The sequence below is a fragment of the Haliotis rufescens genome, unplaced genomic scaffold (genome assembly GCF_023055435.1).
Source record: "Haliotis rufescens isolate VD_foot unplaced genomic scaffold, xgHalRufe1.0.p SCAF_1, whole genome shotgun sequence".
In the NCBI taxonomy this organism is placed as follows: domain Eukaryota; kingdom Metazoa; phylum Mollusca; class Gastropoda; order Lepetellida; family Haliotidae; genus Haliotis; species Haliotis rufescens.
Genome location: NW_025963779.1, coordinates 79,376,091 through 79,648,370, shown reverse-complemented (window position 1 = coordinate 79,648,370; position 272,280 = coordinate 79,376,091). Strand labels below are relative to the sequence as shown.

General features: G+C 40.3%; 9 protein-coding genes and 1 long non-coding RNA gene across 14 annotated transcripts; 8 read left to right on the top strand and 2 right to left on the bottom strand.

Annotated features, from left to right (window-relative positions):
- The first annotated feature begins 4,156 nt into the window (after positions 1–4,156).
- LOC125372135 (ketohexokinase-like) lies at positions 4,157–14,779 on the top strand. The gene is made up of 8 exons (XM_048381199.1): positions 4,157–4,170; positions 5,034–5,078; positions 7,156–7,272; positions 8,226–8,360; positions 10,704–10,779; positions 12,022–12,148; positions 13,039–13,153; positions 14,092–14,779. Exons 1-8 carry the CDS (start codon positions 4,157–4,159, stop codon positions 14,372–14,374), a joined length of 912 nt encoding a protein of 303 aa, XP_048237156.1. The 3' UTR covers positions 14,375–14,779.
- Positions 14,780–37,803: 23,024 nt separating this feature from the next.
- On the top strand, positions 37,804–43,518 carry LOC124143809. Its single transcript, XR_007218141.1, has 3 exons — positions 37,804–37,857; positions 42,614–42,742; positions 43,096–43,518. It is a non-coding gene; the product is annotated as an uncharacterized LOC124143809 (long non-coding RNA).
- Positions 43,519–44,121: 603 nt separating this feature from the next.
- LOC124143827 lies at positions 44,122–49,059 on the top strand. The gene is made up of 7 exons (XM_048381190.1): positions 44,122–44,391; positions 45,850–46,100; positions 46,722–46,833; positions 47,035–47,427; positions 47,940–48,206; positions 48,873–48,986; positions 49,055–49,059. The coding sequence occupies exons 1-7, from the start codon at positions 44,271–44,273 to the stop codon at positions 49,057–49,059; spliced, it is 1,263 nt and encodes a 420-aa protein (XP_048237147.1). The 5' UTR covers positions 44,122–44,270.
- A 6,717-nt stretch (positions 49,060–55,776) lies between these two features.
- LOC125372130 (TPR and ankyrin repeat-containing protein 1-like) lies at positions 55,777–57,556 on the top strand. The gene is made up of 2 exons (XM_048381189.1): positions 55,777–57,001; positions 57,126–57,556. The coding sequence occupies exons 1-2, from the start codon at positions 56,035–56,037 to the stop codon at positions 57,554–57,556; spliced, it is 1,398 nt and encodes a 465-aa protein (XP_048237146.1). The 5' UTR covers positions 55,777–56,034.
- On the top strand, positions 57,473–63,094 carry LOC124143774 (TPR and ankyrin repeat-containing protein 1-like). Its single transcript, XM_048382516.1, has 6 exons — positions 57,473–58,242; positions 58,645–58,842; positions 59,230–59,290; positions 59,491–59,694; positions 59,889–60,211; positions 61,572–63,094. The coding sequence occupies exons 1-6, from the start codon at positions 57,559–57,561 to the stop codon at positions 61,662–61,664; spliced, it is 1,563 nt and encodes a 520-aa protein (XP_048238473.1). The 5' UTR covers positions 57,473–57,558; the 3' UTR covers positions 61,665–63,094.
- Positions 63,095–72,808: 9,714 nt separating this feature from the next.
- On the bottom strand, positions 72,809–119,068 carry LOC124143776 (TPR and ankyrin repeat-containing protein 1-like). The gene is made up of 25 exons (XM_046512865.2): positions 118,954–119,068; positions 107,294–107,391; positions 105,413–105,566; positions 104,349–104,681; positions 101,963–102,232; positions 101,378–101,628; positions 101,034–101,193; positions 100,341–100,715; positions 99,740–100,006; positions 99,229–99,479; positions 98,580–98,742; positions 97,610–97,924; positions 96,516–96,779; positions 95,545–95,838; positions 94,684–95,088; positions 91,179–92,711; positions 86,397–87,898; positions 85,578–85,760; positions 84,912–85,011; positions 82,383–82,604; positions 81,539–81,864; positions 80,895–81,059; positions 80,418–80,649; positions 76,780–79,691; positions 72,809–76,418 (listed from the first exon to the last, which is right to left on the bottom strand). The coding sequence occupies exons 2-25, from the start codon at positions 107,324–107,326 to the stop codon at positions 76,104–76,106; spliced, it is 11,025 nt and encodes a 3,674-aa protein (XP_046368821.2). The 5' UTR covers positions 107,327–107,391; positions 118,954–119,068; the 3' UTR covers positions 72,809–76,103.
- A 115-nt stretch (positions 119,069–119,183) lies between these two features.
- LOC124129378 (TPR and ankyrin repeat-containing protein 1-like) lies at positions 119,184–138,128 on the top strand. The gene is made up of 17 exons (XM_048401749.1): positions 119,184–119,334; positions 122,484–122,679; positions 123,038–123,327; positions 124,064–124,211; positions 124,639–124,959; positions 126,524–126,739; positions 127,191–127,580; positions 128,393–128,761; positions 129,586–129,783; positions 131,399–131,806; positions 132,001–133,245; positions 133,445–134,610; positions 134,860–135,048; positions 135,179–135,251; positions 136,195–136,458; positions 136,642–136,979; positions 137,531–138,128. The coding sequence occupies exons 2-17, from the start codon at positions 122,643–122,645 to the stop codon at positions 137,627–137,629; spliced, it is 5,751 nt and encodes a 1,916-aa protein (XP_048257706.1). The 5' UTR covers positions 119,184–119,334; positions 122,484–122,642; the 3' UTR covers positions 137,630–138,128.
- A 6,541-nt stretch (positions 138,129–144,669) lies between these two features.
- Positions 144,670–167,563, top strand: LOC124143777 (TPR and ankyrin repeat-containing protein 1-like). Of its 2 annotated transcripts, none has more exons than XM_048401741.1 (18): positions 144,670–144,877; positions 148,536–148,731; positions 149,090–149,379; positions 149,887–150,034; positions 150,722–151,042; positions 152,486–152,752; positions 153,136–153,357; positions 153,836–154,252; positions 154,995–155,363; positions 156,188–156,385; positions 158,000–158,407; positions 158,602–159,906; positions 160,100–161,265; positions 161,504–161,692; positions 161,822–161,894; positions 162,598–162,837; positions 162,995–163,332; positions 163,886–167,563. In XM_048401741.1, exons 2-18 carry the CDS (start codon positions 148,695–148,697, stop codon positions 163,982–163,984), a joined length of 6,087 nt encoding a protein of 2,028 aa, XP_048257698.1. In that variant the 5' UTR covers positions 144,670–144,877; positions 148,536–148,694; the 3' UTR covers positions 163,985–167,563. The 2 variants fall into 2 exon arrangements, with proteins under 2 accessions (XP_048257698.1, XP_046368823.1); XM_046512867.2 differs by lacking the exon at positions 144,670–144,877 and adding an exon at positions 145,179–145,390.
- Positions 166,918–244,859, bottom strand: LOC124143775 (TPR and ankyrin repeat-containing protein 1-like). Of its 2 annotated transcripts, none has more exons than XM_046512863.2 (26): positions 244,741–244,859; positions 240,750–240,856; positions 237,116–237,372; positions 233,621–233,774; positions 232,735–233,082; positions 231,015–231,284; positions 228,891–229,141; positions 224,187–224,346; positions 222,702–223,091; positions 220,002–220,268; positions 218,365–218,648; positions 216,438–216,600; positions 214,847–215,167; positions 213,392–213,658; positions 206,308–206,637; positions 204,176–204,583; positions 201,644–203,308; positions 199,598–200,940; positions 192,476–192,658; positions 187,654–187,750; positions 187,068–187,289; positions 185,507–185,835; positions 184,242–184,406; positions 182,551–182,782; positions 172,904–175,836; positions 166,918–171,834 (listed from the first exon to the last, which is right to left on the bottom strand). In XM_046512863.2, the coding sequence occupies exons 2-26, from the start codon at positions 240,829–240,831 to the stop codon at positions 171,430–171,432; spliced, it is 11,526 nt and encodes a 3,841-aa protein (XP_046368819.2). In that variant the 5' UTR covers positions 240,832–240,856; positions 244,741–244,859; the 3' UTR covers positions 166,918–171,429. The 2 variants fall into 2 exon arrangements, with proteins under 2 accessions (XP_046368819.2, XP_046368818.2); XM_046512862.2 differs by lacking the exon at positions 244,741–244,859 and adding an exon at positions 241,751–241,924.
- A 2,137-nt stretch (positions 244,860–246,996) lies between these two features.
- LOC124143779 (signal transducing adapter molecule 1-like) lies at positions 246,997–269,909 on the top strand. 3 transcript variants are annotated; one of them, XM_046512873.2, is made up of 16 exons: positions 246,997–247,099; positions 249,621–249,705; positions 250,399–250,474; positions 251,168–251,266; positions 252,557–252,642; positions 252,837–252,903; positions 253,555–253,615; positions 253,882–254,012; positions 254,734–254,819; positions 256,049–256,143; positions 257,065–257,153; positions 257,683–257,773; positions 258,775–258,829; positions 259,118–259,289; positions 260,204–260,385; positions 264,910–269,909. In XM_046512873.2, exons 1-16 carry the CDS (start codon positions 247,057–247,059, stop codon positions 265,118–265,120), a joined length of 1,629 nt encoding a protein of 542 aa, XP_046368829.1. In that variant the 5' UTR covers positions 246,997–247,056; the 3' UTR covers positions 265,121–269,909. The 3 variants fall into 3 exon arrangements, with proteins under 3 accessions (XP_046368829.1, XP_048257677.1, XP_048257668.1); XM_048401720.1 differs by lacking the exon at positions 264,910–269,909 and adding an exon at positions 261,179–261,214 and having other exon boundaries at positions 260,204–260,390; XM_048401711.1 differs by lacking the exon at positions 264,910–269,909 and adding an exon at positions 260,722–260,974 and having other exon boundaries at positions 260,204–260,390.
- The last annotated feature ends 2,371 nt before the right edge of the window (positions 269,910–272,280 follow it).

The following is a 272,280-nucleotide window of genomic DNA, read 5'->3' as shown; positions in this document are numbered from 1 at the left end:
CGATGTGGATCGGGATTCGATGAAAAATGTGGTTACGTTTGTTTGTTTCTTTGTTAGTTATTTAACGCTGCACTCAGCAATATTCCAGCTATATGACGGCGGTCTGTATATAATCGAGTCTGGACCAGACAATCCAGTAATTGATATCATGAGCATCGAGCCACGCAAATAGGAGCGATGACATGCATCAACCAAGTCCGCGAGCCTGACCACCCGATCCCGTTAGTCGCCTCTTACGACAAGCATAGTCACCTTTTACGGCAAGCATGGGTTGCTGAAGATCTATTCTACCCCGGCTCTTCACGGTACTGTGGTTACGTAATTACATAATATTATTACGAGCGGGCAAAGCATTCAGAGGAGCATATCTGATTTTTGTATGTACGAATATCAAATGCCTGTTCCGAATGGGAACTATTAAAGAATCGAGGTTTGATACAGAGATTATGGCATCAGTACAGACTGTTTAATGGTCTAGGTAAGGGGAGCAACTGCGTTTGTTTGTTTTGTTCGTTTGTTGGTTAACGTCGCACTCAGGAATATTCCAGCTATATCTGTAAATAATCGAGTCTGGACCAGACAATCCAGTGATTGATATCATGAACATCGATCCACGCAAATGGGATACGATGACATGCATCAACCAAGTCAACCAAGAGCACCGATCCCATTAGTCGCCTCTTACGACAGGCACAGTCGCATTTTACGGCAAGCATGGGTTGCTAAAGACCAATTCTACCCCGGATCGAGGAACTGCGGGTAACAAATATATCTTAACAACGGTACAGAGGCCTGACCTCTAAACCGTTTTACACTCAGGTAGTCGGTCGGTTGGGGTGAAGAACACTTGGTTTGTGGCCGTGTATCTCAACATCAAGATTTATGTCCGCTTCACTCGCTGGTCAAGTTCGAAACCTATCAATCGTGATGTACACTTTCTTTATATCAGCTGGCTTCTTTAACAGCATGTTTACAGACGCACGCTGTTACATCATCAGGATAATATTCATGGAATGAATGTAAATATAGACTTGGTAGGGACGTCAGTCATCATTAAATACTTGCCCTCATAATTCAGATGTTCGTCTCATCACCCATGACAAAACCAGCAACTTCCTTTTGGAATCCCCAGCTGAATTTCAGCTCTGAGAACTCATCTTCAAGCATTCTGTTTTGTTTTGAAAACTAACACCGTTTATCTACGTATCCATACGCAGTTAAGAGGCTGGTGTTGATTTGTGGGAATCGGATGATACTCGACAAGGTAGACTGACCAATCGGATTGCGGAACACACTAACTATTGGTTTACAAGTCATATAACATTGATAAATGCAATGTCTTTTCCACTTGAAAAAACACCACGTTCGTAAAATTCTAGTCTGTATGTCATGTTCTATTTCAAGAACTGTCTTCTACTTCTGTTACCCGTGATACAAAGGAAATTGTTATGCTTCTTATGTTGTAACTAGCTCATTGCCGCCGCCCGTCATTGTATAGATAGATGTGAGTTCATTCATCTCTAGAGGTGTATTTACGAAGTCGACGCACTTTGTAACATGTCACTATTATCTATTTTACTAACTACGATAAGAACGTAGGCTTATGAGTATTTCCATTGTACGAAGTGACCATATATGTAAATGCATGAATTGAAAAATTCGAATAAAGAAATGTTAAAGAAATCCTACACTGTATTGTGCCTGATAAATCAACTCCCCAGGAAGCCCGACAGACATCGGTAAGTTGAAGGTTGTGAACTACCACAGGGCATATTTTTGTCAATAATGTGTTTATTTGTCTAGAGCATTGACGCGGTTTTCAATGTACAAATACACATGACCCGACTCGTGTCTTCGGGAATCGACTCATGAACACTCGCAGCGCCTCACATTGCGTTGGCCTATCTAGAACATGTACACGAGCAAGACACACATCGTTTTCATACCCCAATAGTGCTGATTCGCGTTACCGACGATTACTGATTAATACCGTTTTTGTATATAAATAACACGTTAATCCATCAGTTTGCTGGTGCAAATTGTTTCATTTGTTTGTTTGTTGTTTAACGACGCACTCAGCAATATTCCAGCTTTATGGCGGCGGTCTGTAAATAATCGACTCTGGACCAGACAATCCAGTGATTAATATCATGAGCATCAATCAACGCAGTTGGGATACGATGACATGCATCAACCAAGTCAGCGAGCCTGACCACCTGATCCCGTTAGTCGCCTCTTACGACAAGCAAAGTCACCTTTTACGGCAAGTATGGGTTGCTGAAGACCTATTCGATCCCGTAGTTCACGGGTCTGTTTCATTTGGAAAAATACCTCTCACATTAACGGGATTTCACTTCAGACAATCTTCTTTCTAATTCATTGCCCTAGCATTACAAACACTGTCCATCATATTATGTCCAGGATATGCATTCTCATAGCAAGTCAGTGGTTTTGTGCCTAATGATCTTGTCTTGGTTGTCGCTTGGTGTGTCTGCTAGAGGGCGCAAAAAATTGCAAGTCAGGCGCGATAACTATAAGGTAAGCTGAGGCGAAACTACCATTCTAGCGGAAAAGCAATTGCTTACACCTAAGGAAAAAGCACATATTTTTACACCTAAAATAGCATATTTTTTATATTAAGTAAACCTCAATTTACCATTTATGCAGTAAATTATTACTTCCAACTGTGTTCACCTCAAAAATCACACTGGTACTTTTCAAATGAAAACAATTCCATCTTTGGATTTCTGTCTATTTTATTCTGTTTCATGAGTATTTCATGTCAACTCATGTCATTTCATCTCATTTCATTTCACTTCATTTCATGATTGACTGCAAATAAAGCAAAAATACCATTACTCTAGATTGTAAATACAAATAACTATACTCAAAAACATTTCTTTGCAAAAGAACATTGATTTTAGGACACATTAGGAAATTTATTGTAATTACAAAATGTAATTTACCAGAAGCAACGTAATTAATTGAAATACATAATATCACAATTATACATAAAAAACTAAAGATATGAGTAAAAATGCTGTTGTATTTACCTAATTGTTGACCACTTTTATCACATCCTGTGGCTACCTAGCCAGCTGCCATGGGGCTCTGTGCATGCCTTACATGCCTTGATTACATGCATCTATAAATAGACTAGTGCACAGCGCACCCTATTGGACTTAAGAAAATGAAAATAGTCTACCTTGATACCCAACTGAAGCATCATGAAATGAAAACATCCTTTAAGTGTATGACCATTACAAACTGTATATGGTCGAACATGATATTTATTGTCTTATTTGAAAATTTGACTCTTAATGCACTTTAGGATTTTAGTGTAAGATGGTTTGTGACCTATAACGCAAACGCGCTCTCACAATTATTTTCAATATAATGATAGGTCGGCTTGTGTTAAAATATGAAAATATAAATAACCTTCACATACTACGAATGGACATGTTTGTTTGTTGGTTGGTTGGTTGGTTTGTTGTTTTACGCCGCACTCAGCAATATTCCAGCTATATGACGGCGGTCTGTAAATAATCGAGTCTGGACCAGACAATCCAGTGATTAATATCATGAGCATCGATCCACGCAATTGGGATCGATGACATGCATCAACCAAGTCAGCGAGCCTGACCACCGATCCCGTTAGTCGCCTTTTACGACAAGCATAGTCGCCTTTTACGGCAAGCATGGGTTGCTGAAGATCTATTCTACCCCGGATCTTCACGGGTCCATAGGAGAGGCATAGAAGGGACATACGTCGTAATAGCCACTGGTCTACGCTACGATCGAACCAAGGAATTCTAGCCTAGTTCGGCAAGGGTGGAAACTGGACTTTTAAGGTCAGTTAACTCTCTTGCCTCAGGAAGATGAGGATACGTATGATCATGATGTTTATATTTTAATTATTTTAATCAAATTACAGAAGGATAAAAAAAGTAAAGAAATGATTGACTAAAATCAGTTGCGAGTTCAAATCCATGCGTGACTTACTGAAGCCGGATGATAGTTCAAGTCAAAGCATGGCTGTAAATAAACGCCTTAATTTGTACTGTGCTGTACTGCAGAGAGGTGTGTGGCTGGTGGCATAGTATGGAGAGCTCCGCGAACGGGCTATTACAGTAAGGAGCTTTGTTTAACAGCGATAATGGATACGTCAAGGTAATGTATTTGTCGATATGGTATATCTGATAATTCTGTTTGCTAAATTATTATTTTTATATCTGGCATGTTTCTCAAGATGTCCAGGTTGATTGGAAGTCAGCAGCTGCTGCAGACACATGCGGTGTAAACAAATAATACATATTTAAATAATCCACTTCTTTCGTTGTAATACTTTTTACATCGAGGACAAAAATTAGCAAATAATCTCCACCAATTTAGACTGTTTTTCAAATTTCCATATTAGGAAATCGGATACAATTAATCTCAGTTTGGAAAATAGGATTCGGTCTATTTGTTTGATAGGTTTATGCACATATCAAAGGGACTGGGTATGAAAGAGGACCATTAGACTGAGCCTTCGAGTAATGGGAATATTGCTCTGTATTGAACAAAGCGTTATCATATCCGACCAATGAATTATATGAAGACGACGACCAAACATTCACTGTTGAGATTACTCGGTCTCCTGAACATGGAAACACATTCGCGCATAGTTGACCTATTAGTTCGCTTGTGTGCAAACACATTTCTAATATTTTGGACACGTATTGTTTTATTTCATAGTAGTCCTGATACACAAGTAGCATATATAAAATACATCGCATGTACAGAAGAAAAAAAACACTGTGACGGGATGCAGGGCTGTATGTGAGGCTCGAACTCATTGATTGCACGTCCACACAACAAGGAACAAGCAAATAACACTTTGCGCGATAGTCTTGTGAAGTTGTCTCCCTTCTCAACTCTCAGTACAAAAAGGAATCGTGCGTCATAAGCTTGGTTTCACAGCGATGATGGATACGTCAAGGCGAATTTTGTGTGTTGGGTTCGCGTGTATTGATATGGTCAATGTTGTAAAGAGTTACCCAGAAGAAGACACGGATCAAAGGCGAGTATTACGACAGGTATAAAACTGATCAAGTCGACACGCACTTAGTGTTCATCAACGCACGAACCCTCAATATTCCATATTGAGGTCGGCGATGAAAAAAGATAACCTAGTTCCAAATGTCTACGAGATAAAGATAAAGTCACGGCGCGATATCTGTCTTTCGTTAACATTTATTGATTTCAATTCCTACTTGATTATGAATTACCATCATTGTCCTATTTCTTCTATATAGCTGCATGCATACTGTTAGCCATACGACCCTTGACTATTCCGGGATAGAATAGGTCTTCAGCAACCCATGCTTGCCGTAAAAGGTGACTATGCTCGTCGTAAAAGGCGACTAACGGGATCGCCTCATTATATGGCGATCTATGGCGCTCCTTCAGATCGCGTAGATCACCCTGGATCGCCGCCTAGTGGAATGGGGGTATAAGATACAATTGTCATCATCGATTGATCTGTGCAGGAGCTAAAGTGTAATCATCGTGAGGAATACAGGCTCATTACATCTTAGTGTTAGAACTAGACTTACATTAGAGCCATTCTTACGTATGTTATCAAACAAAAATAGACGTATGCTCTATTCAGAATTTGTGAACCTGAAATTATGCATACTATAGGGAGGAGAACGGGCATTGATAAGATACTTCGGTTTTGTTCATTATGTAACTAACATGTAACATTTTGTATTTATATGCCCCGCGTATGTTAATATTCGTTCAACATATGTTCTTTTTTTAAATGTCAATACTTATGCTAACCCAAGGATTGCATGTTGTTTGATAATAATGTTGCAGCCCTCTGACGTAAGCTTTTTATCCCCCGCCCAAGAAAGTTGGCGGGGGATATAGAAACGGGCTCCGTCCGTCCGTCCGTCCGTCCGTCCGTCACGTTTCGTTTCCGGAGCATAACTCAGAAACCGTTCAATATGTTTTCATGAAACTTTGCAGGACTGTCAAGTACATGCTGAACTGGTGCCTTTTGCTATTTAGAAATTTTCTATTTTTTTTATTTTTTACGTTTTCATGGCAACAAGATGGACTTAGGTTCTGTGAGGGTAGGGTTCGTTTCTGGAGCATAACTCATAAACCGTTCAATATTTTATTCATCAAACTTTACAGGTCTGTCAGGTACATGCTGTACTGGTGCCTTTTGCTATTTAGAAATTTTAGAATTTTTTTGTTTTTTACGTTTCCACGGCAACAAGATGGACTTAGGTTCTGTGAGGGTAGGGTTCGTTTCCGGAGCATAACTCATAAACCGTTCAATACTTTTTTCATCAAACTTTGCAGGTCTGTCAGGTACATGCTGAACTGGTGCCTTTTGCTATTTAGAAATTTTAGAATTTTTTTGTTTTTTTTACGTTTCCACGGCAACAAGATGGACTTAGGTTCTGTGAGGGTAGGGTTCGTTTCCGGAGCATAACTCATAAACCGTTCAATATTTTTTTCATCAAACTTTGCAGGTCTGTCAGGTACATGCTGAACTGGTGCCTTTTGCTATTTAGAAATTTTAGAAATTTTTATTTTTTACGTTTCCACGGCAACAAGATGGACTTAGGTTCCAAACTCGTCTTTTTTTTACAATTTCCATGACAAGTTCCACCTCGGTTAAAAAAGGTTAGGGTTTGTTTAGATTTAATTATGTCATTAATTCTGCAACAGGGGCGGGGGATATAGCCACGTTAGTGGCAAACTCTTGTTGAAATATATACCAATTTACATCAAAGATGACATCAATCACCCATCTTCACAGTTGTAAATAATTGCTGTTGCACCCTTGTTCAAAATACCTTTATTGTATGCATTGTACTTCAGCCATGTTAGCCTGACGTCTTAATACTGAAATAAAGGATTAATTAAATACAGGAGAACTGCCCCCCGGTAACGTTTTCTGGTGTTAGGAGGCGACTAATTTTGATCAGTTATTCAGACGTGAGACGTTGCTCTTGGTATCAATCTGTTTTGTCTGGTCCAGACTCCACAGGCGGCCGCTGAATATTGACTGCTGACTGCGACCTTATTCAACTGTCCAGCAAATACATGATTGTCAATCTCTAGGTGGCACTTAGTGAAATGTGTACATTTTAGGTGCACAGACTATTACTGGCAGCGAGGGGGAAACGCTTCTAATAGCTCAACTATCATCAGCATTCTGGGATTGCCGGCGGAATATCTGGGGGTGTTAGCTGACGACAACGAAGGGAGGTACGTCTGATGGTTTGCCTGAAGAGCTTGTTAGTTAAACATGTTCCTGGTTTTTTTTCAGGCGAACAGATTACTTGCCTTTGCACGTGTTTGTGACGGGTGCTACCGGTAGGTCAGGATATGCTCACCTTGTCGCGAGCAACTAGTGTCGTCACGGTTTGATAGTGATTCATAGACACATACTCATGATATAGTCGGAATTGTACTGTCGAGTGCTTTTGGCAGAGATATCTTATGGTTATAAAATGAATTTTATCGCTTTTATTTGTTAAATATAATATCGTTATCGGCAATATTTAAGTAGTGTAGCAACGATTTCATTTTTAATTAAGCACAACACTACAACACTACACCGCGGGACGCTCCGCTCGGATAACTTTGGACTACCGAAAATGTACCGAGGAGATTGCTGAAATTAGATCATTACCCAAAAAACGTCTTTAACAATATATCTATATATGTGCACTAAGATGTGTTATGGCCAATGTTTCAGATGCTTTTTCTTTGCAACAAGCCTGAATGAGCACGTGCCGAGGTTGTACGATTCGATTAGAAGGGAGTAAGCCTTAGTCACAGGGTAGCCTAGTGGTTAAAGCGTTCGCTCGTCACGCCGAAGACCCGGGTTCGATTCCCGACATGGGTACAATGTGTGAAGCCCATTTCTGGGGTCCCCCGCCGTGATATTGCTGGAATATTGCTAAAAGCGGCGTAAAACCATACTCACTCACTCACTGAGGGTTTAGCAGTTTTGTGTTAAGTGCATCATGTTCGAATTCGTGGTGTAATTAAGTGGGTTAGCGCTCTCCTCTGTAGGAGAAAAAGATTCAACATTCGGATAACACCCGGAGCTTTGAAAACACCCGTGAGGGAATCACTGACATATACTCAATGACGTCGAGAGGTTTCATTACACCTTCTAAGCTATGATGGGATTACATCTCCGTCTTTCTCAGGTGGCTACGGTCCGACTTCGAGAGACAAGGTGTTAACACCGACCACTGTGTGACGTCGGATGTGGGAAACTGCCCCGTGACGTCAACCATCACCAGTGAAGAGACCGGCACAAGGACGATAGTGTTCACAGAGAGGTAGGAGACACTCGGGGGTACTGAGCTAAACAGTACTTATATACGATCGTGGTCATGTTTAGTTTCTCAGTGTAATTATACAAGATGGCCTTGTACTTGGCAGTCCGGCTTTGAAAAAAACCTTACATTTCAGTCACCAAAAGGCCTTGAATTTGACAGCTACCCTGCCGTGGTTTTATTTTGTTCTTTGTTTGTTTGTTGTTTAACGCCGCACTCAGCAATATTCCAGCTATGACGGCGGTCTGTAAATAGTCGAAGTCAGACAATCCAGTAATCATGAGCATCGATCTAAGCATCTGGGATACGATAACATGCATCAACCGATCCCATAAGTCGCCTCTTACGACAAGCATGGGTTGCTGAAGAAACTTCAAGGGACGGTTTTACTATTTATTTTCTTTAATAATGTGTAGTGGCATTATGTTTCCAATGAGCGAGTGACACTGTCGAGTACGAGATCGTGAATCAGGTGCCGTGAGGTAATGTCGCAGGTTGTAGTGAAGTTAACAAAGGAACTCTGCGATCCCTGTGCGCCGGGTGGCTGGGTGGAAGCGCTGTCTAATCCAGACCATCTTTCTGTCGAATGCCACCCTGGCGTTAATTCCTCTGGGGATACTGATTCACATGACGTCGTGGTAGGTGAGATAACTTATCAGGTAGGTTGTAGAACTATATGTGTATTTAGCTGTATGACTCGCCTCAGATGTCGATCGAGGTTTAAATTGACAGCTTTCGGTGAGGATTGCATGTATGGATGTTAATGTGAGATATCACGACTCCATGATCTTTTTGTATCTAACAGATGCTGTTCTGTTGAAACTGAACGATGTGGCTGAAGGTTCCATAGTATTTATTCCAGGAATGAAAGTGTGTTGTGGCAAATTAGGCAAACTTCAAAATTAATTTAATTATTCAATTGCTAGTTTCTCTCTCAAAATAATCCGGATCATCTGGCGAATTATTATTCACTTTTTCTCCCTGAGACAAATGTTGCTTTAATGGTACACGTTTAGGTAAGTAGAACAATTTACAGAACTTACGGTGATGCTATAGTGTGAGGGCGACATTGACCACACGGTAGGTATGTCAGTGGGTGATGTGATCGCCTCAACATGATCATTATCTTAGATGTTGTGTTTCTAGATATTTTATTGCATTTTTTTGCAATGCTTCAAGACCCTTTGACTGAAGGCACTGATCTCGTATGCGGGATGTCTATGTAAGACGGGACCGCCCCCGTGGTCTTATGGATAGAGCATCTGCCCGGACCCCGGCCGCGTCATATCAAAAGACGTTGAAAGATTATACTTGTTACCCTTTCTGGCGCTCGGCATTGTGAGGCTAAAACAAGATCTGGTCGGCTCGGTGTCAGCATACTGTGTCTGAGTGGGGTATTTATGTTAAACTGCGGCATGGTATCTAAATGGGCGAGCACTATAAAGTCGGCATCAGTCAGGACTAGTACCAGCAGCCACACACACGCACATCGCTATATAAGTTGCATAGTCTTGAACGCAACGTTCAAACCCATTTCACCTAACCTCCCCTGGGGGCACGGGTGGCCCAGTTGTCTAAGGCGCCGCGATTCGCTGTGCAGAGTTGCGTCCCTTGGGCACGACAGAAACCTATGATTGTGGGTTCGAATCCCGGTTCACCCCGATTATGTTTCTAGATTTGTCAGCACCATACCCGTGCTCGTGGGTTTCACCGAAGTGGTAAACGTCTGAGACCTGCATCACTTCGGGCTTTCCTCCCACATTAAGCTGACACGCCGCGATATAACTGGAATATTGTTAAAAGCGGCGTTAAACCCAACTCACTCACTCACTCACTCACTCACTCCTAACCTCCCCTATAGGAGACGTTTTTATGCCATCAGTAAATAAACTATACAACTATAATCAGGTTACATTCATACGTTCGAGGATCGAACTGATGCGCGTCGATTTATATATATGGCGATTAAAGAGTTTGCAATACACTGACGTTGTTTCAATAACTAATAATCTACACAAACTTTTATCTTTTTTCATATTCTATTTTTGACTTATAATTCCCTGAATATATATTATGAATTAAATTCAGACTGGTCTGGGAGTCTTTTGTACATTATTTCGCGGTGTGCCAGCTTAGTATGGTGTCAAAGCCATTAGTGTGCAAAGCCCAGGGGGCTTTTCATTGAACCAACGAGTCAGGGAATAATACCCTTCAAACTTCGTGTTTGTGTGCAGCATTCTCGTCGAATGCATGCCGCTAAATGATATTGCAAATTCTACACGCCTTTATGATTCATGTGTTCGTACAGAAAACTCCTGACATGAATGTATATCATTTACCTCACAGGGGTCTGCCAGAACTGACATTTGAGACTTTCGACAAGGTTGACTTAAGCAGCGACTACAAGTGGATTCATTTTGAGGTAAAAGTGAGTGAGTGAGTGAGTTTGGTTTTACGCCGCTTTTAGCAATATTCCAGCAATATCACGGCGGGGGACACCAGAAATGGGCTTCACACATTGTACCCATGTCGGGAATGGAACCCGGGTCTTCGGCGTGACGAGCGAACGCTTTAACCACTAGGCTACCCGACCGCCCCTTGAGGTAAAAGTGAACACTGCAGTGAACATGGGTTTCCTTGGTCAAACTGTACACGGGTGATCCAAAACAGCTCATCGCCATGCACTTTTAGGAACATTGTGTGGCCTTGGCACTTATGACCTTGATGGTCGTTCATGTAAATTTATTTCTAAACATAATGTTTGTAAGTAGTATACATAATGTAAACATAAAAATAAATGTTTGTAAGTAGGGGCGGTCGGGTAGCCTAGTGGTTAAAGCGTTCGCTCGTTACGCCGAAGACCCGGGTTCGATTCCCGACATGGGTACAATGTGTGAAGCCCATTTGTGGTGTCCCCGCTGTGATATTGCTGGAATACATGTTTTGCTAAAAGCGGCGTAAAATCGAACTCACTCACCCACTCACCCACTCACCCATCCACCCACCCACTCACTCACTCACTCACTCACGTTTGTAAGTATGTTGTGTTTGTCAGCAAGATTTCAGCTATATTACGGCGACCTCCAAGTAATCCAGCTGTGTTAGGCAAGTCGGTGACGTTGGCACACAATCCATTGGCTGAGACCATGATGAACGGCCCACGCTGTCTTGGTACAGTGGCACACAATCACACAGAATCCCTATCAGATTCCCACGTGTGTCGGCTCTGAGGGCAGATATTGGGTCGTGACCAGGGGAACCTACTCTGACAGGGACTCTTACCGGGGTATTAGGCAACACTGTGCTATTGACTGAGAATTCAGGTCGCGCGAGTGATTTGGCCACATTCAAGCCATCAACCAACATGGAAACAAACTGAACTGTTTGCAGACTTGGTCTTAGTTGACAAGTAAGATCAATTTCTTGATAAGGCCTTAAGACGTCCTTAAAATTAGTGTGTCGTGTTTTGTATTTACCATGTGGTAATGTGACCGTGATTATAGTTGGCCTGGAGAGACCCATTAAGTATGAAATGGTGGCGTTGTATGCACAAGCAGGTTCACATATTGTTAAGGGTAAACACATGGCCAATGGTCCCGTGATTGAAGGGACGGGCATTTCGACAAGGGAGGGTATCATGCATTCATTTTCTCTCTTATCGCAGGGTCGCCCTACTACAGACGAATTGAGGAAGATGTTCCAGAAAATCAAGAAACACAATGAGTCAAGGGATCCGCTTCATCGAATTAAAACATCCATGGAAATTGAAAAAGTCATCTTTCCTGAATTGGGTAAATAGATGTCTACGGGAAGAACCCTGACCCCCCCCCCCCCCTCGAAGTGCCTGGGACATACAGGGCGGTGGGGTAGCTTAGTGGTTAAAGCATTTACCGGTCACACAAAAGGCGGTTTCAATACCCGACATGGGCACTCTGTGTGTGTGTGTGTGTGTGTGCGTAAGCGTGCGCGTGTGTGTATGTGTGTGTTCGTGCGTGCGTGTATGCGTGTGTGTTGCTGCTTGTGCTAGTCCGGACTGTTGCCGATTTACAGTGCTAGCTCACTGAGATACCATGCCGCAGTCTAACGTGAATACAACAATCAGATACAGTGTACTGACTTCGAGCCGACCAGTCCTTGTTTTAGCCCCTTAATGCCGAGCGCCAGACAGGGTAACAACAAGTACCATCTTTCAACGTCTTTTGGTCTGACGCGGCAGGGGATAATTCGATGTAGGCGGCTATTTCCAAAGCTGACTAAAGAGTGTCGTGTTTAAAGATGACAGACAGGAAATGGGTATTTTTACCGATTAACTTCATGGGTCATGTTTACAGATGGCACGTTGGTGTGTGGCATAATGCAGTTAATTACATGGGGAAACTCGAGGTCTGCGGTACATAGTTAAAGGCTTCAACTTAATCAGTAGCAAACTGTGTTAATCTATTTAATTCTTACACCAGTGAAACCCGCCCTGCATGAATATTCCCAGCAATAAATGAGACTGAACATTTCCACAAACTGTGTCATTATTCATTGCTATGAGATGTCCACGAACTGATTGGAAAATAAGTGACGACAAAATAATAATACATGCATTAAGTATATACACCATTTGAATAGGTTGAAATTTTGGTAGTGACGTGTGTCACGGCGTTTGCTTATGTTGAATTTAATTGATGTTCAGAAACTCTTGTCAGCTGGCCGGATTACGTGTTCTTCAGTAAGGAGTGGTCCCGTTCTAAAGGCCTCACGAGTAAAGAGACATCCGTGGACTTCTACAGCAAGAAGGTCAAACCAGGGTAATCCTACTCTCAAACTTAGTCCCTCCACTGACGTGCGACCTAAACATTGTGTGATGCTTGTTTAGCCAGGGTGACTCAACAGTTCGTTTAATCCTACTACCCAACTTAGTCCCCCCATTGAAGTGCGGCCTAAACATTGTGTGAGGCTCGTTTTAGCATCTCGATCGTAGCGCCACCAGTGGCTATTACGAGTTATGCCCCTTCTATGTCCCTCCTATTGACCAATCAGATTCCACCTCTCATATCACTTGCATTTGCTTCAAGCTAAATGGCGGCGCCCAGTCAAGACGATCTGATCGATAATCAAGATCTATATGTAATAAAACGGGTCTTACTTCGCGAAGTGCACCAAATCACGTGAGCACCTTGATTAAAAACATGAAAAGATTTGGAAAATATCTGTTGAGGCCGAGTTGGCGGTACACATGCTTTACAAATCTTGCAATCGACTGAAATCTGCATGGGAGTTTTCGAACCGGATGTCGATTTTAATTGGGCTTTGCATAGAGTCCAGTTAGTCCAGCCAAAATATAACTCCATAATACCATTCTAGGTCGACAAGAGTGGACGTTTAGAGTCAGGTAACCCCCTTGCTTCGGGGAAATGAGTTTAAGAGAATTTTACGCAATTTAACCTTCACGTCACTTTTCAGGGTTCTTGAGTGACACAAAACTAGTGATAAAATCCTTTATGTAGCTACTGTTTATTTTCTCTCTGCATAGAAACAGGTTATCACACATGTAATGTGTCCTTTCTGTAAATGTTCAGAATTATTTGAATTCTCGAGTGACAGTAGTTTCACGGCTCAATATTGAAGCGGTATCACGGCTGTCTGTATATAATTAAGTCTTGACCCAAGCAAACCGGAGACATATCGTCTTTGCGTTAGACTTTCTCACTCATGGAATAACCAATTCTTCATTTTTTCACTATAGGGGAGTGGCAATTTGTGCTTGGGGCGAGGACGGTGCGGCAGGGAAGACAGTCGATGGTGACGTCATATCTATAAAAGCGTTTCTGCAGGCACGTGTCATTGACACGCTCGGTTGCGGTGACACCTTCGTTGGCAGCGTCATTGCAGCACTGTCCTCTGGCAAGGTTTTGAGGGATGCCATTCAATTCGGATGCCAGGTTGCCGGAGCTAAATGTGCCATAAAAGGGTTCACGGATCTGAGACAGTTTGGGAGCATGTTGAAAGGCTCTATCACCGGATCATGATACACACACTGTGACTGGACATCGATTCACTACTTTAATGGGACGTTGATACATCTCTATAATTGGACATTGCAATTGACTCATCTATTCTAACGGAACCAATGTTTCATCTGCTGTAACGGGACATTGTTCACCTACTTAAGTAACGGACGTTGAATAAGAAATAATCATTTTAAAAAATATGATTTACAACGAAATTGATCAACGCAGTCCAATGAAACATTTTAACAAATCATTTCCAAGAAACGAAATTAAACATGAATGAATAATATATCTTTGCATCCTAACACAGACAGTACGCTGCATCATGCTGGTTGTTGTGTCGATCCTGCTGCATCAACATTAGCTGAATGAATGAAGCACCTCCAAACAAAATTATGTTGAAAATAAAACACCCCAGAAAGACCAGTTTGAAATGAAACTAAACGAAACGAGGAAAGATATCTCCTGGTAAGAACTTTGCCTGAAGCGATGTTCATCAAGCGAAACATTCTCCAAGCATATAAAACCTATTTGGAAGCGAAGTACAATGCAACAAAAGAAAAAATATTGATCTAAATTTGAGCTTCCCTGAATACAAAGTTAAAGGTTTGGACATGACGTAATAAACAACTTTATGGTCTTGACAGCCTCATAGCTAGACACCCTCGTGTCAGACACCGTTTCCCCCTTTACCGCTTATGTCAATCATGTCTGGAGGATGTCGTTTGATTAACGTGGAGGCTCCACATGACTAAACTTAACTGTGTATTTTGCAAACATCTACTTGTCTGATGATCGATCCTCTTGTGAGGCATGTCAAGACCCATAATGAAAGCCGGGCATTCCTTTATCGTAACTTTACACGCGCCAAGATGGTTGGAGAGAAGTTAAAAATCTATGTTGATTATACTGACGGTGCTGTACTGCTAGACTGTACAGAAGTGTATTCAACCAAGCAAAGACTTATAGTTAAAGACTGCTCAGGGTTGTTTCTCTAGGGATGTCCTTTCTGATATGAGGGTAAACCAGCATGTTATGAGGAATGTTAAGACAGAGAACATGACCGCCGTCACATAGCTGGAATCTTGAGTTCGGCGTTAAACAACAAACAATTAAAACCAGAGTACAATAGAAATGAGATACACTTGGTAATCGAGGATGTCTAGGGTATTTAATACAGTGAGTGAGTGAGATGGGTTTAACGCCGCTTTTAACAGTATTCCAGTTATATCGCAGCGTGTCAGCTTAATGTGGGAGGAAATCCCGAAGTGATGCAGGTCTCAGACGTTTATCACTTCGGTGAAACCAACGAGCACTGGTATGGTGCTGACAAACCTAGAAACATAATCGGGGCGAACCGGGATTCGAACCCACAATCATAGGTTTCTGGCGTGTCCACGGGATATTTATTACAATACAGATGAGATATAATACACTGGGTATGCAAGGATGATTGGTTTAGAGTATTTTGTACAATACAAATGAGAGATGAAGCACTTGTAATGCGAGGATGATGGGTTTGGAGTATTAACAACAATACATCTGAGATATGATACCCTTGGTATTTTGAACAAAACAAATAAGGTATTTTACACTTCGTAATCGAGGATGATGGGTCTAGGGTGTTTATAACAATACAAGTGAGATAGTATACACTTCGTAATGAACAGATGAGGATGATTGGTCTGAGGTATTTATTACAATACGACTGAGATATACACTTGGTAATCGAAGATGATTGGTCTAAGGTATTTTGAACAATACAAATAAGGTATGATACACCTGGTATGCGAGGATGATGGGCCTTTGGTATTTACAGCAATACAATTGAGATATGATACACTTAGTACGCGAGGATGATGGGTTTTGGGTATTTTGAACAATACAAATAAGGTATGATACACTTGGTATGCGAGGATGATGGGTTTAGGGTATTTACAGCAATACAATTGAGATATGATACACTTAGTACGCGAGGATGATGGGTTTAAGGTATTTTGAACAATACAAATAAGGTATGATACACTTGGTATGCGAGGATGATGGGTTTAGGGTATTTTGAACAATACAAATAAGGTATGATACACCTGGTATGCGAGGATGATGAGTTTAGGGTATTTTGAACAATACAAATAAGGTATGATACACATGGTATGCGAGGATGATGGGTCGAGGGTATTCATAGCAATACACGTGAGATATAATATACACACATATGATGACATGTTAGACATGAATCACCATTGCACGTTCTCTTCACATGGCTGCAAATCCCGTTACATAAGACTTACATGCCATAAATATGTTATATTCCCTGTGATAGCGACGTTAATATGTCACAATATTTTTTCATAATATATTGACGATATGATTCACCGGATACTTGTGTACACCCACCAAGGAGAAGGCGCCTCTCCCGGGGCTAACTGGGTTTTCATCGACTATACACAAGCAATCATTCTACCCAGGTTCCCGGTAATACGTAACCCATTTACGGCTATACATAACGGGATTCTACAGCTAAGCAAGAAACATAACTGGCTTTACTGGTCTCAACGCTCAAACTTGAACTATAGATATCCCATTTAGATGACTACTTGAAATAGAAGTACCCGCTGTCACAAGAGATGGCACGTCGTCCTATGTACACGCACAGGTCACACACCAGGTGATTTTAATCAACGTTGCTCGCGGAGGTGTGGGGTGGGTTTGTGTGAATGCGTGTGCGTGTGTGTGTGTGTGTTTGCGTGTGTGTGCGTGTGCGTGCGCGCGTGTGAGTGTGTGTGTATGCGTGTGTGTGCGCGCGCGCGTGTGTGTGTGTGTGTGTGTGTGTGTGGTGGGGGTGGTGGTCAGCAATATGGGTAAACATGCTGATATGGTATCCCTTAAGGGGCGGGTGTATATGTGTATCTTTTAACATCGTAATTGTAAGATTCATTCTGACAACCCAACCGCCTTGTTGGAGACATATTTATGTGAGTGAGTGAGTGCCATCGCATCCATGCATGTATAGAATACATTTTAAATAGTTCCTGCTCGATGACTTCATAAACATAGTTTTATCAATCATATGCCAGATTTATCGGATGGGTTTATCGCATCCATATCACTACAAATAATTCGAATACAGTACTTTACTTTTATAACGTACACGCTAAAAACGAACTGACGGATATAACGACGTCGTAATGTTTTTTGGTCCCGGGAATTTGCTGCATATATCGTGTATAAATTCTAAAATGAACTACGGTTATAACGAACTAGAATTAGTGGTCCCTTTGAGTTCGTAATAACCGTAGTTTACTGTAGTCAATACCAGAGAATAATCAGTTTCGAATATCTACCAAAACATTATATTAGGCGTGAAGGACAAAATAGCAAAGAAAATTAAATGAATGGACCAGTGTTAAGCATGTCCTCTTCTCACACAAATTACATTGAAACATAAGTGCAAGCGAGTACGGAGTTGTGAAACCCCCATGTTAAGGTCATAGCATGGAACATCGCGCATCATGATGACGTGTTATAAATAAACATCTATGTTTAAGCAACGATATTCACATATCACGAATGGCATCAAACGTTATGCGATTTAATAGATTTTAACCGTGTTTCTTTTGGAGTGTCATGAGTGAGGTAAATGCCCGGTAGCACCCTCGCAAAGAAATATCGTGTCAACACAGTGAACAAGCTGTGGGGTTATCACCGTCACCCTATGGCGACCCAGTTTCTCACACCAGCTTACTAAATCCGTGTGAGTATGTCGGTCACAAGGACGCGTTGTGAGGCCAACTCTCACCGGTGACGAATCATGCACGTATGCCCTGTTGCTATAGAAATCTACCCCACAAAACCAGTTCTCGTTCAACGAGAGATTGCTCAATCAGTACACTCGTATACGTTTATGATAGTGAAACTGAAGACGTATCCTGCCCTGATTGTGAGACAGCTGTCTTAGGGACTTCGTTTTGTGGGACAGTATTTCCTATAACAGTGCAGGACTTGTAGACTTGTGGTTTGACTTGAGTATTCAGCCGTGTGGACCTGTTGTGTCTACCGAACGTTGTGATCTCTTGAATGTTCGCTGTATCGACGCTTGAGCGGATGTGCTTGTTTCAGTAACCGTATGCATAGTCAACAATATGGCACAGTCACATCCTAGCGAAAGGAAGAAGGTTCAGACACAGATATGTTTAGCATTAGCATTCGGTACTGCAGTCTTCATTCTCGGGTATTTCGTCATTCCGATTCCTGTTCCGGAGTTGCCAACACTGATCGACCGAGTTGCCTATACATTGCAATGGCAGATTGCGTCGGTCTTAACACTTTTTGTGGGGATAGGAACCGTTGCTAGGAAACGTTTACAGACGACGGCGATTGATCCAATCAACGGCCGAGGAGAGCATCACGTGCTGGTCGACTGTCATTACGTCCAGAATACCCTTGAACAATTGGTGATGAACTCCTTTGGTCAAATGATGCTGAGCACTTACTTGAAAGAAGACCAGATGAAAGCGATACCCTTGTTAGTGCTCCTCTTTGTTATCGGAAGGATAACATTTTGGATTGGTTACAGGCGGTCATACCTCTACAGAGCATTCGGATTTGCAGTGACCGTATTGTCAAATGCTTTTATGTACATCGTACTGTGCTTATATTTCGTCGAGACGGGTCCGTTAAGATTCCTCTCTGGGAACTAGGCAATTGTGTTTCGCGGAATTTCCCTTGGATGAATGTCCGGTCATGTCAACAGTCGACAGAATAGGACAGCTGTATTGATGTGACAGTATTAACAGCTGGGATAGTGGGTAAATGATTCCTGTCAATGCTTATGTTTATTAACTACGTAGATATGTTCCATCCTGTCATGATTATGCAATAAACAAAGGTGCAATTATATTCTTTTGTTTTACGCTTAACGGATTTCAACGTCATACATTTCACTGGGTCACCTTGAAATCGTCGGAGTGAGCTTACGTCAATAGCCTAATATTAGTACTGTGGTTTAAATTGAAACATAACAATCCCATTTTCTAAATAATGTATTTTTAATTCAAAATGGCTAAATATAAAACGTTGTTTTTCACGTGATCACTATACTTCATAACCGGCTCAGTGCCTAAGATGGGATTATTTTTTGGCACAAGCGTGAGATTGGGTTTAACGTCACTTTGAATAGTATTATCACGGTTGGGGGCACTGGTGGCCCAGTCGTGTAAGGCGACGCGATTCGCTGTGCAGAGTTGCGTCCCTTGGGCACGACAGAAACCTATGATTGTGGGTTCGAATCCCGGTTCACTCCGATTATGTTTCTACAACACCATAGATGGAAGTGTGGTGCGTGCATAGTTACGTCCCTTATCACATAACATTTAGTTAGTTTTATGGAGAGGGGCGTTTTATAGGAAAATAAATCCGAAAATGTGATTTACTGGATAGGGTGTCGTTGTTCGATCGCCTAGCCCTGACCACAATACGCTAAAAGATGGTACTTGCTGTAAAATTATCATACTATTTTTGACATCGGTTATTGTAGACTGGGGTGACAGGTGACATTTGTCTAGGAAGAAGGGCCGGGAGGTGTTCCTCTGGCATGCCAGAATCCTATGATCATGAGTTCGAACCCCAGGTCTGCGCTGATGATCAATCATGGTTTGTCAACACCATACCTGTACCCCTGGGTTCCGACAAAGTGTGACACGTCTAAGATCTGTGTCACTTAATCCTTTCCTCTGAAACACTCTTATAACTGAAATACATTTCAAGACGGCTTTAAACTCAATTCACTCTTGAAGATATACTGAATACTTCCTAGCTACATTGACCTACCAAAGTCTGACATCTCAACAGTTTTTCATCTTATCATTTACATATCTTTCAAATTCTATGTTCAAACCTCTGCCGCGGGGCACGGGTGTCCCAGTCGTCTAAGGCGCAAACACACACACGTACATGCACATCCCTATATAAGTGCAATAATCTTGGACGCGACGTTAAACCCCATTTCACCTCACCTCACCTCACCACAACGTTTACGGTACAAATCGAGCTTGCTCTTACTACGAGTGAGTGGGTCAGTTATCATTCAACGCCACATCGTCGGTATTACAGACATATTGTCAGGATGTCAACAAGAGATCACATGAAGTACATTACAAACTAACCATGCCAAATACTGAAACAGTTCAATCAACACATGTATCAATATTACATTTTATACAATTATAAAACAAACAATAGACCATCGGGAAGCATAGCTGGACCACCATTCTGGGGACCACGGGGACTTACAGTACTTCTGCTACCTGCAGCTGTTTCTATGAAGATTTCACAGAGCCCTTTACTACTCTTGATGAAACGCTGTTTGATCAAGATAACGGCATCCAACACCTTAGTTAAGCTTAAAAAGAATAGTCTGATTCGTAAGATGTAATCAAAGATTCCGATGTTTACATTGGGAATGATGGCCGTGACTATTAAGGAGATGAAATGGCATATTTTCATCTGTTGACCCCATGTTATCTGCCAGATATAAACAACAAACACACAATGTGGCTTCCCCTGTGGCACTCGCCGAGGCATTTACTCTGCATTTAAATTCCTTTTACAAACACCAGTAGCGTCACTAGCCTTGGTCCATATATTTTCAGAACCACGCCAGTCACCGACACTGTAACATCCTACTGTAAGATACATGCATGTACCAGGTACCATCCATGCTTTGTGGTTCAGAACCATACTCGTCACTGTGACGACATTTGTCTTGCAGCAAGACTGCCAACACCTGACAACAGAAAATGTTCATAACCATAATACACAGGACATAAACATAAAATAAACAGACCGCACTGTAACGGCGACTCTACAAGAGAGACTGAACTACCCTTACTTACTTAAATTAGGAATTTAACGTGCGCTTTCCGACATATGCGTATTTCGCGCACGGTTGAACTATCCTGGGTTTACAATTCCTATATATACCCCTCTCGGTTGCGCCCTCTACCGTGAATAACCTCCCTTTATATCTTGCTTTTCCTTCAAGAGATATCAATTTCAGTCTAATTCACTCTGTTCAACCGAATGAAATTTCATTTTGGTTTGGTCGAAGTTAACCGAGGAAAGGATATATTATCATATGAACCTTAGAGTCCAGCTCATTTTCTTTCATTGACAAACTTGGGAAGCACTCTTTCATGCTGTACCTTATGGGCATTTCAGCCTAGAAGGAATGACTACCAGAGCGGGTATTATTATTGGGGAGTGTTCGGCTGGATTCGTTCTAAAGTGATTTGAATGATTCGCATTTTGTGTGGAATGTGGTTAGTGTTAAAACTTTGTCAGAAGGAAATTTTTAACAGTGTTACTGTCATAGTGACCGATTTGGGACAGCCTTTGTATGAATGAACATTTAATTCCAAAGGCCTGTAGCCATGACATGTATATGCCTTGAATCACTTAATTGACGTTATTTATAAGATGCTAATCCCAATTGTTTATCCCCATTGTATACATTGACTGTCAGCCATATATGTATGTATGCCTTCTGAGAATTTCCTATGGGAGCACCTTCCATTAGTGGTGGCTGAGGAAAATGAACCTGGGGAAATGGAAGTGCTCCCTATGACCGGGGCGTGTAACTACGCGTCTTGTAGATCTAGACTGATCATCAAATCGCTGGGACAAAGAATCGTACATATTAACGCGATTGACGTGATCAAGAAGTGTGGGGGTATCTCTATGTATAACTTCTTTTTAAAAAAAACCATTTTGAAAATGAGCCGAAGTTGGAGGCTTTCCTTCTTTGGGTCCATGAAGATCGGCGAGTAGAAATCTGTTGTGGTCGGAGCTGTGCCCAGACACTCTGGATACAGGCCTTGAGGGGTAGATGATAGCCAATTTGCAGAAACTGGAGTTTATCTGAAATAATTCAAATGTAGCCGGATCTGCAGTGTCAAAACTTCATTTGGAAGAAGGAAGTACGGGAGGTATGATGATCAATTAAACCATCTACTGTCACAGGACAGGAAGGTGCGACTGTCAATGTCGTAGGCTGAAGGGAAGCAGGAACGAAAGACCAGACTGCTGGATGCATGTTGACATCACAGCTTGAAGCAGTGACTGAAGTTGTTATGTTGTGATGGAGGTTAAATGATTAAGATTAAGATAGCCGGGTTAGCGTAGGCACTATACGAAGCAGGGTTCCAAGGAATGTCTCGTCGTTATTGATAATAATCATAAGACTGAGAACGGTCATGTAGGCGTCGGTTAGGATGACTAGAAGATGATGAATGAGTCAAGTGCTACGAGTGTCCAATGGAATCGGTGTAAAGCTCATCTTCCGAACCGTTACGAGGCGTCTGAAGTGTCCCTCTGTGAAAGACGTTGAGTAGATGACCGATCCCCTGATCCTCGATCCTTGGAAGAGTAACGTTGAGTGGAAGATTGCCGATCTGGAGAAGAGCGTTGATTCGTGGAGGTTCATTGAACCATGGGGGAATGCCAATCCTTTGAGCAATGTCGCTCCTTTGAGATGCGTCAATCCTTAGAGGAGTGGAGATAAATGGAGGTGCATTGATCTTCAGAGGTGCATCATTAAGGTGAGGTTCGTTGAACCTTGGAAGTTCGGGAAACCTTGGAAGTATTCTGCTTCACAGGGGAGAGCCAATCTTGAGATGTTCACTGAACAATGGAGGTTCACTGAATCTTAAAAGTACATCAATCAGGGGTGGAGTCCTGATCCTTGGAGGTATGGTGTGTCTGAGAAGATCTTGTGTTCGTCGGTCCTTAGGCGAACGTCAATGCATGTTCTGCGATTGAACTGAGGAGGAAAGTTTATCAGCCGAATGCAAAGACTTTGCAAGATTATGCGTATTGGGGGAACGATGATCCTCGTGACAGCAATCCCAAGAATGAGACCCCAACGAGTCTTGATCAAGAGAAGAGTCCTGTGACGACAACTCTCCATGTAGACAAGGAGCAATGAAGACAAAAAGGTAGGAGAGGCGCCTGTAGAGGGTTCAATCGAAGGTTCAGTCTTAGGGATGCCCTCAAGCGAAAAAGCTTGACATTATCAACAGGCATAAGACGAGGGCAACGAAGAAAACATAGACTTCGTAGAAGCAAGAGGGATTGCAGCCGACTGTGAGGAAGTTCAGTCAGAACCAAAAGTACTTAGAGAACTTTCCGTACATTCGAACCTATGGGTGCGGGTCGGATTGACAGAAGACACGTCTAAAGGTAAGACACGCTGGACGATGCGTGGACTGTTCTTCGTGATTAAAAAACAGACAAAGAAGAAGACTTGAAAATTAAAGACTCAGCGTGTGGTTTTACGCCACTTTTAGCAATATTCCACCAATATCACAGCGAGGGATGACAGAAATGGGATTCACACATTGTACCCAAGTCGGGAATCGAACCCGGGTCTTTGGCGTGACGAACGAACGCTTTAACCACAAGGCTACCCGACCACCCCGTAGTTAGACCTAAAACACAGTAATCATATCTGTCGTCTCGTCTTGATATAGAGTGTGCGTAATTTACGTTCGGTGTGTACATATTTCATAGTGCAGACCTCATGAGAGGTCTCATATATTCTGAACCTGAAACAGGGAAACCAGCAAAAGAGACGTCATAAAGACGTCATATAAAGGCTTGTTCATCTGACACGTAGAGTTACACCTGAAGCATCTGTCTCGATTTCATATGTTGTCACGTTATGGAAGGTTGTATGATACTGGGCAGTTTTGGGCTACTGCATTTTGTGTTCTTTGTTATCAGACAAATATGAAATACGTCTTTGACTTGTAAAACAGTCCACTGGCTATTTAACTAATTTAACAGTTGGAATCTGCCTAATCTGCCTAATGATTGAAATGCTGTTTTATAACATAACATGTGGCATTTCTATTATGAGCGCCAAGATTCAAGTCATCAAAAAACAATTTGTTCATCTGCTTACTCAAATTATAAGACGTTGATCAATTTCACATGTCAATAATTTAAACATTTAAACCAAGGCTTAAGAAAGAAACCAGGCATACAATGACAGGAGGTTGTTCAGAAAATAGACAAACTGTATAAGTATGTGTATTACAATATATACATATGCACAAAAGTTAAGGGCCACCTTCCATATTTGTTAGCTGTTACTTTTGTCACTTAATGATGACTATTATAACGAGATGTACGATTGCTATAAGCCGTATATGTAAACCTCATGTGATGCAAAAGTTGTCAAAAAGCAAGCAAATCTTGTGTTCCAAAGGAATATGAGCAAAAATGAATTTTACTGAAGACCAGAAATTGAAGGATTAGAAAACATTGAAAATGTTTTTTGTCATGTAACTGTCATGATATCAGCAGACCATATCAGGTGTCACCTAGACACCCTAGGGAGTGCAGAGGCTATTGCAAGACAGAAACGTCAGCAACGTGTGTATGATCCACGGACATTGACAACAGCTTCAACCCTACGCCTCATACTCATTACAAGTCGTTGAATGCTTCTCTGAGGCAAACGGATCCATTCTTCATGAAGTGCGGCTTCAAGTCCAGCGAGATTTTGAACTGGGGGATCACGATGTCTGATTTTCCGGCCAAGAATTTCCCAGAGATGCTCAATCGGATTAAGATCCGAAATACAGGCCGGCCAAGGAAGAGTGGCAATAGCTTCTTGACGCAAATAAGCCCAAACCGCCCGAGATCTGTGTTGTCTAGCATTGTCGTCCATGTAAACAGGTCTTGTCTGAAGAGGATGGTTGTCAAAATGAGGGACTACCACTGGACGAAGAACGGCATCTTTGTATTGTTGGCCATTCAGGTTTCCACGTATTGTCACCAGCGGAAGTTTGCAGTCGAAGGAAACCCAACCCCATATCATGACAGACCCCCCTGCCACATGCTGAGGTCTTCTGGATGTTCCTTGCAGCATTCGACACTCGTCAGACCAATGGATCCTTCTCCATTTGGCCAAGTTCCATCGACTACGGGCACGAAACCATATCAGACGATTCCGCATGTGCCTCTCAGTCAGTTGAGGACGTTTTACTGGTCTTCTGGCGTTATAGCCAGCCGCTCTGAGGCGACGCCTTATGGTCATCGTCGAGAGTCTCTGATGGGTAATCCACTGCAGTCTTAAATCTGTTGAAGTGGCAAATGGATTTCGTCTGACTATCCTGAAAAGACGTCTATCCTCTCTGTTAGAGGTCTTTCTTGGCCTACCAGACCTATGCCTGTCATTGACATCATTGGTTTGACCATGTTTGACAATCAAACGAGTAATAACACTGTGATGACGACCCATTTGACTTGCAATGGCTTGCAATGACATGACTTGCAATGACTTGCAATGACATGTCAGCATTTTTCATGCCTATCACTTGCCATCTTTCAGCGTTCGTCAACTTTCTCCTCACCATGGCTGATTTTCAACCTCTATTGAAAGGGGAATCTCACACAGGAGCAAAATGCAACCACGTGTCTGAAACTTTAATTTCACTATTTATAGGGTAGGGGAACTGCAGCAACACGTAAAGCACGCTTTCCTTGTGGTATCTGGACAAATTTGGGTTCATGAAACTATGGAAGCCTAATTCAGTCATACATCATCATATTTCGTATTTCTGATTCCCACACGTGAAATCAAGAGACTATGAATATGGTGGCGCTTAACTTTTGTTCAAGGGTATATATTTATACTAAGTTTCCGTTACGAGACGAGTTGCAGAACCCAATACAAGAGCGGCTAATAATCTGTATTGTAACTCCCTTGCACAGTGGATAACATTGATACAAGTTATATATTTTTGTTTTTAATATCAAGATATTAAAGTACAGTGTGTAATACAAGTAGGCTTGGTCCCATGCTCGCCTTAAGTTCTACTTTTCTTACTTAACACTCACTGAGGTACGGCCATAGCTGACTGTCAACACACCCAGATGTGCTGCAGGAGAGGTAACTCATCTAGTATTGCACAAACTATTTTCGCACTGTATACAGTTACTACTACTCCAATAGACTAGGGGGCACGGGTGGCCCAGTCGTCTAAGGCGCCGAGATTCGCTGTGCAGAGTTGCGTCCCTTGGGCACACCAGAAACTTATGATTGTGGGTTCGATACACTGCCCTGGCCATGGTGTGAGTAGGTTTGTGATGCAAGCAGTAGTGTACGTGACGTGCGACATGCGACATGTACCCTGATTGAAAACATTCACCACTAATCAGGATTCAACACACGTCTAGGAAGGTGTGAAGCTACAATACCCTGTAAATTCAGGTATTAGGTACTCGTACTAGGTTTAAGTAGGAGAAACACATATGAGGTATGATAACAAAAGCCAGACGTGCGTGACATGTCATATGTCGATGGCGAGGCAACTAGCAGCTAACATATGTACACTACAGAGTTGCATAGTTAGTTCTATCGTTATATTGTATTGTTATTCACAGTAACCCTTGTACTTTTGAACAATGGTGAAAAGACGCACTTAGATCTCAGCAAATGGACATGTTTACCTTACTTCCAGGGGCGGTCGTGTAGCCTAGTGGTTAAAGCTTTCGCTCGTCACGCCGAAGACCCGGGTTCGATTCCCGACATGGGTGCAATGTGTGAAGCCTATTTCAGATGTCCCCCGCCATGATATTGCTGGAATATTGCTTAAAGCGGCGTAAAACCATACACACTCACTCACCTTACTTCCATCATGGTAACCTCATCAATACCCTGTGCATGTAACCAGATTGTATGTCAAGATTTTGTGTTAAAAGTGACCAGTCCCAACTGTGAGATTCTTCACCATCATTTTAGAGGTTATCAAAAGACTATGGGACTTTCTTCCTGCCATCTTCCCGAGGCAAGGGACTTAACTGACTTAAAAGGAAATGTCCATTTTCCACCCTTGCCGAACTAGGCTGGAATTCCTGGGCTCGATCGTAGTGCCACCAGTGGTTATTACAAGTTATGTCCCTTTTAAGCCTCACCTATGGACCAATCAGATTCCTCCTCTCGTATCACTTTCATTTGTTTCAAACAAAATGGCGGCGCCCAGTCCAGACGATCTGATCGATAATCAAGACCTATATTGTGATAAAACGGGTCTTACATCGCGAAGTGCATCAAATCACATGAGCTCCTTGATCAAAAACATGAAAACATTTGGAAAATATCTGTTAACAACGAGTTGGCGGTGCACATGCTTTGCAAATCCTGCAATCGACCGAAATCTGCACCACAGTTTACTAACCGGATTTCGATTTCGTTGCGCGATTTTGATTGGACTATGTATAGACTCGTTAGTCCAGCCAAAATATAACTCAATAATACCAGCCTAGTCCGGCAAGGGTGGAAACTGAACTTATATAGTCAGTTGACTGTCTTGCCTCGGGAAGTTGACTTCCTGCATGAAACGTCTTCCATCACGCCGGATACGGGCTCAGAACTAAATGCTGAACTGTTGTAACCTGCTTTCGGGTTCCCAGGGGACCCTCAAGTAAACGTAAACAGGTTCCGTGACGACAGTTTAACTCTCATGTCAGTGATAGGTTACCATCATAAGGGGCAGATCATTTGAATTATATTTTAAGAAAAACACCTCTTCTTTTATTTCAACACTCTGAAGCATAACTATTTTGTTCAAACAATTTCGGGAACAATTTATCTTTTGCGATAAAATCCCACATTTTTCTGTCAGCCTGGTCGGATTAGGCAAGTACCTGGAAATGAAACCGCTATTTAACGTCGATATGTGATTGGTGCATGCGCAACATTTTCCCAATGTATGAGCGACGTTTAACTGACACAAATACTTCTTATTGACAATAAACTAGCCTTGTTCTTGGTACTTTTGTAGTAGTTGCAGCCATGGAAGTTACATTTTGACACTAAGCTAGCCTTGTTCTAGGCACTTTTGTAGTAGTTGCAGCCATGGAAGTTACATTTTGCAAGAGTTACTTCGCTGATACCAGGGCAGCACACACGATCCTGTTCGAATGAAAGGTTAAATGGATTGAAGCACTTGCACACTGTCAGAATATAGAAGTATGGATATGCCTCTCAGAAAGGGACCCGTGAAGATCCGGGTTAGAATAGGTCTTCAGCAACCCATGATTGCCGTAAAAGGCGACAATGCTTGTCGGAAAAGGCGAGTAATGGGATCGGGTGGTCAGGCTCGCTGACTTGGTTGATGCATGTCATCGATCCCAATTTGCTTGGATCGATGCTCATGATGTCAATCACTGGATTGTCTGGTCCAGACTTGTTTATTTACAGGCCGCCGTCATATAGCTGGAATATTGCTGAGTGCGGCGTTAAACAACAAACCAACTAACCAACTCTCAGAAAAGTACTGTCGCCAATGCAATAAATATTGTGCTGGCGCAAGTGACGTGTTCCTATTTCAACCTGAACACGTTATCGGGTTATAAATCCAGACCACGTGATCAAATTGCAACCTTTTATTGGACTTCTGCCTGATAACAGTCACTCGTCAGTTGCAATCAACTGATCGTGTATGCTACAAACATACCTCCGTGATGTGGTGTTTAACAGTGAGTATCGTTAATATAAACTATTTCTGTACATTAGTAAACGTTGTTAACATGTAAGTGCAGCCAACAGGAGAACGATTTAGGAAATAAACCTATACTGTGTTTTAAAATTTGAAGTCCCACTGTAGAGTAGACATGACGAAATTGGCTGTTCCTAGTCTGTTCGCCATGGAACATGTTCCTTGCTGTTTCATAAACATTTCATTTGTATGCAAAAGATATTCCTCACTAAAGTCTTGTGATCTCATCATGAGCAGTCAGGGTTACGGCCCAGACCATCATATTGTCGCCAAATACATCCGATATAAAAATACCGTATTTCCTCTATTAGACGCTAGGCCGTCTATTAATTTGCGAGAGCCGTTGACCCGCTGTGTATTAGAGACCTGGTTTGTATTAGAGACACAGCGTATATTAGAGGAAATATTGACACGTTTTACAGATCCTATTGGTGATCGATCGGCAGCCATTTTTTTAATGAATCGATATGTAGGCCATTGATGTATTCATGAGCACGGTATATGTGTGAAAAGGCTTAATATGTTTAAAAGGGCGTTCTGTAGCAAATCAAGCATTCTTCAATGTCATGGTAGAATTAAGGTTGACCTTCCTCTCCGGAAAGACTAGTTTTTATTGCATTCTTAGTTTTATTATATGTTTCAGAATGTGTTTATCTGTTTCCACTCTATACGTTCACGTGGCTGCATTGGCGCATGAACGAATATATAGCCTACACACGTATTGCGTCTTTGTCTCGAGAACAAAGATAGGATTTAACTGGACAATGTTTATTGACGTTTTTTAATTTATTCAACATATCGTCAAGTTACACAATTTCGATCAACCCGTGACTTCGATGGGCCATTTTGAATGATAATTTTCGTGATATATGACGAGTAATTACGGTACCTGCAGCTTTGATCTTCTTGCAACACTGCTTTCGTTCGCTTGGACCGGGAAATGCTTCATGTCCAAGTTACCAAACATACACCACAGATCATCTTCAGCAAACAACTTCTGTTTACCCCAAGATCACAAATGTAAGTTAACTTATCAGTTGTAAATCGACTGCACACCTGTCATCTGCCTGTTTACTTCCTGGTGTAAATGTCACATGGCCAGACACGCGACGTCATGTACAACTATGGAAACATGTAAGGGTAATTTCTTATAGAAAATGTAAATGCTTTTTGAGGACTTCCGTCTCTGTAGTTTAGATGCTATGAAAGACAAAGCTTCATTTTTACAGGTTTTGACTAATAGTGAAGCACCCATAAGAGGCCAATATAGGCAATATTTGTCTGCAGCCCTAGACAAGGCATGTAATGCATGTTGTTTTGGATGGGATGGCAATTAGGAAAGTTGCCACTACCTTTACTGTTCCGTTAACTTTGCTACACTTCATGATAGGATTAGAGGGATAACTAGGAGATAAACCTACTGTGTTTTGAAATTTGATGTACATACAAATCATGTGAAATGTGCGTGAAATGTTTATGTTTATCTTTTCCAGCAATAAGAGATACTTCAAAATCGTCTTGCTATTCTGAGACTTAGTCACTTTTCGTAATGCTGATAACCCATGAAATTTGTTCATTTTGTTTTTAAGAGCTAAAAATGATCCCATTTCGCTAATGTTAACCGGTCTATAATTTGTAAGAATAAACTATTGCGCATTAAGCGATTATCTCCTTTAGCTATAGGCGTAGTATAGAAGTGATAAATCACGCACTGACCTTTCATTACTGTACATCGTATCTTATTCAAGCTGTATCACTGAGAGTGAGTGATTATCTCCCTTACCCGAACAGCTCAATTGCGCACTACCTTTGCAATGTATCGTATGTTATTCAGGCAGCCATCGAGAAACGTTCCAGGAAGGAATTTAGGCCAATCCTGTCACGCGCACTTAATTTATACACTGCTATTGCAACATATTGTTCAGCACGATTAAATACCAGGCTTCTATAAAGTATAACTTTGTTCAATAAACAACACATGTAAAACAACGGGTTTGATATGAGAATTTTGTTTTTTAGTTGTCTTCATAATCACATGTATGGCGCTTGCTGTGCATAGTTGAGCACAGCATTGTTTTAAATACTTCACTGTATGTAATGTATGGTACATACCGTTTCATGCGGCGGTTTACGTTTCTGCATGGTTTATTGCTTTGATAAAAAAAATTAACTTCCAGCAGAGATCATACGCCTGTATACGCCCGTATATGTTCTCTGCTTCTGGATACATAGGAAATCAACAGGTTGGTCTGTAGTTTGCAATTAATTTCCAAAAAGATAATACGGTTGCATGATATCTTCACGATGTTTGGGTTGAACATAGTAACATTCTTCTAAACAAATTTCAAATCTAAGCCTAAAGCAATCACAACACAAACCCAGTTAACCAAACGGAACTATACACAAGAGTGAGTGAGGTAGTTTGGTTTAACGCCGTCTTGAATAGTATTCTGTGTCAGCTTGATGTGGGAGGAAAGTCTGAAGTGATGCAGGTCTTAGACGTTCACCACTTTGGTGAAACCAACGAGCAAGGGTTTTGTGCTGACAACAAAATCTGGGCGAACCGAGATTCAAACACACTGTCATAGGTTTCTGGCGTGCCCAAGGGACACAACTCTGCATAGCGAATTGCAGCGCCTTCGGCGACTGGGCCAACCATGCCCCCGTAAAAAATTAAGAAACTATTATACAACAAAGATGTTTTAGATGAGATATGTATTGCGGAACATTCCATGAAGAAACAGTGGCAATATTACACAATCACAAACTACAAAATACATGCACAATAAACGACAATTAAAAAACACAGGAACATTCAACATTCAAAAAAGGTTTTTATTTAAATTTTATTTAAAAAACAAGTGTATTATAATGATACTGAAACAATATGAGAATTGAGCAAAACTATGGTAATGTTGTACATACATGTACAAGGAATTTGTTTGTAATTGTTGACATGTTAACAGATCTTGGAAGTTGTTTCTGGATAACTGTTGGTAAACTTATTAAGAATCTGCTCCTTTTAACAGAGTGTACCAAATTCTTTATCATGATTGGGGATTATTTGTGATTCTCTTACTTGGTTGTATTATGTAAGACAATGCGTAATGTTGTTCATCTTCTGAGACATCACATGTTTCATAGAGACGTTGTTCAAATAGGGTTGGTGTTTTTGTATACCTACAATTTTTTCAATTTTTAGTTTGTGATTACTTAAACGGAGTTTTGAGAAAAGTGACCTATGGCCTTTGTTTTTACAATATGTAAGATAATTCTCAATATTTATAGATAACGTGACCAAACTGTATGTTCCTAACTTGCTGTGAGATAAATGGGAATCCATTAATGATTGCGTGAATTTTTACATTTGAACTGAAGTATATTTAGAGTGGATTCATTACATTTTCTGTGTTTACTATTTTAAAAGTTTGCTTTATTTAACCCAACCAACATTTTGACCAGAAATATTGATATTTGCTGCAAAAGCATGCTTTAGGATGACATGTGTTGTGTTATCTATATAGGATTTTTGTTATTGGTACTAATAGTGGGTATATATCAAGTTTTGCCTTGACAGGCCCAGTTTTCTTGCCTGGGTTTTCTTTGTGCTGACCAATTAAAGACACTGTTTCTTTTATTGTGCTTTCCGAAGATAACTACATTAATAACAACCAATTTGTACTTTACACCAATTCTCTCCTCCCATAGCTTACACTTCCTTCCTCTGCACATAACGTTATATTGCGGGGAGCTATTGATGCTCTGCAGTAATCTCTACTTGTGTACTCTCGGAACACGTTTCACGAAAAATATTGAAAGCTCTCAACCTCCCTTGGCTTATACTGCGTGTGGAGATGATAGATCATTGAGAGGAGCTTATAGGCTGACGTCACATGGCATTGTTTCGCCGAAGGATCTTGCAACAAAATTCCAAAAATTACGTCATCGGGTATTGTGACGTGATTGCAAACTTTGAGGTGCAAGGCCCCGTTCCACAAGGCGAACGTACTGTAGCGCAACGACAGTCGTTGGTCTAAGTTAGAGTCTGTGAGTTGCGATAACCTTAACGCTACGATAATTTTGTGGAACGGACGCCTGAATTCTAGAGGTGGAACGTTGTATGGTATTAAATTCATACGTTTCAACTTTTGACGTGTTTGAAGTATTATTCTGTTAAACTCAATTGGACTATGTCATGGATCGTGTAGGTGTCAGCCTATTCATACTCATCAGTATAGTTCTAAAATCGTTATAAATGGCAAGTAATAAATAAAATACTAAACTCGCTCCCGTGTAAAACCAATTTTATGAAACTCGTGAATAGTTGTGGTATCTGACTCGTTTCATAAAATTGGTATTACACGGGAGCTCGTTTAGTATTCTATATATCCGTTGGGGTCATATGCGGATAGAGATGCAAATATCAAAGGTCCAGTAGGGACTACTTTCACTGTTTATAAACAAACATGGCGTCGCCCTCGTCATTCGGCGATCGTATCAGATTTAACCATCGGGAATCTGGATAAACTACAGAGATAATTGCTTTCATTATCAAAAGAACAGTCTAATATCCTGAAAATCAGTGTCTTACTGTGACGTAGCTAAGGCATTTTATAAGTTTTGGCAACTTTGGATATAAAAATGTCGACACAATTTTGCGAGGGCACGAGGCCTAGCCAAGCGGGATCAGTAGCCATATCTGTGCTTGAACCTTTCTCCACAAATTAAAATAGTTGGATTCAGCCGAAATATATCTGAATTGTTACCCTGTTTCGTTATGTCGTTGTGTGTATATCTGACTACACTTCTTAACGTTATGACAGGACAGACCGACTGTCAACAACGTCTGACCGTGGCCGTGACGTATCATAGACTAGGGTTAGAGTAGCTTCCCTTTGAAAAGGACAGTTACTCTAGCAGACAGACCGATGGATTGCCGCGAAAGGCAATTAAAAACAATTGTTGTTTTGCGTATATGTTGCTTCGCCACTGTATAACAAAGAGATTTCAGTTGGAACTATATTGGCTACTGTCACTGTCCGACTGTCACATCACTTACCCTGTGACGTAATAGATATTAATTCGCGCATTCCAGGAAAACTCGCAATTTTTCGGTCATGTTTGTGAGAGAGGTAAAGCGATTTTGAAGCTCAGAATTAAAGAATGACATTATATGATAAAGATGTTATCACGCTTGTGTGTTTGGGGATGTTAAATATCCTGTATGAGGAACAAACACTATGTATTTAGCTCGCCAAGGCTCTATTTATTTTAACAACCAAATCAACATGTTATCATGCGCACATAATTGTTTTTTTAGAAAGTGGGAATGACCACCCCCAGAATTCTATAGGTAGTTAGTAATAGTTACAATCCGAGACTGAGTCTAATAACCTTTGAAGGGTCGCCTATATGATGTGGGACTGAATAAAGACACGTAGGCTGAATATAAATGTGTTGTTTGTCAGTTTCCCCATTCATTATACATGAGCTGCTGCCACTGAGTATCAGTATCTTTTGTAAACTACGGTTATAACGAACTCAGAGGGGACTACTAATTTTAGTTCGTTATAACCGTAGTTCGTTATAAGTACTAGTACATATACAGCATGACCACAGCAAAGAGTCGGGACCAAAAAGTAAGTTCGTTATATCCGTCAGTTCGTTATAAGCGTGTTCGTTATAACCGTAGTTTACTGTACCTCTGTTTCTGATATGTGCATCTTGACCTCATATTCCTTATTAGGGACCGTTCCCACAAAGCTATTTTTGCGCCATCTTCAGTCTATGTTACGGTACATGTATAGGAGTTAGGATCATCTTCGCGATAAGATGGGCCCTCTATGAATAGGCCCTGGTTTCTAAAGAGCCTGTCACACAGTCACGATCTATCAGGGAGAACCCCGCACGACCCAAACAATTTGCAAGACGGGACGAGGTCTTTACGCAATCTATGAACGTGGAGCTCCTATCAGGGACGTGTAAGGAATGTTATAGAACTTAAGGCCAGGTTCACACAGTGCCGACTATGGCTCCCGTTTGAGATCAGACAGCGCTATGACACGAACAGTTAAAAAGTCGGATTGTCCTATCATTGTCTGAACGCAGTCGTATACGTTCGTAACAGAGTCCTTAGGATCGGAAAAGGTTCAGAGATTTCGGCCAAGCACTCCCGACAGTATTGTGCGTCAAGTAACATTCGGGAAACTCCGATTTTGTGTAGTCGGATTGCAATCGTGACTATGTACTGTGTTGTCTGGACGGTGTCCAGTGGATCGGGACGTTGTCGTGATGAACGGGCATGAATTGTTCATTGCCGTTTCTTGTCGATTGAGTCCAGATTGCGTCCAGGTCTTGCCGAAAGCGAACCGTCTTTGTCGGTTCACTGTCCGGTTACTGTCTGATCTCTGTCGGATCCCATTCGGGAGAATCGGGACGCTGTCGGGACAGGTTCGGTCTTTTTTCACCATGCGGAAGATACAAATCGGATCAGATTCGGATTGAGAATGGGACAATCGGGAGCGTTTCGGCTGGAAACGCTGAATCGGGAGGCTTCCTGAACAAAATTTGTAAATTTCCCACCATGAATCACAGGATCTTGATCAGTTTTTTGACACATTTTAATCGGGAATGGATTATCAAGGACGGCAGTAAAATTCCTGAATGTATGACTGAGCCCTAAAAGGCACTGGAAGTTCCTGACAGAACGACACACTTCGCCGATTGTTTTGGACATCGGCATGGTCGTGCGATCAAACCAACACGGAGACGCACTACCTTGTCGTGTGTAGGACGTACCGACAGCATCGGTGTGAGAACTCCATGCACGGATCGACATCGGAACTGTACGAGCCTCGCACGTCTATGTACGATTTTCGCACATCTACGTAGTTCCTACTACGACCTCAGCAGGACGCTAGCATGTCCGTCTCCCGTCTTGTCCCGTCATCAGCCGTCCTTGCCAAGTCCTTCCCGAGTCTGCCGACGTCCACACTGAGATGCCCGCAAGACTGTGTAGTCGCTAATTCAGCTGGTCCGCTCCCCCGTACCCGCAAAGTTGCCGGCAGGTCCTGACCACGACCACGTACAGTGGGGGTATACATACCTGCTGAGCTAGCCAGAGTCCTTCATTCCAAGCCTGTTCGACCATGGCTGCTGCTGAGCTAGCCAGAGTCCTTCATTCCAAGCCTGTTCAACCATGGCTGCTGCTGAGCTAGTCAGAGTCCTTCATTCCAAGCCTGTTCGACCATGGCTGCTGCTGAGCTAGTCAGAGTCCTTCATTCCAAGCCTGTTCGACCATGGCTGCTGCTGAGCTAGTCAGAGTCCTTCAGTCCAAGCCTGTTCGACCATGGCTGCTGCTGAGCTAGTCAGTGTCCTTCAGTCCAAGCCTGTTTGACCATGGCTGCTGCTGAGCTAGTCAGTGTCCTTCAGTCCAAGCCTGTTCGACCATGGCTGCTGCTGAGCTAGTCAGAGTCCTTCATTCCAAGCCTGTTCGACCTTGGCTGCTGCTGAGCTAGTCAGAGTCCTTCAGTCCAAGCCTGTTCGACCATGGCTGCTGCTGAGCTAGTCAGTGTCCTTCAGTCCAAGCCTGTTCGACCATGGCTGCTGCTGAGCTAGTCAGAGTCCTTCAGTCCAAGCCTGTTCGACCATGGCTGCTGCTGAGCTAGTCAGAGTCCTTCATTCCAAGCCTGTTCGACCATGGCTGCTGCTGAGCTAGTCAGAGTCCTTCATTCCAAGCCTGTTCGACCATGGCTGCTGCTGAGCTAGTCAGAGTCCTTCAGTCCAAGCCTGTTCGACCATGGCTGCTGCTGAGCTAGTCAGAGTCCTTCATTCCAAGCCTGTTCGACCATGGCTGCTGCTGAGCTAGTCAGTGTCCTTCAGTCCAAGCCTGTTCAACCATGGCTGCTGCTGAGCTAGCCAGAGTCCTTCAGTCCAAGCCTGTTCAACCATAGCTGCTGCTGAGAGATTGAGGGTCCTTCACAGAATTAGATGATGCAGTGAATGATCTTGTCATTGAGAACTTTGCCATTGATTAGAAGTAGAAGGATTAGGAGGAGAGGATTGATATAAAGGCCGTGGTCACAAAGAAGGGAACGTTAACGAAGGGCGTACGGACAACGCGCCATGTGTGTGTGTGTGAGTTGGGTTTAACGCCGCTTTTAACAGTATTCCAGTTATATCGCGGCGTGTCAGCTTAATGTGGGAGGAAAGCCCGAAGTGATGCAGGTCTCAGACGTTTACCACTTCGGTGAAACCCACGAGCACGGGAATGGTGCTGACAAACCTAGAAACATAATCGGGGCGAACCGGGATTCGAACCCACAATCATAGGTTTCTTGCGTGCCCAAGGGACGCAACTCTGCACAGCGAATCGCGGCGCCTTAGACGACTGGGCTACTCGTGCCCCCCACAACGCGCCATGACACGAGATCACTTGACTCTTACTCAGGTTCACCAATCACTGTATAAAGATCACCCAAACACTCACTAAAGTAAAGCTCGTGGGCATATGTTCTAACGCTTGAGATGTGTGTGATGACATTATTTTCTCTAAAGTAACAAAACATTCTTGCACATTTTAGTCCATTGATTCTAATGTAGTGAGTAAATGAGTGATTTATGAGAGTGACATTGACATTGACATCATCATCTTAACAAGAAAAGTCAAATGTTAGTGGAGAAATTGTCACAAACACTATGCAGAATAACGCTTTAAAATGAGTGAGTGATATTAGCAATATTTCAGCCATAATGTGACTTGAACAAGTTATACAATATTTCTATAAACTGTCGACGAAGGACGGTATAATAACAACGTTTTAAAGAAACTATATGTTGATACAATGACTTGTTTCAATTAATAGGTATCTCACAAAGGACGTGACTGATGTTCATCTCAAGACATACCTTCAGCTTAATCCGAGGGGATTCCCGGTAAGAATATAGGTCCCGAGCAATCTGTGCTTGTCTCTCGTGAGGATTCCCGGTAAGATTATAGGTCCACAGCAACCTATGCTTGTTTCCCGTGGAGATTCCTTCGAATATCGGTCCCCAGGCAACCTTTGCTTGTCTCCCGTGGGGATTCCCGGTAAGAATATACTTCCCCAGCAACGTATGCTTATCTCCTGTGGGGATGCCAGTGAGAATATAGATCCCCAGCAACCTATGTTTGTCTCCCATGGGGATTCTCGGTAAGAATATAGGTCCCCAGAATCCTTTGCTTGTCTCCCGTGGGGATTCCCAGTAAGAATACAGGTCTCAGTAAAGCTATGCGTGTCTCCTGCGGGTGAGGTGAGGTGAGGTGAAATGGGGTTTAACGTCGCGTCCAAGATTATTGCACTTATATAGCGACGTGCGTGTACGTGTGTGTGTTTGTGTTGCTGCTTGTACTAGTCCGGACTGATGCCGATTTATAGTGCTAGCTCACTGAGATACCATGCCGCAGTTCAACATGAATACTCCACTCAGACACAGTATAATGGCTCCGAGCCGACCAGTCCTTGTTTTAGCCCCTTAATGGAGAGCGCAATACTGGGTAACAACAAGTACTATCTTTTATCGTCTTTTGGTATGACGCGGTCGGGGATCGAACCCCGGACCTTCCGCTCTCGTCTCCTTTGGGAATTCCCAGTATGGTCCCCAGCAACCTATGGGTGTCTCCTGTGGGGATTCCTGGTATGACTATAGGTCCCCAGCAACCTATGGGTGTCTCCTGTGGGGATTCCCGGTATGACTATAGGTCCCCAGCAACCTATGGGTGTCTCCTGTGGGGATTTCCGGTATGACTATAGGTCCCCAGCAACCTATGCTTGTCTCCTGTGGGAATTCCCGGTATGACTATAGGTCTCCATCAACCTATGGGTGTCTCCTGTGGGGATTCCCGGTATGACTATAGGTCCCAAGCAACCTATGGATGTCTCCTGTGGGGATTCCCGGTATGACTATAGGTCCCCAGCAACCTATGGATGTCTCCTGTGGGGATTCTCGGTATGACTATAGGTCCCCAGCAACCTATGCGTGTCTCCTGTGGGAATTCCCGGTATGACTATAGGTCCCCATCAACCTATGCATGTCTCCTGTGGGGATTCCCGGTATGACTATAGGTCCCCAGCAACCTATGGGTGTATCCTGTGGGAATTTACGGTATGACTATAGGTCCCCAGCAACCTATGCGTGTTTCTGTGGGAATTCCCGGTATGACTATAGGTCCCCAGCAACCTATGCGTGTCTCCTGTGGGAATTCCCGGTATGACTATAGGTCCCCAGCAACCTATGCGTGTCTCCTGTGGGGATTCCTGGTATGACTATAGGTCCCCAGCAACCTATGGGTGTATCCTGTGGGAATTTACGGTATGACTATAGGTCCCCAGCAACCTATGCGTCTCTCCTGTGGGGATTCCCGGTATAACTAAAGGTCCCAAGCAACCTATGCGTGTTTCCTGTGGGGATTCCCGGTATGACTATAGGTCCCCAGCAACCTATGCGTCTCTCCTGTGGGGATTCCCGGTATAACTAAAGGTCCCAAGCAACCTATGCGTGTTTCCTGTGGGGATTCCCGGTATGACTATAGGTCCCAAGCAACCTATGTGTGTCTCCTGTGTGGATTCTCGGTATAACTATAGGTCCCCAGCAACCTATGCGTGTCTCCTGTGGGAATTCCCAGTATGACTATAGGTCCCAAGAAACCTATGCGTGTCTCCTGTTGGAATTCCCGTTTAAACTATAGGTCCCCAGCAACCTATACGTGTCTCCTTTGTCTCCCGTGGGGATTCCCAGTATAACTATAGGTCCCCAGCAACCTATGCGTCTCTCCTGTGGGGATTCCCGGTATAACTAAAGGTCCCAAGCAACCTATGTGTGTCTCCTGTGTGGATTCCCGTTTAAACTATAGGTCCCCAGCAACCTATACGTGTCTCCTTTGTCTCCCGTGGGGATTCCCAGTATAACTATAGGTCCCCAGCAACCTATGCGTGTCTCCTGTGGTGATTCCTACGAATATCGGTCACCAGGCAACCTATGCTTGTCTCCCGAGGGGAATGACAGTGAGGACATAGGTCCCAAGCAATCTATGCTTGTCTCGTGGGGATCCCCAGTACGAATAAGTCCGCAGCAACCTATGCGTGTCTCCCGTGAGGATTCCCAGAAAGAATGTAGATCCCCAGCAAGCTATGTTTGTCTCGTGGGGATCCCCAGTACGAATAAGTCCGCAAGAAACCTATGCATGTCTCCCGTGGGGATTCCCAGTAAGAATATAGGTCCCCAGCAACCTATGCGTGTATCCTGTGGGAATTTACGGTATGACTATAGGTCCCCAGCAACCTATGCGTCTCTCCTGTGGGGATTCCCGGTATAACTAAAGGTCCCAAGCAACCTATGCGTGTTTCCTGTGGGGATTCCCGGTATGACTATAGGTCCCCAGCAACCTATGCGTCTCTCCTGTGGGGATTCCCGGTATAACTAAAGGTCCCAAGCAACCTATGCGTGTTTCCTGTGGGGATTCCCGGTATGACTATAGGTCCCAAGCAACCTATGTGTGTCTCCTGTGTGGATTCTCGGTATAACTATAGGTCCCCAGCAACCTATGCGTGTCTCCTGTGGGAATTCCCAGTATGACTATAGGTCCCAAGAAACCTATGCGTGTCTCCTGTTGGAATTCCCGTTTAAACTATAGGTCCCCAGCAACCTATACGTGTCTCCTTTGTCTCCCGTGGGGATTCCCAGTATAACTATAGGTCCCCAGCAACCTATGCGTCTCTCCTGTGGGGATTCCCGGTATAACTAAAGGTCCCAAGCAACCTATGCGTGTTTCCTGTGGGGATTCTCGGTATAACTATAGGTCCCCAGCAACCTATGCGTGTCTCCTGTGGGAATTCCCAGTATGACTATAGGTCCCAAGAAACCTATGCGTGTCTCCTGTTGGGATTCCCGTTTAAACTATAGGTCCCCAGCAACCTATACGTGTCTCCTTTGTCTCCCGTGGGGATTCCCAGTATAACTATAGGTCCCCAGCAACCTATGCGTGTCTCCTGTGGTGATTCCTACGAATATCGGTCACCAGGCAACCTATGCTTGTCTCCCGAGGGGAATGACAGTGAGGACATAGGTCCCAAGCAATCTATGCTTGTCTCGTGGGGATCCCCAGTACGAATAAGTCCGCAGCAACCTATGCGTGTCTCCCGTGAGGATTCCCAGAAAGAATGTAGATCCCCAGCAAGCTATGTTTGTCTCGTGGGGATCCCCAGTACGAATAAGTCCGCAAGAAACCTATGCATGTCTCCCGTGGGGATTCCCAGTAAGAATATAGGTCCCCAGCAACCTATGCGTGTCTCTTACGTGGGGATTCATGGTAAGAATACCGGTCCCCAGCAACCTATACGTGTCTCTTATGTGGGGATTCATGGTAAGAATACCGGTCCCCAGCAACCTATACGTGTCTCTTACGTGGGGATTCATGGTAAGAATACCGGTCCCCAGCAACCTATACGTGTCTCTTACGTGGGGATTCATGGTAAGAATACCGGTCCCCAGCAACCTATACGTGTCTCTTATGTGGGGATTCATGGTAAGAATACCGGTCCCCAGCAACCTATACGTGTCTCTTATGTGGGGATTCATGGTAAGAATACCGGTCCCCAGCAACCTATACGTGTCTCTTATGTGGGGATTCATGGTAAGAATACAGGTCCCCAGCAACCTATACGTGTCTCTTATGTGGGGATTCCCGGTAAGAATAAAGGATCCCCCGCAACCTATGCGCGTCTCCTGTGTGGATTCCCTGTAAGAATACGGGTCCCCAGCAACCTCTGCTTGTCTCTTACGTAGGGATTCATGGTAAGAATATAGGTCCCCAGCAACCTATGCGTGTCTGTTACGTAGGGATTCATGGTAAGAATATAGGTCCTCAGCAACCTATACGTGTCTCTGACGTAGTGATTCATGGTAAGAATATAGGTTCCCAGCAACCTATTCGTGTCTCTTACGTAGGGATTCATGGTAAGAATATAGATCCCCAGCAACCTATACGTGTCTCTTGTGTGGGGATTCATGGTAAGAATACAGGTCATCAGCATCCAATGCTTGTCTTTTATGTGGGGATGCATGGTAAGAATATGGGTCCCCACCACCTATGCATGTATCTAGTGGGGATCCCAAATAAGAATATAGGTCCCCATCTTCCTATACTTGTCTCCCATGTGTATGCTCGGCAAGAATGTAGGTCCCTAGAAACCTATGCATGTTTCCCGTGGGGAATCGCGGTAAGAATATAGGTCCCCAGCAACCTATTCTGGTCGTAAGAGGAGACGAAATGGATCGTGTTGTCAGGCTCGGCGATTTTTGTTGATTGTTTTTCATCTATCCCAACTGCGTGTATCGATGCTGGTGCTGTTAATCACTGGAGTGTCTGGTCCAGACCTGATTTCTCATAGACAGCTGTCATATATCAGGAACATTGATATGTGCGGCGTTAAAACAAAATTAAAATCAATAACTATGTGTTCTGATTAAAGGAGCAACAGTTTTGAAAACTTTACTTTGAAGAACATTATATATAATATACCTTCACTTATTCTTATGAAATGGTTTTATGACGTTCTTATTCCAAACTCATATGCTATTTTCACTTATATTTCGAAACTTATGCACAGTGAATGCTGCGCTATACAAATGCATGTATTATTAATGTTTACAGACATGAATAGGTTTTCTACGAAAGGCGACAGGTTTTGTTACCTGGTCGACCAACTGAAATGCCCAAGCAGCGAAGAAAATCGTGTGGAACATTTCGCTGAGTTGTCCACACTTATTCCCTTCGTGAAAGGTATGTGTAAGTCTATATAAGCTTAATTTGGGCGGTAGTTGGACCGTGTAGTAGATTATGCTCCAAGTATCATCTAACTCCACCAGATGTGGAATTAAGTTTGATTGGTAAGTGAATTTCGTGTTTGAAATTACAGATTAGACAAAATTCGCAACTTCACAAAAATATTCATATCAAAGAAACCACTGAATTTTATAAGTAAGTAATAATTCTGGCTTGCTTTTGCACTGTAAATATTCCATTAACCACATCAGAGTAACTGGAGTAGATATGCATTATATGCACAATTAGCATACATATATAACTGCTTAACTGCTTTTCCACCAAGAGGTTCAAATGTTCCATATTTTCAGTTGCAAGAAAATACTTGTCTAAAGATACGGATATTCCAAGTTCAGGCGTCTTCTGGTCACGTGTTTTAAAGCGCTTAGCTAAGCACAATGAGTGGAATGCAATGCACAGATTGTTGCTAGGTCCGAAGGATGGACCGAAGTCACCAATTGACCGCATAGCCGAAAGCTCTCCAACATTGGATATATCGATCTCTGGTTTACTGAGATCATTGTCAGATACTGAACTATACCAGTGGGGTATTAGGCTGGCCATTTGTCTTTTGAAGAGAGGTGCGGCTTTAGAGAGTATTGTTACTGATTTCTTGGAACCCGTACCGGTTGTGGCGGTCAATATGGCTATCAAGACAGGTAGGTATTAAATAACCGAACCACATTCTTAAAAATGTCCCCTATTATATTTTGGTGTTCAGTACAAAACACGACAAACCTCTGGCTGAAGTTTTTTCGTAAGCCAGGTGCTGATGATCGAGGATCACAACGTCATTGTTGATATTATAATACACGCAAGTTCGAGTTGCTCAGTGACCATTTGATCATATCTTAAATATATGCTGAAACGGTTAATTATTTCCCAATATGACCTTTAATTTTCTTATAAAATTTGCATTTAACTCGTACATAGAATTCATTCACAATAACAGAGCTGTTTCCGTTTTATTTGAACTGTAACATACAACTACAATGCTGTATTAGGATTATATATCTAGAAAACGTAAAATACGACTTAGTGGAGAGAAATTGATATTCTCATTCTCAATCTTATATGAAAGGATTTTTTATTACATGTACATATTACATAACTAAGTTGAAATTAGAAGAAGGAGATGTTCGTGTTATCTGAAGAAGAAGAGTAATTTGAAATAATGTACCCTTACATCATTACGAAAATAGTTAGTAACAATGTATCTATTAACTGAAATATACTCCTCAATAACGTATCATCAAAGTTATTTAGTAACAGTGTATCTCATGCGTGCCGATACAATCATACCACAACATTGACATGTTTAACTCAAACAGGTAACAATGAGCTATTTAAGTATGTGACTGGAACAAGCAACACAGTGCGACTGCAGATCGACAACAAAGACAGAAATGGGGACTCACCACTACTCATTCTATTGAAGTCTGGGAAGACTAACACACCAAGTGGAGAAGCTTTGTATAACCTATTGATGAAATATGGGGCGTCTGTAAACATTCGAGATGCGAGTGGAAAACAACCGATCGATTATGTGGAGCCTGGGACACGAATTTATGATGACCTGAGGAATGGAGCCAATAGTTATAAAAGAGGTAATGATATTATTTTTATATCATTTCATTAGTAAGAGAAATCATCTCAGTATGCGGTTAAGCACTTTGTTTAGCATATATTATGTCTTGTTTGTTATGATAATTGAGTGAGTGAGTGAATATGGTTTTACGCCGCTTTTAGCAATAAACCAGCAATATCATGGCGGGGGACACCAGAAATGGGCTTCACACATTGTACCCATGTCGGGAATCGAACCCGGGTCTTCGGCGTGACGAGCGAACGCTTTAACCACTAGGCTACCCGACCGCCCCTATGATAACTGAAACACGTTGTTACCTTTAAGTGTAATATTAAGTAAGGTCTGTTCCTGAAAGGGCCCGGAGAGCGGAAGATCCGGGGTTCGATCCCCGACCGCGTCATACCAAAAGACGTTAAAAGATGGTACTTGTTGTTACCCTTTTCTGGCGCTCGGCATTAAGGGGCTAAAACAAGGACTGGTCGGCTCGGAGTCAGTATACTGTGTCTGAGTGGGGTATTCATGTTAAACTGCGGCATGGTATCTCAGTGAGCTAGCACTATAAATCGGCATCAGTCCGGACTAGTACAAGCAGCCACACAAACACACACACGTACTTCCACGTCGCTATATAAGTGCAATAATCTTGGACGCGACGTTAAACCCCATTTCACCTCACCTCACCTGAAAGGGCATGTGTAATTATTCAGTGTTACGGGTAGATAAGGCTCGAAGAAATCAAGACCACTGTAGCATAAAGCACTTTGTTTGTTTCTTGTTTATATCAATCTAGCAGTTCACGTATTTGCATGGTTACAAAATCACACATGGAAGTTACAACATCAGGGACCGTGAAGCAGAGGTCCAATGTGTTGTGTGTTTCTGAACACCTCCTTGGCCTAATGGAAAGAGCATCTACCCAGAGAGCGGAAGTCGGTGGTTTGATCCCCTGGCCGCGTCATACTTAAAGACGTTCAAATATGGTACTTGTTGTTACCCTATCTGACGCTCGGCATTAAGGGGATACAACAAGGGATGGTCGGCTCGGGGTCAGTATGCTGTTTCTGGAAGGTTGACCATGTTAATACTGAGGCATTGTATCTCAGGGGCTAGCACAGTATAGAACTGGTATGGGTCCGAACTAGTACAAACAGACACACACAGACAAACACACACATACACACACGCACATATGCAATTCCATGCACGTGGTTATATAAGTGCAGTAATCTTGAACGAGACGTTAAACTTCATTTCACCTCACAAACTTACAAACATGTGTTTCAACATTAGCATCCACTGATAATATACGAGCACATCTGACAGGTGTTCTGTTTCTTAAATGTTTTAAATGATCCGAAACCTTCTGTACCTCCAACCGTTTATATAATATTTGTAATACTACAACTATATACTAAAACAACACACAGAATGTACCTATATGACTGTAGCCCTTTTGAAATGTATTTGCACTTTTCAGAACAAATGCTAAGAACTAGAATGGATTACATGACGAAGAAAGCTGACACGGACGAACAGCAGCGACATTATGAATCCAGTCTCAAGTGGTTCGAAAATGCTATAGCTTTAGCGGAGGATATCACTGATGTAAGCCAAGAGGTTGATATTCTACACCGTCGATGTGCTGGAATCAACTTCCTCCTTGGAAAATATGACGATGCCATTAGATCGGCAGAAGCTTCTATTGCCCTGAATGCTTCTCAGTACAAGGTATACGGCCAAACTCTTCAACGCAGTTAATGAATAAATAACTTGATAAATCTTTATGAAAGTCATTAAATTGGACTTCAGAAATGCATTTATTTGTGGATGTGTTATTTTTTGGTCTCGGACGAATAATCTACGTATGTATATTTCCATAATTGACGCATCAGGTACCAACATGATGTAAACGCCATTATATAGCTGGTATATTGCTGAGTGCGGCGTTAAACAATAAACAAACAAACCAACATGATGTCAATTCCCTACAACTGACTAACTTTTGCGTGTGTTTCTCACGGGTTCCGCCGGTGGGGAAGGATATGCCTACCTTCTCGCGAACACCTTGTATCATCACTATTGGATAGTATTCATAAACACGTGCTTATGACATAGTGGGAATCATACAATGGACTCTGCCTTTAGAAGAGATTTCATTTGCGTGATCGGGTACAAACTATTCTAATGTCATACCTATGTAAGTGTAACTCATGTGTCCTTTTATTTAGGTACTTCAATAAAGAATGTTTATTGGCACAACCAACAATGATTTACTATTACTTTTTTTTCAAGCTCACCGCCAGTTGCGTATGGTAGCTTATCACCTTAATCAGTATAAAACTTTTACAGGGCTACATTGAAAAAGGACTTGCACAGAATAAGTTGCACATGTCAGATGCAACAAAAACATTCAGCCATGCAGTCCTCATGATAACAACATGCATGAAACAATCATTTGGAGGTAAGGCATTTATCGCTCATGATTAAAACGACATAATGAGAACAAAGCTACACTCTTAACAATTTGTAAATGAGGTCGAATAGCTTCAGGTCAATGAACATGTTTACCGTACTTGTGCGTGCGTGGTCTGTATGCGTGCGTGTGTGGTCTGTATGCGTGCGTGCGTGCGTGCGTGTATTAATCGAATGTTACATGTTTCAGAAACACGTGAAGACCTAACGCGTAAAATGAAGTTTGTAGACGATTTGCGATGCTACATGTCAAGAGTCATCGAGGAACTTGTCCGTTCATCTTCTTGGAACATTGTTAAGATAATTGTCATGGGCGAAGGATATGTTCAAGTCAAGAGCCGTCCTCATAAAAACGTAAAGGAGTTTATACAAACAATTTCAACGAATGTTCACTTTACCGAATTCAGTGCAGTTTCTATTGACCTGGCGCCGATTGTCATGGCCCCAAGATCAGATCCAAAATCAGCCTGGTTGGATGAGCTGGCTTTGTTGTTAATAGTGAAAGGTGCTTCGTTGGAATCAATGGCACCATCATCCAATGACACCACTTTGCATGCGGCTGTTAGGCTTTGTGTTAAATCAGGTGAGATGTAATTATAGGACATTTTAAGGATTAGTAGTCAGAAACATAATATTATGGTATCTTTAAACAACATGTGGGTCAGCATATTTTTCTGTTTAACATTTCTTTGATTTTCTCATATATGATACGATTTAAAAAGCGACACTGTGTCAGCTCGGTGGGTCGATAAACTTTAACGTTCTATCTCATAGTTATACAGACTGACTTTTGATATGTTTTACCATTTGAGAAAAGACATATACATTCAAATATTGTGTTATACATATTTAATGTGACAAACGCTTCGTCTATATTATGTGATTTTAAAAATAAGTTTTCCATCAAAATAACATATTTCAGTAAATTAATTGCTCTCTCTCTCTGTCTCTTTCTCTCAAAGTTTTGAAATTTAAAAAAAATAGAATCATAAGATGATTATACTCTCTGAGAAGATAACACCTTTTCAGTTACACAAGAAAGAAATGCACAATGGGAAAAGGTGTTTATTAAACCTAAATACTGTTGTATTGTAGGTAGTTCATGGGTTCTAAAGTATCTCCTGGAGAATCATGAGGACATGACGGAAATACGTGGCATCCAAGACAGATCCGGTCGAACCCTATACCACACGATCTGCGAGACATGTGGCGCAAAAGACGCCGAAACTGGGCTTGAGCTCACAAATCTACTTTTGCACTACAAATTTGATCATGCTTTGGAAGACAAACGAAACCGGACGCCTACTGACATCAGAACAACTCCTAAACCTATTTACGATCTGCTCAAACAGAAATTGACAGGTGCTTACATACAACATGTTTAGGTCTTTCTGAATGGTGACGGGTGCACCGTTGGAGCAGCATGCGCCCATCTTTTCGCGAACACGTGGTATCATCAATCTTTGATCTTTATGAAGTGATTCATAAACACATACTTATGATATAGTCGGAATCGTACCATGGACTCTGCTTAATGTCTTATAATGATGTAAAGGTGAGTGAGTCAGTTGGGTTGAACGCCGCTTTTAACAATATTCCAGTTATATAGCGGCGTGTCAGCTTAATGTGGAAGGAAAGCAGGTCTCAGACGTTGACCACTTTGGTGAAACCCACGAGCACGGGTAGATACATAATCGGGGCGAACCGGGATTCGAACCAACAATCATAGGTTTCTGGCGTGCCCAAGGGACGCAACTCCGCACAGCGAATCGCGGCGCCTTAGACGACTGGGCCACCCGTGCCCCCTGATGATGTAAAGTTTCTCTGCCTTTCATTTAGGTCTGTATAACGGTTGCACGGAACTGCTACCCGAAAGAGATCTTCCACTCGTTTATAGCACTGAAGTAGGAGGCGCAGGTTAGAAATGACACAAGGTTCAGGAATGCTGGTTTGAAACAACGATCTTCTCACCAGCTTCCGTTTTCAAAAACTCCCTTTAAAAGCATAAACTTTATTTTAAAATTCCAGATCCCAAATGTATGGAGGAATGTGCTCGCCGACAGCTCCAAATGTTTAATTACCAAGCAGCTATTTGGACATTCACCCAAACTATTGATCTCGTTGAGGCTAAATCATCAGCTGGTGGAGTCCGCTTGGCTACTCTTAAGGCTAAATCATCAGCTGGTGCAGTCCACTTGGCTACTCTTAAGGCTAAATCATCAGCTGGTGCAGTCCACTTAGCTACTCTCTACAGCGAAAGAGCACATTGTCGGCTGCAGTGTGGAGAAGGAAAACAGGCTCTGAAGGACTGCATGCAAAGTTTGGAATTACACAGACTGCCACAGGTAATAATCTAAATGTTACAGAAGTGAAGTCCACAGAATTAACATCAGGACGAAAGGTCTCAGCAAACATTTTATAATGACAACATATTACTCTTTGGTGGAATTAAGATTTATACACCACGACCTAGCGCGCGAAACTGAGAAATCAAGCATTTTTCAACAAAATGAACAGCTATGTGTCATAGTTGTGTCAAATGTCAAGATAACCTTAAAGGTAATTCACATATTTCCTGTATGCAGTTTCAAAAAGAGCATTGGTAATATAGTATGGAGACTTCATATTTGTAACACCAACATGCATATAATTCGAAAGCGTGAAGGTCAGCTTGAGTATTTGGCATATTTATACTGTTTTTGGCATGATTAGTAACAAACCATATTATGTCATTAATCTAGAAGAACATCTAACCTTCATATAAATGTACCTGGAGGATATATATTTACTCTTTTGTAGTTGAACAGGATTCAGGATCAAAGTTAAACTGTCCCCTAGTTTGGTACTCGTAGAATACAAAAAGGGTCATGATACCTTTATCTTTAAGAATTTTGGAGCATGCAGGAAAATGTAGTGAAGGGGCTACTTCCGTTTTTGGGTACAGACGCCTTTCTTATTTAGTGCATTTGTCATCTGTAACATTTAAGAAACGCGAATACCAGAAATAGCTTCGATGTTGAAAAAGGCAAAATGATTTGAAATGGAATAAGCCAATTTTATTAACAAACGTGTTCTTCCATTGTTGGTGAAGTATGTGCATTGTTACTAAATGCAATGGGAAGTCGAGCCCCGGGTCTTCGGCGTGGCGAGCGAACGCTTTAAACACTTATATATTAATTTCAACATTCGATTGTAATATGGCATTCATACGAATTATGCGATTATTTTTCATAAGGTATCAAACACCTTGTTTACTTACAGACGCACGATCAAGTAATAACAGCACTCGGGAAACTGATGGTAAACGAATACTCTCTGAATACAATGGTGGATACATTCACGGAATTGGAATGCATGGGACATGAGACACAGCAAGGCATACTTTCGGTCATTTTGAGAACATCATTGTCAGTTGCAAGTGAGAAAGTGTTAATTTTCGTAAAGGGGCCACCGGCCCATTGTACAGTGCATGTGACAGTATCTTTAAACGATGCGCCATACAATCACATGGGCATTGACGAAACATCCACACCTTTTTTAGAGCTAAAACCGCATATCGGCCAAGCAATTGATACCATATTTACTGTTTGATAACATTAATTGTTAAGACATTGTGCTATTGGTATTTTAAAAATAGTGTACCTAGCAAGAAGGTTGTTACTTATGTCATTAGGAAACAGTCATTCCATACAAAAGTGATATTCTGACTCAGTTATTGGAACAATACAAAATGGACATAATCTGTCATTACGGACTTAACCCATCTTTCTTCCTTCTTCAATTAATAGTTTAAGATTAGAACAACGGAATTTACACAATGCAATACGATAGGGTGGCAATGTAACCATCATCAAATAATTCTCAAATGTCTCTTCGGACTACGAACTACCACTACGCAAGTGGTAAGTTGAAATATTCTATTCCTTCCGGGAGTTCGAAGTCAACACCTTTCAGCTATTTTGTTATTGTCAGTGCAACATGGACACTTGGGTGTAGCTAAGTTTGTTTCCCTGTGTGTTCTATCGACAGATACCAAATCTATGATAAGACTGGACTGTGTGAAAGAAGAAGTGTGGGCTATGACAGCTTACTCTTTACTTCTAAAATCAGACTGGGATACCGCATATCGGGCGTATCAATTCTTCCTTGACAACCGAAGTTTTTTGGGATGTGGTAAACAGCTCAACGTAGTCTTGCAACCTTTGTGTAACAAAGAATGGTTGTCCAAATACCCTTGGATAGAGACCCTAATGCTGTTTTTCTTAAGAAATGGAAGTGATTGTGAAACACTCAGCATGGCGGCTGGCGACACGTATTTGCATGCTGCTGTTGCTATTGCTTTCCTAACAAGTAAGGATTTACTCTGATATAATCACTAATGACACTGATTTGAATATAAGTATTTGATTTGTATAACTTGCACTACAATATACATTATAAATATTTGATTTTATATGGATATTAGTACAAAGAAATCAACAAAAGGAAAGATTTACTTGTTAAACGATTGATTAATCCATTAAATAGAAGATGTATATGGATGCCTATTATATAAGTCATACTTTATCATTTCTTATGTATCATGGAGGGCCTCTCCTTGTTCATGTAGGAAACATGAGTGTATGTACATGCAAAAACAGATTTGAAATTTCCAGACTAATTTAATGATAGCTACCAGGTTAATCATGTTGATTTGTTTTCAGGAAAGTTGAACATACTTAACTGGATGCTTGAAACCATTGTGCCATCACAAGGAGTGGATACCATCACAGATAGTTCTGGGAGAACCATTTTCGACATGAATGAATATCTGATTAGCCCTCAGTTGCATCTTTACCTTGAACAATTTCGGGCTTCCACACCTTCACTATTTCGGAGGATCTACCAAACAGGTATTATACTGGAAGGATTCATACCCAGTCTCCGAATGTGTGAGTAATATGATAAAAGAGTTAGACATGGTAATTCAGTGTACAATGTGTACAAGTACTGTGGAGGATATCACTGTTGCACTATACATGTTGTATATGAATTGGGGCCTTTGCTTTCATTTATTTTTATTTTTCAGTGTCATCATTGCTTTCGACTGTTTTTAGTAGATTTCGCGAAGAAGAGCACCACAGTGATGATGGTGTATTTCACTCAAAACAACTGCTATTGGACGAGGAATCTAAAGCAGTTGAATGTCAAAATGACCAACAATACAACTATGCGTGTGACCTTGTAGAACTAGGACACGTCAATAAGGCAGTGGCAGTATTTGTAGAGGTACTTCTGAAGAGAGACACACATGACAAGAAACATCTCACTGAAATGTGCCTGAATGGAATAGCCAACCATGCCTCAGTACAAGGTAATCAAACAAGCAAACAACTTGATACTAAATTCACCACATTAAACCCCAAAATGGGTGTTTCGCCTGTTAAACTTAGGGTTGACTTTTAGGGCCTTAGGGGGCACGGGTGGCCCAGTCGTCTAAGGCGCCGCGATTCGCTGTGCAGAGTTGCGTCCCTTGGGCACGCCAGAAACCTATGATTGTGGGTTCGAATCCCGGTTCGCCCCGATTATGTTTCTAGGTTTGTCAGCACCATACCCGTGCTCGTGGGTTTCATCAAAGTGGTAAACGTCTGAGACCTGCATCACTAAAGGCTTTCCTCTCACATTAGGCTGACACGCCGCGACATAACTAGAATACTGTTAAAAGGGGCGTTAAACCCAACTCACTCACTCACTTTAGAGCCTCAATCGCGGTCTTGTGGTAGAAATGTATTGGCGCTTCAGTTACAAACTTTGATGGCCAGAAGTTTTAAGGGTTGTGACCACATTGATTTGAAAACAGTATTGTCACAATGTTTCCATGAATGCCTAATTCACTCATTTTTTGTGTTTGGTTTAGTTCAGTGTTTCTGTTTATGCCTTTAGAGATCACGTGTATTGACAAGTCTGTTCTTGAAACCTTCACAAGTAAATTTAGTGCTGAGGAAAAACATAATTGAAATATTTATGTTGTTTTTTTCCAATTCAGATTTTCCCCAAACGATTAATGGCCTAAACATCAAAGAAGTGTTAGGGCTGCTCAAAATGTTTGTAGAGAGGGGAAAGTGGTACCAGTTTGAAAGGCTGGTTTTCTCCTATGGTGAACACAAACATGGACGAAAAATGGCCCAAAACATATCTGTTTTGGCACTTATTCAGTGTAAGCTTTTTGACGGGTTTGAATCAAACAGACTTAGGATTCTGAAGATTTTTTTGGACCATGAAGCAAACATTGACAAATGTGACGTCGCTATTGAATCAGCTCTAGAAAAGAAGGAGTTTCGAGTTTTCTTCGCCCTTGTCCACCATGCAAGTCGCTCTTCCTTCATGATTACTACTGGTGGAGCAGCAGCTCTCGTGTTTTTACGTACAGGTACATCGTAGAGGTGGTTCTTATATAATGAGAGTCATCAAAGTTAAAAAGAGTTGTGTTTTTTTCGAGGGTTTGAGTATATATTGTACTCAGGTATAAACGCTTAACACTTAATAGTTCACAGGTTCATTTTGTTCAATCGTTATCAAAACATTTACCTCTGAGCGACTGTGAAAACAATTACTAGTTAGGTTTTTAGATAATATCTCTAGACTTCCATATAACCCGCGGGCTCCAAATATTTATTTAAAAGCATCATACATTATCTTTTAGCTTCGAAATATTTGTTTGACACCACGTCGTTTCTAACCAATGTGTAACTTCCCTTTTAAACTCGAAAACATATTTTTAACCTAACTTCATATCAAATGAAACTTGCAAACACTTGTTCTTGAAAAGACATGCATGCACATACATATGTTCAAATGTTTCTCGTCATTCTGGCATTTTTAGATATTGTGCAGAATAATTTTACACGAAAGTTAATAACTAAGGGTGCAGTGACAGTGAATATTTAGGGAACTGGTTTTCAGTTTGTGATGTTAAAAACGCACAAGAATTCATTGTGCAAGCATCCAATAAAGACACATCAGGTATATAATTTATCAGGTGTATTGGATACAGAGTCATCCATAGTCTATTTCAGAACATCACAGATGTACAGCTTTCTTAACTGCTGATACTAAATGAGCATCACAATAATGTTGCCATGTAAGCAAATATTTAAGCGATTGCTCTTGGTAACTGAGGTTATAAATATAAAACCAGCTGCATAACAGATCTACACTATTTCCGTCTTCTTGTTCCTATATGGAATAAGTACAATAACATTCCGGAGGAATTTCATAATTTCCCTTTGTTGATATACTTGTGGTAAAACCATAACTACCTCCAAGCCTATATTGGTCATTGCTGTTATATAGAGGATGACACTAGATACATGCAATTTATCTCCCTTCAATCCATGTTTATCGTTAGAGGAGACTAAATGGATCGGGTGTTCAGGCTCGGTGACTTGGTTGATACATGGGCCTACCTTTAGAATACAGTACCACAAACTTTTCAAACACGTGATCATACCCTATGACGTAATTTGTAGTATTTTGTTGCCAGTCACACCGGCGAAACAATGCATGACCTGTGACATCAGGGGTCATCGAGTGTGCATAAGCTCCTCCCAGTGAGCTATCATCTCTGCACGCGATGTCATTGAATACGCCCTGCGGTGTTGAGAGTTTTGAGTATTTGTTTACTAATTATAGCCTGCGACGGCGCATTTTAGAGCAAGCATTAGTTTCAAGCACTTTTATCTTTTATATATTTTTTATTTCGTTTTTCTCGTAATTCAAGTGGATAAAATGGTTATAAATGGGAACAAATAGACATATATTATTTTTTCGGTTCATTAATTTTATTATTATGCACAAGAATGCAGTTTATTAGAGATGTTATATTGGCGCTGAACACATCCAAATGTCGCCAGAGTTAGGGTAGGTTACCCCGAACTTTACGATCATTAGGGTTAGGTACTCGTTTAGTGGCTATTATAGATTATATAACGGCTCCTAATATTCTTCACACAAAAACGTCGAGTAAAAAGGATGAAATGGTTTTGTGTCGAATATTTTGGCAACTGGAAACTGTCCTGGAACATTCACACAAGCCACTTTCACCGGCTACATTTTTTCAGTACCGATTCAAAAGCGAACTGACCGTTGTGTCGTCACTAGTCATGCTAATTCCTCCCTCGTTCCTTACTGTTATCCACATCATCCTTACAGTGTTCCCTACCTCACTTTTCTGTCACAAGAATCACCCGACGAATTATTAAATACCATATCATTCATGCGTACTCGCGAGTTCGACGTCTGACGTCTGACGCCTGGAGCCGTTTTCATTTCGCGGCATATCGGCTCATTTCTCTCCACTCGGTATCTTGTACATTACGGAATGGGACGAGTGTGCCAAATGGCATCGGGATCATTCGTAAGTGTCCGTAGACTAAAGTCACGAGACACCATTCCTACCCGTAACCTTCGTAAGTGTCCGTCATCTATTCGACCCTTTTCGTTCAGTTCCGTAACGCCATAGGCATGACTAGGTAAATTTGCACTAAGTTTAACAGTGTGGACGTAGCTCAGTCGGTTAGCTGTCGGGCTAACAATCCAAAGGTCGCCGGTTCGCGTCCGACGGATTCTCGTATAAACTGGTTGCTTGTCTTGAGACATGTGACCTACGGCAGAGATCGTCCTCACGAGAAGTTGTGGTACTGTATTCTAAAGGTGCTCCGTGTATAGGTACATAGGTAATATGTTTATGTACAAAGGACATATGATGAATTTCTTTGCGTGCATATTTAAAATGCTTTTTACACCCAATTAAAATACTGAATACTGAAACATTCGTTTGATAATATCTAAGTTATATTCTGTGTGTTTGTAACTTGATATGTTTCCCCTAGGACACAGTGGTCTGGTGGACTTTCTGAATTTGTGCACTGGTTACCCATCATCCTCTCTATACATATCCCCCGAGAAAGCAACGTCAATTCGAAGAAACATCGAAGACGCTGTGTATTCAGTGAAAGCTGATGAATTCATCGCACATGTAAAGAACTACAGGACTCAAAAGAGCACTATATCTTATTCTGGTACAAGTCATCACCAGGGACCATCAAAACGAGATCACGCCGGATCTGTTCAAAGAGTGCAGCCTAAACAACAGCAAACAACCATTGCAGTAGAAACAAACTTAAGTGATGAAAGAATCTTAATAGAGAGAATGCTTCAGAAAATACCAAGTTATCATGAACAAAGTACCATCATCTCAACATATAGAGAAGTGAAGGTGACCGGGGATGCGGACACTAGGGACGTGTCGGGGGCGGAGGAGATGGGTGACATACCGAATTTTGAAGGATTGGCCTGGGAGGTTGAATGCAGTTCTTGTGTTTGGAAACTGTTCAAACACAGGCCCTATTATCTGAAAAAGAAATTCATTCTTGTAATTCACAAACTTGCATTGGGACAATGGGATCCACCACTAAGGAAGGTGATCAAAGGTGTCAGGTCGGTGGAAATATATGAGGCTGAGTTTTCAAAGGATGCACGAGTGATTTGGAAAATTGGCATTTCAAGAATGAAGGACACTCCATTATATACACAGGTCATTAGTATATTGGACATAGTATTTGATCATGACAACCTTAGAAGAGCCATTGACAAAGTGGCGGAAGCTCACCGAAAAGGACAGGAGTGCCAATGGACAAAGACGTTGAAGGGAATCAAGCACCAACAGTTTCTAGGGAAGAGGTCTGAAACTTACAGAGAACCAGTGTTATATAAGGAAGAAAAGCAGGCAATAGATGCTTCTACTTCTGAACTGACACAACTTTATCCGCTGGTGGATGGAAGTGAAACTGTATTTCATATCTACCGGTTTCATTCTTTCACCACATCGATGGCAAAGTGTATAATTCAGGACAATTATACAGCCCAGTTTCCCTTTAAGCTCAATGATGAAGAGCATGTGATTATCAACTCTAAACCTTATGAACCCATACTGCTTTTGGGGAGAAGTGGAACAGGGAAAACAACTTGCTGTCTTTACCGATTGTGGCAGAATTTCTGTTCCCAATGGAACACTGGTAATGAGACAGATGAACTGTCCTTAACAAAAACAGATATGCTTCAGACTTCCATCAGAGAAAACACGGAACGCCCTTCGAGTCCTAGTTGTGGACAATGTGGTAAGTATATCTCGTGAAGTGAGTTTAGAAATACACTTTTGTACTTTCCTTATTTCTTCCATAGTAAATGCCCTATGTCAATCCTATAAAAGATGTATACATTCAGTTGTTCTTTTCATCATAGGATCTAAACGACCAGGTCATCTTCATCAGATATTTGTGACAAAGAACCATGTTCTATGTGCAGAGATCAAGAAACAATTTACAGAACTGTATCATGGACAGAATAATACAATGCCCCATGGAAGTCATAATTGTGGACCACTTCCCTCAAAATTGAAAGTTGTCACTGATGTTAGTTTCCCTCTCTTCCTTACTTCGAAGCAACTGCTGTTGATGCTGGATGCCTCCCTCGACCCACCTCATTTCTTTGAAAGAAACGAAGATGGAAGTCTACGGGAGAACATAGAAGGTTGGAAAGATGAAGTTGATGTGTTGGACGACACTGTTGTTGACGATCATATAAGGCTAAACATGCAAACCATTCAAGATTTATTACATTTGAAGTATTTGAAAGGAAAATCTGGCCAAAAATTTCTCAAACGTCATGTTTGAAAATGCAACCGTCTCTTGTGTGGTCAGAGATTCTTTCCTTAATCAAGGGATCATTTGAAGCTATGTCAAAACTGGATGGACATCTTACATTAGAAGAATATATTGATATTGGGAGGAAGAAATCGCCGTTTTTTAGTGGAGAGAGGGATGTTATATATGCCATTTATATGAAATACAAACGTTTCATTAGAAAAGAAGCTATGTTTGATGAGGCAGATGTAGTGTTTGACATTTATAAGAGATGCAAGGCTGAACTTGACATGCCCTGGACCATACATCAATTGTATGTGGATGAAACACAGGATTTTACCCAAGCAGAGCTGCTGCTTCTGATGAGTATTTCTCAAAACCCAAATGATATATTTCTCACAGGTGATACAGCACAGTGTATAATGAGAGGCATTGCATTTCGGTTCTGTGACATTCAGGCATGTTTTCATCATGTCAGAGAATGTTCTTCAGCTGAGGCAAAAAGCCAGATGAATGTGCCAAAAATTCAAAAACTAGTTTTCAACTACAGGTCCCATAGTGGAATACTCTCTCTTGCATCTTCTGTCTTGGACATTATGACAGAATATTTTAAAGAATCCTTTGATAGCTTGGAAAAGGATGTTGGATTGTTCCATGGAAAACGTCCTCTTCTGCTAGAATGTTGCTCCTCACAAGATTTGGAAATGTTTCTCAAGGTATTTCAAGAGAGTATAAGAATTTTCTCTATTTTAGAATTTCGCTGAAGTATTGGAATGCACATAAGGTAGCAGCATGTGTATACTTTACAAGATGGGTATACCACAAGATAAATGTATAATATTATGTATTGTTACATACTTAATTGTATAATTGCTTAAGTAAACAAAGTATATCATATGAATGAAGTCACCAATTGTGCAGTGTAAAAAGGCAGTTTTAATTTTATACAAATCTTTTATCAAGAAAATATATATTAGTTGTTTTTTTAATTATTGGATACCTATTTAGAATTGTTATTAACAGGAACCCATTAAAATCACAAGACAACATGGTCAATTAACATCGTATGTTGTATGTCAATGTCATACATATATGCTGTTTACATTTTATGCAAACAGGAATCTAGAGAATCTAAAGACACAGGACAAGGATCTATTATATTTGGATCCCATCAAGCCATTCTGGTTGCAAATCAGGAGGCCAAGGCCACTTTACCGACGGTATTCAAAGAAAATGCTAATGTCCTGACTATCTGTGAATGTAAAGGCCTTGAGTTTGATGACGTCTTATTGTACAACTTCTTCAAGGATTCACAGGTACAGTAAATGTAAAACCTGACACAAGACAATATTTTCTCATGTACTATCATAATCATTTCTATATAATACCAATGCCGTTTTTCTTCTCACAATGATGCATGATATGGCCAGCGTATTTGTCAATCCCATGCCAATTAGATATACATTGTACTTGCTTTACCTTACATTTCGTTACTGAAATGAATATAAATAAGAGGACCAATGTACGTGTGTGTGGAAAGTAGAATAAGAAAAAAGCTACATGGGTCACAAGATTCAGCTTGCAATTATTAAACTATCTGCGTGTTGTAGTAAAAGTAATTAATTATACCAAATACGACAAGGGTAGCCGTTGTCATCAAATCATGTATGAGTTTATTACGTTTTGTCTTGTGTATTTCACAGGTGACAAAGGAGTGGAGGGTTGTAACTTCTTTCCAGAACAGCCTTGGGCTATATTCCACAGGTACATTTTATCATCATTACGTTATCGAAAGGTAAATATTAGTAAATTACATATAAAGTCAAGTGCTACCAATATTTCCAAATGATATGGCACGATCGTTTCGCATACTGATCCATGTTCTTGTAAATATTAATATTCCATGTTTCAATGTATTGCAATAGTTCATTTATCTCATCTAGCTTGTTTCTTGCTTTACTCAGGAAATGACCTACGTGCGTTGGAGTTTGATACATTAAAACACAAACTTTTGAACTCGGAGCTCAAGTATCTTTACACAGCTTTGACCAGAGCCCGGTGTAATTTGTGGATCTATGATGAGGATACGGATAAACGAGCTCCTATGTTTGAATACTTTAAGGCCAGGAAACTTGTCAGAGGGTCGGAGAAATCCAGTGACACTTTTGGTCAGTATTTATGCATCTGTGTAGAATATAAAATAGCATGCAGTGTTGTCATTATACATACTGAAGACATCTGGTATATGCTAAACGTATTTTGTAACATAATTACCTGGTCGAACGCAACTCGTTGCTTTGTGTCACAATCGGCAACTGATTATAGTTCAATGAATTTATCACATCCTATTTAATCTTTGTAGAAGAAGATGGTCTGGAATTTGCTAAAGCATCTAATGCTGAAGACTGGGTCCAGCAAGGAGACACATTCATGACACATCGTTTATATATGGATGCTGCAAAGTGTTACAGAAGAGCTGGCGACGATGATAAAAGACTTTCTGCAATAGCTTACAACAAAGCCGTGATAGCAATGACAAAAAGCGATGAAGCGAAACGGAAAAGCTACTTTCTATCAGCAGCAGCTGATTTTCTGAAGTGTAATAAAATAACTAAATCAGGTACCTGTTTGCGGTATGCAGACGAATATGTACTTTCTGGGCTTGCCTATGAAAAGAATGGAGAGGTAAGTGTTTTGTTTTGTTTTCTGAATGAAGGTATAAAAATCGTTAGTCTTGCACCAGTGGGAACTAGTCCTTGACCATTTCTGTGTGTATATCGGTTCTAATGGTTAGTGTGATCATATAGTGATGCTCTTAGTCGTTAAAGAGGTCGGGGTCATATTCGAAATTTGCATTTTGCAGCCAGCGTCACTAATCTTGGGTAAACCAACCTCTATTGGCCAGAAATGCACGAATTCTTCGAGGCAGTTTGACTTATGATTCATTGAGAGTGGTGGGTGAGTTTTGACGTTGACGAACACGTCTGCCAAAGAAGTCCCAGGCGTGTTCAATGGAGGAAACTGAGTGTTGGCCATAGCATGACATGGATGTTTTGCTGCTGCAGGAATTGGGTTACAATCCTGACATGATAAGCATGTGCATTATCATTAAAGATGAAACGTTGCCCAACACGTTGTTCAAATGGCACCACACCTGGCGCAATACTGTTGCCCCGATATTATTGACCTGTGAATCTGCCATGGACAATAAGGAGCGCAGTTCGGCCAGTCATTGTAATACCACTCTATTCCATTGTGGACTCCATTAAAATGTTTTTAATAAAGGGGCTTTTGAGCGTTTGATTCAAAGAAAACAATATGATTCTGCTCACAACCGAGTCGAGGTGACAATGGTAAAGCTGGCATATAACCCCTTGCTCGAACTGCCCGATCACACGTGCTACATGACTGTCATAATGCTGTATTTGAGACCTTGGTTTCCTCGGAAATGTTCTTGCCACATAAATAGCTTACTTTTATTGCCAGACATTGGTGTATTTTCCAGTAGTTTCATCTAAAAATAAATAATATCACCTACTTCCTTTCCGGGCATATTACATAAATAAATAGTATGGTTGAGGGGAATACTACACCGATCATGATATATTAATGTAATTATCACTACACGTCCATTGAATAATCCACCCTATTGCTTGCCAGTCATAAAACCATTGTGATGACATTGTTGTTGCAGCTTATTCTGAGCCATGAATTCACTGACTGTTCTGAAAGCGCATATTAACAAGTACAATTTACGAAACTATTTATTTATCATAGTATGCAGATCTGCGAAATTATCTATCAACCATTACATGGTTTAAGTCAGTAAAATCAATCGAATCGTTGGAGCTTGTTGCTTCTGGGACCGGAATCAACAGATTCACATGGTTTTATCCAATACGTAAAGTGATAAATGATTGATACATGAACACAATATGCTTGTGAAATGTTTTTATGAATAATGGTTGCAGTGTGTAGACATGCTATGGTTGTTGTATGGCAACAAATACCATTTGAGGGTTCAAGAGTACTTCATTTGTTTCAGTATGCAGCTGCAGCCAGGATGTACCGACAGGGTGGAGACTATGAAGCTGAAAGACGCTGCCGTGACCTGAAGAGATGTTTTCAGAATCCTTGAAACGTGCAGTCAACGTCGGTGGAACTTGAGTACAAACTTAAGTAAATCTTGCTCAAATGAGAAAACAACTACTTTTGTGTTGTCGTGGCAACGTGGAAGTCACTTGCTGTAAGGTGGTTACACGAGACATTTTGTCATAATACACAATACTGCAGATGTATCATTGCACAATCAGATGTATAAATTAGTGTGTGTGTGTGTGTTTTGTCACTACGGTAGTTATAACATTGTAAATTTGTGTATCACTGGTGTTGAGATACTAATATGTATTTGTTCGTTTAAGAGTCGTTTTCAGACAAGACACTAACAGCGAGCATATGGGAGACAAGAAAGGAAATGTACAGTTTCTGATCGTTTGAGTTATATATGAGTGATTGCGCTCTTTGCGTTATTTATAAAACATGAGATTTTATCGGTTAATGGTTCACCTATATGATTATTTTACTTCAACACTCAAGTACTTTAACTGGAGAAATTGTCAGTGATGATATGTAAATAAACATATTTCAAAGTAAAAATGCGAAACCAAACACACAGACACGGACATTATACCTTAGTAAGTATTGTATGATTTGCTGATTATCCTCTGACGTTGGAATATTACATGTTTCGTTAGAACGTTATGAATTATACAAAATCAAACGAGATCGATGCAGCTGAACAAAAATAGTTACACGAGAATAGACATATTCACAAGTACAATGTACACAAGCATATACAAATGTCCCTGGGACGCTTTTGCCAGTTAGACTCTGTCATTGTATGTAGGGGGCACGGGTGGCCCAGTAGCCTAAAGCACCGCAATTGCGTCCCATTGGGCACGCCAGAAACGTTTGATTTTTGGTTCGAATCCCGGTTCGCCCCAATTATGTTTCTAGGTTTGTCAGCACCATACCCGTGCTGGTGGGTTTCACCAAAGTGGAAAAACCTGCATCTCTTTTCCTCCCTCATCAAGCTGACAGATCGTGAAATAACTGAAATACTGTTCAAAGCAGCGTTAAACCGCTTACTCACTCATTTGTATATAGTGACAGATGCTATGACAGTTATAAATTTAATGTTCCTCAAAACAGGCTGTCAAGACACCCAAACGGTGTCTTTCCAAATCCTAGAAGATTAATCACAAGCGTATCGTCGTCACCTGTATCAACGTCCATATATTGTATGCACATATGAATGAACAGTTTATGTAGCACACAGTTTATAATTTTGTACATAAATACATGCGTATGAACATCTTATGCTGCACATATCTCCAAACTACCATTATGTGATATAAGTAGAATAACTCCTGAACAATAGCATTGCTGCTATTGTAAAGTGGTTTTCAAAACTACATCTTCCAGGACTGAACAGTTTATAAATACGTACATCCTAAATTATATGGGTATTTTCTGTACATAGATACACATACTTATCAATGAACCGTAAATTGTACATACAACCTATTTTTCCAAGTACATAGTTTATTTTGTGTACTTTTAAATAGTATGTTGTAATGTATTTTAATCCAAATGAAATCAATTTTTTAACATGATACGTATGTTTATCTTTCAATAAATAATCTTTGCTGTAAATATTGATGACTGTATAACTCAATGAGCATTCTACATTTAATACACAATTCTATGTTTCATCCGTATCTAGATATGTGCGTTGCATTGAAATTGTATTTATTCTAGATACATGCACCACAAAATTGTCATTATCCATACGTACATCCTAGATTATATTGGTATTTTCTGTACATAGCTACAACTACTTACCAATAAACCGTAAATTGTACATATACACATATATCTCCAAGTACATAGTTTATTTTGTGTACTTTTAAATAGTATGTTGTAATGTATTTTAATCCAAATGAAATCAATTGTTTAACATGATACGTATGTTTATCTTTCAATAAATAATCTTTGCTGTAAATATTAATGACTGTATAACTCAATGAGCATTCTACATTTAATACACAATTCTATGTTTCATCCGTATCTAGATATGTGCGTTGCATTGAAATTGTATTTATTCTAGATACATGCACCACAAAATTGTCATTATCCATACGTACATCCTAGATTATATTGGTATTTTCTGTACATAGCTACAACTACTTACCAATAAACCGTAAATTGTACATATACACATATATCTCCAAGTACATAGTTTATTTTGTGTACTTTTAAATAGTATGTTGTAATGTATTTTAATCCAAATGAAATCAATTGTTTAACGTGATACGTATGTTTATCTTTCAATAAATAATCTTTGCTGTAAATATTAATGACTGTATAACTCAATGAGCATTCTACATTTAATACACAATTCTATGTTTCATCCGTATCTAGATATGTGCGTTGCATTGAAATTGTATTTATTCTAGATACATGCACCACAAAATTGTCATTATCCATACGTACATCCTAGATTATATGGGTATTTTCTGTACATAGCTACAACTACTTACCAATAAACCGTAAATTGTACATATAATCATATATCTCCAAGTACATAGTTTATTTTGTGTACTTTTAAATAGTATGTTGTAATGTATTTTAATCCAAATGAAATCAATTTTTTAACATGATACGTATGTTTATATTTCAATAAATAATCTTTGCTGTAAATATTGATGACTGTATAACTCAATGAGCATTCTACATTTAATACACAATTCTATGTTTCATCCGTATCTAGATATGTGCGTTGCATTGAAATTGTATTTATTCTAGATACATGCACCACAAAATTGTCATTATCCATACGTACATCCTAGATTATATTGGTATTCTCTGTACATAGCTACAACTACTTACCAATAAACCGTAAATTGTACATATAATCCTATATCTCCAAGTACATAGTTTATTTTGTGTACTTTTAAATAGTATGTTGTAATGTATTTTAATCCAAATGAAATCATTTTTTTAACATGATACGTATGTTTATATTTCAATAAATAATCTTTGCTGTAAATATTGATGACTGTATAACTCAATGAGCATTCTACATTTAATACACAATTCTATGTTTCATCCGTATCTAGATATGTGCGTTGCATTGAAATTGTATTTATTCTAGATACATGCACCACAAAATTGTCATTATCCATACGTACATTGTACATCCTAGATTATATTGGTATTTTCTGTACATAGCTACAACTACTTACCAATAAACCGTTAATTGTACATATACACATATATCTCCAAGTACATAGTTTATTTTGTGTACTTTTAAATAGTATGTTGTAATGTATTTTAATCCAAATGAAATCAATTGTTTAACATGATACGTATGTTTATCTTTCAATAAATAATCTTTGCTGTAAATATTGATGACTGTATAACTCAATGAGCATTCTACATTTAATACACAATTCTATGTTTCATCCGTATCTAGATATGTGCGTTGCATTGAAATTGTATTTATTCTAGATACATGCACCACAAAATTGTCATTATCCATACGTACATCCTAGATTATATTGGTATTTTCTGTACATAGCTACAACTACTTACCAGTAAACCGTAAATTGTACATATACACATATATCTCCAAGTACCTAGTTTATTTTGTGTACTTTTAAATAGTATGTTGTAATGTATTTTAATCCAAATATAATCAATAGTTTAACATGATACGTATGTTTATCTTTCAATAAATAATCTTTGCTGTAAATATTGATGACTGTATAACTCAATGAGCATTCTACATTTAATACACAATTCTATGTTTTATCCGTATCTAGATATGTGCGTTGCATTGAAATGTATTTATTCTAGATACATGCACCACAAAATTGTCATTATCCATACGTACATCCTAGATTATATTGGTATTTTCTGTACATAACTAGAACTACTTACCAATAAACCGTAAATTGTACATATACACATATATCTCCAAGTACATAGTTTATTTTGTGTACTTTTAAATAGTATGTTGTAATGTATTTTAATCCAAATGAAATCAATTGTTTAACATGATACGTATGTTTATCTTTCAATCAATAATCTTTGCTGTAAATATTGATGACTGTATAACTCAATGAGCATTCTACATTTAATACACAATTCTATGTTTCATCCGTATCTAGATATGTGCGTTGCATTGAAATTGTATTTATTCTCGATACACACATTTGTTATAATAGAAAATAACTTACGAGCTTCGAGAAACACCCTTAAAATGTTTAGGGTGAATTTAACGTTTACTGTTATACGTTAATTTTACAACGGGTTTTTATCGGCCATTCCAAGCGTCGAGTGGGTTATTTATATTCTTACCAAAAACATTCTATGTGGTAATCGGGGGCACGGGTGGCCCAGTCGTCTAAGGCGCCGCGATTCGTTGTGCAGAGTTACGTCCCTTGGGCACACCAGAAACATGATTGTGGGTTCGAATCCCGGTTCGCCCCGATTATGTTTCTAGGATTGTCAGCACCATACCCGTGCACGTGGGTTTCACCGAAGTGGTAAACGTCTGAGACCTGCATCACTTCGGGCTTTCCTCCCACATTAAGCTGACACGCCGTGATATAACTGGAATAATGTTAAAAGCGGCGTTAAACCCAACTCACTCACTCACTCACACTATGTGGTAATCACTTACAAAACGTGTCAGCTTTCGGCAGATGTAAGAGAGCCTATACCTGAGCCATGACACGTATCCATCCTCGTGAAAAAAGTCATCCCTGAAGCAGACATACCTTCTCACTTCCGTTTAATGTATGCTGCAGATGAGAAAGAAATCCTCTAAATAATGTAATGTTATTTCAAGTAAACAAAATAAAGAACAGTGTATGTTCATACAAGAACCAAACACTTGATGATGATCCGTTATTGTATGAATGAAGCTGTAACTGACTAGAATCCCCAACGTTTTTTACGTGAATTTTGGGCTAGGTCATAAGCGGCGTGAGTCATATTAAATGTGAAGCATCTGACTTCGTTATGCTGAGTCAGCACCAACAAGGCACGACAAATAATCAACAAGCATGTTAGTGGTTTCAAGATACATTTTGTCTGAACGAAACTGACTTTTGGACTTGAAATAGGTACAATTACGTCCGTCGTCCCAATCAAAGTGATTTCACGTAGACCTATTTGGCTTGTCTCCAAAACCTGCAGACATGTTGATACCTCTTTTGTACTGCAATCCAAAGCTCCACAAAAACTGTACAAAGCGAGGCACTTGTACACTGCAGGGTCCAGAAAACATACCACCAAATCCCCGTCTCAAAGGTTACCTATAATCCTTAGAACTTTGTTAATATTCGCAAACAGTATGATTAATGTCATGTGGATTCTCAAAAACTCAAAGAATTTGCTTGCATTTTTGCAATCTCTGAAAAAGAACCAAGTTTAATTCTGTCAAAACAATTGATTTTCCAGTTTCATCGCTAACTCACACGAGAAACTTAAGGGAAAACTTTACTCATTGATCCATAACGTATGTTTCTCTGAACGTGGTTACCATACAAAAACATATCTATCTTCAAAGGTTCAGGACAATTTGTTAATAATGACATCTGAAGTTTACTGAAACAACTATATATGAAAAATTGATCTTGCTCACAGGTACCAGCTATGCGAAATTTGGTTAGGATAGGAGAAATAGGCAAAATGTAGGCATCCCCATGGAAACCAATTGTGCTCCCCTCCTTGATTATATGTTTCTTTGTGTATATGAATCAGAATGGCTGTTCAGATAAGCAAACTCAGGAGTCGGGAATTTTGGCCAAGACGTTTAACTTTAGCATATCGATGATCTGTAATCGTTCAGAATATGGTCAAAAAGCCAATTCCCTTCCACTGATTGACACCCGTGAAGATCCGGGTTAGGTTTGGTCTTCAGTAACTCATGCCCGTTGTAAGAGGCGTATAAACGGAATCGGGTGATCACCATCGCCTACGAGGTTCATGCATGTCATCGTTTCCAAATTGCGTAGATCGGTGTTCATGATGTCATTCACTGGATTGTCTGTTCTCGATTCGATTATTTACAGGCAGCCGTCATATTATTGAAATGTTGCTGAGTGCGGCGTTAAACAACAAACAGTCAATCAATCCACAGATTCTCCCACCTGAACTAGAAATAAAAGAGACCAGTAAAGACTCCATCTGTGTTGTGTGTGTTCATTTGGTAAAGAACGTGATATAAATTCATTCACATACTTACCAATGAACTTGTATATACATGTAAATACCCAAGCTAGTCCATATTCCAAGAACAATCATGTGACTGTATCTCGTATACAATGTTACAAGGTAGATAGTATATGGTATATACGGTTGCAAAGAGTTACAACTTAAACACTTATTTTGAAGCACAAGTTGCCAATTTGACCAATGACAATCATGTGTGAGGAGAGTAGAACGCCATTCCCTCAATTGGTTTTATTGTCGGATTTTCTTTACTCTTTATTTAGATATCGAATATAGCGAGAAAGCACTCTTGTTTAAAGTTATTATATATTCTGGTTTTATGCTGTAATGTCTGATAATATGTCTTACCTTTTAATGGTCAAATACTAGTTTTATATACAACTTTGTGATATTCTTGTCGACATGTTTTTAGAGTTGTTATTTATGTATCATATTTTCCAGTTATGACCTGGCTGAAATATTGCCGATGTGACTAATATGTATAAATTTTAACCCACTGACTCTAGTGACACAAAACAGACACATTAGTGTGGCTTGATGGTTGGTAAGTTAGAGTGTAATGAGAACTTGACAATGATCTAATCCGAATTATTTCTATAATGCATATAGAAGTGAAATTGATAATAATTAATGACTTAGTTATTGTATACACTTTATTGATTTTGCAAAATTTATGCCAACAGTGTTATGATTCTAGATATTAAACATTATACTATATGACACTGCAATACACAGTGTAGAACTGTCACACCAATGAAGCCAGGGTACTGTCTCATTCGGGGATGCTGTTCGGGGTGATCATAGTAACAGGATATCTTTTCGCCTGCTGTTTCCAGCGCATACTACACAACACACGCTCACAGAATATCAAATGGTTCCATGAACGTATTTTTCATGATTTAAGCAAGGATTTGTGATATCTTTTAGTCTTCTGTTTCGCATGTAAGTACATTAATCCGACTTAAGAAAGTATCAATACATTGTTAATAGCTAATGTTATGATGTGCTGCAAGATGCAATGTGATATTTATGTATATGCAAACTTTGTCAATGCGTAGGATAACAATTGCCGATGTTATTGTCGTTTAGTTTCCATGAACGTATTTTTCATGATTTAAGCAAGGATTTGTGATATCTTTTAGTCTTCTGTTTAGCATGTAAGTACATTAATCCAACTTAAGAAAGTATCAATACATTGTTAATAGCTAATGTTATGATGTGCTGCAAGCACAATTACACAGTATCACAATACGAGTTGCATGTCCTATTGCTAATTTATAACCCACACAAAGATCTACTATCAGGATGTTATGGGAACTATTTGAATTAAACGTTTTCGTGAAAACGCCTGAACAAAATGATTCCATTTCTTTCTGCTATCTCCAAACATTCTTAAAAATGAATTTTATTAATCACACGAAGCAACAGAAAGATTTGTCCAAGGCAGAAATTGATTATTTGATTACTGTTTGAATATATAATGATAACAGAACAAGGGAATACAACTACATTCTCTTAATCTGTTTGTATCTTTTGCTCACATATATTCATGATTTATCAACATTTATACATTCAATATATATTACCACCTACTGTAGTATACCATGTTGTAAATATATTATGTGGAAGTTTATCCAAAACTATTTATCACAATTGCTTTATATCGTTTGAATCACTTAGTTCAATCTTTCATTGTTAGATTGCCCGTGTCAATTTAATTGTAACTACATTGCATGTCAATGAGAGAAATCTAAACTACGCATGAAGGATATTAGTTTGGTTGTATGTGTATATTATTTCTTTTCCGTTGCTTAGACAGGAAGTTATTATTTATAGTACATTTGTGAACGTTCAAACGGTCTTTATAAAGCTTAGAATCTAGTGTTCAACATGGATGTCTCAGCTGGGACCATCTGAATGAATATGTCGTACCAACTTAATCTAGATCACAATGGGTCAATCAAATCCCAGAACGGTCTCACATTCTCATTTTGTAATTGTTTTTTATTTCTGTTATTAATAGTGGTTTTCCGTATTCTCATTCCTGTTAGATCTTTGAGGCTCACTACAACCTCGTAAGACCCTATTTTCATTCTGAATGTAGTAATTGAAAAATGACTATCATATAATAAGCGTATATCATATGTTGCTGTTGTGGAATTCAAAAAGGAAACCGATTCCGTGAGATAGACGGCGATTATGGAAATGTCTACAATAACACAACTTGGACTTCAATATTTGTATTATACTTAAATCTTTTAACAAAATGTTAAATCATGTGTTTGATGTGACGACGCTGTGACTGGCCTCTTTGGTCTACGCCAAGGATCTGTATTGAGTCCTATGCTATTTTCATTCTTCATCAATGAACTATACAATGACATTTCACTTTTTGGAAAACACGAAGTCACTATATCAGGATTACGGAACCAACTGGATATGCTATCAGTGTACTCGGATATATTGAAACTTGAAGTAAACTCAGATAGGACTAATATTGTGAATTTTAGATAAAGAGGACCAATGGTACTGGGAGAAAAGTAGACATTTGAAGGTCAACATATGAATATTGTCTGGGGGTATTAAGTACATTAAACTTAAGTGGATTGGTGTTAAATATATCAACAAACTTGGCGTTGTTACACCTCACGTTTTCTTTAAACTGGTTGATTGTCAAATACAGCAGATTTTATTGTATGGCGCAGAAATATTGAGCTGTCGAAAGCTTTGTTCTATCGAAAAGGTTCACATGTCGCCCAGAAAAGATTTCTTGGACATGTCAACTCCCAGTAATATAGTCTGAGGTGAATGCGGGAGATTTCCACAATATAAAACATCTTATACTCGATGCCTACGCTATTGGCTGAAGTATTATATATGCCTGAACATCGTTTGCCGAAGAGAGCCTATAATGTGATTGTAAATCTTGATAACAGATATGTTTCGACAGAATTGCAGTCTACAGTTTCAAAAAGGGTTGTACATTTTAGATTCAAACACCTCCGCAACACTTTTTTTCGCTTAAGACTTGGTCTGAGTGATCTAAAAGTGAATAATGAAAGATATTTAAATATTGAAAAAACTATAAGAATTTGTCCTGTCTGTAACCTTGGTGTTGAAGACGAATTTCATTCCACGTTTATTTGCGCTTTATATAACAATAAATATAGGATATTACCCGCCGGGTCATTTTCATGTTGTTGTGATTATATGTTTTGTTTGACAGCACAGACCAAGTTATTAGTAGATATACATGAAAATGGCCAGGCGGGTAAATACTTCCGTATTTTGATACATTCAAGATGATTTTATGTTGTCAGTTGTCGGTGTTGTCTTGCTGCTCCGTATACTACACTATTTGTTAATATAACTGCATTTCTATATAACGCTCTTGTATGTGTACCAATGGCCTTTTATAAAATACCCCGCCTCCATTTAATTAAAGACACCGCCGAAAGCTTTTGTTTTTTAATAATGATACCATATCTTAGTTTCATATGTTATTTAAAACGTGATGTTTGACGTTTTGGTTTTGCCGCGCTAAGCAGTATGTCACCTATATGACGGCGGCCTGTAATCAATCGAGTCTGGACGAGACAAACCCACGCTGTCGGGGTACGATGTACGATGACACGCAATCAACCAAATCACTAAGCCTGACCACCCAATCAATATTGTCCGCTTGTACGACACGCAAATATTCCTGGGGACCTGTTCTAACCCGGAATGTCCACAGGGGATGTTTGTGTTAAGTTACAATAGTTGATGGTTAAATAACCGCTTTACTAATGTAACAATTATATTTTATTAGCTAGCATGAGCAGATTTGATACAAGATCCCGAACATTAAAGACAGTCAATACACTAAGCTTAGATATTTTAATGTTTCTGAATTTCTGAATGTGAACATATTAGTATATGTATATCTCGAAAGAGATATCGTCAAAATGGCAAAACCTAACATTATTTGTCGTCATGAAACCGCAACACATATTTGCTGAACTGTTCTTACACTTTGTTCTTTTAGACTTCAATCAACTTTAGTTGCAATGCAATCGGCAGGAAGACCATTTGTATGTAATAATGAATGTACATAATTAAATATATGTTATCGCCCGTTTTTAAGGCATCGATCATTTGATATGCTCTGCGTGTGTGAGAGCTGGGAATTTGTATGGATATTAGATCGGCTAAAACATCCAGTTAAGCCTACATTTTTTTTAAATTACGCCTTGCAACAATGTAGTTGTTGTGGCATGCAGCTTCTCCTCTTTTCAACTGTCTGAAGCATATTTATCTTTTTCAAGAATTATCGGGGACAATATGTTGTTTTTCGAAAAAATCCGAGACTCCGACCCCACGCCCAGTATCAATTAGCCGGACCCTGAGACGTGATTTGAACATTTGACTAGCACAATATAGAGTTCGAGAATTGTACTTGCGTTTCATATTAATTGTACCTGTAGATCATGTTATAAATAGTAAATTACTTCCAGATCAACTGTCTTTCTGAAATATACTTGTAAATTACTTCCAGATCGACTGTCTTTATGACATATACTTGTAAATTACTTCCAGATTGACTGTCTTTATGAAATATACTTTTGTAATAAAGGATAATTTTTAAATTATTTCTGGTTCTTATGTGTTCATATTTCGTATATTTGTTCATGTTCACGATTGCTTAAAAGACTTGACCCGTGAAGATCTGAGGGAGAATAGGTCTTCAGCAACCAATGCGTGCCGTAAAGGGCGATTATGCTTGTCGTAAGAGGCGACTAACGGGATCAGGTGGTCAGGCCCGATGACTTGGTTGATGCATGTCATTGTATCGCAAATGCGTGGATCGATGCTCATGATGTCAATTACTGGATTGTCTGGTCTAGACGCGATTATTTACAGACCGCCGTCATAGAGCTGGAATATTGCTGAGTGCGGCGTTAACCAACAAATAAACAAAGCTTAAAAGACAGGAAAAACGATTTCTAGATTTATTGTAAAATGTACTGACTGAACATGCGTAGATCAAGCAAAAAATCAGACAAAGCCTAATTAAATACTGTCAGAGAATATATGAGATAAGTGGAGTAAATCAGATGTGGGTTTTGCAAAATTCAAACGATGTAGTTGAAGTGATACGATCTCAGACAAGGGAACAATTGTCAAGTTTTAATACTTTCCCCATCATGTCGAGCAATATGCCATCAGCTTCAGCTTATGGCGTCTACATTTCTCAATTGCTTAGGTACTAAAGAGCATGTAGATTCCATTCAAACTGCACAGAAAGACACATTTTGTTTACAACCAAGATTTTGTATCAATGTTTTACCATCAAAGGCCTTGTTAATTCAGTCGAGAATTGTTTTATAAAAGACATTTAGCGAAATGACTGAATATGACATGAGTGGCGGATACTACCGGTAGGGCAGAACATGCTTACCCTTTGTACGAACACCAGGTATCATCATTTCTTTGGCGATCCATTCATATAGTTCTTATAGCTAGTTATCCTGTGAAGCAATGTGCATCCACAGCAGAAATTCGAGACCCCGTTGCTAGGCTGACGTCAAATGGCATTGTTTCGCCGCTTGATCTTGCAAACAATTTCACAAATACGTCATAGGGTATTGTAACGTGATTGTAAACTTTGTGGTACAGGACCCCGTTCCAGAAGGCGATCGTAGCGCCACGACACTTGCTCGTCTAGGTATATGGGAGTTATTGATAACCTTGGCGCTACGATAACTTTCTGGAAAGGAATCCTGAACTCTTAAGGTGGACCGTTGCATGGTATTAAATTAATACGTGTCAACTTTTGACGTGTTTGAAGTATTGTTTTGTTACACTCAATCGGATTATGCTGTGGATCGCGTTGATATCTGCCTATATTCACACACGACATTGTAATTCTAAAAAAAGGTTTTAAACGGCAAGTAATAAATGAAATACTTAACTCTCCCCTGTTTAGCATCAATTTAATGCAACTCGTGAATAGTTCTGGTATTAATTGAGGCTCATTTATTATTCTATATATATCAAATAGTGACGATATCAGGTGTTCGCGAATGGCAATGAGCATAACTAAACTGAAAACAACAGGACAGTAAAATAAAACAGTTTAACTAGAAATCAATACCAATTACAATATAAGTATAGCAGATAGTACATGAATTCTGCTTTTGCACATGTTCACATGTTTCTCTGCAAACCCAAAGCCTACTTCAACCAGAAAGTAAAAAGCCTGCCGCCACATGGTTTGTATTACATATTAACGCATGCAGTAACATACACAAGGATACAATTCGCAATGTAACATGTGTACATGTATCATGTAATTCGTTATTACATATTAACGCATGCAGTAACATACACAAGGATACAATTCGCAATGTAACATGTGTACATGTATCATGTAATTCGTTATTACATATTAACGCATGCAGTAACATACACAAGGATACAATTCGCAATGTAACATGTGTACATGTATCATGTTCGTTATTACATATTAACGCATGTTGTAACATACACGAGGATACAATTCGCAATGTAACGTGTACATGTATCATGTTCCTTATTACATATTAACGCATGCAGTAACATACACAAGGATACAATTCGCAATGTAACATTTTTGTTTACATGTATCAAGTTCGTTATTACATATTAACGCATGCACTAACATACACGAGGATACATTTCGCAATGTAACATTTGTACATGTATCATGTATCGATGACGAACATGATGAAAAACAATATGCGTATAGACTGCAGGGTACTGCACAAATAAGTTAAATAACAATAGGTCTGTATTATAACAAGACATTATACTAGCATTATAATGTGATGTTTCAATGCAGTCTCAAGCACATTGTGCTCCAATACAGTCTCTAACACTTGATTTAACAATTATATTTAACATGTACCTAACACTTGTCATCATGTTAACCATATGACCACCTATATAGTTACGTCGTCATCAAAACCAACTATGTACAAATGCTGTAGGAATATAGATTTTAAAAGATCAATGAAAGGGTTCAATTGTTAGTCTATCCTCACAGACATACACTTATCTCAATGGTAGGATTTAGATTTTTTCACAAATCATAATGATTTCTACTTTTGAAATGCCAAATACTTTCGTATCTTTAATCTCACACTGAATTGTCCTTAAACATTCATATGTTAAGGTTCTTTGTTCATAATTCAATAACCTACTTCTGGGATTCTTACGGCTACTTACGTAATTAAATCATCAACCTTTATTTTTACCCAAGCTAACGTTCTGATCTGTCACGTTCTCCCAGCTGCCAGAATATGGCTGATATTTGTGTATGTGTCATAACACATTAGCATCTATCTAACTGGCGATTGAGGAAAGCGAAAGAACGTAAATTAAAGGCTCTCCAATCAGGTGTACAAAAACCTACATAACATTTTGAAGTTAAAGGTCATATCTGTCCATGGAAGTAGGCTATATTGGAAAATTATGTTGTCAGTGTACAGGGTGATGTCTAAAAATGCAATATTGTCTTGCCATTTTAGTTGACTTGTTATCATAATTATAACATAATGGTTGCACATTTCAGTGAAGGAAATCAGGTGATGAGTGAGTAAGTCAGCTTGATGTCGGAGGAAAGCCAAAAGTGATGCAGGTCTTTGACATTTAGCACTTTCTTGAAAGGCACGAGTATGGGTATGGTACTGAAATAATCAGGGTGAATCGGGTTCGAACTTACAAGATTCGATTTTTCATGCGTAAGGGATGCAACTCTGCACAAAGAACTGCGTGGCTTTAGATAACTGGTCCACCGTGCCCACATCAGATGATCGACATTGGTGTGATGTCAATGTACTGCTCACATGAAATAAACCAAATGGTTTCGTATGATCGCACGTTCCAGACACATGACCAAACAAACACGTCTTTACACACTATTCAGCATGGGAATCGAATCTGGGTCTCTAGTATTACAATCATTTAACCTCCACAACGTCCGACACGCATATAATAATACTAAATGTATAATTAATAATTAATTGATGCAAATATAATATGAAAACAAGATTGAAAGACATATAAAATATGACATACACTACATGAAACTGGTATCTTACACTATGACAAAACATGTACATATCGGTCAACATTCACATCAAGGAAAGGTAAAAGGAAAACGGAAGATAATGCTATTTCCAACTGTTCAGTTCAAAACTATCCTTATAAAATATCTCCGCTCTGTTTTGTTTTACCCTAAGGCATGGTATCAACAGAAATATACACTGTGCCTGTCCTGCTCAAACTGAGTTTCAGCTTGTTGCAGCTCTTCGTTACCTTTTCTTTTCTTTTGAAATCTTGGAGGTGTTTCGTAGGTGGTTTTTTTCTGATTCTTGCGATAGCGCCGTCTTTGTGACTTTCTCGTTTGTCTTGCATCTTTGGTACTGTCTTGACTTTGAAAATGTCGATCTGGTCTTTTGGCCGTCTTTTCAAAGGGTTCTTTTTCAATATCACTTTCATTGTCTGAATATGCGTCCGGAATTTCTTCATTTGGGCCCAATGTCGAGTCAGTATTGACGTTTCCCTTAAAGAATAAGACAGGCGCTATTAACAAATACAATGTAATGGTTGTTGTTTATCTAAAATAGTCAGGGAAAGCAATGTCTCAGAACTATATTTTTAGATTTTTAATAACCTTCAATATTGAACATACCTGTATGTATCTATATTCTCTCTAAGTTTTCAGGTTGCAGTACATAATGTTGCAACTACCACTAAGTTTATTTTTTCAATCATATTTTTAATGTCAGCAACAAAAACAATTTATATAATCCCATTAAATATATGTATGATTCCTTCTATTATCACAAGCCTAGTTGATGATGATATGTCAAGGATCTGTTTGAAACATACGAACATAAGTGAACATAAGATATGAAATATACCTTAATGTCATGAACTGGTTCCATTTCTGACTTGATCTTCTCAAAATCACCAAACATCGTCGTCATATCCTGCTGCAACTTCAGTGTGAGATTCCACTTACGTTCATGCAAGATACTATCCTTTAATTTCAAAATTTCGTCCAACTGGCGCACTAATCGAGAAATGTCCAATTCCTGATATGGATACTGTTCCTTTACATGCTGTTGGTCTCTCAGTTTACCTTTGGAGATGAACATCTTTATATCCCTAATTGTCAGGATGAAGTGTTCTGTGTGTAATGACCTGAATGTCTCAAATTGTTTATTTCTGTCGACATGTTCTTCGGTTTCTTCGTGGCGTTGTGATGTTTTGTGTGTGTCAGAGGATTCGCTGTCCATAGTAACCTTGGCATGAGATCCTACTGCATCTCCTATTTCCCCTGATTCAGCACAAAGGTGTACTCCACAAACACCACACTCCGTCTGACATATCCGAAAGGGAGAAAACATTTCGGTAAAGTGTTGCTCAAAGCATCTGTCTTTGAACTGCCTTGAATCTACTCTTTCCACAAATGTCAAACGTTTAAAGAACCTTTGTATTTTTATTGCAGCGTCATCTTTAATGTTTGTGTCTCTCATCAGCATCTGTTGACACTGTCTTTCCTCTCTTTCGTCAAACGTCAGTGTTACATCATCACTGACATACTTACCTATACAACCATTAACAGCAACTTCATATTCACCATCACCTTCATCTCCATCATCCTCACCTCTTGCGGCACCACCCTCCATATTTTGCATTTCTTCCTGATGCCTTGTTTCATCAGTGATTTGTGTATTTGTGTCTTTTGCCAAGCTTTGAGAACTTGATATTGTATCAATATCAAGTGCATGACTGTGTATATGTTCATTTCCACTCTGCTCCCAATGACACATTAACAAATTTCCTCCTTTCGCTGCCAAGAATGTGTTCAGTGCTTTAGCAATAGCTTTAGTATCTTTTGAGCTTTTCACTTCTTGTAGAACTATGGACAGTCTTGCTGGGGCATCCTCAGGCAGACTCAGACTAAGTATTGTTTTCATCAACACACTTCGTAGTTTCATTGAGACAAACACATCAACATTCACCATCAAAACCAAAGCAATAACAAAGCATCTCTCTGCTAAAAGGTAAGAGCCCTTTCCAGGGTTGAATAGGCGTTTCAGAAGGTTGAGTTTCTCACCACAAAGGACTTCAAAGATCTTATATATACAATCCTTCATCACTGTTATATTTTCTTTCTTCATAGCTCCTCGCTGAATCAAGTCTTCTATTCTCACGTTTTGACTGTTGAACATACAGTTAAAAAAAGAAGTGATTGCAACATATGAATCAGGCACTATAAATCCTGGAGATGCGGCTGACAGTCTTGCAATAATTAAAAATGTCACACAAGCGAATAATTCCTGCCACAGACAAAATACTGACATTTTGGGGAGAAGTGAGCGTTTGTTCTTACTGCAAAGAATTCTGACGCATTTGCTATACTCAATGACGGCTTTCACTGGAGCTTCTTGCAACCAAAGGAAAACATCATGAATTCTCCGTCCAAGGCTGTCAATGACCACCGTTTCATCATCATACTGAACATAAAGTGCATGATGTTCAAACTTCCTGAAAAGCCAATCAGGCTGATATTCCATTAGGTTCATTTCCAGATCTTCATAGTGAGCCCTTATATGTAAATCTACTCCAAATAAGCCGCCAAAAAGTGTGGCCTGTACAAACCAGTCTATGCTTTTGGAACGTTCCTTCAGTAGGTTCTCACCTTGGCGTCCCTTACACAACCAATGGTTTCTGAAATAATATTCTATTTGTTGTGGGACTTTCCCTGTTCTGAGTAACTGACTGCTATCTGATAATACACTCATATGTTCATGCTCTGGAATCAGGAAGTCCAACAGCCTTTCACAAGAATCAAAATCATTTTCGTCAATGACAATATTCATTCTTGTGAACATTTCCATCACATTTGATTCATTTTCTTTCAGTTCATGACGATTTCGTACCCAATTTTGCAAAATACTGTCAAGATTTACTTCCCAAACAAGTGCTTCGAGGGTATTAAATCCCGTGTTGATAGTGTACTGTGAATGGTGGTATCTACATTGTTGACCATTGTTGCATTTTCTACCCTCCATAAACAATGGGCAAAGGAGATGGCAATCAATGTATGTACGAAGAAAGTCCCTTATTTCATTTATCCAGTTCTTTGATAGACAGACAAGGTGATTGGAGAGTATGAGGCACACCTGTTTCTTGTTTTTCTCCACTTCTACATGCTGCTCTTCAGTTTCATTCAGTAACTCAGGAGCCAATGCCATAATGCGGGGTTTTTGTTTTGGAAACAAAATAACCGTATCAATGTCTTTCTCATACAGGCCATAAAATTCAAGGTAAAGCTTTGATCTTGATTTTTCCTCGTATGTATCAGGTTTCAAAAGAGACTTTAATACATTGAACATGCATTCAACTCCTCTGATGAGGGCTTTCATGTCAGCGAAATCAATGCATGCGTCTGCTTTGGAAACCTTCAGTACAAAATCTAAAGATTCGAGCATGCCTGCTTCATTTGCATATGGTCTTGTATTCTGAAACTTGGCAAATGCGGTCCTTGCACCTTCTTTTGAAAATAAGAATGTAGCATTGGTGAGTATTGAAATTCCAAGGTAATTTAAGTTTCCTGTCAACTGGAAAGCACTGCATGCTTCAGTGAGATGAACTTTTATCTTATCATCCTGGAGATCAGTATCCTGTTCTGACATCATCTGCAAGGCCCGGATGTAATGACATTCACCAATTGATATCCAGTCGTCAACAGTCTTTGCTAAGTCAAGGGCTTCATTTACTTTGCCATGCTGGAGGAATATCCTGATTGCATCTGCCGTCTTGCCTGCACCAGAAAAATATCATGTGTCATCCCTTTTCTCAAATCACGACGTGTTTAAAAAGATATTTCTTTAAACTATACATGTCCATAAGTCAATCTGTTGACAAACGGGGACACGGGTGGACCAGTCGTCTGGGGCACCATAAGTCGCTGTGCGGAGTAGCGTCCCTTGGGCACGCCAGAAACTTATGATTGTGGGTTCGAATCCTAGGTTTGTCAGCACCATACCCGTGCTAGTGGGTTTCACCGAAGTGATAAACGTCTAAGATCTGCATCACTTCAAGCTTTTCTCCCACATTAAGCTGACACGCTATGATATTACTGAATTATTGTTAAAAGCAGCGCTAAACACAACCCACTCACTCATTCACCGATGACAAACATAACTGTGCTCATCTAAGTCATATTTTCATGAAACAATTTTTAAATGTAATTCTCAGTGGCGGTTTATGAAAGAGATAAGCATTTTCTTTCAGTAATTTCCTTGAGATAACAAACTTTCTTTCTGTTGGCACATTTCTGTTGGCAAAGTTTGATCATACACTTTTAGTTGAATTCCAACACGAACTTCATATGCAACAGTTTAACACTCCATGTTTGACATATTTCTTTTAATGTTAAAACTTCCAATGTATCTGTAGTTGACATCCGAATCATTTTGTCATGAAGCATCGAATATTGGCTTAATAGCAAGCCTATTATGTTGTAAATTTTACTAAATTTATTTACCTTCTTTCACCATTAACATAGCAGCCTCTTCATAATAGATAGTTTTCTTCAGAAATTCAATTCGATCTCCAACTCTAGGCAGGCGTTCCAAGGAGGCAATAATCTTCTCTTTATTCCTCATCTTCAGGTAACAGTTAGCAGCTTTGTAGCTCAGTCTTTCAGTTGTGAAACTGCTTTTGGGTTTATGCTTTTGTAGGGTCGGTGAGAGTATCTGTCCTCTTCTTTCCATGTCCTGAATAATATAACTTTAGTATCAAAGCACAAGATACACAGAACATGCTCTCAAAATAATGTTATTAATTCAATAAATTATTCAAGAGGAATAGACTGATTTCGTTTTGGAGGTGACACAACAAGCTATCCCGATCATGTGTCCTAGTTATGTATAGAGTAAGTCAAGGTTGCATAAAATAAGGTATTGCTTTCTTTGTCAGCAATTTAGCAGCACTTGTTTGATACCTGATATAATAAACTTACATCAGCTAGCAGTGTGTATCTGTGCAGACAGTCAATAGCTTCCTCGTAAAGTTCAGCCCTGGAGAGAACATCTATGGCAGAATTGAAGTGACCAAGTTGCTCTTTACATCTGCTTTCCTCAAGTGATTTATTACATGCACGATACATTTTCCCTGCTTTTAGCCACTGCAAGAAAATGGGCTCTGCATTAATCTCTCATCAATATACATCTGTCAAAACTATGCCATTGGGATAAAAATGTTACACACATTCAAGGGACATTTTTGCAAGTGAGTGAGTGAGTATATATTCCTGCAAGATCAGGGCGGGGGAAAACCAAAATAAGGGCGGGGGACAACCAAAATAACTCCAGAAATGAGCATTGTAACAATGTGGAGAATCGAACCCTAGCCTTCGGCGTTACATGGAGCGCTTTAACCACTCATGCTACCCCGACGCCTCGGACATTTATGTACACAATTACCAATTAGTTAACTTAAAGCTATATTATGAACTTAAGTGAAAAAAGGGATCCTTCTATGATTACGAATAATAAGTAACTAAATATTCAAGAATGTCCAATGATTTTCATTCTCTTCAGCATCATATTTATATTAAAACTTATTTTTATTATGTACTTTAGGATATGTTGATGACGTACTTACCATTCCACATTTTTCATACAAGAGACCAGCAAGTTCAAACTCATGTGCCTTTTGTAGGCACTGGACAGCCCTTTTGTCTTCAGAGCAGACCAATAAACGCTCGGCAGCACAGATAAACTCAACCTTCACCTGTTTAACATTATCAGTGCTTCTTAATGCGGTCAGTTCTTGGTTTAAGGCTAGAGCAAGCTTTGATTTTGCATCATCTTTTCCCATCCGGAAACATTTTGCTGCAACTTCGTACAGACGTCGTTCCATCATCTCCTCAGCTCTCTTCAGCCAGTCCTCTGAAGTTGACTTCTCAGCGAACATTGTGACACCTAACTCTGCGTTGCAGGAACAAATATGTGAGAACATCATGAGAAAACTTTTGCCAGGTCACTGATTGGTTATTTGTGGGTCATCAAACACACACTTTTCATTTACATTCGTAATTCACCATGGCAGTTGTATTTTATATTTCATGGTAGCTTGTGTATTGAACTAATAAACATAATTATCTATGTCTCCCAATCAAAACACCAAAGGTGGAAGGGAGGATTTCTAATTTTTGTTTCGCTCCATCAAATCACCTTGGAATGTTTTAAAATAATACAAATAGTATCTAGTGGAAACTCATGTAGTATTCTCTGTATGTGAATCCCTAAAGCCCCTTATATACCACGCTTGTATGAAGTCTCCAGCAAAGGAATCAGGTGGCTTTATGAACTGTGTATATATGTCATAAAGGATTGCCTACGTTACACATGTAGACATGGTGATTATCTAATGTTACACTCCATGTTTCTGACGTATTACTTCAAATAGAGAATCCTGTCTTCATGCCTTCACTGACCAACATTACCTTCATCAGTCATATCATCCTCTGATATCACTTTGACCAACTTCTTTGCCTTGAAAAATTCAAACATGGGGCCCCGCTTTTCTTCATTTTCATCAAAGATCCAAACGTTGACACGGGCTCGAGTAACAGCAGTGTAAAGGTGTTTCAGTTCAGAATTGAGTAGCTTGTGCTCTGTTTCATCAAATTTTAATGGCCTTGGTCTCACTTTCCGATTGAGGACATCTGCAGAAAGAATGTAAACATGTTAACTGACCATAAAAGACCAGTTTGACCCTTGCAAAACTAGACTGATGATCCTGGCCACGATCGTAGCCACCAGTGGCTATTACGAGTTATGTCCCTTCTATGTCTCTCCTGTTGACAAATCAGATGCCACCTCTTATATCACTTGCATATGCTTCAAACATTAATCTGATCGATAATCAAGATATATATTGTAATAAAACGGGTCTCACTGAGCGAAGTGCATCTTATCACGTGAGCACATTGATGAAAAACATAAAAAATATTTGGAAAATATCTGTTGACACTAAGTTGACGTTACACATGAATTGATAATCGAACAAAATCTGCACAGCAGTTTACGAACCAGATGTCAATTTGGTTATGCGATTTTGATTGGACTGTGCACAGTTAGTCCAACCAAAATATAATAATGAGTCCAATTCCATACCAGCTCGTGTGCTCACGGCACTTACATAGTACAAGGGTAATACTTATCAAAAAGAAATGTATTTAGCCTAGCCTTAAAGACAGATAGGGTCTCTGCAGTTTTTAGAGTTTCTGGGAGTGTAGGTGCTTGACAGGAGAATGATCTGAAGCCATGTCCCTTTTATCTCCATCTTGGAACACTACACAAAAGCTGGGATTGTGATCTGGTAGGCTGGTACACTTGAATGAGGTCACATAGGTGTCTTGGTGCTGTGCCGGAGATACACTGGTAGGTAATGACAAGAACCTTAAACTCTATCCGTGCTGGAACGGGCAACCAGTGCAGAGCCTGCAGGACAGGTGTGATGTGGCAGCTCATAGGACTGCACCTGACTATATAGGCTGCCGTATTCTGAATGCGTTGAAGTTTTGAGATCCTGTCTTTTGTAATACCACTAAGCAGACTATTACTATAGTCAAGCCTTGAAAAGATCAGTGTCCCGACAAGTGTTGCTTCAGCATCATGAGATATCAAGTGTCGAATCTTGCCAATGTTCCTGAGTTGGTAATGATACTTTCTACACAGGTCATTGACCTGTGCCTCCATGGATAGATTGGAATCCATAATGACAGGGGGTCGGGTAGCCTAGTGGTTAAAGCGTTCGCTCGTCACGCCGAAGACACGGGTTCGATTCCCGACATGGGTACAATGCGTGATGCCCATTTCTGGTGTCCCCCGCCGTGATATTGCTGGAATATTGCTAAAAGCGGTGCACAACTATACTCACTAACTCTTTATAATGACATCTAGGTTTCTAACCTTGTCTGATGGAGTTACATTTTCTTGAAAGGTGGTTAAATTGATGTTATCCAGCTTGTCTAACATCATGTTGGTTCCAACAACTATTGCATCAGTTTTGTCAGCATTCAACATTAGCTTGTTTGACAAAATCCAAAGGCTAACTTTATCAACACATGACTCTATATTTGCAAGTGAAAGTCTGTTGTTCACAATAGCTATAGCTTGATCCGCAAGTTGTGTGTCATCAGCATATAACTCATTGACAACGGATTTTTTCTGAATGAGACGCCCATGTTGTGAGGTGTTTAGTATGAACAGGATGGGTCCAAGGACTGAACCCTGTGGCCCACCGTATTCAATCTCTTGACTTCCTGATTCTGAATGTCTTATGAGCACTGACTGGGTTCTTCGGGTTAAATAGGACTTTATCCATAAAAGCGAAGTGCAGCCTCAGTCTCTAGACGTCTAAGCAGAATACTGTGGTCCATAGTATCAAAAGCTGCAGATAGGTCCAAAAGTATGAGAACTGCATAAGAACCTTTCTCTACAGAACTTTGGAGGTAGTTGAGGATGTGAAGTAGGGCTGTCTCCGTGCAATGACCTTCACTATATATCGATTGAAACTCATACATCAAGTTGTTTGAATCAAGATGTGTCTTTAGCCGCTTGTTGACTGCATTTTCCAAGAGCTTAGAAAGAAAAGACAAATCTGATATGGGCCTATAGTTCTTCAAATCTGATAGGTCAAGATTTGCTTTCTTGAGAATTGGTTTGATGACAGCCTTCTTCAATTGATCCGGTACTACTCCTGTTTCCAAACTCAAATTAATTATCTTTGTTTTAACAGGTAGTAGAATGTCAAGATACTAAAGTATGAACTTGGTTGGCACTGGATCCTCAGCAGATGTCAATGGATGGAAGTCCAACAAAGGAGTAGCAACCTGGTTCAGACTAGAAGAGTCAAAATATAACTCCATCATTCCAGTCTAGTTCGGCAAGGGTGGAAACTGGACTTTTACAGTTGACTCCCTTACCTCGGGATGATGATGAAAACAAAGTGACAACAAAACACATACCTTCATCAATCGTCACAAGATTTTCTGTGTCAGACTGTTTTATAGCCTCTTCCACTTGATTTTCAAGGAAGGTGGTAACAATGCGCCATTCCTTTGATGCCTGCAAATATATATTACATTACTGAAATGACTTTATAACTAAGTAAATGTATATATTCCTCATCCTGGTGTGAGGTACAATGCCAGGCTTATAGTGGTAGCCCACTGAGATATCATGCCACAGTTTATCATGGATACCCCACTCAGACACAGTATACTGATTCCGAGCCGACCGGTCCTTGTATTAATGTCGAGAGCTAGGCACGGTAGCATCAAGTACCATCCTTAAATTTCTTTTGGTAGGACGTGGTCAAGGATCAAACCAGCAGATGCTTTATCAACTTGACCCTGGAGGCGGTCATTCTGGAGTGAGTGAATGTTCTCTTACTACACTTGGGAAGTCTCCAGATACTGCAAATTGACAAGTAAATAATGGACATCTCTTCAAAACCAAATCCACATTAATAATGTGAGTCAAAAGCATAGCCTCCATGCCCAAATAATGACTACATGGCCACTCATGTTAAGCATTTTGATATCATTTATCTGTATCATAGCATTGATCTCATCATGTGAATAAGTATGAAACTATTGCTTTGGGTGGCAGCATTAGTCCACGTCACCTACCTGAGAGTCCTTGAAGAAGTTGTACAGCAGGACGTCATCAAACTCCAGACCCTTTGCCTCGTAGATGGTGAGTACGATGCCGTGGCTCAGCTCCTCGGGCATGTTGTTCTTCACAGAGTCATTCACTACCAGGATAGCCTGGTGGGCTCCGAACTCAATGTGCGATGTCTTTCTCTTGTTGCCCTACAAAAAATTGTCTTAATATTATTGTGAATCACATCCAAATTGAACGACCCATCTGCACAACAGATGTTACCATATGTGTATTTAAAGGGCAGGGCATTATTCACATTCTTATTTACAAGAAGAAACACAGTGTGACACTGGCCTAGAAACATGTCCTTAACAATGGATTCCACCACTATAAGTAGTGTATGACTTCATTTGAACCAACATCCAAGGGAACCAATTTTAGTTCCTATCTGAACGTGAGTTTCTAGACATTGATGGGTACTGGCAGTGAAGTGAAGTTGTAAGTCTGCCTAAAGTCTGCATAAGCACTGATCCAATTTGTCGCTGTGTTCAATCACAGATCTCTGTTTCAATGCACACTCCATTTGCAATATGTCGCCTGCTGGGTGTCTTTAGGTATAAGTAGGACAGTATCAAACTACAGCAATAACATGGGGGCTGTATTATGAAAATTGTAGCCATTTTAGCATAAAACGTTTTACATGTAGTAGACGAACATTCGTCGTTTCAACAACATGCAACTTGTTAGTTTTTTCAAAAGAGGATTACCTGTATAATTTACAACTACCCATATTACCATGCTTTATACATGAACACATACTGTTGATCTATCAGTGAACATATTACCTGCAGTAAAATGGCAAGATCACCAGGACTGCATGATTCTAATAGAATGGGGTAAGGTCCTTTGAAGAGGCCTTGGTCAGGTTGTAGTTTGTCAAATGATGCTGGAAAAAACTGTTTCATCACATCTAAAATTGCTGATGCAAGAGATAGAATTCCTGCATGTGATCTATAATTATGAGTCAGCTGGTAGACCTTCTTTGGGACATTAATTGGCTTGACTTGTCCAGTGGCACGCAAGGACTTCTTTGCATAGTGAAAGAGTGATTTAAGATCATTAAAGCGAAATGATATTCCACGCATAATGCCTTGGGCTGTGTCTCCAGTAAGAAACATATCATTGGGGTGTTGAATGATGCGGAGGAGAACAAATAGTTCAGACTGTGTGAAATCCTGGGTCTCATCTACAAACAGCTGATGAATCATCCATGGCCTCTTAGGCATTCCCCTTAAGCGTTTGTAAATATGTTGTATGATATCTGCTTCATCAAATAGACTGTGTTGCCTCTTGAAGTGCTCATATCTGCAATATAGTTCATAAACTATATCTCTTTCTCCAGAAAAGTTTGGTGCTCTCTTTCTGCCAATGTCTTCATATTCAGATTTAGATAAATCCCCTGATGACAGGGCTTCAAATGAACCCTTGATAAATGACATGATTTCGGTCCAGACAAGAGATGGATGATACCGTGTAGGTGTGTATTTCAGCAGCTTAGGATAAACATCTTCCACAAAATAATCATATGTAACTTCTTGCCGATGGTCCAACTTTTTTGCACTACTTGATGACCCTGTGGCGCCTTCCTCTTCAAAACCTTGTATCACATCAGCAGTTTCGTCTGTGTCAGATTCATTGTCAGAATCTAAAACATGTAGAGAAGTTTGAGAACGCCCATCTTGTGACTCCCAGCCTGCTACAGACACTTTCAGATTTCCATCTTCACTTCTCTCAAAGAAATAAGGAGGATCAAGAGAGGCATCTAACATCAACAGCAAATGTTTGGAGGTCATAAACAGTGGATAACTCCGATCATCAACATCTTGAAGTCTTGCTGGTATTTCTGCAGTTTCCATATTCAAATGTTCTTGTAATTCAACATATGGACAACACATGGCAAAAAAGTTTGCTTTTACCTCTGCACATAATACAGGATTTTTAGTAACAAACACTTGGTGCAGATGGTCAAATTCTTGTTGAGAGGTGTCAGCTTCTTCTTTGCTATCAGTATCGTCAATATCTGTGTCTTTATTTGTGGATTGTTCATTTTCCACCTCATCCACTATCACATCCTCTAGGCCAACACCTCTAACATTCAAATATGCATTCTCATCTGGTGAGGGCTGCTGTGCATCTTCCATTTCCGGGAGATCATCGGGTATATTTTCATCTGTAGATAGTGTGTTATTTCCTTGGTCACTGGTGCATGTTTGCTCTAATGGTGATGGCAGTGCTGTCTGTGACATTTCAGTCTGGTGCGCAGTGTCATCATCTTGGGATACTGCAACTATAAGTACAAAATTAGAATTTCGTTGACAATTACATTATGGAAAACTTGTTTCTTATACCATTGATCATTTAGAATATATAACCATAATCATATTTTGTTAAAACTAATATTTAGACTATTTGATACTTCTGGATCATCATTCGTTCATCAAAGATGCTCGACTGAAGCAAAACGACTTCTTATCTCCCCTCTCTGGACATGCCCACTCTCCTAGCCTCAGTACATGTACTTCCTTCTCAATGCTCAAACACTGTAAGGCAGGTAGATCCAACATGTGATAACAAGCTGAGTATCTATGATCCGAAATATTCTAAATATTATATTTGATATTATTACACTCTGCATAATCCCACAGCTGGAGCAGGCTTGAAGCCTGTAGTAGACTTTTGAAGATCATAGAACTCACAGTGCATTTGTCCAGTCCAAAATGAGGCAGCAAAGGTTGGGAGACATCACATGATACGCTACCATACATCTGAAATCTCTGAGTCATTTACAATGCAGTCCTTAAGGCAAGTGAGCAAGTTATCTACTCAGAGAAGAATGTAACATGAAACCTTCAATGGCACACATCTGAATGAAACACGAGGAAGCCTCAGAAAGATGCCCATCTTCAACCAGGAACATGGAAACTAGAAACTGCACCTTATATACATGTACATCCACTATGTACAATGGTCACGAGAAGCTAGCCTCTGCAGTAAAACCGATGGTCAACATCAGCAACGGAGACATCCCTCACTAAGCGACTAGTGAAGAGGAAGAGTCTGACTGCCAAAAGCAGACCTCGATGATCTTGAACAGAAGTGTTCATGTGAAGAGCAATAGTCACCGATAAAGCTCATACTTCATGAGAAAGCAGCATACATAGGCTTCCAAAATGGTAGAATGGAGCCAAAAAGCCACAGTCTTCTCAGATACTCAGTATGAGACCACATATTCACCGTAAGAATACTTTGAAGGCAAAACTCCTCAGTAAGAGCAAGGTAACAACGGATCATTTGCCATGGGCATAAGGAAAGATTTTCACTATCATTGAAGCCCATACAAGGAAGAATATGAAAGGCATTGTCTAGTTTGCCTGGAAGAGGGTATTTGGTGATGATTCCCACATCAGTCACAAATGAGTGACACCATGTTGACCTCGATGACCTGCATGACATTAAGAGCATGGACCTCAATACATCGGCCTGCAGTTGCAAAAGTCATGATTTAGACCATCTTCTGAGTAAGATGAATAACGTCACATAAGGACTCAAAAGGTTGATTCGGAGGCCGACTCAAGTGGCATTAGATCATGATCAGATCCCAAAAAGGAAACTTCTGAGTTATAATGGACTTTTCAGTAAGGTGCCAATGATGCCTTGCTGTAAATGATGGGAAAAATGCAAGTGCATAAAAAAATCAGTGACTAATTGCGGAAACGCCTGTGGAGCAGACGTGTGGCGATAAGAATAAGTATACATTAAGCATCAACCCCAGAGAATATACATTCTCGAATGTCCGACGAAACATATTTCATTGGGCATAAAAGGCAAATTGCCGTGAAAATGATAAGAAGGAATTATGAAAGTGTCCCATTTCCAGTCATAAAACTGCCTAGTCGAAGACGATGAGCTTAAACGACTGTCTAAGCTGCCCTAGCCGCAGACGAATTGGAGATATTTGGTCGGTGATGGATCCAATTTGTGGCGGCTTAGGACCCAACTCAACTAAAATTAGTTGTCTGTTTAAGAGTTCAGCCATCGAAATTACAAATCAAAGAAACCGGAAGTGTTGTCTGAGGTTGTCGAACTGCAGGTACTTGGGTAAAGTGGTACTTGCGATGAATTTGGATGTGCATGTAGGCAACCTTCAATGTTGAGATGTTAATCCCCCCGCTAGGCACACCAGATATCAAAGCTGAGCAAGAGACACAAATCGGAATTGAAGGGGCAGCTCAAAGGTAGGGTTGGTTGAAAACCTTCTGGAACAGAGACTTCGGTGAGTCATGGAATATCTAATTGTTGTAGGGCACCTTTGTATAGCAGAAATATTTATGTTTTACATGAGCATGGGAACGTGGTCGTCTGGATACTAAACGTGAGGTGGAGATATTGTATCCATGTCAAAGAACCTGGGTGACACAACTATTGTCTGGAATCTGTTACCACTTTCAAATTTAAAGGTGCAGCCGACCCTCAATGGGCTGAGCTGGAACAAAAGATAGAGGCAGATTGAGTGATTCTTTTGTTGGCAGGCAATATAGGAAGGGAAGCGAGACTCCTCCACATACAACTAAATAGAGAGATGGTGTGGCCGATCCCATGGAGGAATCTGAATAGTTCAGTAATGTTGAGCCATCAGCTAAGGACCGTCAACATCAGAGATATAGGCTCCCACTGACAAGGGCACTGGGGCTGAACCTGTAGACTACGCTTGTCAAGGCTACACACAGGGCAAAGGCAGCTGCTGAAAGCCTTGGAGCATGTCCCTGAGACATGAAGCAAGACAGTTTCACTTGAAACGGCTGGTCTAGCACACAAGCCAGAGCAGTGGAAGACGTTCACACACCCAACATAGGGAACTCCGGGAATAGGGAAGTTGTCCAAGGTTCATCACGTGTCTGTTCTTGATCTGACAATCCGACAATCAGATGGGCCCCACGACAGATCCTCGGTAGACTGGTGATCATTGTAAGAGGAAGACACAGGAAGGATATTTTTGTGAGTTGTGGGAAGATCATCTCGATTCACAAACCACAAATCTAAAATATTGAAACAGTACAAAACACCTTCACAGGCACAAACACAAGTTATGTGCCAAAATCCACTGAACGTTTGGAGTTGGAAATGGGGAACAATACGCCCGAACACAGCTCAAACTGGCATGCTGAATGAATTGTAAGGTATACAACACAGCACAAACAAACAAATAGGGGCGAAATACGATGAAGTGAGGAAATGTGTGTTGGATCAATAACAAGTAAAAATACTATGAGATCTAGCGACAAAAAAACATTCTAACGGAGAAGAAATGTTCAAGTCGAATATGTCCAGAAGCTAAACAGAAAGGAAAAGGAAGTAGTATGGTCTTAATAGGAGGAAGTGATCATGTCCCCACGGGGCAAATAATAAGTCTATTTTGCTTCTATCAAGTGTCAAGGTCAAAGAATGATAATGGAATGTGATAACAGGCTGAGGTAAATAATTACCCACATACCATAAATTAACTTAAATGAAATAAGATACTGATTTATGTACATTATAAGGGTAACCTTAGCAGTTACTCAAATTACCTTTGTTTGTTTCTTCAATAGGCTCAATGAATGTCCCCTTTCTTATCAAGAAAGGTTCACCAATGTCTCTTTCCTTTAGCCAATAGGATATGAAGTTTGTCCAGATCCTATATATACAGCAAGTCGTTTTCCCAGTTCCACTTCTACCAAGAAGTAGTATAGGTGTGTCAGATTTAAGTTGTATTAAAGCCTGTTCAACATCTGTCACTCTAAAAGGAAAATCAGCATGGCATTCTGTCTTCTGCAGGATCATATTAACCAGTGCTTGTGAGAAAGAGTAGAACTTGATTATGTGGTATTCAGTTTTACTGGGAGAAGCAGGAGGATACAAATCAACAATTTCTTGTTTGGTTATCGTATCATCAACATCTGTTTCTGAAAAGAGTCTAGGCACAATTGTTGAGGTTTTTCCCAATAGTTGCCTGTTATGACATGCAAGGTGCTTCTTGAGAAGGCACATTCTTCCTTTTGTATGAGATATACCTATTGTCTCAATGACTTCAGAAAGGCTTTCAGGACCAAATGTTATGTTCCAGATCCTGATAATCTCAGAATAAACCCGTCCACCTTTTACAACTAATGTTGAATCATGTTCCCCTGAAAGTCTGTTCTTTGGCTCTTCACTGCATCTAGCAGAGAAAGCTACAGCCTTTTCCCAAACGATACTGCCAGTCCTTCCTAGATGTGTTTCATAAAGATGAATTGGGACTGAAGAAGTTATTGCCCTCGAAACAATTGACTTCCACTCTCCATTACCAAGCATGTAAATCTTGTAGATAGCACTTTGCTTTAACTGCAGTGGAATACATTCGTTGAGAAAGAAGTTCAGAACTTCGGGGGTACATTCTACCTCCCATGTGAGGTCATTAAATGACAGTGAATCTAGATCATCCCTTGCTTCAGTTTCTTTGTCTAACTCACTTTCAAACACAGACTGCATTTTCTCTTCGTTGGCTTCTGTTCCTTCTGTTTTAACATCTCCATCCTTGTTTATCAAGAGAGATTCAGCATCAATGGACACCTCTCTGTATCCATCAGAAAATATGCTTTTTTTTTCTTGTCGTGCAAGGATAATATTCCTGATATTTTCCTTCATTTTGGATACGGTAATGGTTTTCTTCTTGTGGGGCTGGTTTTCGTCCTGATTTCTTGAAATCGTTTTCACGCTTTGCAGGTTTTGCATCTGATCATCATCATCTTCATGTGGAATGACCTTCTTCTCGTCTCTCGTTTGGCTTTTGATAGTTGAATGAGAACTTCCACCAATTAATCTAAGATACTGAGCTCTTCTGTCATTTCTGGAAGGGAGATATTCAATGGGACGCTTGCCTTCCTTATTGTCAATATCTGCCAGGGCATGTTCCTTGCAGAGAATTTCAATAGCTTTTAGTGTGTTTGTAGTGTACTTCCTCCTGCACACCACATGTAGCAATGTGTCTCCATTTTGGTCCACGCAGTTTGGGTGTAAGTAACTATATTTCTTGGCATCAGTTGCATGAAGTGTCAGCAGCTGGGATAAGATACTGAAGTCACCTACAACAAACAAAAAATTAAAATCACAGCAGATATGACTTTTACATATAGATATCAGTATACACAATTACATTGAATTTACTGGAACATATAAAATCGAATGTTTACGTGGGATTGAAGTTTGGATGAAGTGATGATTTTCTACTCCACTACAAACCACAATACTACAATGCCAATTTAAAGTCAAACTGAAACAGTTATCCAGTCTTAAAAATTATAGCAAAGTTTGTGTATTATTATGTGACGTAATAGACAAATATGAATCATTCCCACTTCCAATTATTGATAAAAACCGATACTAATCATAAATCAATACTTAAACATTAATTAATGTTGATCATACAAACAAACAAAATATTTATATCTACTGTGAAGTTTATAATTGACTATTTTTAAAATGCATCACATCATCATAATCATCATCATCATTTATTCACAAAGTGTAGGCCATCGATGAATTACATGTTGCAACATTGCTAGAGCAGATTTCTACATTTCTCAACAATCGCTTACAATCTCAAATTATTAGCATTGAAAATAAACATTCACAATTTTGTAACGCAGATCAGTTGTTCACAGACATTAACATGTATGCAAGCGAGGAAATACATAAAACATTTTTGGACGTACAGTTGACGCAGGTGCTCATATGCACTACATATCAATAAAAAAATGGTATTCACTTTCAATATATCCATAGGAACACATTTCACATAGTCTTTGATTTTCTTTCTACCTATCTATCAGTTTCTATTTTAGGCGATGTGAGCAACATCTTAACCATGTTAAAGCCACACAAAACTTAATAGTAGTGATCAACCAATATATGGACCAGCTCCCAAAATGGGTCAAAATAAGGAATATGAAAAGGTTCTAGAGTCTAGTGATAAGGAATCATGCTAATCTAACTTATCATCTACAAAACAAAGATGACTTGAATTATTGACTTACAGTTAACAAAATTCTCACTGAGATTTAGTTTTTTAGTAAAATGAGTAAGCCTGAATTGCCAAGGTCGAAGGACTAAATACACCAGACACGATTTGTTTCTAATTTCGGGAATAGAATTCAAAGGCATGACCAGTGGTCAAAGGGCAAATCATGGTCATGATTATCATGATTACAACTACCACTTTGCCCTTAACTGTAAAAATGGATGAAAACTGTCCTTATTTGGCTTTTGTAAACATTATCATAAGGTTATACTTCTACTAAATATCAGTTTCACATAACAAAATACACACAATAATGGCAGATGACTGATAAACATTCCAATTATATTAAAGTACTCACGGAAATGAAAAAAAATGTTTTTTCGATCTCAGATTTTAAATAAATGCAGTTAATATACAAAATATATAAATATTCAAACAACTCAATTAGTACTCAAAGGTTTTTATGTCTTTTTACACGTAAAAGTGTGTAAAAATATGAACAAAACAGACTATTGTGAAACTGAGCATAACCAGGTGTTAGTAGATCAAGGTGAATGTCCATGACCTATGCTTGAAACCCACGTGCATGTGATTTGTCAGTGGTTAGTATTTTGTGAGTGGCATTGTGGGATAGTGAATCATCGTCAAAATATCAGAACGTAAATGTAACATATTCCCTTCTCAAACAACAATTTACATGTCATTATTATTATGTACATAAACATAGCTTTTACTTTTATTGTTGTTTTGATAACTTTTTTCCAGGCTAATTTGCATAATGCCTATAGCCTGTTTCTGCCATGTCAATTTGGACTTAGTTTTATTTTTGAATGTTAAAAGTGCCTACAAATTACCTCCTGTAAAGTACATTTTGTATTGAGCAACGAGATAAAACTAGCAAATCCAGACTAGTACTTTTCCAGTTGTTTTGTTATTTCGTATTTACATCTACGTAATGCTTTGTGTCAATTATTAAATCCAGCAAAACATATTTTTTTCATTTCCATGAGTACTTAAGCTCATGGTGACCTATGTACCTTCCAACACATCAAGAGCCACATTCAGAGCAGCATGAAGTGGTGTATCATCAGGATGTGAGGTGATGGTTGCAGGAGATACACCAAGTACTATCAACCGCATGACGATATCATATTCTTTCTTCAAAAAGGCTGACTGGAGAGCGTCTTTGCTTTTCTTCTCTTTGGTGACATCAGCTCCATGGTTTTGTAACAGATTTATCAGCTTCAGTTTGAGAGAAGACTTTTCACTGCTCATTGTCAGTAAGGATACTGATATATACTTCCCAAAGGCCTTTGGCAGTAGATGGATCTTATAAAGTTCTATGGCATTGTCCAAGTGTTGCCACCGTCCCTTTTTGGCAAACCCCTCAATGATCGTTCTCATATGACTGGACTTGAGTCTTTGCAAGGGAGCTGGTAGCACTGAAACATGTTGATAGCAGTGCCTAAACAGGAGCTTGTATAGTTTTCAATAACTAACAACATATTAATTAACTGGAAGACATTGGTGTAAACTAGTGGTTAAATTGTCTAACCAGAAACCTGGGTTTTATTCTCTAATGGGAACAATGAGATAAAACGATTTCTACAAGTTGAATAAAATCATTCGTTCACTCATCTGTATGTATCTTCTGCTATGTATATGTTTAGTACTTGTAGCCATCAGTGACATAATGTTATTACATACCATTTACCTGCAGTGACATTTTTCGTGATATTGCTCAATATTACTAGCCACCTTACTCTTATATGTACAAATGCTTACAACAGTTACTTATACAACATACTTATCTTTTTCATTTCTAAATTGTATATGGGGACGTATGAGTACATGCTTAAATCTTTATAATAGGAATAATTTAAAAAAGAAATACATACCTGTAGGGTCATTTTCCGCCAAGAAATATATCATCTTGTTGATACACGTCTTAATGACATCATGATGTCGGCGTGGATATTGTTCAATCAGTAGAAGTTTGATAAATATTTCAGCAGCACTTGCTATATCCCGCATAGCAATAGATGTTGCTTTTTGTATTAACTCATCACATTCATTGCAGTCATGACTTTCCTTGTGAAGTTTTGATTTCCCTCTAACAGTTTTCCTTTTGGAAAAATTGTTCGACGTTTCAAGACCTTCCCGAGAAGTAAAACCATGTTGTCTTCCAGAACCTGAAAATATACCATGTATGCCATATTTATATCTACAAATTAACAGAATTTTATGTTGACAAATGCTTGCAGATCACCCATACGATGAGTAATCATTCACACTATTATTCGCAAAGAAGCCTCAATATTGCATCTTCCAGAGACAAGAGAGTTAATTGACTATAAAAGTACAGTTTCCAACCTGACCAAACTAGGCTGGTATTATTGAGTTACATTTTGGCTGGACTAACAAGTCTATGCATAGTCCAATAAAATTCGCACAACGAAATCGAAATCTGGTTCGTAAACTATCGTGCAGATTTCGATCAATTGCAGGATTAGTAAAGCATGTGCACCGTCAACTCGTTGTCAACAGGCATTTTCCAAATCTGTTCATGTTTTTAATCAAGGTGATCGCGTGATTTGATGCACTATGCGATGTAAGATCCGTTTTATCACAATATAGATCTTGATTATTGATCAGATCGTCTAGACTGGGCGCCGATATTTTGTTTGAAACAAATGCAAGTGATGCGAGAGGTGGAATCTGATTGGTCCATAGGAGAGGCTTAGAAGGGACATAACTCATCATAACCACTAGTGGCCCTTCGATGGACCCCAGGAATTCCAGCCTAGTTCGGCAAGGGTGGAAACTAAACTTTTAAAGACGGTTAACTGAATTATTGCAAAATTGTTACCTTTTCTCTGTTTTGCTTGCTTTAGAATGGTACGTTTTTCTTTTGGATCAACATATGCTAAGGCAGTCTGTCTCTCATTGTTCAAGATATTTGGATTCACACCCTTCCGTATGAGGACAACTGCGACATCATGCTTCATATCAGGATTGCTTTCCATCATACAGGCTACGTGGAGAGCTGTGTTGCCAAAGTAGTCTTGGATGTTAAGTTCTTTTGAGGGGATTGCAATGTTGTCAATCAGCCAATTCAAAAGATCCATGTAACCTAATAAAAACATATTAATTAATTAGTTATTTCAGGAATGTGAGCATTTATAATACATCCTAACATTAAGTTAAGAATTGACTTCAACAGGTTCTGCGTTTATTAATCTTTTAAACCTAAAAACCAGTGTGAATACTTTTTACATCCGCATAGCACAATGTGTGGACACCCGCTTTTACGTTTATACCTCCATAAACACAAAAAACATGTTGAAGTCATTTATATAAATCACTTATCAAAAACTTCACAGATTGCTCATTTAATCATTAACACAAAAAATAATGTACACAACACGATAATACGAAAACGAAATACGAGGTGATGTGAGGCAAAAATCGGATTTCACGTGGAGTGATGCGAGAGGTGGAATCTGATTGGTCCATAGGAGAGGCGTTGTTCATGCACATGTGTGTGTGGCTGCTTGTGATAGCTCTGTAATGCTGGTTGCATAGTGCTAGTCCACCGAGATAACATTTTGCAGTTTAACATGGATGCCCAACACTGACACAGTATACTGACGCCCAGTCGAGCAGTCCTTGTTTTAGCACCTTAATGTCCAGCGCCAGGCAGGCTAAGAACAAGTACCACGTCTTAACTCTTAACGTCTTTTGGTATTATGCGGGGGGCAGGGATCGAACCACCGACCTTACTCTCTTGGCAGACGCTCTGTCGATTAGAATACGGAGATCTGCAGTGTTTACAAAAGAAAATCTAATCATTCACAGAAAATATTAGCTACATTAAAAGACACCTCAGATACATGTAACACTGAACGTAAGATAAAAAAACAACATTTAAGAATGTTAAGAAATAAACATTAAAAGAAATACCGCTTTCACATGCTATCACAACACCAGTTAGCAAGTAAATGTCGCACTGTCTCATGAAAAGTCTACGATGATCAGAGCCACTCTTGAGAAGTGTTAGCAGAAACTCTGCAATCCATGGATGACGACGATGATCCATGTTGCACAGAGGATGGAGGTCATACGTCTTTGCTGACAAACTTCTAGTTGAATTTGAGACCAATTCAGTTGCGATTTTGGCTGCTTTGAAATTATTTCTAATCAGTTTTTGGTATGCAAGTCGCATCCACACTTCTTCTCCCACATTTCCTATGCTGAGAAGCATATTTGCATAGACTCCTGAAATGAAAATGGGTATATCTGAGTTAACATTTACATGAAATAATTGCTTTCTGACCAAACGTATGGCCGATACAATTCCCTATTTTGACTTGTACCATATTTTCCTTTGTGTGTTAAGATCAATCCATGCGTGTAATGTTCAGCAGATAATCGAGACTGATTATTCCCTGATTATTCACCATTTTATAATTGTTTTATGTTTGTGATTAGAATTTGTTTAATTGATGAAAACCCAGAAAAGAACCAAGTCCAATTATGTCCAAAAATATATTTTTCACCTTTTCACTATCCCACATGACAAACGTTAGGGAAAACTTCACTACTTGATTCGTCAGATACTTGTCACTAAACATGATGACCAAAGATATAGTAACATCTCTGACTTCCAAGGTCCAGGCCAATTTGACAAAATAGGAAAGCAAATACCATCTGATGTTTCCTGAGAAAACAATATTTGATATGCTGGACTTCCTCATTGATAGCATCTACAAAGGAACTTGGAGGTAGGACATTTAGGCAAGAAGTAGGTATCCCCATGGGCACCAACTGTACTCCTCTACTTGCTGATCTGTCTCTTTATGCATGGGAGACGGAACATTAGCTCGGATTGGCAAACTCAGAAATTTAATTAAAGGATATGTATTAAACCTACCAGTAGGTAGATTGCTTAAAGCATTTAACATATCTGTGAGTGTGTTTTCCACCAGCTGCCTTTCTGCACCTGGGGTCAAATGTTTGTATGTTTCAGCATGTGCTTTGGCTGCATCTTCATATCTCTTCATAGCCATGAGTGATTTTGCTACCTTTTGATGTCCCTGTAACAAATATGTTTCCTTTATTAATGATAGCTAAATATTATTGTTAAACATGTCTGTAATGGTAACCCACCTATTTCACCACAATTTTCCAGAATGTATCCTTTAATCTATTTTATACCTTTTATACACCAAAATCCAAAATGGGTTCGGATCCTGGATGCTTTACCAAGAAAGTGTAATCCAAAGTATGACAAATGTTAAATATATGTGTGTCGAGATCTAATGATTATGCCCAAGTGTCATTTCCACAAATGTTTGAAAGCTGTAGACAAATCTACTTAACTGATCAAGACGTCTGAGGACAAAAGCTGCAACTAGAATATAACGTGACCTTATGTAAAAACAACGAATATTTCGACCTAAACATGACCTTGTCATTATTTTTTCATGCACATATGACGAGACTAACTGGGAGCAAGACATGCATTTCCTGGAAGGTTGTGTACGCACAATGGCAAAAGTTGTAAATAAAACCGTATTTACCCTAAACCAAGAAGAATCATAGGATACGCATTTACTTCCATCTTCAAGTGATTCTTTGAATAACTTCTTCCTGAAGTAGCACTCAGCTCTATTCCCATGCAGCATGGCCAGGTGGTGACTGTTTGTGTGCGTTCTGGTCTCCAATAGATTAAGGGCTTGGCTATAGAGAGCAATAGCCTTGTCGTAATTTCCTTTTCCAAATGCATCATTTCCTTGATTCTTCAGTGATTCTGATTCTGATTCTGCAAAAGCTATTACAGGAAATGTTAATTTCAATTTCACTCTTACAGCTGTTGAAGTGACCACTGAGAGTTTACTATTTATTTTTAGTCACAATACCTCCCACATCAATTTGACACGTTGAGGTTTAACTGAAATATATTCATTCATATAAAAATAAACAAATCTCTGAAAATGAGTATTTTCGTTGTTGTAGTTTGTTGTGTTGATTATATCAGTTATTAATGTGTATGAATGTGTATTTATGGAAAATGACAAGGGAGGCACATACCATTCTCAGCACGGAGTAAAACTGTGTGCAGTTCACTATCTTTGGGAAGTAAATCTGATGCGCATTTTCTTTCGTTGTTTAAAATCAGAGGTGTGAATTTGAAGTTCAGCAACATTTCTGTCAGCTGCAGTCCAACAGTGGAATCTCCACTGGGGTAGATTTCACATATTGTGTGATACAAGCTCCGCCCTTTCCCATTTTTTACTTCCTTGTCATCCAAGAACTGTGGACGTGTTTGCAGAATGTATTCCAGAAGAGATGTGCTATCTGGGAACACATGCAATTACAATTGTTGCAAGAAAATACAATACGATAAAAAACGATTGAATGCCTGTGAAGTTAATTGTACTTGCTTCAATATATTGATGAGCGTGCTTCTGGTATCCCGTGGAGTGTTGGCGTATTTACATTTGTAAGATGGAATACTTATTGATCTATATCATATGTGATAGTTACAAGCTTACATCTGCGAAATATAACGAAGAATCATCTTCCTTGTTTACTTACAGAGACTCTTCTTGTGAAATTGTTTAGACCAATATCAGTAATTAAGTGGAGGAATGTTAATTTCTTCATATGTGCCAATATTACAATACGTTACCAGATTGAGCGCATATCTTGATAGCAGCGTGAAGTGCTGTGTCATCGTCTGACGATTTCAGGCTTTCACAGTCTGCACCTCTTGATAGCAGCACTATAATCAGATCATTCATCCCGTCACATTCTGGTACCAGTAGAAACTGACTCAGGTCCACACCCTTTAAATTCAGTTTGATCGTCAATCTAGAGTTCAACTTGGATAGCTCCTGGATAAAGCTGTCAGTGTATCTGTTACCCAGTGGAGTAAAGTTTTCGCCCAGAATCAGCAGTTTGATTGCCTTGATAGATGAGGATGCCAGAAGTTCAGAAATAATGTTCGGCAGATGTTTGTTAACAGTATCAGCAATATCCAACAACGCTGCTCTAAATGGTATGCCTGAAACATATGAAGTTTTGATATGACAAAGGCTCGTTCTAAACCAGTTGGTGTCAGAGAAGCATGTATAGTGGCAATCGATTGTATTCCTTGTAAAATTATCAGACTGTTCATATAATGTTCACCGCTGTTTTGCCATTTACGCCCGAGGAATCTGTTTCAGATGATAATAGAGACCGGTTATTCGCTTGCATTTTGATATTAATCTATTTTATAATATATATGAACATCTATATATATGTAACAAACATGTATAACATTCACATTGTGATATTTTGTGATGAGGTACATATACAAAGTTGAATTAAAAAAAAACACCTCTGACATCCAGGTCAGGGAACTTCTCTATTATTCGAACAAGGAACTTCAGTTTGACATCTTCAGACATCTTTGCTTCATTTAGCCCCTGAATATAGATTTTCAGAGACTCTTTCATGTCACCGAGTGCCTCGTAGCATTGTCCCATCTTCCAATAGCCCTACAATATACATCAACTGCAGTTCTAGTAATGAAAACAGAAATGAAACTAACTAAAAACTAAAAAATCCAAAAAGTGAATATCCCAAAAACATTTAGGAATGTAAATGGCAGTGCCTCTCTCTCTCTCTCTCTCTCTCTCTCTCTCTCTCTCTCTCTCTCTCTCTCTCTCTCTCCTTACAAACCTTATAAAAGGTCCGATCGCACGTGACACACACATGAGCAGCAGTGAGTGCATCTTTGTACAGGCCAAGCCTGTAATTCACTAGAGAACAGTTGCTGTGTAGCTTGGCGAGCTCTTCATTCAGGCTTGGCACAGTTTCAGCTAAAGAAATAGCATTTTTGTACCACCTCAGGGCGTCATAGAGATTATTTTCCTCCATTGCTTCTTTTCCCTTATTCCGAAGAACTTCTATTTGCTTCTGGATATTTTTCTCTGAAACATGAGTAATTTGATTTCTGTTATAATTACTTCTCAGAACACACATTCTAATGTGAAGTTGTTAATGTAACAACGATATAATGAAAGATTTTATTACAGGTGTACAGTATCAAAGGTATTCAGAAAAAAAAATCAAGGCGAGATTCATTTGTGTACAGTCGCACCTATATAAAGAAATTCACAAAATAATCAAACGACATGAATTGTCCTACATGTTTCAGTTTTATCTTCAGGGAGAAAATACATATTATTATTATTATTATTATTATTATTATTATTATTATTATTATTGGGGGAGGTATAGGCCACCATATGTCATTAACGTTACCAGCTTCAGCCCCAGCCTGTGACAGTTTGACGTGAATAGCTGACTTTGGTTTAACATATTCAATGGGGGTTTTTCCTTCCGAGTCTCTGATATTCACAGATGCACCATACTTGAGTAGCAGGCAAAGAATTGCTTCCACATCATTTGCGTGAACCATTCCAGCTTTAGTCACAACGTGGAGTGCCGTATTCCCGTATCTGTCTTTATCATTAATCTCTCCCCGGACTTTGCAGCTCGTTTCCATGACATAGATGAGAAGGTCACTGCACCCTGTCAGAAAGCACATGCATCATCGTAAGTATTCGTTATCCAGTAAATACCTATAGGGATACTGCACACAATAACAGTGACAAAGCCCTTTCCGTCATCATAAGAAATATATACTCACACGCAAAAGAAACGCAAGTGGGTTTATGCAAATAGGTAACAAACCTGGAATCATAAATTGATACGAGTTTTAGCATGTAGTGACTCCTGATGATGTTATCAATATTTTTGGTTGCATTTTGGAAGCCCCGAGTAAAAACGCAACATCAAAAACGAATCGGCAAAACGCACCATTTCAATGAATATGTGGGTATTATGCACCCAATTCTCGCGAAATCGAAAATGCATGAACTGTCAAGAACTGTAGTGGGTATAAGACTGTAGCCGATTCTTGGACCTACCACTCCTTGGTCAACAATGCCACGCCTAACTCAAATTCAGAGAAACCAGGCTATCGGACGTTTTGAAGCTGGAGAGTCTATCCAAGATGTTGCCCGTCATTTTAACGTTAACATAACCACAATTTACCGTCTCCTGCATCGATACAATGCTACACAGACCACAGATGACCTTCCTCGGAGCGGTCGTCCTAGGGTCCCCACACCTCGACAAGATCGGCAGATTATCCGTCAGTACCAGCGACATCCGTTCCTAACTGCAAGTGAAAGTGCTCGACAGACCATAGGAACACATAATCGACACATCAGCCGGGTCACTGTGATCCGACGTCTCCGTTCCAACGACCTCAGATGTCGCCGACCAGCACGTTGTCCTGTTCTTCAACAACGGCATCGACAAGCACGACTTCAGTGAGCACAGGGCCATCACAATTAGCGTAATCGTGAGTGGAGGCGTGTCATCTTCTCTGATAAAGTCGCTTTTGTGTCTCCCATGGAGACGGAAGAGTCAGAATTTGGCGGCGTCGAGGTGATCGTTTCGCTGACAGAAACGTTGTGGAAAGGGATCCATGGGATGGACCTAGCGTCATGATATGGGCAGGGATTGGACTTAATGCGAGGCTGGGACCCATGTTCTTTCTGAATGTTGGTCAAGGCCGGGGACACGGCGGCACTGCTCAGCGGTATATCGACCAAGTGATCAGACCCCACGTTGTTCCAATTATTATACATCAACAACACATTTTGCCAGGAGGACAACGCTCGTCCCCATGTGGCCAGAGCTACCATTGCCTTTCTGCAACAACACAACATCCGTGTTCTACCGTGGCCAGCCCTCATCTCTGATCTGAACCCCATCGAACACTTGTAGGATGAGGTTCAAAGGCGTCTGCTTAATGTGCGCCCAGTCCCTACAACTGCCGATGAACTACGCCCAGCTGCTCTGGACGTGTACAGGAGGATCCCTAGGGCCTTCACAAATCGTCTGATCCACTCAATGTACAGGAGATGTGTGGCAGTGATCAATGCTAATGGTGGTCACACCAGGTATTGACTGACATTTTGGGTATTGACTCGAAACTGTGTAAGCCCTTAACATTTGAAAAAAAAAAAATTTATGTCATCTGCCTTATAATCCATTAAACTGTCTTCAGTCAAATTTTTGTCAATCTTGCCCTATTAGTATTTCTTGTCTTTATTGTTTGAAATAAATAACATGTCTACTGCATACTCGACTTGCGTTTCTTTTGCGTGTGAGTTTATATATACGAGTCCGACCGTGTCCTATATGCATACGTTGATGACTCAATGTCAAATGGTGATGACACCAGGTGTTTTCGAAAGGTCAGACCATCTCGTCCCACTGATGGCTCCGTCAAAGCAAGCGTCATTAATGCGTTATGTTTACTCAATGTTTAATATACATGACGACATATGTTAGCTACTGAATCTGAATGTCGGGTATATTTCAAATAATAAACTATGGAACTTATCTTTTACTGATACATTTCGGAAATATCAACGTCAGGTTCTTACAAAACGAAACAATACATATACAGTAAAAGTGTCGCGGCAAAATATGTCCGAGTTGAATATGGGATAAATACTGTATGTTACAACTGAACAAGCAAAACAGACGGCCGTCATATAGCTGGAATATTGCTGAGTGCGACGTTAAACAAAAAAAAACAAAAAAAATTACTCTGTCGATTGTATCTTACCTGTTCTCATTGATGTCTGGACGAGGGCGAAAGGAATGGGTTCATCAATAGCAATGGTTTCCACGCGGGAGCCTTTCTTCAAGATCTGTATGGCTAGTGGAATACCCCAGGTCTTGAGATCAAGGTCACTTTGTCGTTGTAACAACCTAGAAACCTCAATGTTCTCTGTGGAAGCCTCGCTTGCTATTCCTTCAAGTGGAGACCTCTTGTCAATTGAAAACATGATGTAACAAATAGCTCGCCATTGATCCGTTGTAGCAAGAGCAGATATCACATCCGACCAAAAAGAAGAGGATCTAGGTAGTTCGATTCCCTCAAATATGCCAGCAGGGACTGTAAAAAGCAAAAGAAAATAATCAACCATCGCAGGAATAGATCAGTCACGTCCTTCTTAAATCAACTATTTCTAAACCATTACTTCGAGAATGTACCTAATTGCCTATGTGGTTAGACCCGTGAACATCCGGGTTAGAATAGGTCTTCAGCAACCCATGCTTGTCGTCAGAGGCGACTAACGGGATCGGGCGGTCCGGATCGCTGACGTAGTTGATGCATGTCATAGTATCCCAATTGCGTAAATCGGTGCTCATGATGTCAGTCACTGAATTGTCTAGTCCAGATTGAGTATTTACAGACCGCCGCCATTAAGCTGGAATATTGCTGAGTGCAGCGTTAAACAACAAGCAAATAAACAAATCAATTGCGTATAACGATGCTCTTGATGTCAGTCACTGGAATGTCTGGTCCAGATTCGAATATTTGCAAAACGCCATCATATAGCTGTAATATTACGGTGTTAAACAAACACACATACATCGAATTATCTCCTGTCGCGACAAACCAAACGACGTTAAAAGATGGTACTTTTTGTTACCAGGCCTGACGATCGACATTAAGGACTGTACACACACACACACACACACACACACACACACACACACACACACACACACACACACACACACACACACACTGTAATAGTTAACAAGAACAAAAGCGCTGGATTAAACTACACAAAATGTTACACCAATGTCAGAAATGTCCCAATGACGTTGTATCCTTACAATTTACTAATGGAGCAACCGTAGACAATGCCGCAAAGTAATCTATTTTCTCTTCATGGGTTGTGCAGAAGGTCCTTATTCCTTCGAAAAGGCAGCCACAACACTGTGGTAGATTCCCGCTGTCCCTCAGGCCAATGGCATGTTGTAACATCAACTGTATTAATGTGAACATGTAAACTTACTGACACAAATTATGAAATGGCTTTGTTCCAGTCCCATTGTCATTGTCGAGTGTAAGAAACGTGGAATTGATTGTTCTTAATATATATCCTCGTACTTAGAGGATGAAGAAAAATAACGGTACAGGTTTTCCTCCAACATCTTTCATTGATATCCAGAAATACAGTGATTTTGACGTCATGTTTCTGTGACAGTATCAGAGTCATCTCCGCTTTAACATTTATAGGCAGCTTTTCTAATACATTTTCCTCCTTAAGGTTTCTAAACACTTTATCGCCTGATGATATTTGATAGCAGAACTCCAAACCAGTTATAGATTTCTTGTTGAAACTTGCCAAAAAAGATCAGTCTAGTTGGGAACTGATGTCTTTTGATGATTTTTGTGTGTTTTGTTTTCATGATGTTTCATGATAAAAACAAGTTGTTTTTTGTTTCCGGAGGAGAACTCCAAAACCGTTAAGTATTTCTAAATGAAACTTGCTATATAGATCGGTCTAGTGGTGAACTGATGCCTTGGGATAATATGGGATTTTTGGTGTTAGTTTTTCGTGTTTTCATGACAAGTTTGACTATACTTACAGTTGTTTCTCCACTGAACTGAATGTATCCAATGGCAATAAACCAACAGTGTAAGTGTAAGTAACCCAACTCCATTTCCGACTTGAACTAGACCGAGGGGACATGTTATCTCCTGATGACTCTTGTTAGTTGTTTGTGGTGCATTCCGGCCTCCCCATCTAATGTTCTTTGTACTCTTCCCATATATATTAGACCCGTGAAGGTCCGGGGTAAAATAGATCTTCAGCAACCAATGCTTGCCGTAAAGGGTGACTATGCTTGTCGTAAAGGGCGACTAACGGGATCGGGGTTGATACATGTCATCGTATCCCAATTGCCTTGATCGATGCTTATATTAACGTCAATCACTGGATTGTCTGCTCCAGACTCGCTTATTTACAGACCGCCGTCATATAGCTGTAATATTGCTGTGTCCGGCGTTAAACAACAAACCAAACCAAACCCTATATATATTACCAATATTACACATTCAACATAACATTCCATAATGGAGCGTACCCAGAATGTTTTGTTGTTGAAGTTCACCCTGTTGTCTTCTAGGATCAACGCACAGGTTCCATAATTTCACATGTTAAATATATTCGTGTCAGTTCTGCTGAGTCAAATAGAATTAAAATTAAATTATTCCTGTTGTGTTAAGTGTCATAAGGATAACGTAAGGAGGAAAGTTTCATCGTGTAATATTGCCCATCACTCAAATGTGAGGCGTATAAATGTTTGACTGTCATGAACTTCAACGCTATTTATAGAGCGGATGACCCTGAAACGTTGACGTCAATCACTGTGTCTCATCATGGTGAAGGAAACCTTGCGTGGTTTTTTTTCCTCATTCTGTGAACATATTTGAAATTGTACACGAGAAATGAACATTTTCCTTATTGTATGAGTTACGGGTGCTACCGGTAGAGCAGGACATGCTTTCCTTTTCGCTGATACTTGATGTCATACCTGCTTTTCAGAGACACTTTGACATAAATTTCACCACTATTTTACCGGTTAGACCCAAAGGAATCGACCTATGTACAATGCAGCAGAATATTCAGCGATGTTGAAGCATAGCTGTATTCGGAGGTTTCGATATTATAACGATATTGTATAACGAGTTATCTCACTTGAAAATACCTTAGCCACTACTTGTTTCTCATTAGATGCCATGGTGATTATTTGACCTCGTCTCCAGTTCTGGGATATTTCACGGCATCATCATCATCGTGACTGTTCTGAAATAAATAAATACACAAGTCTACACATACAATATATAATAGTATGCATTCTAACATGGTCTGTGCTGCAATGAAAAGGCTGACAGCTGACAGTTGAATGAACGATATATCCGACCTGGTCCTCTCTGTGAAATCAAATATAGTTGATTCTTCGAACTATGGTTGAATTAAATCCATGGGGATAACAACTGAAATTTCAAAATTGCAATATCTGAGTACCAAATCCCAGATCCGCCAAAATATACTTTTGTAGTACTTTGCCTCTTTTCAAGGGTTTCACCAAAGAGGTAAACTTTCTCCCCACACGCCAGGGTATGACTGACATTCTGTTCAAAGCGGAGTCAATCACAACTCAAACACTCAATGTGAGACAAGAATACATCTCCGTGTCCGCCCTACTACCTCAGCTCGGAAGGCGGGATTTCAGTGGCAGAAACGATCCCAAGTTCTCAGGATAAAGCGTTTGCCCATCACGCTGAAAACCCGGGCTCGATTCCCAACAAGAGCGCACTATATGATGCCCATTTTGGGTGTGCCCATGTCCAGACAACCATGGAGTACTGGGGACATACAACCATGAAGTACTTAGAACAGACAACCATTGAGTACTGGGGACATACAGCCATGTAGCGCTGGGGATCTACAACCATGGAGTGCTGGGGACCTACAACCATGAAGTACTTAGAACAGACAACCATGGATGGGGACATACAGCCATGAAGCGCTGGGGATCTACAACCATGGAATACTGGGGACCTACAACCATGGAGTGCTGGGGACCTCCAACCATGAAGTACTTAGAACAGACAACCATGGAGTACTGGGGACATACAGCCATGTAGCGCTGGCGATCTACAACCATGGAATACTGGGGACCTACAACCATGGAGTGCTGGGGACCTACAACCATGAAGTACTTAGAACAGACAACCATGGAGTATTGGCGACATACAGCCATGTAGCACTGGGCATCTACAACCATGGAATACTGGGGACCTACAACCATGGAGTGCTGGGGATCTACAACCATGGAGTACTGGGGACCTACAAGCATGGAGTACTGGGGACCTACAGCCATGGAATACTGGGGACATACAGCCATGGAGTACTGGGGACCTACAACCATGGAGTGCTGGGGACCTACAACCATGAAGTACTTAGAACAGACAACCATGGCGTAATGGGGAAAGACAACCATGGGGTACTGACGACCTACAGCCATGGAGTACCTCGGACAGTCAACCACGGAGTACTTGGGAAAGACAACTATGGAATAATGGAGTCCGACACAGCCTTGGGGTACTAGGGCCATACCACTATGGGGTACTTTGAACACACAACCATGGGGTACTGTTGACCTACAACCATGTAGTACTGGGGACCTACAAGCATGGAGTACTGAGGACATGTAGGTGCAACCAACCATTGAATACATCAGTGGGGTACTGGGACCTACAACCGTGGAATACTGGAGACAGAAACCCATGGAATACTGGGGACCTACAAGCATTGAGTGTTGGGGATCTACAACCATGAAATACTGGGGACATACAGCCATGGAGTACTGGGGGCCTACAAGCATGGAGTACTGGGGATATACAAGCATGGAGTACTGGGGACCTACAACCATGGCGTGCTGGGGACCTACAAGCATGGAGTACTGGGGACCTACAAGCATGCAATACTGGGGACATACAGCCATGGAGTACTGGGGACCTACAGCCATGGAATACTGGGGACATACAGCCATGGAGTACTGGGGACCTACAACCATGGAGTACTAGGGACCTACAACCATGCAGTGCTTAGACCGACAACCATGGCGTAATGGGGAAAGACAACCATGGAGTGCTGGGGACCTACAGCCATGGAGTACCACGGACAGACAACCACGGTTCTTGGGAAAGACAACTAAGGAATAATGGGGACATACCACTTTGGGGTACTTGGAACACACAACCATGGGGTACTGTTGACCTATAACCATGCAGTACTTGGGACCTACAACCATGGAGGACATGTAGGTGCAACAAAGATTGTAAACCGCCCCGTAACAGATAGTATACACTCGAACATTGAATTTGATATAATAAAATACGTTCTCCAAACGTTATTAGGCTGAAACAGATACTCATTGATATGATGCATGTACACTCGCCCATGATACCCGTATCCTATACATCCCCATCGAATAAACATTTATTTAGCCAACATCACACACACTTTCGTTTGCCCAACAGTTTCTCTTTGATGATGTTTTTTTTTTAGATACAACAAAAACAACCCCTAGTTTGAGGAGTACTCCTCCATGTACTAGTACTGCTACTAATACTATCACTACTACTAATACTGCTACTACTACTCCTAAAACTACTACTGTCACTAGCCCTACTGCTACTACTACTCCTACAACTACTTCTACTCCTACAACTACTACTGTCACTAGCCTACTGCTGCTACTACTCCTACAACTACTGTCACTTGCCCTACTGCTACTCCTACAACTACTACTGTCACTAGCCCTACTGCTACTACTACTCCTACAACTACTACTGTCACTAGCCCTACTGCTACTACTACTGCTGCTGTTGATACTACGCAATTATATGTACTATCTTCGTCTGCTTTTCCCATATTTATTCCCTCTGCGAATGCTACAACCCCCATATATTATATTCCAACATCTTCTAATTTTCTTACTACCCCTGAAAGTGACAATGATGATATTGATAATGTTGGCGATCTCGAGACAGTGGCGGGAAGTGTAACAGGTACAATATTACTAATAATTATTGTTTTATTCTTTACCTATCGAAAGTGGCAAAAACATAGACGAAGTATTAACACCCGTCAGAATAATTACCATATTGATAACTCAATATACCAAGGTACCACTCAGTGTCTTGAAAGTACTGTTTGATATACGTGTATTTATTACAAGCTACTTTTACTATTTCCCATCTCACTTTTTACCCCTTTCTTTCAGAGCATCTTGAAAGTCTCGTGAAGGCTACTCTGTCTCTCATTGTGATGTTGATGTTCGTCACAGCGTCGAGTATTGTTTTCCGAACAATACATAGCAGACACGAGGGCGGAAGCCTAGAGCGACAACTCAGGAGTAGTCAAGTTTCTCAACCATAGGACAGAGTTTTAGGGTTTTTTTCTTCTTTTTTTTCTAAAGCAGAGGACTGTTTGTTTTAGTGTATGGTCAGAGGATAGTTTTTTTTCTCAAGCGGAGGACTTTTTAGTGTATGTTCTTTTTTCTTAAGCGGAGGACTTTTTAGTGAATGTTCAACCCTGTGTTCCTTGGTAAAATAAATAGTGATCTTTAACTTGTTATAGCTCTCTCGAATTGCCTGTTACCATGTACACTTTGGGACATATTGTGCTCTGTTGGTTGAGTCAGACAGAGATTACCAGTGTCTAGCTTGCAACAGCTGATTGAAATGTCGCCTCTATGAGATGCTGTGTGAATCATAAGACGATAGAGTACGCGATTTCCTTGTGCACGATCTCCCGAAGAGTCTCCCTTCATAAAGTTATTTAGTAAGACATCTTAAACAAAAGCAACACATCTTTTACAAATATAGCTTTCATACATATATACTAGACAAATAAAGTTCGGGGATAATCTGAAGTATGTGATAGAATGTTGTTCAGCCTTTGTTTGGATAATTAAATGTATAAAATGACAATCAGAATGAACAACGCTTTCTTTTGCTGTTTTTTTATATTACACTTTTTAATGTTGTGTGAGCTCTAATAGACATAATATATTAAAAATATGTTGTACGTAGTGTTGTCATTTTATACCTCTAGGAGGCAGACAGTGTAATGTTCTGCAAACACTATCAGCTGGGGTTGATAAACATTACCAGTTTCGGGTTGCAGCAGTTCCATTTACTTTTGTCGGGGTCATGTGATTGATGCGGTCGGTGTAACACACCCATTATAGCAAGGACCAAAGTTAGGGATACTCAGAAGTGTACGCGACGCTTCATTCATAGGTCACGAGATCCACAAATCTTGTCTTACACAAACACGACGCAAAACAAAATATTCAAGTTCAATCTTGGTTTTATTGATTTTGTAACAATGTAATTCAGCTTTTATTTTCCTTCCTTTCTTCATGTGTCGTCACTTGTGGTAGCATCATCTTACTGGAAATAAAATTACACAATAAATACAACCTGAATGTAAATATTGATTTTTGAAACAGACTATAGCAAATCCGGCGAGGGGTTCCTGTGTTTAAGCGTGACGTTAAGAGCCTAACCTCGCAAGCGAAAGCCGCTATAGTTTGTATCATAAATGTATGCGTGTTAGTTGACAATATTTGCAAAGCCTGGACTGTTTTAATCCTCAATCTGACATAGAACCTAGCAGCAATAGTCTGTTAATACTTTATAACAGATAAGTAGAGTATGAAAATGGTACATTGTTCCTACCATTCGCTCTAGACTCTAAATGTATCAGGCGAACATTCTACAATTGGACATGCATGTACTTGTATACTCATCAAAAGAAGTAAGGGAACATGTACCGATATGTTTGCAGATAAAAACAATAAGGAACAGAAAATATTTGATTTATTAAAACATCCACCTTATGATTTCTACATTACTCATTATAAGTCGTATCTGAGTTATATAAATGCAACATAAACACCATATTAATATATGCATTACAAGATATATTTGATTTATTAAATGTCCACCTTATGATTTCTACATTACTCATTATAAGTCATATTTGAGTTATATAAATACAACATAAACACCATATTAATATATGCATTACAAGATATATTTGATTTATTAAATGTCCACCTTATGATTTCTACATTACTCATTATAAGTCATATTTGAGTTATATAAATACAACATAAACACCATATTAATATATGCATTACAAGATATATTTGATTTATTAAATGTCCACCTTGTCATTTCTACATTACTCATTATACGTCATACTTTGTGTTATATAAATACAACATAACATACATAAAATGTATGCATCAAGCGTGAGGTGGGGGAAAATTAGATAAAACATCAATATGTTCATATTACTCACGTAAGAGAGACTCTGTGTCAGTTGCTGGTCATCGACGACGTCCTCCTCTTCATTGATGGTATCTCGGCAGTATAAAAATGTAATTCGGTTGTAGGTCCTGTTATTCTTCGACCTTCCTTGTCCCTCGAATATGAGGTGGGTCGACTCCTCCAATGCCTCAGAGAACTGCTGGTTGAGGATTACATCAAAGTCTTTGCTGCCTTCTTTTTGTACTGCAGGACTCATCAAATCTTTGAATAGGTCTGCGTTCTTAACAGTCACAGTTTCATGCGAGACATTTCCAAAAGAAGGTTTTTGGGCAGGTCACTCACGGGACACCTGATGGAACGTACGCAAAATACGTATGCAAAATACCATCTTCGTCAACGTTCTTCATCAGATCACATCGGGAAACAGTGGACACTTTGGGTTTTAAAATTTTCCTTTCCGATGTTATCAGCTACTTCTTTTGAAGAACGTTGTAGTAGTAGTAGTAGTAGTAGTAGTAGTAGTAGCAGTAGCAGCAGTCGTTGTGCTAATATTTTGCTTAAACCTTCCTTTTTATACCTCCCCCCCCCCCCCCCCCCCCCTCCGCAAAGATAGCAATGTGTTTCCAAATCTAAAGCCAACTTTTCCTCATCCGTTAATTGCATGGGAACAGGATTGTTCAACACGTCCATGATTTCATCGTTATCTTCCAAAAGATGGTTCATGAAATGATGTGCAGCCCCCTCCCCGCTGTAGGTTTGCAAGGGAAAAGTGTAAAGGTCAGATTTCCTGCATTCAATCTGGTAACTGTAACCACATGGAATGTCTTCTTGCACATGTTGACTTGTTTTTGTCTGATGTCTCATCACTGTGTTCTAAGGGAGCCAAGACGGACTCAAAATCGCAATAGATTACAAAGGGGACGTTTACTGTTTTAGCATAATGACCTAAACCAAATGTCCTAAAAGCCTTTTCCGGTTCAGGCATTTGAATGCGCTGGGCTTTGTGGTAACAGTAGGCAGTGTGCTTTTGCAATCTCTCAACGGAAGTGAACGTCCACAAACATTTCTGACAGATGAATTTACTTCTATGGTTATGCTCATTTCTGACCAAGGCAACCAAACTGTTGATGAGAACATAATGAGACAGAGGAGGTTAGTCTTCTTCTTCCACCTCCTGAGTTAACAGAAGGAGATCGGTGTGTCGATCTTTGGGTACTTCAGAATACTCTGAACTGATTTTCAAAGGAAAGATAATATGCTTCTGATTTTCATCTTGGTCGAATCCATAAACACTTATACTAAAATTATTTGCTTTTTCAAATTTCGAAATGTTTTTGAGACTCATGGGGAATTCACACCCTTTCAAGTCTAACTCCTGCACCTTGTCCTGATAGTGACTCACTTGCTCTCTGACAAGATGGGATTGGACGGGGAACAGATGAGCTATCACACAATGGGCAAATCACATGTCACTGCCCACGTTTTTAACGTTTAACAGACAGCGCTTTTTCTCTAAAGAAGGAGGGAGCGGGAGATAGGACATACCGCGAAAAGGTTGAAATTTGACTATGGATAATTTCACGCTCAACACAGTTTCAAAATTCAAATTTGAACTATCGCCCTCAAAGGTGTCCATCAGTGTCATAATGGTGTGTACAGCTTCGGTATACAAAGATTCCAAATCATCATCTATGGTTGTGGGAGACATTTTTGTTCTAAAGTAGGGTTCGGTATAGGAAGTTTGAGTTGGTCTTACTAACTTTGAACTGACAGCAAAGACCCCACTTGATGGCACCTTTCGCTTCAATTTCAGCTTTCAAATGTTCTATGATTTGAGAGTGAATTGACACAAAATAAAAAAAGGAATCGTTTCCTTCTTCCCTCTCTGGAATAAAATCAAATTCTCTCGCATCCCCGTTCAATGCTTGTCGAGAACATGACGATGATTGTTTATTGTCATTGGGTTTTTTTCTACGTTTACCTCTTGACCCTCCACCATCCTGGTCATTTGAATGGGCTTGTTCCCTATGTTTATTTAAGGCTTTCAATTGAGTGAAAGTCTCTGAACATATCTGACAGGTAAAAGAGGATTGACTGGTAGAGGGAAGAGGGGAAACTTTATGATGTCTTCTAAAATGTCTCTGTAAATTATCATTGCGAGGGAAAGTTTCTGAACAGAATTGACAGTCGAAATGTTTGGAGAATGGGCCACAATTTTTTTTATGTCTAATGAGAGAACGTTTAGAACCATATGTCTTTTGACAAAGCTCACAGGTGAATACGTGTGTAGTAAATGGAGTTGACATTTTTTAGAAATTAAGTCTAACTAACAATGTAAACTTGAACGTTTTCTGAATCAAACAAAAATAGATACCTTCAGATTGTCTTTTAAAAAGTAGTCAACATTAGTAATATTCACATTCTTTACAGTTTTCTTAAAGAAAAAAATATGTACATAATGTAATTCTTGGAGAAAATAATAAGATCTAATGTAATAATGTCAATTGTCTATGAAATAAAATACAAGTCTTACCTTATGAAGAAGAAATCAATCTACAAATTCCTAAGTTTCCTAAATTCCTAAGATAAAGACAATACAGCTAGCGCGACCTCGCCACCCTTATTGACATAAGGACAATACCCATTCGAACCACTGATGACTTATAGACAAAAGAGGTAGAGGTCAGAGGTCAATATTCAACACGCTGTTAACGTAAAGGCAACGTAGCTACCGCGGTCTCTCCCCCCTTATTGATATAAGGGGGACACTACCTATTCAACCCCGCTGTTGAAATAAAGAAAATACAGCCAGCGCGGCCTCTCCACTCTTATTGACATAAGGGACAATACCTATTCAACACACTGTTACGATAAGGACAATAGAGCTACCGCGGTCTCTCAACCCTTATTGACATAAGGTCAATACCCATTCGAACCACTGTTGACTTATAGACAATAGATCTACTGGTACCACTCCAACCTTATTGACATAAGATTAATACGTATTCAAATCCCCTGTTGACATATAGACAATAGATTTCACACTCCTCTCCCTTCTTACTGACATTAGGACAAATCCATTGTTGATACAGGTGTGATAGGACAATAGTGTGACCTCAAAGAGGTCAGAGGTCGATGACGTCATAGTTGGAGGTCATAGGTCAATGACGTCATAGACACCTCATGGGAGGTGGTGGGATATGTTCTATTGACCTTTTTCACACATCGCTACTTCCGCTTTGAAAGCCAGGCTTGGAGAGCAGAAGGTGAAGGCTCGATAGCACATGAAAGACACGGAGATGTCAACAAGGCACGCAATCGGGACAAACTTTAACAATTTAACCATCCCGTTACATTTATCGTAAGTATTGAACATTATTCTTATTCTTATCACTGACAAACTATTCTACTGTTATCTGGTCTCCTTACCGATATAAATTTGAGTCTGTTGTGATTTCAATTTAAAATATCCATGACCACCTGGTAACTCCCAGCGGAGTTTATGGTAGCTGAACAGACTTACTACAAATGCTACTGATATCTTGTGAAAAATTATTCATTGTTTACACACCATTATGCCAAAAAAAAATTTATTGTGAGTTTAAATAACCTTGCGGGTTGTATTTGAAGTCGAAATATTGACCTTTTGACCATATCTAGATATATGTCAGGAACTAACTAAATTGATATGTTTATATGATGTATCAAATTGTAACCTACTGAAAATTTACAATCGTAACAAATCAGAATTTTGCATCAGTTGCGTATTTGATGTAAATTGTAATGGACTCAAATGCATTCCAATAAAATATTAGACCTCTAGATCTACTTGTGCTGTTGTGATTGTGAACAGTTGTTATTTTGATTGTCAATGTTGACAGATTAGATTGCATGAGGTGTAATATTTCAACTGAATTATTACATAAAGGGTGTGTAAATATTTGAAGTAAGGTACAGTTTGATCTGCAATTTTGTAAACAATATTTCTACCAAAATTATAGTTACTTACTGTACCAAATTAATCATGTCATGAAATGAACAAAAAAAAACCTAATTAATGGCCAGTAAATGTTCAATCTACATGTGATCTTTATATAATTTACAGAAACAGATAACTCTTTAACAGTTTGTATTCAAATATTCCAAATGTATAAATTGATATAGACATTACAATAAACTTATGTATAAACAGAATTATTTTTAATTAATTATTCACTCACAAAACAACATGGCCAATATTTATCAGACACTAAAAAAGCACATTGTACCATTTGTTTACAAGCAAAAAATTTATTTTCTCCTGGAATTTAATTAGGAGCTTTTGACTGACAAAGACACCCGGTCCATGTTAAGTTTTGAAATCTTATATTGTGAGAAATAAAGACATGAAAATTTCGGTTTGTTTTTCTTTGTTAAATATGAGAAATCCAGATTCTTCCATCAACATAATTGTACCGATACATATATTTTATCTTGTCTTGATTACCGATTGAAGTTGATTCCTTTATATATTTTGTTATTTTATCTGTACTCATATCTGATCAAGACATTTTCAAACTATTCAGGATAAATGTATCAGTAGCTTCCTTTTGATATATAATTGCCTATCATCATACAGGATTAGGTGAGGGTTTTTAAGAAGTTGGTGGTTGTATTAATTCTTATATTTCTTCAATTTCATTCATAATTTATATTTATCAATTTTTACTTTCCTTTTAACTTAGTTTAAACAGTTCACACATTATTACTTTTGTCGTGCACTTTGCAATCTCAATCGGCAATAATCATTTAATTAAGTGATGTTTGAAGAACAAGTAAAGTATCATCTGTCATTGTACACACTGAATAGAGTTATCGTCCCGTCTGAATATTTATTTTGACACACGAATTATTTTGTGAACTAATTTTATTTACATCGTAATATGTTAAGATGACACAGAAAAAGTGTCTTTTGTCAACTGGACTCATGGCAAAACGATAGTGCGTTGTGCACCAAACACCACTCTGAAACGTGAAATAAAGATGATAGACGATCTCGAGTTCGCCAAGCCACGCATTGACTGAGCAAATTGGCAAAAGTACACTGACGTGTTTCATGTTATGCAGTTCATTTACGATACAAAACTTCTGTCATTGAATGTACTGACACGTTGTACCTATATGCCGACGAGGTTATGATAAAACAATCATTTCTGAAATACGTATCTCGAAATGCACTTTTCGATTCACTTCCGGGATCCTGACAGCAAAATGCTAATTCCTGTGTATTACAGGCATATTTTAGTTGGACCTCAGGATTAAATGTTAAATATCTTCTGTATTAGATACAGATGATACCATTTTTTGTTTGTTTGAAATGTCCATTAGTGAAATGCACAACATGCTGTCTGTTCCCTATCAGCTGATGAGACTCACACTGCATGGAGCTATGCTCTCCAAGCCTCGTTTTCGATCCAAGATGGCGAAAGTGTGAAAAAGGTCAATATCCACAAATATATCTACATGGGTGTATAGCACTACATTGAAATAAGTTTTGTCAAAAGCACAAAAACGTCATCAGTGTATTTCAAAAGGGTATAAAAAAGTGGGGGTAGATGTTTAAAAGGCGTCATAGAGCTAGGTAAATTTTGTTGCATGTAAAAATTCAGTGTTCTCTTACCAGGACGTGGATAACTCTTATCAGGACGTGGATAAATGACAAACAATATGTAACTCTGATAGCCACAACGATACTACGACTGCGGGTCTGTCATCGATATAAATAGACTACCTGGAACACAAATACGAAGTGGGTTCTTAGAAATGTCTATCAACGTCCTTGAACGTGTACACCTATTCGGGTTTTAGAGGTACATTGTCAGTGTGCATTCAGTACAATATTGATCTCATAAATCGACATGATGTAAGTTGGTGTACTTGTACACCTGAGGGCGAGGTGACACTCTATTGAGTGCATTATTGTACACAGCACAGCTAAATGCATTATGATGAACACTAGAAACAATAATCGAGACATAAAAGGCGAATTACTTTATTTAAAGTTAATCAAGTGTGTAATGTTGCGATATCTGAGATAACAGCTGTCTTCGTTGGTTATTCTTGCACACCGGTGTGTGATTTCATTATATTTGTACCTAAATACACGTTGTATGTTGTGTACATGTATATCAAATACTGATTGGTTGACAATACGCACATTTTGAAATATCGTGTACTTCAATTGTGTGCGATAAACGCTCGGTTGAAAGTATCTAGTACAGTAAACTACGTTTATAACGAACACGCTTATAACGAACTGACCGATATAACGAGCTTATTTTTCAGTCCCGGCCATTTGCTGTATATATGCTTATAACGAACTACGGTTATTGCGAACTAAAATTATTCTTATAACGAACTACGGTAATTGCGAACTGAAATTAGTGGTCCCTTTGAGTTCGTTATAACCGTAGTTTACTGTAACTAGAAATATTCAATGACATTTTCGTGCTGATTACATCTATTCGGTACTCACCTCTGTTTGGTCTGTCCGTTCCATATACACGTACACAAATCATGAGTCTAAAACCACATCGCCTACATATATTTGCAGTCATCTCTAAAAAAAAGAACTCGTGAGCTATTTCAAGAATCTGAAACGAAAGTACTACACTTCCTTGAATATCAAAGGGAGCTAACTGCCATTGAACGCGTAATGTATAACTTGTTTTGAGCGATGTATGCGGCGATGTTACTTAAATGCTGTTCAAAACATAGATCGGCCGTGAGTGACCTGCAACTATCAGCTGTCACCACAACATCAGTTATAGTGATCGAGGGGAAGCAGCCTGGAGTTAAAGACCAACTTCGCAGCTAACGTTTGAAAGAGACGACGCCCGAGTTTATTTGTATTCTGGTAAGATTCTTGTTTCTTCTTCTTTAACGAATGTTAAGGCAGGAAGTCGCGACTTTAACGCATTGGGGACGATCGAAGATGACTTCTGTCACAGACTGGTTATCTCTCAAACGATTATGACAAAAACTAAATTGTGACTACATGCTTTTTGCAGAGATTTCCTATGAATATGGAAAGGGTTTTGTCACTTTTTTACCTTAACACATCAGCATGGGATATGAGGAAACTTTATAGGCAGGTCAGGCAAATATACCATTGTATGTTGACATGAAGGAGTATAAATGCAGCTTGTCAATAGGCACCTATTCAAGCAACCAAACATCGTAACACATAATGCTATCTTTTTCATTTGAAGAATACTTATTCAAGTTGCTTTCACCTGGAGGTGAGTCGCAACGTAATCATGAAACTATTCAACATGCACTACATTCAACTTGCATTTTGGAACAACGCCCTATATGCGTATGTAATCATGGTCGATCATATCAAAGTCCACCTGATCTCCTTCATGGATAACAAGTTTTGCAACTCAACTTGTCCTTTCTCAAACATAGTTCACAGACTAAATCGCTGTGTCACATAAATGTGTCTCTAAGATTAAAATTAACCTACATTGCACTGGTTTCACTGACAGCATTATCTATTGATTAATTGCGAGGCTATGCGTCATCGTTATCGATATAAGCACAAATTCCTATTGACTGTTCACGAGACCCAAAAGAATAAATTGAAAAGGGAGTCTAACTCAAGTCGGGAATGATTTGGTAAGTCTTACCTGCCTCAGCTGGATTGGGTTTGTGTGCATTATTTATTAACGCTAACAGTTACCCTTAAACCAGGTGTTATCTTCAGGAAATCTACACTTTATTGCTAGTGCAATCACTTCAACCCTAACCACCCCATCGTTAACAAAAGTAAAAAATGTGATAACAAATTTGGAATATAGTACTTAGTGTGGCATAAAGGAGTAGATTTATAATGAAATCAGTTCAATTGATTTTAAAATAAACAGCGTAATGTAAAACAAAGAAAGAGGTAAAACTTTAAAAGGGGTGTCCTAGTTAAGGTTGGGCTAATAGGGGAGGGTAAGGCAGTTAGGTTGTCTAAATAGTTACTGATATATATGTCGTCTCCTTAAGCACTGAAGTGAGTTTGGGGCGTTAGGACCTTTTTGCAAGAGTTCCGTCTCGTAGGATTTGTGCAAGCTGTAAGTCCCATTCCTTAAGTGGAATATTATGTTTGATATGATTAGCTGCTGAATGTTAGTGTGTTTTTCCGACGTTCATACAGTTTGGCCCTCACTCTATGAAGGTTTATACGCCAATAAACTCACACAAAGTGGGAGTCAATTCTTATATGTTTTTATAGTAATACTTGTTACTTCAAAAGATGTAGGCCTAGATCTAGATACAATATTTGGTACGTGTGACTTCATGATTACACTGACAGCCATCAAATAACCTTCTGTATCGCGGAATAAAATAGTTCCAAAAAAAGAGAGGTGACATTTACGTATGTATGCACAACCTGCTCTCCAGAAACATCTTACACAACACATGTATTCAAATATCATCACCATGAGATAAGAAAAGCATGTTAAGAGCTACCTCAGTAAGTCAGTCACAGTGGCAGCGCGTCGTAATACATTTACATCAACTGATGAAAACCTCTCACACCAAACTTGTAGAATACTATTGAAAGAAATTAAGCACTGAGATCAATTTTAACCCTGAAGTCTCTCTCTTTATTACTCAAAGGAACCACCAATGGTGGTACATGAGTTACATTTACATGAGTATACATAAATGTATACAAATTACAACAAGATGGCGTATCAATGTTTTAGAGAACTTGACAAAAACATTCAGGACACTGATCTTATTATTCCCAACAAGTTTCTTATATTTTGACATGTTAGGCCATTCATAATAATAATCACTGATAACAGAAGAACGTTAATTCGCCAAAGCTTTACATCTGAATAAATAATGGAACTCGTCGCCAATTTGTTGCGAATTACACAATGTACAAAATCTCTTTTCCTGGTAATGTTCAGCCAGCGACCCTTTTCAATTGGTAATGTGTGATTGCATGTTCTAAAATAAAGTAATGGTTTGGATATGTTGTCTGGGAGTAATAAATACTTTTCACCCCTCAATTTTACTCATCAAGTCATTACATAATTAACAATAACCCAATTTTCCTTTAAAATTGACTGATATCAACTCCAATGGAACACGCAGTGTTTTAACAAAAGGTGGAGAATTGGGTATGCTTTAGTCATAACAAATGCAACAACAGGTACAAAGTAGTAACTGAAGTGTAACTAATCTGATTATTTTCTGTGAATAGTTTTTGTCCTGATTCATCCCAAAGTGTGATGAGATTTAAACAAACAAGCAACACGAAAAACACTTATCATGCATGAAAAGTACGAGATAGTCTAATAATCTTAACATTAACAAGTAGACATTATTAAAAATAATAAATTAAAAACAATAATGAAATAAACAAAACCAACAAGAAATAAACACACATGAAATAAAATGAAATAAGAAAATAAAGTACGTTCAAATTAAGTTAAGTGCTCACGGTATAAAATGTCACATTTCAGTAACGTTCAATCATATATCACACTAATCTAGAAATGACGAAGTGTTTTTTTGTAATTTTGAAGAAACCCCACAAGAGTCGTGTAACTGACCTTATCATACCTCCATGTCAGAATGATGAGATCTGATTGGTCCACGTGATCTTGATAAAATACTGTGTAACCCGCCTTGGAGGGTAATAAATTTCTCAGCAGGGGAATAAATATCTTTTACGCTGCCACGAGCAATAAAGGCTGCGCCTGGATTTCTGAGAGGCAGAATAAATCACTTAAAAGCGAAACGCCGCACGCGGAACATCCAATGTGCCCCTCGTGATCCTGCCACAACTGCCAAGTCTACACCACGTATGCATGTGAATGATAAAACGTGTTATCTCTTATCAAGGCCGCTTAGCGCAGTCAGGTGATTGGGAGATACTCGTGTCTAGTCGGGTACAGACAATATATCGTCGGTAAAGTGTTCAGCTTTTTCACGCTTCATCTGCAGCAGGAGGACATCGAAGCAGAGAAATACATATAAATTACCATATGTTTACAGATTATTTCAGTGCAGAACATCATAGGAACGATAAAGCGTCTTCTGGATCTTGGATGAACACTCTTTCTGTCATGGAGCAGATATTTCTTCAGGGACACTCAATACCACAATACTGTTACACATGCTGAATACATTCAGCGGCCGCACGACTCCTATACCATGGGTACAGTGCCTGTTACGTCGACTAGCGGGTCAGGTAAGATGTGTGTTGGCTCAGGTAACATAGATATAACTAGGGTGCAAAGTTCCTTTATGATTTGACTGGCCGGTATGCTAGTATATGTTGACAGTACATACTGTAGTTACTTATAAAATATAGTTCGAGTAAGGTGGGAAAACATATAAAATACTCAGCAATTGTACAGTTATGTCACTTTGGAACATATATTGGGAGGAATAGGACGAAAATGAAAATTAGCCTGCGCACAAAAGAACTTTTGATTGAACCCATTAACAAGACCATATTTAGATACTTTTTTCAAGTTGATTGTTTCTATTTTAATAAATGGGATTATTTAATTAATTTATAAAGCATTTATTTTGATGTCATGCAGGGAATGACAACGCCGAAACTCTGAGGGAAAAGGGGAACGCAGAATTCCGGTTAGGGAGATTTATGAAGGCGATTGACTATTACACAAAGGCCATCGATTGCTGCAATGAGAATACAAGTAACGACACACCGTGGTGGTCCTATATTTTCTTTTGGAGGCAAAGTAAAACTTTCAGTTTGCTCTCTCGCCTCCATGGGAAAAGAGCCGAATGTTACCTGAGAAGCAACATGCCAACACAGGCTCTGACAGATAGCTTGGAGAGCGCCAAGCAAGACAGTAGAAACTTCAAAGTGCGTCTTTATATTTGCTAATGTTCAATTATCAGTCGTTCTAACGCCAATAGTGGCGGTCGGGTAGCCTAGTGGTTAAAGCGTTCGCTCGTCACGCCGAAGACCCGGGTTCGATTCCCGATATGGGTACAATGTGTGAAGCCCATTTGTGGTGTCCCCCGCCGTGATATTGCTGGAATATTGCTAAAAGCGGCGTAAAACCATAATCACTCACTCACTCTAACGCCAATAGAAGAAATATTTTCAACACTTTTGGATGTGTATGATTGTGTTTGCTTGTTGTTTAATGCCACACTCAGCAATATTTGGCGGTGGTCTGCATATAGCCGAGTCTGGACCAGACATTCCAGTGATTGACAGCATGATCATCGATCTAAGCTGCTGGGATACGATGACAAACATCCACCTCGTCAAAGAGCCGGATCACTTGATCCCTTTAGTGACCTCGTTCGAAAAGCATGGTTTGCTGAAGACAAATTCTAACACGAATCTTCACGGGGCATGATTTTGAAGTATTGGTGGTATACATGCACATTTGGATTTTACGCCACTTTCAGACGCGCACCATCGAATCTTAGAATTAACTTCACAGTGTATTGAGACACCATAGACCGAAACTACAGTACACATAAATTATTAATGTTTGTATGTACTGTGAATCTAGTTAAACATGTAAAACATATTTCTTCATTATGATGAACGCCGTACAGATAAAGTGATTCTTTTTTCATTGCAGGCCCATATTCGAGTCGGAAAATCTCTTAAAGAACTCGGAGAGACAGTCCAAGCTATTGAATCGTTCGTTACAGCCTTCAACGTCCTATCCTCAAACTGCACTCAAGCCACAAAGCAGGAGATACTTTCAGAAATAGTGAAATGTAAATGTAAGTGAACGAGCTTCATAATTAATTCAGTGATGTGTCATTGGTATATTGGAGACTTGAGCGTATCAACGTAGTACATACAATTCCGAAATTAACCTGAAAAGTGTGTGAGTAATGTAGGGTTTAACGGGGCTGCGAACAGTATATCCATCACGTGTCATCAGAATTTTGGAGGAAAGCCTGCAAATGATGACATGCATCAACCAAGTCAGCGAGCCTGACCACCCGATCCCATTAGTCGCCTCCAAGACAAGTATAGTGTGGCAAGTGTGGGTTGCTGAAGACCTATTCTACCCCGGACCTTCACGGGTCACATGGCAAATGTTTATCAGACAGATGCATATATGCAGCAATCTCCTTATTAATTATTAATATATTAATATTATGACATTTATCCCCCTAACATCGTACGTGGTGTGTCCTTCAGGTATGCCCCACCAGATCGCTGTCCCTCAGCTGTATACTATTGGGCGTGAGATGTGGGCGGAGATGGTGCTCTTTCATGTTTCTGCCTCGGATTGGGATTCGGCCTACAAGGACTACCTATTGATGCTTAATGCACCTGTGTTAGTGTCTCAGGTGGACCTGGATCTGAAACCACTCTGCAATACTCGATTTTTGTGTGAAAACCCCTGGCTAGGGGATTCCATCTTATTCCTAATGAAAATGGGAAGCAAACACCATACTATGACCACAAGAGCTGATGATACATATCTTCATGCAGGCCTCGAAGTAGCGTTTGCCTCACGTAAGAGTTGTTTTTGTTTCATTACATGTAAAAAAAACAACCACTGACATAGTCTATTTGCAAGGAAATCATAGTCTACGAGTATTTGCATGGATATTCTGGCGTCCCCTGGGATTTTGTTTGAAACTATCATATGTTGCAGAAAATGCAGGAAAAAATAGTATGTCCTTAGACTTGAAAATCATTCGTTCACTTGACAAGCTGGATGCTCTGGAAAATAAGGGTTTGATAGTTTTAAAACATGATGACTTCTCCTTTCAGAGAACTGAAATATATTCTGCCTCAAACGAAAACCCAGGCCCTAGAATATTGAGTGGTCTTTCCCTAAATAATAACAAAATTTTGTAGAAACCTGTGATTACAAATGCGATTTCGACAACTTACTAAACTGCTGATGAAAAGGAAGTATAAATAAGTTTGAATACCTTGGCTAAAAGAAACTAAATTCCGCTGGAAAACGATTGACCAAACATCCAACATGCTCTTACTGTTAGAAATCCGTGCATTTTGAGAAAAGAATTATTTTTGGTGAATTTGGTGTGAAACGTGTTTTTGATGATCACACGAGATGAAAATGTCAAGGTGGCGCTGATGGAGTCTGCTGAGGTCCATAGTGCAAGAACGCTCGAGTGCAGCCAACAGATCATTGCCAGACTACTTTAGGCATTACACCATACTGGGCACTCTTGGAACAGGCCTCGAATTGGTAGACCACGTGTGACCATCCCACGGAACGATCGCCATCTGCACAAACGCTTGCTAATGGTGACGTCATCGGTGATGGTCAAGGGTACTGTTCAGCGACGAGAGCCTGTTCCATTCTGATGATCGGATTTGGGTATATATATGGAGAGGTAAATGATTGGCTCTTGGATGAATCAAGAGTTCATCCTTTTTGAAGCAGTGGCGTCATGTTGTGAGGTTGAATTTGTGATGAAAAGAACACACGTCTCATCCATCATCCGTGGTAATTTGAACGCAACGTTGCAGTGATGATCTTCTGCACTGCATGCAAATGTTTTGCCCCAGAACTCATGAAGATCAGAGTGCTGACATATCTCATTGAGAACTGTGTCGATCCTCACGCAACAAACCATAAAGGACAGAATGCCATTCAATGCATCCAGCCATCAGATGAATTCATCACAGCGTATTTCTTCTTGGCAATACATTATCGTATCAATATTTCTATATAATATAAATTCAATAGTAAATATTTAACTGAATTTAATACAAATAATTGAGGAAGGAATGTACATTGCACTGCTAATTTATTTGAATGTATTTACGTGGGAGCCAGTCATTGAATTTGGTTTAACGTTGCAATATTTTTGTAATATCAATCATAGCCACTTTGTAAGTAAATCTGGTCGTATGCGTATCGTATGCGTACACGACAGACCAAGCATCAGATCAGTGTATACTGATATATCTAAGGGACGCAACTCTGCACATCTGATCGATGTTGCCTTGGTTGTTACAGATGCATCAACCATACACTTGATAAATATGGTAATGTTATGCTTAGCGTGTTTGCCATTTTTCTACCTACTTCCAATTCTAGCTCACTTCACAATTACAAGCAACAAAGAAGAGATGGGTGCAGACCGCATATGTGAGAGCATGTATGAAGAGGGTTGGGCTTCCATCAACAGACAAGATACCGCCAGAGGTGTGGATAGATTTGTTGGAATATTGCTCCAATATCATACTACAGCTTGTCATCACACAGTTGTTGTGAAATGTTTGTCGTCCATTGTTAATACTGCAAGTCCATCGGGTGAGTCTGTTTCTATGAACATCAGTAACAATATCATGCTATAAAGCTATTTATGTGATTTTAAAGTCCGTTGGTTGAAACCTTATAAACTTTTACAGTGTACAAATGCTCTCAAAGCCTAACATTCAAATATTTGAGATAAAGTATGTACACGTTTTGAGTTAACTGACCATAAAAGTCCAGTCGACATTTATGGTTAGTTAACTCCCTTGCCTCGGGAAGCTGGCTTTGGGGGTTCGAGGAAAGAATGGAAAGTCAAACAGGCGAAAGAGCAGAGGGAAAGTTGTGAAAACAAATCTGCTAACTGGTATATTCTGAACTACATGATTTAAGAATTTGGAGATTTGGGCAACAGGGTGGTTGAGAAATGTAATTGTTCTATGCGTTGTGCTATTAGACATTGAAAACTATACAACAAAAATAGTATTCACGATTTTGACCTCGATTACAGATCTCGATAACATCTCCATAAAAAAGGTACATGTTTCCATCGTGAAGGCACTGATAGAACGTTTTGCTTCAAGGGGAATGTGGAAACATATAAAGACAGTTGTCGATGTATATGGTGAGGAAGGACTGGATTCAGGACTTCCAAATTCGATATCTATTCCAAATCTTCTAGACTGTGATACAATCAACGATTTCGAAAAGGAAAGTGTTTTGAGGATAGCCAACAGATATGGTGCAAAGTACTTTTCACAAGTCCTGTTGAAAGCAGCATCCTTGGGCCTCATGGAATATCTATTTGACATTGGCGGCAGCCCTTTCTACTTGTCTACAAACTCGGATGAGCCACAACTGCATGCTGTCTTCAATGCTGCTTCCACCGAAGGCTTACTGCGTCAGTAAACATGTTTACCAAATATTCTTCCGTGACAATAATTTCAAATTTAGCCTCATCTAATTAACCTAATAAACAGGAATTTGCTTCTTTTTCAATAATTGTCAGTGGCATTTTGAAATACTGATAAAGGTGATTACCTGCGAAAAGATGCAGTCACTTCACTATACAAAGTACACACATAGGTACATTCTGGGCTGAAAACACGATAGAAATTGAGTTTATTGCACATTCTAAGGACAAGGTAGAGGTTAACATCTCCGACTGTGACGTCATATCACAATGAACGTTGTGACGTCATACATGTCTGCAGTTTAGAACTTTACCTTGCAATGTTTGATTCATTTTCATAAGGCATAACCACCTAATGTTTTTCTTACGAAGCAACTGTCTTTCACACTTCCAGTCTCTTTTCACGCCACACATTCTGTTCCAAATTCAATTTAGCCCTGTCAAGTCGTCAAGGGACATAGCTCTACATTGTGAACACAACATGCTCATCACCAAAATATATTTGCTCATCCTTGCACGATTCGATTTGAGTGACAAGATGTCTTCCTTTCTGAAGTTATGAATAGCTAAAAAAATAGTCATTAATTCTAAATAACTCAAGTGATATCTCTTGCCAAAACACACTTTCAAATTAGGTTTATGTATTTTAGATTTCCTGTCTGAGTTAGGACATTGCATTTAGTAATATATACACAAGTCAAATTATTGTCATGATTGAGATTGAGATCCTTATTTCAAATCACAACGATGATTATATCCCAGAGTCTTTAGTCTCAGGTGCTTTATATCTAATGTTTCAGGTGGCCTTGCCTTTCTAAAGAAGCTCATTGCTCTGCACAGGTCAAATCCAAAAAAATACCATTATCTTCATCCCGGAAGAGCAGACGCACGGGGTGATACACTTCTGCACCTGGCCTGCAAGCGCAAGTATAGTAAAGCAGCACTGGAATTGGTTCAACTGTTGATTCAAGAAGGGGTCCAAGTCGACACAAAGAACAAGGCGGGGCGCACGCCAGTCGATTGCATTGTCAAGCACAATGATCGGAGGGTTGTTTTGCTGATACAAGCTGGATACACAACACCAAAGACTGGGTCAATTAATAGCCAAAAGGAAAAGGAAGAATCAAAAGAGAAATTATCCGAACACCAGAACAAGTCATCTTTTACAAGTACTTTCTTTGAGTTTAATGGATTTTTGGTGTATACGGCTATTGCATCAAGTTTCGAATAATTCGCAAATCTAGTCTGCACATGAATAAGTATTATCCATAATATTGATATTTTTAGAAAAATAATATCACAAAACGGCAATATGTCACATGTAGGTCAAGAAATAGTTTTGTTTGAATATTGGATCCTGTATGTAGATTATGGTGATGTCATGTGCTGAGGTGAGGTGCAATGAGGTTTAACGTCGCGTCCAAGATTATTGCACTTATATAGCGACGTGTATGTACGTGTGTGTGTTTGTGTGGCTGCTTGTACTAGTCCGGCCTGATGCCGATTTATAGTGCTACCTCACTGCGACACCATGCCGCAGTTTAACATGAATACCCCACTCAGTTACAGTATACTGACTCCGAGCCGACCATCCTTTGTTTGAGCCCTTTAATGCCGAGCTCCATACAGGGTAACAACATGTATCATCTGTTAACGTCTCTTGGTATGACGCGGCCGGGGTTCAATCCCCCGGACCTTCCGCTCTACCACTAGACCACGGAGGCGGTGGTGATATCATGATATAAGTGTTGATTTCTATAAACTTGTTAAGTGAGGGCACTGTTGTTCATCTGCGTTCATATGGCAGAGTATGATTACTGATGATGCATTTATATTCATTTTCCAGACCAAATAGATATCAGTTACCATATAATGTTCATGTAAATGAAATTTGAAGTACAATAGTTTATCAAAGTGCTACAGATATGTTGTCTTTCAAAGTGGGTAAATAATGCATGCATTATTGTACTTATCTTCGTTTTCCACATCTCAGCAGAGGAGCTTGCAGAGAAGAGATCAAGTCAGGAATCCACAGAAAAGGATTCAAACCAGCAACAACACAGTTTAACAGGAAAAGACACATCACAGATTCAGAACGTTCGTATGTTAGTGGAACTACTGTGTGCTAACAATAAAGGATCTCAGCATCAGCGAACAATTGAACAAATTGTTGACACCGCAAATGTAGAAGGTAAAATGCACTTTTCGGTTATGCATGCCCATACACCCTCACTTAAATCAACATATCATTTTAAGATTTAGTTTACGTGGACATACATATACAGTAAAATACGTATATAACGAACACGCATATAACGAACTGACGGATATTACCAACTTAATTTTTGGTCCCGGCCATTTGCCGTATCGATATTGTATATATGCTTATAACGAACTACGGTTATAACGAACTAAAACTAGAGGTCCATTTGAGTTTGTTATTACCGTAGTTTACTGTAAGGTGAATTCTTAAATTAGTTCATTAAAGACACAGAACAGCTGATTGTTGACATTTGAGACATAACGTTACTGAATACACTTGGCACGATGGTCACAGATCACATTGTAAGGTAGTTAGTTATCTTTGAAATAAAATAGGTAGCGTTGAAATAAGTTACATTTTATATATGTATATATTACTGAACCACAACCGCCGTCATATGGCTGGAATATTGTTGAGTGCGGCGTTAAACAACAAACAAACTGAACCGCAATGATAAGGCAAAAATAATTTCAGAAATATATGATAACCCAGTGCTAATTATTAAATAAGCCATCAGCCATCAGACCATGTTTGAGAATAGTCGAAAAACGGGTGTTCTTTCATTCCACTTTCTTATGAAGGTAATAATATTGGACTGAAGTCTTCAAGTGCATGTACTCATACATGTCAGTACATCAGTCTGGATTTCTGGCGTCTTTTACAGTCAATTGTCCTGCATGCTGGATAAATAATACTCTTTTCGAAGGTGTTGTCTCAGACTTGATCTGATCACAACTCTTCATCTTCATTACGTAGACACATCCCTTCGTTAGATTGCCTATTGGCATCATCATCAGTGTATGCTTGTTTGTTGCTTAACGCCGCATTATTCCAGCTATGTGACGGCGGTCTGTAAATAATCGAGTCTGGACCAGACAATCCAGTGATTTACATCATGAGCATCTATCTACGCAATTGGGATCGATGACATCAACCAAGTCAGCGAGCCTGACCTCCCGATCCCGTTTGTCTCCTCTTACGACAAGCATAGTTGCCTTTTACGGCAAGAATGGGTTGCGGAAGACCTATTCTAACCCGGATCTTCACGGGTCTCATCATCAGTGAATGAGATGGAATAATACCGTTATTTTTAGTTACATAAGGGTATGTTAGATTAACCTTTGTGTTAGTTATTTTTAGACGTATATAACTTGGATGATTCCGGCACTCCTCTGGATAGTGATTTGCCGTGCCTGGCCGACTGGACCTCCAGTGCCCCCACGCTGTTACCAAACATTTTGACACAGTGTTCATAGTTCAGGAGCTTTCAGTCATTTATTATTTAAACAATACTGTCATGTAATAATACCGTAACTAACGCGTTACCGTACCTGTGGTAAAACAGCAAATGGAAGAAGTGAAAAAGATAAATAACCAGCTGTCTCTATCGTTTGAAGACAAATTTCGGCACATAATGGACACAATTCAGCGAAATTGCCGTATCTTTTAATTGTTTTGTCACTTTTTTATGAAGTTTTGATGAGAAAGGAGTGAAAAGGTATGATCTGTGCATAACCAATTATTTTTTGTTATCCCTTTCTAGATCTCCCTGGAAGCCTAATGACTATACCGCTACCACAATTGAAGAACCTCATACAAAATTTGGCATCGAATGGGAAATGGCATCATGTGCAGAGAACGATAGAGATACTCGGAGTAGAAAACCTCTCTCCAACGTTGTTTCAGTCAATTTCCATAAGGAATTTCATCGCTAGTGATTCTTTCCAAGGACAAGAAGACCAGAAACTGAAACTATACACAATCTTCTGCGATCATGGTGCAAACCTGTCTCCAAAGAAAGGAGCAGAGTCCATGCATTTTGCTGTAAAATACAAAGAGGTACAACTGGCCCTTCGCTTAGTGGAGGATGGGGTCAACACCTCTGCTGTCACAACCGACTCAGGGGGCAATACACCAATACATACAGCACTTATACTTGCGTTGGAAAAAGGTAATGATCTTTTTGTATGACTTGGCTTTTTAAAATTAGTTTAGTTTTAATTATTAATTAGCTTTAAATCAGACCACCGGATATTTGTTTGAAATGGTTAATAATAAGATCTGTAAAAAGCCCCTAAAATATCATTAAAATTTATTCTTTCGGATTGCAATAGTCCAATTGTCATGTCATGATATACTTAACAGGTAACTTTGGCCTCCTTGAGAAATTGATGCAGCTGTACAAAGACGATTCAAAGAGACATTCAGACCTCAATCCTAACAAGGGCAATCTAGATCAGGATACACCACTGCATGTAGCTTGCAAGTATCCATTTAGTGAGAATGCATACAACGCAGTTAAACTGCTCTGTCACTGGAAGGTTTGTTCCAGTGCTGTAAACTCAGAGGGGAAGACACCTGTTCAATATGTCAGGGATGACAAGCGGTTTCAGTTATTAAATGGCTACTCGCGGCCGGCGAGTGAGACAATTTTAGAAGAACACATTGAGAGTTGTAAGGCAAGGATACGTGAAAAATTGTGCAGAGTGGCAAAACAGAAATTGTCAGATATAATTAAACTTGATGATAAGAGTGGAGTGGGTGCAAGTGAAAAGAGCAGTTATCAAAGTGATGTTTTAGATTTTGACAATCTAATTTGGGAGATTGAATGCCTGCCATCATTTTGGAAAGAACTTCGAAAAATGACTTGTGTTGTAAAATCACAAGTAATAAAGGCATTAAATCAGATTGGCAAGGGGGAATGGACAAGAAACGTACACAAACCAGTAACACACAACGGTTTGCAAATTCCATTATATGAAGCTAAAACGTCCAAAGCAGCCAGAATCATCTGGGAAGTTGGCATATCAAGGGATATCTCGAACCAACAAAGCAACACAATGTATCATGAAGTTATTCGAGTTTGGGCCGTAGTGTTAGATCATGGCAAATTGCAGAGAACAATAGCACATGTTGTGGAATGCCATAAAAGAAGTGAAAGTCGTGAAAAGATAGAGAAAATGCTTAAAGGGTGTAAGCATTCACAGTTTGAAGGATGTATGAAACAACGAATGCCCGTGTCATATGTGGCAGCAAGAACAAACCATGAAGATGATCTTGATTTCTGTCTTGTCAGTGACGATGCGAAAATGCCCCACATACACAAGTTTCAAACATTTTCCTCCGCAATGGTTGATGTCATTCTACAGAATGTACATGTTAATGTTGACTTCCTGTTCAAAGTTACTGACAAAGAGCGTAGTATAATAGACATGAAAAGTAAAGGACCCGTTTTGCTACTTGGCCGAAGTGGTACTGGCAAGACTACCTGCTGCGTCTATCGGTTGTGGACACATTTCGCCACATACTGGGAAAAAATCACAGAAATTGGACAACCAAATCTGCCAATGCAAGATGAAGACTTTGAGAGCAACTGTAAAAATATAACTGGTATGTCAATAATTTCTAAGTTTATTTATCTGAAGACTGAAATGGATAGTATGTGATAGTATGCAAGCGCAAGCAAAATTATAACAATTGTATGATAAAATCCCTATCAACGAACTGATTAGTGTCAGTTGATATATGCTAATCGGAGACGATTATTTCTAAATTAGATGATACTTCATTTGTTTAATTCATATTTCAGATCCGGATACCCATATCCATCAGTTGTTTTTGACCAAAAACAATGTCTTGTGTACAGAGGTACACAAACATTTCATGGAATTATGTCGTGGACAGATGGCAACAAGAAGACATGCTCACAAGGCATCAGAAGACCTTCCTCCAAGGCTGCAGGATATCGATGATCTTAGTTATCCCCTGTTTCTCACCTCGAAGCAATATCTGTTGATGCTGGATGCTTCTCTGGGCCCTTCTCACTTTTTCCAAAGGGAACCTGATGGCACACTCAGTGTGCGGATAGACGGATGGGATGATGGAACTACGTTATTTGGATTTTCTCCACTTGACATTGACCAAAAGGACGATGACCCAAATATAGAGAAAGGTGTTCCCAGAAATACTCAAACAAAACCGATAGACCCAAGGAAGGAGGTCACATATGAAGTATTTGCTCGTGAAATATGGCCAGATATTGCCACAAAAGTGGCAATGAAATATCACCCATCTCTTGTATGGGCAGAGATCATGTCCTTCATCAAAGGTTCGTTTAAAGCATTATCAAATGAATCAGGGCATCTCACAAGAGATGAATACATTGATGTTGGCAGGAAAAAAGCACCATTCTTTGTGGGTAAGAGAGAAATTATCTATGAACTCTTTGAGAAGTACAGCCGCTTCATTAAACAGAGGGGCCTGTTTGACATTGTCGATGTCGTTCAGAACATTTACAAACGTCTCCTAGACCAAAAGCAAAGCCGTCCGTTTATCGTGCATCAGATATACGTAGATGAAATACAGGATTTTACAGAGGCTGAACTGTTTTTGCTTCTCAGCATTATGCGCAATCCAAACGGAATGTTTTTGACAGGTGACACGGCCCAAGGCATCACAAAAGGGGTTTCGTTTCGTTTTTGTGATCTGAAATCATTGTTCCATCATGCTAAAGTATCTGGTCTTTTTGAGACACAGTACACAATCACTGTGCCTTGTGTTCAGAAACTGACTCACAATTATAGGTCACACAATGGAGTGCTATTACTTACATCTGCAATCCTGGATGTCATGGAAGAGTTCTTTCCTGAATCATTTGACAAAGTACATATGGAAAGAGACGTGGGTTTGTTTCAAGGGCCAGCTCCAGTTCTCATACAATCGTGCAGAAGAGAAGATTTGCATACACTTCTTCAGGTGATGAGATTATAATAATAAGTTTTAACAAGTATTAGAGATAACAAATTAGAGTGAATGGTTCATATATTACTACTGTGATTATGTCCCTTGCTTTACATTTTAGATCAGTGTAAATACTCTATGATAAATTTAGAATGTTAAAACAATACTACAAATGTAATTCATGCGATATTAGTTTCTGTATGTTTATGAATGTCTTTATTTGTATGGTATTCTTAGTGCAGTTGTCAATACATTATTTCACAGGGAAGAAATAGAAGTTCATCATCGCCAATAGACTTTGGAGCTCACCAGGCCATCTTAGTAGTGAACGAAGAAGCTAAAGCGTGTGTGCCTGAAGAAATGTCCAGACGTTGCAATGTCCTCACTATCATTGAATCCAAAGGACTGGAATTCAACGACATTCTTCTTTTCAATTTTTTCAAAGACTCACAGGTAGAATAAACAAATCATTTGTATTTTAGAACGATTCTGTTCATAGTCTATACATCAATACACATAGCTGCATCAAAATTTAAGCTCTGCATACTGGTGCAGATTCAGTTCATGAATTTATATCTTCCAGGCATCGAAAGAATGGAGAGTGGTAGCTTCGTGCTTGGAAAGACATGCCAAAACGTTTACAGAAGATCATGAAGGTTCGATCTTTTTAACATGTTTTCCAAAAGTCTTCTCTCACATAGGCAAGGATTGTTGTACTTGCAAAGTCCTGACATTGCAGTGAATATGTTTTAATGATTATTTAGATGCTCATTCAGCTGTTTTTGTACTGCCAACAAATTCATTCCTTGAATAATAATGTCAGTAAATGTCGTTTACCTTCAGTGGAAATATGTTGTTTTGGTCGGTTCGTTGTTTAACGCCGCGTTCAGCAATGTTCCAGCTATATGACGGCGGTCTGTAAAAATAATCGAGTCTGGATCAGACAATCCAATGATTAATCCACACAATTGGGATCGATGACATGCATCAACCAAGTCGGCGAGTATGACCTCCCGATCCCGTTAGTCACCTCTTACCACAAGCATAGTCGCCTTTTACGGCAAGCATGGGTTGCTGAAGACATATTCTATACCGGATCTTCACGGAAATATGTAAAAGAATACAAATAGAGATCATTTAATTACCGTTTAATTCAGCGAGTTTGAGACATTCAGGAGATAAACATGTTTACAGTGTAGAGTTCGGGTGCCTCTAGATTCAAGCAAGCTAAACTGAATTTGGTACAGAACATGCAGTATGTTTATCTCCAATCTAACATGACAAATCGGCTGCTTCATGGGTGTCCATTGTGATTTGATACCTCTGATTGACCAATCACAATCGAGTAATGTCTAAGTTTATAGTGGAATTGTGAACTTATTCATTAATTATTCATGAGCTCAAATACGATACATAAATGTCTCCTTGGAATTCACATTTAAATTTTCAAAATTTTAAGAAACAAGGCTTCCATGGCTCAGGAGAGAAAGTCGTTGCTCGATTCATATTAGATAATATCATGCCAACTCTCCATATATCTTTACCCGACATGATATAATTTTAACATGTTTTTTATTGACAATCCTCTTTGATTCTTAGTTTTCCAAAGCATTGGTGTCCATCCACTGGCCTTTGAACCCAACAAACACAAGATTCTCAATTTTGAACTAAAGTACCTGTACACAGCTCTGACTCGGGCACGTGTCAATGTGTGGATCTTTGATGAGGATGAAGAGAAGCGGGCACCAATGTTTCAATTCTTCAAGGCTAAAAACCTGGTTCGATGCAAGTCTGGCCAAAATCTTCCATGCAAGTCTGGCCAAAATCACCTTCCTGATGATAGTACAGACGTTTCGAGAGAAAGTGAGATGAAAATAATGTATATATTGTGTAACTTTAGAGTCTATACAAGTTACATATACAAGTACATATCACTCAAATTCTATTTTCTTTCAAATATATGTCTGTCCAGGTTTCAACATTTATGTTCAAGCTGTAGTGTCGTCACAATGGCCTGTATATGTAACAATTTAATTTCATCTCCAGGTGAGGCGGATGTGGGATTTGCTGAAGAATCCACACCAGAGGACTGGGTTAGCCAGGGTGATACTTTCATGGTGCGCCGTTTGTATGACGACGCTGCAAAATGTTACAGAATAGCTGGTGACATACAAAAAGAAAAATCGTCCATGGCACACAGTAGAGCCATGAAAGCTGTTGGTCTCAAGAATAACCCAAGGGCCATGAAAAATGAATACATCACAGCAGCGGAAGAGTTCATTGACTGTGATCTTGGGCCCGAGATTGACAAAAAGGCTGCACTTTGTCTTCAGTATGCCAAAGAATATGAGCTCGCTGGAATGGCATACGAGAAATGTGAAGAGGTACGGTGTCCACATTGCAGTTCTGTGAATCTAAAGTTTATAATTATGCAATCACTACAGCAGTAATGTAGTAGTTTATAAACGAAATGTGAAATTATTTCAGTTTGAAAAAGATTAGTGAATGATTTAGACTTCGTGAATCTTGTCAATTTTTTATACAATTGTCACATCGAGTATTTTAGAACAGGGCCCAGGTGGTCCATTTGTCTAGGACATGGTAACGGTAACAGGGGTGGGGGTGGGGGCTGTTCCTCAGGCATGCCAGAATCCTATGATCGTGGGTTCGAACCCCATATCCGCACTGATTATCAATCCTGGTTTGTCAACACCATACCTGTGCCCCTGGGTTTGACCGAAATGTTAAATGTCTAAGATCTGTGTCACTTATATCTATCCTCCCACACGAAGCTGAAATGTTATCATAACTGAATATTGTTCAAAACGGAATTAAACTCAACTCACTCTTGCAGACACACTGACTGTTTCTTTAGCTGATGAGTACATTTTACCAAACAAAGCCTGACCTTTAAACAGTTTTATCCATCTTTCAGTTCAAGCATGCGAGTACTATGTACCATCGAGCAGAGGAGTTTGACGCGGAACAGCGCTGCCTGGAGAAGGCTGAGCCCGCGGCTCGGAATGAGACCTAAAAGACAGCAAAACCGTACAACTGCCTTGTGGTGTTTCCAGGTGCTTCTACGGAGAGTTTAAGCTTGGGTGCTACTGGAAGCGCTGGTCATGGTGACCTGTTTCGAGAAGCTCTGGGATCACCAATGTTTAATTAATGTTTCATGAATGTTTCTTTTGGATATTTGTGGCTTCCATTGTATTTGTGTGGGATCCCTTATGTGTGACAGTGTACAGATGCAGAGCTTTAGACGCGGGAAATAGCGTTGAGTTCCTAATTAAAGGAATTGTATAGATGTCCCTGATGAATATTAATGCAACTGAATGTATGCTTCAAAAGTACAAGAGAGTTGGTGCTGAATGCCGTGTTAACATTGTATCACATGTATCCACTCAATGTAGTGAGTGAGTGAGTGAGTTGGGTTTAACGCTGCTTTTAACAGTATTCCAGTTATATCACAGTGTGTCAGCTTGATGTGGGAGGAAAGTCCGAAGAGATGCAGGTCTCAGACTTTTACCACTTCGGTGAAACCAACGAGCACGGGTATAGTGCTGACATACCTAGAAACACAATTGGGGCTAACCGGGATTCGAACCCACAATCATAGGTTTCTGGCGTGCTCAAGGGACGCAACTCTGCGCAGCGAATCCCGGCACCCTAGACGACTAGGCCACCCACTAAATGTAGGACTTGAGACAATAATGAAGATGGTAATAGTTGTTAACGACTTTTGTGAAACAAGAGCTGGTTTGATGCTCTGAGACCACCGATCAGTACCATGGCAAAGCCGGGATTCGAAATCAACACCAGCAGATCCTGTCCGCTCAAAACAGCAACTCTTCACAGTGAATTCCGACGCCATCCCAGGTCATTTCACAAGACAGGCAGCACAGAGTCTTGATATAATCTATTCATGAATAATTAAATTTGACGTCTTTATTGTGTGTTTTGGGGGTAAATGTCTATGTGTGAAATATGAATATTGTTCTATGCAGAACTGAAGTATTCTTTTGTAAATGGAATTTGTTTGGTTGCAAAATGCATTATACACCATTTGTTTATCGATTTAATGATGCATCAGTCAGCCTATTCCAGCTATAGCTATAACCAAATTGGCCAGGCTAATGTGGCGTTCAAAGCATGAGCAAAAATCCATGTTGTAGCTGTAGGATGGCACACAATCAGCAATTGTGATTTGAGGTTATCTCGTATTTGTCCACAACAAAGTAGTCAAACAGTGGAGTAGGGAATGAATTTTCAATACACTTTGCTAGAATCTGATGTTTTAAAAGCAGAAAGTGTTTATCACTCCACATATCGTTAGTTATTTATTTATTTGGATTGAGATTCATGCGAGTTTCTTTGAATAAAACGCAAAACAATTACTTCCTCCCTTTGGAATTTATAATATTTGAAGAAACTTACATGAAATTACTTGTCTTAATCACATCAATAAATCAAATAATTTAATGAAAGGCTAACCAAGCTTCTGGATCTCCTTCTAAGCCCTGATATTGCTGGATCCCTGAATACATGGAGCACTAATTTGTAAAGCCATGGCAAATAATCTTTTCATAATAATGTAAAACTTAATTGAAATAATTAAAAAGATGCCATGAGGGTTCCATGTTCACTTCACCCTGCACTATACAAACTATATAGCCTATAATAAAAAAAATTAGACCATTTAGTCACAAGACAGTGATTGATATTATGAACAACAGTCAATGCCATTGTCTAATGACGCTTAATCAACAAAGTCACTGACAAATTGATTCAGTATTTGCGCATCGTAAGTCCCCACGATCCCCAGCGAAGTGGCCCAGCTTTGGCCACTGGTGGCCTATAGCCCGTGTCTTAAAACTGTATATTATATGATATTGTTAAGCCCAAATATCTTTGATAAATTGTAGTTAGATATAACTCTGTATTCATGAATAAAGTGTGTATATATCAACTTGGTCTAGTTGCTATATATGGCCGAAATATTGCCAATGCCACGTTAAATCTTAAATCAATCACTCAAGTATTCGCTTCCTTTTCTCAAGCAGAATGAGAGGGATCTGGATACTGTAGAGCACATTCAGCAGTAGTTGGTGTATCTTTCTACATGGTGATATAATAATGGAGTGGTGGGGATGTGCAAAACAAGATCGGCTCAAAAACATACTACTTGGATATGACATTTGATTTTTAATTTTCTCCCTCTTTTTGTCTCAACACCTTTGAATATTAAGATTAGAATGGTTGCGAGATCCAACTGAATAAATCATTTATCATTGTTTTTTATGTTCATGAGTCAAACAAAGTCTTGCAATTTTTATTCAACAATTCAAAACATTTACACACATTGAATAACTCCAAGAAAAGCATTATGTCTACCATGGACATATCTGTTTGTGATACTGTTATGTTCAGTAGATTTGAAGAGTTTTTAAGTTCAGTGCCAACTGACTGATAGATGGACAGATGGTAGATGACATAAGCTCATTCTGTTGATTTCAAGGTAGGCGGACTAACATTTTCAGTCAAAACACTTTAGTCAAAATTAAACAAATGAGTGAGTGAGTGAGTTGGGTTTAACGCTGCTTTTAACAGTATTCCAGTTTTATCACGTTGTGTCAGTTTAATGTGGGAGGAAGGCCTGCAGTGATGAGACGTTTACCAGTTCGGTGAAACCCACTAGCATGGGTATGGTGCTGACAAACCTAGAAACATAATTGGCGCGAACCAAGATTCGAAACAACAATCATAGGTTTCTGGCATGCCCAAGGGATGCAAATCTAAACAGAAAATCGAGGTGCCCCCAATTAAACAGAAAGTTCTGTTGAATATGACTTATGAGACAAACTGCAAGTCTCATTTATTAAGTTCGACCTGAATCAAATTCAAACCCTTGAATGGGAAACTTCAGCAAAATCTATTTCAGAAATGTTTTTCAATCAAAAGCAATATCCCACCCAATAGAATATATATATACACACATATACATATGCACCATTACAAACATACGGTGAAAAAACAACACAACTTTGCTGGAAACCTAAATCAGAGGTAGGGTGGGTTGATCAGTAATGTCCCCTTTGTATGATGAACACCTGGGCCCACTTGCACAAAGCGATCTTAGCGCTACAACTATCAAGTACTTGTAGTCATGGATTTGAACTACTTTCTTCTTTCAGTGCAACATTGTGGTACAGGTGGTCGTACCTTATCAAGTCCCCGAGCCTTCATGGACTCTACATCTCTTCAATGCAACTCAAAGATACAACCTGTGCCTGTCATGGGCTGCAGTTCTCAGTCAGGGGTGTTAATTTATTTCCTATCAAACTGTAGCAGGAGTGAGTGAGTTGGAAAAACACCGATTTGGACAGTATTCCAAATATATCACGGCATGTCAGCTTCATGAACGAAGGATGCCTGAAATGATGCAGGTCTCACATGTTCACCACTTTCTATCTGCTGTCAATATATCTGTTTCATAAAAAAAAACTGACTTTTGATTTGAAGATTCATCTTTACCCGAGGGTCTCAGGCACGGGCCCATCCTAAGCGCTCGCCCTACCACTATTGCTGGTGAGGAGAATTATTGTGTGTATCATTGCCAAACAATATAATATTTTGTTGTAATCGGTAAACTGTGTTCTTGTGAAAATCAGCTGACAGGTATTACTATTACATATTTATAGCAAAGGCACTAGACAATCGCAGCACTGACACTGATCACTGACCTGGACTGATGCATCAGTGAAGTGTAACACAACTTTATAAAAAGTATTCGAACTCACTGTAGCAGGGTTCAACAAATACTCTAGTTCAGTGGACAAACGGAGCGACAGTAATTTTATAACAAGAGGAAGGCTGACAGTAAGGTAAATACAATATGTCAGTATTCCAACATGTTGATCTTTTGCAGAATGATAAGAACAGAAAATGTCAGCATATTGCCACAATAAGGTGTGAGAAGTTGTTCAAAACTGCAGTTGTCTAGAAAATCAATGTGATTAAAGAATCTTTTGCCATAAAAGTCCTGTTTCATCCCTGAATAATAGCATTTGTTGAACTCTGGGGGTGAGTGTACAGTTTCATGTGACAATAAAGCCAAAGACTTCAAGCAAAACATTTCTTTTGATTTGTTGACATCATGGAAAACAGATTTTTAATGAAACAAAAATCCGAGAAAAAGAAGGAAAGGAAATTGCTTACAATCTGTCATAAACATGATTTGGACATTATAAAACACATTTCCAGAAATCTACAAAACCTTTCCACATTTTGTTTCCTTTCGGTTTCTGGATTCAAATATGACAGCTGAAAACTTTTAATTAAAATATTTTCCCAGCTACAGGAAATTGGAAATGATGTCTTATTCTTTTACAATATATATAAACAGAGTGAAAACTTGTTAGTTTGAACCCCATCAGTTTTGAACACAATTTTCCCTATGATCTAGTGGGGAACATCAATAATAGACCAACGTGACATTACTCTAATCAACAATTCATAAATCAAGAATTTGTTAATCCATGCAATCTCACATGGAATGGCCCTGTCCAGAGTGACAAATTGTGTAGTCCAAAGAACACTCTCAAAAAGACATCGCAGAGAAAATGAAATACATTGATACACATAAGATGACAAGTTGAAGATACAGTAATATATATGATAGTTGACATTTTGTAAAAGATGTTGACCAGAAATAGTTGCTTACATGAAAAAAACAAGTCTAGTCATACTACCAGCAATGGAGGCACATCAGTAAATGGGTTTTTTCTGCATAGACTTCGCGCACACCACTAGGAGGTGAGGTCGTGCTTGTGGGTATGGTCGCCTTCAAGATTATTGCATCGATACAGCGATATGCATGTACGTGTGTGGCCGCTTGTATTAGCCCTAACGAATACCTGTTTCATGGTGCTAGCCAACTGAGATACCATGCCGTAGTTGGATACGTAACATGGACACAGACAGACACAGTATACTGAACCTCAGCCATCCAGTCATTTATGCCACGAGCTAGGCAGGGTAACAAGTATCATCTTCTAATGTCTTTTGGTATGACATGGCCGTTGATTGAACCACCAACCTTCCATTCTCCAGGCAGACGGTGTATTCACCAGAAGACCAACAGGAAACACCATATGCTACTGCACTGCACAGACATTGTGACTGATGTTTAATCAAGCTTATTTGTGTGAAAGATTGAGGGTGTGTTTTGTTGTTCAGCGCTACACTCAGCAATAACAGATAGCATACACATGAACAGTGAATTTGATATAAAAAAATACGTTCTCAAAACGTTATTAGGCTGAAACAGATACCCATTGATATAATGCATGTACACTCGCCCATGATACCCGTATCCTATACATCCCCATCGAATAAACATTTATTTAGCCAACATCACACACACTTTCGTTTGCCCAACAGTTTCTGTCATGAAGCGCTGAATAAATATGATATTCTGATAACGCTATATCTCCCTACAGAACTCCCAATACTCGTTCTGATAAAGAGGTGTGTCTCTTTGTCTTTTTTGTTGCGATATGCCTTGTTCGTCATGCATCATTTGTACAACTACAAACCTATGAAGCGCAATTTCCTGGGGTTTTTTTCTATCTGTGTAGTCGACATGGTATAACATAATTGTTTACTAAAACGTACAGCTAATTTTCAATCGGTTCGTCAGGTTCGGTGGCTTTGGTTGATCACGTGTCATTGTTCCCCGTCGGAGAGGGACATTGCTCATAATATCAATCACTGGTTTGTCTGGTTCAGATAGTATTTACATTCAAGCGGCGTTAAAGAATAAACCAAAAACATATATATTTACATATTTCAATATATTCAATCAACATCAAGATAACACATATCATGTAAGTTCAGCTGGGGGTATAGCACTAGTTTTGTCAAAAGCACAAACACGTCATCAGTGTATTTCAAAAGGGTATAAAAAGTGGGGGTAGATGTTTAAAAGGCGTCATAGAGCTAGGTAAATTTTGTTGCATGTAAAAATTCAGTGTTCTCTTATCAGGACGTGGATAACTCTTATCAGGACGTGGATAAATGATGAACAATATGTAACTCTGATAGCCACAACGATACTACGACTGCGGGTCTGTCATCGATATAAATAGACTAACTGGAACACAAATACGAAGTCGGTTCTTAGAAATGTCTATCAACGTCCTTGAACGTGTACACCTATTCGGGTTTTAGAGGTACATTGTCAGTGTGCATTCAGTACAATATTGATTTCATAAATCGACACGATGTAAGTTGGTGTACTTGTACACCTGAGGGCGAGGTGACATACTCTATTGAGTGTATGATTGTACACAGCACAGCTAAATGCATTATGATGAACACTAGAAACAATAATCGAGACATAAAAGGCGAATTACTTTATTTAAAGTTAATCAAGTGTGTAATGTTGCGATATCTGAGATAACAGCTGTCTTCGTTGGTTATTCTTGCACACCAGTGTGTTATTTCATGATATTTGTACCTAAATACACGTTGTATGTTGTGTACATGTATATCAAATACTGATTGGTTGACAATACGCACATTTTGAAATATCGTGTACTTCAATTGTGTGCGATAAACGCTCGGTTGAAAGTATCTAGTACAGTAAACTACGTTTATAACGAACACGCTTATAACGAACTGACCGATATAACGAGCTTATTTTTCAGTCCCGGCCATTTGCTGTATATATGCTTATAACGAACTACGGTTATTGCGAACTAAAATTATTCTTATAACGAACTACGGTAATTGCCAACTAAAATAAGTGGTCCCTTTGAGTTTGTTTTAACCGTAGTTTACTGTAACTAGAAATATTCAATGACATTTTCGTGCTGATTACATCTATTCGGTACTCACCTCTGTTTGGTCTGTCCGTTCCATATACACGTACACAAATCATGAGTCTAAAACCACATCGCCTACATATATTTGCAGTCATCTCTTAAAAAAAAGAACTCGTGAGCTATTTCGAGAATCTGAAACGAAAGTACTACACTTCCTTGAATATCAAAGGGAGCTAACTGCCATTGAACGCGTAATGTATAACTTGTTTTGAGCGATGTATGCGGCGATGTTACTTAAATGCTGTTCAAAGCATAGATCGGCCGTGAGTGACCTGCAACTATCAGCTGTCACCACAACATCAGTTATAGTGATCGAGGGGAAGCAGCCTGGAGTTAAAGAGCAACTTCGCAGCTAACGTTTGAAAGAGACGACGCCCGAGTTTATTTGTATTCTGGTAAGATTCTTGTTTCTTCTTCTTTAACGAATGTTAAGGCAGGAAGTCGCGACTTTAAGAGATACGCATTGGGGACGATCGAGGATGACTTCTGTCACAGACTGGTTATCTCTCAAACGATTATGACAAAAACTAAATTGGTCTGTCCGTTCCATATACACGTACACAAATCATGCGTCTAAAACCACATCGCCTACATATATTTGCAGTCATCTCTAAAAAAAAGAACTCGTGAGCTATTTCGAGAATCTGAAACGAAAGTACTACACTTCCTTGAATATCAAAGGGAGCTAACTGCCATTGAACGCGTAATGTATAACTTGTTTTGAGCGATGTATGCGGCGATGTTACTTAAATGCTGTTCAAAGCATAGATCGGCCGTGAGTGACCTGCAACTATCAGCTGTCACCACAAACATCAGTTATAGTGATCGATGGGAAGCAGCCTGGAGTTAAAGACTAAATTCGCAGCTAACGTTAGAAAGAGACGACGCCTGAGTTTATTTGTATTCTGGTAAGATTCTTGTTGCTTCTTCTTTAACGAATGTTAAGGCAGGAAGTCGCGACTTTAAGAGATACGCATTGGGGACGATCGAGGATGACTTCTGTCACAGACTGGTTATCTCTCAAACGATTATGACAAAAACTAAATTGTGACTACATGCTTTTTGCAGAGATTTCCTATGAATATGGAAAGGGTTTTGTCACTTTTTTACCTTAACACATCAGCATGGGATATGAGGAAACTTTATAGGCAGGTCAGGCAAATATACCATTGTATGTTGACATGAAGGAGTATAAATGCAGCTTGTCAATAGGCACCTATTCAAGCAACCAAACATCGTAACACATAATGCTATCTTTTTCATTTGAAGAATACTTATTCAAGTTGCTTTCACCTGGAGGTGAGTCGCAACGTAATCATGAAACTATTCAACATGCACTACATTCAACTTGCATTTTTGAACAACGCCCTATATGCGTATGTAATCATGGTCGATCATATCAAAGTCCATCTGATCTCCTTCATGGATAACAAGTTTTGCAACTCAACTTGTCCTTTCTCAAACATAGTTCACAGACTAAATCGCTGTGTCACATAAATGTGTCTTTAAGATTAAAATTAACCTATATTGCACTGGTTTCACTGACAGCATTATCTATTGATTAATCGCGAGGCTATGCGTCATCGTTATCGATATAAGCACAAATTCCTATTGACTGTTCACGAGAGCCAAAAGAATAAATTGAAAAGGGAGTCTAACTCAAGTCGGGAATGATTTGGTAAGTCTTACCTGCCTCAGCTGTATTGGGTTTGTGTGCATTATTTATTAACGCTAACAGTTACCCTTAAACCAGGTGTTATCTTCAGGAAATCTACACTTTATTGCTAGTGCAATCACTTCAACCCTAACCACCCCATCGTTAACAAAAGTAAAAAATGTGATAACAAATTTGGAATATAGTACTTAGTGTGGCATAAAGGAGTAGATTTATAATGAAATCAGTTCAATTGATTTTAAAATAAACAGTGTAATGTAAAACAAAGAAAGAGGTAAAACTTTAAAAGGGGTGTCCTAGTTAAGGTTGGGCTAATAGGGGAGGGTAAGGCAGTTAGGTTGTCTAAATAGTTACTGATATATATGTCGTCTCCTTAAGCACTGAAGTGAGTTTGGGGCGTTAGGACCTTTTTGCAAGAGTTCCGTCTCGTAGGATTTGTGCAAGCTGTAAGTCCCATTCCTTAAGTGGAATATTATGTTTGATATGATTAGCTGCTGAATGATAGTGTGTTTTTCCGACGTTCATACAGTTTGGCCCTCACTCTATGAAGGTTTATACGCCAATGAACTCACACAAAGTGGGAGTCAATTCTTATATGTTTTTATAGTAATACGTGTTACTTCAAAAGATGTAGGCCTAGATCTAGATACAATATTTGGTACGTGTGACTTCATGATTACACTGACAGCCTTCAAATAACCTTCTGTATCGCGGAATAAAATAGTTCCAAAAAAAGAGAGGTGACATTTACGTATGTATGCACAACCTGCTCTCCAGAAACATCTTACACAACACATGTATTCAAATATCATCACCATGAGATAAGAAAAGCATGTTAAGAGCTACCTCAGTAAGTCAGTCACAGTGGCAGCGCGTCGTAATACATTTACATCAACTGATGAAAACCTCTCACACCAAACTTGTAGAATACTATTGAAAGAAATTAAGCACTGAGATCAATTTTACCCCTGAAGTCTCTCTCTTTATTACTCAAAGGAACCACCAATGGTGGTACATGAGTTACATTTACATGAGTATACATAAATGTATACAAATTACAACAAGATGGCGTATCAATGTTTTAGAGAACTTGACAAAAAAATTCAGGACACTGATCTTATTATTCCCAACAAGTTTCTTATATTTTGACATGTTAGGCCATTCATAATAATAATCACTGATAACAGAAGAACGTTAATTCGCCAAAGCTTTACATCTGAATAAATAATGGAACTCGTCGCCAATTTGTTGCATATTACACAATGTACAAAATCTCTTTTCCTGGTAATGTTCAGCCAGCGACCCTTTTCAATTGGTAATGTGTGATTGCATGTTCTAAAATAAAGTAATGGTTTGGATATGTTGTCTGGGAGTAATAAATACTTTTCACCCCTCAATTTTCCTCATCAAGTCATTACATAATTAACAATAACCCAATTTTCCTTTAAAATTGACTGATATCAACTCCAATGGAACACGCAGTGTTTTAACAAAAGGTGGAGAATTGGGTATGCTTTAGTCATAACAAATGCAACAACAGGTACTAAGTAGTAACTGAAGTGTAACTAATCTGATTATTTTCTGTGAATAGTTTTTGTCCTGATTCATCCCAAAGTGTGATGAGATTTAAACAAACAAGCAACACGAAAAACACTTATCATGCATGAAAAGTACGAGATAGTCTAATAATCTTAACATTAACAAGTAGACATTATTAAAAATAATAAATTAAAAACAATAATGAAATAAACAAAACCAACAAGAAATAAACACACATGAAATAAAATGAAATAAGAAAATAAAGTACGTTCAAATTAAGTTAAGTGTTCACGGTATAAAATGTCACATTTCAGTAACGTTCAATCATATATCACACTAATCTAGAAATGACGAAGTGTTTTTTTGTAATTTTGAAGAAACCCCACAAGAGTCGTGTAACTGACCTTATCATACCTCCATGTCAGAATGATGAGATCTGATTGGTCCACGTGATCTTGATAAAATACTGTGTAACCCGCCTTGGAGGGTAATAAATTTCTCAGCAGGGGAATAAATATCTTTTACGCTGCCACGAGCACTAAAGGCTGCACCTGGATTTCTGAGAGGCAGAATAAAGCACTTAAAAGCGAAACGCCGCACGCGGAACATCCAATGTGCCCCTCGTGATCCTGCCACAACTGCCAAGTCTACACCACGTATGCATGTGAATGATAAAACGTGTTATCTCTTATCAAGGCCGCTTAGCGCAGTCAGGTGATTGGGAGATACTCGTGTCTAGTCGGGTACAGACAATATATCGTCGGTAAAGTGTTCAGCTTTTTCACGCTTCATCTGCAGCACGAGGACATCGAAGCAGAGAAATTACCATATGTTTACAGATTATTTCAGTGCAGAACATCATAGGAACGATAAAGCGTCTTCTGGATCTTGGATGAACACTCCTCCTGTCATGAAGCAGATATTTCTTCAGGGACACTCAATACCACAATACTGTTACACATGCTGAATACATTCTGCGGCCGCACGACTCCTATACCATGGGTACAGTGCCTGTTACGTCGACTAGCGGGTCAGGTAAGATGTGTGTTGGCTCAGGTAACATAGATATAACTAGGGTGCAAAGTTCCTTTATGATTTGACTGGCCGGTATGCCAGTATATGTTGATAGTACATACTGTAGTTACTTATAAAATATAGTTCGGGTAAGGTGGGAAAACATATACAATACTCAGCAATTGTACAGTTATGTCACTTTGGAACATATATTGGGAGGAATAGGACGAAAATCAAAATAGCCTGCGCACAAAAGAACTTATGATTGGACCCATTTAACAAGACCATATTTAGATACTTTATTCAAGTTGATTGTTTCTATTTTAATAAATGGAATTATTTAATTAATTTATAAAGCATTTATTTTGATGTCATGCAGGGAATGACAATGCCGAAACTCTGAGGGAAAAGGGGAACGCAGAATTCCGGTTAGGGAGATTTATGAAGGCGATTGACTATTACACAAAGGCCATCCATTGCTGCAATGAGAATACAAGTAACGACACACCGTGGTGGTCCTATATTTTCTTTTGGAGGCAAAGTAAAACTTTCAGTTTGCTCTCTCGCCTCCATGGGAACAGAGCCGAATGTTACCTGAGAAGCAACATGCCAACACAAGCTCTAACAGATAGCTTGGAGAGCGCCAAGCAAGACAGAAGAAACTTCAAAGTGCGTCTTTATATTTGCTGATGTTCAACGCCAATAGTGGCGGTCGGGTAGCCTAGTGGTTAAAGCGTTCGCTCGTCACGCCGAAGACCCGGGTTCGATTCCCGATATGGGTACAATGTGTGAAGCCCATTTGTGGTGTCCCGCGCCGGGATATTGGTGGAATATTGCTAAAAGCGGCGTAAAACCATATTCACTCACCTGATCCCTTTAGTGACCTCGTGCGACAAGCATGGGTTGCTGAAGACAAATTCTAACACGAATCTTCACGGGGCATGATTTTGAAGTATTGGTGGTATACATGCACATTTGGATTTTACGCCACTTTCAGACGCGCACCATCGAATCTTAGAATTAACTTCACAGTGTATTGAGACACCATAGACCGAAACTACAGTACACATAAATTATTAATGTTTGTATGTACTGTGAATCTAGTTAAACATGTAAAACATATTTCTTCATTATGATGAACGCCGTACAGATAAAGTGATTCTTTTTTCATTGCAGGCCCATATTCGAGTCGGAAAATCTCGTAAAGAACTCGGAGAGACAGTACAAGCTATTGAATCGTTCGTTACAGCCTTCAACGTCCTATCCTCAAACTGCACTCAAGCCACAAAGCAGGAGATACTTTCAGAAATAGTGAAATGTAAATGTAAGTGAACGAGCTTCAATATTAATTCAGTGATGTGTCATTGGTATATTGGAGACTTGGGGCTATCAACGTAGTACATATAATTCCCAAATTAACCTGAAAAATATGAGAGTAATGCAGGGTTTAACAGGGCTGTTAACAGTATTTCCATCACATGTCATCAGAATTTTGGAGGATAGCCTGCAAATGATGAAGGTGTATCCTTTGAGAGCTGAAAGCGCTGGTAAGTTCCTGAGAAACCAATAGTCCTGATCAGGACCAAAGACAACTCTGCACCATAAATGTATGTAAAAAAGATGCATGGCAAATATTGTTGTTGTTGTTTGTTGTTTCACGCCGCACTCAGCAGTATTCCAGCTATATGACGGCGGTCTGTAAATAATCGAGTCTGGACCAGACAATCCAGTGATTAATATCATGAGCATCGATCCACGCAATTGAGATCGATGACATGCATCAACCAAGTCAGCGAGCCTGACCACCCGATCCTATTAGTCGCCTCCAAGACAAATATAGTGTGGCAAGTGTGGGTTGCTGAAGACCTATTCTACCCCGGACCTTCACGGGTCGAATGATAAATGTATATCAGACAGATGCATATTTGCAGCAATCTCCTTATTAATTATTAATAATATATTAATATTATGACATTAATCTCTCTAACATCGTACGTGGTGTGTCCTTCAGGTATGCCCAACCAGATCGCTGTCCCTCAGCTGTATACTGTTGGGGGTGAGATGTGGGCGGAGATGGTGCTCTTTCATGTTTCTGCCTCGGATTGGAATTCGGCCTACAAGGACTACCTATTGATGCTTAATACACCTATGATGGTGTCTCAGGTGGACCTGGATCTGAAACCACTCTGCAATACTCGATTTTTGTGTGAAAACCACTGGGCAGGGGATTTCATCTTATTCCTATTGAAAATGGGAAGCAAACACCATACTATGACCACAAGAGCTGATGATACATATCTCCATGCAGGCCTCGAAGTAGCGTTTGCCTCACGTGAGAGTTGTTTTTGTTTCATTACATGTAAGAAAAAAACACTGACATAGTCTATTTGTAAGGGAATCATAGTCTACGAGTATTTGCATGGATATTCTGGCGTCCCCTGGGATTTTGTTTGAAAATATCATATGTTGCGGAAAATGCAGGAAAAAATAGTATGTCCTTAGACTTGAAAATCATTTGTTCACTTGACAAGCTGGATGCTCTGAAAAATAAGGGTTTGATAGTTTTAAAACATGATGACTTCTCCTTTCCGAGAACTGAAATATATTCTGCCTCAAACGAAAACCCAGGCCCTAGAATATTGAGTGGTCTTTCCCTAAATAATAACAAAATTTTGTTGAAACCTGTGATTACAAATGCGATTTCGACAACTTACTTAACTGCTGATCAAAAGGAAGTATAAATAAGTTTGAATACCTTGGCTAAAAGAAACTAAATTCCGCTGGAAAACGATTGACCAAACATCCAACATGCTCTTACTGTTAGAAATCCGTGCATTTTGAGAAAAGAATTATTTTTGGTGAATTTGGTGTGAAACGTGTTTTTGATGATCACACGAGATGAAAATGTCAAGGTGGCGCTGATGGAGTCTGCTGAGGTCCATATTGCAAGAACGCTCGAGTGCAGCCAACAGATCATTGCCAGACTACTTTAGGCATTACACCATACTCGGCACTCTTGGAACAGGCCTCGAATTGGTAGACCACGTGTGACCATCCCACGGAACGATCGCCATCTGCACAAACGCTTGCTAATGGTGACGTCATCGGTGATGGTCAAGGGTACTGTTCAGCGACGAGAGCTTTAACTTGTTCCATTCTGATGATCGGATTTGGGTATATATATGGAGAGGTGAATGATTGGCTCTTGGATGAATCAAGAGTTCATCCTTTTTGAAGCAGTGACGTCATGTTGTGAGGTTGAATTTGTGATAAAAAAAGAACACACGTCTTATTCATCATCCGTGGTAATGTGGACGCGCAACGTTGCAGTGATGCCCTTCTGCAACTAGCCGTCACGCTAATCCGACCTCTAATCGACAGAACATCTCAAGGATCATCTTGGGTGAATGATAAGTCTACCCTCAAATCTGCCGCATAACAGGCAGCAGCTGGCACGTGAGTTACAGGAGGAGTGGGACCGCATACACAATGACGTTTTCAGGAGGCTTATGTCATCGATGAGTCGGAATGTCCAGGCCTGTCCTGATGTGGGGGTCACACAAGATATTGGTGCCATTAACGAGATGCTATGGAACCGTTCAGATTGATTGTTTGTTTTTTTGTTAATTCATCCCAAGTGCCATATTGTACCATAAAATTTTAACGATTGAACTTCAATATACATTTCAAATTTCTCTATATATTCTTTCTTTTGATCAATACTATTCATGCATACCATTGGGATTCTGATTATTTGATTGTTTCATCGTTTCAGAGAATATGGGCGTATTTGAGTGGTTGTTTGAAAACAAAGCTCTGCCACGACATGAGACTCATATGAAGGATGGTGACGGAAATTCCATACTTCACACTGCATGCATGTGTTTTGCCCCACAACTCATGAAGATCAAAGTGCTGACATATCTCACTCAGAACTGTGTCGATCCTCACGCAACAAACCATATGGGACGGAAAGCCATTCAATGCATACAGCCATCAGATGAATTCATCACAGTGTATTTCTTCTTGGCAATACATTATGGTATCAATATTTCTATATAATATAAATTGAATAGTAAATGTTTAACTGAATTTAATACAAATAAATGAGAAAGGAATGAACATTGCACTGCTAATGTATTTGAGTGTATTTACGTGGGAGCCAGTCATTGAATTTGCCACTTAATAAGTGATTCTGGTCGTATGCGGTTACCACATGACAGACCAAGATCCAGATCAGTGTATACTGATATATCTAAGGGACGCAACACTGCACATCAAGATTACGCGTACGGGTGAAATAAAATGTATGACAACACCTGCTGATCGATGTTGCCTTGGTTGTTACAGATGCATCAACCATACACTTGATAAATATGGTAATGTTATGCTTAGCGTGTTTGCCATTTTTCTACCTACTTCCAATTCTAGCTCACTTCACAATTACAAGCAACAAAGAAGGGATGGGTGCAGACCGCATATGTGAGAGCATGTATGAAGAGGGTTGGGCTTCCATCTGCAGACAAGACACCGCCAAATGTGTGGATACATTTGTTGGAATATTGAACCAATATCATACTACAGCTTGTCATCACACAGTTGTTGAGAAATGTTTGTCGTCCATTGTTAATACTGCAAGTCCATCGGGTGAGTCTGTTTCTATGAACATCAGTAACAATACCATGCTATAAAGTAATTTTTGTGATTTTAAAGTTGTTGGTTGTCAACTTTACAAACCTTTACAGTGTACAAATGCTCTCAAAGCCTGACATTCAAATATTTGAGATAAAGTATGTACACGTTTTGAGTTAACTGACTATAAAAGTCCAGTCGAGTTAACTGACTATAAAAGTCCAGTCGACATTTATGGTTAGTTAACTCCCTTGCCTCGGGAAGCTGGCTTTTGGGGTTTGAGGAAAGAATGGAAAGTCAAACAGGCGAAAGAGCAGAGGGAAAGTTGTGAAAACAAATCTGCTAACTGGTATATTCAGAACAACATGATTCAAGAATTTGGAGAATTGGGCACCAGGGTTGTTGAGAAATGTAATTGTTCTATGCGTTGTGCTATTTGACTTTGAAAACTATACAACAAAAATAGTATTCACGATTTTGACCTCGATTACAGATCTCGATAACATCTCCATAAAAAGGGTACATGTTTCCATCGTGAAGGCACTGATAGAACGTCTTGCTTCAAGGGGAATGTGGAAACATATGAAGACTGTTGTCGATGTATATGGTGACGAAGGACTGGATTCGGGACTTCCAAATTCGATATCTATTCCAAATCTTCTAGACTGTGATACAATCAACGATATCGAAAAGGAAAGTGTTTTGAGGATAGCCAACAGATATGGCGCAAAGTTTCCAGCTAAGTACTTTAAACAAGTCATGTTGAAAGCAGCATTGAACAAATCCGTGGGCCTCATGGAATATCTATTTGAAATTGGCGGCAGCCCTTTCTACTTGTCGGATGATACAAACTCGGATGAGCCACAACTGCATGCTGTCTTCAATGCTTCTTCCACCAAAGCCTTACTGCGTCAGTAAACATGTTTACCAAATATTCTTCCGTAACAATAATTTCAAATTTAGCCTCATCTAATTAACCTAAGTAATAGGAATTTGCTTCTTTTTCAATAATTGTCAGTGGCATTTTGAAATACTGATAAAGATGATTATCTGCAACAAGATGCAGTCACTTCAGTATTCAAAGTACACACATAGGTACACTCTGGGCTGAATACACGATAGAAATTGAGTTTATTGCACATTCTAAGGACAAGGTAGAGGTTAACATCTCCGACTGTGACGTCATATCTATTGCACCACAATGAACGTTGTGACGTCATACATGTCTGCAGTTTCGAACTTTACCTTGCAAATTTGATTCATTTTCATAAGGCATAACCACCTAATGTTTTTCTTACGAAGTAACTTTGTTTCACACTTCCAGTCTCTTTCATATACACAAGGAAAGTATATCGATGTATTAAAGCACCTATTAATAAATAACCTATGAGCATACAAACCCACATACATCTGAGTTTTCTTTATTCAAGGAGCTTGTGGGTAGCTTATCAAGTGATATCTCTTGCCAAAACACACTTTCAAATTAGGTTTATGTATTTTAGATTTCCTGTCAGAGTTAGGACATTGCATTTAGTAATATATACACAAGTCAAATTATTGTCATGATTGAGATTGAGATCCTTACTTCAAATCACAACGATGATTATATCCCAGAGTCTTTAGTCTCAGATGCTTTATATCTAATGTTTCAGGTGGCCTTGCCTTTCTAAAGAAGCTCATTGCTCTGCACAGGTCAAATCCAAAAACATACCATTATCTTCATCCCGGAAGAGCAGACGCACGGGGTGACACACTTCTGCACCTGGCCTGCAAGCGCAAGTATAGTAAAGCAGCACTGGAATTGGTTCAACTGTTGATTCAAGAAGGGGTCCAAGTCGACACAAAGAACAAGGCGGGGCGCACGCCAGTCGATTGCATTGTCAAGCACAATGATCGGAGGGTTGTTTTGCTGATACAAGCTGGATACACAACACCAAAGACTGGGTCAATTAATAGCCAAAAGGAAAAGGAAGAATCAAAAGAGAAATTATCCGAACACCAGAACAAGTCATCTTTTACAAGTACTTTCTTTGAGTTTAATGGATTTTTGGTGTATACGGCTATTGCATCAAGTTTCGAATAATTCGCGAATCTAGTCTGCACATGAATAAGTATTATCCATAATACTGATGTTTTTAGAAAAATGATATCACAAAACGACAATATGTCACATGTAGGTCAAGAAATAGTTTTGTTTGAATATTGGATCCTGTATGTAGATTATGGTGATGTCATGTGCTGAGGTGAGGTGCAATGGGGTTTAACGTCGCGTCCAAGATTATTGCACTTATATAGCGACGTGTATGTACGTGTGTGTGTTTGTGTGGCTGCTTGTACTAGTCCGGCCTGATGCCGATTTATAGTGCTAGCTCACTGCGACACCATGCCGCAGTTTAACATGATTACCCCACTCAGTTACAGTATACTGACTCCGAGCCGACCATCCTTTGTTTGAGCCCTTTAATGCCGAGCTCCATACAGGGTAACAACATGTATCATCTGTTAACGTCTCTTGGTATGACGCGGCCGGGGTTCAATCCCCCGGACCTTCCGCTCTACCACTAGACCACGGAGGCGGTGGTGATGTCATGATATAAGTGTTGATTTCTATAAACTTGTTAAGTGAGGGCACTGTTGTTCATCTGCGTTCATATGGCAGAGTATGATTACTGATGATGCATTTATATTCATTTTCCAGACTAAATAGATATCAGTTACCATATAATGTTCATGTAAATGAAATTTGAAGTACAATAGTTTATCAAAGTGCTACAGATATGTTGTCTTTCAAAGTGGGTAAATAATGCATGCATTATTGTACTTATCTTCGTTTTCCACATTTCAGCAGAGGAGCTTGCAGAGAAGAGATCAAGTCAGGAATCCACAGAAAAGGATTCAAACCAGCAACAACACAGTTCACCAGGAAAAGACACTTCACAGATTCAGAACGTTCGTATGTTAGTGGAACGACTGTGTGCTAACAATAAAGGATCTCAGCATCAGCGAACAATCAAACAAATTGTTGACACCGCGAATGTAGAAGGTAAGATGCACTTTTCGGTTATGCATGCCCATACACCCTCACTTAAATCAACATATCATTTTTAGATTTAGTTTACGTGGACATACATATACAGTAAAATACGTATATAAAGAACACGCATATAACGAACTGACGGATATTACCAACTTAATTTTTGGTCACGGCCATTTGCCGTATCGATATTGTATATATGCTTATAACGAACTACCGTTATAACGAACTAAAACTAGAGGTCCATTTGAGTTTGTTATTACCGTAGTTTACTGTAAGGTGAATTGTTAAATTAGTTCATTAAAGACACAGAACAGCTGATTGTTGACATTTGAGACATAACGTTACTGAATACACTTGGCACGATGGTCACAGATCACATTGTAAGGTAGTTAGTTATCTTTGAAAGAAATAGGTAGCGTTGAAATAAGTTACATTTTATATATGTATATATTACTGAACCACAACCGCCGTCATATGGCTGGAATATTGTTGAGTGCGGCGTTAAACAACAAACAAACTGAACCGCCATGATAAGGCAAAAACAATTTCAGAAATATATGATAACCCAGTGCTAATTATTAAATAAGCCATCAGCCATCAGACCATGTTTGAGAATAGTCGAAAAACGGGTGTTCTTTAATTCCACTTTCTTATGAAGGTAATAATATTGGACTGAAGTCTTCAAGTGCATGTACTCATACATGTCAGTACATCAGTCTGGATTTCTGGCGTCTTTTACAGTCAATTGTCCTGCATGCTGGATAAATAATACTCTTTTCGAAGGTGTTGACTCAGACTTGATCTGATCACAACTCTTCATCTTCATTACGTAGACACATCCCTTCATCAGATTGCCTATTGGCATCATCATCAGTGTATGCTTGTTTGTTGCTTAACGCCGCATTATTCCAGCTATGTGACGGCGGTCTGTAAATAATCGAGTCTGGACCAGACAATCCAGTGATTTACATCATGAGCATCTATCTACGCAATTGGGATCGATGACATCAACCAAGTCAGCGAGCCTGACCTCCCGATTCCGTTTGTCTTCTCTTACGACAAGCATAGTTGCCTTTTACGGCAAGAATGGGTTGCGGAAGACCTATTCTAACCCGGATCTTCACGGGTCCCATCATCAGTGAATGAGATGGAATAATACCGTTATTTTCAGTTACATAAGGGTATGTTAGATTAACCTTTGTGTTAGTTATTATTAGACGTATATAACTTGGATGATTCCGGGACTCCTCTGGATAGTGATTTGCCGTGCCTGGACGACTGGACCTCCAGTGCTCCCACGCTGTTACCAAACATTTTGACACAGTGTTCATAGTTCAGGAGCTTTCAGTCATTTATTATTTAAACAATACTGTCATGTAATAATACCGTAACTAACGCGTTACCGTACCTGTGGTAAAACAGAAAATGGAAGAAGTGAAAAAGATAAATAACCAGCTGTCTCTATCGTTTGAAGACAAATTTCGGCACATAATGGACACAATTCAGAGAAATTGCCGTATCTTTTAATTGTTTTGTCACTTTTTTATGTAGTTATGATGAGAAAGGAATGAAAAGGTATGATCTGTGCATAACCAATTATTTTTTGTTATCCCTTTCTAGATCTCCCTGGAAGCCTAATGACTATACCGCTTCCACAATTGAAGAACCTCATACAAAATTTGGCATCGAAGGGGAAATGGCATCATGTGCTGAGAACGATAGAGATACTCGGAGTAGAAAACCTCTCTCCAACGTTGTTTCAGTCAATTTCCATAAGGAATTTCATCGCTAGTGATTCTTTCCAAGGACAAGAAGACCAGAAACTGAAACTATACACAATCTTCTGCGATCATGGTGCAAACCTGTCTCCAAAGAAAGGAGCAGAGTCCATGCATTTTGCTGTAAAATACAAAGAGGTACAACTGGCCCTTCGGTTAGTGGAGGATGGGGTCAACACCTCTGCTGTCACAACCGACTCAGGGGGCAATACACCAATACATACAGCACTAATACTTGCGTTGGAAAAAGGTAATGATCTTTTTGTATGACTTGGCTTTTTAAAATTAGTTTAGTTTTAATTATTTATTAGCTGTAAATCAGACCACCGGACATGTGTTTGAAATGGTTAATAATAAGATCTGTAAAAAGCCCCTAAAATATCATTAAAATTTATTCTTTCGGATTGCAATAGTCCAATTGTCATGTCATGATATACTTAACAGGTAACTTTGGCCTCCTTGAGAAATTGATGCAGCTGTACAAAGACGATTCAAAGAGACATTCAGACCTCAATCCTAACAAGGGCAATCAAGATCAGGATACACCACTGCATGTAGCCTGCAAGTATCCATTTGGTGAGAATGCATACAACGCAGTTAAACTGCTCTGTCACTGGAAGGTTTGTTCCAGTGCTGTAAACTCAGAGGGGAAGACACCTGTTCAATATGTCAGGGATGACAAGCGGTTTCAGTTATTAAATGGCTACAGACTTACACCGCATAAAGGCATGAAAGAAGAAACAAGGATACAAACTAAAGCCCCCAAAAAGCGGCCGGCGAGTGAGACAATTTTAGAAGAACACATTGAGAGTTGTAAGGCAAGGATACGTGAAAAATTGTGCAGAATGGCAAAACAGAAATTGTCAGATATAATTAAACTTGATGATAAGAGTGGAGTGGGTGCAAGTGAAAAGAGCAGTTATCAAAGTGATGTTTTAGATTTTGACAATCTAATTTGGGAGATTGAATGCCTGCCATCATTTTGGAAAGAACTTCGAAAAATGACTTGTGTTGTAAAATCACAAGTAATAAAGGCATTAAATCAGATTGGCAAGGGGGAATGGACAAGAAACGTACACAAACCAGTAACACACAACGGTTTGCAAATTCCATTATATGAAGCTAAAACGTCCAAAGCAGCCAGAATCATCTGGGAAGTTGGCATATCAAGGGATATCTCGAACCAACAAAGCAACACAATGTATCATGAAGTTATTCGAGTTTGGGCCGTAGTGTTAGATCATGGCAATTTGCAGAGAACAATAGCACATGTTGTTGAATGCCATAAAAGAAGTGAAAGTCGTGAAAAGATAGAGAAAATGCTTAAAGGGTGTAAGCATTCACAGTTTGAAGGATGTATGAAACAACGAAAGCCCGTGTCATATGTGGCAGCCAGAACAAACCATGAAGATGATCTTGATTTCTGTCTTGTCAGTGACGATGCGAAAATGCCACACATACACAAGTTTCAAACATTTTCCTCCGCAATGGTTTATGTCATTCTACAGAATGTACATGTAAATGTTGACTTCCTGTTCAAAGTTACTGACAAAGAGCGTAGTATAATAGACATGAAAAGTAAAGGACCCGTTTTGCTACTTGGTCGAAGTGGTACTGGCAAGACTACCTGCTGCGTCTATCGGTTGTGGACACATTTCGCCACATACTGGGAAAAAATCAGAGAAATTGGACAACCAAATCTGCCAATGCAAGATGAAGACTTTGAGAGCAACTGTAAAAATATAACTGGTATGTCAATAATTTCTAAGTTTATTTATCTGAAGACTGAAATGGATAGTATGTGATAGTATGCAAGCAAAAATATAACAGTTGTATGATAAAATCCCTATCAACGAACTGATTAGTGTAAGTTAATATATGCTAATCGTAGCCGATTATTTATAAATTAGATGATACTTCATTTGTTTAATTCATATTGCAGATCCTGATACCCATATCCATCAGTTGTTTTTGACCAAAAACAATGTCTTGTGTACAGAGGTACACAAACATTTCATGGAATTATGTCGTGGACAGATGGCAACAAGAAGACATGCTCACAAGGCATCAGAAGACCTTCCTCCAAGGCTGCAGGATATTGATGATCTTAGTTATCCCCTGTTTCTCACCTCGAAGCAATATCTGTTGATGCTGGATGCTTCTCTGGGCCCTTCTTACTTTTTCCAAAGGGAACCTGATGGTACACTCAGTGTGCGGATAGACGGATGGGATGATGGAACTACGTTATTTGGATTTTCTCCACTTGACATTGACCCAAAGGACGATGACCCAAATATAGAGAAAGGTGTTCCCAGAAATACTCAAACAAAACCGATGGACCCAAGGAAGGAGGTCACATATGAAGTATTTGCTCGTGAAATATGGCCAGATATTGTCACAAAAGTGGCAAGGAAATATCACCCATCTCTTGTATGGGCAGAGATCATGTCCTTCATCAAAGGTTCGTTTGAAGCATTATCAAATAAATCAGGGCATCTCACAAGAGATGAATACATTGATGTTGGCAGGAAAAAAGCACCATTCTTTGTGGGTAAGAGAGAAATTATCTATGAACTCTTTGAGAAGTACAGCCGCTTCATTAAACAGAGGGGCCTGTTTGACATTGTCGATGTCATTCAGAACATTTACAAACGTCTCCTAGACCAATGGCCAAGCCGTCCGTTTATCGTGCATCAGATATACGTAGATGAAACACAGGATTTTACAGAGGCTGAACTGTTTTTGCTTCTCAGCATTATGCGCAATCCAAACGGTATGTTTTTGACAGGTGACACGGCCCAAGGCATCACAAAAGGGGTTTCGTTTCGTTTCTGTGATCTGAAATCTTTGTTCCATCATGCTAAAGTATCTGGTCTTTTTGAGACACAGTACACAATCACTGTGCCTTGTGTTCAGAAACTGACTCACAATTATAGGTCACACAATGGAGTGCTATCACTTACATCTGCAATCCTGGATGTCATGGAGGAGTTCTTTCCTGAATCGTTTGACAAAGTACATATGGAAAGAGACGTGGGTTTGTTTCAAGGGCCAGCTCCAGTTCTCATACAATCGTGCAGAAGAGAAGATTTGCATACACTTCTTCAGGTGATGAGATGATATTGAGAGGTTTTATCAAGTATTAGAGATAACAATGGTTCATATATTACTACTGTGATTATGTCCCTTGCTTTACATTTTAAATCAGTGTGAATACTCTAAGATAAATTTAGAATGTTAAAAGAATACTACAAATGTAATTCAAGCGATATTAGTTTCTGTATGTCTATGAATGTCTATATTTGAATGGTATTTTTAGTGAAGTTGTCAATTAATCATTTCACAGGGAAGAAATAGAAGTTCATCATCGCCAATAGACTTTGGAGCTCACCAGGCCATCTTAGTAGTGAACAAAGAAGCTAAAGAGTGTGTGCCTAAAGAAATGTCCAGACGTTGCAATGTCCTCACTATCATTGAATCCAAAGGACTGGAATTCAACGACATTCTTCTTTTCAATTTTTTCAAAGACTCACAGGTAGAATAAACAAATCATTTGTATTTTAGAACGATTCTGTTCATAATCTATAGATCAATAAACATACCTGCATCAAACTTTGAGCTCTGCATACTGGTGCAGATTAAGTCATGTATTTATATCTTCCAGGCATCGAAAGAATGGAGAGTGGTAGCTTCGTGCTTGGAAAGACATGCCAAAACGTTTACAGAAGATCATGAAGGTTCGATCTTTTCAACAAGTTTTCCCAAAACCCATCTCTCACATAGGCAAGGATTATGGTCCTTGCAAAAGTCCTGACATTGCAGTGAATATTGATCGGTTTCAGTCATATCCAGCAAGAATGATTTCATGATTATTTATATGCTGATTCAGCTGTATTATACTGCCAACAAATTCATTTTTTGAATAATAATGTCAGTAAATGACGTTTACCTTTAGTGGGAATACGTAAACGAATACAAACAGAGATCATGTAATTATCGTTTCAATCGGCGAGTTGAGAGACATTCAGGAGATAAACATGATGTTTTCAGTGTAGAATTAGGGTAGGATAGATTCAAGCACACTAAATTGTATTTGGGTACAGAACACGCAGTATGTTTATCTCCAATCTAACATGACAAATCGGCTGATTCATGGGTTTCCATTGTGCTTTGATTCCTCTGACCAATCACAATCGAGTGATTTCTAAGTTTATGGTGGAATTGTGAATTTATGCATTAAGTATTCAAATATGAGACATAAATGTCACCTTGGAATTCAGATTTATATGTTCAAAATGTAAAGAAACATTTTCCATGGCTCAGGAGAGAAAGCGGTTGCTAGATTCATATAAGATAATATCATGCCAACCCTCCATTTATCTTTACCCAACATGATATTACTTTAACATGGTTATATTGATAATCCTCTTTGATTCTTAGGATTCCAAAGCAGTGGTGTCCATCCACTGGCCTTTGAACCCAACAAACACAAGATTCTCAATTTTGAACTAAAATACCTGTACACAGCTCTGACTCGGGCACGTGTCAATGTGTGGATCTTTGATGAGGATGAAGAGAAGCGGGCACCAATGTTTCAATTCTTCAAGGCTAAAAACCTGGTTCGATGCAAATCTGGCCAATATCAAGTTCCTGATGACTGTACAGACGTTTCGACAGACAGTGAGATGAATTTGTATATAAAGTTTGAAAATAATGTATACATTGTGTAACTTTAGATTCTATTCAAAAATAATTCTGTCCAGGTTTCAACATTTATGTTCCAGCTGTAGTGTCATCACAATGGCCTGTATATGTAACAATTTAATTTCATCTCCAGGTGAGGCAGATGTGGGATTTGCTGAAGAATCCACACCAGAGGACTGGGTTAGCCAGGGTGATACTTTCATGGTGCGCCGTTTGTATGACGACGCTGCAAAATGTTACAGAATAGCTGGTGACATACAAAAAGAAAAATCGTCCATGGCACACAGTAGAGCCATGAAAGCTGTTGGTCTCAAGGATAACCCAAGGGCCATGAAAAATGATTACATCACAGCAGCGGAAGAGTTCATTGACTGTGATCTTGGGCCCGAGGTTGACAAAAAGGCTGCACTTTGTCTTCAGTATGCCAAAGAGTATGAGCTCGCTGGGATGGCATACGAGAAATGTGAAGAGGTACGGTGTCCACATTGCAGTTCTGTGAATCTAAAGTTTATAATTATTCAATCACTACAGCAGTAATGTAGTAGTTTATAAACGAAATGTGAAATTATTTCAGTTTGCAAAATATTAGTGAATGGTTTAGACATCGTGAATCTTGTCAACTTTTTATACAATTGTCACATCGAGTATTTTAGAACAGGGCCCAGGTGGTCCATTTCTCTAGGACATGGTAACGGTAACAGGGGTGGGGGCGGGGGGTGTTCTTCAGGCATGCCAGAATCCTATGATCGTGGGTTCGAACCCCATATCTGCACTGATTATCAATCCTGGTTTGTCAACACCATACCTGTGCCCCTGGGTTTCATCGAAATGTTAAATGTCTAAGATCTGTGTCACTTATATCTATCCTCCCACACATGAAGCTGAAATGTTATCATAACTAAATATTGTTCAAAACGGAATTAAACTCAACTCACTCTTGCAGACACACTGACTGTTTCTTTAGCTGATGAGTACATTTTACCCAACAAAGCCTGACCTTAAAACAGTTCTATCCATCTTTCAGTTCAAGCATGCGAGTGCTATGTACCATCGAGCAGAGGAGTTTGACGCGGAACATCGCTGTCTGGAGAAGGCTGAGCTCGCGGCTCGGAATGAGACCTAAGACAGCAAAACCGTACAACTGCCTTGTGGTGTTTCCAGGTGCTTCTACGGAGAGTTTAGGCTTGGGTGCTACTGGAAGCGCTGGTCATGGTGACCTGTTTCGAGAAGCTCTGGGATTACCAATGTTTAATTAATGTTTCATGAATGTTTCTTTTGGATATTTGTGGCTTCCATTGTATTTGTGTGGGGTCCCTTGTGTGACAGTGTACAGATGCAGAGCTTTAGACGCGGGATATAGCGTTGAGTTCCTAATTAAAGGAATTGTATAGATGTCCCTGATGAATATTAATGCAACTGAATGAATGCTTCACAAGTACAAGAGAGTCGGTGCTGAATGCCGTGTTAACATTGTATCCACTAAATGTTGTGAGTGAGTGAGTGAGTTGGGTTTAACGCTGTTTGTAACAGTTTTCCAGTTATATCATGGTGTGTCAGCTTGATGTGGGAGGAAAGTCCGAAGAGATGCAGGTCTCGGACTTTTACCACTTCGGTGAAACCAACGAGCACGGGTACGGTGCTGACATACCTAGAAACACAATTGGGGATAACCGGGATTTGAACCCACAATCATAGGTTTCTGGCGTGCCCAAGGGACGCAACTCTGCACAGCGAATCGCGGCGCCTTAGACGACTAGGGCACCCACTAAATGTAGGACTTGAGACAATAATGAAGATGGTAATAGGAGTTAACGACTTTTGTGAAACAAGAGCTGGTTTGATGCTCTGAGACCACCGATCATTATCATGGCAAAGCCGGGATTCGAAATCAACACCAGCAGATCCTGTCTGCTCAAAATAGCAACTTTTCACAGTGAATTCCGACGCCATCCCAGGTCATTTCACAAGACAGGCAGCACAAAGTCTTGATATAATATATTCATGAATAATTAAATTTGACGTCTTTAGTGTGTGTTTTGGGAGTAAATGTCTATGTGTGAAATATGAATATTTTTCTATGCAGAACTGAAGTATTCTTTTGTAAATGGAATTTGTTTGGTTGCAAAATGCATCATATACCATTTGTTTATCGATTTAATGATGCATCAGTCAGCCTATTCCAGCTTTAGCTATAACCAAATTGGCCAGGCTAATGTGGTGTTCAAAGCATGAGCAAAAATCCATGTAGTAGCTGTAGGATGGCACAAAATCAGCAATTGTGATTTGAGGTTATCTCGTATTATTTGTCGACCACAAAGTAGTCAGACAGTGGAGCAGGGAATGAATTTTCAATACTCTTTGCTAGAATCTGATGTTTAAAAAGCAGAGTGTTTATCACTCCACATATCGTTATTTATTTATTTATTTGGATTGAGATTCATGTGAGTTTCTTTGAATAAAAAGCAAAACAATTACTTCCTCCCTTTGGAATTTATAATATTTGAAGAAGAAACTTACATGAAATTACTTGTCTAAATCACATCAATAAATCAAATAATTTAATGAAAGGCTAACCAAGCTTCTGGATCTCCTTCTAAGCCCTGATATTGCTGGATCCCTGAATACAAGGAGCACTAATTTGTAAAGCCATGGCAAATAATCTTTTCATAATAATGTAAAACTTAATTGAAATAATTATAAAGATGCCATGAGGGTTCCAATTCACTTCACCCTGCACTATACAAACTATATAGCCTATAATAATAAAATTAGACCATTTAGTCAAAAGACAGTGATTAATATTATGAGCAACAGTCAATGCCATTGTCTAATGACGCTTAATCAACAAAGTCACTGACAAATTGATTCAGTATTTGCGCATCGTAAGTCTCCATGATCCCCAGCGAAGTGGCCCAGCTTTGGCCACTGGTGGCCTATAGCCCGTGTCTTAAAACTGTATATTATATGATACTGTTAAGCCCAAATATATTTGATAAATTGTATTTAGATATAACTCTGTATTCATGAATAAAGTGTGTATATATCAACTTGGTCTAGTTGCTATATATGGCCGAAATATTGCCAATGCGACCTTAAATCTTAAATCAATCACTCAAGTATTCGCTTCCTTTTCTCAAGCAGAATGAGAGGGATCTGGATACTTTAGAGCACATTCAGCAGTAGTTGGTGTATCTTTCTACATGGTGATATAATAATGGAGTGGTGGGGATGTGCAAAACAAGATCGGCTCAAAAACATACTACTTGGATATGACATTTGATTTTTAATTTTCTCCCTCTTTTTGTCTCAACACCTTTGAATATTAAGATTAGAATGGTTGCGAGATCCAACTGAATAAATCATTGATCATTGTTTTTTATGTTCATGAGTCAAACAAAGTCTTGCAATATTTATTCAACAATTCAAAACATTTACACATATTGAATAAATCCAAGAAAAGCATTATGTCTACTATGGACATATCTGTTGTTTGTGATACTGTTATGTTCAGTAGATCTGAAGAGTTTTTAAGTTCAGTGCCAGCTGACTGATAGATGAACAGATGAAACAAGATCGGCTCAAAAACATACTACTTGGATATGACATTTGATTTTTAATTTTCTCCCTCTTTTTGTCTCAACACCTTTGAATATTAAGATTAGAATGGTTGCGAGATCCAACTGAATAAATCATTGATCATTGTTTTTTATGTTCATGAGTCAAACAAAGTCTTGCAATATTTATTCAACAATTCAAAACATTTACACATATTGAATAAATCCAAGAAAAGCATTATGTCTACTATGGACATATCTGTTGTTTGTGATACTGTTATGTTCAGTAGATCTGAAGAGTTTTTAAGTCCAGTGCCAACTGACTGATAGATGGACAGATGAAACAAGATCAGCTCAAAAACATACTACTTGGATATGACATTTGATTTTTAATTTTCTCCCTCTTTTTGTCTCAACACCTTTGAATATTAAGATTAGAATGGTTGCGAGATCCAACTGAATAAATCATTGATCATTGTTTTTTATGTTCATGAGTCAAACAAAGTCTTGCAATATTTATTCAACAATTCAAAACATTTACACACATTGAATACATCAAAGAAAAGCATTATGTCTACCATGGACATATCCGTTTGTGATACTGTTATGTTCAGTAGATTTGAAGAGTTTTTAAGTTCAGTGCCAACTGACTGATAGATGGACAGATGATGTATGACATAAGCTCACTCTGATAATTTCAAGGTAGGCAGACTAACATTTTCAGTCAAAACACTTTAGTCAAAATTAAACAGAAGTGAGTGAGATGGGTTTAACGCTGCTTTTAACAGTATTCCAGTTTTATCGTGCTGTGTCAGTTGAATGTGGGAGGAAGGCCTGAAGTGATGAGACGTTTACCAGTCCAGTGAAACCCACTAGCACGGGTATGGTGCTGACAAACCTAGAAACATTATCGGCGTGAACCAAGATTCGAAACAACAATCATAGGTTTCTGGCATGCCCAAGGGACGCAATTCTAAACAGCAAATCGCAGTGCCTCGGATTAGTCGGCCACCCGTGCAACCAATTAAACAGAAAGTTATGTTGAATATGACACGAGAAAAACTGCAAGTGTCATTTATTAAGTTCGACCTGAATTAGATTCAAACCCTTGAATGGGAAACTTCAGCAAAATCTATTTCAGAAATGTTCTTCAATCAAAAGCAATATCCCACCCAATAGAATTCATATATACACACATATACATATGCACCATTACAAACATACATGAAAAAAGAACACAACTTTGTTTGAAACCTAAATCAGAGGTAGGGTGGGTTGATCAGTAATGTCCCCTTTGTATGATGAACACCTGGGCCCACTTGCACAAAGCGATCTTAGCGCTACAACTATCAAGTACTTGTAGTCATGGATTTGAACTACTTTCTTCTTTCAGTGCAACATTGTGGTCGTACCTTATTAGAGTGCCCGAGCCTACATGGACTCTACAGCTCTTCAATGCAACTCAAAGATACAACCTGTGTCTGTCATGGGCTGCAGTTCTCAGTCAGGGGTGTTAATTTATTTCATATCAAACTGTAGCAGTGAGTGAGTGAGTTGGAAAAACACTGATTTGGACAGTATTCCAAATATATCACGGCATGTCAGCTTCATGAACGAAGGATGCCTGAAATGATGCAGGTCTCACATGTTCACCACTTTGGTGAAACCCACATGGATATGGTACTCACAAACTTGGAAACATAATGGGATGTTTTTATCTGCTGGCAATATTCCTTAATTACAAGTTGATTGGTTCAAAACCATATAAAAACACTTGAACTTAGACATGCCTCATACTGAGCCCACTGACAGGTATAGAACTTTGAAACTATTTTAGTAAGCTTTGCTCAGACATGATGGAATTGCATTGACACACTCATGAAAATATCTGTTTCATGAAAAAAACCCACATTGGTCTAGCTCCAAAATTGTGACTTTTAATTTCAAGATTCATCTTTACCCGAGGGTCTCAGGCACGTGCCCATTCTAAGCACTCACCCTACAACTATTGCTGGTGAGGAACATTGTGTGTATCATTGCCATACAATATAATATTCTGTTGTAATCGGTAAACTGTGTTCTTGTGAAAATCAGCTGACAGGTATTACTATTACATATTTATAGCAAAGGCACTAGACAATCGCAGCACTGACACTGATCACTGATTTGGACTGATGCATCAGTGAAGTGTACCATAACTTTCTAAAAAGTATTCAAACTCACTGTGGGAAGGGTTCAAAAAATACTGTAGTTCACTAGACAAAAGGGGCGACAGTAATTTTATAACAGAGGAAGGCTGACAGTAAGGTAAATACAATATGTCAGTATTCCAACATGTTGATCTTTTGCAGAATGATAAGAACAGAAAATGTCAGCATATTGAAACAATAAGGTGTGAGAAGTTGTTCAAAACTGCGGTTGTCTAGAAAATCAATGTGATCAAGGAATCTTTTGCCATAAAAGTCCTGTTTCATCCCTGAATAATAGCATTTGTTGAACTCTGGGGGTGAGTGTACAGTTTCATGTGACAATAAAGCCAAAGACTTCAAGCAAAACATTTCTTTTGATTTGTTGACATCATGGAAAACAGATTTTTCGTGAAACAAAAATCCGAGAAAAAGAAGGTAAGGCAATTGCTTACAATCTGTCATAAACATGATTTGGACATTATAAAACACATTTACAGAAATCTACAAAACCTTTCCACATTTGGTTTCCTTTCGGTTTCTGAATTCAAATATGACAGCTGAAAACTTTTAATTAAAATATTTTCCAAGCGACAGGAAATTGGAAATGATGTCTCCTTTACAATATATAAACAGAGTGAAAACTTGTTAGTTTGAACCCCATCAGTTCTGAACACTATTTTCCTGATAATCTAGTGAGGAACATCAACAATAATCCAAAGTAACATTACTCTTATCAATAATTCATAAATCAAGAATTTGTTAATCCATGCAATCTCACAGGGAATGGCCCTGTCCAGAGTGACAAAATGTGTAGTCCACAGAACACTCTCAAAAAAGACATGAAATACAATTATCCACATAAGATTACAAGTTGAAGTTACAGTAAGATATATGATAGTTGACATTTTGTAAAAGATGTTGACCAGAAATAGTTGTTTACATAAAAAACAAGTCTAGTCATACTACCAGCAATGGAGGCACATTAGTAAATGGGATTTTTTCTGCATAGACTTCGTGCACACCACTAGGAGGTGAGGTCGTGCTTGTGGGTATGGTCGCCTTCAAGATTATTGCATTGATACAGCGATATGCATGTACGTGTGTCGCTGTTTGTATTAGCCCTCACGAATACCTGTTTCATGGTGCTAGCCAACTGAGATACCATGCCGTAGTTGGATACGTAACATGGATACCCCTCTCAGACACAGTATACGGACTGAGCCATCCAGTCCTTTCTGCCACGGGCTAGGCAGGGTAACAAGTATCATCATGTAACGTCTGTTGGTATGACATGGCCGCTGATTGAACCACCAACCTTCCATTCTCCAGGCAGACGGTGTATTCACCAGAAGACCAACAGGAAACACCATATGGTACTGCACTGCATAGACATTGTGACTGATGTTTAATCAAGCTTATTTGTGTGAAAGATTGAGGGCGTGTTTTGTTGTTCAGCGCTACACTCAGCAATATATGACCAGTAAATAACTAAGTCTAGACAAGACAATCCAGTGATTGATATTGTGAGCAATAATCAACTCACAATCAACCAAGTCATCACGCCTTACCACCCAATCCATTTAGTCGCCTGTTACAACCTGCATAGATTTACTGGGCACCTATTCGAACTCAAAATCCCAAAGGGACATGAAAGAGTGAAGGCAGGTTTTATCACAAAATATCTAGTTCTAACAAAAGCACCACAGCATAATACTTTCCCGGTCTTACCGAAAACAGCAATGCAAAGTTGAAATGATCTGAGAAGGCACGTAAACAATACTTACAAAATGTACATTGAAGAGAACTAAGTCTCACCTGTCGGTAGTCAAATCAGTTTTCAAATCCATTCATATCTCGTTCTGCTGATTTCCCAATGACTAGCCATGTGAGTGAGTGAGTGTGAGTGTGAGTGTGTGTGTGTGTGTGTGTGTGTGACGCCAGTTTCACAGTATTCAAATTATATCACGGCATTTGATGTAGGAAGAAAGCCCGAAGTGATGCAGGTGTCAGTCTTTTACCCCTTTGGTGAAACCCATGAGCGCAGGTATGGTTCTGACAAACCTTAACATAATCTGGACAAATCAGGATTCAAACCCATGGTCATAGGATTCTGCTATAACATACATGCCCAAAGTAATGCAGGTTTCAGCCTTTTACCACTGTGATTATTAAGGGAAAAGTCAATGAGTGAAACATTGGATGCCACTCATAGTATTGCTCATAGTATAAATAATTTGTCAACTTTTGGCTAATTATCAATTACAGGTACTGAATCAGCTGCTATAAACAGTGTTTAAAAGTTTTCCATCAGTAAAAAACATAGCTTATGAAGCACAAATGTTCATATATCTGTTGTTTCAGACAAAATGATTTCTTGCTTGTACAAAATGTATATTTCAGCCATCACATCTTTCCTTGATAACATGTGTTATGGCCCTTTGACAAAAAGTTCTTTGATCTATGCCAACATCTTCTGGAAGAACATTCTATCACATTGTCAGAATTTCTCTCAAGAATGTAACATGCATGTCAGCTTGAGAATACCTTACTCATCTATGTTCTTCTAATCAGTGCCTCTGTGTTGCCTATGCTATGCTTCATGATGTGTCATGGAAGAAAAGCGTCATTGTTGACTTGATGTGGAAACAGCTCAAAATATGTCCATGTGAAAAGTGATAAAGAATATTCCCATTCCAATAAGAAGCCAATGGCATCTTCTGTCCACGAAAATAGTAAATATCTATTCACAAAATGCTGAGTTCCTGTCACACTGAACATGTAACAATGACACAATTGTTTGCATCTGTGGTCTGCCTGGCAAGGTCTCAGAGAGGCACCTGATGCCTCCTCTGCTGATACTGATCATTCAGTTTCTGCCTCCTCTGCTGCTGCTGCCGTTGCCGCTGAAATCTAGGAGGCAAATCTTCCTGGCTGAAGTGACGATGACGTCCGTCTCGCTTCTGACCTTCCCTCTCGTTTCTATCTCTGCCTCTACCAGCTCCTCCTTCCCAGTCTCTATGATCTCCTTTGTCCCTGCCTCCCTCCCATCTTTGACCCCTGGCTCTGTGTCGCCCTCGTCCACCTCCACCACGTGGCCTGAACTCCTTCCTGGGGGCAGGTTGTTCTACAACATCAACTACATCAGTTTCCTTGTCCCAATCTTCCTTCTGTTCCTCGTCTCCGGAGGGATTAACCATTCTTGCTTCAGTTCTGACTTCTTGTTGCTGTTTCTAAATAATTGGAAAAAGGTTTCTTATTCAAATGAATTTTTTATAAATTCAAAATCATGGGCTAAACTATAGATACTTATTTTTTAGCTTGAGATTTTGTTGCAGAAACTTTTCTGTGTTACCACAAGAACAAACAAGAGTCATCAGAAAGATGACATATCCCCACGGCAGCTGTCTGTAAAGTAACCACAAGTAAATGTGCAATTCTGTATGCAATGAGTCAAGAGTTGAATGTTCTTGAAGAAGCATACATTGTTTACCCACAAAAGATCCACCATGGTCGCATCCATATGAAATGGAAAGTAAAACAAGTGTGTTTCTGTGGGTTTTTTTTATGCAAACTTGATGATGCTTGTGCAAAGTTTTGTGGAGAACTATCACACAGTTTCTCAGTTCTGTTAAATTTTCTAAAGTTTCTTAAATTTCTAAATAGCAAAAGGCACCAATTCAGCATGTACCTGATAGACCTGCAAAGTTTCATGAAAAAATATTAAACGGTTTATGAGTTATGCTCCGGAAACGAATCCTACCCTCACAGAACCTAAGTCCATCTTGTTGCCATGGAAACGTAAAAAACAAAAGTTTCTAAAATTTCAAAATAGCAAAAGGCACCAGTTCAGCATGTACCTGACAGACCTGGAAAGTTTCATGAAACAATATTGAACGGTTTATGAGTTATGCTCCGGAAACGAACCCAACCCTAACAGAAACCTAAGTCCATCTTGTTGCCATGGAAATGTAAAATATAAACGTTTCTAAAATTTCTAAATAGCAAAAGGCACAACTTTACCACTTAAGTGATATAAATGCAAATTTTGATGAAGAAATATTTAATGGTTTTCGAGTTCTGCTCCGGAAACGATTCAGACAGACGGACGGATGGACATGCCCTTGGCTATTTCCCCCCGCATTATATGCCAGGGGGATAAAAAACTTATGGCTATGCCTTAAAACCAAGAACATTGTTGATTTACACCCAAGATAATTCAAGAGGGTCGTTAAGTTACATCCATTTCTTCCAATGACCATATCACTTCATTACTGTATATCTGAAGGAAAATCTACTTGCCACATATTCTTTGTACTTCTCCTTGATTTCTGGACCAACTCGTTTGTAATCACTAAACAACATCACAACCTTGTCTCTCAGCTTCACCGACAGATCCCATTTGCGGCCACGAAGGACGATGTCAAGCATGTTGAGCACTTCATCCATTTGAGAAGTCAGCCGGGACACATCAAGAGCCTGGTCAGGGTAGTGCTCTGCAGTGAAGTCCTGGTCTCTCAACTTTGTCCTGGTTATAAATTTCCTCATCTCTGGGACCTTCATGGCAAAGAAGTCATCATACAGACGTCTGAATACCTCAAACTGGAATTTCGTTTGGATATGTTCAGTTGTTGTCCTGTGGGACTCCAATGGTGTAGATAATTTTCCTGGGCTCCACATTCCCCTTCCTCCGAGGCTCATTGACTTTTCAGGTGACAAAAACGAGTCTGGACTGCGTCTTCCTGTGGCCTCTTCCCCATCTGTAATCTCCTCCTCCAGGTCCTTCATGGCAAGTTCTTCCGTCTGGAAAGGCATTCCACAGACTCCACACATCTTCTCAGTCACTTCAAAAGGAGCAAATGTGTCCTTTGTATCTTGATGCAAGCACATCCTAATAAAGTTGCCAGATTCAAATCTCTCTTTGAAGGTAAGCCATCTGAAGAATCGCTGTAGTTTCTTGGCTGCTTTGTCCCTTATGAGATTCTCCTGATACTGTAAATTCTCCTCGAGTTTTCTTTGAGCCTCCTCCGGCGTGAGACCCAGTTCTTCCTCTTCCTCTTCATAGTCCAGAAGCATCTCATTTCCTGATTCCAGATTCTCTGGGTCAAATCGATGAAATCCTGGAGAGAAGCTATCCAGTCTGTGCACTTGTTTGAACTGAGCTCCCTGTCGTCTCTGGCTATCCCACTTCCAGTAGCAGGACAAAAGGAACTCTTCTTCTCTCTGCATCAGCAGGTCCCGGAGAACAGCCACGATGTCAACAATACCTCTCGACTGTTTCACTGCCTTGAGACTCCGAGTCAATCTGTTAGGAGCATCTTCTGGAAGACTCAGTTTCAAGATTGTGGACATCAGTTGACTTTCCAGCTCAACAGCGACAAACGACCCGATGTTGGTCAGAAGAACTAGTGCCAGGACAAGCAGTCTCTCAGCTTGAAGATATTGTATCTCCGCTCCTTCCTTCCTTGGTTTGAATATCAATCTTAGAAGATTCATTCTTGACCCAAAAATCACGCCTACTATCTGTAGAAAGCGATCCTTAACAATTTGAAGGTTGTCCCCCCTGTCAGATATTGTGTGAACCAACTCCTGTATTGTGTTCTCACCCTTTGTAAAAGTAGCATTTACTAATGGGATGGTAGCAAGGTATGTTGCAGGGAGAACAAACCTCATGGTGGCTGGGGAGAGTTTTGCAATGCAGAAGAAGGAAATACACACAAAGACCTCTTGCCAAAACAGGAACAGTGGCATCTTAGGGAATACAGAAAGCCTGACTCGATCACCCATAAGTTTGACAAACTTTGCATATTCCATTACAGCCTTGACTGGACTTCCTTGCAGCCACTGATGAACATCAAAGAATCTTCTTCCGATACAGACTACTGTAAAAGTGTGGTGATGGAAATCAGCCTTGAGGGCATACTTTCTGCGTTTATCCAACCATCTTGGGGTATGTTTCATCAGATCACTTTCAAGCTGCTGACAGAATTTGGAAATATCCATTTTCAAACGAAAAAGTGATGAAAAGAGTGTAGCTCTTACAAACCAGTCTGTGCTTTTAGATCTTTTTTCTAGGGTGTCAATTAAGGTTTTTTCTGAAAATTTCCAGGAGTACTCAAGGAATCTGCGAACCTGAGCTTCAACTTTTCCAAACGACAACCGGCCTAACAACTGCTTTGTCACAAAACTATTTTCAGTGAGATTCCTCAAGTGATGATGTTCTGGTATCAAGAAGTCTAACAGCCTCTCACAAGAATCAAACCTAGTTGATTCATCACTCAAGGAGTTGATTCCTCTGTACAGGTTCTTCATCTCAGACTCCAAGCCTGGAATCTTGATTCCTTTAATGTGAAGAGCTCCAGATTGAAGAATACTGTCCAGATGTACCTCCCAGAGCAGGGCCTCCAGAGCATTGAATGCCAAGCCCCTGTTGTAGTCTGTGTGTAGGTAAGGGCAGTATTCCTCGTCAGGACACACTTCTCCCTCCATGTGGGACTTACACTGGAGTCGGTGAGAGACATGGCTTCTGAGAGAATCTCTACTTGAGTTGATCCAGTTTTTCAACATGTCTACAAGGTGGAAGCTTAGCATCACACATATTCTCTTCTTTTCCTTTTCAACACATGGCTGTTTCTTCTCCTGCTTGTTGGCATAGAAGTCTGGAATAACCCTGACACATCTGGGTTTCTGCTTCGGGTAGACGATCAGAATGTTGACATCCTTCTCATGGAGCCCATAGAACTGCAAATACAACTGACACCTTGCCTTCTCCTCGGTCGATGTTGGTTTCAACAGAGCTTTCATTACATTGAACAAGGCGTCCACGCCGCGGACAACTGCCTTCATGTCGGCAAACGCTTCATCCATGGGTGACAACCGCACAACAAGATCCAAGGACTCCAGCATTCCGGCTTCATTAGCAAAGGGTTTGACGCTTTGGAAATTTTGAAAAGCTTTCTTTGCAGTTTCAAGGTCAAGTCTGATGCTAGCCAGGGCCAAACAGGTAACCCCAACACTGTCTACTTTCTTCACCGACATGTAAGCATCACGGGCGCTGGTGAGGTGTTCCAAGATTTTTGGTTGGTCAAATCCTTCCTTTGAGGACATGAGAGCCAGGGCCTGGGCATAGTGGCAGTCACCAAGCATATCCTGGTCATCTCCTTGCAGAGCAAAGTCCAACGCTTTCTCAACTTTCCCATGTTGAAGCATCATGCGGGCTGCTTCAGTTGTCTTGCCTACAAAAGATTCAGAACCATTAGTCACACAAGTGATTAGTGTGCAAACACTCAAAATGAGAAATCTAGGAATAACACATTCTGGGAATAAGTGCCAGATTTTTATATTTCTTGGTTTGAGGATATTTTAAAAATTGTTCTCAGTTCTGGTCGGCAGGTGGGAAAAAATTGAGATAAATTTAGTAAAATCTAAATATTTTTTACATTTGTATACTTATCCTGCATTACTCCTTAATGCATTCACTGCTTACTTACGACAACTAGAAGGACAGCGCTGCGAAGGTCCTGGGTGAAGAAATAAAGTTGTTGTTCTCAAGTCCCAATCAGTGGCCTTCCGTCGCTGTCCTGTGACCTTGATGACACCTAAGGTCATCTTCACATCACTGCCTGTCGCCCAAGCTCTTAGAAAAACATACTTTTGAGGTTTCTGAAGCCAAAGTGGGGAGGCAAGTCTAACGACGGGTGGGCCTTAAGCGTAGTAATGCAGGATAAGTATACAAATGTAAAAAATATTTAGATTTTACTAAATTTTTTACTTATCCTGCATTACTCCTTAATGCATCTGTATCGGACGGTTTGGAGGTGGGTAAACCTTCAGAATACAGAAACCTCAATAATTCACACCCTGCAATACGACCCCATTTGGTCGATAAACCGTGAAGCGGAAAAGTTCAGACAAAAACGCCATTACGGTAGGGTTGTTCAAAAATCAAAAACATTGAACATAGGAATTAAAGAGAAATTCCCTATACACGCTTAGTAATAAAGAAAATAATAGCTATTCAGCTAATTCTTTACTTACTGCGTCATAGAGCCGTCGCTGACAAACAAGATTGTCTAATATTCTTCCACTGGTGGCGACTGAGTGACTGCACATGGAAGTTGACTGGCTCTGTATAGGGCGAGTTCATTATTTGCGTCAGTGGTTGGCAATCCGCAGGATAACAACCAGAGGGCCAAACTTCGAACGTCTTCGACATCCTCGAGAGTCACAACGCGAAGGTTATGACTAACGAAAATATGTGTCGAATCTCCAGAAATATCCTTCCGTGATTGTTCCAAAACCACAATTGCCGTGTTGAGCCCTGGTAAGGCTGACACCTTGAGATCTTGAGGGTAATTCGCTCTCGGCGAGTTCCGTTTGATGATCTCGTAGGCCTGAAGGATTACTGCGCGTAACCATATAGATATGGTGTTTGCGATTATGCGACTAACTTCTGTCGTGGACGAACCACGCCTTGTCTTGGAGCGTCGAATGAAAACTCGAACTGCTCGCACCGAGCCCAGGAGAACTTCACCATGTACGATTCCCACAATAGTCGATATCGGTGGGATGGTGAAGAACGGTCGGGTTGGCCTGGTAGTAGATTTTAGCAATAAAATCCCAGCATAACCCTAGATGTCCCGTTCCGTGCGTCCCATGCTCAAAACGGATCCGGGTTGAGTCGATCACATGTAGTTCGCTCACCCGTACCGCCATTGCTAATGCCAAGAGAAACCATTGTTTCCTTGGTGATGTCCAAGCTCCTCACAGCGATAGCCCGTTCGCGGAGCTCTCTATACTATACCGAGAGTGTAACGAAGGTGTCACGCGCTGGGAAGGAGCTTGAAAATGAGGATGCAATGAGGGGCTCGAAGGGGGCCCTCGCAAACCTCGAAGTACCACGTTCAAGTCCCAATCAGGTGGCTGGAACTTGGCCTTCTGATCCTCAAACCTGAATGAGCATAATATGGCCTGTAGTTCCGTGACCTTAATCACACTGTGATTTTCCGGAAACGGCCAACACTAAGATAATTGCAGCCAATTACGTAGTAATGGTGCTACCTTCCAAGTGTTTTTGGGTACGCAATGTAGGAGGTATTCCTCTAGGAATTGTGACGCAATCGTAGGGTCTTGATTCTTTTCTTCCCTGTAAAAAGTCTCAAGTGATCCCCACTTGTAATCGTCGTCTCTGGGAGAGTAACGATGAATTAAAGCTATAGCTTTGCTGCCCGTGTCAAAATAACCCTTCGCACTTAAACGCCTTTTAAAGACGAACCATACGTGCAGACGTTGGGTGAGGCAATTTTCTGTTGAGGGTGGATGAGTAGGTTGGACCACTGTGAGAGGGGAAGTGAATCGTTTTAGATTTTTCCGAGCTTGACGAACTACCCTCTCGCCGGTTACCATGGTGCGACCAAAGGAGAGATCGAGATACCTTGTCTCCTTGATCCCCTGTAGCACCTTGGGAAGTAAAAGTGGTGGCAGAAGAGTTTTAGTTCTTTGCCCTTCCCAAGTGATACTGAACTCGTCCACCGCCCAAGTCTGCGGATCCGGCAACGGGGAGATATACGTCTTGAGTTGGTGGCCTAGGCAAGTAATAAACAAGTCAATGTTTGGTTGCCTGAATTCCTGAAGCAGTAACTGGAATGCTTCTGTGAGAAATTTCCACTCAGTGGGAGCCACCCTGTCTGGACGTGATAAAGTATCGGCCAGTATGTTTCTACATCCGGGGATGTGCTGAACTATGAACCTTAGTCACAGCCGATCCACTAGATGGAAGAAATCTGAATGTCCTTAGAAGTGGAGAGTGGGAGTGTGTTGTTCCCCGATTGCACAGGCACCACACCGCAGTGCTGTTGTCTGTGGATATAGCGAGTCAGGCTAACTGTAGTTGATTCTGCCAATGTGATATAGCCAGAATTAAAGCTTCCAACTCCAAGTTGTTTATGTGCCACTTCCATTGTGCGCCGGGCCATAGCCCTGAGCTTATCTGGTCTTGTAAGTGAAGACTCCACCCCTGAAAGGGGACGTCCACAAACAGGTGTGTATTCGGGGAAAACCCGATGAACAGACTCCGCAGACATTCAGCGCCACAAATTGAGGCAAGGCTCTAGCTAAGTTGGTAGAGTGATGGCCTTGAGTGGATCCTGACTCCTGATGTAAGGGTTCAGGAAAAAATTGAATTGGTCGCTGTTGTAAGCGGCCCATGCTAGTTAACTCCTGTGCCGAGGTGATTAACCCTAGCAACACTTGCCACTGGCGAAGTGTGTGTGGTTGGTGTAGAGTAGATGACAAAAGAAGTAGAAACTTGTGCCATCTGTCCCTCGGTACAGATAGGATATCCTGGTCTGTCTTAAACAGGTCTCCTATGAACTGAAGTCAATAGGAAGGAGAATACTCCCGACTTCGCCTCGTTGATTGTCTATCCCAGTTATTGACATGTGTTGATGATACAGTAGATCGCCCTCCATCTACGACTCGAACCAAGTGTTCGTCACGTGTAGATAGTTATTGGCTTCATTACTCCTGTAAATAGCCATAAGTGTCACTGACATGTCAAATGGGAAATACTACCATTGGTAGTGAACCCCAATGAACTGGACCTGAAAAGTCTACGGTTGGGATGGATAGTCGAGACTAATGAAGAATCAAACGTTCGTTGAACACAGAGATTGTGGATCATTCTCATCTTGTCTGGGTCCTTCATGAGTACCAGGTAGGTGTGAGGATAAAACCCCGGAGTAAAGACTGGGTTGTGAACCCACTCTACAGCTCTTCTTACCAACAGTATGTCTATGTTGGATTTTCCCAATCAAACTGTGGTCAACGGTGGGGTTAACTCTACCCTTATACGGACACCATGATATAGTGCGATAAGTACGAAATCTTCCTTGAGAGTTGTCTCTGCCACTCCCTTTCTCAGTAAGGGAATGCTGGTCTTCCCTGAGAAACGCGCGTCTAGGCTTATAATTCCCTGACTTGGACTTTCCAAGCTTTTTGGGAACTTGACGTGCGTGTCTGCGATCTGTTCGTTGAACAGGGGAGTAGATGATCAAGGTTGACGTAATAGACTGCCCTTGAAACCAGCATCTCAGTTGGAAACGCTATGAAGTCTTGGGTGTAACGGTAATCACCGTCAGAACGGTCTCAAGATGAATTTTCCAGTGGTCAAACTGACGCTGTAGGAAAAACACCATAGTTTGGAAGTGATCTAATCAGATAGGGTTATCCTCTAATAGATTCTGATCCACTGCAAACATTGACGATATTGGTCGCTTAAATCACGGAGCAAATGTGAGTTTTGGAGGAGGCTTCCTCCAATGACCTCGTGGTGTCCCTCTTATTTACCCTGTTATCAGGGGAGGGCGTTACTGACACGAGATGGTCTGCTTCCCAATCGGGTACATGTGCTAAGCTGATCATGTGCCGGTTACGTAACCGAGTACACTGTAAGCCTTGGGCTAACGTCATTGTAGAGACCTTGATTGATACGCAGACGCTGCGCTCAGCGCAGGTCTGGAATGTTGGAACAGCGCTAAGCTGATCGTGCGACGTTTGCGTAATAGGAGCGCTTTGGGTAGCAGTCAGACGCTGCGCTCGGCGCAGGTCTATGCTGGATATGTTGGAACAGCGCTAAGCTGATCGTGCGTCACTGGCGTGATAGGAGCGCTTGGGTATCAGTCAGACGCTGCGCTCGGCGCAGGTCTATGCTGGATATGTTGGAACAGCGCTAAGCTGATCGTGCGCCGCTTGCGTAATAGAAGTGCTTGGGTTGTAGTCAAGTGCTGCGCTCGGCGCAGATAAATCAGACACAAAGCTCAAAAGTATTGACTGGATCAAGGCTTGCGTCTAATCTACCCCCATCATAGCATCTCGATACGCTGGTGCTGGTGCTGTCGCCGACGTCACAGATTATCATACATGTATCTGGAAGTGTCCGGCGGCTGAAAAAATAGGAGCAGTTACGATACTCACAAAATCCTCCGGTATTGTTGATTTCGGTGGATGGTGTACTTCTGCAATCACAGTCGTCATAATACCTGCCGATAATAACGGTTGGGTGGTAATGACAGAACCATGTCATTCGCTATTCTGCGATAGTGACATTCCTCTCGTCTCACGATGGAATAACTGCAAAATATGATTGTGAGTAATCTGCTTTTATATAGTAAACTCGTTGGATTAGAGATTTACATAAAAATTACATTTTGAATTTTGGCGAGCACATCTACGTGCATGCCTATGACCGTGGATAAAGAGCTTTGGGCGATTATTCCACGACAATATGTACACCGAGCAAACATAATTATGTTACGCAATTAAACCATTGAAGAAATGGTACTGGAAGAATGCCGTAGAATTGAACAGTAATCTATCGGCAAAAATACGAATTGCAAGGGTATACAATATTTTTATATACGCAATTCAATGTAAACCAATGCTATTTACATTTAGAGATTGGAGAGCACATCCGCGCGCAAACCAACCAATCGTGGATGATAATCTTGTAAGTTTTTTTCCATGACAATTAGTAAAATGCTCAAAGGTATGTTACGCAATGAAACCCTTGTTGATGAGATAATACTGGAAGAGTGCCGAAGAATTTGAACACTAATCTATCGGCAAATTTATGAGTTGCAAGGATATACAATATTTTTGTATGCGCAACCCAATGTAAACCAAGGGTATTTATATTTTCATTTAGGGTTTGGAGAGCACATCTGCGCGCAAACCAAACAACGTGGATGATAATCTTTGTAAGATTTTTCCCACGACAATTAATACCACGCTCAATCATAAGTTACACAATTACATATATATATGTATATTCAATGTCTGTACATATAGAGTAGGGAAAGGGCCACCTAAGTTGGATAACTTTTGCCCAATCCCGTTGACCATATATGTCAATAAAATATGTTTAAAACAAACACAATTACGCCATTGTTGATGAGGCGGTACTGGAAGAATGCCATAGAATTGAACAATAATCTATCGGCAAAAACTACGAGTTGCAAGAGTATACAATAGTTCATATACGCAACTCAATGTAAAACCAAAAATACCAACAAAAAACTATTTAATCGCATAAACATAGGTACGCAATAAAAGAATTGTTGATGAAGCGGAACTGGAAGAAAGCCGTAGATTTGATATTAATCTATCGGCAACCATATTTTTAACGAGTTGAAAAAGTATACAATAATTTTAGTATACGCAACTCACTGTTACGCCAAAGCTAGTAATATTTAAGAACATAAGAATATGTTATACATACGTAGCTGAGAATTGTAAACAATATGACTACCTTGGCAGGCAAACGATTGTAACACAATTCAAAATGGCGGCGAACAACAATATTTTGGCGGGAAAAAAGACAAGCGTCTTTTCACGCCTAATTAATTCACATAAAACTACACAACATGGTGAAAGTAATATGAAAAGAATACACCACCCATCGCAGATCAATTTTTAAGATTGTAGACAAACTGAAGGTCTAAAATTAATCCAAAAGGAGAGCTCCGCTTGGACACGTCCTAGCTATGCTGCGACAAGCAGTGATGTGAAGATGACCTTAGGTGTCATCAAGGTCACAGGACAGCGACGGAAGGCCACTGATTGGGACTTGAGAACAACAACTTTATTTCTTCACCCAGGACCTTCGCAGCGCTGTCCTTCTAGTTGTCGTAAGTAAGCAGTGAATGCATTAAGGAGTAATGCAGGATAAGTAAAAAATTTAAAAAATAAACACACATTCCAGTTTTTGTATTTCTGAAAAAATTATCTATATTCCCATCTGCAGTGGATACATACATACCTATGCATTCATTTTGCTTGCATGATAAGAAAGAAGCTCAGAAAGAGGAGTCAGAATGACTTAGAAAAACTCAGAAAGAGGATAATTTCTAATGTAATGAGGTTTAACGGAATGAAGCAAAGAAATAACCTACATTCCTGCACGAGGATTGTAGCAGCTTGCTCCACATAGGATCGCTTCTTGAGGAAGACAAGTCTGTCTTCAACGCGGGGCAAGCGCTCCAGCGCCTCCACCATCTTGGCTTCATTCTTGTACCTGTGGTAGAAGTTGGCCGCCTTGTAGCTGAGTCTGGCCACAGTGAAGCTGATGCCAGGCTTGTTGAGGAGGAGCACACGTGGGACCTCCTTCCCTTTCCTCTCCAGCTCCTGTGGTAAACAAGATAACATCGATTTTGTTCATATTTCCACGAATAATAGTGAGTGAGTGAGTATGGTTTTACGCCGCTTTTAGCAATATTCCAGCAATATCACGGCGGGGGACACCACAAATGGGCTTCACACATTGTACCCATGTCGGGAATCGAACCCGGGTCTTCGGCGTAACGAGCGAACGCTTTAACCACTAGGCTACCTGACCACCCCCCACGAATAATATATATTGGTTGTCACTTGAATTCCTGTGTGTACATCTGACATAGTGAGGTGTGAGTGAATCAGGCTTAACACCACTTTGAACAGAATTCCAGTCATAGCACGGCATTTCAGCTGAACTATTAACAGACCGCCATCATATTGCTGAGTGAGTTTTAAACAACAAACAAAACAAAACCTAACACATAATGTGGGAGGAAAGCCTGACAGGATGATGGTTAAGATGTCTGATCACTTTTGCGACCTCTATGAGCGCGGGAATGGTGCTGACAAGTATAACTGATAAAGATGGGGAAGATAAGCTTTGCCGATATTTCTTACGAGTGCTACCTCTGCACCAAAAGGTATCTTAACTTGATAATGAACATGTTTGGGAAACCTCTCACAACTCTATTTAGAATGAGTTAATATTGTTTCAAGCCTCTGTTAGCACTATTCCACCTATGTCACAAAGATATAAATAGTCGTGTTTGGGCCTGGCAAAGAAGTGGCTAATATTTGTTTGTTTGTGGTTTAATGCCGCTCTCAGCAATAATCCAGCTATATGTCGGTGATCTTTAAATAATCGAGTCTGGACCAGACAATCCAGTGATTTACATGCATCAACCAAGTCGGTGAGCCTGACCACCCTATCCCCTCTTACGACAAGCATAGTCGCCTTTTACGGCAAGCATGGGTTGTGGAAGACCTATTCTAACCCAGATCTTCACGGGTCTCATCAGTGAATGAGATCGAATATAACCGTTATTTCAGTTCCATAAGGGTATGTTAGATTAACCTTAGTGTTAGTAATTATTAGACGTATATAACTTGGATGATTCCGGCACTCCTCTGGATAGTAATTTGCCGTGCCTGGCCGACTGGGCCTCCAGTGCCCCCACGCTGTTACCAAACATTTTGACACAAGCGTAGTCGCTGTAACGGCAAACATGGGTTGCTGAAGATCTATTCTACCCCCGATCTTAACGAGCAATGATCCATGCTGTCAGATAATGTTTCATCCACATCACACATAATAACCATCTGAGCCTCATGCTAGTATGCTCTTATTGCAAGTCTTGGATTCTGGGGGCATATGCTGGAATGCCTAAGCAAGGACAAAAATTTATGTTTTGAAATGGATAAATAAAAATGTGGAACACAATTGTTTGTGCTATAAGGTATGAATGAAATATTTCTATAAACAATATAGTTGTTTCTGATCTGGAGTCATCATTCAACATAAGTGACTTACACTGACAACCAGTTTGTGTCTCTCAAGGCAGTCAATGGCTTGGTCATACAGCTCCTCGTTGTCAAGAACCTCTATAGCTTTGTGGTAGTTACCAAGCTGTTCGTAGCATCGACTTGCATCAACATGCTTCTTGCATCTTCGGAACATCTTTGCAGCATCAACCAACTGGAGGGAAAGAAAACAGATCAGATTTGAAGAATTTGAAGAATTTCAGCAATCGTAAGATTTCATAATATTCACTTACCTATTTCTTCAGAAGATTATTCTAAAAAGAATCTTAAATATTATCTGGTATCATCCATCTCCCAATAACAGTGGCTTTCTGCTCAGTAACACCCATTTTCGAAGCTTTCTATGAGCAACACGTGACGAATCGTTCGCTCTCTGGATCATTAGAAAGCTTATGACATCAATAATACGAAAGAGTAACCTCCCCTTGTGTATTTTATTGGCTGTACCAAGCAAATCTATTGGATAGAAATTAGTTTCTAATGACACTTTCTTGCCGAAATCTGCCAAAAGGATTGTGATTGGTCGAATTCAAGCACATGACCTAAGGCAACCAATCAAATTACAGCAATCGATACAGTCCTTGTGAATGATAAATTTCAGATTTAAACAAAAGGTTTATGTTAAATCATATTATTCTGAAAGTTATATTCTATAAAGCAGGAAATAGCAACCTATATTAAAAATATGGAACTTCCTGGATGCATCTGCACGTGCAAGGTTACAAGCTGTGACAAAGATTTCTTAGGCATATATTTTGGCATTAAACACCGTGTCCGAGCATAAAAGTTAAGGCGACAAAACCTGAGATGTCATTTGACTTGCATTACACCAGATCGCATGAAAAGATGGAAATAATAACCTAGATGTAAGTTTGACAACTTTTGGATATATTATTGTTGATTTTATTTATTACTATTATTATTATTTATTTAATTTATTTAATTTATTTAGAGATTTGTTTAAAACGTCTTCTCTTTGACGCGTCAATATGGACTCGTTGTCGGAGCATGTGTCAGAGATTTTGTTTTTTCCAGGAAATAGTGAAAACAATTTTATCTATCGCTAAAATATGATTGATTGAAATGAAATACTTATTTCAGATATTGTGAAAAGTGAGAGATTTTATAAATGAATGATATGACAGGTAAGGTTAATAAAATTACAGACTATTTTGACATGGCTACGTCTTGGCCGATGTACCAGCCTGCAGTGTTGAAAAAGTTAATAATATATTGAGCAAGGAGTGAACATACCTGTCCACATTTCTCAAACACGGTAGCTGCGAGCTCATATTCCCTAGCATTCTGCAGGCAGAGGGCAGCCTTGTTGTCATGGCCACTTTCCAGGAACTTCTCAGCAGCGAAGACAAACTCCTCCTTCATCTTCTTCGGGTTGTCCTTCATCCTGGAAGCTTTCAAAGCTTGGTTGTGAGCCTGGGCTATCTTCTCCTTCGTCTCATTGTCTCCCATCCTGTAGCACTTGGCGGCCACCTCGTAGAGACACCGGCCCATCATCTCATCACCACGTTTCACCCAATCCTCGGGGGTGGACTTCTCAGCAAACATTGTCTCCTCCATACCAGCTGCAACAATTAACACAATCATAATTATGGAGTAATGGTGCCCTGCAACCATGGAGTACAGGGGACCAACAACCTCTTCCAAACCAGCTGCAACAATTAACACAACCATAAGAGTAACAAGAACCTAAATGCTATGTGTCATCTCAGAGAGACATCAAAATTAGATATAAATTGTTGACTAATATCTAAAATCAATTGTTCAAATTTCATTATCACAACTTTCACAAGGAGGTTTTTATGGTCAACTTAAACTTTAAAAGCTGCAGGCCCTGACTGTTCTTCAGGCCCTTACTTACAAAAACTACAGCTTATTGTGACAAAAAACAACAATATAAATTTACAGCAGGCCATAAGGACCCATCCAAATTTGAAACTGCGGGCCCGACACAAGTTCTACATGCCACGGGCCTACGGGCAGGCGCTTATTTCGAACACTGCAGACCCAGTCAAATAAAAACCATGAAATAGCTTGCTTGTTTATTAGTTTGCTGTTTAACCATGCACTCGGAGAAATTCCAGCTTAATGACGACGGTCTGTAAATAATCAAGTCCAAACAAGACAGTCCAGTAAGTGACATCATGAGCATTGATCTACTCAATCAGGATACCATGAAAGCATCAACCAAGTCAGCGAGTCTCACCACCCAATCCCGTTAATGACGACTGTCTGTAAATAATCAAGTCCAAACAAGACAATCCAGTAAGTGACATCATGAGCATTGATCTACTCAATCAGGATACCATGAAAGCATCAACCACGTCAGCGAGTCTCACCAACCGATCCCGTTAATGACGACTGTCTGTAAATAATCAAGTCCAAACAAGACAATCCAGTAAGTGACATCATGAGCATTGATCTACTCAATCAGGATACCATGAAAGCATCAACCAAGTCAGCGAGTCTCACCAACCGATCCCGTTAATGACGACTGTCTGTAAATAATCAAGTCCAAACAAGACAATCCAGTAAGTGACATCATGAGCATTGATCTACTCAATCAGGATACCATGAAAGCATCAACCAAGTCAGCGAATCTCACCAACCGATCCTGTTAGTCTTCCAACAAGAACAGGATTATTGAAGACCAATTCTAACCCAGATCTACATGGGGGATATCTTGCTTGACTTATTATGGGTTATGTATTCATATATAATCTGCACAGGCACAGTACAAGATTGATGGTAAACTTCGGCAAATCAATCAATATTTATTAGATTATAATAATCTCACCAGCAGCATTCATCTCTGCATCCGTGATACATCTGACCAGCTTCCTTGCCTTGAAGTATTCAAACATGGGGGCCCGCCTCTCCTCATCCTCATCAAAGATCCACACATTGACCCGTGCTCTAGTCAAGGCTGTGTACAGATGCTTCAGTTCAGAGTTTAGGACCTTGTGCTGGTTGGGGTCAAAGTTCAAAGGGCGAGGCCTCTTTGGCTTCTTTAAGATTTCTGCAAAAATAAGTAATTACCCAGACATTTGAAAACCAAAGTGATCAAGCCAACTTTTGTCAAACCAAGTCATATCACTGCAGCCTATAAATAATCTAGTATGGACCCGAAATATCAGTGACTGAAAAACGTGTAAGCCGTTTGGGCATCATGACACGCACACAGCCATCTTACCGAGTCGGACCACTTTTCCACTGTTTGGTAACTCATAATAGGGACCTTTTCTGCCCCGAGATCTGCCAAGACTCCATATATGTAAGTTATTACTGTACTCTTATCTTATGGCTGTATGGTGTGGACGTACAATTACATTTGGAGGGAGTCTTAAATGCAGTGCTAACCAGCGACATACAAAAATACAAACCTTCGTCAATGATGACTAGATTTTCTGTTCTTTCATCTTCCTGGCCCTTTGCAATTTGTTCCAAGAATGATGTAACAACTCTCCATTCTTTCATCGCCTGTATTCAAATAATAATCTATATTCCGGTGTAATGGGTTTCTGGACGCTTAAGAAACATTCGTAGTTTATATATAAGACAACTTTCTCTACAAAAGAAGCCATCATATCAGTAATTACAATGTCTGTTGGATGCTACATCCTGTTATAGTGCGAATAATCACGATAAACGTGGCCGTCCAAAAATGTATGATGTCTGAAAACTTATAACCCGACGATACATATACACAGAAGAATCATACTTGTGATCCATCAATAACAAAACTGTTTGTTAGATGTTTAATGCTATTATAACTGAGAAATGGCTGTCTACAACAACCAACCAATTGTAACCGTTATATTTATCAAAGCATTTTTCGATCATGTACATAATCCAGTAGTATGAAACTTTTACAAACCTGTAGAGGTTATGAATGCTCTGATGAAATCCTCCTTGGGGCACTTATTGCATTTTCCTGGCTCAAGAAAATCTACATGACATAGTTGTAACCATTTTCCTTAATAAAAAATGTTACCACACAAAAAACTTCGTTTATGTATGATATACGTCCACCCTTATGGTGCCTCACCCTCCACGGAGTGTCACGCCAAGGGGAGCAACTCTCACCTAAATCACTTTCCATATGTCTAATGCTGACGGAATGCGGGGAGGTGGGTGGCCGTGCCCCAAGGAGGATTTCATCAGAGAATTCATAACCTCTACAGGTTTGTAAAATTCTCTTTCAGATTAAATCCTCCTTGGGGCACTTATTGCATCCAGATAGACTCTTAAAGATAATCTAGGAAGTGGCATCCGTCAGCAACAAGCGTGCATAAATACATCGTATTTTGATTATTTCAATGAATAAACAAGAGTTCAATAAATGGAACCAACCTTATCGGGAGGGACCACCGTCGAAAGGCGGGGGCTGGAGACAGGGCGTGGTCGACCATACACAATAAAAGGGCCATTCTTTGAGAACTCGAGACACACACACACACACACACACACACACACACACACACACACTTTTTTGAACAAGTGATATGGGGGTGCAGATCACGAGAGACTATAAACCTGCGCAGAGCTAGGCCAGAGGGTCCCCGGGAATCGAAGGAGTGCATGTGCAAATACGATGATTATCGAGTAGTAATGGCTGGTATTGTTATCGACCGTAGAAGATATAATCCGGACCGTTACTGAGCAGTTTTATAACCGGTCCGGGCAGTCTAAAATCTCGAAAGCTCAATCGGCTAGAGATGCAGAACTTTGCCCAGTTCGGAGAACTGACTGACCAAACCGAGCACGCTCGCTTGAGTGTTTGTCGAGTTGGTAATGTTTGATAAACATGCTTGGCTGGCTCCAAATAGCCGCGGAGCAGATCTCCTCAATGGGCAGAGCCGGGGCGTACGCTTGAGATAAACAGGTAGCACCCTGATAACGTGTGAGTCGCACCATAGGAGGAACTGCCACGTCTCTTGGGAGAAGCGACGGAGACACCGTTCCCCCCTGCTTCCGGATGTAAGTCATCGCCGTTTGGTTGTCCATCTCGAGACGCACCACTTGGCCACGAAGCAGATCCAGGAAGCGTTGGAACACCATCCTGACCGCTCTCAGTTCTAGCACATTGATATGCAGTTTGATCTCCTGCTGGGACCATAGTCCCGAGGCAGTGTGACCGTTCAGAACCCCTCCCCAGCCGGAGAGTGACGCGTCTGTTTGAACTGTGAGAGACGGAACGGGAGTGTCGAGGGGGAGCCCCCGGGACAGATTCCCGACCTCGGTCCACAACTGAAGGTGTGCATTGAGCCACTGCGCAGTCTCGAGAACAGTCTCGAGCTCTTCCGAGTTCACCCAAAGTCGACGGAGCGCTTGTTGAATGGGTCTCATTCTCAAGCGCGCCCGCCAAACCACATCCACTGTCGCCGCCATGTTGCCCAGTAACTGGAGCCATGTACAAGCAGTGTGACTTGCAGACAGAAGGAACTGGGAAGTAACACTTCTGACCTTGGTAATGCGATCTTGTGACAGAGATACAAGTCCGCTCACCGTGTTGAAATTCGCCCCTAGGAAGACTAGATTCTGAGTAGGGCTCAGAACTGACTTCTTGAGATTGACTATCCAACCTAGAGTGATCAGAATGTCTATCACGTCTTGTGTAGCTATCTGACTCAGGGATTGCGATAGAGCTCTTAGTAACCAGTCGTCGAGGTACGGATTGTAGAAGCGACCTTTTGATCTGGCCACTTGGGCGGGAATCAACATCAGCTTGGTGAACACCCGTGGAGATCCCAAATGGTAGAACCCTGAACTGATAACACCTCCCGTCCAAAGAAAACCTCAGGTATTTCTTGAACTCGGGGTGTACGTGGAGATAGGCGTCTTTTAGGTCTATTGACGTTAGCCATTCTCCTGTCTCGACAGCTGAGATCACCGAGCGCAGTGTCTCCATCCTGAAGGACGGTACCTCTATAAGTTTGTTCAGCCTTCTCAGATTGAGAATAGGCCTGAACCCCCGTCTTTTTTTGGTGACTAGGAAATATGTCGAGTAGAAGCCCTCGCTTTCCTGTCCCACGGGAACCGGTTCGATCGCAGCCTTCATAAGAAGTGTGTCGAACTCGGCACGGAGGAATTCCGCCTTCTCTTGGGTAGCAGGCACCGGAGTGTGCTTTATCCCGGAGAAGGGGGGCGGATGATGTTTCCACCGAGGCAAATGGCCATCCCTTAGAGTGGACAGGGTCCAGGGATTGGATGTGACTGTCTCCCATTCCTTCAGGAATAGAGCCAGTCGGCCGCTACAGGGACATCCGGCTTGAGGCAGTGGACCCCGGCTGTCGGCAGTTCGATAACATGCAACCGACAACACCCGACAACAGAGGGTTGATGACTTCATGCACCAGTGAGGACAGAATACGGAGCCGCACCTGGGGCGCCTTGCTCAGAGCCGACTGGGGCATGGGCGCAGCCACCTGAGGCAGTAACTGGACAATCTTGTCCCGTACATGCCTCAAAGAGGAAGCAAAGGAAAATGTTCCCGAGGTCTCCCCCCTCCTCCATCCACTCCTCCTCTCTCGATTCCGAGCCGAAATTAATCGACTCTTCCCCGAGAGAAGAGGCAGACGAAGTCGGAAGGGGGACGCCCGAAGGCCTGGGCCTTCGCATCCCCAGGCTGCACCCGGCCCGAAACCGAGTCTCGGTCCCGAGGTGCCGGGGGTTCATGGGAACCCACCTGGCTCTGGGCTAGGAATCCGCTAGAGGAAGCCTCGGCCTCGGAGGAGGCGTCTGGCTCCGCTAGGGAGAACTGTGCGTCAGTAGTGAACGGGCCAGCGCCCGCCACCCCTCCGCTGGGGAACGACCTCGAGCCGGCGCCGAAGCCTGGTCTGAGATTGTCCCCGAGACCAAGTGGCCTGCCTCGGCCGACGCCGGGCATATCACGAGGTCTCGAAGCCGCGTCCGGCGGCAACAACGGGGAAGGCTCGGTCCACATCTCCTCTCGGAGCTGAGACTTTACCTCCTCCATCATCGACGCCATCTGCGACCTCAACAAGGCAGAGATGTCCGCCAAAGACGGTGCAGGAGAGGGTGCAGTGATTGTTACAGGGACCCTAGAGCCTTCTCCCCCAGCCCCCGGAGAGGGAGCGGAGGAGACAGTCTCTGCTTTTTTACCCTTTCTTGATTTTTTAAATTGGGGGGGGGACAGTCTTTGCCGATCTAATATCCACCCCCGCCTTCAAGAGACCCTTAAAGTGTAAGAGATCCACTTGTCTCTTTTTCTGAGCCCGGGGGGTGAAAGCAATACAGATCGGGCATGACCCATCGTCATGCCCGTCTTCCGCCAAACACTTGAGGCAAGTATCATGCCTGTCTTGGGGGGGAATGGATGCCGAACACCCCGTACACAGTTTGAAGGTCTTGATAAAAGACCGTAATTTCTGAGTTGGGCGGGAAGGGTAATAAATTGTATCAGTGCGATTGAAAGATCGGAAAGATACGTGCATAAATTGTGAAACTAGAAGCAAAGGCGTAATTTAGAATGCGATTGGTAACGCGATACTAATAGCCAATGTCATAGTATAATTATAACACCAAAGTGGGCGTGTTACGCGCGAAGGTGTAAAAAACCCGTAAAAAAAGGTAAGTGTAATTTAAATATAATTAACACACCACCTTGGGTTTATTAAAGGAAAAGATTGTAGGCCAAAGCCTGATGATATAATATTAAAAAACCCAAGCCGTTTTTAATGGCCCTGGTGTTACATGTATCATACGTGGCACTACAATATGGACGCCACGACGGCCTTTGTTTCAAAGGTATCGTACACGTGTCACATAATTACAACTCTATAACTTTACAATGCGAGGTATTATGCCTTTGCATGAAAGAAATGTACCATACATACAGTTTGTCTGCCATGGTTCTTGTACGAACGATGATTATCTTGTACTTTTGTTAGTCTTGAAAAAAACAGGCACGTCTGTCTTTGTCAGATGACATAAGGAAAGTGATTTGGGTGAGAGTTGCTTCCCTTGGCGTGACGCGCTGTGGAGGGTGAGGCACTATAAGGGTGGACGTATATCATACAAAAACGAAGTTTTTTGTGTGGTAACATTTTTTATTAAGGAAAATGGTTACAACTATGTCATGTAGATTTTCTTGAGCCAGGAAAATGCAATAAGTGCCCCAAGGAGGATTTAATCTGAAAGAGAATATTGCCTTGGGTGGCAGCATTAGTCCACGTCACCTACCTGAGAGTCCTTGAAGAAGTTGTACAGCAGGACGTCATCAAACTCCAGCCCCTTTGCCTCGTAGATGGTGAGTACGATGCCGTGGCTCAGCTCCTCCGGCATGTTGTTCTTCACAGAGTCATTCACTACCAGGATAGCCTGGTGGGCTCCGAACTCAATGTGCGATGTCTTTCTCTTGTTGCCCTTTAATTTAGATGCAACAATTTTATCAACTTAATCAGGTAAAGTTGATGCCTTTAACTATTTGAAGCTCCACAAACAGTTAACGTTTGAAACAGATGACAAATCCCCCGGCTTCCACAATAGCAAAAGGCACCACATTAGCCCCTGTCAATACATGTAGCAAGTTCAGATGAAATTTTGTTCACAGTTTTCAAGTTATGCTCCCGAAACGAAATACCGACGGACGGACAGACCGACCGACCAGATGATGGCTATCCCCCCACATTATATGCTGGGGTGGAAAAATAACATAATCACACACACAGTAAATTATTATAGGGATATCAACAAATGACCTTTAAAACTTGGGTAGTAAAATCTATCAATATTTGTTAGGAGAGAACTGTTACTGGAGAACTGTGTTTATGAACTTTGAATATTCATGCGTTTGTGTTAATGAAAACATAGAACAATCGCTATTTGCTTCGCGGATATTAGACATCATTAAAATAGAAAAAAAGATGGAATAGACCATGTGAGAAGTTTTCTTGACAGTCTTTTGTCACAATTCATTCAGATTCAAAGGCGATTGGTTATATGTTTGACAGCCTATCGTTTTATTTTGTATTACCACTGAGTAGGCGACTGGTCGTATATACAACGGCATCTTGTCATATTCAAACTTTAAAGCCAATAGGTCAACATTAGACAGCTTTAGATTCAGTCAAATTAGGACCGTCACTGTGTGCAATTGTGAAAAAATTTGTAGAATTTTCCTATTCGGAATATTCTATAAGTAATACGTTACCACTGTTATACCGAGGCTGTTGTCTCCCACAACTGCTGCTATAGCGAAATCTACCACAGAGATCTCAATTACCTCATGCAGCACGTGCGTAGCCACCCAGCTGCCATGTGACACCCTTCACTCTTGTCTCCTGCGAGAGCAAGTGCTCGGGGGACGGACGGGCGGGCAGCAGCCCAGTGGTAACGTATTACTTATAGAATATTCCGAATAGGAAAATTCTACAAATTACATTAAGTAATACATTACCACTGTTATACCGAGGCTGACTACCACAGTAGGCGGTGGGGAGCACCTACAACCCGAATCCTGACTGCTAGCGTTCCTTCCGACCAGCGGAAGTAAACACCAAGGCGGAAGCACTCGATGCGCATGCACCTAGCTAGGCGTTACCCTATAGGAATACCAAAGCACTGTCAAGCGCATACCGTAAGGCTCAATCGTCATTGCCAAAACGATTGGTGACTCCAAACGGCCCCACTGGATAGGTATTTCATCGCCGCAGCGGATGAGAACACTGTATCCGCGTGAGCTTAATCTTAGATCAGGTTAAACAGTCGAAAAGAGGGAAATTAATTTCATTCAGACCGTATATCCCAGAGCAAGCCTACTTAAAGTATGCATTAGGCGCGTGACCTAATTCCAGTATTTGTAAGCATGCATCACAAGGTTGGGATACACGACAGACAATTAAAGACATAATTGTCAAAATACAAATAAGGACAAAGCACACAAAAAGCCGCCCTCACCTGTGGTGTGAGTGCGCTGGTTTGCGGGACCCCAACTCCTGTACCCACGGCAGTGGGAACATTGGAGTCGACCCAGATTGACCACCGTGCAAGGTAAGACGCCTGAGGAATTGCGCTGGGCACACCCCTTAGGTGCCCGCTTGCGCCGCGATCCGCGGGCCAAGACAGTGCACATTCTCCACAACGGCATCAGCGACCTGTTTGAGGTAATGATTGGCAAAAACCGAGTCAGAACGCCAGTAACAACCTCGTAATATTCTGCGAACAGAGATATTCGAGTGTAGGGCAAATGTTGCCGCTAGCGCCCTGATCTCGTGCGGGTTTGACCCCGCTACCGGTAACCCCCGAGACCGGTACGCCAGATTGATGACAGAACGAAGCCACAACGCAATCGAGTTGCGAGTTATGTCAACCGTGCGATTAGGGTTACACGATATGAACAGACGGTCACGCCCTTGTCTACGTTCATTCGAAGCCTTAAGATAATACTTAAGGGCCCTAACCGGACACAGCGCTCTGTCCTCAGTATCAGCAGGATGTAAGATTTCTTTGAGTGATCTTACAGTGAATTCTCTCTCCGTTTGCCCGACTCTCTGATTCTTGGCGACGAAGCCCATGAGCAGGCCCAGGCGGACCGCTCCTTCGTCACCCCTATCGAATCGTACCTTGGCGACATCGAGTGCATGAATTTCGGATACACGTGCCGCCGTGGCAAAGGAGAGGAGAAATGCTGTTTTCCAAGTCACATGCCGGAACGAAGCACTATGCAAGGGTTCATACGGAGCTTCCGTAAGTGATTGCAACACTAGGGAAAGATCCAAGGCCGGTGCCCGAAGGCGGCCCTTCTTAAGATCGTGCTGTTTGAAACCCTTGATAATACCCCGTATCACCGGCTCTTTGGAGAGACTGGTACACATAGCAACGTCCCGTACCGTAGCAACGGACGAGACATAGTTGGCAATGGAACCCCCGGAGAGTTTCCGGGTCTCTCGCAAGTGAGACATGAAACGAGCAATATCCTGCACAGATACCTTATCTGGCGAATGAATGTGATGTTTACAACACCACTTCGTGAAAATAACCCAACGTGCATTATACACCTTCTGGGTAGAATCACGATGCATACTAACGTATGCCCGAGACGCCCGGCGAGAAAAACCTTTACTCCTCAGACGCTCGGTGACAACATCCACGCGTGCAGATTGAACTGCCCTGCGTTTGGATGAAGCTGTCGGGTGTGAGGGTGGATCAAGAGATCCAGTCTCACAGGCAGTGGAAGTGGCGACTGCGTGACCTGGGTCAGCAAGTCGGGGTACCACGATCTGTTCGGCCACATGGGCGCGATCAGTAACATTCGACAGCGAACTCCTCGGAGCCGGCTTAGAATGTGTGGTATCAACGCTGTCGGCGGGTAAGCATAAGCGACCAAGCCCGTCCAGTCTAACGCGAGAGCATCGTGATCGATGGCCCTCGGGTCCGGGACTGGTGATACAAACAACGGGAGTTGATTGTTGAACCGCGTTGCGAACAGGTCGACCATCGGACGACCCAAACGTTCGCACAGCCACTGAAACACTACTGGGTTCAGCATCCACTCTGTGGGGCTCGGATCCTGAGGCCTCGATAGAGCATCGGCCAGTACGTTCCGCACACCTGGGATGTGACGGGCGCGTATCTGGCACGGGACACTGTCCACCAGAGCGTAAAACTCGAACGTGAGATCGAGTAGCGAGTGACTGTGGGTTCCCCCCGGTTTGTTCACATAGGACACTACCGTCGTGTTGTCGGTCGCCAGCATGAGCCGGGCGTCGACGAGACGATGCTTCCAGTGATTGACTGCGTTGATCACTGCCTTGAACTCGAGACAAGTGATGTGAAGACCTAGTTCGTCTACGCACCACAGCCCCGAGCTCACCTCCCCCTTTAGATGGGCGCCCCAGCCCACTAGAGAGGCGTCTGTATACAGGGTCAACGTGGCCCGGTAGGGCCGCATAGAGACTCCTGATAAGACAATGTAAGGGACCGTCCACCACACCAGATGCGGTCGGAGCCGATCCGGGAGGGCGACGGTCGCACTGTTCACCTCCGTTGCTAACAACTGGATTAAAAACCGTTGCAGCGGGCGGAGTTGGAGACGACCCCGTGCGGTGCAGTCGTGGGCTGATACAAGTAGCCCTAACAGCTGTTCCCAAAAGTGAACAGTCTGTTGCACCGCTAAGACTTTGGCAATCAACGCCTGAATTTTGTGCCACCGGTCTGGGGGGACAAAGAGGCGATGGGACACCGTGTTGAACCGACCTCCGATGAACAGCAAGTTCTGAGAAGGGGTTAACTCGCTCTTGGGGAGATTGATAATCCACCCAAATTGCTCCAAGAGCCGACGTGCGAAAACGAGATGGCGTGACAGGGTGTCCGTCATTCGATTTGCTACTAGCGAGTCGTCCAGGTACGCGAAGTACCGGACACCCCTCCTGTGGAGGAACCCCACTATGGGGGTGGTTAACCGGGTGAACAGCCAGGGAGCGGACGTGTGAATCATTCTGAGTTCGGCACTGTCCTACTTGGGAACGAGAAATATCCTGGAGTAAAACCCCGGTGTTATTTCTGGTAGAGCTAACTCCCGTACTGCCCCTTCTCCACCAACCTGCCGATGGCATCGGCGAGGATGGGAAGATCGGTTTCCGAATCAAAACCTGCCAACGGGGCAACGGTGAGCGGCGGATTCGCTTTGAGATCAAGCCGATAGCCGTACCGAATCGTGTTGACCACCCACGGGTCGTCGAACACTTGTTCCCAATTCTCCCAGTAAGTCTGGAGTCTGGCTCCCACTGGGGAAGGAGAGGGGGCCCTGACAGGTTGCGGCAGGCGCAACTGTCCAGGGCCAAGTGACTCGGGTTCGCCTAAGGGCCAACCGAAGACGACTTGGGCTTCCCCCAGTTCCCCGTCTTCCCGCGAAAGGGCAGCTGATTGCCCATACCGGAGCCCTCAGGGCGGGGCTACTTCCCAGAGGAAGAAGAAACCGACCCCTTAGACCTACCGGCCGCAGCAGCCTGGGGCGCGCTCCGGTTAGGAGCGGCACCCAGGCGCCTATGCAGGGACCCAACAAGAGCAAGTGTGTGCCGAGAGTCCTCGGCAACGTACTCCAGGGAAGCATTTAAACTGAGCAGGCAGTTGTAAATGCGCTGGTCACGGTCCGTGGGAGAACCTTCGACCAGACGGGCCGCTGCAGCCAAGTAAGTGTCTCCGTGAGACATGGAGTGCCGAGCGAGGGCGTCCAGCTGGTGCAAGGTAGCTTGCGTTACGGTAGCAGCCGGTGGGGCACGGACACCCAACCGCTCAACATGGGCCTCCGCGGTAGGACCTCGGGAAAGGCAAGGTCATGTACCGGGAAGAAACCCTTTCTCCACGACGTCGGAGGCAACAGGAGACCCCGACCGGAGGCCGCCGCGAAGGCGTTCTCCAAGGAAGGCTTGAAACCGCGCAGCAAGGTTGATGCGGGGAAAGCCGTGTCGGAAGACTCATCGTATACCTCGGAGGAACCCATAGTCGTGGATTCCCCGCGGTACCGGCCGGGGCATGTCCTCAAAGAGGTCATAAACCATGGCCACGCGGTCCTAAACCGATAGCGGGAGCAACGGTTCGGGGGAAGGACCGGTGACCACGGGAGCCGCCGCCGTACCGGTGGACCCCGCGTCCGACCCCGCGGCCACCGAAGTGGCCGGGGACGGAACAGCCAGCGGCCTATCCTGAGATAAGGCCGCCAGCTTGGAGTCCACAAGTTATGCAAGTAATGCAGCGACGGAATCCCCGGACAGCACACGGGCCGCCAAGAGATCCGCCGCTTTACCGGTGGACCCCGCGTCCGACCCCGCGGCCACCGAAGAGGCCGGGGACGGAACAGCCAGCGGCCTATCTTGCGATAAGGCCGCCAGCTTGGAGACCACAAGTTTCGACAACAATGCGGCGACGGAATCCCCAGACAGCCCGAGGGCCGCAAGGGGATCCGCCGCAGCCGAGGAGGTGGTACCCGCACGGGGACCCCGACCGGACGAACCGGCCACCACAGGGGTGGAGACGGACTGTACGTACAGCCGGTACCGCTCAAACTCCGCAGGCCCCAGACCTTCGCACAGGATGCACCGGGTGTCCCCGCAAGGAACCCTGCACCGCGGGCAACGATCGTGGGGATCCCGGGACGACAAAAACTTTCTGCACACCCCACAACTCCGAGGAGCAGGGGTAGAGGGGGTGGATACTGGGGACATATCCATGTCAGACATTGATTGTTTGCTATAAACAAAGAACAAAACATGGTTACAACGCACGCACCACAATGATTCACAAACGAACATTTTCACAAGAAAATAAACGAGCAATGTGAACATATAACATACACATATAACTTTTATTAAAGAAATAAGTGATGTTAACCCCCAAAACATACAAGAACAGGGGAAACGTAAAACACAACGTGCATACGCGAACCCCGCAAGTATATAGAAAAAAGGGCGGGAAAAATTTTCCGTTTGGCGGGAAAATTATAACCAAGCGTAGCTACCGCAACGCCCCATAAAAGCACAGTTTATTAGAGAATAAACTATAATTAATATCACCAAATCTTCAAGGAACGCTTCAGCAGGAGAAAACACGTCTTGCTAAGCAGACGAAGGAGACAAGAGTGAAGGGTGTCACATGGCAGCTGGGTGGCTACGCACGTGCTGCATGAGGTAATTGAGATCTCTGTGGTAGATTTCGCTATAGCAGCAGTTGTGGGAGACAACAGCCTCGGTATAACAGTGGTAACGTATTACTTAATGTAATTAGAACTAAAAGTAAATCCAAATAGTGAAAGTGTTTATTGTTAATTTCAAGAACACTCATCTATGATTCCTCATGTCGTCTAAAGTGGGACAGCATAAAAACAGAAGGTCACATGTCTCTAGCCATCAGATATAGCTTGTATAATTACATCACTTCCAGTTACAGGGGGTTGCAGACAAATGACACTATATAAAACAACAGTCATAATTGAGATCCATGCTCTCAGGACATTTTACTTTATAGTCTGAATGTCATGGAGCCTTACCGCAGTCGAGTGAGTGAGTGAGTGAGTGAGTGAGTGAGTGAGTTAGTTTAACACAGCTTTGAACAGTATTCCAGTCATATCACAGCGTGTCAGTTTGACATGGGAAGAAAACCCGAAGAGTTGCAGTTGTCAGATGTTTACAATTTAGGGTGAAACCATGAGCGCAGGTATGGTTGTGACAAACCTTAACATAATATGGGCAAATCAGGATTCAAACCCACGATCTGCTATTACACACAAGCCACAGAGAGTTTGACCACACACTAACTGATTCAATTCAAACCCTGTTACTGACATAGCATAAGAAAGGAACATCATACCTGCAGTAGAATTGCTAAGTCTCCAACACTGCAGGACTCCAGCAGGATAGGTGGTGGTCCATTGAAAAGGCCTTGATCTTTCTGCAATCTGTCAAACGATTCTGGGAAGAACTCGACCATCAGGTCCAAAACTGAGGATGCAAGGGAGAGAATCCCAGCATGTGATCTGTAATTGTGAGTCAGCTGGTAGATTTGTTTGGGTACATTGACACTTCCGAACTGCCCTCTAGCATGAAGAGACTTTCTTGCATAGAAAAACAGAGACTTCAGGTCACTGAATCTGAAAGAAATTCCCCTCATGATGCCTTGAGCTGTGTCGCCAGTGAGGAACATATCGTTTGGATTCTGGGTGATTCTAAGGAGGACACACAGCTCGGACTGTGTGAAGTCCTGTGTCTCATCCACATACAACTGATGAATCACCCATGTCTGTTCCTTTATAGATCGTAGACGTTTGTAAATGTTCTGGACAAGATCTGCTTCATCAAACAGGAACTTCTGCTTCTTGAAATGGTCATATCTGAGGTACAGTTCATAAACTTTGTCTCTCTCGCCAGTGAAATTGGGGGCTCTTTTCTTTCCCAACTCGATGTACTCATCCTTGCTCAAATGTCCATTTGGCTTTAACAAAGCTTCAAAAGAACCCTTGATGAATGACATGATTTCTGTCCACACAAGGGACGGGTGGTAATTCACAGACATCTTTTTGAGAATCTTGGGCCAGATTTCCTCAGCAAACATTTCATAAGTGACTTCTTTTCTGGGATCTACCTTCTGTTGATGCGGGGCAGGTCGTATCTGTTCTGGAGCATTCTCTGCGTCTTCATCCACATCTTCATCCAAGTCAACAACTCCTTCATCCTCATCATCAGAGTCTGGTTCCAGGGGGGAAAATCCAAACAGGTCATCTTGAGTGCCCCATCCTTGTACTCGGGCTCCGAGACTTCCATCTTCGTTCCTCTCAAAGAAGTATGGCGGCTCCAGGGAGGCATCCAGCATCATCAACAGCTGCTTGGACGTGAGGAACAGAGGGTAACACAAATCCTGCACATCTTGCAGCCTGTGAGGAAGATCGTCTGCCTCCTTTCCTGCATGATCTTTAGTCGCTTCGCATGCATGACAGAGCTCGTAGAAGTTCTTGTGAACCTCTGTGCTCAGGACAGGGTTCTTGGTGACGAAGATCTGATGCAAATGGTCATACTCCGGACCACCCAGGTCATCCTCCTCATCCTCATCATTCAAGCATTCGAATACAGGAGTATCAACGTCTTTGGAGGCAGCTCCGCCAGCATCTCTCCCTCCGTCATCAAGGTCTTCATCATCTTCATCCTCATTGTCGTCCCCTGCAATTATTAGATCATGAAAACTCAAAAAGGTTCAAAATTGATCAATTGAAAGGCATTGTTTCGAGAAATAAACAATGCATTGAGATCATGATATGGTTTGCTTTGAGAAACAACGGTACGTAAACAGTACATGTAATACTTTTTGTTTGTTTGTTGTTAAATGCCGCACTCAGCAATATTCCAGCTATATTAGTCTAGACCAGGCAATCTAGTGATTGATATCATGAGCATTGATCCAGGCATCAGTGCATCAGCCAAGTTGACGAGCCTGACCACCCGATCCTGTCAGTCGTCTATTACGACAAGCATAGTTGCCTTTTACAGCATGTGTTGCTTAAAACCTATTCTACCCCAGATCTTCATGGGTGTACATCAACGTAGTCTTGCTAACAGGAAGAGTAATGTTATTGAATGTTGGATATATGCTAAATATTAAACTTTGAGTACATTCAATGCCTATGCATTCAACATATCTCTTCACGCATGGAGGCCCATACAAGTTTCAAGTGTTTGGAAATCTGTACAGGAAAAATGACCATCACCAGAAACTAATGCCCTTGTTTGTTCTTTTTGGCATTAATCAGGAACACAATAAGAGCATGAAATGATGTGCATAAACCTTTCCACAAAGATATTCTGTTGGCACTTACAACATCAAACCTAAAACTTAACAATTCTTTCGATGTGTAAAACAAGTTACCTGCTTCATCTATTTTCTCATCCTCCATGAAGCGCTCGGGTCGGGGCAGGAAGGGTTCGCCTGAGTCTTTAGCCATGACCCAGTAGGATATGAAACTTGTCCACAGCCTGTACAGACAGCAGGTGGTCTTGCCAGTTCCACTTCTACCTAGCAGTAGAATGGGAGACTTCGATCTCAGATGAATGATGGCATGCTCCTTGTCAGTCACACGGAACGGGAAGTCAACCTTGCGCTCGATGTTCTGGAGAATAATGTTGACAAGTGCTGAGGAAAAGGAGTAGAACTTAAGAATGTGGTACTCTGTTTCATTAGCACTGGCTGGTGGGTACAGCAGCATCTGCTGCTTGTCTCTCACAGCCTCAAGGCCCAGATCATCATCCTGTTCAGCAAACAGCATTGGATATCGCTTTGTGATTCCTCCTTCGAACTGGGCATCTTTCACTCCTTTCAGCTTCTTTTTGAGGATGCATGTCTCCCCTCTACTGTGTGACTTGATGACATTTTGGATTGACCTGTACAGGTTGTCATGGTCGAAGACAATATCCCAGACTCGGATGATCTCCGAATAAATCCTCCCTCCTCTGACGGCAAATTCTTGTACCTCCTCATCTTCAAGTCTCTTGTCTGCTGCTTCACTGCACCGAGCAGAGAAAGCAACTGCCACCTCCCAAATTATTCTTGCAGCCTTCGACAGCTTGGCTTCATACAGCTCCAGTGTTGCAGGTGCATTGTTCACCCTTTTGCGAAGGTATGGTCTCCACTCTCCATTGGCTAGCAAAAGGATTCTTCGTATGGCTCGCTGTTTTAATTCCGGGAGAACATGCTTGTCCCGAAGACACTTCCATACATCAGCAGTACATTCCACCTCCCAGGCCAAGTTGTCAAATGTGCTCAGATTCACCTCAGACTCCTCTTCTACTTCTTCATCCTCATCCAAGTCCTCTTCATCAACCTGTGCCAGGACATCAGCAGCATCTTCCTCCAACATCCTCTCAGCTACTGTCCTTGTTTCTTTTCTTGGTGATCCTGTTCTTCTGTCTGCTGATGCTCCACCAGTCCCTGCATCATTTGAAGCTGCCATTGCTGCAGAAACATCAGTCTTGTCTCTTTCGGATTTACTCTCCTTGAAAATGGAAATCTCCAGATCTTGTCTTTCGCTGACGATCTCCTTGATCCTCTCCCTACTCTGAGCAACCCCTACCAGATTCACAGCCTTTACTCGGATATCCTCCTCAGATGTCACTCCAAGGTCAGCTTCTTCTTCTGTCCTTTCAGGGGAGGATTCTTGAGAATCAGTTTTCTCTGTCTTTTTCTGTGTTTTTTCTTTACCAACGGCATTGGCCTTTTTCTGAGAGGTATCATTAGTTTTTGACTTTGTGGCTGGCACAGTCCCTCCAACAACTCGAAGAAACTGGGCTCGTCTGTCATTTTTGGTTGTAAGGTACTGTATTGCCATCTTGCCTCCCTTGTTGCAGACGTCTGCTGGGACCTGCTGGTTACACAGAAACTCCACAGCTTTCTGAGAATGCTTGTTGTACTTGCACTTGCAAGCCATGTGAAGTAGTGTGTCTCCCTCTCTGTTCACAACTCGTGAGTTCAGGTAGCTGTACTTTGCTGGATCAGATTTGTGCAGCTCGAGAAGCCTCTCAAGGAGTGTGAAGTTACCTGAAAACAGAACACAGTACTCTCATGTGATGAACAAAAACTAACTTCTGTGGACTTTTCTTTCTGTCTTGATTAACCATGAACAAAGTGTAAACAACAAGTAATGTGTATTTTGTATTTTGTATTTTGCAATTTTTTGCAATAATGATTCATGTATTGTGATACGTAACACAATATATTGCATACTTTCTTTCATGTGTTATAAAGTTCGGACACAATTCTGACAGCTTTGTTGGATGTTGCTATGGTCAAAATGCATGTGTATTAGACACATTCAGGGTTTTACGCGATGCAGAAATGTGTGTCCAGTACACACAAATGTACAGAATTGATGCAGAACCAAATATATACAGTCCCATGGGATCAAAATAATATTCATTGTACCAAATTTTGACAAGAAACAAAGTTCCTGTAAATTATGTAATTAATAAATCTTACGGTACGGTACGGTACAGTACAGTACAATACACCATTTCATCAAGGACCCTTGAAATCAGGAATTGGGGGCACCCCAGACCCCTAGTTCTGACGGTCAAGGTAAAACCCTGCACAAGTCACAGAAACCAGTTGTTAATTTCTGAATTTCCTAATTTCAATTCGACTTGTCAGTCATGTTTGTCAACTTTGCCAACAAGATGAAAATATGCATGATTTTGAAAAAAGCAATCTACCATATTTTCAAAACAAATTTTGATACACATTTATTAGTATCTCATACCATAGTATACCATAGTTAGTATACCACACACCACTTAAATACTACATATAAGCCCAACCAAAAAAATGTCTAAAATGCTACGAGTCTTAGGGACACGAGACAAGTTGACTGAGGCTAGCAGAATAGTGATAATGTGCATCCCTACAAACCTTTGTCCTTGTCCAAGGCTATGTTGAGAGCAGCATGCACTGGGGTGTCACCAAATGTCACACTGATAGTCAAAGGGCTTATGCCATCATCAAGAAGACGCAGGACAACACGCACTTCATTGTTGGCAATAGCACCCTTCATAGCATCTGCTTCCTTCTCCCGTACCAGACACGCGCCATGGCTCTGCAGGAGAGACAGGATCTTCAGTTTCAGGGCTTCAGAGCCCACAGTTTTCCCTACAATGAGACCCTTGGTAGAGATGCCTTTTGCAAATGACTTTGGCAGTCTGTCAGCACCATAGAGTTTGATTGCTGCCTCAATATGCCTCCAACGATCCTTTTCAGCAAACCGTTCCATGATGATTTTCATTATGTGGGGTGAGATTTTCTTCAGGGAATCGGGGAGATCTGAAATGTAACAACTTTTGATAAACAAGAAGTCACAGTCATCGGTACCTCCAAACACACTGTATCAAGTTCTGACATAAAAAATAATGTCATAATCCTTGAACAGTGAATGAACTGACTAGTAGGGCTGTTACGATTCACTTGTGTATTCGGTGAATCGAACCGTATTCATTCATGAACTGAATTCGTTATTCGTAGCCACTAGTATCGAATATTTATGAATATGCAATCATGTGCATTTACATACCCTGTACCTAAAAATATCCATAAAAGTTTATTAAAACATATTATATGCATAGATTTCTTCATAAACAACACTCTTATAACATTTCATTTGACAGTATTGTGGTCACTGGTCATTGTCGCATTTGAGCAGATACTTGTACCTGGATAAGTGCAGTATATTTATGTTTAATATATTAATAATTAACAAACCATGTCAAATAATTTATGTTTTTGTTTCACTAAATATTACAAATAATACACCAACTGCTGACTTGTAATTGTATTCGTGAATTAATATTCCTATTCGTTACCCTAAATTCGTAATACAAATCGTATTTGCCTCATAGTGTATTCGTTGCAGCCCTACTGACTAGGGCTGGAAAGATACACCAACTGTGCGATCCGATACGTATCACAATACTTGCATGTGCTCTGATCTGTGGTGGGTAAGCCATCTCTTTCATAGACAGGATGGTCAAATACCTGGCATATTAATGATTTACAGTTGGTAATGTCAAGTATGGCACAATGGAAGAAATGATTACCTTTACACTAATAATTAGTGTTTGGTGTAACATTTATTAAAGAGTACATTTAAGGTGAGAATCAATACTTTTTACTTAGTGTGCGATTGTGATGGATACTTGTATCAAGAAGTAAAAAATCGCGATCCACCGATGTCTCAGTGTATCGTCCCACTACTAGAAAGGGCAGACTCCTAAATGTGCAAATACATGCAGCTTGGGAAAGCCAACATTAAGTATAAAGAGACACTGATTGACCAATGAATTTAAGGTGTTGTATGAGGAATGAAGAGTCTGGTAATGTTGATCTAGAAATAGAGGGAATGGAGTATTGATAGTTAGTATTGATATATTGAGTGAGTGAGTATGGTTTTACGCCGCTTTTAGCAATATTCCAGCAATATCACGGCAGGGGACACCAGAAATGGGCTTTAATAATGCGGTTCAGTATTATTCAACACCCCAAATCATTAAAAGGCACCTGTTCACCACAAGACTGATATGTATAGCAAGTTTTATCAAGAAATATTTCAACAATTTTGGAGTTCTACTCCAGGAACGAGCATTACCCTTTAATATTTTCAGTACAAGTCCAACTTGGTATCAAACAAACATAAACAAAAATAATAAATATAGCCTACCATCAAAAGGCACCAGTTCACCACTAGACTGATTGGTATAGCAAGTTTCAACAAGGAATATTCAACATTTAGGAGTTCTGCCCCGGAAATGGAAAACGGACAGAGGACATACAGACAGACATTTTGATCTCAACATCCCATTTTTCAAAATGGGGGGTAAAAAGGCACCGGTTCATTGCTAGACAGATTTCTATGCAGAGTGTGATCAAGACATATTGCAGAATCTTTCAGTTGTGCTCCAGAAACAAAACGTGATGGACGGAAGGACAGGCACCCATTCCTACATCCCCCTCCCACTCAGTGATGGGGAACAATAATAAAGCATGTCACAGACCTGGAGTGAGAGTCCGCCCAAGTTCGGCCACTATCTTGTTCAAGCACTTGTCTACAATTTCCTGATGTCTCCCTCCTTTGTGTTCCCACAGCAAGATTCCCACAAACTTGTCAACAGCCCTCTCTGGGTCTTCGTCCAACAGCCTCATGCCAGTTTCAAACGTTTCGTCACAACGGTCACACTGTGAGGAGTATTGTTTCCTCTGAGGCTGTTTCTTGTTGCTTTTAGGGAAAGTCTGTTTTGGTTCCTGAATGCGAGATTTCTGGACAGGAGGTGATGGTTCCCTTATAACCGCTTTTTGTTTCCTAAATACAGACTTTCCTTCCACAGCTGAAAAAAAAGTCATCAAATAATTGGTTGGTTTGTTGTTGAACGCCGCACCCAGCAATAGTCCATATATATGTCGGCGGTCTGTAAATAATCGAGTCTGGACCAGACAATCCAGTGATTGATATCATGAGCATAGATCCACACAATTGGGATCGATGACATCCATCAACCAAGTCAGCGAGCCTAACCACCCGATCCTGTCAGTCACCTCTTACGATAAGCATAAGTTATCAAATGAGAACGCTCTTACACGTCTATAAGCAACATTCCATAAATATAGTGGTCATGCATAGCACAAATGAGCCTTCCACAGTAAGTTTGAAGTAACGCCACTTTTGAACAGTATTTTAATTATATCCACACGTCAGCCAGATTTTGGAAGAAAGCCCAAACTAATGACATATTAGATATTCACCAAATGGGAATGTCAAATGGGATTTGAACCAATATTAATTTTATCCTGGAACACCTAAACAGCGATAGAAATTAACAGTTTTAGCCCACTAGTGAGTGAGTATGGTTTTACGCTGCTTTTAGCAATATTCCAGCAATATCACAGCAGGGGACACAAGAAATGGGCTTCACACATTGTGCTCATGTGGGGAATCAAACCCAGGTCTTCAGCGTGACGAGCTTAAACCACTGGGCCACCCCCACCGCCTCTTAGGCCACTAGGGCTTATTATGATAACATATAGCAAAACCCTTAAAAACGGCAAATTTCTACCAGTCCTTATGATACCTTAACTATTGGGCAGTTTGGCAAGGACTACAGGACTACGGCCAATTTTTAAAGCTGCCCAATTTGCTCATTTCAGGACTGGGCACTCATGCTTTAATTGGGTTCACGTTTACCGGTAATTACCAGTTTTTTACCTTTAAAATAAGGCATGGACTGGTAATTAATGTGGTTGCCAGTCCCTGTGGACCGGCAAATAAATTTTGTAGAATTTTCCTATTCGGAATATTCTATAAGTAATACATTACCACTGTTATACCGAGGCTGTTGTCTCCCACAACTGCTGCTATAGCGAAATCTACCACAGAGATCTCAATTACCTCATGCAGCACGTGCGTAGCCACCTAGCTGCCATGTGACACCCTTCACTCTTGTCTCTTGCGAGAGCAAGTGCTCGGGGGACGGACGGGCGGGCAGCAGCCCAGTGGTAACGTATTACTTATAGAATATTCCGAATAGGAAAATTCTACAAATTACATTAAGTAATACGTTACCACTGTTATACCGAGGCTGACTACCACAGTAGGCGGTGGGGAGCACCTACAACCCGAATCCTGACTGCTAGCGTTCCTTCCGACCAGCGGAAGTAAACACCAAGGCGGAAGCACTCGATGCGCATGCACCTAGCTAGGCGTGACCCTATAGGAATACCAAAGCACTGTCAAGCGCATACCGTAAGGCTCAATCGTCATTGCCAAAACAATTGGTGACTCCAAACGGCCCCACTGGATAGGTATTTCATCGCCGCAGCGGATGAGAACACTGTATCCGCGTGAGCTTAATCTTAGATCAGGTTAAACAGTCGAAAAGAGGGAAATTAATTTCATTCAGACCGTATATCCCAGAGCAAGCCTACTTAAAGTATGCATTAGGCGCGTGACCTAATTCCAGTATTTATAAGCATGCATCACAAGGTTGGGATACACGACAGACAATTAAATACATAATTGTCAAAATACAAATAAGGACAAAGCACACAAAAAGCCGCCCTCACCTGTGGTGTGAGTGCGCTGGTTTGCGGGAACCCAACTCCTGTACCCACGGCGTGGGAACATTGGAGTCGACCCAGATTGACCACCGTGCAAGGTCTGACGCCTGAGGAGTTCGGAATTGCGCTGGGCACACCCCTTAGGTGCCCGCTTGCGCCGCGATCCGCGGGCCAAGACGGTGCACACTCTCCACGACGGCATCAGCGACCTGTTTGAGGTAATGATTGGCAAAAACCGAGTCAGAACGCCAGTAACAACCTCGTAATATTCTGCGAACAGAGATATTCGAGTGTAGGGCAAATGTTGCCGCTAGCGCCCTGATCTCGTGCGGGTTTGACCCTGCTACCGGTAACCCCCAAGACCGGTACGCCAGATTGATGACAGAACGAAGCCACAACGCAATCGAGTTGCGAGTTATGTCAACCGTGCGATTAGGGTTACACGATATGAACAGACGGTCACGCCCTTGTCTACGTTCATTCGAAGCCTTAAGATAATACTTAAGGGCCCTAACCGGACACAGCGCTCTGTCCTCAGTATCAGCAGGATGTAAGATTTCTTTGAGTGATCTTACAGTGAATTCTCTCTCCGTTTGCCCGACTCTCTGATTCTTGGCGACGAAGCCCATGAGCAGGCCCAGGCGGACCGCTCCTTCGTCACCCCTATCGAATCGTACCTTGGCGACATCGAGTGCATGAATTTCGGATACACGTGCCGCCGTGGCAAAGGAGAGGAGAAATGCTGTTTTCCAAGTCACATGCCGGAACGAAACACTATGCAAGGGTTCATACGGAGCTTCCGTAAGTGAGTGCAACACTAGGGAAAGATCCCAGGCCGGTGCCTTGATAATACCCCGTATCACCGGCTCTTTGGAGAGACTGGTACCCATAGCAACGTCCCGTACCGTAGCAACGGACGAGACATAGTTGGCAATGGAACCCCCGGAGAGTTTCCGGGTCTCTCGCAAGTGAGACATGAAACGAGCAATATCCTGCACAGATACCTTATCTGGCGAATGAATGTGATGTTTACAACACCACTTCGTGAAAATAACCCAACGTGCATTATACACCTTCTGGGTAGAATCACGATGCATACTAACGTATGCCCGAGACGCCCGGCGAGAAAAACCTTTACTCCTCAGACGCTCGGTGACAACATCCACGCATGCAGATTGAACTGCCCTGCGTTTGGATGAAGCTGACGGGTGTGAGGGTGGATCAAGAAATCCGGTCTCACAGGCAGTGGAAGTGGCGACTGCGTGACCTGGGTCAGCAAGTCGGGGTACCACGATCTGTTCGGCCACATGGGCGTGATCAGTAACATTCGACAGCGAACTCCTCGGAGCCGGCTTAGAATGTGTGGTATCAACGCTGTCGGCGGGTAAGCATAAGCGTCCAAGCCCGTCCAGTCTAACGCGAGAGCATCGTGATCGATGGCCCTCGGGTCCGGGACTGGTGATACAAACAATGGGAGTTGATTTTTGAACCGCGTTGCGAACAGGTCGACCATCGGACGACCCAAACATTCGCACAGCCACTGAAACACTACTGGGTTCAGCATCCACTCTGTGGGGCTCGGATCCTGAGGCCTCGATAGAGCATCGGCCAGTACGTTCCGCACACCTGGGATGTGACGGGCGCGTATCTGGCACGGGACACTGTCCACCAGAGCGTAAAACTCGACCGTGAGATCGAGTAGCGAGTGACTGTGGGTTCCCCCCAGTTTGTTCACATAGGACACTACCTTCGTGTTGTCGGTCGCCAGCATGAGCCGGGCGTCGACGAGACGATGCTTCCAGTGATTGACTGCGTTGATCACTGCCTTGAACTCGAGACAATTGATGTGAAGACCTAGTTCGTCTACGCACCACAGCCCCCAGCTCACCTCCCCCTCTAGATGGGCGCCCCAGCCCACTAGAGAGGCGTCTGTATACAGGTTCAACGTGGCCCGGTAGGGCCGCATAGAGACTCCTGATAAGACATTGTAAGGGACCGTCCACCACTCCAGATGCGGTCGGAGCCGATCCGGGAGGGCGACGGTCGCACTGTTCACCTCCGTTGCTAACAACTGGATTAAAAACCGTTGCAGCGGGCGGATGTGGAGACGACCCCGTTCGGTGCAGTCCTGGGCTCATACAAGTAGCCCTAACAGCTGATCCCAAAAGTGAACAGTCTGTTGCACCGCTAAGACTTTGGCAATCATCGCCTGAATCTTGTGCCACTGGTCTGGGGGGACAAAGAGGCGATGGGACACCGTGTTGAACCGACCTCCGATGAACAGCAAGTTCTGAGAAGGGGTTAACTCGCTCTTGGGGAGATTGATAATCCACCCCAATTGCTCCAAGAGCCGACGTGCGAAAACGAGATGGCGTGACAGGGTGTCCGTCATTCGATTTGCTACTAGCGAGTCATCCAGGTACGCGAAGTACCGGACAGCCCTCCTGTGGAGGAACCCCACTATGGGGGTGGTTAACCGGGTGAACAGCCAGGGAGCGGACGTGTGAAACATTCTGAGTTCGGCACTGTCCTACTTGGGAACGAGAAATATCCTGGAGTAAAACCCCGGTGTTATTTCTGGTAGAGCTAACTCCCGTACTGCCCCTTCTCCACCAACCTGCCGATGGCATCGGCGAGGATGGGAAGATCGGTTTCCGAATCGAAACCTGCCAACGGGGCAACCGTGAGCAAGGGATTCGCTTTGAGATCAAGCCGATAGCCGTACCGAATCGTGTTGACCACCCACGGGTCGTCGAACACTTGTTCCCAATTCTCCCAATAAGTCTGGAGTCTGGCTCCCACTGGGGAAGGAGAGGGGGCCCTGACAGGCTGCGGCAGGCGCAACTGTCCAGGGCCAAGTGACTCGGGTTCGCCTAAGGGCCAACCGAAGTTGGCGCTGTCGGCATACGAACATCTCCAATGAGAGTCACCTGGAGGGGCCCTTGCCGTCCTTAGACGACGTGGGCTTCCCCCAGTTCCCCGTCTTCACGCGAAAGGGCAGCTGATTGCCCATACCAGAGCCCTCAGGGCGGGGCTACTTCCCAGAGGAAGAAGAACCCGACCCCTTAGACCTACCGGCCGCAGCAGCCTGGGGTGCGCTCTGGTTAGGAGCGGCACCCAGGCGCCTATGCAGGGACCTAACAAGAGCAAGTGTGTGCCGAGAGTCCTCGGCAACGTACTCCAGGGAAGCATTTAAACTGAGCAGGCAGTTGTAAATGCGCTGGTCACGGTCCATGGGAGAACAGTCGACCAGACTGGCCGCTGCATCCAAGTAAGTGTCTCCGTGAGACATGGAGTGCCGAGCGAGGGCGTCCAGCTGGTGCAAGGTAGCTTGCGTTACCGTAGCAGCCGGTGGGGCACGGACACCCAACCGCTCAACATGGGCCTCTGTGGTAGGACCAGCCTCGGGAAAGGCAAGGTCATGTACCGGGAATAAACCCTTTCTCCACGACGTCAGCAACGGCAGCGGGAGACCCCGACCGGAGGCCGCCGCGAAGGCGTTCTCCAAGGAAGGCTTGATACCGCGCAGCAAGGTTGATGCGGGGAAAGCCGTGTCGGAAGACTCATCGTATACCTCGGAGGAACCCACAGTCGTGGATTCCCCGCGGTACCGGCCGGGGCATGTCCTCAAAGAGGTCATAAACCATGGCCACGCGGTCCTTAACCGATAGCGGGAGCAACGGTTCAGGGGAAGGACCGGTGACCACGGGAGCCGCCGCCGTACCGGTGGACCCCGAGTCCGACCCCGCAACCACCAAAGTGGCCGGGGACGGAACAGCCAGCGGCCTATCCTGAGATAAGGCCGCCAGCTTGGAGTCCACAAGTTATGCAAGTAATGCAGCGACGGAATCCCCAGACAGCCCACGGGCCGCCAAGGGATCCGCCGCAGCCGTGGTGGTGGTACCCGCAAGGGGACCCCGACCGGACGAGCCGGCCACCACAGGGGTGGAAACGGACTGCACATACAGCCGGTAGCGCTCGCTTGCGGCACACCCCGCAGCTCCTGGTTGCGGGGGTAGAGGGGGTGGAGGACGGCGAAACATCCATGTCAGACATTTTGTTTGTACTATGAACAAAGAGCAAAACATTGTTACAACACACGCACCACAAATAGTCACAAACGAGTATTTTCACAAGAAAATAAACGAGCAATGCGAATATAGAACATACACATATAACATATAGAGGTATAAGTGATGTAAAAAACCCAAGATATACTAGAACAGGGGAACGTAAGACGCAACGTGCTTACGAGACACCCCGCAAGTATATAGAAAAAAAGGGCGGGAAAAGTATTTCCTTTTGGCGGGAAAATATTTCCAAGCGTAGTTACAGCAAACGCCCTGTAAAAGCACAGTTTATTAGAGAGAATAAACAGTAATAAATATCACCGAATGGTCGGAGAAACTGGAACGCTTGAGCAGTTTATTGTACGTCTTGCTAGAGCAAGCGAAGAGACAAGAGTGAAGGGTGTCACATGGCAGCTAGGTGGCTACACACATGCTGCATGAGGTAATTGAGATCTCTGTGGTAGATTTCGCTATAGCAGCAATTGTGGGAGACAACAGCCTCGGTATAACAGTGGTAACGTATTACTTAATGTAATATCTCATAATCTTTGTTGTTGGAACAAAACATTGGCAATATTCATATACATATATTTTTTTAACGAAGCCAGCTTGTCTGTTACCATCAGGGTTTCGCCTTGTCTATTTTTAGTGCAAGGAAATAACATTTCGCATAATTTTGTAGCAACTTTGTCTAAAAAAATTCAAAATTAATAGAGAATGACTAGAGATTGAACTAAGTTACTTCGGAGACGACATCATTGCATTGCAGTGTTCTATTTGTTGAAAGTTGGGACTGACATTGGAAGGGACTGGTAATTTTTAGAGTTGCCAGTCCACTAGGACTGGTAGTTCCTAAAGCCAGCGGTAACACTGTCTAAGTTAGAAAAATAACAGTAGTGCACCTTCTGACCTAGATAATTTGTGTAGGGAACAACTTAACTGTCAAGTGATATCTTACCTCTTTCCATGGCCCGCGTCATGATGTGCCTCGCTTCATGTTCCCCGGACGGAACACAATCGAGGGCTGTCTGACTGTTTCTGTTCTGTATAAGTGGACTCACGTTTTGATCAACAAGGAAAATTAACAATTGAACCTTGATATCAGGGTTAAGTTTGGCAGAGCAGACCATATGTAGAGCTGTGTTTCCCTTCTCATCCTCGATGTTCATCTCGTCTTTCATCAGCACAATATTTTCGAACAGCCATTTCAGCAACTCCATGTCAGCTGCGAATGATATATTGTGATATTTTACTTTTACAAAGGTATACTGCACATCTCCAACCTTATTGAAGTGTACCAAACATTTATACATTTGGAAAAGTCAAAGGTGTTTGGGTTTAACAAATGTAATGATAACTTGGTGAAATTTTATCAACAAAATCTGTGTGTGTGTGTGTGTGTGTATGTGTGTGCATTCATGTTTGTTGTTTATCTCAGCAATATTCCAGCTACATGAACATCCAGTGATTGATATAATGAGCAGCGATCCACACCGTCAACGAACCAAGACACCAAGTATCAACAAAGAAACACAAAAAGCATATTGTTTTGCAGATTATTTGTATTCATCTCGCATTTGTGAACACAAAATGCACACTTCCTTTTCTGAAAAGCTGTCTGTTACATCTATCTAACCTGCCAATGTTCATTCACCTGAAGAAGGGATAAGCAACTATCATAACAGAGTAATCTACAGAGAATCCCTATGTCACTACCCAGTTGTACCAGTCATTCATTCAATCAGATATATCTGCAAGCATAATCATTATAAGTAGCCACTGCAACTATCCAATAACCATCTAAGCCAGTTCTTCTGGTGATTTACTCCTATGATTTGATTATTTTTAGTTTGGTTTTGGTCAACGTACTCAGCATTGTTCCAGCTATATGACGACAGCCTGCAAATAGTCAACCAGACAAACCATATAATGAGGAATGATTAACGATTCTGAGGATACGATGACATGATATCCACCAAGCCAAGATCATGACCACCCAATCCAAGATTCGGCCATAGGTTGCTGGGGAGCTATTCCAACTCAGAATCCACAGGGTTCACTATCAAAACCAGTTCTTTTCTAAACCATAAGGTCACCCGTGAAGATCCGGGTCAGGATAGGTCTTCAGTAACCCATGCTTGCCATAAAAGGTGACTACATTTGTCGTAAGAGGCGACAAACTGGATCGGGTGGTGAGGCTCGATGATTTGGTTAGTGCATGTCATCGTATCCCTCTTGCGTGGATCGATGCTCATGATGTCAGTCACTGGACTGTCTTGTCCAGACTCGATTGTTTACAGACTGCCGTCATATAGCTGGAATATTGCAGAGTGCGGCGTTAAACAACAAAGAAAGAAAGAAACACAGAAAACAAGGGGAGATAATACATTCCTATAGTTCCCATGCGGCTCACCTGTAAGAAAGACAATGAAGACAGTAGCATGCAGATATGTGTCCCCCTTTTCGAAGCGGAGTGTATGGTGATTGGCCTCACACTTGAGGAAGTAGAGGACAAGCTGAGATCCCCATCGATGTCTCTGCAGATTGTTGGGGTCACACAAAGGTTTCAGGTCGATGTTTATCTTCACACTGTTGGTCTTGGCAACGGCAAACAATTTGTACGCATAGTGAGCAGCACCCCACTGAGCTGTCCTCAGGATGATGTCGTACGCCACCTTGGCCCATAACTCACGGCGCACTGTGTTCAGATTGGGGATTGGCTGACCTGGCAAAACTGGAATTGAAAGTATAGGATTAAGAATATGTTCTTGACATTATGCCTCATGACCACAACTTGATTGATTTGAATAAATAATGTCATAAAATACAACACGTTTTCCTCAGTGAAAACAATATATAAAGATTATTAACATCCTATACATGTACCAACCTGATTTCTCATTACTGTTAGGCTATATTACCCTTGTACATATGGGCCACTAGCCTCAAGTACAGAAATACAAAATCGAATTGAATTGAATTGAATTGAATTTGACTTGGATCAAAATCAAACAAGAAGACAAAGTCATCGATATCCCCTACAAAAGTAAATAATTGTTGTGAATATGTCAACTATTTATTTTTTGTTGCCATGGAAACTCAAAAAATATTTTTGGCCAAAAAAATCCCAAACAATCAAAAGGCACCAGCTCACCACTAGAGCTATCTATCTGCCAAGTTCGGTTAAGAAATACAGTTTTCAAGATCTGCTCCGGTAACTAGCACTAGCGGTATTTCCAGCCAAAATCTAAGTTGTTGCCATGGAAGCTCAAAATGTTTAGAGCAAAATATACCAACTTTCAAAAGGTACTAGTTCACCACTAGACTATCTATGTATCAAGTATGTATGTAACATGATGAAAATATACATTATTTTGAAAAATGCTATGTACCACTATTTTCCAAACGTATTTTCGTGGTATAATACACCAAACACAGGGTACCTCTAGTGGAAAGGGTCCCAGAGATTTACCCTTGTCATATGACTTTAGACTGTCTTTCATAAAACCCCAAACAATTTTAGAAAGTTAACATCTAGAAATCAGAAAACAGCAAACACTGTTGTGTCGAACTTTGATGTGTTGAACCTACAGTTGTCTCAAAGTAAAAACTTGGTCCTTGCGTATTCCTTCTTTATTCATCATGTTTGGTTGTATCAAACCTCGCATAACTCGAAGTATTTCCAAGGGACCCTTAACTTTGGCACAACAGAGTTTGAGTGCAGTTAAATGTTTAGTTTTGATTGTTTCTGTTTAAAGCAGTGCAATATTTCAGCAATGTGAAGGCAGTCTGTAAGTACAATACAGACAAGACAATCCAGTGATTGACATAATGAGCACCCATCCATGCTGTTAGCGTACGATGATGAGCTATCACAATGTTACCATGCTGACCACCCGATTCACTAAGTTGCATGGTGTTATGGCAGACAGACAATAGATGTAGCACCATTGTTTGGTCTACTAGCCTGAAGATTTCCTGCAGTAATAAACCTGATCACTTACTCTTCGAACTTTGGCTAACAGTCATCAGCAGCTCGCCAAGGATCTCTTTCTGAATCTTCTCAGCACCATCTTGACTCAGGCTGTTGTAGGCATTCACAAAGGCACTGATAGCATGGTCTGTTCTCTTCAGTGCCTGCAGGGATCGTCCAACTCGCATGTGAGCCTACAGAAAAGCAGCAAGAATGTTGGTTGTTCCTCCAGCATAAATACACAAAAGGGACTATGACTAACGTGTCACTAGCTGGGAGGTTTGGATAATATGAATGAAGTGAAATATTTTAGTGTCACAATCAATCTATCTTGTGCTCGCCATCCATTTTCTCAGTATGGTGACCTTGAGCCATTTGCATCATACCATATAGAAATGCTCATTTTGTTACATCAATGCCCTTAATAACATATTTGCAAATGCCCTTCATACCTCTGTGAATCTTGTCATACCTCTGTCAACCCTGTCATACCTCTGTGAACCTTGTCATACCTCTGTGACCCTTGTCATACCTGTCAACCTTGTTATACCTCAGTGAATCTTGTCATACCTCTGCCAACCTTTTCATACCTCTGCGAACCTTGTCATACCTCTGTCAACCATGTCATACCTCAGTGAATCTTGTCATACCTCTGTGACCCTTGTCATACATGTCAACCTTGTTATACCTCAGTGAATCTTGTCATACCTCTGTCAACCTTGTCATACCTCTGTGAATCTTGTCATACCTCTGTGAACCCAATCATACCTCTGCCAACTTTGTCATACCTCTGTGACCCTTGTCATACCTCTGTGAACCTTGTCATACCTGTGACCCTTGTCATACCTCTGTGAACCTTGTCATACCTCTGCTAACCTTGTCATACCTCTTAGAATTTTGTCATACCTCTGCCAACCTTGTCATACCTCTGTCAACCTTGTCATACCTCTGTGACCCTTGTCATACCTCTGTGACCCTTGTCATACCTGTTACCCTTGTCATACCTCTGCCAACCTTGTCATACCTCTGTGACCCTTGTCATACCTCTGTGACCCTTGTCATAACTGTGACCCTTGTCATACCTCTTAGAATCTTGTCATACCTCTGCAAACCTTGTCATACCTCTGTGAACCTTGTCATACCTCTTAGAATCTTGTCATACCTGTGACCCTTGTCATACCTCTGCCAACCTTGTCATACCTGTGAATCTTGTCATACCTCTGTGACCCTTGTCATACCTCTTCCAACCTTGTCATACCTCTGTCATCCTTGTCATACCACTGTGACCCTTGTCATACCTGTTAACACACCTTACTTCTGTGACCCTTGTCATACCTCGGTGACCCTTGTCATACCTCTTAGAATCTTGTCATACCTCTGCCAACCTTGTTATACCTCTGTGACCCTTGTCATACCACTGTGACCCTTTTAATACCTGTTAACACACCTTACTTCTGTGACCCTTGTCATAACTTGGTGACCCTTGTCATACGGCTGTGACCCTTGTCATACCTGTTAACACACCTTACTTCTGTGACCCTTGTCATACCTGTTAACACACCTTACTTCTGTGACCCTTGTCATAACTCGGTGACCCTTGTCATACATGTTAACACACCTTACTTCTGTGACCCTTGTCATAACTCCGTGACCCTCGTCATAGTGCTGTAACCCTTGTCATACCGCTGTGACCCTTGTCATACCTGTGTTAACACACCTTACTTCTGTGACCCTTGTCATAACTCGGTGACCCTTGTCATACCTGTGTTAACACACCTTACTTCTGTGACCCTTGTCATACCGCTGTGACCCTTGTCATACCTATGTTAACACACGCTACTTCTGTGAAGCTTGTCATACCTGTGTTAACACACCCTACTTCTGTGAAGATTGTCATACCGCTGTGACCCTTGTCATACCTGTGTTAACACACCTTACTTCTGTGAACCCCATCTTACCTTATGCCAATGGCCATCATGAGCTACACTCTCCATGCTGTCATCCAGTGCCTCTTGTACCATGTTCTTCTTCAGATAGCACTCAGCCCTGTTCCCATACAGCACCGCTAGGTCATGGTCATCCTCTTTGCTGAACATGTCCGCCAAGCTGGTCGACTTCTGGGCCTTGTTCATCATTACATCTATAGCCTTAGAATAGATAGCTATGGCATCTTGGTATTTCTGAGACTGGAACTCACGATTACCTTTTTCTTTCAGGGTCTTTGCATCTTCCAGTATGGGAGCTGAAAACACAGGCATTTGATAGCTCATAAGCAATATACGAAGACCCACTGTGCGTGTGATATTTAAGTTGGTTGGTTGGTTTGGTGTTTAACGCCGCACTCAGCAATATTTCAGCTATATGACGGCAGTCTGTAAATAATCGAGTCCAGGTCCAGGGATTAATATCATGAGCATCGATCCACGCAATTGGGATACAATGACATGCATCAACCAGGTCAGCGAGCCTGACCACCCGATCCCATTATTCGCCCCTTAAGACAAGCATAGTCGCCTTTTACGGCAAGCATAAGTTGCTGAAGACCTATTCTACCCCGGATCTTTACGGGTTGTTATATTTAAGTGAATTTCAGAAAGAATGTAATGACCAAAAGCAAGTCATCGGTTAAAATACAAACAGAATTTATCAGACATAAGTCCAACAATTTATCTGCTACTCATGATTTTTTTCACATTCAATTCAACTTTGAAGAAGACATTACTGTTATAAGGATCAAAAGCATGTAAACACAAATTTGTGGTTTGTAAAATGACGGCTGACATGGTTTTCTCTCAACATTGAATTAGTTGCTTAAGAACACCCACCCAAGTTTTCCAAGTATATCAATGAAGAAACTGAATTGACTTGAGATGAGTGTAGGTGAGCGTGGCACTCAGCAGCGTTAGAAACTTACAGTTTTCGTCCACTAGTCCTTTTAATGATAACATATAGCAAACCCCTTAAAAATGGCAATTTTCTACTAGTCCTTATGATACCTTTACCATTGGACCATTGGACTATAGGACTAGTGCCATTTTCTAACCCTGGGCAGCTACTTGTACTTGCTCGGACTACTGCTGGTTTTATAGCGCCAGCCCACTGAGACACCATGCAGCAGCTCAACATGAATACCCCACTCAGACACAGTATACTGACTCCGAGCCGACCAGTCCTTGTTTTTCTCCAAATGCCAGGGAGGGTAACACCAAGTACCATTTTTAACATCTTTAAATATGGCGCAGCAAGGGATCAAACACTGGGATCTTCCATGGGTGGATAATAAATGTGAATACTACATGATGTAAGTGAGTGACGCATCTCTGCTCTCTCGGGTTCATATGTTTTGTTCGAGTTTTCAAACATGTCAGAAGGATTCAAAATTGAAACAGACAAAACTACCATTAGCATGATCACAACACAAACATAATTTCTTTATTGGAATATATATAGCACACAGGCACTGTCGTTCACCACCCAAACAGCTTGAAATGTAAACAAAGGCAGCTGCTTATTAAAAGTTAATCATGATATTCAAGTATTTTCTGGATATATTCAGTCAGGAGAGCTAAAAAGGAGTCCAAATAGTGGCAAATACCGTAAGTCTTCTTTTGGAGTTCCTTGTGGAGTTTACTGTGTGGTGGCACAAGATCTGTTGCCTTTCGTTGAAGTCGATCCCGCAGAGTGACATCAAACCTGAAGAACAGGAGGACCTCTGTCATCTGGAGACTGACAGGGGAATCCCCTGATGGGCAGCACTCGCAGACGGTGTGGAACAGACTACGGCCTTCACTATCCTGGATGTACCTCTTGTCTATGAAGGCAGGGTTGAGCTGCATGACATGCTCAAACATCAAGGTACCTCCTGCAACAGAAGAGTCAGATTTCAGAGTGAATATTGGTTAATGCAACTGACAGCAATATTCCACATATAGCACTGCTTACATGAATAATGAAGTCTGAGCGACGCAAACCCAGAGGTTGGTACACGCAACTTCTAATGAAACCAGTTGACAATCTCCACAATCAAAAACCCTGACACCCGTTACATTTTAGCCACCTCTAACAACTCTGGGCAAGTCCTATCCTAGAATCTTGCGGTCATAAGTCAACAGTGGGGATTACAACAAAAGGGTCTGCAAATACTTGCAAAAACAGAAGCCACCCTTTCAACGATTCAAGAATGCTCTAAATATTAATACATTATATATACCTTTTGTTTCCAGTCTGATGACAAAATTCAGATTAGCAGGCCATAATACAACCACATACCACAATTGAGTACTCTGCATCTAGCTAGCGATATAAGAAACCTAAATGCACTTACAGCTTAAAAAATATAATTGCAATATGAGAAAGAAAACACCCGACTATATGCCTTAAGTCTTTGAAAGGCATTTAGAAGTGATACACATAAAGAGGAGTTGGTTTGGTTGGTTCCCGCACTCAGCAATATTCGAGCTATATGACGGCTGTCAGTAAATAATCGAGTCTGGACCAGACAATCCAGTGATTGATATCATGAGCATCAAGCCACGCAATTGGGATCGATGACATGCATCAACCAAGTCAGCGAGCCTGACCACCCGATCCTGTTAGTCGCCTCTTACGGCAAGCATAGTCACCTTTTACGACAAGCATAGTCACCTTTTACGGCAAGCATGGATTGCTGCAGACCTGTTCTACCCCGGCGTCTTCACAGACCCATAAGGAAGAGAATTTATGGATGTCAACTTCTTTATTATGAGGAACACAACGTTTCGGAGTACATGCTTACTCCTTCATCAGGTAGTAAGCATACACTCTGAAACATTGTGTTCCTCATAACAAAGAACTTGACATCCATAAATTCTCTTCCATATATATGCCTGAAAGTCCCATTAGCCAACATCAAATATTTCTGAAGATATCCTGTAAACCTGGAGCCATGACTTGAATGATCCACATGAAAGAAGCAAAATGTCTTCTTGTTACACGATGTCAAAAAAATATATTAATATTTAATAAATGTCAACAATATACTTCATCGACTCCAAGCATTCAAGATATACATATCACTTCTTTTTTTTTTATCTTGAACAGGTGACAGCATAAACCATGTGTATTACAGCTAGTGCCCATCTCTTTCTGGTCAGACCTAGCGGGTGAGGAAACAGTGGTCAGTTAAGTGTTAAATTCTGCTTCTTTACCCCAGAATGTTTCAATTGTGAATGTTATTTTATTTTGCAGAAATTTCAGTCATGACACTGCCCAAAGACCTGCATATGTTGTTTGCACGGTTATGGAAAAGGATGCTTGTTACCAGTGTGTGTCATGTGTACCAAGAAGGGGTAAGTATGTTTCCACGCTTGTTACAGGTACATGTCATCGTATCCCAGGTGTGTGGATAGATGCTCATAATATTAATCAAACTTCACCTTTTGACATTTACACAATTTTATACCGGAACTGCTTTTCATTGGGAATCCCCAAGATGAAAATGTTTCTGCGGTCTCGATCCCCTGCTTACCGCAATCTTGGGGAAATTGGATAATACATGTATATTAACATTCTTTTTTTTACACAATGTTTCATTAAAACACTTACTTACATATTCGTATAAACTAATGGATGCCAGGGGGACATATATGACCCTCCTCTTCAACCCTCACATTGAAGTCAAATAAAATTCAAAATTCATCACACAAACAAATACACTGCAAGTTTTCAATTCTGTGGGAAATTCCCTGTTCTGTGATATCATCAACTGTCATTTTAGGCAAAGCAGAATTACTGAAAATAACCTCTGAAAATTTGGAATTTCGTAAGTCTTGCCATTTTTGACACATTACTAAATCACCATTACAGAGTTATGTTTGGAAATCAAAATATCGGAAATTTACTCTGAGAATTGCATTTCAAATATAGCATATCAGTTGTCAGTATACTGATCACAGGTGTCTGTTTTTTTATCAAATCTCATACATCTTAGAATCAAATGATAAATGGTCATGGTCACCAACAGGCCTATAAACTGTCTAAAAGAACTCAAGAAAAATAAATAGGGTGTGAAAATGAATGCTGTGCTAAAAAAAACAGCACTTGTTTGAAATGTAAGCAAAGCAAAATTCAGACTTTACACTGTAGAGCATTTTCTCCTATTTTGATAGATCCATTCATCTAGTCGTTGCATAGAATGGCTCAATTCTTTTAGAATAAGCATGGGAAGAGTATCATAGAAAGAATTAGGGAATTAGAGCTTGAGCAGTGTTAAACAACAAAGAAAGAAACAAATCTGCTGAGTGGTAATAGCTCCTACCTGACTTGATGCAGAGTCTGACGGCAGCATGAAGGGGTGTGTCACCATCACATGTCTTGAGGGAGTTATACGGAGCACCCTGCAGCATGAGGACAATTACCAGCTCATCGATCCATTGAGTTTCAGGAGCCATCAGCACAAACTGGCTGAGTACCACATCTCTGGCATTGAATCTGGTGGCTACACCTTGAGCTACTGGAATTGGAAGGTGATTCAGAGTCAAAATTGCAGGCCGTGGTAATCGGTTTTTGAGAGGGACATAGTCTTGACCCAAGATAAGGATTCTGATTGCTTCAAAAGATGATGACTTGACTAGATTTTCCAGAACTTTGGGCATCAGTGGCCCCAGCCAGTCCAAAGTGGCCCCCATTTGTGGCTTGAAAACGAAGTCTGTAACAGGAATAGTTGTCAGTGATAAACTTCACATATTAATTCAATTAACATCATACTCCCTCACACCAAAGGTTGGAGAGGAAAAATTGGCTTAAACATTCAAGATTATTTCTCTTATATATTGATGCGCACATGCATGTTTAGCTGCTTGTTCAAGACCAGACATCTGCCAGTTTTAAGTGCTGACCACTGAGATACAATGCCAGAATTACCCGATGGGTGAGGTGAGGTGAAATTGGGTTTAACGTCGCGTCCAAGATTATTGCACTTATATAGCGACGTGCATGCACGTGTATGTGTGTGTGTGGCTGCTTGTACTAGTCCGGACTGATGCCGATTTATAGTGCTAGCTCACTGAGATACCATGCCGCAGTTTAACATGAATACCCCACTCAGACACAGTATACTGACTCCGAGCCGACCAGTCCTTGTTTTAGCCCATTAATGCCGAGCGCCAGACAGGGAAACAACAAGTACAATCTTTTAACGTCTTTTTGTATGACGCGGCCCGGGATTGAACCCTGGACCTTCCGCTCTCCGGGCGGACGCTCTACCACAAGACCACGGAGGCAGTCCATTACCCGATGGGATACCCGATTCAGACACATAGAGACTCCAATCCAGCTGATCCTTCTTTTATCCAATTGATGCCAAGCACCAAGCAGGGTACCAGGGTAGAATAGGTCTTCAGCAACCCTTGCTTGCCGTAAGAGGTGACTAACGGGATCGAGTGGTCAGGCTTGCTGACTTGGTTGATGCATGTCATCTCATCCCAAATACGTGGGTTGATGCACATGAAGTCAATCACTGGATTGTCTGGTCTCCATTTTTTACAGACGCCATCATATAGATGGAATATTGCTGAGCGTGGCGTTAAACAAACAAACCAACCAAGCAGAGTAACAACCAATCTCTTAAGGTCTTTTGGTATGACACGGGCAAACGCCAGGTTGACCGAACCTACATTCTGCCCTCTAGGAAACGCCTTATCCACCGCACGACCGTTCAGTCAAACTGAATGGAAGAAACATCTCATAGATACAGTCGGTGACAAAATGTCATCATTGTTTTGTTAATCAATTAATTAATTACTTTTTTGGACCATTAAGGGAAGCAGATCGACAACTTCAGTGAGAAATTGGACTTTCTCTTCATCTGTGGTAGCTGTTCTCTGCATAGCATGGATGAATGCTGCCAGTGCTTCCTGTATCCGGCCCAGCTGCTTCAGGGCTTGGCCTTTCCTCCAGTAACCCTGGAACACAACATCACCAGGAATGTATCTACAATGTTAATGCTAAGTAATTCAGGTGGGCAAAGGTTGGTTGGTTAGTTGGTGTGTTGTTTAACGCCGCACTCAGCAATATTCCAGCTATATGATGGCGGTCTGTAAATAATCGAGTCTGGACCAGACAATCCAGTGATTAATATCATGAGCATCGATCCACGCAATTGGGATCGATGACATGCATCAACCAAGTCAGTGAGCCTGACCACCCGATCCGTTAGTCGCCTTTTACGACAAGCATAGTCACCTTTTTGGCAAGCATGGGTTGCTGAAGACCTATTCTACCCCGGATCTTCAGGTGGGCAAAGGAAAAAGGTTACTTTGTCCAATATTGGAATTCGTAGGCTAAAAAAAATAAAATTCTTGGTTCTCAGGCACCGCCGCATCATTACAAAGTCTGCAGCATGTTTCGTTTTTATTTCCATTTAAAAAATAAAAAATCCTTAAATATTCCGCATCTCGAACACATGACCCCAACAGTGAAATGCTGCAATACTTAAAAACAATGCAATCCAATATAGTGTGCAGTTACTTCCCTTCTCATGTGCACTGCTTTACTGCGCATCTCGTGTGTTTTGGTTATGGTGGTGTGGATATAGGAGTGTGCTTGTTTTGCCGTTTGCAAATTTGATCAATGAAAACATGAATTTTGCGATAAAACATCACTAGACATGATGATTTACAAATTTCTATGGTATGTACTGTATGCGGGACAATGTTTCATATGCCGAGGTTAAGATTTACATATTTATTTGTCTCATTAAATAAGCGTGAAAATGATGCCGATACCCCGTCTTCAGAGCGAATCTGAATGAAGCACGTCACCAGCACATACCCAATCCCTACATATGCAATAAAAACCGGTTTGTCTTCCGAAGAAAAAAATTACATCTTATCCTTTCAGCGAATTCAGGGAAACGAACAGATTATAACAATTACACTTTGGCCAATACAAATTTGAAATTTGAGATAAAACATCACAAGAAATGATGATTTACTGATTAAATTGTATTTCCTGTTCTGATTGGCATTGTTTTATATGCAGAGAATAAGATTACTGTCTGTATTGTCTCGTAAACTAAGTTGGAAGTAGCAATCAGCAGTACACACATTTCTCGGAAATATATCTGACCAATCACCAACGATGCTCCCTCGGCCGCGATTACATTCAATGTATGGCATTTATGATAAATATATCCATTCTCTATCCACTAAAGTTTGTTTCAAGGTGTCAATATGACCGTGGTTGCTCTAAGTAACGGTGAGTTGTGCAATCTTCGGATCACTTCACACACAATTTCGACGAATATAATTGAAACACTATTGAATGAAATGTTGAATAAAATTAATAAAATAGATTACAAACAAAGAAATATTATGAACTCTGTTTACAACCAGACAGTGTCATTCATTATTAATCAATACAGGGATTGCTAACATGGTATTTCTGGTGCTATGTGCTCACAGTAATGTGTTTGTGTTGGGGAAAAAAACATAAAAAAACCTCTTCAACCCTGTGTATAAGACGACCCACCCACCTCCCCCCACCCCTTGAAAGCCTCCTAATTCTAGTTATGAAAACTCGCCTTACTTATACACAGCGATATACGGATTTGGATTCTAACTAGTTTGTACACAACCTCCCCCACCAAATAAAAGCCGCCCGCCCACACGATATTTTCAAAAGCTATTGCCTCAGAATCAATTTTCTTTTTCAGCCTTATTTTCTTAAATTTAAAGGTATTTTAACATTGCATTCAATGCATTTATGCAAAGCCGAGGGCTTAGCCTTCTTATTGGTCTTTTTATCAGAGAAGTACAAATAACATCTACAAAGTCAAAACTACAAGAATATTACTTTGGTAATATATAATTTCGAGGTAGAATAGGTCTTCAGCAACCTATTCTAGATGTTAAAGGTGACAATGCTTGTCGTAAGAGGCGTCTAACACAATCTCATTAAAATCAGATCTTAGTTCTCACTTCCACTAAACAAAGATCTGAGGACATCCCATTAGGGGTTGTCAGAACGACCTTTCATCCAACCAATAAGAGCGTCACTTATCAGATCATGAAAGTGACAGTCAGAATGTGATTTCTAATCATGCAACCTTGAAACTTTAACACAGGGTATTCCGAACGATAGTTACGGGCTTAACGACTGAATCAATACAATCTAGACCATCAATTAGCAATTCCAGAATGTTCATTTGTTCAGGTTTAAATTTTTTTATCGAGAACTTGTCAAAATATGTTTTTCGAAGCATGGTCGCCAATTTGAAATTAATGCAGTAAAGCACAAGAAAGCTGCCTTCTGATTGGCTAATGTCGACTTCTTGTCAGTCATTCCATTGGTCGGTCAAAGTTCACGCGAGGTTTGTCTGATGTGACCTGTAATGGGATGTCCTCAGATCTTTGTTTAGTGGTAGCGAGAACTAAGATCTGAATTTAATGAGATTGCGACTAACAGGATGGGTTGTCAGGTTCACCAGCTGAGTTGATGCATGTCATTGTATTCCAATTGCATGGATCGATGCTCATAATGTCAACCACTGGATTGTCTGGTTCAGACTCAATAACTTACAGACTGCCGTCATATAGCTGAGTGCGGTGTTAAAAAGTTAATAAATAATTATTTTTTTTTAAATTGGGAATTATTACAAACATTTGTTGCAGTGAGTGAGTGAGTGAGTGAGTGAGTGAGTGAATTGTGTTTAACGCCGCTGTTTACATTATTCTAGTTATATCACGACGTGTCAGCGTAATGTGGGAGGAAAGCCTGAGGTGATGCAGGTCTCAGACATTTACCACTTCGGTGAAACCCACAACACAGGTATGGTGCTGACAAACCTACAAACATTATCGGGAAGAACTGGGATTCGAACCCACAATCATAGGATTCTGGCATGCCAAAGGGACGCAACTCTGCACAGCGAATCACGGCGCCTTAGATGACTGGACCACATGTGACCCCACTTGCTGCAGGCTTGTGACTGAATATCAACCTCTGAGCAGGTCTAAATTAATCCCTGATAACACAATTATTTCCTGGGCTGTCCAACAACAAAGATGCCAAGATGTTCAACCGTCTCACATACAGAGTTTGGTGAGTATGGCATGGCATTTCGGCAACTCTGATGCAACAATATGTTTTCCAATCAAGCAACAGGGATTATAAGTCCACAACATTCAAAGTAAGCATGTCACAGTTTTACTCCAGTGAGAATATCTTGGTCCATGTATGGCGGATTTCGGGTGATCTATGGCCCAAATTTTACGTGCATTGCAGTCTTATGGTTCAGTGCACTGCTCTCAAGCTAGTTTTAAAGGTAAATCTGTGATCTGATTTTAACTTAACTATAACATGAAACAAGTACAGGGCCTTGTTCCAAAAAGTGATCGTAGTGCTAAGATGATCGTAACTTTAGCATAGGCTTACGACAGTCGTAGCGCTATGATCGCTTTGTGGAACAGGGCCCTGGCCACTAAGGTGGCTAAGACCCCACTGCAAACAGGACAGAATAGTTGTGAGGATGGATGCATTCCACTCGCCATTTTGATGAGACCATAGTTTGATCTACACTGATTTGCAATGAATACCTATGGAGTAATTATACCCTACCCTGGCTTTGTCTAACCCTGCTCCGAGACCGACATATATATTTGGCCCCAAGTCTTCAGCACATGAAAGCAGAAATGCCCACTTCACATTAATACAGTCATAACAAGTGCAAAAGTGAGCGTGGCTCACTAATACCCCAGACCCGCCTAGTGTGTCAGTAGTTACAAATTAAATAGCTAGGATAGGGTTAGGGTTTGAAAAGTTCATGAAAAAATGGAAAATTAATAAAAACAATTGTTTCTTTTGACTGCACCCCTCCATATGACACAGATTATATGTACTAAGTTTGAGATAAATCCCCTGAATAGTTTAAGAGAAATCGTGCAGACAAAGTTTTCGGACGGACGTTAGGGTTTGAAAAATTCATTAAAAAAATGGAAAATTAATTAAAACAATTTTTTCTTTTGACTGCACCCCTCCATATAACACAGATTATATGTACTAAGTTTGAGATGAATCCCCTGAATAGTTTAAGAGAAATTGTGCAGACAAAGTTTTCAGACGGACGGACGGAACCTTGGTATAACTATATATATTTTGTCGGGGGTAGAACTACTGTGTTAGCTTGGTCCATTGACCAACAAAAAAATAAGAGCATAATTATACATTTTCACATAATTAAAGAGGTGTCTGTAGACTCCCATAAATGACCCTATCTGGCTAACAACAAATGTGGGACCCTACAGACACACATACAGACTACGAGTCACACTAACTCCCCCACTCCAATTGGACGTATAGACTTTTACACTACTCATACAAATGAACTAGTGTTTTACTTGTCCAAATAGAACCAGTTAAAGTAATTCCTACTCATTATTATTCAACATAATAGTGCCTGCTTTACTTTTTTAAAAGGATTTTCACTGCCAAAACTGTTTGTACCTACCTTGTGAAATTTAGGATCACTGGCAAGAGTTGCTTCCGCAGATCTCAGAGCATCATTATACATTTCTAAGCTGGAGTAGACAGCAGAACAGTTACTGTGAAGGACCGCCAAGTCTTGCTTCATGTTGGGGACTGTTAAGGCTAAAGCAATTGCGTCCTTGTACCACCCGATAGCACTGAACGGGTCCTTGTCTTGCCGGGCTTTGTTTCCTTGTTCTTTCATACCAGCTATCCTCTTCCTTAGAGCACCATCTGCAATATGGAGTGAGTGGGTGAGTGAGTGAGTTGGATGGGTGAGTGGGTGTATGGGTGAGTTGGATGGACGAGTGAGTGAGTGAGTGAGTGAGTGAGTTGGATGGGCTAGCGAGTGAGTGAGTTTAACACTGCTTTAAACAGTACTCCAATCATCACAGAATGGGTGGCTTGATCAGTTATGTCCATTATAGAACACCAGTACTTGCTAGTATTGTTTCCACAACCTGTTCCTTGAAGACAGAGCTTTCATGGATTTGAACTACTTTCTTCTTTCAGTGCATCATTGTGTTACAGATGGTCGTACCTAATCAAGTCCCCGAGTCTTCATGGTTGGTTGGTTGGTTTGTTGTTTAACGTCGCACTCTGCAATATTCCAGCTATATGACGGCGGTCTGTAAATAATCGAGTCTGGACCAGACAATCCAGTGATTGATATCATGAGCATCGATCCACGCAATTGGGATCGATGACATGCATCAACCAAGTCAGCGAGCCTGACCACCCAATCCTGTTAGTCGCCTTTTACAACAAGCATAGTTGCCTTTTACGGCAAGCATGGGTTGCTGAAGACCTATTCTACCCTGGATCTTCACGGGTCTTGACTCTACAGCTCTGTCATGGGCTGCAGTTCTCAATCAGGGGTGTTAATTTATTTCACATCAAACTGTAGCAGTGATAAAGTGAGTTGGAAAAAGCCGATTTGAACAGTATTCCAGTTATATCAGAGCGTGTCAGCAGGGAGGAAAGCCTGAAGTGATGCAGGTTTCAGAGGTTTACATCTTTGGTGAAACCCACCAGCACGGGAACTGAGCTGACAAACCTAGAAACATAAAATTTTATAGAACAGGGATTCAAACCCACTATCATAGGCGTTCTCAATGGGTGCAACTCTGAACATCGAATTACGGTGCCTTAGACGACTGAGCCACACGTTCCCCGACAAGATGTTATCTCAAGACCACACAATCCAGTGATTGATATTGTGCACAATGCTTGATTTCAAACACTGTCAACACTAATCCAAGCCACCATCCTGGGTGTAAGAACGAGGGCTGTTATGATTCACTCACATATTCGGTGAATAGAACCGTTTCTCTTCACAAATTGAATTCGTTATTCGTGGTCACAAGAATCGAATATTTACACACAAAAAATAAGAGTGTTTTTCACTTGAAGCTCTCTGTTGTTTATCAAAGCAAGATATGCACAATGGAACCTATACAAGCCATGCAGTTGTGTGTTGTGTTGGTTATCTACAACTCCACCTCCATAAGAACTTAATATATGCATACGTAGATTTCTTCAAAGACAGCTCTCTTACATATTAAATTGTACAGTGATGTGATCCCTGGTCATTGTCATATTTGAGCAGATGCTAGTACCTGGATAACTGCAGTATATCAATGTATAATATAATAATATTAAACCATGTCAAAAAAAATATTTTATTGTTTCACTGCTGATTTTTTGTATTCGTGAATAAATATTCATATTCGTTACCCAGTATTCGTGATATGTATCATATTCGCCTCATAGTGTATTCGTTGCAGCCCTAGTATTAAGAACAAACTATCAGTAATGTCACTGCCAATATACACTGTCGCCAGTTGGCTGCCGGGATCAAAGTTTCTCTTTACCTGTTGGCAGTCGAGTGAAATAATAAAATCACTGAAAATATTCAAAACATACAAAGTATTTTTACAAATATTTTCACCATTCTCAACTGTTGAGTGAGTCATGTGCAACTATGACTGTTGTGCAATCTGTTGATCAGTATTTTTTGTTTCTTTCGGTCTGTACGACCAACAGGTGAACAGGTCACCTCAAGGGATCCTATTTGTAGAGATGCTCAGTATGACATATAAGTTACCTGAATTGCTAGCTGCCTGACTCAGGTGAGCATACACTTGTGTTTTTGCGTCCAGATAGTCAATCGGCTTTTTTCCACTTGAGTCTTGAACACTGACAGTTGCTCCGTAATTGAGCAACAATTTGAGAAGAGCTTCTCCGCTGAATGAGTTCGTCTTCCCAGATTTCACCAGGATGTGGAGCGGTGTGTCCCCATTCTTGTCCTTGTTGTCAATCTGCAGCCGGAACTTGGAGCTGGTCTCCATCACATATCGGAACAGCTCGTTGTTGCCTGATAGTGTCACATTCAATCATTAGTGTTTCCGTGGGTCAGAAATTATTACCGGATCTGCTATAAAGTTGCCATCTATCCAAGTGGTAGTGGAACACACGGAAATGTCAACAGTCCTCTCTGAATTTGACTAGTCTAAGACTTGTGGACTATTGTTACTGTATAATCCTTACTTCACTTTATTTCAGTACTTGTAGGCCACGGGTCTTTTTGTACAGACGAAATACAATTAAGGTGCACACAGTAGAAGATGAAATACATTTCTTTGCTTTTTAACAAAATCAGTCTTAAAATAATTGCACATTATACATGTTGGAGTATTTGTGTTCTTGCAGCATTGGCATAAAACAAGTACTTTGCTGTATTCATATTGATAATAGGGTCTTGCGATGACAGTAGTGTATTAAACTTCAGAATATTTGGAATGATGTAAAATTTAGATTTTATGTAACTTTGCCTAAGATGGCTGTAAGCTGGACAAATTAACAAAAAGGGATATTCATTTTCGAAATGGTTTAAGTTACAAACTTTACATTTTCTAAATTCACGAGGAATATTATAATGTCGTCCACGTTCAATTTCTAAATTGTGAGAACTAAGCCGAAAACATGTCAATGTGGTTTTGATTTTATTTACTGTAATACCACTCAAATAGTTCTCACACAAAATGTATGTTTTAAACTGTGCATGATGAGCCATTTTGGGGCTTTCAAATAAATCACTATGCCAAACCTGAAAAAAGTTTTAACTAGTCTTTTAACCGTTGACGCAACATATTTAAAAATACGGTTTTATTACATGTTTGAAAGAACCAGACATCACCAAATCCTAATCTAAAAATAACAGTTTTAAGTTTCGTTACCCAATTTACGTGGCCTTGTTCATCGAACAAGCGCAACATATTGGAACATTTTTTTGGTAAGCGGGATTCCTGCATATTTAAAAGAGACAGCCAATATTTGACAAATTTCAAAACAGCAAGACACTGGATAGAGTTTCTACCACACTTGCGTAATACCCCATTATTTGAAGTTGATAACTTTACATTTAAAAGACGCTTACAGGCATAAAATTGAACTTTTTCTAGTGGTTCTATGTCACTGAACACCCAAATTTCAGCCCTGTATAAAAGTATTGGTGTTATCTTTGCATCAAATAATTTGAAGTAAAAGTGAGGCGAGTATGGTTTCAAGGAATGTATACTACTTAAAAGGACCATTAACACCTTTCTTGCCTGAATTGCAATATTACTTAAAGCTTTTGACCACAGTAATCTATTGCTAAAATACAAACCAAGATAACTGAACGTACCCAGGTAGGGTCAGGTAATAGGGGGTCAAGTACCCGGGTCGTACATTTTGACTCGTCCCAGCCCTACAAAGTATCTACCACATTACATAGTTACAAAATGGAATTTTCTTATTTCCAGGAACAATATTAATACCAGTACCTGTTCTAATGGCCGATACCACTGCAGTAATAGGCACAGGCTCTACCATATCAGCTGAAATACTCTCCATGGCTGCTCCCTTCTTCAGGAGACAGATAGCAAGCTTAATGCCCCATTTCTTCAGCTCAACATCAGGCAGGTGCTTGAGCAGCCCCGAGACACTGATGCCTGCTGTTGAAGCATCAGAGGCAACACAATCCAGTGGACAGTCCTGCCCGTTGGTGAGGCCGAGGATGAGCAGCGACACAGCCTGCCATCTGTCGCTCTTGGCTAGGTTCTTCAGGACACTAGACCAAAACTGGGATGAGCTGGGGAGGTCTATCTCATTATAAACACTGTCATCTTCCACTGGAAAAGTTCACCAGAATCAACCGATAAAGCGTCTGTTTCTTTTAATATTAAACTTGCAATGGATGAGGTAACGTTAAACCTCAGATAATTCTATGAAAAATATATGAAAAAGGCTTCATTTGTAACACAGGGTTTTACCTTGACCTACAAAAGTGAGGATCCAGGGGACCCCCAATAATTACTTTTGAGGATCCATGCAGGCGATATTGGGGTTCTGTAAAGTAATGAAATGGTGGAGTGTCTGTACATAAGATCATTTCTTTAGAGCCTCGAATGAATCAATGATCATGTGAACAGTGGTAATGATTAATGGATGAAATAACAGACACCATAACTGCTCTTCATACGCTGTAGGTACAATGAATATAAAAAATTGTGCATCCCTTGAGCCACAGCATATTCTTTTCTGCGTCCACTCTCATCTTTTGGGCGTAATGGATACACATTTGTACGTCACGTAAAACCCTGGTAACGTTAAGATTTGTTGAGGATATGCATGATAGGAAAGTGTTCAAAGCTCCATCAGAAACATTACCAGTGATATCTGGGATAACCGAAGCCAGTTCAGCAAAGTAAGTGATTCTGTCTTCCTCGGTTGCACAGAGGTGCTTCAAGCCCTCCACCAGGAAGCCAAAACAGTCTGCTAGCTTGCCACCCGCCCTCATTGCCTGGGCATAGCGCAGGTTACTCTGCAAACAGGAGAACCTTTTATCATGCAAGGAGATGTCAGGACACCTAACCACTAAAAACACTATTAGCCTATATATATCACTATAATATACGTTGATACTGATAGACAGGGATTTATGTAGACCTGCTTAGAGACTGATATTCTGCCCCTAAAACTTCCATTCTACAGAAAATGTAGTCAACATTTCCAAATTGGAATACAAAATGTCCCAGTCCATGCTATTAAAACCTTATGTTACGGTTCTTCAAAGCTGACTTGTATTACAACTAGAGAGTGTATTCAATCATAAATGATGTCTTCCCCCTCTTTTTGTTGATACATTAGTTCAAGTTGTTACCATAAATGTGTTTGCAAATCTGAAAAACAATACAAACAAAACAATACTCGTACAGATTCTGATTAATGCATCAATGAAGCAGAATTACAGCTGATGCCACCGACCATTTATGGCTTGGTTAGCATGGAAACACAAGAAATTGAAAAAAAAGTAGAAATTAAAAAATTTGAAAAGGCAATAGTTGAGCATGTGGTCATTATACATGTATAGTTTCATGCATAAATATTCATTAGTTTGAAAGTTTTGGCTTGGAAATGAAACATCAAGTTGTTTGAGACTAAGTCCAAATTGTTTCCATGGAAAAAAATTTCAAAACAGCAAAAGGCGGAACTTAAGCTGATGAGTAACTTCACATGCCAAGTTTCACTGAAAAATGTTGAAATGTTTTGAAGTTATGGCCCAGAAACAAACTCTACCCTTGTATAAGACTAAGTCAAACTTATTTCCTTGGAAACATACGAAAATGTAATTTAGAAAAATTTCAAACTAGCAAAACGCATCAGTTAAGCTGATGAGCAATGGATACGCCAAGTTTCATTGAAATATGTTGAACGATTTTCAAGGTTTAGCCTGGAAACAAACCCTACCCTCGTTTGAGAATAATTCTAAATTGTTTCCATGGAAACAAACAAAAAAAATTGGAAAAATAATAAAATAGAAAATGACACCAGTAAAGCATTGAGGGGAAGAGACATAATGATAACAGGTCCACTACAAAGTAAGAGGTCTTCATGTTTAGCTTTACATTATTGCATTTAGTGAAATGTTAAAATACTTCTAAATTTAGGAAAATACTAATATACTTTTGTTTTCCAACTTGTTTTTTCATTCAATGACATTAAAATGTATGCAGTTCTATTTGCAGACGCTGACAGACAGTTGGTGATTTCTTGCCACTGTGACTTAAGTTGTTTGGACAAATGTGTGTGGTTTTACCTTGCTTGTTTTGTTTGTTGTTTAATGCTGCACTCAGCAATATTCCAGCTATATGACAGCCGTCTGTCATTCAATCTGAATTTAGGAAAATTAAGTTTAAAACAGACCCCAACTTTAAATAAAATAATGATTTTTCCCAATTTGCCTTCCGAAGGCAGCTAGTTTGGATTCCTAGATAAATCCCTGTGTCATATCAAACTGCTGATCTATTTTGTGGTTGTCATGGATACACATGGTTTTAGTTTCTGAAACAACAATATCTAAATGAACCAGGATGTAGTACATCAGGAAAGGGAAATGAAACTGTTGATCACTTGACTAACACCAAAATATATTGGTGAGGTGGTGAAATGGGGTTTAACGTCACTTCCAAGATTATTGCACTTATATAGTGACGTGCATGTACGTGTGTGTGTTTGTGTGGCTGCTTGTACTAGTCTGGACTGATGCCGATTTATAGTGCTCACTGAGATACCATGCCGCAGTTTAACATGAATATCCCACTCAGACACAGTATACTGACTCCAAGCCGACCAGTCCTTGTTTTAGCCCCTTAATGCTGAGCGCCAGAGAGGGTAACATCAAGTACCAACTTTTAACGTCTTTTGGTATGACGCGGCCGGGGATCGAACCCCGGACCTTCCGCTCTCCGGGCGGACGCTCTACCACTAGACCACGGAGGCGGTCTAAATATATTGGTAGTTTTTGAGTGTGTGTGTTGACATGTCATGACATGCTTTTCATGGCTGTTGAAACTTGCAACAGTATTCAATGTTCTAACTTCTATATACCTGATGTAAGTGTTAGCTATGCATACAATGATACAAAGAATTTGCTAATCCTTTAGTTTACACTTGGAATAATACATTATTTTGTTTTTGATCAAAATTATATAATTGAGACATTGCTTGCATTTATAGAGAGAAAATATGAAAGATCTTTTATTTCATGAACTGGGCATAACAATATCTATTTAGCATAGGTCCAAGGCAGTCAACGCAAAACTACAAGGTCAGACAGGAATGTGTGGTTTTCTTGTAGTCGAAGCGAAACGACTTGTTCAGATTGTTGAGCACATGAAGATATACATTGAAGAATACTTTTAAAAAATCCAAGTAATTCATATTTTCATAATTTTCTATGTCACTTCAACTTGACATACATTTACAGGAATCATACGATAATAAATATAATATCTGACATTAGTCTTCACAACACTTCTTGTTTAGTATATGTCCAATCATTTCACGCAACACCAACAAGTATAAACCAGTGGCAAGCCTGGTTGTGCAGCAAAGAGATGCTTGTATCACATGACACTTGAGTTACGACTGATCAAAAATGAGTGTTCATACATTTGCTGCCTATGGTGATATGAAATTGTTCTCAATCTATTATGCAGTACATTCAAAGAAAATCCACTGAACATGCTGACAACAATGGTTTAGAGTGGGCGGTTGGGCGGGCAAGTGAGAGAGTGGGGTTTAACGCTGCTTTGAACAGTATTCCACTATCAAGGTGAGGCAGCTTAATGTGGGATGAAAGCCAAAAGTGAAACCTACGAGCACTGGTATCATAAGTGGTATGGTGCTGACAAACCTAGAAACGTAATCAGTGCGAACTGGGACTGGAACCGATGATCATAGGTTTCTGGTATGCCCAAGGGAAGCAATTCTGCACAGCAAACAGCTGGGCCTTAGACAAATAGGCCAACCATGACCCCGGGTTTACGCAAGTAGAAAGTTACTGTCGTTGGTTGGTTGGTTTGTTGTTTAACGCCGCACTCAGCAATATTCCAGCTATATGACGGCGGTCTGTAAATAATCGAGTCTGGACCAGACAATCCAGTGATTGACATCATGAGCATCGATCCTCGCAATTGTGATTGATGACATGCATCAACCAAGTCAGCGAGCCTGTCCACCCGATCCAATTAGTCGCCTCTCACGACAAGCATAATCCCTTTTTACGGCAAGCATTGGTTGCTGAAGACCTATTCTACCCTGGATGTTCACGGGTCCAAAAGTTACTGACTGGACAATGCAAGCCAGAAAATGGTAACTTACTAGTGGATTTGAATTCATCATTTCCATCATTTGTGAGGCATCCTCAAGTGCTCCATCTGGATCATTTTGTTTGATGTACAGCTGGGTACGAATGTCATAGATATCCATAAAGAGGTCACTTTCTGGGTACCCAAAATACTCATATGCCTTATGTTCAGCTTCGTTACAAAGATTGAAGGCACGGCCATACTGTCCATTCTCAAAATACACCCTGGCAAAGTCAATGATCTCTCTGACACAGTTCTTTTTGTCTGACACTGAAAAAAGAGTTAAAACAAAGTGTTAATTATTGATCAATATTGTTTCATTCTTAAAATTTTCTAAGTACCATAGTGCAGCCCTCTGATTTAACGACCATTTTGGTGGCCAAATGCAACTTAAATCATTTATCTACTGCTTGCCACTTTGCAACCAGAAAGTCAACATAACTGGCCACAATATGAATTTGGTAATGGTGATTATTGTGTATTTTATGCAAATACAGTCAAGTACCGTTAATCCGACATGGTTATATGATTATGTCGGATTAACAAGAATGTCGGATATACGAAAGTAATAGTATCAACGTTCATGGAAAAAAATCGGACAACTACACGATTGAAAACACGTTATAAAAAAAATATGAAAAAAGAAATATTCATATTGTTCGGCTACATCAATGTGCATTGTTAACGGAATATGTTTTCTGATCATGCAACCTCTAAATCTTCACACAAAACTACTGATTTGGGCTGTATGACTTGATCCAAATACTTTTAAAAGCATAGTCTGGAATGGGAGTTGCCAGTTTGAAACTTGTGCCGCAAAGCTCAAGAAAGCTGTTTGCTTAGTGGCTTCCTGTTACTGATGTTGGTAATTTCATTGGTTAGTCAAAGTTCGCAAAAAGGTCGTTCTGACGTGATAAATGAGACTTGACTGTATGTAGCTTATCTGGACCTCTGACTTGGCTACCAGACCAGATTTGGTCAAATGGCCCAGTGTCAAACACTGATCATGTGAAGTTCATATCGTCATGTATTTTTTTTCATAACAACAACAATAATAACAAGTATTTGTCACAAAGTGACGAAATGTCCCCCGCCTCGAATAACAGATTACCCTGCTGTTACCTTGAAAATTAAGTTAAGGTCACCAAAATCGTGTCTGCGGAGTCTGTATATACACCATAGTACCAAATATGAAGACAATCCAGCGATTAGTTCTTGAGATATTGCGGCAACACCGTTTTCCAACTCCAAAAGCAGATTTGCCTGCTGTGACCTTGAAAATGGGGTCAAGGTAACCAAAACCGACTGGTGTCTGCGGAGTCTGTATATACACCATAGTTCAAAATATGAAGACAATCCAGTGTTTAGTTCTTGAGATATCGCGGCAACAAACAGGTGGGACATACGGACGGTCATGAATAACATGTCCCCCGCTCCGCGCTTTCGCGCGGCGGGGGACAATAATAATGATAACCAAAAAATAGTGCTACATGTATCACTATCCCCCACCATGGCTCACATTAGAATTCTGTTGGTTCATATAGTAGTGAATATAAACTATAAAACAATGTCCTATAAAGCCTTAAGAGGAGATAGTGATTTTGGCTGCTTTATGTCATCAGAAACAAGAGTCATCCGAAAGATGACATATCTCCCCGGCAGCTGTCTTTAAAGTAACCACAAGTAAATGTGCAATTCTGCATATCAAATGGCACCAGTTCAGCATAAGTCTGACAGACATCCAAAGCTTTGTTAGAAAGTATTAAATGGGTTTTGAGTTATGCTCCGGAAACAAACTCCACCCTATAGAACCTAAGTCCAACTTGTTGCCATGGAAACGTGAAAAATAAAAATTCATAAAATTCCTAAATAGCAAAAGGCACCAGTTCAGTATGTGCTTGGTAGACATGCAAAGTTTTTTAAAGAAAGTATTTAACAGCTTTTGAGTTAAGCTCCAGAAATCAACACCACCCTTATAGAACCTAAGTCCAACTTGTTGCCATGGAAACATAAAAAAGAAATATTTCTAAAATTGCAAAATAGCAAAAGTCACAACTTCACCACTTGAGTGATATAAATGCAAAAGTTTGATGAAGAAATATTTTACACTTTCGGAGTTCTGTTCCGGAAACAAACATCACTCACAAAGTTAGCCTTTGTCCAGCATGCTTTCATGAAAATTGGAAAATAAAATAAATTGGAAATAGCAAAAGGCACAACTTCACCACTCAAGTGATATAAATGCAAAATTTGATGAAGAAATATTTAACGGTTTTCGAGTTCTGCTGTGGAAACGATTCATGCCGGGGGGATAAAAATGACTAAATGTAAACTTAATTTGCACAAAAGGCCCCTTCTCTGGAAAAACTTACTCAGTCCTGATAAGTAACTCTTAGATAAGCTTAGACAACTTTGGTAGTTTCTGAGAAAACTTGTCCCCATTGCACACACTATGCACTAAGTAAAATAACATGAATCAAGCGCTGCAACTTAAAAATGAATTTACAACACACATTTGAGATCATGACCAGTAACATAAGTGTGTAAAATTTCATTTCTCTGACATACATAGTTTTTGAGAAAATTTGTCCCCTTTGAGAAGCGAACGGATGGACAGAAAGACGAACTCTGTTCCTATTTCGTGGTGGGGGTTAATAGCTACAACAACAATAATAGTTCATTTATAAAGCATTTATTTATTTGCCGTGTCAATTGATTTTGTGTTTACTCAAGGCAGGTGTTTATTCAAGAAATCATAAAATATACTAAGCTTCGGAATTCAAACCACTGGTAGACAAAACATCTTGAAGACGTCTCCAAGAAGTATTACAGCTAAAATGGATAGAATTATCATAAAACCGCCTGCATGTTATCAGAAATGAGCGAGCCACTGTAACTTGATAATGCCCTTATATTGCTCATATTGCCATTATCACGCCCGTTGTTAGGTGACGTCAAAGGATAGGGATAGGTGACGGCACATTCAATAGTGATGTCATCTGGTTTATTCTATGGCGTTTATGTAAAAGTGGGTCAGTGACATTCGTGTTGATTGCAGTGAATGTTTCAAAACCGATATTGTTGTTTCTTTTTATCTGATAACAACTTCCATCCACATTAGCTATAATAACGGTGACGCTATTTTTCAGGGCATTATTTGCAGAAGCCCTCGGTCTTTTCAACTGCCCTCTTTCGTCGGGCAGTTAATGGAAGATCTCGGGCTTCTCCAAATGATAATGCCCTGAAAAATAGCGTTACCCTTATATTATTTACATCAGTCATTCCTTGCAACACCAGTGCACAATAGAATACTATCTTTCCTTACGTAAGTACTAAGTAGCAGACAAATCAAGACTGGAACATTGAACTTGGGGGCAACACAATTGGTCATATTGAACTATATCATTTGGACTTGTGGCTTGTGTAAAATAACTAAAAATTGGGATAAAACAACTGTCCCTCCTGAATTTCACTAGTCTCTCACTATCAGTGTTGTGGCCATGTCTAACCATGATGATCCCAACTTATGCATCAAACTGTTGTATTCACATCTCTAATTTGTTATTCATATATCTTGTCAGCCATAACATTAATATTATTCAAAATTGATAATAAATACTAATTGCCAGCATAAAAGGTTTACTCACTTTCAACCTCGTATGCTTGGAGGGCAAAGTAATTTGCCCGTTTCTTCCGGCCCCCATATTTTGGGGCCCCTCGTCGTGACATTGTTCTAGAAGGTTACAGCTACATTCTGAAAGTAATGAGAGATATTTTAGCATGATGCAGTTGATGTCTCAGAATCATTGGTTGCTTTGTTGTTTAACGCCGCACTCAGCAATATTCCAGCTATATGACGACAGTCTGTAAATAATCAAGTCTGGACCAGACAATCCAGTGATTAATAACATGAGCATCGACCAACGCAATTGGGATACGATGACAGTCTCAGAATGAAAATGTTAAACAATTACAATTACAGTGCAGCAGAACAATGTCTCTACCTAGCTGCTGGGTAAGAAATACCTTGAATCAGAATGTCAAGGCATGGACAAAATCATGTTGTTTCCAACAAGGATACTTGAAGGCATTGCTTACTATATCTGAAACATGAGATAATGTACTTTTGAACAACTAATTGTAAAACATGAAAATTGATGAAAATCAATCTCAATGACATGGATAGGGGCAAACTTTCTAGATTACAACTGCGAAACTAGCTCAACGGTGGATCAAAAGTGTTTCCAAACACATTGCCAGTGTGACAGGTCAATTACTTAACAGGGCGACCCAACCACCCCTCTAGTTTCAGTTGATTTGATAGCACTTGTCTAGGCTGGAAGTCATGTTGATTAATATTATCCCTATCCTGAGAACTAACAAAAATTGTTGATTAGCAATGCCCATTTATACTTCACATTATATATAAATGTTGATCACTAATTTCTGTTAGTAACTTTTTTATCAACCATCAAAATTAATAATTTCATTTTCACATCTTGACTCATATTCAGTTTAAGTGCCCAATAGAAAATCACACTTTTTAACAAGTTTTTTTTAGCCATTTTTCTGGATCTCAAACATACCATTTTAACCGTATGTCCTGTGGCAAACTCAGAGGTAAACATAGCATAACAATAATACTTACAATTATAGGTTTCCAATATTAGGAAGAAAAATAAAGAAACCACACAGAAGGATGTTATTTATCTATTTCCAACAATGATCATGTGTAAATATAGACTCTCAAAACGTGCTGATATCAGCTTCAAAGAGAGAAGTACCGTAAGCCATGTTTGAAAGGGAAATCCCCATATCATATCAAAGGGAAATAACTCAAGTTGATCTGATATCTGCTTACCACAAACAATTCATGACTTCAAGCTGACAATGTACTCATTCTAAAATCATTTCAACCACAACAAATCATTTACTATCTTTCAACTGTTCCAACCATTTCTTGTTAGAGTCAAAATAATAATCAAAGAATTTAATTTACTAGTTTCTGTGTACCACTTGAGTGTGACTGCTCATACTATTCTTGCTTTCAGTGTGTTCACTTTCATATATAAGGGTCATTGACATGCAAGGAGAGATCCAATTAATAACCCACACACCTTTAATGCCCTACCTGACCAAGGCAATATGTGTAACAAAACATAAAAAAAAGCTAAATGCCATTTAAAGACGTTTATAATACTAGTAGTATTTGGATCACTAACCAAAATTTCACAAATGGTGAACAAATCACAATTTTGAGACCAATGCTTCCCCCTGCCAAGTAATTTCAAAAAATACAAAATAGGTCAAAATAGGAAGCAAAGAAATGCTTTTAGACCAGTACTTTTCCTTAATTTCATTCCACCAATTCTTTTCAGAAACCAATTAACAAAAACATGTGTATACATTTTCATTTTTTTGCTTATTCTGACTATCCATCCTTCTGGTTAACGTGTTTATTCAATATATTTTTGCATTTCGTTGTATCGGTATATTTCAAAATATTTCAACAGTCAATAGATAATTACAGGACAGTAAAAAGTTTGGGAAAACAGCTTTAAGCCCATCAAATGGAAACAATGTTTCTGGACCAGAAAATAGTAAGCTTGCCATCTCAGATAGTAAGTCCCAAGTTTTCATAATCGTCTGAAAAAATACACACCATCATCAGTAGATATTTAGTGAAACTGATTTGATCTCAAGCATGTTAACCCATTATTACGAGCATGGAATAAAATAATTGTCCTCCATGGCAGGATATTTTATTTGAATATATCGCGACTGCAGTGGTGAATACATCAATCAGTTGACCAACAATTCTAACACAAAACAATCTATTCATCTGTTTCTGAAAGCAATATCACAAAATGACAGTCACAATCAGGTGACGGCAGTGTGAGTATTATACCCGACGAACGAAAATATCACATACTGGAGGAAAATGGAGGACTCATCGTTTCATGGAAACGAAAAAATATTTTTGTAAACTTTGTGTGAAAACTGCAAGGAATAATGCATTTTCAAAGGATACACAAATTTCAAAACTTATGTTTGGTATCTCTTTTTATCTATGATTCAGAATATTTTTACACAAACTGAAGAAAGTAATTTAAGCTCACTTCTTTTGACCAACATCTTCCCAAGGCAAGGGTGTTATCTGACTATAAAAATTCAGTTTCCACCCTTGCCAAACTGGGCTGGAATTTCCAGGCTTGATCGTAGTGCCACTAGAGGCTATTACAAGTTACGTCCCTTCTATGTCCCTATTTACCTATCAGTTTTCAATTCTCATATCACTTGCATTTGATTCAAACAAAATGGCGGCACCCAGTCAAGACGATCTGATCAAATAATCAAGATCTATATGGTAATAAACCAGGTCTTACTACAAGAAGTGCATGAAATCACTTGAGCACCTTGATCAAAAACATGAAAAGATTTGCAAAATATCTGTCAACGCCCTGTTGACAGTACACATGCATTGCAAATCCTGCAGTCGACCAAAATCTGCATGTTGAAATATATGTCGTTTACAAACCGGACTCTAGTTCGTTACACAATTTTGATTGGACTATGCATAGGCTCATTAGTCCAGTCAAAATGTAACTCTGGAATTCCTGCCTAGTTCGGCAAGGGTGGAAACTAGACTTTTATAGTCAGTTAAATCCCTTGCCTCGGGAAGATGTTTGTCCAAATGGCCCATACCTTTAAAAAATGGCCCCAAATATAATTTTCAACAAACCGTTGGTCTTTCAGAGCAAATATCCTTCCCAACCACTTTAAAAGTGCTCAGAAGGAAAACTTCTTTGAGAAGCATTTAGTAGTTGGAGTACTAAGAGTAAGGACAAGATTTATGAATTGATCACGGTGTTAGAACCTACACCGAAACGTCGCTCCTAATTGTAATAAAGAAGTTGTTCATCCATAAATATTATCCTTACTCAAACGGAAAGCAATAATGAATGAGAAATTCGAATATCTTTAATTTTCAAACGATTTGTGTGTGTGTGTGTGTGTGTGTGTGTGTGTGTGTGTGTGTGTGTGTGTTTTGAGGATGGTTGGTTGAGTGGAAGTATGACGATGTGGATATTTTTCTGTTAAAATAGTGATATCGAATATATTTTCAAGCAACTGCTCTACTCCTACACAGTAAACAAACACTTATTCTAGTCTAACTTTCCAAACAATGGCAACAATCCCTAAAATAACTTACCCATAAAACAAGGTGGCATTGAAAACATATGTAAAGACACACTTATCAAATCCACAATATTAATTAATATTGCGTAATATCGTGCCGACATTGCTGGACTAGGGCCTATAAGTTCAAAATCAAAACAGACCATAAACCAAATTAGGATTGAACATGTCTTCCGAAATAGCATTGTAAAGGTTGTAAACCAGAAAGGTTTCTGTAATGATAGAAATTCTTCCGTTTTGTTTCAAAAGACATACATCGTCAACAATATGCAATGCATGCTGGTCACAGCCAGAACAGTTTTTGAAGAACCGAGACGGCGAGAGGAAGCAAGCTAGCTAACAGGACATGACACCAAGCAAACAAACAATAACACACTTTTGCCTTTCAACTGTTAATGAATTATTAGCAAATATTGTAAAATAACATATAATGTATACTTGGTGAAAGTGTCATGCCGTGACAACATCTGTAAAGTGAAATTCCAACGGCAATAAACATATGACATGAAGCTCATACGTGACGAGTCTTCCCGCCATCTTAAATTGTAAGGTCAAGGTGATCTGGCGATCGGGTACAATCGGATAACTCCGGAGTGTGTCACTTCAGCAATTCGCTGTTTTGTTTGTTTGTTTTGTTTGTTGTTTAACGCGACACTCAGCAATATTCCAGCTATATGTTAAACTGATTTGAATATCTAACATGTCCCTCACAACTCTTGTTGTGTGTTTTCTTTATTTGAAAAAATAGTCCTGACGATGTTTTTCAAATTTAATAGTTATATAAGAATATCCCATAAAAGAGTGATACAATAAATAATCGAGTCTAGACCAGACAATCCAGTAATTGACATCATGAACATCGATCCACACAATTGGGATACGATGACATGCATCAACCAAGTCAGCAAGCCTGACCACCAGATCCCGTTAGTCGCCTTTAATGGCAAACCGGATCTTCACACACACACACACACACACACACACACACACACACACACACACACACAAAGTGTGGACAGTTTTGCCAAGCGTGTTGTATACGTATGTATTGTGTATGGGTTTTCAAAAGGTTCGGAGAAACATCTCATTGTAATTTATAGGTGTGTATGTATTGACTTTACAACTACAGTTCGTGAGTGAATGCTACAATTACATGTTACATATATTACCGCTGTCAGAAATAATGTTACTATATAACACGACTGTAAATGATCAAACCTGGGCCCGGCCATCCAGAGTGCATGGTTGACAGCGTCAGCAACAATTCGCTCTCAGGGTGTTATGATACACCATCCTATCCTCATTTATTGGTACGGTTTTTAAGACAAGCGGCAGAGCGAGTTTTTTGTGGTTTTACGCCGCTTTTAGCAATCTTCCATCATTGCCACGGCGGGGGACACCAGAAATGGGCTTCACACATTGTACCCATGCCGGGAATCGAACCCGGGTCTTCGGTGTGACGAGAGAACGCTTTAACCACCTGGCTACCCGACCGCCCCAGAAGCTGCAGACTCCAAATCCCGAAGGTGAGAATCGAATCCAAATTTAATTTTTATAACATTACTTTTAATTACATTTAATATTTGACATTACTTTTGGTAAAGTCCGAGACAACATAGTGATTCATAATGGGATACCATCATGGTGAACGTGTCGGGAGATAGAAGATCAGTTTCAGCTTCTAAGCTCACAATTAAAATAACTTCGAGTTGGATAGTACTTGCAAAGTCCTAAAAGGTGTATTTCTTGAAGATATTTTTAGATAAATTTGGATATTGAAACAATACCACACACACACACACGCACGCACGCACGCGCGCGTGCGCATATATATATATATATAATGCTTGTTGTAAGAGGAGACTTACGGATTGGGTGGTCAGGCTCGCTGACTAGGTTGATGCATGTCATCATATCCTAGATACATAGATCGGTGCTCATGAAATCAATCACTAGAGTTTCTGGTCATATAGCTAGTGTATTGCTGAGTGCACCACTAAACAACACACACACACACACACACACACACACACACACACACACACACACACACACACACACAACCCAAAAAAGTACGAGAATATGTACTTTACTAAGAAGGTGTTATCCCAAATATAACACTTGTTACGTTTGACCACTTTCTAAATGACATTGTGTATTCATAGAAAAACAGATGATCCAATATTCAACAAACGACTTATATTTTTGATAATCAACCGTATTAAATAGTGGGAAAAGAAGATACAAATAAAATGTCTTGAAGACGAAATATGCCTTGGATGAGCTTATGGGATCTGAACATTTCAATGAAAGGCACAAACTGAAAGAAGCATTCGTAAAATTCCACGTGTAACATTCACCTATTTTTAATTTTCAACATGTATTGCTTGTTTTTCATTTTCTTTCAGTTTAATTCTTTTCAAATACATCCTATCACTAGGCCATACTTTATTATAAATTAACATATTTCACTTCACAAGAGCTCTTATTTGCGTAATGTAATTTGACTCATGAGTATATATAAAGGTAGGACTGGTCACAGTCATTGTCACAGGGATTTTCATCACAGGTTAAATAACCTCGTTCGAACAGCCATGTGTATACTGTATGAGAGTTTCCAATGCTGGTTAATCGAGAAGGGCACCTTGCCGGAAGTAAACAATGATGGATATGACGTCATTACTTGCGCATGCGTATCATAGAGGGTCTGAATGAAAAGTGATGCAGTATTTTGATTAAAAATCTGTCATTAAAATGCCTCTTTTCTCGCAGAATACACCTTTCGACCAAGATGTCGGTAAGATTTTGATTGAACAATACATTTTCGAGTATGTGATGGCCTATTACTTTGTGATTGACGCTAGTTTCGATGTAAATTCAGTCTGTTCCGGGTAGTCATATCATAATATGTGGACAATTCCTGTCAGATATATGATCTTAATAGATGTTATATGTGTCCTAAAGATGCGATCTGCTGTGACAATTACCTGTCTTTACATCGACTGCGTAATTCTGTTCCTTGTAAAATATGAAATGAAATCGCTATAATCCAAACTACGGTAACTGTACACCTCACTCATTGAATGGGAAACAGAAGTCAGAAGTCCGAAAAAGCTAAAGTGACTAAACTTTAGTGAGAGACATCATGTTAGTCGTGGTGTATCTGTATCCATACACTTGACATCCAAATAACACAACTACATAGATGGTATGGCGAATGCGATGTACCAGACAGGTATCAACATAGCCAATTGTTACCAGTGTGAGCAGGGTTATTGTGTCCGTTATGTAACAAAAGCCTTTGTGATCACATCAGCTGATTCTCATTTGACATTGACCAGAGTTCAACATAGTCACTTGTCCACCAGTATATAACTAGTGAAAAATTGAAAGGGCTAGTAATTTTCTGTCAAACATAATTTGTCACATGAACATGACAAACAACATGTCTGAAATGAAATGTGTATATCACTGTCTGAGGTTATGATGTACAGGTGTATGACACATATAAACAGTTTAACCACATCAATTGTCATGACTTATGTTAAGTTACTGGCTATTCAGACTCCACTGTTTCCACTGGTTATCTATTTTCATGGTAATGGATTTCAAATGTTTTTATGATTTCAAATGATCACATATGAAGTTGAAGCATTGGCGGAAAGTATTGAAGTTATTTAAGTTGTAACCACATATGTCTTGCATTTTATGATGTTTTACAACCGATATGAAAAAAGTGCATGTGTTGACTGACGAGGAAGTATATCCTCAACCCCCATTTCTGAAATAGACCAAATCTTGTTACATCAGTGAACAAAATGGTGAAAACTTTCTTCCAAGTACTGCAAGGGGTTGACAATCTCTCAGCCAAGTAGATTCAACACGTTCAAATGTTCTTTCAAATTTCAGATTAAACATATCCAACATTAACACATTAGGTTTTTATTCTTGGAATTTATGAATATATTGGTAATATTACTATCAACACTAATCAAACCGCATTGTTGTTTGTTGAATAGGGTATACTTTTTTAATGCAGAAATCAGTTGATTCTAGCATCATTTTATTTTTGGAAACCTGCACACTCACACACACAATGTCCTATTTATCAAAATAGTCATATGGTCTTTGCCACAAAATGTTATGTTTGTCACTTGTGTCTTTTGAAGTATCCTCCAGTACTAAGTCAGTACAATGTCAAACAAATATCAGTGGCAACATGTTTCTTTTATGCCTGACCCAACAAAAGTACTTCTTAAAAAGTCAGTAGACCTAAATAACACAATGTATCTCCTAATGTCCTGTGGAGGATGCATGTTAATTTTCGGGGATGAACAATAAAATTTGATACAAACTGTAACTTGTTTCATTAACCATTGCTAGCATGTTATGGTATTTGGAACTACCTTGAGTATGTGTCATATGTATAGATTGCACTGGGGGAACATTTATTATAAATATTTCTTTGGCGGTGATCTGGCGATGTACTCAGTAGTCAGCAACTGAATTTGTGATTATCAAGCTCTGACGTTATTTCCATGTAGCTGATGATTGAAAATGCTGGATTCTTTAGTATCATTACAGGCGTTTTCACACGCTTGCTTCAGGCCATGTCGCCATACACACGGTACAGTGATATGTGATAAACAATAATAATAATAAAGTGTCAGCCTTTTTCTTATGATATTTCTACAATACAAATGGTATTGTCAGTGACTTATAGGTCTTCAACAACCCATGCGTGGCGTAAAAAGCGACCATGCTTGTCGCAAAAAGGCGACTGACGGGATCCGGTGGTCAGGCTTACTGACTTGGTTGATGCATGTCTTCATATCCCAATTGCATGGGTCGATGCTAATGATGTCAATCACTGGATTGTCTTGTCCAGTCTTGATTATTTACAGACCGCCATCATATAGCATGGAATATTGCTGAGTGTGGCGTAAACAAAAAACAAATGGCATCAGGACATTTCCATAATTGTATCACTCTTTGATAGGATATTCTTATATAACTACTAAATTTGAAAAAAATATCTTCAGGACATTTGGAATGACAATCAGTCAATGTCCTAGAAAATGAACCAATTTGAACCCCATGTAGTGTATGATCCCATTTTCAGTTGTGAAGATGTCACACAACCCCTTGACTGTTTCATCATGAATATAATGAGTGTTATGTGTTGATTTTGAAGTTCTTATAGTTTTTCTAGGATGGCTTGATCAGATGTGCGTTCTGCCTGTTCACTCTTCTTAGGTGTTGTGTATACAGTTATTATTTACCACTGCTGTAAATGTTGTGTCTTGTTTACTTCACAGAAAAGGCAACCAGTGAAATGAATACCACTGAGGACTGGAGCCTCATTCTTGACATTTGTGAAAAGGTGTCAAGGACACAGAATGGGTATGTAATTATGTAACTTTCATGCACTAATAAAATTTTCTGTTGCAAAAAAGTTACAGAAATGATCTTATTCAGTGTTCATAATTGAGGGTTGTTGAGATGTAGGGTACCCATTAACCTTGACTTTTAAAATTACGGTTATCAATGGTTATGGGAAGGACCCCTTAACCATGTTAACTTTCAGACTTATATTCAAACATTGTTAAATCATGTTAATGATGGCTGCTGTTATTGTGAATATAAGCAATGTTGTTAAATGTGAACATATTGATAGATATAAATATGACAAAGCAGCCATTTGTTAACACTGTCTCAGCAGCATGGGCACTGTTTGCACCTGAATTGCTGTTTGTATCTTGCTACAAATTCCCATTAATCAATAAGTTTTAGTCAATCCTAGCACCATGTGGGGTGATTTTGTTAGAATATCATGTATATGGATTTGCCAACCGCAAATATCTTTTAGTGGCATTTAGAATTTGGGTGTGTAGCTGATGACAGGATAATGGATGATCAACATCTTTATCACATAATCATGATGATTTCCAATGATAGAGACGTTTCAGTGTAGTTTCTAACATCATTTTAACTTGTGAAATGGGATATCACTCGCTTGTCGGAATCTACACCAAAATGTCACTACTTTTCAGATAAACAAAACAATCTTATTGAAAAATATTTTGTTTGTTTCAGATCTAGAGATTGCCTTAAGTCTATTGTGAAGAGATTAAATCATAGAGTTCCTTTTGTATCCATGCAAGCATTGACTGTGAGTACATGTCTTGAGGACAAATTGAGTATTGAATACAGGTGAAATGATACACCCATACTATGATGCCTGGTCTTCGTTATGATACTCAATATACGTGGGCACAAGCTGTAATCACTGTAATAATTTCATCGTCTGAGTTTTGTGTAATTCATGCGATTGTTTTTCAGTCATATGATAATTCAGGAATTTTTGGTGTCTGTTTATGAACACTTCATGCAAAGCCTTATGTGTAGAAAATTTGTTCCAATGATAAAAACAACATGTTATTGTTTACTTATCAGGATTATGCAGCTCATGAACTAAGCTTTTGGGGGGCGGTCGGGTAGCCTAGTGGTTAAAGCGTTCGCTCGTCACGCCGAAGACCCGGGTTTGAATCCCGAAATGGTTACAATGTTTGAAGCCCATTTCTGGTGTCCCCCTGCCGAGATATTGCTGGAATATTGCTAAAAGTGGCGTAAAACCATACTCACTCACTCACTAAGCTTTTGGTGGCTGTCATTAATGTGTGTGGTGTTTACACTGTATAGAATAGATCCATTTGAAATAATTATGATGTCTGACCAAATTGTTAGAAAGGGAGACATTGTAGGTTTGACCTGGTGTGCAGGTATATAGATTGAAACAGTATGTCCTATACCTATGAGTTGTTCCCACTTTGTGTAACACTGTCTGTATTATGGTCACTTTCAGCTGTTAGATGCATGTATAAACAACTGTGGACGTCCTTTCCACCTGGAAATCTGCTCCAGAGACTTTGTGTCTGAATGTCGAACTCTCATCAACCAGAAGGTAATCAGACATGGGAGTTTATTTATTTATGTCTGGGTATGACAGTCTCAGGCTCACTCTATGTACCCGTGAAGATCCGGGGTAGAATAGGTCTTCAGCAACCCATGCTTGTCGTAAAAGGCGACCATGCTTGTCGTAAGAGGCGACTAACGGGATCGGGTGGTCAGGCTTGCTGACTTGGTTGACGCACATCATTGTATCCCAAATGTGTTTATGGATGCTCATGATGTCAATCACTGGATTGTCTGGACCAGACTCGATTATTTACAGACCGCTGTCATATAGCTGGAATATTGCTGAGTTCGGCTTTAGACAACAAATAAATAAGCAAACTATGCCAAACACCTTTGAATCCACTTGCCTGAAAGTGTTTATTTGGAACATTTCAGTAGTGTTTGGTGTTGAGTGTCAGACCTTTTCTCACAATTTGCACTGGACTTTGGATTAGTGGTGCTAAAGTTGCAGACTCATTATGTCAATCACAATCATTGTCCATGACATAGATCTAGTGCACATTTGAAAGATATTGTGTATCTAATTTTTAGTAACTAGTACACCCAGAACAGTAACCATGGTAACAACATTGGAATTAGGTGAAAGTACAAAGGTTTAAATCTTGTGGTTAGAATTGTCAGCAGGATCATCCAAAAAGATGTCTACATTTCTCCACCTAACAAACAGAATGCTGAATTGGTTTGTTTTCAAAAGGTCCTTGCTTATGCTTTTCTACAATTTGTGTATTATTTGTAAATATTGGAATATTGAACAATAAGAGTCTCTAATCATGAAGGGTAACATGTTGAATGTGTTACTTTGCTGTTCCGCCGCAATTCGCTATGCAGAGTGGCATCACTTGGGCATCCCAGAAACCTATGATTGTGGGTCCCGGTTTGCCCCGATTATGTTTCTTGGTTTGTCACGCCATACCCGTGCCTGTGGGTTTCACCAAAGTGTAAACGTCTAAGACCTGCATCTCTTTGGTCTTTCCTTCCACATCAAGGTGACACACTGTGATATAACTGGAATACTGTTGTATGCAGCATTAAACCCAACTCACTCACTCACTACTTTGCTGTTCACTTTGTTTCCGGGCGGTCGGGTAGCCTAGTGGTTAAAGCGTTCGCTCGTCACGCTGAAGACCCGGGTTCGATTCCCAACATGGGTACAATGTGTGAAGCCCATTTCTGGTGTCCCCCGCCTTGATATTGCTGGAATATTGCTAAAAGCGGTGTAAAAACCATACTCACTCACTTTGTTTCCTGTTCTAATGGATATAATGTTTGTTTCCAGGCTCATCCTAAGGTGGCACAAAGGTTACGATTTATGATTAAGAAATGGGCAGATATGTCTGAATTCAAGGATGACCCTGCACTCAAGTAAGCCAGCTTTGTTTTCAGCATCAGCTTAAAAAGTTGTGTTTGTGTAGACTAGGCAGAGTGCCCTGTAACTCTCTTCCCTTACAAATGTCCCAAGAACAGTCGCTGATGATTGCAGAGTGTATGATATTGATGATGTATATTTTTGAGGAAGTATGCCGATATGTAATGGAAGTGTTTAATGACTGTTTCAGCTTAGTTCCATCATTCTTCGACAGTCTGAAGAAGGAAGGAACTGATTTTTCTGATCCTGATGCTGGGGTTTGTATTATTATTGTCATTTGATCTTGAGAGTTGGCTGTTTTTTGGACATGATCGATTCAAATGAACTTTTGTACACAGACAGAGCCTAAGCAGCAACTTGTAAATCAAATTTGAAAGGGGTATCTTTGCTTCTAATTTCATTTGGTTACTTTTGATTGTTTAGCATGGTTGTTTTTTTAAAAATTTCTTTTGAGATTTTTTTCACAGTGTAACTTTGTAGAATGAACATATCTAAAGGCTATCCAGTTAACTGTTTTAAGATTTTTAAGTGCGTAAATTCCTATGAATAAACATGGTACATTTTGATATAGTTACTAAATTATGGTCTTGAAGATGGAAGGGGAATTGACAAACATGAATTGCTGTATCATGTGTATCATTCCTTGATCTTTCGACCCATGAAGATCCAGTTTAGAATAAGTCTCCAGCAACCTATGCTTGCCATTAAAGGCGACTAACAGGATCGGGCGGTGACTTGGTTGGTGCATGTAATCGTGTCCTAATTGTGTGGAACGATGCTCATGATGTACATCACAGGATTGTCTGGTCCAGACTTGATTATTTACAGACTGCCATCATATAGCTGGTATGTTGTTGAGTGCAGTGTTAAACAACAAACAAACAAACAAACAAACCTTGATCTTTCAGCCGAAGAAAGTTGAGACTACAGCCCGGGAAGGGCAACAGGAAGAGGATGATATTGCCAAAGGTGAGGCTTTGTGAATAGCTGCCGATTGGAGTAGAAATGACATGGTGTTATTCAATGTTTACTCATTAACTCAAACATATTTGTAGACAACAATACAAAATCAACGACATCGTTCAGTGCAATAATGCAACAAGAGCCCCGCACATTCTATTAGGAGCCAGTCAGTTGGCGGACGTGGCCTATGTTATTTTAGGATTATGGAAACATAAATGCATAACAGATTCCATGGGAACCCTTGCAATTTATTACCTTTAAACACTTTTCAGCCATTGCACTGTCCCTGCAAGAGGCAGATAAATCGACCAAGACCACCAGTCTGTACCCAACTAGCTTTAACACATCTGCAGGAGGAGCTTCAGCCATGTATGCATCACCTAGACCCAGAGAACCTCGGAAGGTTTGTTATCAGCATGATGAGTTTCCTTTCTAAATTAAGTGCTTGCTTGGAACTTGGATAGAGGTCAATTTGTTCCCCAAAGACCATTGGACATGTTACAGGGTTTTGTTTCTCCCCACTGTCTTTGTCATGTTAGTGTTAACATTGACAGTGATTGAAGAAAGCCTACTTGAAATTGTTTGGGGGTATTTTTAGTATATCCTCATGAAACTGTTCATTTTGGCTTGAATATTGCTGAGTGCTATGTTAAACAACAAACACACATTAACCTGGTCATTTAACTGGAATACTGTGTACTGTGTGTACTCAGCACTGCTCCCGGTACATGACCAGATTAATATGTGTGTTTGTTGTGAGAGAGTAGTGATTGAGTTGGCCATTGTGGTGATAACTCAGAAAGGGGTCAGGACATTCACTGATTAATGAATGCAGCTATCAGCTGTAAATTTACACCCGATGTTAGCACTAGTAGTAAATTGGTATTTCTCTCTCTCTCTCTCTCTCTCTCTCTCTCTCTCTCTCTCTCTCTCTCTCTCTCTCTCTCTCTCTCTCTCTCTCTCTCTCTCTCTCTCTCTCTCTCTCTCTCTCTCTCTCTCTCTCTCTAGATGCTGCAGGTACAACACTAAGGTATGTCAGTATTCAGAGGTCACACTAAGTTGGATGAGATTCATATAAATGAAGTCAGATAATATGTGTATTTACAAAATCCTTGTTTTGACAGGTCCGGGCATTGTATGACTTTGAAGCAGCAGAAGATAATGAGCTGACATTCAAGGGTGGAGAATTAATTAGTGTATTAGATGACAGGTAAGTCTTTGTTTCCACCTCTGTTAAGAGAGGGTATCACTGTCCCTTCACAATGTTAGACATTTTATATTTTCTGAAAAAGAATCTGAAGTTGAACTATTCAGACTGAGAAGTCCAGTAATTATTTCCTGGTGTTTGAACTTTGAAGTTTCCTGCTGTTTTGAAATTTGACATGTTTTGATGGAAAGTGAGAGAAAGTTCCACTTTTAAGCTTAACAAGTAGTCTTGTTATTATAAAATGATTTTGACTGTTCCAAAATCATGAAAGGTCCAATCCTGACATGCTTGAAACCTTGAAACTTAATAAATGCGTGAGTACTAGAGTACTCTTTTTTTTTATCGTTGCATATTGAGATACGTATCATATCGTGACCAGAATATCGAGATACATATCGTATCATGACCGTCCTGTATCGTTGCAGCCCTAGTATGTAATAAAAGGATCATGGCCGTAAATCATGTGTATGTGAAACTAGGATCATGGCCTTATATCATGTGTATGTGATAAAAGGATCATGGCCTTATACCATGTGTATGTGATACAAGGATCATGGCCTTATACCATGTGTATGTGATACAATGATCATGGCCTTATACCATGTGTATGTGATACAAGGATCATGGCCTTATGCCATGTGTATGTGATACAAGGATCATGGCCTTATACCATGTGTATGTGATACAAGGATCATGGCCTTATGCCATGTGTATGTGATACAAGGATCATGGCCTTATACCATGTGTATGTGATACAAGGAACATGGCCTTATACCATGTGTATGTGATACAAGGATCATGGCCTTATACCATGTGTATGTGATACAAGGATCATTTCCTTATACCATGTGTATGTGATACAAGGATCATGGCCTTTACCATGTGTATGTGATACAAGGATCATGGCCTTTACCATGTGTATATGATAAACATGATAAAGGATTGTGGCCTTATACCATGTGAATGCATACCAGAGATCACTAATCATGCTAATTTAGGCTGAGAAACACAGCTTGACGTTAACATTGATTGCACAATGTGGACAGATGTTGTTTTATTTGTAGTGTGATACAGCCCTTGTTTAATTGATACATCAGCACCTGGGTATCATACTACCAGATTGTATGATACTACATACATGATATATCTGAGATATAAAACAGTGTTACCCACTGTCCTGTGGAGGAGTATTGTAGGTCAAGGGTTACTATGTCTCCCCTTTGCTTCCACAGTGATCCTAACTGGTGGAAAGGTTTCAACCATCGTGGTGAGGGACTGTTTCCAGCCAACTTTGTCACTGCAGACTTGTCAGTAGAACCAGAAGAAAGTAAGTAGTTAGTTCCATGAAGCCAGTACACGGTTGATGTGAACAACCTGGTTGTGGTGTAGTCTGAGACAGACTAGGTGCCCAGTACCCCAGACATTTCCTAAGTGCCACGTACCAGCATGGATTTGGTGGTTAGAACCTGGGGTATTATGTCAGGTGTTTATCTAAGAAGACCATGATCAGAGACCGTTTCTTGGCCCCAATCAATATTTGCATATTGGAATTAACCGTTTTCCAATTCATAGTAATATAGTTGTCACTTATATTCATGAACAATAAAAATGAAGATGATTGTATGCTTAGTTTACATTATTTAACTGAATGCCATGTTAAAATACATCAGATTTTAGGAAAATTGAAACTTTAAAAATATCCCAGTTTTGAGCAAAGTAATGATTTTTCCCAATTTGCCTGCTAAGAGCACTTATTTAAGCATCCTAGATACGTCCCTTATTGTTGTTTACAAACTGAGCCAGTTGGAAGAATGATTTTGGATGATAAATATTATCTCATTATTGTTTCATTTAATATCAAACCCTCAAGCTTGCCGAGGTGTTTTGAACTTTTATTGACAAGTGAGATCCCTTATGTATGTTAACATTCAAATAAAAATTCTCCTGTTTTGATTGGACCCTCCTCAACAGATGCTAACTATGCTTATATGTCTCATGGCAACACTGCCTGTTGTGCTCTCTCAAATATAGATGAAAATATAGATATGGTGGATTGTTATGGATCAAAATAGAATTCTAATATTTTCTTCAGGTTGATATTATTGATAACTTTGGTTAAATTACACCATTTGTAATACCAGCCTGTGATGTTTGTTGGGGGTGAAGAGCCTTGAAACAAATTAGTGTGATTTGCTGTCTGAGTTGAATTGTTGAGACAAGTTCTCTCTAACCATGTTTTTTTGTCTAGGCAAGCCTGAAAAGAAAACTGTACAGTTTAATGAACAAGTAGAAGTGAAAACAGTTGAACCTCTGCCGGATGAGGTGGAGATAGATGAAGTGAGTAGATTCAGCAGCAGTTTGATGGCCTGCTTACTTACAAGGCAGATATTCATAAAGCAACCTACCCGTGAAGATCCGGAGTAGAATAGGTCTTCAGCAACCCATGCTCCCTGTAAATGGTGACTGGGCTTGTCGTAAGAGGCGACTAACGGGATCGGATGGTCAGGCTCGCTTACTTGGTTGATGCATGTCATTGTATCCCAGTTGCGCAGATTGATGGTCATGGTATCATCATTGCCATGTCTGGTCAAGACTTGATTATTTACAGACCGCCATCATATAGCTGGAACATTGCTGTGTGTGGCGTGATACTAGCAAAACATTATGGTAGTCATGGTAATATTTATTCTGTCCATTTGTTCCAATCCCAATATGTTTTAGATGCCTTTTTTAATCACAGAAGTAGTCATATAGTCCGTCTTGATATTTGATGTAAACATGGTAATAATCACAGGCTCCGTAGTGAGGGAAAGTTATGTCATTTTGATCTGTCAAAGATGGCAATCTTATGAATGTTTTGTTTCAGAATAAGATAGATGAGACATTACAGCTGATACAGAATGCAGATCCCACAGGGGAGACACAGCCAGATTCCCAGGAACTACTGAACCTTGAAGGTATCCCACATTTAACCCCAGACACCCTTCTTCACTGCTGTGTTACTAGCATTATTCAGCTGATGCAGTTTTGAATTTCTGGGTCTTGCATTAATTATTTGGGTCAAGTAGGCTCAGTTAATAACTGTTCATAGTTTAGACTAAAATCTACTGAAACGAATGCTGAAAGATAGCTTGTGGCTAGTTGATTGAAAGGTTTTGGTATGTGAAAATCATTGTCATACATTTCCAAACTTGTTAAATGAACTCACTAGGTGGATCTGTAGTCATGGAACCGTATGTCTTCATCCATGCTTTTTGCTGCAGCATTCAAAAGTGACATAACCTTTTCGTATATATACATGAAGAATATGTTCCTTGTAACAATTGTATTTACAATTTTAAAAGAATATTTGTTCTGATCTATTGAGTATTATGATGAATGAGTATTTAATGCCATTCAAAACCTTTGGCTACGATGCTTAGGCAGTTTCACCTCTCAGATGTTCAAAATTGCACACAACTTAACTTTCATTGTGTTACCAGTGGTTACCCACTTCAAGTTTTCAAATTAAATGTTGTTTTTTAACCACGATTCAGGGTTAGCATGAGTAACCCAGTGGCCTAAGAACCCTTAGTCATGCCATCGGATGGTCAGTTTGAATCTTTGATTTTCTCATTTTTATGAACTTTGGTGTGTCAGAATTATACGAATGCTTGTGGATTTCCCCTATCATATTAATCTCACATGATGTTTTGTATACAGTAAACTACATTTATGACGAACACGCTTATAACGAACTGACCGATATAACAAACTTATATTTTAGTTCCGGCCATTTGTTGTATATATGCTGTATATATATGTTTACAACAAACTATGGTTATTGCGAACTAAAGTTAGTGGCCCCTTGTGTTTGTTATAACCATAGTTTACCGTATATCAGAAATACTGTTCAAAGTGGCATTGGAACCAACTCACTCACTCTTGATATGAATCAATGTTTTCAATTTTGTTTCAGAGCAATGTAAAGTGATGGGTCCATTGATAGATACAGAACTAGAGAAGATAGATAAGTAAGTATGTAATCTGGTCGTGTTTGTAACACAATGTTACACACACTGACTATGCATGCAGTAGTAGCAGGCAATGTCATCAATAGATCACAGTGTTAACTTTTTGTTACAAAGACATTGAGAACAACAATACTGTGTAACTGGTATACTGTTAAAAGCGGTGTTAAATCCAACTCACTCACTCACTCACTCACTCGTATTATTCAGGATACCATACACACACGTAGGTGATTTAGAAGTGATTTAAAGATGAAGTGTGTGTCTGACATGTTTCTCATGTGTGTTCAGGAAACATGCTCAGCTGGTAGACCTGAATAAGAAGGTGATGGACGCACTGCAGATGTACCACTCCCTGATGAGGGAGAACCCGGCCTTCAACTACACCATGAAGGGGCCACAGGGCTTCACCCCAGGGATGATGCCCCCACCCCCGGCCCCAGCTGCAGCTCAGATGACACAGGTAGAGCATTCAACATTCAGGGATTCTGGGTTAAAATGGGTTGCTATTAACCTGTTTATTGTAAGAGGTGACTAAGCGGATCGGGTATTCAGACTTTGTGATTAATTATGTGTCGTCATTCCCTGATGTCACTGGCCGGCACTCATAACATCAGTCAGATCCGGGTTAGAATTGGTCTTCAGCAACCCATGCTTGTTGTAAGAGGAGACTTACGGATCAGGTGGGCAGGCTCGCTGACTAGGTTGATGCATGTCATCATATTCTAGATACATAGATTGGTGCCCATGATATCAATCACTGGAGTTTCTTGTCCAGGCTCCATTTTTGCAGATTGCTGTCATATAGCTAGTGTATTGCTGAGTGCAGCATTAAACCACACACACACACACACACTCACACACACACACACACACACACACACACACACACACACACACACACACACACACACACACACACACACACACACACACACACACACACACACACACTCAGTTACATTCAAGCAATGGTGATAGCGATATAATATTGCTGACTGTTTCCTTAAACAACAAACATACAGAAATGATGGTACCCCCTCCATTCATATTTGCTTTAATCTGTTAACCATCCGTTGTATTTATAATTTGGCTAACAGATTAATGCCGATATAAATTTTTGTATGTATGTTGTTTAAGGAAGCAGTCAGGTAAAACATTTCTGCTATGGCTTCTGGAAACATATTCCAATTCTTTGTTTTCAGGAAATTGTGATAAATGATTTCATTTGATGGGAGAGATTTCATTAGGAACCATTTCTTGCACATCTTACCATTGTGGACTTGTTTCAACATTTTCCTGTCCATGGATTAAAAAAACAAACTTACTTAAGCAACACTATTCATTATGTTTGTATGTTTTGTTGAAATATTTCAGCCAATGTACAATGGACAACCTCAATATGCTCCTCAAGGGCAAATGCCAGCTGGTCCAGGTCAGGTGCCACCAGCCCAAGCTCAGATGCCACAGGGTCAAGGACAAATGCCTCCAGGGTCCGTGATGCCACCACCTCAGAGTTTCTCACCACCACTCTCTAGTCAACAACAACAATATTCCAGGTAACATTGAACACTTTAGCCGGTTACATTCTCCCTCTCTAGTCAACAACAACAATATTCCAGGTAACATTCTCCCCCTCTAGTCAACAACAACAATATTCCAGGTAACATTCTCCCCCTCTAGTCAACAACAACAATATTCCAGGTAACATTCTCCCTCTCTAGTCAACAACAACAATATTCCAGGTAACATTCTCCCTCTCTAGTCAACAACAACAATATTCCAGGTAACATTCTCCCTCTCTAGTCAACAACAACAATATTCCAGGTAACATTCTCCCTCTCTAGTCAACAACAACAATATTCCAGGTAATACTGAACACTTTAGCCGGTAACATTCTCCCCCTCTAGTCAACAACAACAATATTCCAGGTAACATTCTCCCTCTCTAGTCAACAACAACAATATTCCAGGTAACATTGAACGCTTAAGCCGGTTACATTCTCCCTCTCTAGTCAACAACAACAATATTCCAGGTAACATTGAACACTTTAGCCGGTTACATTCTCCCTCTCTAGTCAACAACAACAATATTCCAGGTAACATTCTCCCCCTCTAGTCAACAACAACAATATTCCAGGTAACATTCTCCCCCTCTAGTCAACAACAACAATATTCCAGGTAACATTCTCCCTCTCTAGTCAACAACAACAATATTCCAGGTAACATTCTCCCTCTCTAGTCAACAACAACAATATTCCAGGTAACATTGAACACTTTAGCCGGTTACATTCTCCCTCTCTAGTCAACAACAACAATATTCCAGGTAACATTGAACACTTTAGCCGGTAACATTCTCCCTCTCTAGTCAACAACAACAATATTCCAGGTAACATTGAACACTTTAGCCGGTTACATTCTCCCTCTCTAGTCAACAACAACAATATTCCAGGTAACATTGAACACTTTAGCCGGTTACATTCTCCCCCTCTAGTCAACAACAACAATATTCCAGGTAACATTGAACACTTTAGCCGGTTACATTCTCCCTCTCTAGTCAACAACAACAATATTCCAGGTAACATTGAACACTTTAGCCGGTTACATTCTCCCTCTCTAGTCAACAACAACAATATTCCAGGTAACATTGAACACTTTAGCCGGTTACATTCTCCCTCTCTAGTCAACAACAACAATATTCCAGGTAACATTGAACACTTTAGCCGGTTACATTCTCCCCCTCTAGTCAACAACAACAATATTCCAGGTAACATTGAACACTTTAGCCGGTTACATTCTCCCTCTCTAGTCAACAACAACAATATTCCAGGTAACATTGAACACTTTAGCCGGTTACATTCTCCCTCTCTAGTCAACAACAACAATATTCCAGGTAACATTGAACACTTTAGCCGGTTACATTCTCCCCCTCTAGTCAACAACAACAATATTCCAGGTAATACTGAACACTTTAGCCGGTTACATTCTCCCTCTCTAGTCAACAACAACAATATTCCAGGTAACATTGAACACTTTAGCCGGTTACATTCTCCCTCTCCAGTCAACAACAACAATATTCCAGGTAACATTGAACACTTTAGCCGGTTACATTCTCCCCCTCTAGTCAACAACAACAATATTCCAGGTAACATTGAACACTTTAGCCGGTTACATTCTCCCTCTCTAGTCAACAACAACAATATTCCAGGTAACATTGAACACTTTAGCCGGTTACATTCTCCCCCTCTAGTCAACAACAACAATATTCCAGGTAATACTGGACACTTTAGCCGGTTACATTCTCCCTCTCTAGTCAACAACAACAATATTCCAGGTAACATTGAACACTTTAGCCGGTTACATTCTCCCTCTCTAGTCAACAACAACAATATTCCAGGTAACATTGAACACTTTAGCCGGTTACATTCTCCCCCTCTAGTCAACAACAACAATATTCCAGGTAACATTGAACACTTTAGCCGGTTACATTCTCCCTCTCTAGTCAACAACAACAATATTCCAGGTAACATTGAACACTTTAGCCGGTTACATTCTCCCCCTCTAGTCAACAACAACAATATTCCAGGTAATACTGAACACTTTAGCCGGTTACATTCTCCCCCTCTAGTCAACAACAACAATATTCCAGGTAACATTGAACACTTTAGCCGGTTACATTCTCCCTCTCTAGTCAACAACAACAATATTCCAGGTAACATTGAACACTTTAGCCGGTTACATTCTCCCCCTCTAGTCAACAACAACAATATTCCAGGTAACATTGAACACTTTAGCCGGTTACATTCTCCCTCTCTAGTCAACAACAACAATATTCCAGGTAACATAGAACACTTTAGCCGGTTACATTCTCCCCCTCTAGTCAACAACAACAATATTCCAGGTAATACTGAACACTTTAGCCGGTTACATTCTCCCTCTCTAGTCAACAACAACAATATTCCAGGTAACATTGAACACTTTAGCCGGTTACATTCTCCCCCTCTAGTCAACAACAACAATATTCCAGGTAACATTGAACACTTTAGCCGGTTACATTCTCCCCCTCTAGTCAACAACAACAATATTCCAGGTAACATTGAACACTTTAGCCGGTTACATTCTCCCTCTCTAGTCAACAACAACAATATTCCAGGTAACATTGAACTCTTTAGCCGGTTACATTCTCCCCCTCTAGTCAACAACAACAATATTCCAGGTAATACTGAACACTTTAGCCGGTTACATTCTCCCTCTCTAGTCAACAACAACAATATTCCAGGTAACATTGAACACTTTAGCCGGTTACATTCTCCCCCTCTAGTCAACAACAACAATATTCCAGGTAACATTGAACACTTTAGCCGGTTACATTCTCCCTCTCTAGTCAACAACAACAATATTCCAGGTAACATTGAACACTTTAGCCGGTTACATTCTCCCTCTCTAGTCAAGAACAACAATATTCCAGGTAACATTGAACACTTTAGCCGGTTACATTCTCCCTCTCTAGTCAACAACAACAATATTCCAGGTAACATTGAACACTTTAGCCGGTTACATTCTCCCTCTCTAGTAAACAACAACAATATTCCAGGTAACATTGAACACTTTAGCCGGTTACATTCTCCCTCTCTAGTCAACAACAACAATATTCCAGGTAACATAGAACACTTTAGCCGGTTACATTCTCCCCCTCTAGTCAACAATAACAATATTCCAGGTAACATTGAACACTTTAGCCGGTTACATTCTCCCTCTCTAGTCAACAACAACAATATTCCAGGTAACATTGAACACTTTAGCCGGTTACATTCTCCCTCTCTAGTCAACAACAACAATATTCCAGGTAACATTGAACACTTTAGCCGGTTACATTCTCCCTCTCTAGTCAACAACATCAATATTCCAGGTAACATAGAACACTTTAGCCGGTTACATTCTCCCTCTCTAGTCAACAACATCAATATTCCAGGTAACATAGAACACTTTAGCCGGTTACATTCTCCCTCTCTAGTCAACAACAACAATATTCCAGGTAACATTGAACACTTTAGCCGGTTACATTCTCCCTCTCTAGTCAACAACAACAATATTCCAGGTAACATTGAACACTTTAGCCGGTTACATTCTCCCTCTCTAGTCAACAACAACAATATTCCAGGTAACATTGAACACTTTAGCCGGTTACATTCTCCCTCTCTAGTCAACAACAACAATATTCCAGGTAACATTGAACACTTTAGCCGGTTACATTCTCCCTCTCTAGTCAACAACATCAATATTCCAGGTAACATTGAACACTTAAGCCGGTTACATTCTCCCCCTCTAGTCAACAACAACAATATTCCAGGTAACATTGAACACTTTAGCCGGTAACATTCTCCCCCTCTAGTCAACAACAACAATATTCCAGGTAACATTGAACACTTTAGCCGGTTACATTCTCCCTCTCTAGTCAACAACGTTCCCGGTAGCCATTGGACAAATATTCTCTTGAGATGTCAGCAACCCATGCTTTCCGTAAGAGGCAACTGCTTCTCGTAAGAGGCGACTAACGGGATCGGGTGGTCAGGCTCGCTAACTTGGTTGATGCATGTCATCGTATCCCAGTGATGTCAGTGTTTGTGTCCCATTTGTTACACAATCCACTGATCTTGAGTTTGAAATCCAGATTGAAGCTTGTTATGATTCTTGGGTCTTCAGTGATATACGTCTACAGGCACATATCTTCACACACTGGTATATAACTGTTCAGTGGTGATCAACCCAACACTCTCACTCACTCATGATGAAACTTTAGAACTGTTTAGGAGTTCTAACTCAGTTTTTTTAACAGCCTTTCCTGATTTTAATCTGAACAGTGTGTGTATTCTGATGATAAATGCACCAGAACTAATCAGAATGTATTGCTCGCACACAAAGGGAAGGAGCTGACATGTGTGTACTTCTTGTTTACTGTCGTCTTTATCAAATGCAATTAAAACTACTGTAAACAATCACTTTACCAATGTTGTCCCAGCTCAATGCTTTTTAAAAAAAAATATTAACACAAATCTTTGACAAGAACGTGCACTTTCTTTACAGCCTCCCCAATCAAATGCCACAGACGACATATACCAGCCTGCCCACAGCTAACAATATGCCTATGGCCTCTGGTCCCACAAATTTGCCCCAACAGCCTGTGCAAAATGGCGGTGCTGTGCCCACACAGTTAGCAGGGCAGACAGGAAGCTATCAGAGCATGCCCCCACAGACAGTGTACCAGCCCCCTCTCCAGCAGCAGCCATTACTGTGAGGCAAGAGGGGACAAGCTTGTATGTGCTGAATGAGGATGACTTTGTGCTCGTCATTTCATCAATCCAATCGGACGCAATCGGTGAAGAAGTGACAGAGATTTGATTGTGTGACTGTGTGTGCCGCCTTGTCACTACACAATTTGTCACAAGGAAAGCATGAATGTAAACTTGCATGTGTAACATACGTAACATGGGCTTTGGCAAGTAACATCCTTCCTGTAAGGATTCAAAAGATATTTATGAAAGTCTAATTTTATATTCTTCTCCTTGCTGAATAATTTTCATAATGTTGATGTTCCTATTGTTGAATGGCCAACAAGAGAAGCAGAAAAAACTACCTTTTCCTTTAGGTACCAATTAATGGAGATGCTATTTCTCATACCATACATAGTTTTCGATTTGGAACAGAACCGAAGTAAATTTTGTTGCTGTAGTGTTGTGAAAAGTGCACGGTTGCAGAATGGCTTCAGAAGTAATCTCATGTACAAAAAAAAAGCCCTCCTTATGCATTAAGTGTGTCAGATAGCCCCTTACCGATTCCATAGCTCTGATGTGTGGACAGGGGGGGTTGCCCCTTTAACTGTAATTAAATTAATCCCAATATGCAAGAAAATATCTTTCTTCTTATTGTGCTTATGGTACTGTAGACTGATTACAAGTGGCCGCATGAATGAGACAATACACGGTTTATTATGATTTGTTGTGATACATTTCGAAGTGATTGGAAAATGTATCTGTGAATCTTTTTGTGAACAAATAGTCTTGTTTTGGTTCTAATTTAACTATGAAGTATACATAGTATGTCAGTTTGATCCTCCACTTTGTAATGCACACTTGCTGTTGCTCCTCAGTACATTATTCATAATATGTTTATTAATTTATATCGAAATGCACATCGTTCCATTGTATTTGTGGCATTATCTGACAATATGTTCACCGATGCATGTGCAGCTTGTTCATTTTGCTTTCAATACTTAATACTGTTAATGATATCATCCACCCAAAAGATTCCATTTAACTCTTGATTTGTCCAAAACATTTTAGTTATAATATTCATGTTGAACTGCAAAAAGATTGAATGAATGTTTTTTTAATCCCATCAGTAGTTTGGCAGATTTCCCAGCAAAGCATAAGAAGGGAAAGTACGAGTTCATTAAGAATTCATTTCTATACGGGTTGACATACTGTGTGCATACTGTTTTGACAGACGTATAAATGTCGGATTATTTACAGAATGGACATGAAATTTCTTTTCTATGATACTCAAAATAAAGGTTGAGGACCACGCGGTTCTTTCATGTCACTGGGACATGGAAGAATTGGGGGGTCCATAACTTTTTGGAGTAGTACATCGTACATCATGTCCAGCGTGTGTCTAAGGGGGCAATCAGACCCACTGATCAGTTCTTGAAAGGAGGGTAATGCTGAGAGTGAGATTCCACTGTGGGAATTTTCAAAGTTATCTTTGAAGGTTCAACTTTGGTGACTTTACGTTTTGACAGTTAAATGGCCAGTTTTTCTTTTCAGTCCTGATCTAGATTTTGGGGTTGATGAAGAACATTAAATTCTTAAAGTAATTATGATAAGGAGTATTATTTCAAATTTTATTTTGTGAAGTTTATCCTAGTTCAAATGGATTTTGTTTTATAAAGTAAATGTTGAACTACAATATATCTACCAGCAAGAGCATCTAGTCCTAATTTTGATATACAAGGAGTCACCACATTTGTTGAAGTCCTTGTGGAACAAGTTGGTCTTTGTTTGATCCTAATTGATTTAAATTAAATATAGAAGTCTTAACATAAACAACTGCCATTTTCAGTGCTGCCCGCTGATCGTAAATTGATAAAATCATAAAGCAATACCACGTCTTAATCAGATTGGCCCATGTTTGATTGTGTTTAGTATGTGTAACATGGGAAAGATTTTGTAGGAAACAACATAACCCACCTTTACCCAGCCAGATTACAGACAGGCCAGCTAGTCAAAATCTGAATTTGTCAAAGTCTTCATTTGAATTTTCTGTATGTAAAAAATATTACTTATGACATGTATATGTATAAGGTAAAGTGAACATTAATCTTCACTTGAGTTCAGACATCGTAAGATATGAGCCAGTTAGTTTTTTTCCTATTGCTACTTTGATTTCAAATAAATGTACAAAATCAATGCAAAAACATGCCTCTATTGCAGCTATGTTATATTTCGAAATTACAGTGGAAGCTTTTTAGGTTAATATACTTTGTGTTTGATTAGTCATCATGGCGAGAAAGAACATGCCAATGATCTCAACAAGATGATGTGTTCTTTGAATATTTATTGTCTAAAAATTAATGGTTTAAGAAATAATCTGAGATGTCAACACTCCGATTGAAACAAGTTAGTTTCATGAGCAAGTAGTGTCCATGACCCAGTATCGAGGCTAATGATGAGCCTAATAGTTACTGTGAGACTCTGAGGTGAAGTCTAAGGCACTGCGATTCACTGTGCAGAGTTGCATCCCTTGGGCATGCCAGAAACCTATGATTGTGGGTTTGAATCCCAGTCTGACCCGATTATGTTTTTAGGTTTGTCAGCACCATACCCATGCTCGTGGGTTTCACCGAAGTGGTAAATGTCTGAGACCTGCATCACTTCGGGCTTTCCTCCCACATTAAGCTGACATGCCGTGATATAACTGGAATACTGTTAAGAGCGTCATTAAATCCAACTCACTCACTGAGGTGAAGTCCGCAAAACCAATGGCTCAGATAATACTGAATGGGGGCACTGGTGGTCCAGTCGTCTAAAGCCTGCAATTGGCTGTGCAGAGTTACGTCCCTTAAGCCTGCCTGAAACCTATGATCGTTGGTTCAAATACCAGTTTGCCCTGATTATGTAGCTAGGTTTATCAGCACCATACCAATTTGGTTTTAAACACGTCAAACCTGCATCACTTCGGGGTTTTCCTTCAACATAAAGCCGTGATATATACACTGAAATAGTGTTCCAAGTGGTGTAAAAACAAACTCACTAACACTGAATGTAGAGGAAATCCCTTTCAGTGATCCCAATGATGTGATGCATACATAGTACAGTGAAGAACACATGTTGGTTTTTGAGTAGTGTTACTGCCAGTTGTTAGTAAATAAAAATTCTCATTGTACTGATAACAGCTCAGAGAGGGGCAGTTTCATTACAGCAAAACATCTCTTCATATGTGCAATTATGGTTACCCATGCCTGAAAATTAGTTTTTGTTCACATACAGACTGTAGCACTGTATATTTATTAGTACACTTGGCCACTAGAATTTATAGACTGAAAGTACACACTTGGATGAATAGTAATAACAGGAAAGTTGATTTTCATTTGACAGTATGACACCTCATGACATTTAACAGTATGCTAGATCCCCTTAGTCCAGATTTTCAAAATTTCTCTGTTTAAAGATTTGTTTATTTTATCATCAAGATTGATAGGTTTGAAAAAATAGAATTTCCGATTTTGACTTCTTCAGAAATGGTATCTAAATGTCGCCATGTGAGAAATGGTAAGCTAAAGCTTGTCTTGTCACTTAACATATTTTATTGCAGTTTAACCTATTCACAAATCATTTCGTGGTGAATACACCAGCTTTCGGATGAATGAAAAAGAGTTTGCATATGGTAATATTATCTTTCATTTTTTTAGGGTTTCTATACAATAAAAATTTGTTCTCAGGCAATGTCTTTTGAATTTGTTGAGGCAAATTGTTATTATAACAATGTGCTGACTAGGGGGCTTTTCGTTGCAAAACTGGACAGATTTGTTGATAGATGAAATGGAGAATCAGTACCAAATTTAGTATATTTTCCATTCTTGAGGTTTTACTATTGCCGTGAAAGCTACATTATTTTATATTCTCAGAGAGATGTCTGTATCCTTGTTTTTGTTGGCATCTGCCATATTGACAGCACAGATGGAAATTTCTGCATTTGGAATTAAACCCTGTGCATGTAAAAGTTGAACATCTTGAATATTCCGAACTGGTGTTGCACTGTTACATGAAATGTATGTGATACGTGTGTGTATGTTGCAGGAAATGTACATAGCTTGATGCTTTCATTAGCAAGTGATGAGGAATATTAATATATTTGCCATTGATTTTATTGTACATTTCTTATGTCTTTCTTGTGTACAGATATACCATGATTATGACCATTTGTAAAGTGTATTCACTGAGGTGCAAATAATGGACTTTCGGATTGGCTAAGGAGCCAGAGATTTCCGGCAAGATGTATCCCTTTGGATTTAGTATTATGCTCACTGGAAAAATAAGACGTTTATCTCCACAGATAGAGATATTCCTTGCAGATTGTGTTACATGAAGACCCATTGCCTTGACATGTGTCACTGCCCTGAGTCATCCCACAAATTTTGCCATGTATCCAGCCTAAACACTAATCTAAAAGATTTTTTTCAAGTAAAGAATTTTTGGAAAGGTTCTTGTTGCAGTATGGTGCTGGCAATGCTATGGACATATTTAAGTTGTGGGTGATATGTGTGTGTATGTAAAGACGTAGCTTAGATATGCGTTCAGTGTCACCCAACGAGTGCTCTTTGTGTTCCTGGGATGGATGGGCTATTTGGATGTTGCATTAAATGTGATACATCATCTTGTTATTCCAGTGAGATTCAGTATGCTTTATACCTGCACATTCTAATTGCTGAACATAGATGTACATGAACATTATATTTATCTGTTGCATATTGTTGTCTATTGTGTAAATACTATTGTCATATTTGGAATAAAACCTAGGTCTACTCAGTGCTATGTTCGTGATTACTATAAACAGGCTTGGTGATTCAAAAGGAAACTATTCACTGAAGTTTTATAACATTGCAGGGTTCATTTAAGAGTTTATTTGTTTGTAAACATTGGGATATTTTCTGCAAAGTTAACGACAATTTGTTTCCACTGTCAGCTGTAATACATGACATTCGTACATAAAAATTCGGAAATGTGATAAAGTATCATTTTACGATTATTTATCATGAGACACTGGAACGTTTCAAACCACTGGTACAATAATTTAATTTTTCTTGTGACAGTTTATGTAAGTTTGCACCATAACCAAACTCATTAGCATACAGGATATACCATTTAAAAACCAAATCACTTCAAATGAATGAAATAATTCATGTCAGAAGTTACAGAAGTTTACACATGGTGAAACAGGAATCATGCAGAAATCTCCAGAGTATTCCAGCACCATAAGAGATACTTGTACATTCACATTCATAAAGAACCAGGCACTTCTTCACTCACAAGGGGGGAGGGGCACACGATACTGACTGCACATTGGGTATGTTTTTAATGTGCCTATACCCCAAAGTGCCTACATTCTTTTATATTTGAAGGGGGGGGGGGGGAGTAGAAAGGTTAAATGTAGCACTAACACATCACATCAGTTTCAGACCACTTCCATCTGCCTATAGGGCCCGAGAAACAGATCCATCTAAGTAGCTGACTACAACATCAAGTACAAGAGGAAATAGCTCCAGTTGAAGTGATTTATGAAGAAGTGGTCTGAAGTCTTGATGAAATGTATGTTGCAACAGCACCTTCCTCATCAAGTGTTAAGTCCAGCCTCTCTCAGCATCGGCCAAACACAATAGACCAGCATTGCCCCAGACGTGGCTGCAGGTGCACACTATTCACTGCATGGTAGATGGTTGCCTAACAAGACCAAAGAGACAACTGCTTAGAGATGCGACCCTGACAGCAGTAGGTGTCCCACTAGAACCTGATACTGTACATGCAGACTTTGAACTTGTTGCCATTCGTGTTATTGAAGAAGTTTTCCCTGATGCTTAGATACGTGGGTGTTTTTACTACACCCTGGGTTTGGGTCAACATGTGAGAGAGAGGACTTTCCCTACAATACAAGGACAATCCTCAAGTACAAAGCCACTTTTGAAGACCTGGTGCACTGCCTCTCCTACTTCGAGAGCTGGTTCAAGATGCTTATTTAGATGTCATGAACGAGGGACCACAAGGACAAAATGTTAAAGAGTTTAATGACTGTGTGACTACTTTGAGTGGACGATGATGCACGTTTCCAACTTCGCATTTGGAATCAGTACATCACCTTCAGACAATAACGTCTGGAAAACTTTCACAACAGACTGAAGAGCAGAATGAAGACAGCTCATCCCAACATATGTCAGTTTTTCCCTCACATCGAGTGGGTTGAATATACTGACAGAGTGAAGCGTCACCCACTGGATCATGCAGCTGCTTCCTGGAGAAGACCACGTGTCTACCGTGTCTGATGCGACTAAAGGGGCATCTTACAAGTGGAAGAAAAACTGGCCATTAGATCAAGCTACAGTAACAGTGACCTTGTGTCAATAAACTTTGTCAACTTGGTAAACCTGAGGAAAGATAAACTTGTCTTGTTATTGTTATTAGTGGAATAAAACAAATTTCAAATATCCATTATGGAAAAGCTGGTACTTTGGTAGAGTCCATCCCTGTGTATGTCCCGTCCCTATGAAAGTCCAGTTTCCACAATTGCCGAACAAGCCTGGAATTTCGTTGCTCGATCGTAGCACCACCAGTGGCTATAACGAGTTATATTCCTATTATATCCCTCCTATTGACAATCAGATTTCACCTCTTAAATCACATGTATTTGCTTGAAGCAGAAGCAAGGCGCCCCTTTAAGACGATCTGATCGATAATCTTGTTCTTTATTGTAATAACACAGGTCTTACCTTGCGAAGTGCATCAGATCACTTGGCTACCTTGATTAAAAACATGAAAAGATTTGGGAAATATACGCGCTGCAAATCCTGCAATTGATCGAAATCTGCACGGAAGTCGCCACGTTGTTTATGATGTCATACAAATCTTCAGCACGAGGAAGTCTTTAGAACTGTGGATGATCCAAACAATTATTGTAGTTGAAGTATATCGTTCTCGCCACTTTTTCGCAAACAGTCTGTTAAAATTGGGATGACCTCTTATTGAGCCATCTATAGATATTATTATGAATGGTCTAAGGAGCATTAGAGTCACTCCCTTTAGTCGTGCTAGGATTGTGATCATACATGTTGGTTCGCTGTGATTATGATCCTTGTTTTTTTTTAGTGTTAAATCTCTACGACCTGCATTTGACATATTCAAATATGAA

Excerpts from the sequence above, each read along its gene's own strand:
- LOC125372135 (XM_048381199.1), top strand. Across the intron at positions 5,079-7,155 it reads AAAGGCGAGTATTACGACAG|GTGCACAGACTATTACTGGC; the intron begins GTATAAAACTGA and ends TGTACATTTTAG. Across the intron at positions 12,149-13,038 it reads AGTCATCTTTCCTGAATTGG|AAACTCTTGTCAGCTGGCCG; the intron begins GTAAATAGATGT and ends ATTGATGTTCAG.
- LOC124143827 (XM_048381190.1), top strand. The coding sequence starts at position 44,271 with ATGAAATATGGGGCGTCTGTAAACATTCGAGATGCGAGTGGAAAACAA. Across the intron at positions 44,392-45,849 it reads AGCCAATAGTTATAAAAGAG|AACAAATGCTAAGAACTAGA; the intron begins GTAATGATATTA and ends TGCACTTTTCAG. Across the intron at positions 46,834-47,034 it reads CATGAAACAATCATTTGGAG|AAACACGTGAAGACCTAACG; the intron begins GTAAGGCATTTA and ends TACATGTTTCAG.
- LOC125372130 (XM_048381189.1), top strand. The coding sequence starts at position 56,035 with ATGCTTCAGAAAATACCAAGTTATCATGAACAAAGTACCATCATCTCA. Across the intron at positions 57,002-57,125 it reads TCCTAGTTGTGGACAATGTG|GATCTAAACGACCAGGTCAT; the intron begins GTAAGTATATCT and ends TTTTCATCATAG.
- LOC124143774 (XM_048382516.1), top strand. The coding sequence starts at position 57,559 with ATGCAACCGTCTCTTGTGTGGTCAGAGATTCTTTCCTTAATCAAGGGA. Across the intron at positions 58,843-59,229 it reads ACTTCTTCAAGGATTCACAG|GTGACAAAGGAGTGGAGGGT; the intron begins GTACAGTAAATG and ends TGTATTTCACAG. Across the intron at positions 59,291-59,490 it reads CCTTGGGCTATATTCCACAG|GAAATGACCTACGTGCGTTG; the intron begins GTACATTTTATC and ends TGCTTTACTCAG.
- LOC124143776 (XM_046512865.2), bottom strand. The coding sequence starts at position 107,326 with ATGGCATCTAATGAGAAACAAGTAGTGGCTAAG. Across the intron at positions 92,712-94,683 it reads GGCTCTTGATGTGTTGGAAG|GTGACTTCAGTATCTTATCC; the intron begins GTACATAGGTCA and ends TGTTTGTTGTAG. Across the intron at positions 85,761-86,396 it reads ATCTTGCCATTTTACTGCAG|GGCAACAAGAGAAAGACATC; the intron begins GTAATATGTTCA and ends AATTTTTTGTAG.
- LOC124129378 (XM_048401749.1), top strand. The coding sequence starts at position 122,643 with ATGGGTACAGTGCCTGTTACGTCGACTAGCGGGTCAG. Across the intron at positions 124,960-126,523 it reads CGAAGTAGCGTTTGCCTCAC|CTCACTTCACAATTACAAGC; the intron begins GTAAGAGTTGTT and ends TTCCAATTCTAG. Across the intron at positions 133,246-133,444 it reads CAACTGTAAAAATATAACTG|ATCCGGATACCCATATCCAT; the intron begins GTATGTCAATAA and ends TTCATATTTCAG.
- LOC124143777 (XM_048401741.1), top strand. The coding sequence starts at position 148,695 with ATGGGTACAGTGCCTGTTACGTCGACTAGCGGGTCAG. Across the intron at positions 149,380-149,886 it reads AAGACAGAAGAAACTTCAAA|GCCCATATTCGAGTCGGAAA; the intron begins GTGCGTCTTTAT and ends TTTTCATTGCAG. Across the intron at positions 162,838-162,994 it reads TACAGACGTTTCGACAGACA|GTGAGGCAGATGTGGGATTT; the intron begins GTGAGATGAATT and ends TTTCATCTCCAG.
- LOC124143775 (XM_046512863.2), bottom strand. The coding sequence starts at position 240,831 with ATGTCACGACGAGGGGCCCCAAAATATGGGGGCCGGAAGAAACGGGCA. Across the intron at positions 213,659-214,846 it reads CTTCATTGTCTTTCTTACAG|CTGACATGGAGTTGCTGAAA; the intron begins GTGAGCCGCATG and ends TATCATTCGCAG. Across the intron at positions 204,584-206,307 it reads TGGGCGGACTCTCACTCCAG|ATCTCCCCGATTCCCTGAAG; the intron begins GTCTGTGACATG and ends GTTACATTTCAG.
- LOC124143779 (XM_046512873.2), top strand. The coding sequence starts at position 247,057 with ATGCCTCTTTTCTCGCAGAATACACCTTTCGACCAAGATGTCG. Across the intron at positions 249,706-250,398 it reads GTGTCAAGGACACAGAATGG|ATCTAGAGATTGCCTTAAGT; the intron begins GTATGTAATTAT and ends TGTTTGTTTCAG. Across the intron at positions 256,144-257,064 it reads GTCAGTAGAACCAGAAGAAA|GCAAGCCTGAAAAGAAAACT; the intron begins GTAAGTAGTTAG and ends TTTTTTGTCTAG.